The sequence below is a fragment of the Taurulus bubalis genome (genome assembly GCF_910589615.1).
Source record: "Taurulus bubalis genome assembly, chromosome: 2".
NCBI lineage: Eukaryota > Metazoa > Chordata > Actinopteri > Perciformes > Cottidae > Taurulus > Taurulus bubalis.
Window position 1 is genome coordinate 12,750,466 of NC_136590.1, and position 222,286 is coordinate 12,972,751.

The 222,286-nt window shown below is 40.9% G+C and overlaps 18 protein-coding genes and 1 long non-coding RNA gene across 21 annotated transcripts; 9 read left to right on the forward strand and 10 right to left on the reverse strand.

Moving 5' to 3' along the window:
* Positions 1 to 6,308: 6,308 nt before the first annotated feature.
* Positions 6,309 to 23,306, forward strand: LOC306733105 (double C2-like domain-containing protein alpha; the record flags this gene model as incomplete). Its single annotated transcript, XM_079214299.1, has 11 exons — positions 6,309 to 6,340; positions 10,901 to 11,229; positions 12,072 to 12,151; positions 13,068 to 13,142; positions 13,365 to 13,474; positions 15,484 to 15,610; positions 17,144 to 17,203; positions 19,609 to 19,808; positions 22,399 to 22,480; positions 22,761 to 22,857; positions 23,170 to 23,306. The coding sequence occupies 11 exons, from the start codon at positions 6,309 to 6,311 to the stop codon at positions 23,304 to 23,306; spliced, it is 1,329 nt and encodes a 442-aa protein (XP_079070425.1).
* Positions 23,307 to 33,469: 10,163 nt separating this feature from the next.
* On the reverse strand, positions 33,470 to 34,432 carry prrt2 (proline-rich transmembrane protein 2; the record flags this gene model as incomplete). Its single annotated transcript, XM_079237713.1, has 3 exons — positions 33,470 to 33,625; positions 33,717 to 34,012; positions 34,204 to 34,432. The coding sequence occupies 3 exons, from the start codon at positions 34,430 to 34,432 to the stop codon at positions 33,470 to 33,472; spliced, it is 681 nt and encodes a 226-aa protein (XP_079093839.1).
* Positions 34,433 to 36,946: 2,514 nt separating this feature from the next.
* Positions 36,947 to 45,843, reverse strand: kif22 (kinesin family member 22; the record flags this gene model as incomplete). The annotated part of the gene is made up of 12 exons (XM_079214521.1): positions 36,947 to 37,048; positions 38,233 to 38,292; positions 38,403 to 38,603; positions 38,849 to 38,943; positions 39,529 to 39,709; positions 39,935 to 40,055; positions 40,475 to 40,595; positions 41,047 to 41,443; positions 42,410 to 42,619; positions 43,139 to 43,290; positions 45,445 to 45,572; positions 45,656 to 45,843. The coding sequence occupies 12 exons, from the start codon at positions 45,841 to 45,843 to the stop codon at positions 37,019 to 37,021; spliced, it is 1,884 nt and encodes a 627-aa protein (XP_079070647.1). The 3' UTR covers positions 36,947 to 37,018.
* Positions 45,844 to 46,721: 878 nt separating this feature from the next.
* pagr1 (PAXIP1 associated glutamate-rich protein 1) lies at positions 46,722 to 48,703 on the forward strand. 3 transcript variants are annotated; one of them, XM_079237156.1, is made up of 5 exons: positions 46,722 to 46,844; positions 47,106 to 47,363; positions 47,664 to 47,997; positions 48,075 to 48,163; positions 48,332 to 48,703. In XM_079237156.1, exons 2-5 carry the CDS (start codon positions 47,144 to 47,146, stop codon positions 48,565 to 48,567), a joined length of 879 nt encoding a protein of 292 aa, XP_079093282.1. In that variant the 5' UTR covers positions 46,722 to 46,844; positions 47,106 to 47,143; the 3' UTR covers positions 48,568 to 48,703. The 3 variants fall into 3 exon arrangements, with proteins under 3 accessions (XP_079093282.1, XP_079093281.1, XP_079093283.1); XM_079237155.1 differs by having other exon boundaries at positions 46,735 to 46,860; XM_079237157.1 differs by having other exon boundaries at positions 46,735 to 46,860; positions 47,106 to 47,312.
* A 2,266-nt stretch (positions 48,704 to 50,969) lies between these two features.
* On the reverse strand, positions 50,970 to 55,553 carry tlcd3bb (TLC domain containing 3Bb; the record flags this gene model as incomplete). Its single annotated transcript, XM_079237092.1, has 7 exons — positions 55,366 to 55,553; positions 53,816 to 54,019; positions 53,439 to 53,522; positions 52,923 to 53,148; positions 52,454 to 52,549; positions 51,391 to 51,500; positions 50,970 to 51,237 (listed from the first exon to the last, which is right to left on the reverse strand). The coding sequence occupies exons 2-7, from the start codon at positions 53,938 to 53,940 to the stop codon at positions 50,970 to 50,972; spliced, it is 909 nt and encodes a 302-aa protein (XP_079093218.1). The 5' UTR covers positions 53,941 to 54,019; positions 55,366 to 55,553.
* A 4,400-nt stretch (positions 55,554 to 59,953) lies between these two features.
* On the reverse strand, positions 59,954 to 64,386 carry mazb (MYC-associated zinc finger protein b (purine-binding transcription factor); the record flags this gene model as incomplete). The annotated part of the gene is made up of 7 exons (XM_079236497.1): positions 64,200 to 64,386; positions 63,865 to 64,015; positions 62,772 to 63,196; positions 61,963 to 62,210; positions 61,586 to 61,649; positions 60,879 to 61,050; positions 59,954 to 60,294 (listed from the first exon to the last, which is right to left on the reverse strand). The coding sequence occupies exons 1-7, from the start codon at positions 64,230 to 64,232 to the stop codon at positions 59,954 to 59,956; spliced, it is 1,434 nt and encodes a 477-aa protein (XP_079092623.1). The 5' UTR covers positions 64,233 to 64,386.
* Positions 64,387 to 68,663: 4,277 nt separating this feature from the next.
* Positions 68,664 to 90,564, reverse strand: taok2b (TAO kinase 2b; the record flags this gene model as incomplete). Its single annotated transcript, XM_079237714.1, has 20 exons — positions 68,664 to 69,608; positions 70,328 to 70,510; positions 72,078 to 72,290; positions 77,558 to 77,797; positions 79,472 to 79,675; positions 80,441 to 80,569; positions 80,818 to 80,995; positions 81,207 to 81,463; positions 82,159 to 82,365; positions 83,135 to 83,302; positions 83,944 to 84,025; positions 84,432 to 84,525; positions 84,687 to 84,778; positions 86,363 to 86,476; positions 87,214 to 87,310; positions 87,450 to 87,495; positions 88,277 to 88,378; positions 88,485 to 88,556; positions 89,601 to 89,741; positions 90,541 to 90,564. The coding sequence occupies 20 exons, from the start codon at positions 90,562 to 90,564 to the stop codon at positions 68,664 to 68,666; spliced, it is 3,588 nt and encodes a 1,195-aa protein (XP_079093840.1).
* A 5,722-nt stretch (positions 90,565 to 96,286) lies between these two features.
* cabp5a (calcium binding protein 5a) lies at positions 96,287 to 98,284 on the forward strand (the record flags this gene model as incomplete). The annotated part of the gene is made up of 7 exons (XM_079238074.1): positions 96,287 to 96,323; positions 96,688 to 96,737; positions 97,087 to 97,117; positions 97,241 to 97,384; positions 97,755 to 97,864; positions 97,990 to 98,137; positions 98,256 to 98,284. The coding sequence occupies 7 exons, from the start codon at positions 96,287 to 96,289 to the stop codon at positions 98,282 to 98,284; spliced, it is 549 nt and encodes a 182-aa protein (XP_079094200.1).
* Positions 98,285 to 102,099: 3,815 nt separating this feature from the next.
* Positions 102,100 to 104,761, forward strand: nif3l1 (NIF3 NGG1 interacting factor 3-like 1; the record flags this gene model as incomplete). The annotated part of the gene is made up of 6 exons (XM_079235683.1): positions 102,100 to 102,454; positions 102,615 to 102,776; positions 103,437 to 103,555; positions 103,801 to 103,939; positions 104,128 to 104,211; positions 104,312 to 104,761. 6 exons carry the CDS (start codon positions 102,100 to 102,102, stop codon positions 104,494 to 104,496), a joined length of 1,044 nt encoding a protein of 347 aa, XP_079091809.1. The 3' UTR covers positions 104,497 to 104,761.
* A 2,410-nt stretch (positions 104,762 to 107,171) lies between these two features.
* tbx6 (T-box transcription factor 6) lies at positions 107,172 to 110,726 on the forward strand (the record flags this gene model as incomplete). The annotated part of the gene is made up of 8 exons (XM_079213971.1): positions 107,172 to 107,241; positions 107,679 to 107,892; positions 108,002 to 108,269; positions 108,380 to 108,523; positions 108,798 to 108,868; positions 108,962 to 109,020; positions 109,111 to 109,384; positions 109,496 to 110,726. The coding sequence occupies 8 exons, from the start codon at positions 107,172 to 107,174 to the stop codon at positions 110,724 to 110,726; spliced, it is 2,331 nt and encodes a 776-aa protein (XP_079070097.1).
* Positions 110,727 to 112,655: 1,929 nt separating this feature from the next.
* Positions 112,656 to 117,112, forward strand: prodh2 (proline dehydrogenase 2; the record flags this gene model as incomplete). The annotated part of the gene is made up of 10 exons (XM_079237715.1): positions 112,656 to 112,883; positions 113,878 to 114,068; positions 114,545 to 114,671; positions 115,035 to 115,106; positions 115,234 to 115,314; positions 115,430 to 115,573; positions 115,694 to 115,860; positions 116,297 to 116,407; positions 116,651 to 116,739; positions 116,934 to 117,112. 10 exons carry the CDS (start codon positions 112,656 to 112,658, stop codon positions 117,110 to 117,112), a joined length of 1,389 nt encoding a protein of 462 aa, XP_079093841.1.
* Positions 117,113 to 118,060: 948 nt separating this feature from the next.
* Positions 118,061 to 127,718, reverse strand: eif3c (eukaryotic translation initiation factor 3, subunit C). The gene is made up of 23 exons (XM_079214400.1): positions 127,603 to 127,718; positions 126,622 to 126,739; positions 126,470 to 126,535; positions 126,188 to 126,377; positions 125,880 to 126,005; positions 125,558 to 125,609; positions 124,955 to 125,079; positions 124,706 to 124,839; positions 124,003 to 124,150; positions 123,671 to 123,774; positions 123,233 to 123,374; positions 122,879 to 123,004; positions 122,545 to 122,638; positions 122,198 to 122,385; positions 121,346 to 121,570; positions 121,071 to 121,262; positions 120,708 to 120,879; positions 120,454 to 120,613; positions 120,176 to 120,241; positions 119,852 to 119,939; positions 119,595 to 119,760; positions 119,416 to 119,457; positions 118,061 to 118,707 (listed from the first exon to the last, which is right to left on the reverse strand). Exons 2-23 carry the CDS (start codon positions 126,717 to 126,719, stop codon positions 118,430 to 118,432), a joined length of 2,982 nt encoding a protein of 993 aa, XP_079070526.1. The 5' UTR covers positions 126,720 to 126,739; positions 127,603 to 127,718; the 3' UTR covers positions 118,061 to 118,429.
* A 314-nt stretch (positions 127,719 to 128,032) lies between these two features.
* Positions 128,033 to 131,313, reverse strand: LOC306733070 (uncharacterized protein). Its single transcript, XM_079214258.1, has 7 exons — positions 131,052 to 131,313; positions 130,852 to 130,897; positions 130,444 to 130,536; positions 130,047 to 130,163; positions 129,366 to 129,407; positions 128,676 to 128,747; positions 128,033 to 128,157 (listed from the first exon to the last, which is right to left on the reverse strand). The coding sequence occupies exons 1-7, from the start codon at positions 131,106 to 131,108 to the stop codon at positions 128,117 to 128,119; spliced, it is 468 nt and encodes a 155-aa protein (XP_079070384.1). The 5' UTR covers positions 131,109 to 131,313; the 3' UTR covers positions 128,033 to 128,116.
* Positions 131,314 to 135,164: 3,851 nt separating this feature from the next.
* On the reverse strand, positions 135,165 to 135,859 carry LOC306732857. Its single transcript, XR_013770932.1, has 4 exons — positions 135,781 to 135,859; positions 135,606 to 135,685; positions 135,447 to 135,532; positions 135,165 to 135,338 (listed from the first exon to the last, which is right to left on the reverse strand). It is a non-coding gene; the product is annotated as an uncharacterized lncRNA (long non-coding RNA).
* A 7,002-nt stretch (positions 135,860 to 142,861) lies between these two features.
* Positions 142,862 to 150,165, reverse strand: LOC306753798 (uncharacterized protein; the record flags this gene model as incomplete). The annotated part of the gene is made up of 11 exons (XM_079237716.1): positions 142,862 to 143,121; positions 143,287 to 143,562; positions 144,483 to 144,755; positions 144,888 to 145,235; positions 145,320 to 145,574; positions 145,671 to 145,721; positions 145,823 to 146,053; positions 147,038 to 147,199; positions 149,184 to 149,294; positions 149,577 to 149,882; positions 150,048 to 150,165. 11 exons carry the CDS (start codon positions 150,163 to 150,165, stop codon positions 143,090 to 143,092), a joined length of 2,163 nt encoding a protein of 720 aa, XP_079093842.1. The 3' UTR covers positions 142,862 to 143,089.
* A 7,895-nt stretch (positions 150,166 to 158,060) lies between these two features.
* Positions 158,061 to 177,963, forward strand: LOC306753799 (transmembrane protease serine 9-like; the record flags this gene model as incomplete). Its single annotated transcript, XM_079237717.1, has 12 exons — positions 158,061 to 158,112; positions 159,094 to 159,108; positions 159,238 to 159,418; positions 160,018 to 160,286; positions 160,722 to 160,870; positions 163,484 to 163,797; positions 168,062 to 168,170; positions 172,342 to 172,356; positions 172,464 to 172,666; positions 173,266 to 173,534; positions 173,970 to 174,118; positions 176,732 to 177,963. The coding sequence occupies 12 exons, from the start codon at positions 158,061 to 158,063 to the stop codon at positions 177,056 to 177,058; spliced, it is 2,052 nt and encodes a 683-aa protein (XP_079093843.1). The 3' UTR covers positions 177,059 to 177,963.
* Positions 177,964 to 183,889: 5,926 nt separating this feature from the next.
* On the forward strand, positions 183,890 to 190,991 carry LOC306753800 (testisin; the record flags this gene model as incomplete). The annotated part of the gene is made up of 6 exons (XM_079237718.1): positions 183,890 to 183,944; positions 185,590 to 185,604; positions 185,842 to 186,022; positions 186,622 to 186,890; positions 187,326 to 187,474; positions 190,911 to 190,991. 6 exons carry the CDS (start codon positions 183,890 to 183,892, stop codon positions 190,989 to 190,991), a joined length of 750 nt encoding a protein of 249 aa, XP_079093844.1.
* Positions 190,992 to 195,107: 4,116 nt separating this feature from the next.
* On the reverse strand, positions 195,108 to 199,625 carry aldoab (aldolase a, fructose-bisphosphate, b). The gene is made up of 7 exons (XM_079237616.1): positions 199,552 to 199,625; positions 198,198 to 198,316; positions 197,048 to 197,314; positions 196,800 to 196,960; positions 196,006 to 196,264; positions 195,673 to 195,872; positions 195,108 to 195,543 (listed from the first exon to the last, which is right to left on the reverse strand). Exons 2-7 carry the CDS (start codon positions 198,307 to 198,309, stop codon positions 195,451 to 195,453), a joined length of 1,092 nt encoding a protein of 363 aa, XP_079093742.1. The 5' UTR covers positions 198,310 to 198,316; positions 199,552 to 199,625; the 3' UTR covers positions 195,108 to 195,450.
* A 2,201-nt stretch (positions 199,626 to 201,826) lies between these two features.
* Positions 201,827 to 214,452, forward strand: LOC306753504 (integrin alpha-X-like; the record flags this gene model as incomplete). Its single annotated transcript, XM_079237379.1, has 30 exons — positions 201,827 to 201,863; positions 203,766 to 203,868; positions 204,047 to 204,144; positions 204,541 to 204,611; positions 204,757 to 204,871; positions 205,271 to 205,395; positions 205,569 to 205,717; positions 206,264 to 206,414; positions 206,502 to 206,649; positions 206,774 to 206,847; positions 207,047 to 207,167; positions 207,390 to 207,526; positions 207,648 to 207,794; positions 207,889 to 208,101; positions 208,192 to 208,325; positions 208,575 to 208,717; positions 208,789 to 208,943; positions 209,122 to 209,247; positions 209,551 to 209,624; positions 211,353 to 211,494; positions 211,588 to 211,686; positions 211,771 to 211,850; positions 211,942 to 212,028; positions 212,156 to 212,225; positions 212,345 to 212,443; positions 212,573 to 212,653; positions 212,827 to 212,937; positions 213,122 to 213,235; positions 213,316 to 213,426; positions 213,762 to 214,452. 30 exons carry the CDS (start codon positions 201,827 to 201,829, stop codon positions 213,849 to 213,851), a joined length of 3,405 nt encoding a protein of 1,134 aa, XP_079093505.1. The 3' UTR covers positions 213,852 to 214,452.
* Between the last annotated feature and the right edge of the window lie 7,834 nt (positions 214,453 to 222,286).

The window sequence follows — 222,286 nt, forward strand, 5'->3', positions numbered from 1 at the left end:
GGCGACAGTGTGGCGTTCTCCGGTCGGTAACGCACTAGAGAAGTTGACAGCGCCTGTCCTGACTATGCCAACCAAGGGGAACGCCCACCAAGAGTCTTGAAGCTTAGACAGTTTTCACAGATAAAAAAACTAATTATGTTTTATCTCTTATAAAAACTGGAAAATCAAATGGGTATTTTTCCTCCCACAAACAGTGTCAGAATCCTCTCAGGTGTATCTTGTGACCTCTTTGGTTGTCAACCAGTGATATAATGTAAAAATAAAAATGCATTTCCTGGTGACACTTCCAGTAGAGAACAACAAAACTTCTGCCCACCTAATGCTTTCCATGCATTAACATCTAGAAAGTGAACCTTTTTCTCACTGTAAATTCTGATTGCTGTTGAAACTATTTAATAGGGTGAGACACTCTTGCAATTCCTCAGTGTCACTACATCTGTATCATATCACACATTTGTCCAAATGTGTATTTTTGTATGTAATTTTTCAAAAAAAAAATTATAATAATAAATTGGTGTAATTAGGCTTAAAATAGTTACACTTGACAAGAGCCACTAAATCAATAATAAATACTGGTGCCACTCCCAAAATCTGGTTTCCAAGTAGTGTGTTTACACCACAGTTACGGTGATGGATAACAATTTATTTCTAAAAGACCAACTAAGAAACATTTTAAGTCTTTTGTGGAAGTTAAGAACATATTACTGTGCACTAAGTCGAGGCAATAATCTTCAATAGTTGCCCTCCTCCGTTATTTTCTCTTTTAATTCAATAAGAAACTAAGCACTCAAACGACTTGTGAAGTCATGCTCATTGCTGCTTTTTCAATAGCTGTCTATGATGAATGAATCAGCTCCATCCCTGTACAGTTCCAGGTGCATGACGATGTCAACATGTAGATAAAGTTGTTGAACTTACTGCTCACACACTCTACATACAGTCACCCTCTACGTACAGTCACATCACTCTATCATGAGCAAAAGTAAGTATGCAAACACACGAACAGGCTTGGATCTGCAGATTGGGCTGCAGGGCTCATAAGCTGCTGCACACTCATCTGCACACGTCACAGTCGGCCGTGCACCCATGTAAACTTGTCCTCTGCCCCCGATGACTGTTCCAGCGGCTTGTCTCCATATGGCAACCAAGGCCGCTCGCTGAATGATTCCGACGTCAAACCTCTTTTCAGTGTCGGTCAGTTCATCATCACTCAACATGTTTTCCTCAAGGAAAAACTCAGCTGAAATGAAACAGCTTTGAGATACACTTTATCTTTCCTTCCATCTAACTAATTTCCACCTGCATGAGTGGACTAATAATATCTGCTGTAGTCAGTGACTCTTATCTCTCGATGCACCATAGGGGATGAGTTTGAAAAATAGAAAGGTAGCAGCCAGGATCATTTGCAGTAAGTAAAGATACATCCTATATGAATGCAGTAATATCACGAAGCTTACTTACTTCAAAGAAGCACACGCTTGAGGCGCAAACTTTGCTCCATTTATTGTTTCACCCTCTTGACTGGATTTAGGAAGTAGTATAATAAAAGCGTGTATATTCTTTGCCTCAAGCGTGTGCATCCTCTGGATCTGTATGGATTATCCAGTCATGAGATGAAAGGAAGAAACCCTGCAGTCGGTTTCTTAGGTGGTCAGGACTTCATTGTGTATTCTCTGCTGTCCATCCTTCAGCTTCTTACACATTGATTGTCTCAAGTGACAGAAATTGTGTAGAGTGCTTGCTTGAATGGTATTAATCACCTGAATCAGGACAGGATACTGCTGACATTCTCCTGCCATATTTGTGTTATTGTTGGGGGGAAATATCAGCAATCCACTTTTGTTAGGCTTATTAATCACTTCTGCAGTTATTGGCTCTGAAAAGAAATAAAATAAAGACTTATACTGTATATCATTGCCTCTCTTTTTTTAGACACTCTTCTACAATTGTAATCTTTGTTATGTGGATGCAGTCTTGTCTCCTATCTGTCACTCCCCCCAGCATAACAACAGCTCCTGTATTTCTTTACACAATGTTGCCATCAGGCTCTTTTATTTCCAATATAAAGGTGCGGTGCTAGCATTTCCATTTCACACGTTTATGGGCCAGTGACTCATGCAATTCATCCGGGTAGCTCAGTGAATGACAATCCTGAAGGAGCAGTGTTGAGTGTTGTGAGGAGCTCAAGTCTTTTTGTCTGATCGGTGAACGATGACCTTGCAGTCACTCGGCGGCGAGTCAGAGAAAAGAGGACCTTGGTGTTCTCAGATTGTTTCTTTTATTCTGATCGACAATGTTTTCTATTACTTAATTTTTAGAGGAGGTGCAGCTGCCAATTTACTCCATAAAAGTCTATAGGAAACATATGCTGTATGTTGTGCAAGGTCAATATGTTTAACATGTTTTCTATTCAGTCTTACATGAGTATGACAGCTTTTGTGTAAGTTTATTCTTTATTACATTTGTATTATCTGCTTGGGGCTACATAAACATGAAAAATACTGCCAACTAAAACTCTGAATGCACAAAATAGATTCGCTATAAATCATAATTAATTTGCCAACTTTCCCGTGTCCTATGCTCGTTGCCAGATGGTCTGCTTTGCTTGTCTTATTTATTGTAGGTATTGTGTGTATTATTGTGTCTCTTTGACATTTTACTTTGCTTATGTCTTATTGCTTGATGCTGCTTTAGATGCTGTGATCAGTAGAAACAGTCAAGTTGAGGAAGAAAAGCTCTTCCCTAAACTGTCTGACAGATCGGCCGTGGTGTTAATTTGATGCTGTTTTTGCTGGCTTTTAATAAACGTGACACAATCTTTTAAAAACATTTACATTCTGCAATATTCTTTGGGTGAATCTAAAAACGAACAGGGGGTAGGCAGCTATCAAAAACCATAACAATGCTTGTGTTGTATGTTTTTAGTTTGATGAATTCATATTGAATACACTTGAATCTGTGATTTAAATGTAGCTGAACCACTTGAGATCACATGGTTTCTTTGAGGGTCTGAGGGTTACGATACAGACACGTTCTGCTATTCCTCTTCGCTTAAGCTTGTTAGCTTTACGCTGCCTTATCTGTTATTACCTTTTCTCTCCATAGAGATTAGTTTAAACTACTCCCTTACTTATGTGGTAAAATTACTTTTTTTGCTTTTTCAATCCCAGGAAACAGGTGAAGTGACTATAGCTTCAGCTAAAGGTATCTCATCAGCTCGCAGTCACTGCACATTGATCTATACCTTTGCTTTCTTGTTAAGTTTTCATGCTGTTTTTCCTCCAGAAATTACACATTTGTATCGTCTTATTGATCTTATTTGGTATGGCAAAATGCCAAAATAGATTGATTCTTGTTTTAACTCATTTTCTGACAAAATAATGTGTTTTTGGCTTTCTATGATAGCTAATCTCTGCAAAATGAGGTTGTAAACAGTATTATTACATCAAAAAGTATTGTGTTATCAATGTTTTCTCTGTGGGATTCTTGAAGATGCTTGTTTTTGTTTCTGTTGTTGTCTTTAGTGTCTATATGTTTGTATTTCTGAACCTTAACTTGGCCAAAGGCATGCAGTTGAAAATTTGCCTTGTGATTAACGCTTTACAGAAATATTGATTAATGTCCAGAAATATTGCTTAATGTCCGTTATCTATGCTAGAGTAAAGCGCTCAGGTATGAAAAATATATAACATTGCATTTGTTGCGTTAACTGAATGCATAAATTGTCTACTGTGACTCCCATGCTCTAATTGGTTTGAGAAACCATTCCCGTCTGTGTTTGTCATCTTTGTGTAACGACGGCCGACTGGTTTACTGATGTCATTTGTTCTTGTCAGAGCCATTGTGGACTCTGTTGTGGTCAGCTGTTTTCACTGAAGCACTAGCACCCGTCAGTGACATAATTGGTGTCGAGAGAGCACGTAACGACTATGCATTTGTAGTGAGGAGACTTTTAGTCTTCATAAACAGGAGGCAAGAGAGTAGAGATATGACGAGGAGGGAAGGAAGTGGAATAAAGTCCAAAAGGTGATATAAGGGTTTTATATAATGTATATTTGCAGAGTGACAGTTGACAGAGGGGTGGCTTTACAGCAGTGTGTGTGTGTGTGTGTGTGTGTGTGTGTGTGTGTGTGTGTGTGTGTGTGTGCGTGTGTGTGTGTGTGTGTGTGTGTATGATTGTGAACATGTGTGTATTAGTTGTTTGCATGGAGTGGGAGTCATGCCTCTCTAGAGGCGTATGCGTTATATTGCCATGTTAATGCATTCATGCATGTATGTGCCAAGGCATCAATTTAATGGGACAAAAACATACGTGTGTGTGCGTGTGTGTGTGTGTGTGTGTGTGTTTGCAAAAGAGACAGAAAAAGAGAGAGAGGAGGGAGCTGGAGAGGGGGCATGAGATAAGAGAGAGACAGGAAGAACACCACTGAACAAAGACATCAAGCAATTTTTTAAGATAACAGAAAAAAGCAGCAGTAAGTCTATTCAACAGCCTGTGCTGCGTGACAGCTTCTTGGCTCCTCTTTTTGATAGACAGAGAGAGGTTCAGAGAGTGTGGACTCAAAACTGAAAGAGAGGACAAGTCAGATAAAAAGAGACAGAGACACGGAGAGAACACCAAATGTATCCCTTCAATAGAGGCACAGGGGAAATAGCATGTTTCCCCTTGTCAATCACTGACTCAAGAACCATTAGCTTAATTATATGGAGGAACTGAGACTGAAGAGTCTGTGTAAGTTCGAGAGAGAAAGCAGAGACATTTAGACACAGTGTATTAGTTTGGAATTAACCTGGACAGAAAGATGGAGAGATTAAATTAGATGTCTTTTTCCCGCCCATAAAAATGAGACAAAGCCTGGACTCAGGAGGTGATTAACTTTGCTTAGCATAACGACTGAAAGCTGGGGGAGACAGATAGTCTGGCTCTGTCCAAATGTTCTAAATCCGTACTAGACAAATGTAAAAACGTCTGAACGGCTGTTGACTTCCCAACTGTGAGAAAAGAACGTCAATATTGAATAGATGCTGGATGTTATTCAATGTCAAGGTTTTAACATTCTTGCTTTCTAGAAAATGGCAACTGCTGTGTGGACAAGGTAAGGGAAAGATCACTGTTATGGCAAATAAGCTATGGTTTACATATCGTTAACGTTTGACAACTAAATCACTTTCATGGGTGGAGGAAGATTGCGGTTAAAAATGTTAAAAAGGTCAATATTAACTGCAGGTGGGAACGCTAACGAAATCTGACATGCTACGACCACCTCCCCTTGCTGTACTTTCTGCATCGCTACCTACAGGGGACATACTTCCTGAACGTTGTCATGGGATGTAAATGTGCGGTGCATGCAGGTTAATTCCTTATGGACGTAATTCCTAAGAATACTTGACTGAACTGCGATGAACTATTTCTTGACGTTTTTCCTCCACTCAGCCTTTTTTGCAGCTTCTCTGGCCGGTGAACGCAGGCTCGTCTCAATACACAATGGCACCAAAACTGGCAGCTTTGTTGTGACAACATTCTGCTATTTACAAAGTAATACATCTATTTCACAGCTAACCCTAAAATGTGGGAGAATTTATGTTTTCTAAATATTGTTTATGACGTTTAATTCTTCATTCACACAAACCGGAAAACCTCCCTGACTGTTCACGCATTATTCCAAGTTACCACATTTAAATAACCTAATTAGATACTGCTGTGGTTGTAAATATAGATTTTCTTTTGGAAAGATTAGGAAAAATTGAGCATAGTATGCTTTATCCTTCATGGTTAGTTTAAGTCCTCAAGGAATGAATGCAAGTCAATGCAATGTGCTCCTAAGTGGCAAAAACAAGTGTGTCTATGTGTGTGTGTGTGTGTGTGTGTGTGTGTGTGTGTGTGTGTGTGTGTGTGTGTGTGTGTGTGTGTGTGTGTGTGTGATTGTGGGGGGATGCAGAGGGAGGTGAAACAGTCACATGCACAACAGAATGTCAAGTAATAGCTCCCCACTGCCTCTCTCTCCCTCCTCTGTCTTTTCCTCTTGACTCCCTCCATCCTCCTCCTCCTCCTCCTCCTCTTCCTCCTCCTCCTCTTCTTCCTCCTCTTCCTCTTCCTCTTCCAGCATGCCACTATCCTCTCCCCCTCTTCTCCCCATTTTATATCAACATGAACAATTCAGGCATTTAATTTCTAATGAACGTAGAGCTCACTCTCTCCCTTTCTCTCTTTGTCTCCCCCCTCCTCTTTCCCTCTCTAGTTGCTTCTCTCCTCACCACCTGTTAGTTAGTCTCCCTCTCCGCTCCGCGCTGGAATCCCCTTTTTTTTTATGAGGAGTTTCACACTTGCGCTATCAGTGAGGTAAGTCAACGTTTTTCTTATTTCATTCTGAAATACAGACAGGTTGAATCTGCTCTATGTTGCTCGTCTTTAAAAGAAATAAAAAAATGTCCTTCTCCCTCACCGACTATCGCTATCATTATATCCTTGCTTTACATGTCTGTTTGGTTCATTTATGTTTTTTCTTGTTGACTCTGCATGAGGGAATTAAAGCAAATGCTGTAAATAGCAGATGAGCACATTTATGTATTGTTCTTTCACAGCAGACAGGTGCAACATGTGGCCGTCTGTTTTTGTTTTTTTTACCTGCTCCTTCACTTTTCTTTCACACCTTTCAACTCACACTGTCACTCACACACATTGAAGTTTACTCATCCCTGACTGCCTGAAAATAACTTGGCTCTAATTGACAAGTGCTCACTGTCACCATGATGTGCGGACTGTCAAGCTCTAATGAGTAGCCACAGTGTGCGGCACTGTACCATCCCATCTGCCTTTCAGCCAGCAGCTTGTTATTTAAAGGTGAACGCTGCCCGCTGCAGGGGCCCATTGTATGTAGGACACAAGAGAGGAAGACGGAGAAGAAAAATCTGCCCAGAGAGAGGGAGAGATAGATCATCACATAACTACAGGTGGAATAATGGTGTCTGAGAAAGTCTGACGGTGAGATAATGACAGAGATGAAGAAGCGAGAAGAAGAGAAGGTAGATTATAAAAGGTGGAGATGAGCCAGTAGAGGATGGGGGTTGAGGGAGGGAGCGTCCATGCCTGTGATATGACTCTAATTTAAAGTGAAGGAGCTAAAAGAGGAGGGGGGGAGGTCGCATTTTGCGCAAAGATATTCCTGACTGCCGGCTTCCAGCTTCATTCCTCTCTCTTAAAGCTGGAAACCTATGTAACATCATTATAATATATATGTAGAAGAGAGCCATGCATGAGATACTGTACTGTTTGTGGTTGCATAACTCGCAACCGCTGAGCTAATGCATGTAGCGGACAAGTTGAGCCATTATTATATATGTAGTTTATAGGAATTATGTAAAGTAGTGCTCGGAGGCTAAGAGTCGTGTATGTGAACGAGCTTTCGCACATAAAAGCCTGTGAAGTGTGAGGTTAAATCTGTACCTTATTAATGTGAATGTGAGAGTTTCTCAGCAACAAGAGGATGATGAAAGGAGAAGATGAGCGAGAAATTCCAGCTGGCAGCATGAGAGCGATCAATCATGAACTCCCCGTTAGCTCCTGCTTCTCCGCGAGCTGCAAGCCACCAGGCCTCCCAGCTGTGCGGGTGCTGCTGGTGGAGCTGGTGGTGGTGGTGGCAGCTACAGTTTTAAGAGGCGACTCACTGCGCACATTATATCAGCAGACACTTGCTCAGAAGCCTGCAAAACATCTGCATAGAGGGAGATAGAGTGCGTGTGTAGGTGTGTCGGTGTGTAGGTGTGTGTGTGCGTGAGCATGTGCGTGTGTGTGTGTGTGGAGATGAATTAATGATCTGACAGAAGTGTTTGATGGCATGCTTTTGTGAATGTATGTGTGTGTGGGGGGGGTGGGATTATTGAGTATATTATTCATAAGAACAATAATTATGAATACTGATCCACATTAATTAATATTTTAATCAATTCTGGACACAATCATTATTTTCACAAGCAGTTTCATTAACTTGCTTTTACCTTCTCCCTCTTCTTAATGCTGTGCAATCTTCTGTTTCATTTAAGATTATTTCACTGTTCTTTAATTGTTGTGCAAGACTGAAATGGTGTACTGTTGCTGGTTTTTCCTGAAAGACTGGTTATAACGAGATCCACAGCGTTTTGTCCTGAAGTACAGGAGTCAGACGTTATCTCTGCGCCACTTAATTGAGCAGGGAGAAACTCAGTTATTCAGCACTTAAGAAGTCATCAATTTTCCTATTGTGGTCCTCCGTGGCACCAAAATGGCTGCTGTTGGTTTTCAAAAGGAAAGATGTCCATCATATTGAACTCCAGAGCCAGTGGTCTGTCAGAGTCGGAAGTTTGCATGCTGGCACACTGCAGCATGATTCAGAAGTTTGTTTCATCTCCAGCCAAGAAAAAGTTGGATGAGCTGCGATGTTTATTACCCACTGTTGTGCTCACAGCAGAGAGACTGGACCAAACATGACAAATGACCCTTCGCTGCCTGTAATTCTGCTGAAGGTCAACAGTCCGAGTCAACAACACCAGAGCCACTTTCCGCCAGGGCACCATTGGTCATATTGACTTTATCTTCACGACTGAGGGGTCTAGAATTAATCTGTTTACTGGTTTTGACCTCACAAACAGAAGTAATGGCACAATAAGGAATATTTAAAGTTTTGACAACCGTGACGCAGATGAGGAGCAAATTAAATAAAACCTGGTAGTTCGACATATTGAGAAGCCTAATACCAATCTCATGTCTGTACGATAAATATGAAGCTTCAGCCAGCTGTCGGTTAGCTTAGCTTAGCATGAAGACTGGAAACACAGGGAAACAGCGACTTGGGTCTGTCTAAAGGTAATAACATCCACATACCGGCATTTGTAAATCGCACTAATTATAAATGGGGGTTAATTACGTCCATGTCTCTCTGTACAGACATGAGAAAATCAATCTTCTCTCTGCAAGAGAGCGAATAAGTGTATGTTGAACTATTAATATGGATGCAGGTTTGACAAACTGGTCTAATCACTGCGTGAGTCAACAATGACTCATTCCTGTTTATCTACTTAGTTTTGTTTGTGGGATTCAATTCAGTCAATAGAATTAAGTCAATATGACCATGAATGTCCTAATTATTTTAAGTCCCTCTCTGTGTCCTGAGATTCTCCTCATTTTGATGTTTCTAAACTTTACCGACAATCTACTCATAGCAAGTGACACAACCCGATTCTCGCCCTAATCTTTTCGCTCTCAAAGTGTTTTTGAAGATTCTCAACAAATACCCCGGATCAGAGGCAAGCTCCTGTGAGTTTTGTCAGAATTTTCAAAGCCACGATCTGGAACATACACCGATGCGTCGCAGACGATCGAGAGATACCTAGCACGTAAAAAATCTGGTAGTTTTGACGGGCAATGAAGGCAGCACTGACCTAAAGCCAGCGAGAGCATAACCTACGGGGCGAGGAATTATCATAGGGAGGAGTCGTAATGCCTACAACAGAACATCAGCGAGCTTGGCGATGAGAACATAGTTTCTATCCAAATACATTTGCATGCATGCAAGCTTTTCAATTATTTGAAACAAAAACAAAGCACAAACATGTCCTTGTCAGGCAGCTACCTGCGTACATTGCAAAATGATTGCTTAGATTACTCTCTTTGCAGAACAGACCATTTTATTCTCTTCCTTCCTTGGTCTTTTCGCTTCCAATCAGCGCGCAAACAAATTTGATTGCTGGCTCGATGATGACTTCCATTTTTGTCCGTCTCGTGGATGTTCTTACTTCTTATGTTTTGTTTGGAGACCAGACAGACTTGCCAGGGATTCCTCCTCATGAAATGTCCTGTAACGTGGGACCCCAGCTGTCATTGATCACTTGTCTAATGTGCAAACCACAACAAGTCAAGATACCCTGTTAGAAGACCGACAGACAGTAGTGTAATGTGACCAGTACAACAAAGTGAGGACTTTGAAAGTCATGTAGTGTGTAGGTGACGTTACAGACAACTCAGAGGAAGTGCAAATACATACAGTGCAAATACTCACTTCTCAGTTTAGATCGATTAATGCAGAAAGAGCAGAAGGGGGGTTGTTCAGTATTGAGGACAGAACGCCCCCTCAAGGCCTGCTGTCTTTAGAAAACAAAAGCTGTGAGATATTTGCAATCCACCCCCCTCTTTTTATTTTGGGAAGAGAGCAGACACATCAGCCTTGTGGTCAATTCCACTCCCTGCTGCCACAACTTTATATAATCACCGGGACTCTTCCCTCCATCCGTATACTGAGGAGCGTTCCAGCCTGTTAAGACTTCATCCCGTAATTACCTGCCTGTCTGTTAAGCACTTAAGTTAACATGTGTGCCTCAGAGGCTCACGCACGCACACACACACACACACACACACACACACACACACACACACACACACACACACACACACCGTCATTTCATTGAGGATGATTAGGATTCAGGGGAGACCCTTATTGTTCGTTATGCATTACCCTCCCTGATGGCTTTGAGATTATTCAGATGTATTCAATTGAAATGCAAATTTTGGGCACATCATCTGCAGTATGTTGTCAGTTTATGAGCAATGTCTTTCTTTTTAAGAGTTTTAATTATGTTGGAGGAGGTTTCAGTGAAAGAGCCGTTTGAGAAAAACACTTCCTATGACAAGAACTTCTTCTTGATAAATAAAAACTCCTATTAGATGTGATGATATCTCAGTGATGGCCAGAGACAGGATGTTATATATCACCAACCATCTTACTTAACTCACCTTGTTTTGCCTGGAATAGCAGAGAGGAAATTCAGAACAACAGCTCATATTTGTGGATCAATATTTTGGCTGCAGTTATTGTATCGCTGAAAAGTGTGATTCAACTCTTCCTCAATCTATCTGTCTCTTTCCCTGTAGCGCTATGACTGTGCGAAAAGGAAAACGTTCAGGCATCTCCATCCAGGAGCACATGGCAATCGACGTATGCCCAGGCCCAATCCGCCCCATCCGCCAAATATCTGCCTACTTCCCTCGCCTGTCGCCCACTTCCTCCTTCTCCGAGCCACTTTCGCCCAATCGGTTGGCAGCTCCCACCTCACTCTGCCCTGATGTCGCCGGAGGAGGAGGGAGCAACACCTTATTGTCACCACTGTTACCAGGGGCGGCGGGCGGAGGGGGCTCACTGTCGGCCATGAGCAGCATGGACACCTCCATCGAGATCGACAGCTGTGACAGCGATGATAACAGTGAGTCACCTGAAATTCACAACCTGGATTCACTGAAGCTGCTTGAGCCCAAGAATAGAAATTAACTCCACACAGAGGTGGATTTGGGACAAAAGGCCAAGTGTAATAACAAAAAAAGATGTACATCAACATTCTGAGATTTGTTTAAACAATGGGTCTTTGATTTCATAAAAGACAACAAAAGCAGAGACAACTGTTAACTTTGTCAGCTGCTGCTAGCAAACTTGCAAATTACACTCATTAGCTTTCTTCGAGAGTTAGTTGATCTTCTCATCTCACACTTATCAGACAGGGTATGCTTTGCAGGTGGAAAACACTGTCATTGTGTTGCCTGATTAGACAGAGCCTTTTTTGCAGTTTGCTTTAATTATTATTGTTTTTAGGCTCCACAGAATGAGTGCTACATTAGACAACACAAACTATGAACTGTATTTTACCCAATAGTTAGAGGCAACTTACCAAAAATCTCAAGTATAACGCACTAATTGACCTCCAGGCTGTTTTCTGGTTGGTAAAGTCATGTAGCTCCGGATATTCGACAAAAGTCACATTTTCCATTCTGACTTTTTTTCAACTCGAGGCTGAATGCCTTCATGTAAGATGCCTAGAGCGGATAGATGCAAGGTGCTCAGCAACGTAAAAGGCTTCACTTTCATTGAAAACTATTACAAAAAAGGGTCTTATCAAGGCCTAAGTTATTTTACAGAATGTTTTATTATGATTTGTGAGTATCTTTGTGAGTGTCTACATTCCTTACTGCCATCATTCTCTATTCAAGGTAAGAAAGTCATCAGCTCCAAATTACCAAAGTAACTGAAACATGTTAATCAACTGTCTTTCAGCCGCCTTGGGGACGTTAGAGTTTGACCTGCTGTATGAGAAAGCCACCAGCTCCTTACACTGCACAGTCCTGAAGGCAAAGGTAAACAACATGTTCTCTGGTAGTTTGTCTTGTCGTGATAGAAAATACATATTTCATTTACATTTTTACAAACCATATTCCTGTCTTCAACCAGTGACACAAAAAAGTTGTTGTTCTTTTTCTACCCTAAAGAAAATCACGGTTGACTGAAATTCTACCTATTCTTTGTTGTTGTTCTATTTTTTATATTACATTCATTTTAACCTAACTATTTTCTACTTAAATGATAAAGACTCAAAGCCAACAGAATGCAACTGAGAAATTAAAGATCTAAAGTTAAACAGACTTCAGATCAAAGTATTACATCTACTTATAAGAGAGTGTCTCGATAGACCGGTATTGTAAATACAGTGATAAAAAAAAATAATAATACACATATGATGATATCATGTAAATAATCATGCACCTCTTAAATCCTTGTATATGGTTACAGACTCTCGCTATCCACCTCTCTACAATTGTATTTTGAGTTTAATTCATTTGACAAATAAATGAAGAAAATTGACTGATAGCATTATTTACTTAAAAAAAAAAAAAAATCTATCGCAATACAATCGTTGTGAAAAGAAATTGCCATGAAGATCGTGTAGTGGACATCTGTTATCGTGACAGCCTATATTTTCTAATTAGTGTAGAGCAGAGGATTCCGTTTTATCATCCTTCAAATTTAGACGGTTTTCAAAATGGGCAGTGGGCTATAGCCTCTACACTATGTGGCTCTCTGGTCAACTGAAACTATCCATCAAATTAAAACTCTCCCCCCTCCTCACTACCGCAGTGCTTTGGATTCAGTTTTTAAATGAACTCCTCACCTCTCAGTCTGGTAATTATTTGACAATGTATTACTGGTGTTGGTAGTTTGCACAATGTTCTCTAATGTTTTATATACCTCTCTTATATTTTCTCACTCTTTTAGGGTCTGAAACCGATGGATTTCAACGGTCTGTCTGATCCTTATGTCAAGCTGCACTTGCTGCCAGGAGCCTGCAAGGTCTGCTTATATATTATATGTATATATTTGAAAAAGATTCTCAGTAACCTGTTTGAGTGCACACTTAATCTAGCTGTAATTTGGAGCTGTATTGTGAAAGTGCCAGTGCAGAACAGTACAGTACATCTGTTGTAAAACAAAATGACCTTCCATGTTGCAGGTTGTTTGCTGTTTGCAGTTCTGAGATGATTGTTTTCTTCTCCTCTCTGCTGTGATGCACAGGCTAATAAACTGAAAACCAAGACCGTTCGCAACACGCTGCACCCCGTGTGGAACGAGACGCTCACCTACTGTGGAATTACAGAGGAAGACATGTACCGCAAAACACTCCGGTAAATGTTTGCTTCATGTCTGGCTATTTCTGTCTCCTTCACTTCCTGCCTCTCTGCTCTGTCTTGCCCATCAGAGAACTGGCTCTTGCTTACAAAAGAAGTCTTATCATCATCTCAATCACAGTCTTTTACTCTCTGTTTTTAGGTTTTTATCCTGCCTCCCTTTCTATTTCCACTGATCCTGTCACCTCACCTTCTTCATTCCTCCCCATCCACAGATCTCTCCTGTCCACTCAGATCAGGAAAGATCTTCCCTCACTCCTTACAAACCATCCCTCTCTCTTTGTCTTTCTTCCCGTCTGTCTCCCTGCCTTTCTCTCTTCCCAAGTTGCAGTGACAGATTGAGGTCAGACTAAGCACCACGGGGTGTTTTAATTTCATTGACCCCCTCCAGAGGTGATGAAAGCTGAGAATTTTCTCTGTCTGTGACTAAAACTTTGCCATGGCACATGTGGGAGAGGGATTTAAGTAGGATCGACAGTTGATCTCTCGGGGGAAATTAGAGAAACTGGCCCTACAACAGGCCTATGACACTGTGCTAATACAGCAGAGGCGTTCAAAAATTACCAGGCAGGAAGTTTAACCAATCGAAACATACAAACATGTCAACGTCTGTAATGCACTGATGTTTGACATTGTCTATAAAGTGACAGTTTCATCACAGTTACATCCTCATAAATATGGATTATGTAATAGATACAAATGTAACTACTGTTAGGGCAAATTGTGAAGGGTTCATCCAACCCCTTCATTCATCCAGAACTCAATGTAACGGCAAGATATGCCACCGTTTAAAAAGAGCAGAACTTGTCTCCACTACTTTTTCTACACTGGAGCTCTATTATTGTTTCTGCATCCAACTTTGAACCAGCAGCTACAATAAACTGCACTTAAAACTAGTTGCAATTGTGTAAAATACTGCCTTATGATGAGAGGAAGTCAGGATTTACTTTTTCTTTCCTCCATTTCCATTCTTCCCTATTTTGCTGCTGTATCATTGTAAAGGGCTCATAAACTACTAGACTCAGTGGATGTAAAATAATAGCTGGTGTCCCAAGGCAACTGGCCTCTTTGCACCTTCTTCATTAATGCATTACCGTTTTTTATTACCGGAACCTGAAGGCAGCAGGTGACTGCAATGTTTCATGCCTCTGGCATGAAACATTGCAGTCAAATTAGTTAGAAGTTGAATAAAACCAAGAGTGAAGAGGCTTCAAGTTCATATCAGCCGTCTCTGAAAGATTGCATTCTTATTTGTAATCCTCTTATTGTATGTCTTTCATTCACATTTACATAAAGCACAGAAACAGGCAATCACTCAGGATGTCAGTTAGCCTAGCATACTGATTTTCCACTTCTGCCGACAATATAGACGTTCACATTTGCAGGCATAAATAAGTCCTCACACGCACACAAACACACACACGCACACGCACACGCACGCAGCAGGCATGCACACACACACAAACACACACACACACACACACACACACAAATAATTGAAATACATTCTTCCATTTTTATCTCTCCCTCTCACCCACATCACTCCACCCCTGGCTCTGCTTTTGATTTCACACACACAGCCTCTCTCCATCTCCTTTCCTCTCTCTGCTGCTCCCACCCAATTATGCATTGCAGGTGACAATATGGCAGGTGTAAATGTTTGCCAGCCTCATGAATACGGATTGCACTTTTACACTATCTAATTTCACACAGGAGGGAAAAGGGTAATTGTATTGTACATGGTACTTATACAGGAACTGGATGCATATGTAGTTTTCTTTAATTCTGATCAGATCTATGTCAACAATTACCTTTTCTCAAGAGGATGCCGCAGCATTTGGAATAACCAACTCCACCACTCTTCCTCACACGCACACATCTGTCTTACTCTCTGTCTCAGTAATCAGCGTCTATTTTTCTTATTCATGTTTCCTCCTCTCCCTCCCTTTGTCTCTCGCTTTTTCTCTTCTTTGCCTCCCCCTCCTTCCTCTGTCTCTCACTCCCAGGGTGTCTGTGTGCGACGAAGACAAGCTGACACATAATGAGTTCATCGGGGAGTCGCGGGTGGCCCTGCGTCGCATGAAGCTTGACCAGACCAAACACTTTAACATCTGTCTCGAGCATCCACCCCCTGTGAGGAGAAGAGGGAGGGCAGACAGAATAAACGGGACGATAGGAAAGAAAGACTTAAAGGACAGAAAGAGAGAAATGAGAGTGTATGAGGGGAATTAATGACTCAGGGGGTACTGTAATATTCAATATATTAAGGCTTCCTGTCTGTCTCATAACTTCACATTTTAAAGTAGAAAAAGGACAGACGTGGATGGAAATTTGGTGAAGAAGGAAGGCAAGAAATTGTCTGCCAACAGGGAGCCGTTAGAATATCAATATTCGGTTGACTGGTGAGGTGCAAACACCTAGGGTCTCATGATTAAAAAAACACCAAGTGTGTCTGTACAATCTCTGTAGTATCTTTAGCAAAAGACTCAAACAAATGCTTCCCAAATGCTGTATTGTTATTTGACAGTAAACAGCATATAAATAGATTGTTAAAGGTGTATATAGTGGGAAAACCAATCTTAAATATTTAAACCAAAGATTGCTTGTGTGTTTAAAACAACAAAAAATGAATAGTTCAACAGTGTATGCAGTTATGTTACAAGGCCAAGAATATGTGGACACAAACACTCCATTATAATATCCAGATGTGATTTTTGAACATGCCATTCCACAACCTTAAGACCATGGGCATTAATCTGCTGCCATAATATAACAGCATAACTTTTGTAGGAAGAGGGTCATGTTATTTCAAAACCTGGCTCCAGGGATGAGCGATAAGGTCATGCAGAATATGCAGAAGGTGTTGGATGATGTTGAGGTCAGGGCTCTGTCAGTCGAGATCTTCACACCAAACTGGGAAAACAATATGTGCCTGACTTTGTGCACAAACTGGTGACTAAAATATCATTGGATGATGTAGAGCATTGAGATTTCTCTTCATTGCAGGTAAAAGGACCATAAGCAAGAAAAGCAGTCTAAAACTACCCAAAGGACAGTATCCTATACTTTTGGCCATAGTATATTTAGCATTAAGCCAATACCAGCTGGTAACTGGCCTACTGAGAATAACAAATATTAGTAAACAGAGGACAGCGTATCACATCTATTCTTATAGCTCACAAACAGCTTTTTGTGCAGTCTAAATGTCAGCTGGGTCACGCGTGGGGAAAAGGGTACGCAGAGATTGGGAGAATAAAGGGAGAGTAGAAAGAGGGGGAGATGGGGAGAGGGGGAACAGTGGAGCGTAAATGGACATCGAGCGCAAGTGAGAGAGATGATAAACAAACGGATTTAAAAAATGAAAGAGGTGGAGAGCGGGGGGGCTCGTGTGTGAAAAGGCTGGCTTTTTGTTCTCGATAAGTTACAAAGGGCTGCTGGTATTAGATTGTCCCTCTGAGGCCGGTGGCCACTCGGCGATCAAACGTTAAAGCCCCTCTGTCATCCTCCGAACCAGGCACTGTGTCAGGCCTGTCATTTTCAAAGTGGCATCACCCTCAACTCGATATGTCTATTCATCCTACGCCCCTTTAGCCTGATTGTACAGCTTTTCTGTCAGTCATATATATCCCCTTATCATGTATCTCTTTCTCTCCTTTTTGCCTCTAGCTGCCTTCACCGACTGCGATGAGCACAGCTTTGAGAGGGATCTCCTGCTACCTGAGAGAGGTGACCACTCCAATTATTTTACTCAAGACGACCCTCCTTCTGTCTGTCTGTCTGTCCGTCTGTCTGTCTGTCTGTCCTCACAGTCCATATGTCCACCTGTCTTAAAGGACTACACCAAACCCGATACAAGACTAGAAGCATTAACCTAAAAGTATGAGAATAAACCTGTTAATATTTCAAGGTGGCGATCAGTTTTCATTCTATGAACTTGATATTCGTCTGGAAACAAAATATCAGTTTTCATTTAAGAATGATCAAAGCAACAGGTTTAACTGTTTATATGTTTAAAGTGATGAAACAAATAGCTAATTTATCAGTTAATTAGCTAAGTTAATTGATTCTAGGTTGAGGTTTTGCTGTTTTGCTTTGTTTTGTTGAACAAGCATTTTTTCACTATTTTTCAACATTTTATAAACTAAACAGTCAATGGAATTTTCCCAATAACTGCGGGTTAATATTAGTGCCATTCAAATTAATGCACTTCCCACACTATATGCTTAAGAGCACAGCTGAGCTAATCATTCTAAAACCACTGTCATATAATTATCTGCCGTGAGATGTTCTGCCCTCAGACATGATCATGCAATTCATAAAGCCAGCATTAATGTATTGTTGTGAGGTAATTACCTAACCCTAATTAGTTCTTAGTGTCTCTGTTTTTTCGACAGATGATTTTAGAGCCTCTCATCACATATTGGGTGAATGAACAAAGGGTAGTGTAGTCCTTTAAGATAACTGCAGTAAAACTGCTGCTTCTGTGTTTCTCTCCACATTCAAGGTTGTTTAATGCGATCGTGTTTCCAGTTCTCTCACCCACCCACAAGTTTATCTCTTTCCCATCCGTCTGTCACAGTGTGCGGCTGGCTCCTGTTTATTCTCACCTCCCTAATGAGTTGCTCTCTATCGATCTGTGAAGGTCTGAGCTGTTCTTTCACCAGATACCTACTGCAAATGATCCTCACTAATTGCAAGTTTTAAAGTCTCCTATTCAGTCATGGCAGATGGCTGACTGGCTGTTGGCAGGTTGGATGATTCCCTCAGAAAATCCCAGATAAGGAGAGGTGAAAAAAAAGGAAAGAGAGATGTAGGTGAAACAAGAAGGGGTGCAAGCTGTTGAGGCAATTGGAGAAAGGAACGGAGGAGCGTGGAGGAGTGTGAGGCGTGGGGCATATTGATCGTCCTGGCTGTGTCCATCTCTCGCTTGAAGATAAGACTTAATGAGAGATGGAGGGAGATAAAGGAGACGACAGGTATTTAGTGATGGAACTGATATTACCTTAAAATCCCATTATAGGCAAGAAAACAGAGCATTTTTGCATCTCCGGTGGTGAAACAGAAAAGATGACTTGAAACAGATGCACTTGCAATGATGAAAAACTGCACGCCTTTCCTATTAATAACATACATGTATTGGTGCAGTTGGCCATGAGGGTGAGTCACAGTCACTGTGAGAACATCGTCTTCCACTTCTTCCACACGCTGTTGCTGCTTCCTCGCTTCCTTTCATCTGTCACTCTGAATCTACTCTGTTGTTCCGCTTGTTGTGAAATGCTTTGCTAACCGTTTGATGTTGTCCGTGGAAAATACTCGAGCCAAGGGCGACAAAGTGCATTAATATGTCTTTAAGGCTGATGCTCCAGTTTGTGCGAGAATGCTGTTTAGTACTTGATGTTTGTCTCTGAGCTGTGAGAGATGAAGTGAAATGTCACTGAGTTCTTCAGGTGTGTTTACTTATGAGAAAGAAGAGAGATGAACAAAACCATAACCTTTGAGTCTATTTGTTGTCCGTCTCAAATTTGACAGTAACAGTTGAGTAGGCTGGAGTCATGTTTTAGACCCGCACTGAACTCTACTGCTGTTTCAGCATTCATCCTGTCACCTGTAGTAATAGCAAAAGTTACATAAGCTTACTTAGATGTCTGCTGTGCTGACGCAGGAAGATCTGCACTGTACTGCCCCGGTTTGTTTTCACTGCAGCATTAAAATGGCATCAATTGATGTTTTTTGGCCTTAGTACACACAAGACTGACAATATTCCCTCATCAAAATGATAGTTCAAGCACAATTGCAAACAGCTGTGGTTTATTTACACATCTAACAGAGACAAAGCAACACAAGCATTAATTTCAACAAGTTAACAAGTCTAATATTCACTCTCCTTTTAGTCCTTTTAGCAATGTTTTGCTTTTGACCAACTCCTAGGGGAAACATCTGACTCTCTAAGTGTTAAACGCTCCACTATGTTCACCAGGTGCCACTTTCTCTGTCTGCTAGCTGAGCAAGTAGCGTTTTATCCCTGAACCTTGAGTCACTAATGTAGGAGCTACAACTGCAACGTACACTTCTTTAATATGTTTTTTTTATTTTGTATTCCTATCTCTTGTATCGCCTCTTTCTCTCCTCAGTGGGAGACTGAGCAGCAGAGAAGTCTGGAGGAGAGAGGCCGTTTGCTGCTCTGCCTGCAGTACTTCCCCCCGGCCACTGATGGTGATGTGAAGGGCGAGGCCAGAGAGAGGGAGAGAGGCGGGCTGTGTGTGGGTGTCAAACGCTGCGCCCACCTGGCAGCCATGGACGTCAACGGCTACTCGGACCCCTATGTTAAAACGTAAAGATGACATCAAACCACTGACTGAATGCCATGGTGCATTCCATTACATGCAATGGGGTTATGTTGCTACCTAAGCAATACACAACTTAGACAGATGGATTGACATTTCACAAATCTCATTTCAGAACAATTTCCACATGACCTATATTTAGCGGCAATCTCCCTCTCCACCTTATTACCGGTGTTGGGTCTTAACTGGCCGTTGACTCATATTGACCCCATGAATCACCTTTTGTCACCACTCATGAGTGATAGATAGCTTGAGTTAACCCTGAACAAGGTAATAGTGACAAATGAGAGTAGCTTTCACACAAGTGGAAGTCATTGTGAAATATATCACTCACCAAGATAATGGTAAGCGTGTGTGTGTGTGTGTGTGTGTGTGTGTGTGGTGTGTGTGTGTGTGTGTGTGTGTGTGTATTGACAGCCTTCAAAATGGATTGAAAGGCAGCGCCATGATGTCTAGAGTTATGGCGTACTGCATCACGGAGGAGAGTGTTATTGTTGGTGTCATAGAGGTTCTTTGGAGTTGCATTAGTGTGTGTGTGTGTGTGTGTGTGTGTCTGCCAAAGAGGGCAGGAAGGTCCTCGGGTTGAATGATGCACCCTGACAGAAGTTGGGCAAATGAGCTTAAAATCCCCCCCCCGCCCTCCTAACTGGTTGTTCTCCTGAGTGTTGGTTCTGACTTTGAGCTTGTGTCTGGAATGAGTAAAACACTAAACAACCTCCCATCACTCACAGACACACACACACACACACGCACACACACGCACACACACACACACACACACACACACACACACACACACACACACACACACAAACACAAACACACAATGCTAGGCACGCTTGCCTCACATTAGTATACACACCAATCCCCTTCTCCTTTCCCATCATGCATTACACTCTCACTATGATTTAACATCCACCAAACCTACGCATACATCCCTCACACATCCACATTAGTACATCATGCACCTTGTTTCATTTTGGATGCATGCTCGCATCTTTGCCCTTTGGCGGGAGCTTTTCTCCCAGATGCTTTGTTGTGTCTGAGAGTGTGTGGGAACATATGCTCTCCGAGCTGTGGGTGGTGGGTGGAAAGCAAATGTGAATAGAGATTTCACCATACTCCTTCCAGCTGGCTTAAAAATATCCTGAGAATTTAATGACACCTCGCAAAGGGATGCTGAGTTTTTTCAATCTGTGCTGTGTTGGTGATCAGTCCTCGCACTCACATATGGTTAGTTTCACAAATAATATATTAAAGAGGTCCACAATTAAAATATGCTAACTGTTAGGCACTTTCCAGCTGAGCGTTAGATGAGACAGTTGATACCACTATCATGTCTATACAGTACATATGAAGCTATAGCTGGTTAGTTTAGCTTGGCACAAAAATTGGGTTCAGAGGGTAACAGCTAGCATGGCGCTGTCTAAAGGTAACAAAATCTACCTTCGAACACTAAACATCTTAATGTATATGTTCTCTTTAATTAAGCTGTGATTAAACACATTTCTACAGAGCCAAGCTAGTTGTTCCCCCCAGTCTACAGTCTTTGTGCTAAGCTAAGCTAATAGACAGCTAGCTGTAGCTTCATATTTACCATGCAGACATGTCTCTCAGCAATTTGCACTTTGCAGCCTGTTACTGCAACAGATAATACAATATCTTTACAACGGCCTTCCTCTGTGTATCTGTGGTAGACAATGCAATTAAATAACAGCAAATAAATAAAAAGAGCCATAGAAACCACAGCGTGTGTAAAATAAAAATCCTTCATCCTATTGAATCATTAATCATCATTAATCCTCACACAAATAAAATAGCCCTCCAACTCTCATAGAATTGACCAATCAATCACCAAGCAGACAACACCGAGATATAAACGGTATAAACTCCACCACGGCTACAGCCACAATCACACATGTCAAAGGAAAATGAGAGCTGCAAAGGTGTTGTAGTACACACACACGCAACATGCTGCAAAGCTGATGTCGTCATCTGTACAAGTGTGTTGTTGTACTTGCGTGTCTGAACGTCATTGTTGAGCACCGCAATGGCCCCCAAAATATGATCCAGATTCAACTCCTTTGCTTTTTAATTTTCAAAGTTTAACATATCCAGTCCACTCAGCCTCTCCAGTTGCAGCTTTGAGAAAAACTGCAGAAAGTCCTCTCACTCATTAAAAGGAAAAGTTCCTCAGTGAAAGAAGAAATCTCTTTCCAAAGTAAGTAAAGTAATCCCAGCCAAGAGTCCAACATGAGTACATTAGCGTTTAGCCTGTTAGATAGACCGACCTAGCATCTACCTGTAGAGGTGTGCTTGATTTGTGGCAATTAGTGTGCCTGTTGGGTGGTGCATAACAAGTGATTAATTAAGGCAAATACAACCTTCTTATTTCCCCGCATTGTTGTGTTGTTCACAAATTAGTAAGCCCGCCCCAGTTTTCGACTGTACAAACTTACTCTGACATAGTTATCCCTGGTGCAGTCACCATTATTGCTCTTCCTTTCAGGAGTACTTTGACCTGTGAGAGGTAATGACCAAACTCATATATGATGGTATCACATTCCTCTGTCTCAGGTACCTCAAGCCAGATGTCCAGAAGAAATCTAAGCACAAAACAGCGGTGATAAAAAAGACTCTTAACCCGGAGTTTAATGAGGTAGACATGATGCATGTTTGTGTATGTGCATAACTGTGGGAGGGAGGAGCACATTTGCTTGAATGTAAAGAGACAGCTAATTTATATTTTTACAGTCCTCAGAGACATCGCATGCAAAGTCTCCGCAACCTTTTTGTAAGACAGCCAATTATGGCTTGCACGTGCTTTGCTGTTACCTTATTAGTAAGTATTTTAGAGTTTATAGAGGGAGAGAAACATGTGTGTCAGGTGGGATCTTCTGACCTTTACTCTCACCCCTCACCTCTCTTTGTTCTCCCAGGAGTTCTTCTATGAAATCACGTTCTCAGAGTTAGCCACCAAGACGCTGGAGGTCACAGTGTGGGACTACGACCTGGGAAAGTCCAATGACTTTATAGGTGACGTCATAAGCAACTAATCATTTCCTGCTGTTGTATATTTGGATTACGGATGTGCTACTCCATTAGCAGTCTAATAATGTACCCATGGCAGATGTTACCAAATAGGCTGTTGTCTATTTTCTTCAACTGAGTGCAGCACAGCAGGGTTTAGTTTCCACACGTCAGTGATATTTAGGCTGAAAATTATAATAGCTTTATATATACAACATAAATACACCCCTTAAAGTTAAATTCTCACTGTTTGTTTATAAAACATGCACTTTCCTCCCAAGTCACATTGACTTCTTTTTCTGTCTCTGCACTGGTTAGGCGGTGTGTCCTTAGGGTGTCACTCGCAAGGAGACACTCTGCAGCACTGGATAGACTGTCTGAAGAACAAGGGCAAGAAGGTGGAGCGCTGGCACACGCTGACTAACGAGCTTCCCGGATCCACACTGCAGGAATGAACTGATCCTCTTCCACTGCACTGACACTGGAGAGACTGCCTGGCGAGAGACGTTTCATCGCATGCTCTGAGGATTTTTTGCATGACTATGAAGGATTCATATCCTACTTACCGTGTCATAAATTAGATAATTATTCGTAACAACATACCCAAAGGGAGTCCCACTCAGAGATCGATACTATAATCGTGGGTCTAAATAGACCTGATGCAAATCTAAAGAAACAGTTCTCATCGCAAAGCATGATCATTCTCATAATCATATTCATCGGGATCCAGTTACCTTTTGTGAAGTCAATCTAAATGCCTCTCTGCACTGCTTCAAACTGGTCAGATCTCAATTGACAAGAAAAATGTAAATCGTGCAAGAAAATTGAATGAGGGAGAAATCTGAATTCTGCAGTTCAACTCTCATGTCGGGTGTACTTCCTGTTTTTACGGGCCGGTTATTTATTGTTATTAACTGCTGACATTAAAACTCCACCATCCATCTCACAGCACACATACCTCTCCCTTGCAATAATGTTTTGCCTAATGCTTCCGAAGACCTCCAAGTGGTCTTAATACTGTCGGGCATTTTGTATCTATTGATCTGATTGTCATGGGGCTGCCTGCAGAAAACAAGAGAGACAATTGGTTCTTCTGTGTTGATGGCTCGTGTCAGTTATTTGCATGTTTGGTGTTGATGGAGCAAATATGTGCCAGGCTCTGCTGCAGGACGTTCCTCATTGTGTTGTTCCCAATTCTCCTGCGGTGTATTGCTCTGATTAACTGAAGACGTTTTTTTTTTTAATTCAAGGGTAACAGCTTTTTTTAAATGTTGTTCCGTTGTTTAATGTGTCCGCTCTTAGATCACAGTGTCGGTTTCTTGTTGGTGGCACGCTGATGTTGACCTAATTTTGCTTCACAATCTCTGTTTGGATGTAGGAGGAGAAGTGAACAGAAAAGTTTCAGAGCAGATTGGTTTATGGAGAGCTGTGCATGGTCATACTCTGACACACCGTGAATAAAATCATCAGCCTGCGTTTGATATCTAAATTACAAATATGAATGGTGTATAGAGCCCAGTGTTGTCTGATAACTCTCCATGACTGCTGCTTTACTGTGGATCGCATTGACTAAGCTGCAGGTTTTTTATGTGGTTAAAGAGGCATGCTGAAATTACCAGTGGTGTTCATATGTAAATAATATATATTGTGTTTCACTTGCTTTGGGTGTTTGTCTTTTGGAACTCAAAGTGTGCATGATTGTTTTGTTTTTTCATAAAACGTTGCTATTGCTTTATTGTGTGCATCCTTGAATTTCTATCATATTTGCTCCAAAGTGGCCTCTTTCAAACTCTAATGTATTATGTGCAGTTCAGTGGCAATAAAATAATACTAATAATACTAGCCAATACTGCCACCTAGCCTTCAAGATCTGCACCTGCAGCCTCTTCTCAGACTAACGAGTGCAGAAGTGATCGGACACACCTGAAAAATAAAACCAACAAAACCATCCATGTTGGTTTCACACTTTAGAATCGAAAACAAACACCAAATTCTTGACTCTGTTATGTTTATGATGGGTCAGATTAAAACTCAGTTAAGGCTTCAAACTCTGATATAGATGACAATAAAAGCCATAATAATTAGAATCTCTACTGAATATTTATTATTTTTAACCATTTAATAAAAGTTATTTCAATGTTTTTTGTAAACAGGGTCAATACACTAAGGCAGAATAGGGGCAGCTTTGATTACAATATTCTTGAACTTATTAGAAACAATATAACGCTTTGTAATACCTCTCGGATGACAGGTGCAGTGTTAGGTTTGATGATATCATGATCTCCTAGCTGTTAAACTGAAATGCTATGGATTTACATCAAGGGCCATCTCACGTATGAAGAGTTATCTTTCATGCAGAACTCAAAGGGTGTATCACCATGGCAGCGTGTCTGACTGTAATGGGCTTGACTGTGGCGTAACGCAGGGAAACTATCTGGGACCACTTCTGTATTCCAACTTTACAAATAACTTGTTCTGTTTTGCATGAAGCAAGTTTACAAATATATGCAGGTGATACTACACTGTATTGTGCAGCAAGAAATAGTGAGGAACTAGACAAAGTGGTATCTTCAGAGTTAAATCCATTATTCTGATCATCTATGCCTACACTGAGCCTGCACTTGAAGGGTGAACCTATAAAACAGAGGAGCAGGTTAAATTACTGGGATTAATTATAAATAGCTGGCCGTCATGGGTTGAGCACATTGACGTGATTAAAATAGGCCGTGGCATCTCCATGGCAACCAAATGTCTTCCTTGTGCTCCAGCACATATTCTAGGGCGAGTTAAATATTTCAGTTTAAGCCGCCTGGGCTTTTGCTCACCTGCATGGCCTTTATCAAAAAGTGTATCGAGTGTACAGAGCTGCATAGGAAGAAACACAGAGAGCATGCATCGTAAACCTTCATGATTACCGGTAAAGAAAAGGTGTCTCAACAATGTCCCACTCTTTAACAATAGCATGTATTCCACCAGTCAAACCTCCAAATGTTGAACATTACACTAGAACAGCAGGAGATGGCCAAATCAGGTCACTTCATCCATAATAGTATGCCTTTGAAAAGCCAGTCATCGTGGCATCAATCATTGGAAGTGTTTTGAAACACTTTACATTGATCAATCCTATAAATTCAAATGCCGCTTAAGAATGCATTACTTAAGCAGCTGATCAATAATTCAGTGTTTGTCATGTATAATGTTTTGTTCTTATTCCCTGGTGATGGCCCTTGAGGCTAATTCATAGACTCAGTAATTACAAATGACGTAAGTGAATGGTCAAGGAATGAATGTACTTTTAATATAACACAACTAGAGCTGAACATTAGTTAAATGTAGCGTGACACAAGGTTGTATAAAGTATGATGATGAATATGAAGTACCCTCAGGAGGATTAGCTGGTGCCATTGACATCAGTTGATGGGGATCCTTTTAAATAGATAGAAATGTAAATGCCTCAAAATGTATAGCTTTAAGCATTTTACTAAGGAAGTATTACTAAGGAACTCTGTTGCGACTATCCATCCATCTATAAATGTACTACTATTACTATATTTACTCATTTGAGGAAACAGACATGAAACACTATATTTTTTATCAGCATCCTGTAACATTCTGTTGATTTATTAAACTTTCTACTTGTTCCTTTTCACAGGGAGGTCAGGACATTGGGCTATTTTTGATAGACAAAGCCCAGAGTATATTGAAAGAGCGTCATGCTGTGAGAGTCATAGTCAGAAGCAAACTTATGGACATTGAGAAAGAAGCTCGGTCTCGACTTTAAAAAGAAGAAGGAAAACCCACAAAGCTCTTTGCAGTGGTGTAGTTTCTGATGATTGTGCATTTTCTTGTGTATCCTGAGTGGGAGGTTGGAGTGGGAGTAAACACAGATACAGAACATTGCAATAGTCCAGGTCCATTTGTAATAAAAACAAGAATGTGTCTCTGCAGATGAAATGGATCTAATCTTATACTTTAACTGAGATTACTGTTAACACTTGAGTAAGATATGGTCACCCATTCATAAAGATGATTAATTAAATTTAAAAAATCCACAGAAGTTGCAACAACATCTTGAAGAAGACTTCACTATACAAAGTAATATACAAAAGAAACAACATTTTTAGTGATGCAGACAGACTCTTATAACTGTTAAATAATAGTAGTTATTTTCATTCAGGACGGATTAATCCAAAAATCTGATGGTTTAGCGGATTTCTGTGAAGCCACAGATATTTATTTAAAACAAAGCTTTGTCCTTCCTGCAGGGACAAGCATTACTGCTGGCAAACACATAATGGATAACAACGAGAGCTACTAGCAGTACACTACGTCACACAATAGTGGACTTCAATCCCAAACATCTGTCTGTCTGATGCTCTGAAATGGATTTGGTTTGAATAAACATTGATAATAATCTTTGTTTTTTGAGAATAAAAGATGTATTAGTTATTTCAGCCAATTGAGTAACTATTCAAACTACAAATATTTGCTCCACCTGAAGTCATCTTTGCATGGTCAACAATAACACTGGCAGCATAATAAACCATTCAGTGTACTAAAAGGTTGCTGCTGAAGATAAAAGAGGAATGAAGACACCACAGAATCGAAACAGACTATAGCGTTGATATGAATATTATAGTGATACTTCACCACAAAGCTCTGAATCCACTCTGTGATGATTAGTGGTCCATTACCATAAAGAGACGATAATGAGCACATTACTGCCACCTAGCCAGGAATGGGATGACAAGTTGAAGCTAGCAGAGGGCGTGCAGGCAGCAGAGATGTACAGTAGAAATGGGCCAAATATGAGCCTGAAGCTCACATCGTATTTCAATTAAGCTTTGTGTAGATATACTCACTTATAACACAGTTCATGAGTAGATTAATAGGAATTGCCCAGATATCCAGACCCCCATCCCTTTCTTCACATACTTATTAATGTGGATTTTTTTGTTGCAATTATCTGTGCAGAATGGACAATTACCTCCTTTTGAAGTTGGAAAAACAGCATTTCTGTCCACTTTCGTCTTGTAACTTAGGAGATAAATGCCATTTGGAAACACTGCATTCATACCAGGTGTTCAAACACAACATTCAAAATATGTTGTATGAATGGAACTGAGCCTTGTTAATGTTACCACCAGGGATTTCCCCACTGTGACAAGTCAAAACAGCTTTTTCTGAGGACATTTTCACTTGCACAGGTTACAGGATGTAACAAATAATATTGATTATGGTTTCATTCCATTGCAGGATGATTAGTAAGCGCTGCCAGCTCATTAATAACATGAGCCACACACTCATGATTGAAAGATGAATAGAAACTGGAGCTGATAATCCACTGTGTTGACAGAAACAGACAGCTGTCACGGATCCCTTTCAAAGTCAGCCTTTAAACACTTTCCTCTCCAAATAGAAAATCCACAACAATCCGTCGAAGCATTAATTCACACTCATAATAATTTTAGTTCGGCCCCAGTTCGGCTTGCAAATTAAAGAGGCACTAATAGAACAGCATCGCCACAGGTCAGTATATATCATTATCTGACTGACAGGATGATCATGATGCATCCAAACGCTGCCAAGCTGACTCACAACCTCAGTGTTTATGTGACCCAGCTGGATAATCCCTGACCCACTTACTGCATCTGGATGTGACTCTGTCTGGTATGCTGATCCTCTTCCGAGCCACAAAGCACTGTATACCTACTGTTAAATTAGCTGAGCACAAAGAAAAATATCTTTGGCTGTCAAAATGTTAACATTGGCGTGGGGAAATGTGCTGTTGTCAGACTTTGTGAATGCTGTCATATTTCTGCAAAAGTAGTTGATTTTTTGTTATCTCTGTGAGCAAAGGACATGTTGCTTTACGAAAAATGTGACATTAATTAATTTATATAAAGAATATAGTCATGCATTTTTTTTACGTTCGTTATTACAACAGAGTGCTCACTTCACTGGGAGCTATGCTTCTCTTTATCAAGCCCATTATAATTTCCAAACAACATATTTAAACATAGTCGTACTTTACTTCTTGATTCATCGATTATTCAGCTGTTCTATAAAACATCAGAAAAAAGCAAAAGACATCCATCACAATTTATTTCAAACATTTTGTTTGTGGAAAATGTACTAAACTGTAAGGCCGGGAAAAGCTCTTTGGCACACAAAAGTGTATAACACTTACACAATTTGTTCAGCAAGATGATCTTAAAAAAATTAACACCATTTTTATGATTTTTAAAGCAGATGGTATATTATGTTAAGGCTTTAAACAAACTACACCGCGGTCACATGAACAATAGTATACACAATGAGGCTGTTAAGACAAACTAGTCGGAGTGATGATGTTTTGTAGTCTCATTTAGCCACTTGTCAGCAAGCACATAAAAAAAAACGTAAATGCTTAAAGATTCACTAGAGTGGCATCTACTTGATTTAATAGGGAAAACTAAAAAACAATCTTAAATACACCAACCTAACACATCTCCTGCATCGAGAGAACACAGGCCGAAAAAATCATTCCTATTAGTGCATTTCAGCACCAAAGAACAATGACACTCACTATCATCACATGTGACAACCAACCCCGAAGAGAATGTGACGAGCATCCCAACTGGATTTCATGTTAGCAGCTAAGCTACCTTTCACATGTTGTAGCCTAACTAAGAAAAGAAAAAAACAATCTAACCGATATTGTATCGATACACGGAAGCCAAGTATCAATTTTTTATGTAATAAATTATAGCTCTCCCTTTATTATTTTTAATGGTAGTGATTGTTTTATTATAAACCATTATATAAAATCTTTGAGTAGAAACACAGAAGAGACTATATATTTAAAATGTTGGCATTTAAAACACAAAAGGTTCTCTCACCTCCTGAAATGACCATGGAATTGATCTTTGAGGTGACCTCTGACTCCAATTCTGAAAGTTTCAGTACCAACTTTTTGAACAGCACCCTCTAGGAACTTTTTTGTTTAGTGCTAATTAGCGCATGTTAGCATGCTATCTCCAAACTAACATGACGTTAGCATTTAACTCACTGCACTGTCGAACTACATCGTAGACTCTTAATCTCTTTCCTTTAAAAAATACTTCTTAAACGATTAATCAATTATTTAAAAAAAAAAGCTTTTCTTGTCTTGACGAATCGTGGCCATGCTAGTTTAAATAAAAGGTATGATGTTAATATATCAGTTGGCAATTGTGGTGCAGAACATGCAGCACTGTTAAATGTTAACCACTTTCAGTTTGGATCTAAAAATCTATAACTAGCAATAAAAACAGTCAGCCTACTTGTTCTTTATGATATTCCCCAAAACATTGCTCGTTCACTGCTCCTGTTATGAATGCACATAAATGAAATAGTCAGTATAAGCCGCAAATAGTAGTAGCTCTAAGGGTTTAAAACACCTCAAAGAAAATAATGAGGTATGTCGTTACTTTTGCTTTGATTTAGTTGAAGTCATCTGAGACTTTAGCGCTCAGTGTATTTCCTCAGCTCAGTGCCTCTTCCTTCAGCATTTTGCTCTTCCTGCTGCCTGAAAACAAATTTCAATCCCTTCAGCTTACACACTCTAACAGTACGGACACATTAATGCTTCCCCGGTTCATCTGCTGAACTGCAATCTCTTCTCAGTGGCTAAGCTCTCTGGATATTGCTCACTTCTGACACTTATTTCCCCCCACAAAAACAAAATCTCTTTAATCTCCACTGTGGGTCTTTATCTCTGCAAAATACAATGAAAACGCCATTACATGCATTTTGTCTTTATTATGAATGTGCTGCAGAAGTATAATATTCCAAATGCTAGTTAATCTTTGTAATTTTCATTTTCTATTGTCAAACATTAATCAAAATCCACAGCATGCCAATAACCACAAAGATTATAGAAGCCTGGTGGTAACACAATGACTGTCAGTTTCTGTGCCTATGTTAGACCATGACTGCTTAATGCTAACTCATATCAACTATATAATTATCACAATATTGAGATTTCAATCTGCAGAATACATCAATTGTTGATTACAATTCAATTTACATATTAAGTGTTAACTGAGGATCATTACAGAAGATTTTCTCTAGGTGTGAGCTCATGATTTCTGTTTCTGTACATGATTCAAAATCTAAGGTATAATAAATAAGGAGTTTTATCCATTCTCCATAAAACCCAGTGGTTTCAGATCACAGTGAGAACCAAAGATAGATTAAGATTAGAGGTTAGTTAAGGATACATAGTACATATATAATCATAATAATAACAATGATAATATTAAATCAGATTTTAAAGGTAGTTCTCAGCATAATGTTATTCATATCTCACACCTATAAAACCATGTTTGGACCACTGTTTTACAAATTCAAAAGACAGCATCCCACTGTGAAAACAACATGGGCACATAATTAAGGTGTTCATTGCTGTTTTCGGGATTTTTCAAGGGACAAAAAACCCCCAATTTGTTTGGTTTGTAAGTACAGACGACCTGTGGGTGCAGACTGAGGCTACAGCCACCAACTTTGACTGCAATCACAAGCTATTTAATTTGTTAACCAAATATTGATTCCTATATGCATATAATGCTACCATCATCTGTCAACTGTGGCACAGCACTTCAAGAGCATCACATTATGAAGTTCTGTTTCAAAATGATCTTTTACAAACATTATAAAAAAGTTATACATCATAATTAGCTTCACTGTAAAAGGAATGTCTTGCTACAGTGCATTTGTTTTGTGAGCATGTACCCTTCCCCGGCTCACAGTGGTCAGTGGTGTCAGCGGATATATATTAAAGTTGCAGCAGAGCAAAAAACACTTTTCCTCTAGACAACATTGCTGTGATCATTTGGGTCTTTACAAAGCAAGGAACTTTCCTTCTACATTTTTTTTTTTGGCACACATTTTCCTTGCAGTGATGACTGTGCCTTCTGTATGAGACTTTCCATAATCCCTTCCAGTTTAGCACTCATAGCTAGTCCTTGATAAGCCTCTTTTTCCTCCTCTTTTACCACCCATACTCCCTCTCAAACACAAGATGTATGGGCAGGAGAACCACGGAGAAGAGTCAGAAACAAGAGGACATACTGCAATTCAAAGTGTTTCTTCTCTGCGAGGGAATTGGGTGAATTTCTGCTCTGTGATTTCAATGCAACCACAAATCCCAGAGCCTCTCCATGTATCTGAGGGTAATTAATGGCTAACTGAAGCTCTGATGTGTCCTGTCGTTGGCTGCAGGGAAGGATGGACGAGGGCAGACATTTTGTTGCATGTGACGCTGTAGATGGGAGGCAATTCTTCCCATTTCACGTTGAGACCACCTCCACTGGTCTCTCTAATCTCTCGTCTACCTTGTCTGAGTCAGTTCTGTGGGTGATGTTGGGAAGCGTTTCTCGAGAATCATTCTGAATGTGTTGACCAGAATATGAAGGCGCTGATTAGACTACTCCCTTCTCCATCTAACAGACAACCCCCCTCCCCCCTCCTGACTTAGAGCAGCAGCATTTGCATATTTTATTTTCTTCCATTAGCAAAGAGGGATTTATATAGATTACAGAAATACAAGTAAGCACTGTATATCGGGTGCATATTTGTCACACATCCAGGTAATGACTAGGCGGTAAAGACGGTGGAGCAGGTGCGGGCCAGACGGTCAGTTGCCTTATCCAGTTTCATCCCAGGATGAAACTCAGGTTTTCACATTTACTAAAAAAAGAAAAGGAAGTGTATTAGTTAAAGAGCTATATATTCGGCAACTTGATATGGATGGATACACTTTCACAGACCACAGAGGACAAGTTATGTAATGAGAAACACACTGGTTGTTGATCCCTTAAAGTTGTGTGTACAATTGCTCTTCCAGCCATTAAGCTAATTAGGACATCTCTTGGCTTAATGAGACCCAACTTTCTGCATTCAAAAGCAAGAGTACAGATAAGTATCTCCTTGAACTGAAGTGAAAAGGCAAATAATAATTTAACTGACTGACCCTTCATGCACTGTAAAAGAGAAATACTTTGATAGACCCTTTCTTTACAAATCTCTAATAAGTCATATTCACTGATCTGTAACCGAATCCCTTTATTTGGTACAATAAATGTGCATTTGCCTTGTGAGCCTGTCAACAACTCACACTCTGACAGACATTATAGATATGAATACATATGGTACCAGGACAGCAAGACTTTTCACATTATGTACAAGCAAAGAGGACAAGGCATACAACAGAAAGGTAATTACACAGGGCACTACAGATAAACACACATCAATCTGAGGCATGCAGTTGATTGCAGCTGGAGGCCACCCGTGCAAAAAATTAAACATGTCCAAAAATGTAGATTTGATAAAAATGCTCTGATCTTTGTGAAGAGTTGGCACAGTTCCTAAAGTGCTACAGTGTCTAAAGACTTGTGCGGGCATTGTACCTAGTGCAATGTTGTGCAAACATGGGTAATAATGTCAGTGATTACAGTCAGATTGTGCTAACAGTGCAACATATTATACTGTGATGAGATACAGGGTGACATGAGCAGGTGTTTGGGCTAGGAGGATCAGTGGTAGCAGGGCTATTGCTATAGGGGGACGAATCACTGCACATAGTGGGTAAAAAGGTTTAAAGGTCAGATTTGGGACACTCACTAGCCAGGTTGACAATGCAGGCGATGATAATGATCGTCCCTCCTACTAGCGAGACCACGGAGAGCATCTTGGCCACACGTCCCAGTCGCACGGCGCCGTCCAGGTTTCCCTGCTCGAGACTATTCTTGGACTGAAGGAGAAGGTTGAACCATCTGTTAGCTGTGGTATGATACAGGTGCCTATTAAGAGGGGGGGTAACAGACAAAAGATCCGGTTCTCACCATGACGGCGTAGACAAATCCCACAATGTTGATGGGCCAGACGGGGCAAAAGCAGGCCAGCACCGATAGGAGGAGGTAGTCTTTGACCTTGGTCCGGTCCAAAGGCGGGTTGGTGGCGATACTGGAGTGGCGAGAGATCGACGGCCTGGGCGAGAAGGCCGTGTAGCCGATGGAGCTCGCCCTGCTCCCCTTCCTGGTCTTGTTGTGATGGGGGTAAGAAATGGAGTGTTGTCTTCTGGGAGGAGAGCAGATGACCGGAGATGTACACTCTGCGGATGTTGGGTGGATCCCATTACCTACACATGGGGGACGAAAAAGGATGGGCAAATGTTTAAAACATTGGAGGTAAATGTGCGTGTGCTCTACCAGGAGCTCTCGTACGCACTTGAACTTGACTTTCCCTGAGTGAGCTGACTAAGCAGCTGTAGTACCCTCCCCTCCTCCACCCACCCGCTGCCTTAACTGGAGGTCAAACTCAGTCACTTACTGTTCTTCAGCTTCTCGTTGATGACTATGACTAGCTCATCTTTGGATTTGCTGCGGGGAGGCCGTGTGCAGACCGGGCTGCTGCTGCTGCTGTGGATGAGTGGTTCCCCTCTGACCGGTGGGCATGATGGCACGGAGACGGCGGCTTGGCTCGACAGAGAGTCGTCCTGGTCCAGCGACGGTTGTTCCTCCCCTGACCAAATGGTAGGGGCAGGCATCGTGTCAGCCATGCTGACCGCAAAAAAAACTAAGCCTTTGTTGGTGGTCGAGTCCTGTGTGTGCTGCCTGTAGTTGACCTGCAGGCCAGAAAATGGGTTTAAGCATCTTTATGAACAAGAAGATGCTTCCTCCCGTCGGTTTGGGGACTGTACACAAATTATTGTGGTGGGAAAGAGGGATTTAAAAGGGAGGAGGGAAAGATGCATCTTTTCTTTATGCTGAAGAAAGGGCTCTAACTTTTTTTGAATAGCAGTGTTTAACTTTTTCTCAAAACAAAGTTAGATTTTATTTAATTCAAAACAAATAACTTAAAATACTTAAATTATGAATATTGTACGCGACAAAATATTATTGTGTGTTTGCAATATGAGGACAACACTTGTGTCTCTGCAGCAGGGTTCATTTTCCTCAACAAAATCAACTAGACGTTAATAAGATTATGTTTAGAGAATCAAAACAGACCTGCATCTTTGTAATTAGTGATCTAACTTTATATTTCTACAGGGCGTGCTATTTTTCTCTAGCCTACTGTCACGCTGACCTTCACGTTTATCTGTTTAACAGAAAGCAAATCTACAGTTAAGTTAAATGTCTAATAATTTGTCTTTTATCATTTTCCAGTGACAGTGACAGTCACAGCTATTGGCTCATGATAAAGAATGGCTTAAATATTCAGTAAATAGGGCACATCATTTGATTGTTTTTCATAATTTTGGTCAACGCTAATGTGATATTCATGAAAAACACTATACCATTAAAGGGAAACTCAGTCTTTTTTAGAGTTCTTGGGGAATACTACCACATATGTCAAAACAGCTTTTTGTGGATTCAGAGGGAGCTGCGCAAAATGTGCATTAGCGGCTTATCTCCGACCGAACTGCCGGTGGTCCAATAGCATTGTGGGTAATGTAGGCGCAGGAAGAGGAATGTGTGAAATAAAAAGAAAACATGATTATTCAGCATCCGTTTTGATCAGTGTAACAAGAGCAACGCTAAATCAGTGGAGACGACGACCCTTTTGATATTTAAACTAAAATTGGCCCACAACAATGGAAATGTTTTGTTATTGTTGGCAAAATTAGTTTGACCAAATGTCTTGTTATTCAGAAATATGTTGCATTTCCTTTATCCAATTCAAGGGAGGTCAACCAAAAAAAAAAATAACGCTGGAGTTATAATTTAAAAAAAATAGTAAATCATCAGATTCAGCCCATCCTCATACACACAATACATTCTGCTTTAGAGATTTAGACCGAGTCCAAGCTCAATATCGTCACATTTATAATCCTCCCTTATGTAATTGGAAAATGTAAATAAATAGATTCAAGATAAACAGATAAAACACGTCACAGTGAAATAGCAGACCATCTCTCTCAGGTAACAATGAAAGCAGGTCACAATGACACGGAGAGTACAAAGGCATGGCAGATGGAGCGCAGGTTCCTTTCAAACGATAGTAGCAGCCATCTATCTCCGCGCAGGTGTGTAAATACCATTATTTCACCGCGTGTACACAATAACAGCCATATGGTGGCCGGTCTTTGGGCACAGTACAAAAGAAAGAGCATATAAATATAAAATGAAGACAAAGGAGGACTATGAAGCGAGTGCAATGGGGAGGGGGAGGGGGGTGTAATTAGCCTGCTGCTCGTCATTTGAATAAGGAAAAACACGTCCAGCTTGCATTGGATTCGTGCACGTAAAGCAAACCATGAAACAAATAAATAGCATTTAAAACCAATACCAGGGGGAGAGACGGTGGTTGTACAAATGTTAAGCAAACTGACCTGTTTATTCCAGCCCGTCTTAACGCAGCCGGAGCGTGCCCAGTTTTGACATTGTTATGAGGTGCAAAAAAAAATTAAATAATCAGACACGACCCAACATCTCTTCTCCAGCCGCGAACGTGCGCTACGAGTAAAATCCCACAATGTCCTTTTATTCTATGTGAAAGCTGGAGACGTGGAGGTGTGGCGCCTCGTTCCGGTGCAGTGTGCTGGGATGGATGGAGTCTCCGACGGCAGGCTGGAGTCAGAGAGGTGTGTGTGTGTGTGTGTGTGTGTGTGTGTGTGTGTGTGTGTGTGTGTGTGTGTGTGTGTGTGTGTGAAATGAAAAGTGAAATCGAATAGGAGGAGGAGGCTGGATTATAGCATCATTCTCTCCTTAACCCAAGACAACTGCTTGTCACAATCAGTATGTATCCACTGATGCTGCGTCACATCAGCTGGTGATAAAAAACGTGTCCTCGGGTCTCCGCCTCACAGAGGACAAAAGTTAAACAATTAGCCCAATTAGGTTTTTAAAACCAGAAATAGGTGATACTACCCGCCCAAACTGGGTGGTTTATTTAAGAGACGAGAAGTGCACATCGGGTAATAGGAAAGTGATCATGAGATGTCTTTATGGCGATGAAATAAACACTCAAAACATTCAATGACACGTGAGATGTTTATAAAAAGCAGCAGTGCGCCACCAGCTGGTACACAGTAGTAACTACAAAAACATCTTAAAAAGAAGCATAAAATGCAAAAAGCTTTTGAGATAAAAAAGAAGGGGGAAAACATGGAGAAAAAAAACAAAAAACGCGAAGAAACGGATCACTTCCCCATGTCGCTCAGGATGTTTGCCTGGTGGAATAAAGAGGGAATATTAGTACAGAGAAAAACGCAAGATCAGCACTAAAAACTGCACAATGTGCAAATACTCGCCACCACCTTGAACGTATTATACGACATGCATGCTAGCGGCTTTGCTTCGTGACAACATGCTGGAGTTGAGTAGTTACAATGCCAACCAGTTGCTCGCCTTGCTCAGAGGTCGTCGGTACCATAAAGACACCAACACGGTCACACGGGTTTCCACTATTCGGCTCACGTTACTGCAGTTTCACACGCGTGGCCTTCGGGTTCAGTAAACACGTGAAATGCTCTCGCTGTGACGGCTCAAGCGCACAAAAACTCAACGATTAACCCTCGTGTGGTGTTCGGGTCTGTGGGACCAGCTTTTTTTTTTTTCCCATCAATTGAAAAATGACACGATTTATTATTTTTCTCAAATTCTGACTCTTTTCTTTTTCTCTCTTTTTCTGTAAAAGAACATACATCAGAAGACATGTTCAATGACCACACACTGTAGGTCCTGTGTCCCTTCACTCTGTCCTCCTGTCTGGGCCATCTTATAGAGAGAATGAGATAGTTTTGTTGTTTTGCCCCTTCTGTTCCACACAAGGTTGCAACATTGTTGATCAATTCAAGCACTGACACCAGTCTGCTCTCATATTCCCAGAATATGTGGCCAGGAGCATCACTCATATCTTGATTATACTTTGTTCTTTTTTTATTACATTTTATAAATAAAATAAAAGAACGAGTAGCACATTAATTCATACATGTGATCTAACAACGGTAAAGGGAAATTATTAACCATACACGCCGTTTATATTGCTTGTAATTGGGATGAAGTAAACATCTGTTTAGTATTATTAAAGACCCACGAACACAGGCTGAATCAACATAAATATGAACACTACACAAGGGTTAATCATTTCAGGTGATTCTACACTTATTAAAAACAGTTATGGATATTATAATCTATTTCTGGCAATAAATCCACAGAAATGCCAACCCTTTAAAATCACAAACGTCAAGCGCCATCTCCAAAATTAGTAGGATTCATCCAGAATTTCGTGGCAATCCATCAAATAGTTATTGAGAAATTTCAGTACAGACCAATGTGGTGGTCGATCATAACTATTATATAATAATAAGTAGACCACCAACTATAGTAGGATTTCCCATAACACTTGGCTTACCTTCATGAAGGTGGAAAATCTCTTTGCCGTCATGCCCTCAACTTTCATTACATCCTCCAACTGCAAATTAGCAAAGCATAATTAAAGTAAATGAAAAGTCATATATAAAGTATCACTGTGGTAGAGTTATAAAGATTAAAACCAGATGTGCGCTCAACATTTCCTCTAACCTTTATGAAGTGACCGTGGATCTCCCTGCAGCCCAGGATGAGCTTTGCCTTTTTATCGCCGATCTGCTGCAGACCCTTCAGCTCTTTGAGGGCGCCCGTATTGAGCACATGCAGGATCTTCTGTCTCGAGCGCTCCAGCACAGACTTGTCAAGTTGGAATTCCCAACCAGACTCCATAAAGTTCTCTTTACCATCTGGAGGCTGAGAGAAGAGATACGTGCAGTATAAAGTTAGACTACATGTCATTTTACACAATAGAAAATGTACATGGAAAGCTTTGAGTGTCAAATTGTATACATTGTATTGGCCTATAAGGTTAATTTTGACCTAATACATTAAAGATGTTGCAGCATCAGTTGAGACAAAAACAAAATTGAGGCTAATGCACTACGTCAGCTTGTATCTGATGCTTGCAAGTCTAGCACAGCCACGGTTTGAATGCTGACCTCAACCAGGTCGGAAATCTTCTTCTCTTTCTTCTTGACACAGACGGACTGTTTTTTGACAACAGCAAGCTGCTGAAGAGGCTGGAGCTGGGACACTGATGGGAGGAAACCACACACAAATTAATGTTTTATTCAGTCCATGCTAAACATTAGAACCCAATCTGATAACAATGAAAATATTAGCACATAGTGAGGGCATTGAAACAGTTAAAATGGCATACGTTGTTTGGAGTCTAGGGAGATTTTAAAAAAAGAAAAAAAAAAAAAAAAAAAAGTATCCGTCTCACTCCCAAACTGCTGAGGGCTTTAAAAAGAATTCTTCCTCATCGTCATTGGATACATTTTCTGGCTTCCATATTGTAGACGAAGCTCTTGTATCACATTGCAGCTCATCAATAATTCCAGTGATTCAACATGATATAATTAGTGGGTGACTACTCTTTAAGAAAACAGTGACGGAAGATGATTACAGAACAGGGAAAAAGGGTTTTCCAAGGTCATTTTTTCACATAGCTCTTCCTTAGTCTCAGGCAATTTAAAGACAGTAGCATATGTTTATAGTCTTAATATGGTGAATCTCTGCATGTGTTCCCCATTAGATGAAATTAAACTGATGTCTATTTGACTGGCAGCTAAAGTAATTGGGCATAGGGAAGTTAGATCCAACATTTCTAAACGACCTTGTAGGGGCTGGACCACAGCCTGCTGCTTATTGGCTTTTGTGGCAGTTGACGGTTTTCTTTGCAGAGGAGCTGTGCTGTTCTTAAAGACAGGCTCATGTTTGGCACTGGACCCCTCTCCATCCAAACGTCTGAATAGCATGGCTTTGCTCTCGTACTCCTTCTGCTTCTCTTTGAGCTCCTGTTAAAATATAACAGAGTGGCAAGGTTGGCTATCAAATATCCAGAAGAGTTGATCGATCAGTATAAAGATCTGACAGTCTCAGCATCTGGTCAAGCATTTACAGAAAGTAGAGACAATTGTTGGACCATGTGCAGATATAAATGACTAAAACCTATCTTACGGGCGTTTTTCATGACAACCAGCTGGATAAATGCAAGTTTTAATATCACAATGCGTTTTCACCTGGATCTCCTTGCGTGACTGGGCTACATCTTTCAGCATGCCGAGTTTATCTTTGTCCTGGCAGTTCATCATCAGCTTCTCTAGGGCTAATAGTCTGTCCATCACTGATGGTTCTGATGGACTGAAATAAAAACACAAAAAAATAAAATCAAGAAAGAGAAAAGGTAAGTCGACAACGAGGGGTGGCAGTGTGGACAAAGGCTTTGAAATTCACTCAGAAATTAAAAGGTGACGAGATTCATGACAGATTCATACACAACAGATGCCAAAAGAGGACGTGTTTGTATCTTTCCCAAAGAGGTCCCAGAAGACACAGCAGCTGTAGCCAATGAGAGCACTGCAGAGAGAGTTGCTTTTTGCACAAGCTATACAATTATGTCCCACTGAATTAAGGCTATGGCTTGTTGCAGTTTATGTAGTGTGTGGACTAAATTTAATGTGGTGGCATTGGGTAGGTGCGTACATTCATTTTCTGCACAATCAAACATCCCAATTCCTAAGTATGATTAGCCAAACAATAATGGGTGTGTGATCTTTAACCTGTGAAACGATGAAGACGGTGAAGAACCATCCTGGTCAGTTTTCCGCTCGTTTTTCTGCCTTTTCTTTGGTGGCTCAGTGCCAGACCCCCCTGCCTCGTGGTCTTCTTTGGCCCGCTTCACTGGAGAAGGTAGACGGGAAATTAACAGTTTAGTATTCAGTGCATTCAGGCAACACTATTTGTGGGGATGTCTAGAGTGTAAAGCAATTCAGATGAAGATGGCACAGCATCAGTCAAGGCTGCATTGCAGTGCCAGAACTAAAGCACATGGGAGAACCGCATCATGAATATTTAAGGCAATGCTATCAAAGAAGGAAGAAAAAAAAAAAAAAAAGCGCATAGAAATAGTTAACTTCTGGTGTTAGAAACAAAACATTTTTAAAAAGGACATCCATCACGCCCATGCACAACTGATTGTTTACTCTTAGTCACCATCCTCTGGGGTTGCGACACAGGTGCCCCCTAATGGCCTTGCAACTCATTCTGTCAGAGCTCCCTGTTCTCAGCCTATTATACTTCCAGGCAATCAGAATAAGAAAGGAGAGTGCATGTCTCACTCAGTTTTACTCACCTGGCAGCACAGGCACTGCCACAGTTTCACAGGTGAAGGGCTTGTTCACGATGAGCTTGGATTTGGAGGCAAAGTTGAGTGCACTAAACGTATCAAAATAGTATTTGTACTCTGGTGCAATATTGGTGATCATGACAGAGTGTGCCGAGCCACCCAAAGAGTCCTGTAGCAGCCGTGTCAGTTTACTGTCTCTGTAGGGCACACGGACGGCAGTGCCCGAGTTAAGGGAGTCCACAACCTTGTTGAGTGTAAAGAGAGACAGGTTGATGGCACCGCTCTCCTTCAGGCGGATGCCTTGGTTGCCGGTGCGACGGTTGTCCTCAGATCCAGCCAGGTCAATCAAGTACAGCTTCCCTGTCTGTTGTCTGTGGGGCAGGGCACGCTGAGTCCGAACAACCTAGACAGTTGACAAGATTAAGATTTCAAAAGGGGTAATGACACAGGTCAGACGTGACAAATGCTGGGGAGGGAGGAGAAGGAGAGATAAAAAAAAAAATAAAAAAAATATTTAAAAAAAAAAAGGGGGACAGTTCCAGAATCAAATATACATACCCAACTACACCCGCCAAGACAGAAGGAATCATGCATCTATACGGCTAGCCAACTAACATTACAGCTCAGGACAACGGCATTCATGTTTACAGCTTGTGCCGTCGAACAGGTGTACGAGCCACTCGTCCATGAGTAGATGTTTGTTTGCTTCCTTCTACTCCGTTATCTGGTTGGCAGGTGTAATTCGGTAGAAAGAATAACCAGGTCATAACTTTTTGAAAAGAGTCAAATGTATTTTTTTGGCGCTTTGAATGCCATCTGATCCCTTTATAATGAAAATAATTCTGCCATCTCTTTGGCTGATACCTTACACAATTGGCAACTCACCAAAATAATCTAGATTGATGAATAGCACTACAGGTAAGAAGAAAATTATATATTTTTCATTGTGAGGCAAACGGTCCCTTTAAGTGAGGTAATGGTACGCAGCAAGGGGCTGTTTTGATAAATGTTACACGTCGTATACTCTAAAAAAAGCACAGGAAGTTAGAATGTCAAAAAAAAAAAAAAAAAAAAAAAAAAAAAGAGGAGAAAGTTATGGCAAGGACAGCAGACACCAGTTTGTTTCTCTCCTAGAATAGTCAGAACAGAAAGCACAGATGTTGCTAGTGGGAGTGTTGCAAGAGATAATTGATTTCAGCATCAGCTACCAAATCCTGACCTACTGCTCAGAGGCCACGACCTGTTTAAGATGCTAATTGACTAGCCACTGGATACCTGCAAACAGACCAGTTCAATGAATGATTCTCAAAGATAATCTTGAATGAACAAATAGTCTTTTCTTTGAGTTAAATCAGATTAAATATCAAACCTTGATGAGGAGGACAGCATGGCTGCGGCTGGAGTGCTGGTTTAGTTTAGTAGAGGCTGTCGTACGATGGAGGCTGGCAGGGACAAATTGTTTGTCAAAATCCGAGAAGCAGGAGATGGTTGTGTGAGTGAGGCCAGGGATAAGAATGTTCTTGTCCTTGTCCTCTCTGATTGGTAAATCCAGGGAGCTTGGCGATAGAAGATCTAGCACCTGAGAAACGCAGATTGTTATTGTCAAACATTAAAAAAAAACAACAGATTCTTTAAAACAGGAACAAAATCAACTATCAAATGACTGCCAAGCCACAAAGTGGATAAGAGAGATAGTAAAGTTTTTTTTTAAAGGTGAAAAGAAGTTTAGGAGCACCACTATGAGAAGGGTTTGAACAAAATCTAGAAGTGGCAGTTTCTTAGAACAGAATATAAAGATTTACAAATCATTAAAAAAGAAAAAACCAGGTGGTAGTCAGATTTGATATAAATTTGCAATACAATAACTAGCTTACAGATAAACGATGACATGGCTGAATATAGTCGCCTTCTATTTATTAGTAACATAAATGCCAAGATGGGCTGCCAAATGCAAAGAGATGTTGACAGATCGCGCCAATGGCTCTCAGTTCAGTGTGGGCTGAACTTGGATTTTGAAACCTTGTTTCACTCTTTTACAACATTAAACTATATCACTTTGACAGAAAGCAGGTGACACTATACTGCCAACCATTTATACCTTTTCATTGTAAATTTCCAAATAAGACATGCCAATGCTATAGTCCCATCCTTCATTGTCATCTTTAGCTTTGACAAGCTTGCAGACCTCACGAACAGATCGAGGGATCACACCTGGCTGATCTGAACTGCCCATCATGGTGTGGGTTTTACCTATAAAAGAGATTGTTGCGAGTCAGTGAGCAATAAATACTATTTGGAAATTGATATACAAAAAGGAGTTGACTTTAAGATCAAATTGTGTCTACATAAACATTATAGAGCTCAATAAAACATCTTAACCGGCACTGTGCTCTCTGTCTTCTCATCCTACCTCAACGATCGCACCTACCGGGTAACTTGGAGAGGATTTGCATCTGAACCTTGTCCTCTCACACTGGGGTCCCTTAAGGCGCCATCCTTAAGGGACGCAACTGATCCTCTCGTTTCCCCAATCGGAAGCACAAGTAGCAGCACAAATCTCTGCTTGTCTGACATCTCAGTGGATGTCCGCACACCACGTGAAAATTAACCCTGACAAGATAGAACTACTTTTCCTTCCATGAAAAGGCTCTCCCACCCACAACCTCCCTATTACCTTCAACAACTCAGTATTGGCCACGAACGCCAGGAACCTCGTTGTGACACTCGACAGTCAGCTCTCCCTGACTGCCAACATTACCGCAACAACACGTTCCTGTAGGAACATGCTGTACAACATCAGGAGAATATGTCTCCTTCTCACTCAGAAGGCGGCACAGGTTCTCGTCCAGGCTCTGATCATCTCACGCCTTGACTACTGTAACTCCCTCCTGGCAGGTCTACCTGCTAGTGCCATCAGACCGTTACAGTTCATCCAGAATGCAGCAGCTCATCCACACAACTCCTCCGCACCCTTCACTGGTTACCGGTGGTCGCCCGCATCAGTTTCAAAACATTGGTACTTGCGTACCGTGCTGCGAACAGATCGAGTCCAGTCTTCATCCAGGACATGGTAAAACCTTACACCCGAGCCCGTTCACTCCGCTCGTCTTCTGCCAATCGGCTTGTAGCTCCGTCACTGCGAGCTAAACACTCAAAGTCACGACTGTTTGCTGTCCTGGCGCCTCAATGATGGAATGAGCTCCCCATTGACATCAGGACAGCAGAAAGCCTCAACATCTTAGTTGCAAACTAGAAATGCATCTTTTTCGACTATACCGTGAATAAGGAAAGTAGCACCGTAGTAGCACTTAATGATAGCACTTTGTAGTTTAACTTTATTGAAGAAATTGTACTTTCTTGATTCTTGTTGTACTCATGGTTTAATGCACTTAGTGTAAGTCACTTTGGAAAAAAAGCATCAGCTAAATGAAATCTGAAGTATTTTGACTGGTGAATTAGACAAATTGTGGTTCACTTTAAACTGTGGTTCACTATACCCAGTATAGCCATCTAAAATCTCATTCATACTGTACATATATACCATTAAGAGAAACATATCAGATGGCAGCCTCGATACTGCGCTCTCTTGTGCCTTTTCTGTTTGTCTTGTTTCCAGCTCTACCTCTCTGATCACATTCAGCAGGGAGGAACTTTTACCCTGTTGTCCTTTTTTATATATTGTGTGCGTGTGCGCTTCTACACTGTCATCATTGAGTCCATCCTCTGCTGTCCGTCCGTCCTCCATCGCCATCTGGCACGCTGCAGCCACTGACAAGGGCAGGCTGCAGCGCATCATCCGCTCTGCTGAGAGGGTGGTTGGCTGCAATCTGCCGTTCCTAAAGGACTTGTTTGCTTCCAGGACTCTGAAGCGAGCAAGAAAGATTGTAGCCAATCCCTCTAACCCTGGACATAACTTGTTGGAGTCCCTTCCCACTGGCAGGAGTCTGCGGTCCATCAGGACCAAGACTTCACACCACACTAAACAGCTTTTCCGGTCAGCAGTTGGGCTCATTAACAGAGCTAGGGTCCCCCCATTGACTGACTGTCTCCCCCAGACAATTTCCTACTCTGCACATCCCTCATATTTAAATACACTTGCCACCTGAAAGTACTGCCATCTGTTGACTGTGCACTTTAATTGTATATGCTACTGTAGATTTAATTGTAAATATTCATGCTCCCCGTTATTGCACTATGTATACTGTTAAATGTTTATTGTCAAAATGTTAAATGTATGCACCTTCCACCAGGACAAATGTATTGTATGTGAACGCATACATGGCAATAAATGGTTCTGATTCTGAAGCATGTATGCCAAATGCACCTTGATTATAATCTTAGAATCAATATTCAACCAAGTAAACAAAAGTACAACTCAACAAAACCAATATCGCAGTGACATACCAGCGCCTGTTGGTCCGTAGGCAAAGACACAGGCATTTTGTCCATTCAGTATGTGTGGTAGAATGGACTTCACTGATGACAGGAACACTTCCTGCTGTGTAGTTTGCTCACCGTGAAAAGCATCAAAACTGTTGGGGAAATAACCACAGATATCAACGAGAATAAATGAGAACAGACAACAGCCAAGTGAAGAGATGCTGAGGACACTGACTGGTATTTGACTGTTTCTGTCGCGTTTCTCCAGTTGATTATTTCCAGGTTCTGCGAGTCCAGGCCTTTGACACACGGACCCTCGTCTTTCTCGTCTGGGTTGCCCATAAAAGGTCGCAGACGAACCGCTACCCGAACCCTGGACGTCTTCTTGTTTGCTCCATCGGACACCGCCACGCGCCGAGACATGACTGACCGACTAATAAACAAAAAGGACACGCGTTAGATAATCGAACAAAAGCCAAGTGATCAGTTTCAGTTGACGCTGTTTACATGTGGAGCAGATTATTAACACATGTTTTTACCAGTAGATTTTAATCCATTTAATTCTGCGTAAAACAAAGCATTGCAATAGTAAGATACGCTTTCCTTTAATAACGATAGATTAAATAGTTACTCACCTATCTATCTAACTAACACTCGCTCGCTGCGGTAAGAACGTCACTACTTCACCGAGTCTACGGTTTCGTCTGTGCTTACCAATATTATTTACGGCCTCCTTGTTCGAAACCTCTGTTGTTATCCAAATGTATCTTGAGGCAAAGTTGCAGAATAAGTCTTTTAACAATGGCGACCGAGCCCCCGAAACGTAACGTTAACCCGAAGACGTTAACCGAACACTTTTCAAATGAGGAGCGCTGTAACCGGAAACGACCGTTGACCAATCAGAACTCTCCTCACAGCGGCGTCTGTTTGACGTCCAGCGTTCTCTTTTATACGACGTGCTGGCGCATCGAAATCGAAAATTATAATCAAATATATTGCATACAAACATATATTAATATATAAGCACCTGTTTAATTGAGGCGCTAACGCGAATACTGGAGCAAAACAATTATTTTTATTCAAATTTCGACTGAGAAGCACTCGGTCCCGTGTGCGTCTGTGCGACTGCGCGCTGCGCAGGAAGTAGTCCCAACAGTAGATCGCTACAACACACGCGCCTTACCCGCAGTGTGTTGTTCGCGGCGGCGGCGCACCATCCGCATGGTGTTTAATCCGCGGGAGTGCGCGATCTGACCGAACCGAGCGGATCGTCACAGAGCCCAAAATGGCGCTATGTTTACGTCTCTGTATAATCGTGTATTCGCTCTAAAAAGTCTCATGGAGAGCTTTGGTGATTTTATTCTCTGGGAAAGATAATTTGATCATTTAGCAACATCAGTGACCCACGACAAACCGGACATTGGGTAATGACCATTTAAGGCACGTATCTTACCTTATTGTAAGTTGCTATTCAGAAATAGCTGACGATTAGGCCTGGCGTTAGCTACATAGTTAAGTCAAATAAATACAATATTATGTTTAGTGTGTTGCTTTGTTCACTAGCTTTCCATTCTGCAAAGTTATTGGCATGATACCACTTTTCAAAAAAAAAAAAAATCCACCTCACTATTACTTTTATTTGTACTAACATGTATCTTTTCGTAATGCATGCTTGTATTTCGCAGATCTGTGACTACTAAGTTCTCCAGCAGCGGTAGGAAGGATGCAGGCTGAGGCCACAGACTCTTCCCTGAGAGAGGGCATAGAGGCTCTGGGTGTGAGCGACTCAGAAAAACCTGCAGCAGGCAAAGAGGAGGAGGGCAACACAAACGAACAGGACACGGAGATGACAGCTGCCACAGAAGAAGACACGACCACCAAGGATGAAACGGGTAACTCCATTAAGAAACACAAATCACACAGCTTGAAAGCACACACAGTAGGTAAGCCATTTTATCTTTGGGCACAAAGCCTTTCCTCTGAGTCTGAAAAGTCCCTAATCCAGATGTGTTCAAAATATGTTCAATAACTCTTTGTGTGACCTTTGTTTTCATTCACCAAGATCTTAGAATGATTTTGCCAAGTTGTTTGAGTTGTACCCAAAGTTAATACTATATAGAGTTGTATGTACAGTATCAGAGTGTACTTGTGATATGCAAACAAGTATTTGCATATCATGTAATAAGTGCCATACTTCTGCTTTTGTTCAACTGACTTTGTGTTTATTTGTGCTGCCTCCTCAGATGGAGACACGGATGCAGTGGAAAGAGAAGTACACAAGGATGAGCCTCAGGCAGACACGGGGCTCGGTGGCGGAGAGGGAAAGCAGGCGGCAGGAGTGGACGGTGAATGGGAGCTTGCGTATAGTGACGAGGAAATGGAGGACCCCAAAAACTGGATGCCCCCTCCTGCTGAGATCAAAAGACTCTATGAGCTCCTCTCTAAAGGGGAGATGCTGGAATTGAACTTTGAGCCCCTTCCTAGGAGGCCCCCTACTCCTGATCGTACCCCCTCACCTGAAAGAGAAGACGAGGGAGATGCAGCAAAGGAAAGAGAGAGGGAGGAGAGAGACCGGAGGTTAGTATACCTATTTCATGTTAGGATTTTGGTTTGTGTACAAGCAATGTGAAACCTCATTACTGTTATTTTTACAGGCCTCCAACTCCAACTGAGTTTGACTTTGATGAAGAGCAAATGCAAGCCACTCCGAAAAATGCCTTTGTGAACAGACGCAGAACACCAGGTAATAACCGAGGACTGATCTTTAAAACCATGAGCTATGTAAGCCAAATCAATGAATTGTTTTGTCTTCTCTTGGCTCTTTACAGTTTCATTATATTCTGAAAGCACAGTTAAAAGTGATTTGGGGAGTTTTGGGAAATATGTTTGACGTCCCCCCCTTCCCTTCCAGGATCTTCAGCTCGCTCCTCTGTGAAAAGGGAAGCTCGGCTGGACAAGGTACTGTCCGACATGAAACGGCACCGCAAAATTGAGGAGCACATCTTGCGAACGGGTCGAGATCTCTTCAAGAGTGAAAAGAAGCTGGAGGAGGCTCTGTCTCCTAACAGCCAGAAGGAGCGGGAGAAGGAGAGGGAACGAGACAGCAACCCCAACACCATCTTCTCCCCGAGACAGAGGAGATACTGAAGTATTAACAGATGAGGACTTGCTCACAGGCAAATGGGGCCAAGTGCTTTCCAGGCTTTCTCAAAACTTGAATTTTTTTATCAAACAAGTTTTGTATGTTTTCTATGTGTTTTGTATGTTGGCAATAAACATTTTAACCCTGGAGAATGTTAATTGTTGTAATCAGCGTTCAGTAACGATGGGTGATGACATATATCATAATTATTGTCACTATCGCGATTATAATGATATATTGTGGTATACTGAAGATTGTGAACCTTTATGGGAAAAATTACAAGATACAGATGTATTGTACATACCTCGCAGATTAAAATATATTATCACATTTATGCAAACAATATTGCAATAAAGCAACCCTGCTCATTTACATACATTTCCCACAATGGCCTGCTACACATAAATATTAAAGGGACATTTTCTACTATTAAGATGTTTACATTGCGATAGTGTCATCTATACTAGTTGACTTTCCGATGCTTAGAATGTAGCTGCTAGTAAAGCAGCAAAATTACACCAATGCATGGATTCTGGCTCCCTCTAGTGGCTCACTTTATCTTCCGATGCACCGTGATGTTCAAATTAGGTTTATGATCTTAATGTAAATTTCAATAATAATAAAACTTATGTATAAAAAAGACTCGAGGCAGGATCAGGACAGAAGTATATTTTAGCTAAGTTGGAGTAACAATACAGCCTTCACACAAGGCTCAGTAGCATATAGTATATGTATGCATAAATATGCATTCAAAACCACAAACCAAATAAATAAATAAATACGTACAAATAAATAACAAGCATTTTGCGGAATATACAGTACACAAGTTTGTCTTGTCAAGAAGCAGTACCGTAGGAGTTCATGGAACGGGAATGGATGTTCTGTGTTCAACATGCCCACAGTTGTCCAGATGTTTTGGCACACGCTGTCCTCTCGATGGTTTCTGAGCTGTTTTATTAATTTTTCCTTGACCCATTTCTGACAGTGATGCCGCTTTAAACAAACTTAAAAAGATCAAACTAGCCAGTTAGTTCATCGGAGGTTCATAGAACCAGTGGTTCAAATAAACGGCTAAATGAGCAAAGTATATCATAAAATCTAAAAGGCTTGAAACGATTAATGAACTTATAATGGCTCAAATGTAAATGAGGAACATCAAATTAAATTGCCACAAAAGTGCTACATGTCTATCATAAGGGAAATGCTTCCCTACAAGAGTAATTTTCGCTTTTGTTTCCCTTCAAATGACAAAATTGTCCCCCGACAAAGCTATAAATACTCAAATCTTATGGATCCCTTACTGAAATATTCCAGCCAATTAAATGGATATTTTCAGATGTATGTCTGCACCAATCAAAAAAAAAATACAGTGACTGCTACTGTGCATCACTTTCTTGTATGCTAAAAACACTTTGTGATACCAGTAAATGGAATGAAGTCATATCTACACTGAAACAAGAAGCACTGCCAGAACGTTTGGGGAAAACAGTGAAATATTTTGTGTGAATGCTGAAATGTCATTGTTCAAAAACATCTGTAGAAACATCAGATGCAGAATTGAGACAAAATCTAAAAAATGTAAATAAATAAAAATAAAATCCAACGTTGACCTAATACTGAGGTGGAAATAGGACATTTTTACATCGGTTATGTACACCTGTCACATTTTTCTGTCCGAGGAAGCCTCTTCCTTCTTCTCAAGAGGATACAAAAAATACAAAATAAAACCTAAAGAAACGGCAATGAATGGGGAAAAGGGATAAGGCAGCAGAATACAGTCTTATGAGATTATCTCCCTTCTAAAGATGAGTCAGCCTGCAGGTTGGTTACATTTTGTTAGAGTGACAGTGACTACATAGAGGATACAGATATTAAACACTAACAAGTCAAAATACTGCTTAGCCGGGATTTTTTTCTTTTTTGAAAGTCTTCTTCATTACTAAACTGAAATAGGCCTTCCATCTACAGCAAATGTACTAACATACAATATAATACATTCCTATTTTCCTACTCTTCCTATACCGTGAGGCAGAGAGGACTGAATTTGATCTACATGAGGGAAATAGCCACCTATGCTTGCTATACATCCAGGCAATTTCCTCTCAGGTCAGTGCATGTTCCTATCTGTCAGAGTGCCAGGTGATATCTTTAAATACTGAGTGCATTAACACTCCACTTGCTTTCTACAAACTGAGAAGCTGAAGTGCCTGAAGGCCAGCAACCAAATCATTTCACTGTTAGGAGCTTAATTGCTAGCCACAAAAACTTCAACATTATTTGAGGCCTTTGTCTGTAGCTCTCTTCATATTGCTACTTGGTTCAAGTCTCACTTCTCCCTCACAGCTTTCTTTCCTTTACATACTCATTGGTACATTCACCTTTCTTCCCTCCTTCCCCACCCCTCTTCTCAGTGATCGGCCAGCTCAGGCTCTGAGGCGCACGTGGTGTAGCCGTTGGCGGGCTGGGGCAGTGCGTTGCCATCCGTCTGCATCTCCTTGGCTGCGCATGTAGCCGCACCTGGTCTCCGAGAGCGGGAGGAGCCCGTGAATAGTCGCAGGGCGCCCCTGCAAATTAGGGAGAACCAATAGAGCTGGGGAGCCATGAGCAGAGCAGCACCGAGGTTACAGTGCCAGGGCACCGACAGGGGGACCATGTGGAAGGGAATTGACGCGTACCTGGATCCAAAGAGATAAATGGGATTTTAAACATGCGTTCTGAGTCTTGTATCCGTAAGCCAAGAGATAAAGATCTTGCAGCTGTGCAAGTTACTGACCCAAGCTGAGCGAGACAGCAGAACATGAAAAACAGAGATGAAAAGACAGACATACCTTCCATAGGCGTAGTAGAGGTAAGGGAAGAGGAGGACTCGACAGATGAAAAAAGTGATCAGCATAAGAGCCCCATTCACTTTGTGCAGGAGAGTGTGTTGCTGTTTGTACTGAGAGCCGAGAAAAGCAGAGGGAGAAGTCGAAAGTGAGGGAGAAAGAAAAGCAAGCGGTACAGTTTGGTGAAAGCTGACGGTGTTAATCTTATTTGCCATTGTTTTACTGTTAAAACGAACATTGTTATATTTGTTCATACTATCTGCATGGACTGAACACGTAGCGATTGAGAGCACTGTATGCCATTGAGCTGGTTGGACACTGATCTCTACAGGAGGCAGTAAAGCAGTGCTTCTGTTGTTTTACGTTCTTATTCGTTTCCAGCTGATTACTTAACTTTTGACTTGAACGTTCAACCTGCTTCAGCGAGATAACACAGAGCACAATCGTCCACACATTTAGATAAAAATGGTTTTCCTCTAACCCATTCACAAGTCTCATATCCTAGAATGACATGGCATCCCATCAATACTTACCCTATTGTGTTTACAAGAGGGCGGCTCTACGAGGCCACAGCTTTTAGACAGTTGTTTATCAAAGGCCACATGCACTGCTGCTAGGGACGGGAGGGGCAGGGTGTTGAGTGATAAGCGTGTAGAAGGACAAGCTGATATTGTATCTGCTGAATATCCAGTCAAAATACTAGGGGCTATATTCAGAGGCTAACAGCTGTGGGAGCCTCAGGTGGGGGACAAGCAGAAAGCAGTGGAGGCAAAACCTTTATCTGGACAATGAAACAAATACGGGGGGTGGGGGGGTGTTGCGGCGCTGACAACGTGTATTTAATGGCTGGGGTTTCTGACAGTGCTGTTCATGCCAGACACAGTTAACGAGAGCTGATGGACATGCTGGGAATGACTGGAAAATATATTCCATTGAAGGGAACTGGGGGGTGGGGGAGGGGCGACGAGCGAGAAGAAGTAAAGAGTGTAGTGGAACTTTGCATGTAACACATGCACATGCAACAACGCACTGAAAACCGTCTTTGAGGCTGAACCAAGACACTTACCTGGATGAGTATTTTTCCTAAGCAAACAGATGGAGTGCTGAGCTCAGCCATGAACAGTATACCCTGGAAATAATCTCCCTTTCCTTGTCGCCAAAACTAGAGAGAAAAATAAATTGATTATTTTTCAAGAATACAATTGCAGCTTTGTTTCTTTGTAGATTTGAAAAAAATACATTCCTTCAATAAATACATATCTAGCTAGAGGGAACAAGTAAAACATATTGGAGATGTAATTTCTACTTTCCTGGAGCCAGACAAACTTGTGGACAGCTTTTTAATGTCTCTACAAGCATTCTGCACCCATGGTGAACGGTGATATATACGTATACAATTAATAGATGCAAGAATTAGTCGAAAAACTGAAAATTATTTGATAATTTTCTGCTGCCTACAGATATTTTAGTACTATACTTCTCTCTTGCCTGACTCAAATCTCAGCCCAAAAGAAAGAGCAGTGTGTGACAGTTACCACAGAGACGGGGAAGCAGACGGTGACCATGACAACATGGTGCAGCACCATGAGGAACTCGCGACGCAAGTAGCTGGTCAGTGCTGTGCTCATGTGTTGGGGTGCTGCCGAGGCCTCCTCGTGCCCTTTGACCCGAAGCTTGTACCAGTAGCACATGAACATTGCGTAGACATCGTACACGAAGTAGGGAACAGCGAACATGATGTAAGAGCTCGTCAGCCAATGCCTGTGGAAAGGAAAGAATAGATATAAATTCAACAGTATAAGCAAATAATTCCCTAAAACCGAAGCATTTTAATGAGATTTTATTTGTAAACTGCTTATGCCTTGATCAATATTAAGTGAAATATTTGGTAAACATTTGTGGCTGATGTATTACACAGAGTGCCCTTCAATTGCGCATCTTAAAGCCTTGCAAATGATTAATCCTAAAAATTGCTTTGTTTCACGCATTAAAGACAAGACACACTGGTCGAATGGTATGGAATATATTCTGGTGAGCATTTCTTGACTTACTGGTCCTCCAGGATGTCCTCGCAGGAAGAAGCAATGATGTAGCCAGCTGAAGAAGCCATGACTGCCTGAATGGATGAAACCAACCTGGGAGCAGAAAATGGCACAATACTTACAAATAATGTATTTCTCATTAAAGGGTTTAGACTGTCTAGTTGACACATGGTAAGAAAGTAGAGCCCTTTTGAAAGATCTTGGAAAATGACGCAAGTGCAGCTGCAACAACATGCCATACTTGAGTGATACAAATAAACTGCACATGAGCTTATGTCTTGAAGAAAAAGGTGGATGTCACTGTAGTAGAAGCACCATTGAAGTACTGGAGTGTTTGGAGGAACAGTGTTGTCATTGAAGTATAAACAAGTTTAAGAAGGTCTCACCTGGCAGATACAATGACTGCATCTCCTTCGCTCCATCTCAGGGCCGGGATCGACCTCAGGCATTGTTTGGACAGCAGGAAAAGGCCTGGAAAGAACACAGACCCAGCAGCTAGAATGGTCAGCATGGTCCCTGGAAATCTGTCCGAGAGGCAAAAAGTTCAACGGGCAATCTGGTCCTTGAGATCTGTCGCTCTTTCCCCCTCTCTGAAACACACAAAACATCAAACCGTGAACAAACAATTAATATTGATCTCACTAATGGAAACTCCCATGTCTGTACATTAGCAGCCCTAAGACAAACACAGCTTATAGTCAAAGTTTGGCAATGTATTGTTCTAGCTTCATTTGAGGCATTGCTATATGTACAATAAAGATGAAGTGAGGTAAACAGATAGGGTATCAAATACAGCACAGGCACAATGTGGAAAACTGGTTTATTCTCAAATGTGAAAAGGAACGGCGCCCAGGAGCCAAAGCAGGGAGACTATATAAATGCTGAGTGCAGGAGCAGAATAACAGATAGAAGGCCCTTTTGTGCTGCCCTGTCCACCGGCTGACATTGTGCACCTTATTCACTCCACCATGGAGTCCCAGGGCAGCCATGTGCTAGTTCCATGCAGTATTCTTACACTAGAATAGCTGACTCAATAAAAAGTCGAAGTGCATTAGTAAAAAACGCATTGCGCATCTTTCTTCTTTTTATAAATCCTGGACGTCGAAAATATCGACATAATAGGCTGCTGGTGCTCACAGTTCCGGGCAACAGCTAATGTTACCTGTGTGGAATGCGAATCACCGGCCACGCGTTTGACCAGCAGCGTTAGCTAACCACGGAGGGGGATTGAGACCGATTTATAGCTAAACTACTCCGGTATTGACGCGGATCTGCCAACTGTTACACGCTCATGTTAACTTAAGCAACTTTGTCTAAATTGTGCCCCGACAGCACACGTCAAACTGACCTGGTGAATGAACCAACGCTCACTTAACCTAGCGAGCTAGCGTTAAACAGAAAGCTTTCCATCTAAACACACCGGCTATTCAATCTATAAACAAAGACAAGAATTAACAGCAGTAAGCTCATGTAACGCCAATTTAACGAGCTTTATTTTTTGGGAGGATTATCGAGTTGCATCAAGGAAAAAAATGGGAAACCGCCATGCACGTTTGAACCGTGAGATGAAGCTAGTGAACAGAGACGATCCCTCCCTGAGGCGACCACCTTTATAACCGCTAACAATGACGTTAGCATCTCTCGAAATATGGCAGCTGGTCACCGCTTAGTTAGCAACCATTCCCTTTTGACCCAATACCTGTAGTTAGCCCGACGGTGACACCCGATGAACAATAACTGATACCTGGGTGCACGGTGTCACACGTTGCGTCACTTCTTCGTGGTAACGTGAAATTGTTCGGTTAGCTTGTTATTTGTTTGTAGCCGTTAGCAACTAAGCTAATCGACCCCGTGGACGCTAACCGCGGCTAACAGATTGGAGTTAAGCTAACTACACATGTTTAGAATAAATACAAAAATATTAAGCAACATTTACACAAAAACTCTGCAGAGTCCAATCGGCGGCTAGTCGAAAAATCGCGTCCTCCAGAAAGTGCCTCGCTTTAGAGATGTCCCCGGGGTCTCCGCCTCGATGATCCGCATGTTTATGTGGCCACTTCAGTGTCTGAAGGCGAGCAGCAGCGAGCTAACGCTAGCTTGCAGCAAGTTAGATCGACATCTATGGGAGGGTGGCTCAGTGAGAGCATTGGTGACTGGCCTGCTTCAAGCAAGCTTGAGCAAATAGCCAAGTAAAAAGTGACGGAAAATAACGATGCCACAGTCTGCTACAAGTGTCACGGTAACGTTAGCTTGTCCCATCCGCTATATCATCTCGTCTGTCTCGCAGCAGCAGACCAGAGGAGCCGCTGTCTCGGGCTCGCAGTTGGCTCAACGCGGTGGGCTGCTGCGCAAGCTCGTTCCTACAGGTCCAGACAGCAGCTTGTGTCATGACGAGGGATTTGCACCAGTCGCTTCACTGCATTTTGTACACTGGATTTTCATCGTTTTCTACACAGGGAAACGTTACATTGATTCCCAACAAGGAGGGCATCTATTCAAGCTTTGATCACAGTTTGCAATATCCAATCTGACCCCTTTTAACAAAAATAAAGAAACTTACATGCAAGCAAATTTACCCTGTATTTGTGTATTTAATTCATAAAGGCAGCCACTTACCATTAATGCCTGTTCTGCCTGTAAAGACTTATTTGTCTTTGCCAAGTTAGTTATTTGACCTTTGGATGGACCCGCATTTGCAAAAAAAATGATCAATCATCAGTCCTTATCTGCACATTACCAGAGATGCTTGATGTGTGTGTGTACGCTCATTCTTCTGACATTTTGCAGCATCGCAAACCTTGGTATATTTGGAGGTTGGCAGATCGCATGCCAATCAATGCAACACTGTTCAGGTTTTGCATTGATAACCCTACTCTGTCCTTTGAGTTAAACTGTAACAGCAGCTTGCACTGTTTCTACAACTGGAAAAATCTATAAAAGAGTGCAAGAAGTAGATTAGGGAAAAACTCTTCAAATGTGTTAAGTAGGTTATCTCGTTTTCGTCTGTTACATGGTCCTATCAACTGTGTATAATTCACAACACTTACTGTACTGTGTCCATAAGTAATAGTTTACTCAAAGCTTGTGAAGGAGAGTAGTGAGACCTTAATCAGTATGGAAACAAAAGCTATATGCAACACACACACACACACACACACACACACACACACACACACACACACACACACACACACACACACACACACGTGAAAGAAATACAAGAAAATACATCAATAAAAACATATAAAAGCAAAAATCATCAATTCAGTACACAAACTTGGAAGATAAAACTTTTAAAGTATATGACGAAGATTGTAAAATAGTAAAAGAAAAAAACGCTGGTTTGTTTAAGATCCTACAAAACGTATTCATTGAATGAAGTCAGAAGTTAGCAAGACAAATTGAGTACAATGTTGCAGTTTTAGTACCAGCCAGACATACAGCTCTGAGATTGGAATAAGAGATGCTTTGTCTTTAATGTAAATTGAATGAAACACTTGATCAATTTGCCATAAATTACAAAACTATGAAAAGTTCTACTCCAACTGAAAATATTTGTCTCTAAAATGCCAAGAAGGAAAGTAAATGAAAAAAAAACACAGCTTTGTAAGATGATTGTTTTAAAGCAATGTAATAATGTTAGTATGCATGTTAGAATTAACTTGCTTTGGAGTACCTACTTAATTCTTTCATGTTTTCCCCAGAATTACTTTCAACAGTCTGGAGAATATCTACGCATGTGTTGTGTTCAGCTTTACTATACAGTGATCATCCCCTTGCACTGTATTTTGGCTTCTGTCAATGCATATAATTAGTTCTCTTCAATGCTATGAATTAAAGTAATTCATAGAGGAAAATGGATCTTTGCACACTTTTATCTAGACAGGTACAATAAGTAACAAGGGAATAAGTAAAAAAAAAAAAAAAAAAAATCAGATCCTGCACTCTGTCCACACTAAATTTACTGAATAGCAAGATAACTTTGTCAGGCATTTCTTGATTTCTCAGAATCTATTGAGTGCATTGAATGTTACTGGGAAACCTTCTTGATAGAAGAATTATGTCAATGTGAAGTCATGTAGTCATATCAACACTGTTAGTTTTGATATGTTTCAGGATGGTATTGGTTCGCACTATTGTCACTGGGTTATGCAGCGACTTGCACGTTTGCATCTGATTACCAGTTTGATGAAAAGAGCTTCCTATTTATAAGAGAAAAGCTGTTATGCTTTCAGAGAAGCTGATCCAATGCACAGGTCTGAAATTCCCTTTTCTGTTGAACTAGATATTAATTTGGTGGCATATAAAATAAGCGAGTTAACTTTCATTGATGCATCAGATAATCAAATACACTCACAGTGACTTGATCATTTCTTACTGGTGTGCATCATCAATTTATGATACATCCTGCATTATTGCACACATTAAATCGTCATGAGTCATGTGTTAATTGTGCATTACAAAAGCATTTGTTTCGTACCCTTATTGTTAAGTGTTACCAATGACAGTTGAGACACAAATGGCAGTGTAGTAGATGAACAGATCACCACACAAAACAAGACCCATTTACTCTTTTTACTTTAAATTGTCCAAATTACAAAATAATAACATGATCTCTACTTCATCTACAAAATAACATATTTATGACTGTATTAAGCATCATCATTTTTTTTTGCTCTAACAACCTTTTAGACATGCATACTGTTGAGAAATATAAAAATATAAATATAAATACATCCCATTAATATTCTTAATGAATCCATGACTAAGATTTGAAATATTTCATCATAAAAGAATTAAAATGCAGTTGAGTACGATAAGGCATTAAGATGTATCACAAGAGCTGTACAGAATCCTAGAGTAGAGGTAATATTTTTTTCTTAGTGTGATGGAGAAAACCTAAAATTAATGTTTTAATAAATCACTAATTTTCTCAACAGGAAGAACACATTTCCAAAGGAGAAAAAAGAAGAAAAGGAAGAAAGAAACAACTACAAATTTCAAGCTAACATTAACACAAAACGGAAAAAGCACTCCAGTACAAAACCAGGATTTGTTTACAGCATACCAAGTGGTGTTGTCAAACTCCCATTGTATTTATGACTTTATAAGCCCTTTCTCAACACCACATCACTCACAATAGAACTCAAAGCAACTAAAGATATCCAATGGACAAGTGACCATTCTTCACATGATTAATGTAGATCGATAATGACTTGCGTTCAGAGCATTATGTGCTATACAGAGTTAAAGGACTAAATCTAATGCATAAGTTTCACTCATTGGACTGGTACATAGAGAAAACAAAAAGGACTATGGCAATGACAGTTACAATCAAATGAATGGCCAACAATGTTAAAATATTCTGAATAAAATCAACACTTTTATAAATATTATTGTTTACAGCCAACTAACTTGGTGGAACTGCGAAAGGTTTCTTTTGTCATGACAGCTCCCTAACGATACGCATGGCTGAGCTTAATTTCATGCAAAAGGTAGTTTGAGCACAAGAACTTCCATGTCAGAAGCTGAAGTGGTGATTAGCTGTTGTATTTCTTTTCTTTCTTTTTTTGTGTTAAATGGTCAGACCAAGAGAGGAAGACTCAGAGCAAGAAAATCCAAGAGATCTCAAACAATAACGACTTAAGGTGCTTGACACTCCTGAACATAACTATATTCTTATCTCTGTACCTGTAGGAAAACAAATGAACAAGTACATCCCACATTTCCATACTGACCACAACACGTATGGCCTTCCATCCTGATCAATAAACAGCCCTCTAGAGACTTAATAACCTGGCATTACAGTTTTGCAAAATCATATGGTTTTAGTTTTGTGAACAAACAAGCCAACATGCTAGCAGAGCCCCTGACTTGCGCACGCACGCACACACATACACACACACACACAACCAAAAACACAAAACTCTCCTTTCTACTGGTTTCTTTGTTACGTTTTCTGAGAGCTATTCTCTCCCTACTACTTATTAACGCAAGCCATTTGGATTCTTAGAAAGTGAGCTGCAAAAATGGAGGTAAGATCAGAGCTGGTGTGAGATATACAGTACTTGGTGCACTTGCAGAGAGCAGCCAATGCCAGGGTTGAGGGGAGAGACAGAGAGAGAGGGTAGAGAGGGGAGAGTAATACAGTAGATGCCCACAATATCACCGTTTCAGTGGAGTCTTAAATGCACGAGAGCATTCAGAAATATTTGGACAACACATCCATGTTTGTCGTGAGTGTCAATGAACCTGCTGCAGCCACAAAGGTCCCTCTTTCCATGACTTCACTGCTCTATTAATACAGCTTCCTTTTCACTGTTGCTCCAGCTCTGCAGCTCAGAGGCGATACTGCCCTTGAACGCTGACTGGCGTTAATCTCCCCCACTTTTTAATCCTAACCATACCTATAAGTGGGGACATTACAAAACTGAAACCGGATCAGCACCTACGCGTAACTGTAACCGTCTCCAACCTTGCCCTCTGTTAAGGGACTGAGGTTATTATTGCTGAGCTCTCGACTGCTAACTGTGGGATTGTGGAGCTGCAATGCTCGAGCAGTCTGTGACAAGCAGGTCCACCACTGTGTTACCAGTGACATACACAGTCGGCGCCGTCACCATGTTGCTGAGGGAGACGGAGCTGCTGGCAGCCACATTGGAGGTGATGGGGCTGGGGGCACCCTGGTTGTTGCCATGGGTGCCCATGTGCCCCTGGAGCTGGGTGGGTGTCTTGCAGTGGATGCCGCACAGGTGGCACACGAGTATGCCACCTGAGGTTGTGCCGAAGCCCCCCGGACTGTCCTTCCACTCCTGCCCATGGTGCTTCTGGGCATGGACACGAAGGTATGTCAGTGTGGTGAAGCCTGACGGAGGAGAGCAGAGACGAGAGGGAAGAGTGAAAATGACCACAAGTGACTAGAACTGACCTTGAAAGAAAAATAATAAAACAGTGGTGAAATAGCATCTCATCATAATACAGATAATTAACTTTGATCTTGTTGCGGCACTTTTGTAATCCCACTTTTAATGCACAGAGCATTCAGTCATGACATGATCAGATCTTTTTTTTAAATCACATGTAGTAGTTGTCAACCACTTTTGGGAGGTCACAGAATTGGCCGCAATTTTATTCCGCTTTGTCTAAGACAATGAGGACTCATATCAAGACAAAATTGCCAGAGCATCGTCTCATGTATTTCTTAACATTATGACTGATTGGATGTAAAATGTCCTACTTCAACTGCAACCATTAATGTGACTCATTTCTAATTTGAAATTATGTTCCTGATAATGGCTGTCAGATCAATTTGAGGAGTGCCTACCATGTTCTCATCCTGCCTTGGTCCTGACCTCAAAGTCTTGGTCTCAATACACTGGTCTACAACACTGGTTGTTGTCAACAATTAAAATGAAAATATGTATAACAGATCCTTCAATGTAAACTTACTGCGGTTACAGAGATGGCAAGCATGGTGCTGTGACTGGTTGTGCACCCTCATATGATCCGTGATGTAAGCAGCAGACAGGAGCTTGCCACAGATGTGGCAGGGGACCTTCTCCTCATGGCGAATCATATGCGCACGCAAACGATCCTTCGTGGCAAAGCTAGACTCACAGGTCTGAAAAAAAGATGAAATCGATGAGCGATTATGGCGAAGAAAGCAAAAACATATGCACAAGAATGTGCACGTAGTTTGAATATGTGTGCACAAAAACACATTCCAATCATTATTTTTAAATAATTGTTAGATGTACACAGTCACCTTGTAGTCATTTAAGTTATAAAATAACATCAGACCTAATTTAATCCCCAAAATGTTCGTCATGCTCATGAAGATTTAAGGCTTTGAGCTGCTGCATGTAAACATAATAATTACAGTTCAATTACACCTACTGCGTATTCAAAAAAGGCAAGACCTTTATCCAGATCAGTTTCCATGGTAATATTCTCAATGTTCATTTACTCATGTCAACAGATATCCATACGAGGCAGCTGAAGACAGATAAAAGTGCAATAATGTACAAGGCCGCGACCGTGAGTCATCTGGAACACTGTGCACGTAAGCATGGTCATTTTAAAACATGAAAGAAATAAAATAAGATGCTGTGTACGACTGGCAGGTGCAGCTGCCGCACAGGATAAACATGACGCACCGGGCATTTGAAGGGTCGCTCCGAGGAGTGTACCTGTCTGACGTGACTGTTCAGATGGTCAGGCCTTGGGAGAGAAAGAGAGTCAACCTGTTAGGACAGAAAATGCTTCACGTTTTCACGCTCAAGTAAAAGTGTAACCATTTTTGTGAGAACCCCATTCTCTAGAGAGTTCAACATTCTGAGAATACACTGTCGTCAAAAGTTAGCTGAGAAGAACGTTACTGCTCTCAGGTCTGTACGGTAAATATGGAGCTATAGCCAGCAACATTTGGTTTTCTCCAGACAGAGCCAGGCCAGCGGTTTCCAGTCTTTATGCTAAGCTAAGCTAAGCTAAGAGATGTCTTTCTATCTCAACCCTGACCGTATATGTTTTTCACCTGGAGAAAGCCTTGCCACAGTGGGGGCAGACGTAGGGCTTTTCCACACCCCCCTGGTGGGAGCGCACGTGATGGCTCATGCGGTCCTTCCTCTTGAAGCGCTGCTGGCAGATGGGACATGAGAACGGCTTCTCGTCCGAGTGGGACAGGCGGTGGCGGTTGAGGTGATAAACGTCACGGAAAGCCTTCCCGCACGTCTCGCAGGCGTGGTTCTTCCTCACTGGGTTTGGGTTGGGATTTGCAGGCCGCTGAGGCAAAACAGAGAAGCAGATGAACACACGACAGCGTTTAGATGGAAAGTAGAAGGACAGTTATAAACAGAAAAAGTAAAGCATTCATTGACAACTATTGTAATATTGTTATATCTGTTGTTGTAACCATGCAAATGCACAAATATATTCTTGCCTGATTTGTACTAATGTCGCACTTGCAAAAATATCTGACGTCAATTCACATGTTAGATTAACTATGTCCCACTGGATGGAGTCTTTATCCGCTTTCAAGGCTGTTTGTGTTACAGAGAACATGCAGTGGAGCGTGGGGGGCTTCTAGCACGTTGTTTTCTCAAACTGGGGACCAGTGCCAAACACTGGGATGGAATTTACTGGTCCCTGAACTGATAACTATACATGGACGTTGTGTAGAATAAAAAAAAAAAAAACAAAAAAAAACAAAAACACACAGCTTATAGGTCCCAGGCCGTAAAAAAAGAATAGAAAAGGTGGGTTAACCATCTCCGGCAGTTTAAGAAACAACATGCTTGAAGGTTCGGGGTTGATGACAGCCATCTCCACAAGGCCCTGACCCACCTGTACTGTCGCCCCTGTGGCCATGACGACAGCAGCAGGAGGCGGAGCATGGGGGTTAACACTAGCCATTACGTTAGCCATGGCCACCCCTTCACCATCCTGACTACCCAGGAGAGGCTGCTGGATCCCCGCCAGCACGACAGGAGGGGCGAGAGGGGGAGGTGCGGAGAGGTGTAGCAGGGAGAGGGGAACAGTGGGCCTCTCCACCCTCCCTCCAGCCCCCACCGCCATCACCGACGGGGCCGCCACCGCCACCTGGCCGGCTGCTCCCTCCTTTGCCCCCTCCGCCTGCTCTCTGGCCCTGTCCTTCATGCGTACCCCAGTGTGGACCGACTGGTGCCGCCGCAGGTTGTAGTTGTTCTTGAACTGCTTGTTGCAGATGGCACAGATGTGGGGCATGCGAGCCGGCCGAGACACTGGTTTCACTGGACCACGGGAAGGCGGGAGGAAATGGAAAGAAAGGGAGTTGTTAGTTTCAGAGAAGGTGGTTTGGTTGTTTTTAAATAGGTGTAATGACCTTTCACCTTATAAGCATGTGAGGTGACAGTGACATCAAAGAAGCAATTTGAAGATGTCATTAACTGCAATAATCTAAATATATAGTCTGTTCTGTGCAATTTCAGAAAATAGTGAGAAATGTCCATCACGAAATACCAAGGTGTGAACTCCCCTGTTACTCCAACCAACAATCACAAAATAATCAGTTTACCCTCATAGAAGGCAACGAAGACGAGCAAATATTCCCATTTGAGACACTGAAAGCAGTGAACCTTCGACAACTTTGAAAAATGACAAATTATCAAAATAAATGTCAGTTAATATCCCGTCAAGCGATTCAAAATTATAATAATAGATTTTTCAGATCCTCATTGGTCTTACAGAATGTAAGCAATTCAACTTTGACTGTTGGGCGTCTGAAATAAAACAAATATTACGTCTTTTTACCTGCAAGTGACCAAAATTAACGTCACCAAGTTGTTTTTGAATCACCCGACTGACTTAAAATGCTGGCAGTGATGCACTTTAGAGCTATCTGTAATGAGTTCAGCCTCCTCGGCTCCACAGGTGTAGGATGCAGTGCAGTGTCCCTCACCAGGCAGGGGCTCCTCATTGAGAGCAGCAGTGTCCACAGTCGAAGGAGGCTGTGCTATGTGGTCTGTGGGTGGGGTTTGGGGAGAGCTCGTATGTACAGGCATGAGCTCTGATTGGAGGCCCCCGTCCACTTGGTTTTGGGTGGGAGTATTCTGGAGAAGCAAGTAGAAGGCCATCACCAAATGTAAACACAAGTCACAGCATTATCTTGAGGTGCTAGGTTGAAATACGAGACGCGAGGGCCGCAGGACCGCCGGGACACACATTGTGAGAAAATGCGCGCAGTTAAAATGAGAGCAGAAAAAGAGGCCAGTAGTGCCTTCTCAGCAAGCCTACCTGGAAGAGAAAATTGCTCCAAGAAGCATCCATTTTGCGCCACGGCGATGGAGATTATAAAGTCCTGATTGAGATCGGGCAGGGCAGCCTTTGCATGGTTTTGATGGGCCCACCGGTGATTGAGGCGCAAACAGTCGCCTGTCCCGCAGCAGAAACGACAGGCTTCTGGGTTTGCTTGAAAAACGTGAATAAAGTCGTCTGCAAAAATATGTTTTTTTCTCATTGAGGTAGCCCTAATGCTGTCGATTAAAATGCACGCAGCTGTTGACTAACGCAGGCTGCAGCGGAGCAGGCCGGGTCCGATAAAGGCCTGTTTCTCTTTTCACTTTGGTTTCTAACTTTAGTTCAGTCAATACTAATCTTACTAAAACGCAACACAACACAACAAAACTGCTTTAAAAAAAAAATAAAAAAATCAACAACAAAAAAAACGCATATTACAGTCTCACACTTTCGCAAAAAAACACAAACCATTCTCCGTGAAATAAATGCATTTTTACGCAAGAGAACAAATATGGGTTATAACACACGTATCTGGCAGCACAGCAGGTCATGCTTTGTTTTTAATTTATGAATCTATTTTTCCGATTTCTCCCAATAGGCCAATCGGGTGTTTTGTCGAAGCCTCGTTGTTGGTTTCAAGCCCTGACCCCGGCGAGCGGCGCCCTCGCCGGGCCGCAGCCTATCGCTCCACCTCGGCCGTTCAGCTGCGAGGATGTCATCTTTCTTTTTTTATCGCCCGCTCTCCCTCCTCCCTCCCTGTCTCTTTCTTCCTTTTCTTTTTTAATTCCTCTTTCTTCTCCCCCTCCTCTCCTTTTCTCGCACCGCTATGTCCCACTTGCTCTTAAAGGGATAGGGTTTCCTCTTCGGACACCCCCTCTCATTTCCGTCTCCCTCGGCGGGGCCCGTCCTCTCCCCGTCCTTCCTGGGTTTAGTCGGCCGACGCAAAATGCGCCACAGTCGTTTTTTTCCCTCCTTCCGCGGGCCAGCAGGAACAGATCTCCTCGTGCACTGCAGGAAGCAGCCAGGATGACTTTCCATTAACCGAGAGATGACAGACGCATCTTAAAGGAGAGTGCGCACAGATCCTCCCAGTCGGCCTATAATAATGATGTCAGCGTCAGATATAGCACACAGGACGAATAGCAGCTCAGGATCACACACAATAGATGACAATAGACGTGCATACATACAGATACACTTCCTGTTTGGCAGATATACAGATTATTTATAATACATAGTATTCTTAACATACATATGCATCAAAGTAAAAATAATCTATAACAATAATAAACTAAACGATTACTCGATTAATTCATCGCCAAAAGACACAATTATAATCGATTAATTTAAGTCAACTTTAAGTTAAAATCACCCACATTTACTGGTTTCAGCTTCCTAAATATGAATATTATTTATTTTAATGATTTTAAATATATTTTTATTTATACGTCTAAGGTTTTACCTGCTAGTTAGACAACATAACATTTTAATAGGTCAACATGGGCTTTGCAACTCAGAGATGGGCTTTAGTTTTTACAAATTACATTTATTGGATAAAATAGAAAATAATTAAGAAGAATGATCGATAATTAAACGACAATGCAACAAACGATTATTTTTGCTATCCTTACTGTTGGTCCATAAAAGTTTAGAAAATAGTAAAAAACAAAACAATGTCCCTCAAACATCAAAATCCAGAATATATTCAAGTCCATTCTAATAGACGATGAAAAAAATCCCAGCAAATATTCACATTTGAGAAACTGGAGCAGAACATTTATGGCATTTGTGTCAACAATATTGAACTGATTATCAAATTGGTTGTTGATTATTTTCTGAAAATTGATTTACAGATAGATTGACTGTTTGCAGCCCTGTAATAATCATCTTAATAACAATGCCATGTGTTCGTAAAGGACATAAAAGCAAGACACGGTAATGTGTTAATATCAATTTATTATCTTTTTTTTTTTAATTATTATTACTTTTTAAAGCACCCTATTACTTTTCAAATACATGTGTTAAGACCCTTCTTCCTTCTCGTCCTCAGCCCTGGAATGGCTTGATTTGGAATATTTAATAAGGATTTCAACCCCCCACCCCTTGAAAACTCTGCAAAACACAGATGAGCCTGTGCTGCTTCTTTGTCTTCATCCGTCATCCGGGGGCATGATGCAGGAACTGAGACCCCCTGCTCCCGCCACGACCTCAGACACTGACAACAACCCGTCTAAAAACACTACCACACCGATTTTCCCAACACAAAGGCCGTCCCGAAACCCGCTGGTCTTAGTTTATATAAGAAGTTTATGCATGCACTGAGATTCCAACCAAGCATAACGTAGTAGGATATACAGGGACTTGTCTTGAGCTGGTGTTTCTGATTCATACAAACAGCAGGGTGATTATGTTTTTCTTCTTCTTAAATTTAAATAAAATAATAAAAAAACACCAACAAAAACATTTCCAGGTATTTCGGATCTCCTTCAAGTAAATGAACCTACAGAAGCACCAAGTGCAACTAAAAACACTGATTGGTGTCTTTATCCGCGAGGACGGGCTTCTGCGGTCACTGCAGCTGTGCCGGCACAAAAGGATGCACGTTCACAGCAGCTCAGTCGACGTCCGTCCTCTCTTCCTCTTCTTCTTCTTCTTCACGCACCAGTTGCATGCTGCACCCGTTAGCAGGTAGATTATCAACTAGGATTGTGCGCGTCTTTCTTCATCTCTTTTTGTCCATGCTTCCTTTGAGAGCTTCTGTGCGGAAACTTATTCCCACACTAAAAACAAATGAAGAAAAAGGAAAACCAGCATTCACATTTACATTCCAGTGCCCGATTGTAAAATCTTCTTCTATTTTTTTCCGGTGAGAGTCCAGAGGAGGTCAGAGTTCACGTGAATAGTGGGATGTTGCTGCTGTAGGAGTGTCTTTTAAAATGCAATTGTTTTGTCTAAAAAAAGTGGCAATATAACTAGACGTTACTGCTTTACACACATACATGAATCATTAACAATTATTAATAATCCAATATTAATAATCATTAATACCTTGAATACACACCATACCTGACAACAGTTTATCATCTATTTTTTATACAGTCAAAAGCGGGCCCTTTTCTTCTTCGCAAGAAAAATGTGAAAATGATAACAATTACATCAGGATTAGTTATGGTAATATTGACACCTATAGAAAATGCAGTTGTCGCTCTAAATCTTGAATTCAATGCTCACTTGAATATATCAAAATTACTATCATTATCTTTGTTACTCTATAAAACCAATGACTCATTTTTGTTTTTACTATTCCCATAAATATGTACAGCAAAGATCAAAAATGTGGGACACGTGATCTTCAATGCCAGTGAAACTTGGACAGGTACGGTACACTTCAAATGTGGTTTGGTCATGTTTACAAATGTTTTTTTTTGTGTACATCCATCTCATGCATGGGGGTGACTCCCATAGACATCTATGTTGTTTAGATATTCAATATGTCATGGATGCCAGAAAGCTTTTTTTTGTATTTTTACATGTCCACACAAATGTTTCTCCTCATCCCAGCTGCATTTTTAGAACAGAGTCTATTGCCGATACAAACATTCTGTTTTTAAATCATCTTGCAGTCATCAAATAAAAATGTTGATGGCACGACATCCCTTTAGGAACCCCTTAAAGGCATTGGTGACGTTCCAAGAAACTTGTTTTTGTGTTTTTTTTTATCCACTTAATACAAAAAAAGAAATCAACAAAACATCAACAGTAAATCAATATAAATGTTTTCAAATCCCCCAGCAGGCTGGAGACTAAAGTCAGCCATCTTTTGTGATTCTCCCCCTTTTTCCTTTCTGGAACTGCAGTTTCAAGTGCTTGCTAGATTTATCTGGACACTACAGACTACGTACAAGTACATACACAATGCAAAATAACCCCTTTTTTTCTCCCATGTCCCCTCTCTTTCTCCATTCCAGCATAGAACATCATAGAAGAAGACTCGGCTGCCATTCCCTCTCTCTGCAGCTCTGGGAAGAGAAAAAAAGGGCAAAATATCCCTTACTGTCTCACTTTGATACAGGTAGTAACAAAGATAAACACATTAAACACAAACCTCTTTTTTTTTTGTTATTCTAATGTCACCTTAATCCAGTGGTATTACAGGTGGTTACATTCCTCCCTCCCTCTTTTATACCTGTGAGAATGGGAGAAAGCCTCTCTACCCACCCTGAGTCTAAAGGAGCAGGCTGCAGCTCAACAATGTCAGTTTGTCCTCTCTTTGCCTCTGATGGTGACTGATCTCTTTCTGTGCGTTAAGAGGAAAGGGTGATATCCTTTCGGCTATTCTGAGAGGAGAGATCAGTCTAAGAAAGGACGCGAGGCAAGGTGGCAAACTGAGAGTGTTGAGATGCAACCTGGGATAGCTACCTTCCTAAATCACTCCCCCCTGTCATGCTACCACCCTGCCGCCTAAGAGTAGGAGAGGTGGGAGCCGTTGGAGATGTGTGACGTGACTGAGGTGCTTCGGCTCAGGACGCCGTCGCTGCCCCCGGCTCCTCCGGGGCCTCCGCCGGACGCCGTCCTCCTCAGAGGCTGGGGGCTGTTCCTAAGGGCCATCAAGCCGGGGGCACCGCGCACACCCAGTCCGCCACCGGAGTAGATCCCCCCCTGCGAGGAGGAAGAGGAAGAGGAGGAGGAGGACGGGCCGGAGATGGAGGGAGGGGCAGGCGGCGGAGGAGGTAGCATGGCCAGGGACTGAGAGGAGGAGCGCGAGGGCAGGTGATGGGAGAAGGGCAGGGGGTGTGGGTGGGCCAGGTCGCCGCCAGAGCCTCGCACTCCAGCCCACTCCCGCTCCCTCTCCTTCTCCCGCTCCCTCTCTCGATCTCGCTCCCGCTCGCGGTAGAGCTGCGGCGTGCTCTGGTGGTGGTAGTGCTGGGGCAGGTGGTGGCGCTGGTGGTGGGAAGAAGAGGAAGAGGACGACGAGGAAGAGGAGGCGGAGGAGCGGGACGAGTGGTGCGCCTCCCTCCCGTCCCGCCCCAGGCCCAAGGCTATTCCCAGGGGGTGGGAGGACGAGGAGGACTCGCTCCTGCGGTCCCCTGCGCCGCTGCCGCTGCTGATGCCGCTGCTGCTGCTGCTGCTGTTGTTGTGGCTGCGGCGGGAGTGCTGCTGCGGTGGCATGTTCTGCGGGTGAATGCCGTGGCTCCAGTGGCCGGCAGAGCGGGAGCTGGGGGGCGGGACGTTCGGGTATCCCTGCATGGGGTAGGCCTCACTGGGGATGCCCGTCAGGGCCATGTTGCTGAAGCCCAGGCGCAGGCTCTCGGAGTCAAAGGACTCGATCTCGCTGGCCTGCCGCTCCAGGAGGGTGCGGATACGTTCCGAGCGCTCGTTCTGCAGGGACAGCATCTCTTCCTCGATCTGGGGAAAAGCAGGAGAAAACACAATGTCATTTTTCCACACATTTTAGTATTATTAAAAGGTGTTTAAATATTTTCCTAATCCAAGAGTCAAGATTCTGAATTTGCAAACGTGAAGCTCTTTGGGAACTCGTTTTAATTACTGTATACCAAGAGATTGATAGTTCAGTCTATAAAAAACTATCTCACCACAAGTTTGGGTTGCTCTTGATCAAACCACAGAATATTGTATAGCAGATGGAGTTGGTCTCTTGTCATTGACATGTAGATTTGATTGTTGTCTTTCTGAGGAAGCTCCAGTGCATCTACACAGTAGACATTGTGGTGGGATTGTTTTTGTCAGCTGCTGTTTCCAAGGTCAAGAATGAACTTTGTATCTGAACTTCTACGTTACAGGACAGGTAGTCCTTGAAGTGCAACTCCATACACTCTCATGTGATATGATTGATTGAAAGGAAGCTCCTGAACAGCTACTGAGAAGACCATGTGGTGAAAACCGGAGCTTTTGTTGAAGAACATTTTAAGTTAATCGTAGAAGAACATATGACAACAAAAAGTCATATTAGAATGTTTTTTAAGCGAATAATGTCATAGCTAAAAGCAGCAGTCACCCTTCAGTTTACAATGTTCTCTGCAACTGGATTTGTAAAACTCAGCAGAGCCGTTTACTACATTTTAAGGAGCTTTTCTTTCATACAAGTGATTGCCAAAGGCTCTAACCCTCTGCTCCAGCAGGGCGCGGCGGATGGACACCCTCTGTTCCAGGTCCTTGACCTCTCTGTCGTGCTGATTGTCGGTGTGGATCTTGATCTTGCTCTGGTAGGCGTTGAGCAGCTCCAGCTCCTGCTGCAGCTGCATCCGCAGCACTTTGTACTCCGCTTCCTGGGTCTCATCCAATCTCAGCTAACAGACAGAAAAAAAGAGTGCCATGAAAAATGGATTTGGTCGACAAATTGTGCGTCAGTGTTGAGGACAAGTTAAGAGTTTCAAGAACGTAAGGAGGTTTTTAATGAATGTTTTGTCAGTCTGGGCCTACATACAGTATGCTGTGTTCAATAGGAGGGAATGGAACTAAAACCACAACCAAGTAATATTAATAACAAACTGTTATCCAAATTAATCAGGATAACCTTACAAAATATGCACAACAGTTGAACTACATTGACCTGAGAGTGCGTGTGTGATGCCTGGCTCCAGGAAAGAGGTTCAATCTTCATTCGAAAGATTTTCTTAATTTAAAAAATGTATTTTTTCTGACCTCCGGATGGAGTTTAATCAGTGAATGGGAAAGCTTCCCAAAGAGACTTGAACCACAGCAGGAGTAGATGTGCAGACAGACAAGGGCAGCGGGGATTTGGCTTACTGAGCTTACACGGCACGCTGCCAGGAGAGGTCATTAAAGAGGCATAAGGCCTTATGTCGTTGAAGGGAACAAGACATTTTATAACGTTCGTCGTCCTACTAGATTTCCTTTATTTAAAAGCCTGGGATTTTGTGTGTGTATGAGTCTCATGCTGAGGGACGCATGTTAAGAGTTTAGTGGAGTGGGGTTGAACCTTATATTTGACTATTTAAGAAGCAAAACCCTCCTAAGCAGCGGTGGAATGAAACTAAGTACATTTACTGAAGTATATTTTTTTCAATGAGACTTCTTTCAGTTGTTTTTAAAATTGAATTACATCTCATTGTTCCAGTTTCACAAATGTAAGGAGTTGCTGCTTTTCCTTGTAATTATTTTTAACAATTCTTAGTTTTTTTAAATGTATTTATTACTGTTACAGGGGGCCTTTTTCTGCATCTAGTACTTGATGAAATTGTACTTACCTTTGATACTTTAAGCCCATTTCAAAGTAGTGTTAAGGGTGATGCTTATATATTAAATGAAGGTCTGTTTAAAAAGGTGCTGGGGAGTATGACAGCATATGTAATAACAGTTCTATAAAGCCTTTTGTGTCTCCGCTGCATGAAGTCTGATCAATGTAAACATTTTGTCACTTGAATGTGTGGAATTAACAGAAAAGACTTTTGCTGCATATATTTTCTTTTTAACTTGAGTCTGACTGTTGCAGAGCCAAATTGAAAGAGTAGTCTTTTGAAGATAAAATGGATCGTATCATGCGACTAGCCAAGTCCTGAATTCAAACACATTTTTTTCTTTACAGTGGTCCTACATGGATTCGCTGAACTGAGATGTCACATTTTTATCAAAGCTGTCCCCACGAGTTTCTCCTAGAAAGTCAGGGTTGAAAGGGTGTTGTGGGAGAGTGTGTAACTGCCGAGGAAACAGGATGGTTCAGAAGCATTTGGTGTAAAACTGGGAAAAGTGGGTTTAGGTGGAGATCAGGAGGAGGCTTATTGGCAGGCAGGATGGCAGGCGGACGGGCGGCCGGGCTGGACCTCGCCGGGTCGGGCGCAGCCTAGGCGGTGTGGTGCGAGTGTGAAATGAACAGCGCCTCCTTGCCTTACTCACAGCCTGTGTGGACAGCATGTCATTGATGGAGTGGTCGTACTGCTCGGCCAGGATGGCCAGCTTACGGGTCTGCTCGTCCTTCAGGCGCTTCAGCACGGCCTTGTGGTCCGACTTGGGCGTGTTCTCCAGCAGGTGGTTGCGCAGCGCCTTGTACTGACGGGTTTGGATCTTACAGGTGTCCTGGAACTGACGCTTAATCTGCAGCTCTTTGGACTGGAGGAGAGAAGAGAGAAGGAGGCAGCTGGGCTAAAGTGCTCCTGTGGTTTTACAAATGAGCACGGAGAGGGATGTTGAAGATCTGCTTGTTTGGGGGGGGTTTTACACATTTTTGTAGAAACAAATTTTGATATCAAGATGCTGAAACCAATTATATTCACAACCTAATACCTGTCAATACCGGTTAGATGTTTCACAGGGACACCATCATTGTTTTATGATCACAAAAGTAATGCTGATCCATGCTCTGTTGTATTTTTTACATCTTGCTGCCTTATTATAATTATATTCAGCTGTAGAGTAGTTTAATTGATTTAAACTCAAAAGGACTATGAAGACTTATATTCATACTGTGATTGATACCATGAATCATTGTCAGTGGTAAATAATCCATTCCTGATTATGTACGTGTATGTTTGGATGATTATTTGGTTTAACTCTTAAAAGGGTACTTTAGTTGATCTACTTGTCAGGTGCTGTTCAAACCAAGCATTTCAGATGTAAAAAAATAAACAACAATAACTTTAGAACAACGGAAATATTGCAAATTGTTCCTTTAACAGAAATTGTATTAATCAGTATTGACATCTGAGGAAAAACATAAGTTACTTGTTCTTAAAACATATGTTCAAACAACGTTTTTTTGCAAGTTATGATCGTCACAAATGAATGATTATAAAGTATTTTAAAATATTCAGACTAGGGTTTAAACGTTTTGACTGAAAGTTTAAAACAAAAAGTGGTAGGATTTAAAATGATTAATCAATTAATGACTAATATATATTTGTTAATTTCATACATATTAAAGCTGTGATTTGGCATATACGACATGGCTTCCAATACACAGCCTACTTGTGAGCCCTTTAAATTATTATATATATATTAACATACATAAATAATATTTCAACCTTATGAGATTAGAACCAGTACTGCTGCAGACACAGAACCTGTTTTATGGTCGGAGGCTGTTGACAAAAGGGGAGAGGCACCACGGACGACAACGGGAATCAAACGTGTGACGATACAGGAGGATGATTGACAAAATGATAACGGGATTTTTCAATAAAAATAAGATTGGCTGATAAATTGAGAGGGAAAAGAAAACAAATGAAGACAACGTGGTAATAATGGAAACAAAATCATAAAAACAAACAAGACAATGATGTTCACACAAAACAATTTATTTTTTGTGTAAAGAAAAAAATAATCTTAAAGTATAACAAAAAGATTTCTATGCGTGCGAGCACACAGCCATACAGTACGCCTCATGCAAAAGGACAACAAAAAGGCTGCCAAACAGAATGCAGTACTAGTCTTACAAATACTGCATAAATTAAAATAAAAATAAAAACAAAATTAAAATATATATATATATATATATATATATATATATATATATATATATATATATATATATATATATATATATATATATATAAATGTAAGGTGATATAACTCTGTGGAAATGGTGTCACAACAACACAGAATACAAACATGTAAACATACACAGAGGAACAGGAAATAACTGGAACACAAAAGTAAATCAATGGCAAATAAGTTACATTCAAATAAAACAATGTTTGTTGTGAAATATCTTTCTTAGTGAAGTGAGACTTCCCAAATGCAGGTCAACCAAAAGGAGTGCCCAACTTGTCTCTCCCCTCAGGGTCAAATACAGTTAAGATTGAGTTTTCCTACTCAGCAATATTCCTCAATATTCCATGTAAATAGCTCAAATGTCATCCTTCTGTGAAATACAATGCAGGGCACCTTTTTCCTACATATTTAGCATGTATAGGCACTAATGCATTTTTTCATCTTAACCAGATTTCCCTTGCACATCTTATTTATATTGTAATTTATAAACGTTCATATGAGCGTTTATAAATTCTAAGGCTCTCAGATTGGCATGTATCGATAGAACATGTTCTCCAAAATATGGTTCATTTTGACTTCACTCAATTAAATGTAGAAATCTGAGCTTTTTGGTGTTTGAGTCTACACATTTCCAAGAGCCTGAGATTAAAAAAAACTTAAAAAAAAAATATTAATTGTCAAGTTTCCAGTTGGTCCAACTAAAGTGGAAAAGCGGAAACGATTAATCGATTGACAGATTAATATTATTATAAAAATATTCTCTTGTTTCCGTTTCTTAATTAATTGATGATTTGTTGCTTTTACCGGTCATATGTCAATGTAAACTGAATATCTTTGGTTTTGGTCAAACATAAAAGATATTTGAAGACATCACGTTAAGCTCTGGAAAGTTATGAGCATTTTTTCATAATTTGTTTACGTTTCACAGGCTTAACAACGTTCGATAGAAAAGAGAATGATAGGGTCATCATTAATAAAAAATAAATCACCCTCAACTGAAATAATTTCGTGTGTTTCCCCACATTTTCTTTTTTATATGGTCTTTGGAGCAGTGCAAAATTAAACTGATGTCTGCTATTACTGGATATCTTCTTTTTATATGATGGCCAACCATCCTAACCTTCACATTCAGTAGTTGCATTTATCTTTGGACTTAGAAAAGGATTGCGTGTCTCAAAAGATTGTCTATATGGCTTCATATAAATTAAGCTACACTGAAATATTAAATAGTTTTATTATTATATTATACTTTCACTACTCAAAAGTATATCCTGCTTTCTTACTCTAAATTTTGGAAATATCACATCCAAAGAAACATTTGTGCAAACAGTTGTAACTAGGCACTCAACTGCTGTACGTTTATAGGTTGATTAAAAAAGGGAAAAATATCAAAATGTTTACATGGTAAATCATAACATAATTATTGCATAAGTGCAACAATAACAGTATATCTAACTAAAATCTGATAGATCATTTATATCATGATGATGTGTTGACATGAAACAATGAGCTGGAGAGGCTTATTGTTTCAGTTAAATGGCCCTAAACTCTATTATTTAAAGTCCTATAACTTCAGACTTTCTGCTTATTATTTTCCACGTGGACTTCTAAACAGAAGAACTACACATCAAAATAATATAAAATGGCCACAGTGGTCTCAGACGTGTCCGTCCAGCTGTGATCCCGACTGAGGGCTAGTGTTCAGGGTGATGTTAGTGAAGTCATCACGTTTGTTTTTTTGTTTTTTTCACAGTATTTGGGGAGTGAAATTACAGCCAAGAAGCTATGCAACACTAATATTTGTTCTGAGTACTGATATAACAATGCAACTTTTAAAATAAGACCACGATAAAGAAAAACAAAAGATTGCACAAAACTGGTCTTAAAAATAACCATTAAAAAAATATTTGTCTTACAAATTAAGAGCAAAATAATAAAATAAAAAGGAAAACTTTTACAAAAAGCACAATAATGAAAACTTCACTGGGTTTGGTACAGTAACCGTGGGTTCAGCTGCATGTTTTACGTTTGCAGGGCCCACCTATTCAACAGTACGGCATGTTTGGATGAGCTTCAGCAGCCAAAATCACTTCCAGCCAGTGCCCACAGGCTAAAACACAGCTCATCTTTTAGAAATGTGATCTCAAAACAGTTTGGGAGTTATGCAACAGAGTGACATGAGGGCCCAACAAAAAAAGAAACAGAAAAAGACACACAAAGAAAAGAAAAAAGAGCATGATCTCAATCACGCTCTCTCTCACACACACACACATACTTTCCCCACTCTTTCCTTCAATTTGCCCCCTCTGTTGCTATCTCCAAGGCCGAACTTTACCCCTGACAAACCTTCCAGATGAAGTTCGTCTCAACCCAAACTCCCACCTCGCCTCCTCACGGAACAACCTCTCTTCACTCATCTGTCGCTCCCTCTCCCTCTCTCTATCCCTCCTCTCCCTCTGTCTCCTCTCTCTGACCTCCCAGGGAAGCAGTTGAGGCAGCCTGCTCGGGCTCTCTTTTTTCAAGAGGCCCAGAGTTTGGAGTTTGATCCTGACATTGAGCGGGAGCTTTTTAAGAAGCTGTCTGGCAAGTTTTAACACCACAGAGTTAGCCAGGTCTGCCAGGACCCCGAGGGGGCGTCGACTGAACCGCTTCACCCAGAGAAGGCCCTTGGCCAAGGGAGAGGTGTTGCTGCAGCGAGCCTGATACTCTAAAGGTAAGCTCTTGAGAGGGACTGGGATTTTGGACTGGCGCCCACCCCAGTTGCGCCCTGCTTTGGGAAACATCTCATAGAGGTTACGCTCAGCCATCCCGCCCAAGACTGACTGGCACATAGCAAACAGGGGTCGAGGCAGCCGGAAAAGAACTCGCATGCAGAGGCGGTTGACTTTGCGGGGTGCGTGCTGGAAGAATTCGCGGGCCGGCCTGACAATCAGCACCACCACCAAGTACAGAGAGAGGAAGAGCGAGGGAGAGCTGAGGAAGGAAGCTGAAATTAGAATCATGGGGATGTAATAAATCCCCAAGCTGAGGGAGAGTCCTAAACTGAAGAGGCCGCTGGCCCAGAGGCTGAGCGACAAGTAGGTGGAGAGAGACAGGGAGCAGCATGAACGAAGGAAGAGGTACGAGAAGAAGAGCGCCAAACAGGCGAGCTCGGCCGAGAGGAGAACAGAGGCCACCGAGGGCAGAGGAGGTGAGCGGCGGAGGGAGAGGAGGAAGATGGAGAGGAGCAACAAAGTGAGGTTGGAGGGCTGGGCAGCAGCAGAAAGGGAGAGGAGAAGGCAGATGGCGTGAGAGAAGAGTGAAGGAAAAGAAGTCTGGGCGGGGGGAGAATGGGGAGACAAGGGTTGGGCCTCGAGCTCCTCTGCAGCATCAGGGAAGTAAAACTCAGACAGCTCATCGATCACTCGCTCGCGGAGTCGTCTCTTTTCTGGGGACAGGGATGATACGGACTCTGACGGACAACCATCAGCCACGCCCCTGCCCTCTTCTTCATCGTCGGTGTCTACATGAGTTTTACTGTGATCATCCTCGTACTCCCACTGCACTCCTTCTACCTCCCTCAGCTCTGTCCCCTCTTCACTGACTTTCCACTCCTCCTTCTCAGCCTCATCATTCCCCTTTGGGTCATCGTTGTCATCCAGCTCATCTTTCCTTTCAACCACAGGGACACTCACACCGCCGTCCTCCTCCACTCCATCAAGTTCATCCTCAACATCATACATCTCCTCAGCCACCATGTCCCTCTCCTTTGCTAACTCACCATCCCTCTCGTCCTCCCCCTCTACGCCAGCCACCCCCGCCTCACTGCCCCAACTGCCGCTCGGCCCCTCTGTTGTCTGTTCATCTCCCTCCTCAGGAGACCACTGGCTCTGGGTGCTCTCACTCACTTTGAGGCTCTTGGGCTGCTGGCGGACCTCCACGGCGTGTTTCTGACGCAGCTCTTGCTCGCGCCTCTTGTTATACTCCATCTGGTTGGTGAGCTCCGTCTGGTGCTGCGTGCGGATGAGGTCGGCCCGCGTACGTTGCACCAAACCCAACTGGCGGAACTCCAGCTCCTGGGTGGACTCGTGGTGACGAAGCAGCATCGCACACTCCAAGTCCTTCAGGGTCTGCTTCTTGTTCAGTTCCTAAGAGAAGAAGAGGAGATGGTGAAGTGGCAGGAAGGTCACTGGGAAAAACAGTTTAGGTTATTTGTATTGTCCCACTAGGGAAAATCTGTTTTTTGGCCAGAGTTCACATTAAAAACCAAACGCAAAAAGACAACATCAACGATCCTCACTATAAAAACACAAAAATTCAAACATATGCAAGTGTGCTAGATGAGTGCAAAACGTGCAGCCAAAGTGCTCTAAAGCAGCGGTCCCCAATCCCCGGGCCGGTACCGGTCCGTGGGTCCCTTGGTATCTCCCTTGGCCGCAGAGAAAGAATTTATGAAAGAAAAAAAAAGTTGGAAAAATGTTTTATTTTGAAAAATGACCGGATACATCCGTCTGTGCGTAGCCTCAAACGTAACATCTTGACACATGTCAAGAGGTTCCGTGATACGTTTCCCCAAAAGTGAAACTTAAGTCCGTTTCAACTTGGTGTTCTGGATTAAAATCAAGGCAGAGTATATAGAGATCGCCAAAAAAGCTCTGAAACCCTGCCTCCATTTCAACATCCTGTCTTTGTGAAGCGGGTTTTCATGAAGTTACAGATTGCACATAAAGGTTTAAGTTACGGAGTAGAGTCAGTAGACTCGACATAAACACGCGTCGGGGGTCGTTGACTCCCGTCACCCCGAGATGGGACCGGCTCGTAGCAGAGAAACAAGCTCAGGGCTCTCACTAATTCGGCGTAATGGTGAATTGTATCTTTATGCACTTTATAATTGTTTTAATGCCGGTCGTATCATTACGTCATATTTATTACGTCATATTTTTCGCCCACACCGTGAAGGCCGGTCCGTGAAAATATTGTCTGACACAAAACCGGTCCGTGGCTCAAAAAAGGTGCTCTAAAGCACTTGAGGGTGAAGGAGATGTAGAATATTTTAGTCCTCCTAACTGATTCACTGAAACGACATCCTGAGGGCAAAAGCTTAAACTCCTCCAGCAGTGGATGGTGCTGGCAGTCCAGTCTAGCATTAGCCCTTCCAAGTGTTGAGTGTCTAAGGAGCCAGAGTCCCATTGGCCATTTTAACAAGTCAATTCTTGTTGGACAAATTAGGATTTCCAAACAAAGCAATAATACAAAATATAAACATTGATTCAATGAAATATCTTTAAAAGAAACGTAAACAGGAAATGTAAATAAAGTCTTTGCTGGACCTTTTAAGAGGTAGCATCAACATGGGACAGTTTCACCAAACAGAACAAAATGTAGATCTTTGAGATTGTAATTTTGAAGCAGTAGTGTTGCATTTGATTTAAACATCATTTAATAATTTGTCCATTCCAAAAAATAGTATTTTTGATTTGTCTGACTTGACTTCTAAAACGTTCATTCAACTTGATACAGGCATTACTGTGTTGTAAAAGTCCCAACACAAGTATATTGTTGTTTTTATTAACTACCTAAAGATGATTTTGCTACCTGATAATGTAATTTACCAAGTCTCTCTAAGACTGGGCCTGAATATGTCCACCTCCACTTTGCTCAAAGAGAACGAAGACATAACCAGGGGACAGTAAATGTACGCAGCAAAAAAAAAATACAACATTGAGACAGATCTGTTTGAATTTTCCTGGAAGACAGGCTGTTTAAAATATGTTTTAGGAGAATTGAATTGTTGATCCAGCAATCTAATTTAAAAATGGTACCTCTCGGAGCAGGTCCTGCTCTAGGTTGTGGCGTGCCAGCAGCATCTTCCTCTTGTACTGGCGACATTGCAGCTCATAATACTGCCTCTGCCGCCGCAGCAGGCCGGCCTCTTCCTCCGCCTGTAGCTGCTGCAGACACTCCTTCTGATGCACCAACCACTCCTGCTTCTCTCGCTTTGGTGTCGACTGGTTCTCATTCAGTTCCTGGAGTGGAAGAGAGAAGACTATTAGCTGAATAGGCTAAAAGATCAGTGCCGTTTGTATATTGGTAGTATGATGCAGGGTTCATTGCAAGTCGCAGGGTAGTGAAAAGAAAATGGAAGTTAAACTCTTATTAAATTGGATAGTGGAATCAGTAGCATGGTACATTTATAATATAAATTGTTATATTCTGTAGATATTCTTCATTTCATTATTCTTATGTCTATTAGAGTTCAGGATTGTGCGAGGTCAGTTTAACAGATACTGTCTGTGAGAAGTTTCTGTGACTTCAAGGTTCCACGCTTTGCACTACACCACTCACACCTGTTTATCAGTACATTGACAATAGGGAAGCAGACTGGTCGTTGCACGTTCCAGCCTTGTGAGAAAAGATGAGGACACGATTCTCCTCCTCTTAGACAAATTAGAGCCAATTAAACGTTAGATGTTCATGACGGAAAACAGTGTATTAAAGAGCCGAACTTCCGGCTGTTCAGGGTATTTTTGGACGGTTTCCCTGCGTGTTGACTGGACGACTCCCTGCTATCGCGATTGCATCACTTACTTTGTTTGTGATCAGAGAAAATAAATCCCGAGAACAAGAGAAGTTGGTTGACTAAGTTCTTCCGGAGGCTACACCAGGCATCCAATAATTTTTACGCGCTAACAAAAGCTCATCAACAGCGACCAATTTATGCAAAACAGGAACTACGTTTCTGTCTATGATGCTAGTTTGTGGTTGTGACTGCTGATAAAACAAAGAAGCACCTCTTTGAGCTGCTCTTTGCGTTGGCGATACTGTCGTTTCTGGGACTCCAGCAGACCCGTCAACTCCTTCTTTTGCTGGCCCAGTATGTGCTGCTGGAACTTCTTCTCCTCAGTCAGAACTGCCTTTGTCTAAGAAAACAACAACAAAACATAATCTCATTAACATCAGGATTTTCAGAAGCGCAAGATAAAAAAAATAAAAAACTGGAACATTCACTGTAAATCAGGTATTTGTCAGATTAAAGAGTTCCCCCCTTTAGTTTCTCTGCTTGTTACGTCAAGCCGTGTGCTTCCGTACAAGTCTAGTTTTCCCATATCGTATTCATCTCTGCCTCTGTTCTTATATTATCACACACACTCACCCTCCACCAGCTCACCTCCTTCTCCAAGATAGCCTGGTGCTTCTTGGAGAGCTTTTCTCCCTCCATTGAGAAGCTGTTCCTCTGATTCTCCAGCTCTTTGTCCAGCCTGAGCTGGTGCTCATCCATCTCTGCCTTCAGCTTGTTCTCTAAGCCCATCAGCTGCTTCTGGTGCTGCCGCCGCATTCGCTTGTACCTGTGACGGGAAACGGGGCATTGAGGTTCGCTAGAAGGAAGGTTTATTTTCTAACAAGGATCAACTGAAGGTTTTCTTTATTTCCAGTTGTATAAGCTGTGGACTGTAACGTCCTATTAAACTGTAAGTATGCTTAAGAGCTATAAATTTTTTACTTGAAACGTGAACACTTCTGTTTATAGAAATATATAGCATGTATGTGTCATGTTACCCTGACATCTGCTCTCTGAGGGCAGAGCCTTGCTCGTGTTCCTGGATCTGACGGGTGACAAGCGAGGCTGTTCTGATGGTGGCAAAATGGTCTCTGCCTCGCCGCCGCCTCCCTCCGCCACCTCCTCCTAATGCTCCTCCGCCACCTACACCACCAGCAGCAGCTGCAGCGGCAACAGCAGCAGCAATAGCAGATGAAGCTTCTCGTTGTGGGTCAACCTCAGGCTGATATGGATCATCGTAGATGTTGTCATGGCTCTACATGGTGGAGAGCAAGCAAAGGACAAAACAGAAGAGTGGGAAATCATTTAAAAAAGACAAGTTCATGGTGGTTGAAGGATCAGTCTTTTCTCATCCTAGTACTAAAAATGTAATATAGTTTAACTTCTGAATCAATGAAGTCGACTCAGTCCACCAAACCTTTGGCAGTTAGTCTGGTAGACTTGTTACTGTGCTTCTATGGACAACACTGTCACGTCTCCAGTGCTTTTGCATGTCTAAACTAGTGCTGCTATTACTTTCCATTTCCTTAAGGTGGTGCAAGTGTGTGCATGTGTGACTTGGTCAGACCATGGAAGTTTGTCCAAATCCAGAATTGAAATAAGTCAAAGTAAAAAATAAAGAGGTTAAGACACAAAGTGAAAGTGAATCAAAGGACAAAAACTAAATAGAAACAAAAATAGAAAGGATATGCTTCCAATATCTACACAAAATGTACTTATAGATTTTTTTTAATCCAAGATGTATGTATGTATGTATATATATATATATATATATATATATATATATATATATATATATATATATATATATATATATATATATATATATATATATATATATATATAGTAGGCACTGTGTAAAACTGATGGACATGGGGCTGAATGTCTCAGAGAGGGGTTTGGGAGGGACTCGACATACCCGCCCACAGACAGTAAAACATTTGGACTGACCAGGGGCTTGTGCAGGACGGAGCAGTTGGAGGTGACCGTGTGCTCTCCCTCCTGCATCATGGCCATCTCCCCGCTGTCGTCAGAGCCGTCTGCCAGGCTGTTGACCGAGCTGCTCTGGGAGCTGGCACTGATGGACATGGATGGCAGAGAGTGGGAGCTTTCCATGCTGTTGACTGTGCCGGTGCGCAGCATATACTGCTCCCCATCCTGGTTGAAAAGAATAAGGAAGTTTTGTCAAAACGGTCAAGAGGACGGTTTCCTTACTACATAGGGTGGTGGTTGTGTATTGACCAGTTTATAGCATAAATATATTTATTTATTCTGTGAAAATCTTTTTTAGCAGACAGTAAAATATGAAACAAGCTAACAGTAAGACACAGGTCTAACCTCTAGAAAAGTGCAGCCCCACATCCTCAGAATTCCTTTATTTCCTTTTTGGAGGAACAACCAACTGGAATTAAATGTCTAACAAAGGCTTTTGTATGGAGAGGAAGGGGCCCGACATTCACAATACATATTGAGAAGTACAATTCAAAGGCAGGATGGATGTTAGAAACAGCCGTTTTTCCTGACAGATCCCAATGCATGCTTCTTCCTCTTCAAAAATAAAGGGGTTTGAAGGTTCATCTTCCAGGCAGCTGTACGTTTTTGTTGTGGTTGACTAGACTCCTACAAACAATTCAGGCGTCTCACTCTGAAGGTTTGGAGAGGCATTTTAAACTTCGATAATGACAAATATAGTCTTTTCAAAGGGTTTTACAAAGTTCTGGTTTTATGCTTTTGGTTATCATGAAATGTGACACATGGCTTTAGGGCAATGCAAACTGCTTCACTTCACAAAAATCATACTACTATATTAATATTAATATATATATTTATATTTAAGCTTACGATCTCCCCAACCGTTTTTTTTTTTTTTTTTAACTTTATCGCTCCCTGCAGCTCTGTTGGCCTCTTCCTCTTGTCTCATTTGTACCTCCTCCTCATCGCCTCCCTCTGGCGCGGGGCCGTTAAGGGCCTCGTGGAAGAGGATTTTCTTCATCTTCCGGTACTGAAGGTTGTCCAGCTCGCGGACAGCATCCTTGGTGCGGGCGATCAGGTCCATCACAGCTGTCATGGGACGCTCTCTGCATAGGAAATGGTGCTGGGTGGATAGAGGGGTGAAGAGAATGCATTTAAAAAAATAAAAACACAGGATCATAAGTGTCTAAGACCAAGTTCCTTGTATATCAAGGTTAACCAACGAGATACCTACATGGGAGTTGGGGTAGTTTTGCAGAGGGGTGATTACGGTTAAGATGTTGATTTAGTTAGTCTCATAAACCAGAATAAGTTTCACAATAACTACTGCCTTCATACTGATGATGATTGTTCCTCACACATTAAGCCTCCACTCAATGCCTTTTAAGTTAGGGGGAAATTAGGCAAAGACAAATAATAATTTCCCCAACAGCAACAAGCTGATCTGCGTGTTATGTCAGTGCATGCTTGAGATCTGGTAACGGATGAGAAACTTTATTCTTAAATAACTAATTACATTTAAACACCTGATGAACAAAATATAATTAAATGTCATATTTATTGTTGAATTGATTATTGGTATCAATGAAAACCAACAATACATGACATGTTTGTGCCCGACACTTTGTTTTATTGGAACATACTAATTAGATTCAGTCTTTCCATTTAGATTCCTTTTGCTTGATCGTAAAGACGATCTTTGACAAAGAGATGATCACACGCCTCCGCCTGCCTTCATGTACAACATCAAACAGCTCTTTGTACCTTGAGCAGCACATCAGAGGTAGGTCTGTCCTGGACGAGCTTCTGCAAACAGGAGTCCACAAAATTTCGAAAATAATCCGACCTGAAAATGATAAAATCACCATTATAAAAGTACCATTCCTGCTGTAATGGTAAATGAAAGCAGTGTATAAATTTTGTTCTAACTAAACCACAGATCAATAAATGCAGGTGGGCCCACTGTCATCAAGTTCATTTAGTTTCTATTTCTTTTTTATTCATTTGCACTTTGTCAGCCATGGTTTCTAACCCCTGTAGACTTTCTGGAAATGTGTGTAAAACTATAAATTCAATCAATCCTCCATACTTTGAAAAACATTGATGAAAAGGCCTTAATAACATTACAAGCTATTTTGTAAAGACACATGTATAACATCATCTCAAGCAAGATAATAAAATGCTCCACTTTGCATAACAAATCAACAGCAAAAGTCTTAAGAGGACATTTAGGAAGCGTCTCCAACTCTCACCAGTGATTAGACTGCAGCACAGGGCTCTCATTCTGGGCGATGTGGTATAAGGCACTCATAGCATTCATGTTGAACAGAGGAGGCTTCCTTTCCGCTACAGAGTGACAAAGCACAACATAGCGTGACAGAGTGGCAAATAAAGAGCAAGAACAAAAAATAGAGGAATAAACAAAGAAAAGGGTTGGATGCTTTCAGCTTTGTGCACACAACCACACAATAAGCACGCTGTTGAACTATTTTAGGGACATCTCTTACCCAGCTCTATACAGGTGATGCCAAGTGACCACACATCCACCTTCCCATCGTACTGACCCTCGTCCATGGCCAGAATCACCTCAGGGGCCATCCTGCATGGAGGACACAACAAAGCAATTCAGCCCTTTTCATCTCTTTGATGCTGGACCGACAAGAGAACACCACCTCAGGCTCACAGCCATCCCCACGTCTTCACCACATGAATAGACACGAGTATGACGAGGGTCATGCTGCCTCGTGTCTGATAACAGTAACCTGCAGCTCATAAACAGTGGAGTCGGATGTCCTTGTGAGAAATATGCAGGTAGTGTTGAAAGGATTATTTGACTGACAATAAACAAATGAACACTTGCCGTTTCCATTAGGGCTGTACCAAAGAATTCTTTTTTTTTTAAACAAAATTTGATTAGCCGATTAAAGGGACACTGTAAGTTTCCGTGGCATCTAGTGGTTTGTGGCTGGTTGCAACTAACTAAATACCTCTCTGCTCACCCCTCTTTTTCCAAGTGTGTTGGAGAACTATGGTGGCTTTCTTAGTTATCTTTAGGATTTCAGTACAACTAGGTCCTACTCATAGCAATACTCTGCTTTTCTACCTAATAATACATAATAATTGTTTTAAAAAAACATATATAGAATTTTAAAAACAAATTAATTCAGAACAGGATCAGAAGTTATATATAATTTAGTTAAAACTAAATATTGTTTGTAGAGCAGCAACAGTTATGATTACAACAGCAAAGTCACAATATGAATACCTCACTGGAAACAAATGTAAAATGTTGCTAGACTAGAATGTACTGCATGCTGCTAGATTTTGGAACCTATCACTACCTTTAGATAGCGTAAAACGCAAAAGGCCGTCTCTTCTGGGCTCTGTAAAAACATGGCGGACTCTGTAGAAGACATACGTTGATATAAAGGGCCTTTCTAAGCTAAGGAAAATATAACTATTCTTAGTTTCGGGTGATTATACACCGACTCAAACATATGAAATATCTGCCAATAAATCCCCTCAAATACTAATCAAATGTATTTTGCGTCAGTTTGGGGCAAAGTAATAACTGAAATAATTGACAGACTGTAACAGTCACATTTTGTAACAACAGTCTGTAACGATAAAGACATTTTTCGCTCATATTTGGCCGTTAGAGTAAACAGAAAATATGAAACGGCCAAATAACTACATTGGATAACGCATAGTATAACTTTTCATTACCATAACAGCAGCGGTGCAGAAATAGCTTTTAAAATTGAAGCAGATGAAGAAACATTTAGAAAATCTATTTTATGTGACTACTACTAACAGAACAAACCGTCTGCATGTTTATAATACTTATATATTATGCTTTGGAGCGGACAGAAAGTAAACGAGTCCGGTGTTGCGATCCAGGATCCAGGTTTGTGCATAGCAGTTTTACTGCTGTGATAAAAAAATAAAATAAAAAATGAATATGAGAAATTTGAAATTGTCAAGTTGAAGTGCAAAAGTAAAATTCTTATTATCAAAAGTGTTGACAGATTGAACCAGTTAGAACCTGGTTAGTGGAGTTTAAGAAAATTAAGGGGCGTGGTTTTTTTGGGGCTTTGCTGGATCATAATTCGGTGCAATTCTTATTAACGAGAAACTGTCGTCTACTTCATCACGTCAAGGATGACACTGTTATGAGTCTTACCAGTAAGGTGTTCCTACGAAGGAGTTGGCCGGGGCACTGATGGAGGCGGAGCCAAAGTCTCCCAGTTTGACCGTACCCGGCTCTGTTAGCAAGATGTTTCCTGCCTTCACATCCCTGAGAGAGAGAAATGATCAGATAAGAGACAATGACTGGTTAGGAAAATCGTGAGGAAGACAAAACAAACAGAGACACATGAGAGATAAAATGTATTGCGGCTGCACAGAGTGTGAGCACAAACACCAATGTATAAGCTCATCTTAAGCTTTGTTTACACTCGTGCCTGGAGCTGCAGCGTCATACGGAGTACATACGGAGCCATTTAAACCTAATGCGCTGCATTATTCTCCAAAACGCCAGAGGGCGTACAAATAAAATGAACTGTGAAGAATAAAAAGGACAAAGAGTGTAACCCGGAGATATGCCCATATATGACTTGTTATTTATCTGTAAACTCGGATCTCAAATTCACAGACTACTTTATTGTACAAGCTCTGTAAAGAAACAAGTCAAGTATCAAATGCATTATGAGGACACAACGGTAGAATATCCTGTAAACAATTTGATTTGGCAGGCAAAATATAAATTTAAATGAAGATTTTTAAGTTCACTGGTTTCTAAAGCATTTAAAAGTGAATTGGCCTTTTTCGTATAATCCCATGACACGTAAATAGTGCTTTTATTAGTGAACTAATGATAAAAGTCACACCGGCTTCACTACGGTGAGTATAGACTAAGCTTCAGGCAGCACAGTGTGTGCTTTCTCCCCTGTATTAGTTGTGTCTCATGTCAGAAGAAGTGTGTGGGAGGAGCGCAGAATAGATACAGATAGTGAGAAAAGGAACGCGGGTTACCTGTGAATCATGTTATGAGAGTGAAGATACACCAATCCCTGCAATGCACCATGGGTTATGGCAGCTATTTCCACTTCCTGGAGGGGTTTCTTGTGGACTGGGAAAAGACAGACATTCAGGGGTATCAGGTATTGTTTGTGTGAACGACTGAAATGTAAACAACTCATTAGTGTGGATTTTAATTAATTTGTGTTAATGTCTTAATTACTCATTTCTCACTATTATTTCCTACTTACCTTCTAAGAGGTCAGAAGCTGAGCCCAAGCAGTACTCCATCACCAGCTAGGAGAGACAGAGGGAGTGTTAAGCTGCATGCTGCTGTTTTAGGGAGGAGCACACTTCATGTTAAGGACTGTTTCACACAAAAAGCATTTTTTGGACCAGAGGCAGTTTTACCCGACAGTTCAGTACAGGTATTCAAGTGTAAGAGCTGTTGTTGGACTAAAGTACAGCCCAGAAAAGTGTTCAAGTCCACCTCAAAATGGAGATTGAAACATCTACTACAAAAATGAATGCCGATCGTAACCTTCCCCAAGGCAAGATGTTAGTTGGAGAGGTATTTAGTGGGAAAGGGGCTCTAGAGTCTGAATCGGATGTAAACACCAGCTCCTCCACAAAGTAGAAGTTGTTTAGTGTGACTAGCTCAATGTGCCACATTTGCGCTATCTGTCCTTATGTACAGTAAACGTACAATACTGTGCACATCATTACAAATCCACTGACAATACAGCAGGAAGATTCAGGGCAGACTGCAGCAACTACCACTTGGGTACCGCTTCATTGATGAAGTAATTCTAGGTACTAAGGCTCCACTCGTATCGACATTAGGACAAGGGGTCGACATTTCTTGTTGTTCACTCTTTTTTTTTCATGTTAGACTTTGTTGTTGACTTCCCGACTAAGAGAGGAAGTGAATGAGATAGAGGTGAGACAACAAAGTGAGTAAAGGAGAGAAATAAAACGCAAGTTTGGAGGAGCACAGTTCGATCGGTAGCTGGTTGGTTTTCAGCTGATCGGGAATGAGGGTGAGGTCACACACACACTCACACACACACACACTTACCCATGCTGTGTGCTCTCTCAGGTAGCAGCCATGGTACTCAACAGTGTTGGGGTGGCGCAGTTTCTGGAGGAACTTCACTTCCTTGATGATATCCTGCCATTTCTGGAACATCAACAGAGCCACAAACGTCGATGAGCAAACTGGAAAACTTGTAAACTGATCTCACATCTGCGATAGATGACAGATGAGCGCGTTGGCCAGGTCTTACCTCATTGGACTGTTTGCCACTGTAGGACATCTTCTTGATGGCCACCACTTCATTGGTGCGGATGTCATGGGCCTAATGTGGAAAGGTTAAGGATGATGGACAATAAATTACCTCTTTCAGTTCTCTTTAAACAGTCGAGATGCCCCTGCTTCTGATACATCAGCTATTTTCTCACCCAACAGAGTAATCACGATTACATAAAACAAGGATTTATGCTGAGACTCTTTCCCTTTTCTCGCCTGCCTTCGTTCGTTGATCCCTTCAGTCATGAATTGCTCCTTTTTTCCTTCCATTAAAAAGCGCTTTTCATCCACCGCTTGAGAGTTGTCCTTTGTCTTTGACTTGTGTCATGCTTTTACCTTCTTCTCTTTCTCCCCTGCCACCTTTCATCTTCAGCTGATAAGTTTGTCCCCCTTGTGATTTAGTAGCAGTCCCTTCATCACTACTGTAACATACACCATCTCTGACCCACCACACCACCCTCACCATTGTCTTTCAGCTATTCTCCTTTGTTGTTCCTACCTTTTCACACCATCAACCACTTTGACCAAGGTCAGATTACACCTCAATTATGAGAAAAACTGCTTTTTCAAGTTATCTATGCTGCGTTTCTTTTGTTTTTAAACTCAGGGGAAGAGTTTTTTTTTCAAATTGTATGATCACTTGTAGCAATGATATACTGTAGCTTGGGTTGCTACGACTAACAATATATCAAAGCAGGCCACAATAAAAGGCTTGCCAGTAGAGTGTGGGTGACTAAAATTATATTTCTTTTTTTTGTCCTCAAAAACAGATTTTCAGCTGGGTTAACCGTCAGTTGCTAAATAATTAGATGCTCATATTTATAGTCGGCAAAGGGTTGTGGATTCTAACTAAACCTAACTATTATATTGAAATTACCTGTTTACAATACTTTTTTCAATCACTAAATCTCCTTTCCTGATAAATATTCAAGTAAATTCATACACTTCATTTAACTTTTAAATGTTTAGCGTATCCATATCATGAGGCCACCTGACAGAAATGAAAGACACACATTCCAAACCAAAGAGGATACCATCGGTGCAAATATTCCACTACCATAGCCGACCCACAACACAGAGGAAAGTAACTTACGAAGTAGACCGCTCCGAAGCTCCCATGGCCGATCTCCCTCAGGTCCGTGAAGAGCTTCTCCGGGTCTTCCCTGAAGAACAGCTCCGCCACCTCCGGGTCCTTCAGGCTCCCGGCCCGGACACTCGTGGGGATTGCCAGCGCCTGTTGAGTGCAGAAGAGACACAATGGGTGAGCGTCTGTTTTTTGAAAGAATTAGCAACATTTGTGTTGGAAACACCAGCCGCCTAAGATGTATGGTTCTGTTTCTATATGCAGTACTCCAGCGATATCAAAATCACTTTGGTTGTGTGTAGAATGTGTCCCCTGCTCAACATCTGCATTTTAACTGTCCAAGTACACACGAAAGGAAATCTGTGTTGGCTCATATGGATGGAAAATATCAAAGTGTCCATCAGCTTCAAATGATCATCTATCCACCAACCCATTCATTCATTCATTCATTCATTCATTCATTCATCATCATCATCCATCTGTCTCTCGTAGAAATACAAGGATGAACAATACTGAACATTGCTGCAATACTGACATTACCATAATTTCACCAGATACAGTATATGCAGCGTTTAGCTTCTGTAAATCTAATACACCTGTTTTAGCATCGCATGTCTTTTAGCAATACAAATGTCTTAAAATGGATGGCAGTTGCAGCATTTATTTCCTCAAGCAATTATTTAATCTTTCACAATCTTCACATATCCATACAAAAAGCTTCACATGTTCATGGACCAACAAACAATCCTCTCTCTGCCAATAGTTGTTTTTCTTTCAAAACATAAACAACAGTTTTGACAGATGTATTTTTGTAAGGACTGATCGATAAACATACTGAGCAGAACATGTTACAGCATCAGCCGGTTGATGTAGTGCTCTAGTACAAAGAGACATCTCTCTGAAAAGCAGCAGACCACAGCAGGCCAAATTTCACAAGATAAAAGCAAACTGCCAACCAGTTCAGCAGGTCCATGATTTGTCTATCAAGTTTTACTTTAGTTTAAGTACCACTGCAGTGTTTGATATCGCTCTGAAATGGTCATCAGAGGTTTCCTGACCAATTAAATATGCTGCACAACGTCAGGAGAATACGTCCCCTTCTCACTCAGAAGGCGGTACAGGCTGTGGTCATCTCACGCCTTGACTACTGTAACTCCCTCCTGCTAATGCCATCAGACCTCTGCAGCTCATCCAGAATGCAGCAACTTGACTTGGTCTTAAACCTCCCGAAATTCACCCACACTACTATGGTGTTCACAATGGGATAAGGCACCGAGGAGCCCAGTTTCTAGACTAAATATGTGGCTATTGTAAACTGAGATTGATAACCTATTTGATCAGTTTTGTATTATAGGTTCAGGCGATGACATAACAGTCATGTCAACTCCTAAAATCTAGCAGGTATCATTAGATATTATCTTTAAAAATGCTGACATACATCCATTTCTTTTTTTCTTATTATTTTGCATTTGATATAATCATGAATCCCAGGATCAAAATGATTAGTGATTCATACATTATGGCACTGTGATTACTCGCTAGATGTGCGCTACTACAGAAGGTCTACATAAAACCACATATTTGTACTTACAATCACAGCCCGTAAAAACATCAACTTTGACTTGCTGTATGCATCAGAAGATGTGTAATGTTTGTGTGATGCACTGACTGTCAAGTAACAGCCTGGCACAGGGGACATCATGTGACATTAGGTTCTTTTCAAAGCTTTAATGGGGAAATGTAACACATGCTCCATGTATTTTAAGTGGTCAGTAACTGAACAACTGGGCCTTTGTTTCTGCATCCACATGCTTCAAAATGAACAAGCACCAGATGAAAAGTTTCTTTCGAGGCCATTTTGCTGCTGTCAAAAGAGGAAGCAAGTGGTTCCTTTTGAAAATGAGAAGTTCTTTCAATCTTGCAACCAAGCCTAAAGCGAGCGCTCAATCTATCTTTTAAGAGCCCATATAGTCCCAGACACACAAAGGAGGAGGCATCAAATGCTAGTATGGTGTGATTTCAGATTGTCTCTCCAATCTTCGTGTCATTTTACACCCTGGGCATATTCTGCACAAAAAAAAAATAATCCTTAGCATTGGTTGGTGAGACAGAAGTAATTAGCTGGATGGGAGCTCGCCATTAGTATCGTGTGCATCTCAGCTGGGCAGGCTAGATGGCTTTTGCACTTGGCTGGTCAATTAGGCTATCTCTGCTCACCAAAGAAAACATGCATGACATGTATTCAACAGCAGACAACAACAACCCAAGGATGGCTGGGTGTTTCAGGCTGCAGGCCAACAACAAGCCTCACATGTCAATGTCAACGTCTCCCTAGGATCTGAAAATGAGGCTAGTATAGGTTGCTTGGTATTCTTCCCCTGCAAAGAGGGATACAGAGGCCCATTCGGCTGCTTTAGCAATGCGTGCTGAATGATTTATAACACGTCTTACCGTGGCTTCTGGGATCCACTGCAGCTAGCCCGAGAGCTAGCCGACCGGCCTGGGTGGAAAATATTGTTCTCACTCCCCTCTCCCTCGGCACTGGCGTCTATTCAACACGAACAGACCACATTGTTCTGCCTGTCGATACTTTCACTCAAAGTCCTCTCCATCCTGGTGTTCCCAGTCAATTGGACAGCTGGCAGGTCTGCGCGGCTTGACATGAGCAAAGTGCCAGTCAGTTAAAGTGACAGCTAGCCGACTGACGCCTGCCAGCTAAGCTAGCCAGCCGGAGCTCTCGTCCAGAGAAAACCAGAGGCTCTCGCTGCTGTTAGCTACGCCGCTAACGGAATAACGTGACGCCAGGAGCCGCGCGGGACGTTTTCATTGGGAAACTGATTCATTAATGTGCGCCGGTCCGCTGCAGGCTCCGCTCCGTGCTGTCATTACGTTAGTGTTGTCTGCGGATTTCATCTCCGGTTCGTGTTATCCCCATTTTGCTCGAGTCTCATCCGTTTTTGTTCAGGACTTCATGATGGCGGAGCGGGGCGGGAGCCGAAAGGAAAACGGAAGTGCTCTTCTTCGACGCTTCGGCAGGAACCAACGACGCCCCCGTGTGGCCAAAGAGCAACACGTCAACGTAATTACAAACAGCGATCAGGTTACTTTCCTCTATTACGGCGTAAACAAACAGCTAGGACCTTATTATGAGAAGGATACGGTGTGACAGAAAGCTGCTCATCAATAACTGGTAAACTGTCAGTAGTCTTTGCAATTAGGATATGTTCAGTGGAAGAAAAGAAAAGCAAAAACAGTTGTGGAAGAAATATTTTGAATATTTACTGGAGTAAAAGTCGTCATACAACTCTAAGTGTGGTATGATGAGCAACATGCACATAAGGAATCAAAAACTCTCCTTAGACACTCAAATCTCTCCTGTGAGTGTTATTATATTATTGGTTTATTATTACAGACGCATTCATTGCATTTCATTTAGCTGACGCTTTTATCCAAAGCGACTTACAATAAGTGCATTCAACCATGAGTACAAACTCAGAACAACAAGAATCAAGAAAGTACAATTTCTTCAAGAAAGCAAAACTAAAAAATGCTTTATTCAAGGTATAGTCGGAAAAGATGTGTTTTTAGTTTGCGGCGGAAGATGTAAAGACTTTCCGTTGTCCTGATGTCAATGGGGTGCTCATTCCACCATCGAGGAGCCTTGTGTAATCAGTATTTAATGTTGTTGCTGGTCAAGATGGAGGTCATTTTTAAATGATTTACATTTGTTGGTTAGTTTAAATAATTAAGCATCAAGTTTCAAGAATTCAAGGATTTCGAGCATTTCTTGCCATTATGCAACACAGGAATACACAACGAAATGCAGCTGTAGCCCATTTGCTACACAAGAAATGTGATATAGGTATGATTGTCATATGTAAAACATGGCTTACTAGAATGGGATGTACAGTAAAAAGTATGATATTTCCCTTTTAAAAGTGGAGCACAAGTACAAACTATCTAAAAAATCTACATCTACATTTTATTCACAATCATTGATTAAATGTAAGTATATCCCACTGCCAAGGCATCTTTCTGACACACCTGAGAAAATGTACACATCATTATAAAAAAGCATGAAAATATGAGGAAATGCGTCTTCACAATTTGGTTTGTAATCCTAGACCAATTCAAAAGCTATTTTAAAGAAAAAAAGTCCACTGAACACAATACAATTTAGTTATGATTAACAAATACCAATTGGTTTTGATCTTTTTGGGCACCTTTCCACTTTAACAGTGATACATGTTTGGGTGCAAGCCTTGCTTATTGCATATTGCATCACAAACTACAGACAGATGGCTTGTGTTTATATGATATATATATATATATATATATATAATTTAAAAGAGTTTAGCAGTAATGTCAATCTATGATGCCATCCTTCTTCTATTACTGCTAATTTACTTTTTAATAATCGTAATATTTATAATAATAATAACCTATAATACATTTTTAGGTTCTAAGTTAATTATCGCTTAACAAACAGACACTTGTCATCACAATCACACATATGGCTTGTTTGGCTGAGCCTTTCATGATCCGCTCAGTATAATCTCTGTGTTGTGCACTTTTAGCTGAACGCACACACGCACGCACAGACACGCACACACACACACACACACACACACACACACACACACACACACACACACACACACACACACACACACACACACACACACACACACAATACAACTAAACATTTTCCTCTGTATCTTTCTAAATGATCATCCTCGCTTGCTGCTGAGTCTCTTAGTTATTTACAATGAGGCGTAATAGGACTGACTGTTGAGGACTCAAACTTGTTTTCTAAATCTACATCCTTAACCTTCTGCCATCCAGGCCTCCCCTCTCCTCTTCTCAGTTTCATTCATACTTTCCTCCGTCATATCTCTTGGGCCTTCCGCTCCACAGACATCTTTTCACAGCCGTGGCTTTGCATAACCCCACAGCTGGCCCACAGCTGGCCCAGTGCAACGAGGGCGGGGGAAAAGATACCAAAACCGTTTCTAGCTTCCGCTGCGGATTATGCTTCTTATGCAAACAGATTTTTGATGAATTTACATAACAGGGAAGCAGGCAGAGGGGTTAAGGTCAGAGAGGACACACACAGTGTCGAGACCCGGTGCAGAAGTGTTTCAGCTCAGCCGGAGTAAGTGAAGACCGACCCCGGGGCATTAATCCCTGACATTGTCATCAGTGTATTTCATGGAAGAAATAATCCTTTTGTTTTCTCTACACAAATGTAACCAATACTCATGCAGATTATCACACACTGGGATATTAGCTGTAACTGGGTTGTGGCTCTTAAATACATCCAAAATCAATTTCACTGTCATGTCTTTGAAGACAATAGGCGCTTTAACAACAGATGGAGGCTCACTGTCGAATTGTTTTTCACAGAAACAATGAAGCAGGGTTCAAACTCAAAGGTGTAAATATAAAAAAGATTTAACATATTATCATAACACGTAATAATACTGATACATAATACGTGGTATGTAAGTAGCCTATAAATATTCTTATAAATTCACTCTTTGAAAATAATGCTTCTCCCATTAGGGGCAATGCAGTTAACCTTACAAGAATTGATAAGAGTGTCCTAAACCAGAGGAAATGAACACCGGGAACTATTATAGTTATTAGAACATATACGTCTGAAGGGGAATACAAGCAAAACATTTTCAAGATTATAAATTTGGTCTTTTTATTAAATGATTGTGGTGCATTTTGGCTATATGCAATCATTTTGAGATGATGCAGAAGATGAGAGAACACAGGGAGAGGCATTTCAGTAACAAAAGAAATATCTCAAAAACACAAACACAACACATCCAGACAACCAAGACGAAATGCAACTGAAAAAAAATGACAAAGCAAATAAAAGCCTGTAAAACAGAGTTTTTAACATTACAGTCTTTTCTCCAAAATGTTGTCCTATCTTGTGTGAAAACTATAATAATGCTTTAATTTCATTTAGCGCTTTTCTAAATACCCAAAGACGCTTGATGACGATTGACAATGAACTGATGTCGATCAACATAATTGTCAACTTTTTTCAACAATCAATAAATGTTCGATCCTCATTTATTAAATAAAAAAGTCAAACATTCACTGGCTCCAGCTGTTGCAAATGAAAGATGAGCTGTTTTTTCTTATTTTATATCATTGTAACTTGTAACTAAAATGTAGTTTTATCCTAAGTTATTTTTATACTGTACTTAAAATACTTTTAAACTGTTGAATCAGCTATATCGAACCACAGTGAACCGGACAGCTGTGATTAATTCACTGTAAAGAAAAGAAACAGAAACTCTACCCCTAACCTGTGGACTGACAGTATCCTATTTCTTCCTGCAGCCGTGGGCTCAGAGGGCCGGATCATTTACAATACCATGTCAACACTCAGCTGTGAGCAGGGCTGCATCCCTTGAGCTCATACATGAAGCTGATGACCTCCAGTCAAACCGCTGGCTCCTCCCCGCCAGCATACAACCCTGCATGCAGCCACACCTCCCTCATACAACCTCGCAGCATCCCATCAGCCCGGGCAGACACACTGAGACACAGGACTCTCCTGGCTGAGGAGGAAGCGGACGATACCAAGAAGATTAAGAGACACAACACACAAGACAGAGGCCTCTTTGAACTGCAGGTCAGCTGACAATTCTCGGCTTCAGAGGCCGTGTATGATGCGCTCGGTTGATGAAAAGAAATCACCAGAGGAAGGTGAGCACAAATACCAACATGGTGATACTTATTTCTTATTTTCTCATTTAGCTCATGTCAAAATTGTTGTTTTATCTAATTTGACTTATAAATCTATAGGAATACTTTTTCTTCATTTTGAGAAGTTTTTTCATTTTGTCAGAAAATGAAAACACACACACACACACACACACACACACACACACACACACACACACACACACACACACACACACACACACACACACACACCGTCAGCGGGAACAAAGACTCAATCCGTCCTAATCCGAACTCTCTGGCTGGCAAACACCAGCCGATTTGCATCATGTGTCAGAAATTGACTTTTCAAAATAAAATGTCCCACTCTGTTGTTGTCCTCTTCCAGACATGAGTTTTGGGGCAGCGTGCATTTTCTTGCGAGGAGGGAAAAATATTGTAAGTACAGCAATAACAAAAAAAATTCCTTTTTTTATTGTGAGATTGTGATTGTGCTGATGTTTGGTGGAAGTTTGATTGATTTCTATAACCCAAACGGTACGGAAAAAACGCTAAGAGATAAAAATCACACAGCGGTAATTTGTGTTGCTCTTCAATATTGCATGCCAGTGGTGATACACCTGCCAATATAGGCGTAATCTACAATTTAATTCACAATGTAATGTATGTTACAGTGACGTTTAATTCCGCAGGAATATTCTATATTGAGGTATGAAAATTAATAAAACATGTATTTTGTTGATTGTGTGTACACTGGACCAAACCAATTGTTTTTCTCTTTGTGCAGTCAAGACAACTGGCTGATGATGAGATTGATGGTAAATTAAATTCTTACAATCCACATTGGTGCATAGTCTACATTTCATTAAACTCTTGCACATTCTATCCATTTACTTGTTAATTGCCAACCTTAACTGGCTATTTGCTCTGTGCCTCTGCAGAGCTGCGCGATGCATTCAATGAGTTTGATAAAGACAAGGATGGGCTGATCAGCTGTAAGGACCTGGGGAACCTGATGAGGACAATGGGCTACATGCCCACGGAGATGGAGCTGATCGAGCTGAGCCAAAATATTAACATGAACCGTGAGTCCCTGCAGGGAAAAATATTACAAAAATATATTTGAATATCTGCACCCATTTAGTCAATTCAATTACTAATCAGTATTTTTGCTGATTAGTATTTTTTTGAACAATTTATCTCCCAAAAAATTAAAAGCACATCGCTGGTAAACCCAAGATTTAAAGTGGTGCTTTTGTGTGACCCTTAATGGTGTTACAGATGTGTCCTCAACTACAGGATTTCTGTAGTTGAGGACAGTCATACTTTTTTGACAGCAGATTGATGATAAATTGTATAGCTAGTAGCTCATCTGATGTAAAACGAATACAGAATTGAAGAAACACAGAAGAGCCCACGGAAGTCCTGAATCTTTTCTTGTGATTTTCTCTGCAGTTGGTGGCAAAGTGGACTTTGAGGACTTTGTAGAGCTGATGGCCCCAAAGCTTCTGGCAGAAACGGCTGGGATGATTGGCGTGAAGGAGCTCAAAGACGCCTTTAAAGAGGTGAGAGTGAAACATTCACTCTCAGCAGCATCAATGCCAGATTTGACAAAATACTCACTCGCTGTGATGCCATAAAGAAACCACTGACCGTAATTTCTTATGCTTCTTGTGGTTTGCCTGGTTAGTTCGACGTGGACGGAGACGGAGAGATCACCACAGAGGAGCTGCGGTCTGCCATGACCAAGCTGATGGGAGAGCACATGAACCGCAGGGAGATAGATGCCATCGTAAAAGAGGCAGACGACAACGGCGATGGCACAGTAGATTTTGAAGGTGTGAACTGTCTTTTAAATGCAGTGAGATGAACATCAATAATAGAATAAATGTATCCACAATGGCTTTATAAATTAATTTCTCACTAAACTAATCACACTTTTCCTCTCTGCTGCAGAGTTCGTCAGAATGATGTCCAACAAATGACAGCTAAGGAGAACTGCGGTGGAGAAAGTGCCGTTGCACCTCTACGGTTATGCGTTGATACTGATGTCTTTCCATAAAGCCGGTTTACAGATGAACTCGTAGGCTATATGTTAACAACAAACAAGTAATCATTTTACATTTTTAATAAAGTGCTGCACAGAAAAGTCGAGCAATTTCAAGCTGTTCTCAGAGATAATTTCACATCTATGCAAAGATTGATATTGATATTTTTAAAGATTATTAAAACAAGCGTGTAAACTTTATTGATTTGTATGATGGCATTTATTTGAAATACAGAAAATCATTTTGGATCGTTTTGTTGAATTGGATAGAATTTGTTGTTATGTACAGTTATGTATTGCTAATAGAACATATTTATTCTTTATTGAATTATTCCGAAAGTATTCTTATTACTGAAACAATGTTATCGTGCAAAGATTAGCTATAAAGTTATCAAGCATTCACTATGTAGCGAATACATGTGCAGTATTCAGTCTAGGCTTGTTGTAATGTGTTGGTCTACTCTACATGATTCATTAATGGATTGATTTCACCAAGTTGAATCCTGGTAACAATAAAACATTGAAGTATTTAAACTTTGCACAAGAGTTTTGGTTTGAATGAATGCATCATGTTTCCTATGACACCTGATGAAAGCCAAGGACGTGGTGTATTCTGCAATTAGTCAGCATTTTTACTTTATCTGTCCAGTTTATGGCTTCAGTGCTGACATGCAAAGCAAATGTATTTCTCTATTCAGATGTCGAACACATATTCAGCATTACTTCCATAGTAAATCTACTTGCATAAAAATCCAAAACTCGCTGGTTGTATAATAAATCAGCAACATGATCTATGGATTTCATGTACCAAAGAGAGGATTTAGAACCCAAAAGCATCAGCGCTACTGCAGCTCTACTGTCTGCGGGTAGTTGAGGATTGAGTCACTTCCATGAACTGGTTTTGGAAGGACATTGGGATTAAGAGATCTCATAATTCTGCCATCACGATGCATAACAGATTTGTATTTTGTGCCCAAAAAAAGGCAAAAGGATGTACTTGTCCTAAAATGTAGCCTGATGTGGAGCACTGTCTGATAGCAATACCCAGTAGAGCTTTTGACGTTTGAAGAAATGCAGACACTGAGGCGGAAATGTGAGTATGAGTTTAAGAGTATTAGCTGTTTATTTGAGTTTAAAGGAAAATCAGAAAGCAAAAATAATGCGTGTACCCAGACAGAAGCACAGCAAATCAGTGCTAGTTAGTATAGTTGTTGTTTTTTTACCCACTGATACACAGTCATGTCTTATCTGGAATAGCAGTTAGTGCACATTTTACAAAAACACCAAAGTTGTGTCAAATTTGTACCAGACTTTGCTCATAGTTCCCTTCCCAACCTGATACAAAGACCTGTGAACAGAATATGTGGTTATTCTTCAGTACTGTGTCAAACTGACCCAAAACTCGGATTAAACACCTGTGTTGAGGGAATTTAGGGGTTGTGGACGGGGACACCGTGCACCCTCGCAGTCTGGGACACATCAGACAGACAGATGTTATTGCATGACATACGTGGCAGACTTCAAAAGGACGGACAGATGGGGCACAAGAGCTTATAGTCCCAATTAACAAAAGTGAAGCTGGTTTTGAACACATCTGTCAGTCGCACTCTACAGATTGGATACTATGGGGCATAGCTGTGGCAATATGCTTAATGGACACGTAAGAAATGTTCAGTGTTGAACATAAATGCTCTTTTGTGAAAGCAGGCAGTGAACAAATATATTATATCGGAAGGATTCACATTGTCACATTGTTTCATGTTTTATAATGCAATGTATGTGTGGACATATATGTGTTTGACAGGGAGGTGCCATTTAAACTAGTGTGAAGAGAGGTTGATGAGGTCAAAGCAAGAATCAGATGATGTAACGCTCGCTGCCAGGCCTTTGCCCTGATCCTTCCCTGATCCCTCAAACATCCAGCATCAACCTTCATCGCATTAATCCACAATAATCTCTCCCTCAGTCGCTCTCTGACTCAGTTCAGAGGTAGCCACTCTGCCGAGCAGCCAGTGGTCGGGCACTTAATGAGAACTACGGTTTAACTGTTTGCAATCATCTCCCATCATTGATAGCCATTCGCTCTGTCTTTGTTTGCTTGTGCAGATTTGCTTATTCCAATGGTCTTGGTAATCTTTCTGAGAAGTGGTTAGGCTGCGTGACCACCTGCCCAGAGAGAGTAAATACAGTTTATCAAAGTCATCTCGTCTTTTCCTGCTTGCATTGGTCCGTGACTTTCTTTTATAACATTATATGAGCAGTATTACATCATACCAACAGCTATATAATCTCATACAACCAGGGTTTTCACTAATAATTTGTATATACATCTATTTCACTGTATATACTTATACATACTTCTATTTAACTGTATATACACTTCATATACACTGCATATTTGACGGCTACATGTGTTGTGTGCTGTGCGTTAATAACCCAATTACATTGTTGCTATAGCTTTTTCTGATTCAATTCAGCCTCTATGGTTCTTTTTGCGAAATGTCAACATTTACTGCAAGTTGTAGTAATACACTTTTATGTATACTTCCAAATATAATAAAAGTTGTGTTCCAATAATTTTGAATTCAGTCTTTTTCCAGTCTGAGAACTAAAGTATAGATAACTATATTAATGTTCATGCAAAACATAATCAAAGTGCAGCTTTCTGCATTTGGAGGCGACTGACTAGATTCTGAATTGATTATAACAGATCAAAAATAAGATCCGTCAGACTCTAAAGGATCTTATTTTTATATTCATATCTTATAGAGAAGAGCTATAAGCTATAAGTCTTATAGCTTATAGCCCTTCTCTATTACATGGCGTATTCTAATCAACAACAACCAAACAAACAACATAAACCGAAATTGTGCTGATGTTTGACTAGATCAGAGCGATTTAAGTAGTCTTTCCGAACGTAATGCAATAAAACGACATACTTCGCCACTTAAACAAACAAAAAGTGCTCAAACCACAGAGCTCAGCTGTCATTCCAACTGTCCAATCAAAACAATTGATTCACTAAACGGAAGCCGGACAGGGACAAACGCGTTATCCAGTAAACGCGCTCTCGTAGCTCTGGTGAAACGTGTACGATAACAAACGCAAGTAGTCTTCTAACTTTATAGTGAAAGTATGATAAGTATTATAAGTTTACTGATACACACATTGATAAGTGCACGGTGTGTTTTTAAATATATTGGTGTCCTTTAGTCTGCTTTAGCAGCTAACGTTAGCTGAGTAGCGCGTTCTGCTGCTCGCTGCGTGCTTCCCAGCAGTCAGTCCTCACTCATGGTTGTAGATCATGTTACACACTAAAAGCTACAGCACTTTATTCTGAAAACAATATTAGGCTTCAGGCCCAGACATGTTCATTGTCTGTCTCATTAGATTAGATAGATACTGGGCTAACATAGACAATTCAGGTTGTAAGCTAACTCACGTGCCGAGCTCTTAGTTGTTAAGGTCGGACTAAGTGATCTTTGTTTCTGTCCACACAGGTCTCCACTGATGTTGACCGGATGTAGAAGCCTTTCCTGGACATTTTTTTCACTTTGTACTAGGAGGAGCTTCACCTCACAGGCTGCTCTCTGCTCCTCTGCCTCAACAGTTTCATCCATCCCTCCTTCTCTTTCCTCAGCATCTTCCAGTCACAGCTTCTTTACAAGCCGACAAACTCCGGTCGCCCTCCACTCATCTCTTCACTTCTCTCCCGTCCGCTGCCTCTCTCTTTCTGCTCACTATTTGGGCCCGATGGAGCTTAAGGAGGTTCTGCAGGTGTTGGAGCAGCTCGCCCCTCTGTCTCTAGCTGAGTCGTGGGATAATGTCGGCCTTCTGATCGAGCCCAGCAAAGGTCGGCCTATTCGAACCATCCTGCTAACCAACGACCTTACAGATGCTGTCATGGACGAAGCAGTGACCATGAGCTGTGACCTCATCATCTCATATCACCCTCCGTTGTTTCGGCCAATAAAGCGTCTGGTTCAGAAAGATTGGAAGCAGCAATTGGCCATCCGGGCTGTGGAGGCCAGGATAGCGGTCTTCTCCCCTCACACTTCGTGGGATAGTGTTAAAGGAGGAGTGAACGACTGGCTGGTTGGGGGGCTCGGTAAGATGTCATTCTGAAGGGAAAATGTATCAGACACAACTACAGGACTTGCATATTTAATTAAAGTACAGGCTAACATGTTGTGACACATTACACTATTCTGACCAAGTGTTCCCCGTCTTGTATTTTTCCATCTCTGGTGTCCATCTTTGACTCACAGGTAGCGGGCAGGTCTCGGTGATAAGTCAGGCCCTCGGTGGCGCCTCCCAAAGTCACAAACTGGAGTTCACAGTCAAAAGCACAGAGGAACTAAACGGTGTTATGGAGGAACTGAAGTCTTGTGACAGTGAAACAACACTACAACATTCAGTCAGCAGGTCCTGTTCATCTTTTAACTACAAGTTCCATATACTTTACCTCGCTGCAGACAATTTCCAAAACATAGAATAGGTTTTACATACATTTTCTGTCATTCAAGCACCCTTTACTGTAATTTCTTAATTTCAGTGCAGTTTAAAAACCACTGAAACTTTGAAACTTTTTGACTCTTGAAATCTGCTTTCTTTTTCCAAAGTTGTGAAAACCGTGTTTGTGCAATATTTGAGTGTCAGTTGTAATGAAGAAACAGCCACTGCTACTGTATTTACAACATCCAGTCTCGGTTTATTATTCTGGTTCTGATTTGAAAGGTAATTAGCTTGTGAATGCAATTCAGGAGTTGACTTTCACACCTTGGATATCAAAGCTTCTGGCCTGAAACACCGACCCTGTTCCCAGCTCCATTACCACAAGCTGGTTCCATAACGTTGACACCTCATAAAAGGCTAAAAATCATGCAGACTGAATGACCAATTACAAGCAAGTGTGGACTTTCACAAAATACTGAAAAGACCACAATCTAGTAATCTATGTTATGTTTAGTAGTAATACAAGGTATACATCATTTGTAGATAATAGGTTTAAACATGCAAAATCCCACTGATCACCACTAAGGTCCTTTGCACTGGTGAATAACAGTTAATGTCTCCTCACAACAGACCAGACAGCAGCGGGGTCCATGTCATCGTAACCTGCAGCGACTCAGCGTTGACACCGAGTGTCCAGACTCTGTTACGACACAACGCCGCCAGCCTCTCCCTCAGCATCCTGAAGTTAGAAAAGGTACAGCACAAACGCTTCACTGTTACATGATGAAGAACATTATGTTTCAGAAACACACACAAAAAACAAGATTTCTTTAAGATGGAAATAGAGCTCTATATTGATCCTTTTTAAAAAGCTAATCTTTCCATTTCACAAAGCAGTTCATGGAAAGTTATAGTATTATATACTGCCATCCGGTTTTATGCATAGTAGGTACTTATCATATTTTTTTTTACTAACTGTCCACCTTGCACTCCCTGCAGCCCCCTCTCCCGGGCTATGGCCAAGGACGACTTAGTGTTTTGGACCAGCCAATAACCCTGACAACAGCCATCCAGAAAATGAAGTCTCACTTGGGTTTGAGTCACCTCCGTTTGGCTCTGGGATCTGGGCAGACACTAGGTACTGAACTCTTATACAAACTGGAGGTTACCGAGTTAAATAAACATGTAAACAATTTGACGGACATTAACACTTTCCCATTAGGCGAGCATTGGGTGCAGCAGATGTCCTGAATGGTCCAACAAATTGTGGAACAACCACAATATCTGAATGTGTGTGTGTAAGTCATTGTTCTGGTACTTTTTCAGAGTCCTCTGTGAGTACTGCGGCTGTGTGTGCTGGATCTGGGGCTTCTGTACTGAACGGCGTCAAGGCAGACCTCTACATCACAGGTAAACATTTCAAGACAAACATTCAAAACAGTTATAAATAACTGATAATATTAGTTTTACTGTCAATATATTTGCTTGACATTGTAATACCATTGTTCAGGTGAGATGTCCCACCATGAAGTGCTAGACGCCGTGATGATGGGAACTAACGTCCTCCTCAGTGATCACAGCAACAGTGAGCGTGGGTTTCTGGCTGTGTTCAGGGAGAAGCTGGCTGTGCGTCTTCCTGACAGTGTAACAGTGGCGGTGTCGAAGGCTGACAGGGACCCTCTGGAGGTGGTCTGACCGCCTTGGAGCTACAGCTGCACCAGTTAGTCTGGTGGATACATCTATCTGCTGGATACAACGTCCAAAAACACCTTCCACTTTTTCTAATGGAGCATTTGAGATGGATGTGTATGATATGATTTCACTGTAAAGCTATCTAGTAGCCGTAAAAGAGTATTTCCATATATCTGTGCCTCATGTAATAATGAAAGGTGCTTCCTTTGGTACTTTCTTGTTATCAGGTATTTATGGCAGGGCCTAAATAAAAATGGGTTCTAGTTGATCACAAAAATGGTCTGTAGGTCTGTTGGCCTACAAATACACAGTGAGAGCTGAATATAAAGCATGTAACCTGAATGCATGTCTCTTTTGCAAAATGTGTTTTTTATCCTAGTAATCTGGGACATCAAGTGTGCCCTTTGGTGTTGTGGAGAGAACATTTCAGCATGCACAAATCTTCCGTAAAAGGAAGAGTGTTTGCATCCGGATCACAGAAACGGTAATCCCCATCAGATTAAAAGGCTTGTTGTTTCATCGTAAACATGCTGGAGGAAATCGGACAACCCCCTGTCATGCAGGAAGTGTTCAAACAGCAGGAACGTCTGAGCGAACAACGGAAATTTAAATACAAATGCCTCTTTTTTTCAGTCACCTGACCTTTAGGCCTCAGCGAGCAAACAACGGTGGATATCAAACTACTTCTCACATGCATGTCAGAGTGCAGGCCCTATGGAAATACTTAATGCACTTTAAACCTGCCCCCACTCTAGTAATGGTGTGAAAAAAGCAAGCAAACAAACAAGTAGCTGTCCTCATCATGGGCTATTACAGAGTCTGGTGGCTGACACACCTGTCTGTTCGTAAACACATTAAGAGACATCGCACACACCTCGCTGCCCCCATCAAGGTAATGACATCTCGCTTGGTGTGGCGTTCACACCTCCACTTCCCCTCAGACCTCACAAGCTTTTATCTTCTCCAACACACACACACACACACATACATACATACATACATACACAGATGGAGAAGGACAACAGCAACTAGAACAACATTTATACTTCACTCCTGTGAAGTGGCTCCAGCTGTCACTCTTTAAAGAAATGTCTATGAGCAGGTATACTGAAAGCCTTTAAAGAGTTCTCTTGAAATCACACAGCCGAACAGTTTATTCTGTTTGATCATTTGAGTTGCAAACTCTCTCCAGATGTAACAGTAATTCTCTGCTTAAGAGCATCTATGGTCCGTTGTCTTGTCCTCCAAAAATGAATATTAATACAACACCTACAGGAGAGATTATGCTGCATAATGAGTACTTTTACTTGAGGTACATTTTCTTTATACTTCTCCTTAAGAAGCATTTTGATTGCTACTACTTGCAAAGAGTATTCTCACATTGTGGTATTACTGCATTTAATAAAGTGAAGGATCTGAATATCCGTCGTTCTAACTAGTTGACTGCATGGTCCTACCAGCAGAGGTTCGTCTGCGTGGTCCACGTTGAGTGTTTTAACTACAAATCCTGTCTGCTCGCCAAACTTTCCTCAAGTGATGGCAGACTTATCCAGAAAATGCCTTTCCAAAGTTGACTTTAATACCCAGCTACATACATGAATTGAAACTTCTGGACGTTTGTATTGTGGCCAAATTGCAGCCGTCGGCCAAACTGTCTCCTCTTCCACTTTCATTCAAGGCCCGACCCCCCGCTGAGAGGAAGAAACATGTCGTCAAGTCATCAAACAGCCACAGGGGTCCCACCAGTAAACGAATAGATGCATATGTATGCATAAAAGGCATTTTAAATTTGGGTAGCATTACCTAGAATTATTACAGAAAATCTTGAAAGTCAGGTAACAAATTGCAGTTGTCTGTTTTACATCCGACACACAACAGTAGCTGACTAAATGCTGTACTAATAACTAAAATTGAAGATACGTTTGTATAATGGATTTATTAAAGCCAGCTTCTCCTGTCAGTGGTTTTTACATCACAATGTAGAAATAATCAAGTCAAAGTCAAAGAACAGAAGAATTAGCAACAAAATATATTAAAGTATCAAAAGTAAATGTACGATATATATGTGGAGCAAATTTAAACTACTTGATTTAGTTTAGGTCGTTTACTGTTTAGCAATACATCAATGTCTTTTTTGATGGAGGTAAAATGCTTATCTGCAAAGTATATAGTAAAAAGCACAACATTTGCTTTTTGTGAAAAAGAATACTCAACAAATAAAGAAAAACAACAACAAACTATACTTGAGTTGAAATACATACCTACACTGACATGAAATAACACACATCCCACTCATTTTCAAACCTGACACCAAAGTAAACGCTATAGATGTTGCAAATCACCTCTATATGATTGTTGTTGTTTATGTTTGTCAAGCGAGGGACAGGAGGGAAGATGAGGGTGTAGTGTGGAGAAAAGGGGAGGCAAATTTAGAGCTGTGTAAAAAAAAAGGGGGCCATTTGGCCTTATGTGTGAAGCTCCACACACCTATTTAACCGAGCATTTCACCGCTGTGGGCATTTGCACCAGAAGACAGCTGAGGGAAAAGAACGGACACGGAGGGGACAGAGAACAGAACATTTTAAGAAGAGATCTCAGTACAACAGAGGATTGATATCACAAATCTGAATTTGGAAAGGTGAAGAAGACGATTAGAAGAACAGACACAGGCTACGAAGATGCTGAGTGTGGAGATGTACCCCAGTTTGGCTCTGGGGCCTCAAAGGATGGGGGACTGCTTTTACAGAGGTGAGAGGGAGTGTGTGTGCGCGTGCGTGTGTGTGTGTGTGCGTGTGTGTGTGTGTGTGTGTGTGTGTGTGTGTGTGTACATGCATGCAAAAATACATTCATGGAGAAATGTGATTTAATGCTTTCAAACTGTTTGCTTAAACGTCTTGCATGTTTTTCTGAAATACTTTTGAAATAATGTCAACCGAAAGGACTTCTCCATCACAGAGGCATCAAGCTAACTCAGATGTGTGTCACACCTCCTCTGGGTGGGGCTATACAAATAGTTTTTCATGAACTGATCACGAGAGATTTGAGATTTAGATGTTGGCTCATTGAGTACCAAATATGTTCTTCAAGGGATTTCCACAACTCATAAGATATAAGTAGACAGCCATAATTTACACTGTGTTCACCTTATTTCAAACATTCATGTAAAGGTTTTTTCCTCCCCATAGACCGGCAGGCATCAGCCCACATGCCGGTGTTCCCTACTGCCTGTGATGTGGCGGCCAAAGTCCTGCCCCCAAGGCTGCTGCCCCCCCTGCCCATCCCCAATGACACAACCACCAAAACCCCAAAAACTGATGTGAGGATGGAGCTGGAGAATGCGTCTTTGTGGAAACAGTTCAGCTCTGTGGGCACAGAGATGATCATCACGAAGAAGGGCAGGTGAGAGAACATAGTGCAACGACCTTTGACCCAACTCTCTCTTAAGTTCATATCTATAACTTACAACTACCTGTTTCTTACATCTTTTCTGCTTTTTGTCCACTCTTAGACGGATGTTCCCTGGGTTGAGGTTAAAGCTCTCGGGCCTGAACCCATCTCTCCGTTACATCCTGCTCCTGGACATCATCCCCGTGGACAACTCCCGCTATCGCTTCCAAGGTGGTGGCTGGCAGGCTGTCGGCGGGGCAGAGGCGAGGCTACCGGACCGGGTTTTCATCCACCCAGACTCGCCTGCCACAGGTGCCCACTGGCAGAGCCGCACCATCTCGTTTCACTACGCCAAGCTCACCAACAACACACTGGACTCACAGGGACATGTGAGTCCTGCAGGCTGGCTGGCCCAGCACATATACAGTGCCAAACCTCCACTGGTAGAAATGATCTTTATGCTGCATTTTGAGTCAATGTCTTTTCTTTTAAATTCCAGATAATCCTGCACTCGCTGCATCGCTACCAGCCCAGAGTTCATGTGATTGAAGCCAGGGACGTGCTGAGATGGGGCGGAGGGCAACACACCTTCGTTTTCCCTGAGACTCAGTTTCTCACAGTCACCGCCTACCAGAATAACAAGGTACCATCATACTACATTTATATATGAAGAAAGGGCTAATGGTTCGGCACTAAATTACTTGCATGACTTGCAATCAGTGCAGTTCAAGATTAAGAAGAAATTATATGTATCAATTGAGTAGCAGAGTAACGGTGCCTTGATCATATTTCTCTGAGCAATAATAGATAGTTTGTAAGAGATTCAACGCAAAATGAAAAAAACATCAACTGAGAGCCAATAACAGAAGCAGAGGGAAAGTAAACTAACTGCAAAATTGTTTCTTTGTTGTTTTTAGATCACAGAGCTGAAGATCAACTCCAACCCCTTCGCTAAAGGCTTCCGAGATGACGGCATGAACAGCAAAAAGTAATTCACAACATATGCCCACACAGAAACACATCACACCGTTGCATACTTATCGTGGAGGATCTAAATATAAACTGCCTCTTTTTTTTGCAGACAAAGAGATGCAAGACAGAAGCGCAAAATATCTGTCTCGACAGACCCCTTGGATATTGGTAATTGGGATGCCACTTTAAATCCTTATTTCGATATAACTCTTACTTGTTGCCGTGTCTTAAAACACAGCTTCTATCTTTCTCTCTCAGTGAACTGTGATCCATGCGACTCCACCGAGCTGCAGCCCATAACCACCGGCACAGACCTGCAGGCCCTCGCTCTGGCCTCTCTGCCCCAACTGCCTGACCCCTCTTGTGGGTTCAGACCAGAAGGAGATCCCTATCAGGACACTCTGGTCCCGGAGCATCAACTAGATCTCGGCCAGGCATTCATGGCTTCGCAGATATCTGATATCGGCATTTCCATGGTCAATGGGATGCAAGACACAGGGGGAAGTGAGGTGGAGAATCATATGATTGAAAGGTAAGTGGGCACGATGAGAGGAATTTATTATTGTGTGCATGTTCTTAAATTCATTAAGCAACAAATCTTTTCAACACTAAGATTTCTGTTTTTTCTTTTTCTCCACCACAGATCAGACACTATTGGTGAACCATCGTATACATCCACCTTCTCCGCTACCAACTCCTCCTCTTTCCCCTTAGCTCCTCTTCCTCAGTCATCCTCCTCCTTCCCCTCACTCCCCGTTCCTGAATCTTCAGATACATCCAATCCTCAGCCTATCGACTATCCATCCATTCTCTCCTCCTCCCCGACTCTTTCCTCCTCTTCCTCCTCCACTCCCTCACTGCAGCAGACCTCCTTCACCTTCCCCACGCCACCTCCCTCTAGCGCCTCCTCGCCACAGTCTCTCCTGTCCTCCACCCCCTCAGTCAACACCTATCACACCATCGCAGAGACAATCAGCCCCCATACATCTACAGACGCCTCTTTTCCCGCCCAACCTTCCACATGTCAGTCTGGACTGCAGGATCAAATATCAGTTCATTCTCTGCTCATTCAACCTAGTCATACTCTACAGGGTGAACCTATTACCAGTGGAAATAACTCATCCATTGATCAAAGCTCGGCAGCATTTACCTATCCAAATATCTTCCCTGCAAATCCTGATCCTGCTCCAGTTACCGCTCAGTATTTCCCCAACTACAGTCACCCGCAGGCTCCCAGCCTGTCGTGCTCTCATGGCGCCCCCACATCTTTTGCCTTCCCCTCTGTCCCTCCACACATGCAGAATCTGTCATTTTCCAATGTGTCTCCCAGCTCTGCCCACCATGCCCTTCACCTCCCAAACCTGAGCCACCAAGCCCAGGCTGCATCCCTGGCTTCCTTCCCTCCCTCCTCCTTCACTCATCCATCATCCTCCCTTCCTCACCCTCACCCTACCTTCCAACCCTCGTCTTGCTTGGCTGTTTCCTCTTCTTTCCAGCAGTCTGTCTCCTCAGCTCCCTCAATGGCCCCAACAGCTCATCCTCAAAACCTGCGCAACGCCTCCACCTCCTCATACCCTCCAGTTGAGATAGGTGCCATCCCACAGTTCAATCCTTCTGCTCCCTATCGTCCAGAGATGGTACTGCACCACCCGTCTCTTCTCCCTCAGCTGGATCCATCAATTCCCTCCAGTCTTCCCTCCTCCACCCCTCCCCCAACCCTCTACTCGGCCTTTCCATCCTACCCTCTCCGGCTTTGTCAGGACCCTCACTCATCCATCTCCATCCCATTCAGGCATCTATACAGACAACCCCAACATGGACACACCCACCCCCAGGGGCCCTACCTGGATATGAGCTCAAGAGCTGTGTTTTAAAATATAGAAGAATGTAAAGTTGTAAAAATATTTTGGCTTGATAGCGCTTTTAGGGGTTTTAGCAATTTCTAGCATCAGTTCAAGAAGCATACTGTACTGTGGTGTGTGTGTCTTCCCAAATGGTTCAGCTGATAAACAGATGAACATGATTGAAATTTGTAAATAGCTGTTGAAGATTTCCTTTTCAAATATTCATTCCAGTATGAAAAATTATAATAAAAAATAATCCATACTCCAGGCTTTTGTGTATACATTTCAATGAAACACTGAATTAAAGGGGTTGCATCACAATTTGTTTGCTGTCATTTAGATGTTTGTGTTTGCCAACAAGCAAATCAGAGCAAAAGTTATCTATTCTGGGAAATATACTAATGCTAGTGCTTATTTGGGAGTCACATATTGGTAACAGGCAGCTACTAAAAAAAGATATATAATAGTAATTGCAGGGGACATATGGCTGAACCATAACCAACAGGCGCAGTGACAGCGGCAAGTCCCGCAGAACCAGCATTACTCTGAGTTTTAAAGATGCTGGAGCTAGCTGTACCCCGGTTTTGGTCTGTCTGCTAACCCAAGATGCTACTGCTAGCCCTAGCTTCAAATTGAACGAACAGACATGAAAGTGGTATAGATCTTCTCGGCAAGAAAGTGAATAACAGTATTTCCCAAAATGACAAACTTTACTTTGGAATTGCAGGGAAACATTTAGACAAATATCAAAACCACTTCCACTTCACACAAACATGAACTTGACCAATTTAGGTTAGTCGGTAATGTTGGCGGTATCTGTGCCGCACCAACATCAAGTTATCTTTAGTATAAAAAAAAACCGAGGTCTGGACCACAGTGACCTCAACAGTGGGCATACTGCCATGTGCAGCAGTTAATCATTTCCTCTCCTGACTGCTTTGCTTGGTCTTTCTTGGAAAAACATATTTAACCACCAAGCGCCCTCAGAAGTGAACTCTCTGGAGGGTCTGTTAGATATCCACTTTTACAGATCCTTATTGCAATATCCCGAAAGGATCACAACGTTAGCTCTGTTTCACTGTTAAAAAGACAACATTATTGTAGCTATAACTATAAATGCAACCATTGAATTCTGCTTCTTGACCCATTTTGATTGCGCTCCTATCCAAATGCCTCATCGCAGACTAGAATTAGCTTTTACAGCCAATTTTTTATTCCAAAGCTTCGATCTAAAATGTCAGAGCCAACATGACAAATGTTTTAATAAATAACAAAGTGAACCTTTAAAGTCCATTTTGTAGAAATCGAGAAAAAACGCTTGTGGGTTGATGCTAAAGGTCAATTTGATGTTTACTTGAGTTTCGTCACCCATTAACCAATGAGTGTATGAAAAGAGGATGATTGGTCTACACACAAACCTTCAAATCGCAGCTGCATAGCTTTCCATCATTCAGGTCTTCAGAGAGTCAGTTGTGGGAAGTAGGGTAAGGTGTTTCCAAATACTGACTTCTTTTAAACTTATTTATTTTTTCAATGTTACTGTCAAATTTAAATGTGATCGGCAGCTTTGGCTTCACAGACACCTAATTCAAATTGTACTGTCTCCTTTAGGCTGTTTTGTTTTGTATCATTCGATGTTTGCAGTCAGGGGGATAATGTCTCTTTGACACTACGGATCATTGTATTTAACACACACCCACACATACCCACGCACACACGCACATACACATACACACACACACACACACACACACACACACACACACACACACACACACACACACACACACACACACACACACACACACACACACTCCAGATACAGTCTTCTCAGTGAGCAGACAACAGACACCTCAAAAGTACAACAAAAAGAGATTCATACTTTACTTCAAATCCTTGAGACACAACCTGTAAGCTGAGTCAGTGACATACAAACACACACATAAAACTTTTCCGGGGATGATGATGTCTCGCTTGCGTCCGTCACTCCCTCACCTGTTGTCGCTGAGGCTGTTGGGTACTGGCGCCTCCCGGACAGTGGCGGCCAAGAAGTCTGACCTTCTCTCAGCGACTCTGGCCTTTGAGGAGCCCAGTGCCTTCAGGGTGAAGAGTTTGGGTGAGCTGCTCCGTGCTCTGGGTATCTTCCACCTCTGTTCCTTCCCTGTGCTTGTCAACAACAGTGGGAAGGTAAGAATAGAGTTTGTGAGTTTGTTTTTATTAAGACTGATGAGTGAATGGATAACAAGAGTTTGTGAGTCCAACACGAAAGGCAATCTATTGGTTTTGTGATGAGTAACCCAATAAATTGCATTTTGTGACTATATTTTGATCGGACATGATACTGTGCTGGAGCGTAATGGAGAGACATATTTTATATATATATATACATACGTCTATATATCTTCATATCTATATTCTCCTTTGACAGGAATGTTATCAAGGCATTGACTGTGTTGTCTTGTTATGATTCCTTGTTTTTACACTACTGTTGTGTATTGCACACTATAAATGCGTGACCAAAATGTACAATAGGAGTTGCAGTGGTAGAGAAAGTATTCTGAATTTAATTAAAAGTACCAATACCACACTGTAAAAATACTACAAGTAAAAGTGCACTGTAAACGTTACTTAAGTAAAAGTATGAAAGTATAATCAGGAAAACATATGTAGAAAGTATTACAGTTTTAAATACTCAAAGCAGAATAGCAGCCTGTTTGACTGTTGTACTGTTATATCACTAGATTATGATCACTCATGCATTAATGTAAAAGCAGGATTTTTTACGTTGTAGCTGGTTAAGGTGCAGCTAATTTGTTTAATATTTTATGAAGGACTTTCATTATGGATAGATCTGCTGATTCATATATTTCTGAATATATTCTAGATTCTGAAAATAGTAAGAAATGTCATCACATGGTCTCATATCCCAAATTGACACCTTCATAATGCTGATGTTTTGTCCAACCAACTGCACCAAATTTAAAAGGATTAAAGATACATTAAAAGGGAAAAGCAGTAAATCCTCACATTTATGAAGCTGGAATCTTTTGCATTCAAAATGACTTAAATTAGAAGTAGAAAGTGGCATGCAATAAAAAGTACAATTTAAAGTACTTGTATCTGACTTATGTCTTTTTATTTCATGACCCTTTCTACTTCTCATTTAAGTCACTTCTTACAGCTGATATCAGTGTCACGCTCCCTCCTGGGGAGGAGGGTGTTCTCCTTGCTGCTGCGGCCCACCGTGTACGCCCAGTTTGTGGCCGGTGAGAATGAGAGGGAGATCTCTCAATCCATGGAGAAGATGAGCTTGCTGGGGCTGAGGCCCATGCTGGCGGTACCAATTGAGGAGGATCTGGGAGAGAGCACAAGGTACGACTAATCTTGAATAACTCTGTGTCCTCAGGCTTGACAAAATAGAAAAGCACAACATATATAAACAAACAGCAAAAAAAAACTGAATGAATAAACATCATTTCACATTGTAATTGGAAGCTGATTGTCCTCAAAGACAAAAATAGATGATAGAAGAAACAGTGGAGATGCTCCGGTTATTCTTAAGTATGCTCCTCTTTTGGGCAATTACACTGACTTAGCTCATATGAATGTGGTTACACATGTCCTCCTGTGATCTGCTGTGCATGTACCATACTTTGGTGGTTTTGAAATAAAGAGAGCAGGGTGTAATACTAATAATGTTATTTTTGCAAATTCAGTGCTGATTTAGAAAGTCTCCCAGTTTGACATATTGAATCTCAGCCCACTGGAAACCCACATTTCCATTTTACACTTCTGTTTAAAAAGTGAAAGTGAAGTGTTCAAAAGTTATTGCTTTTTGTCACCACCAGTGAGAATAGATATGACGACAACATGGAGGCCATGTTGGAATGTGTGCGGATATCACACAGCAATGCCTGGAGCAAAGACCCGATGATGCAGCTGAAGATCACAGCTCTGCTCAGCCCGGAACTGTGTGTAAGGCAGCGATTTCCATCACCATTCATAACGTTGCTACGAAATTACTACTCCAAGCCATTTTCAATTGAACTGCTATTATCATATTTGGAAATTAGATGTTATGGAAGAAATGTCAATTTTCAAATACTACATATTTCAATGGGGTCGGGGGGTACACTAACCTTTTGGACTATTTCGGTAAGGAAAACCAGTTAGGATATTCCCAGGTTTTGTAGGTCAAACAGTAGCTAAATATAATTCAAATATGTGGGAAAAAAAGATAAGAACACACATTTGAGTGTTTGCTGTTTTCAGGACTGTTCCAGTTTGTTCGTGGAAGTTGTGGATACTTATTATGTCTTTTTCTCTGCTTGTGTAAAGGTGAAACTCACAACCATCATCACCCAACACCCGTATGACCTGAATCTTCTTGTCAGAGCAATGGACGGAGATGTCAGATAACTTCCTTTTGCCCAAGTTTATATATATATACACAAAGATTTACAGAGTTGATGAGGGTGATTCTGTTCAATTAAATGTTAAATGACCTCTGACCTTTGTCTGAAACTGCCTCTTACAGCCAATTGAATTCCCTGGTTTAAATGAAAGTGAAATTGCCCATTTCCTCTGTGGCCTGCAGAGACTCAACACAATAGCAGAGGTACAAGTGAATGGAAGTTCATGGGAGAACTGCATCGAACTGAAATTGTTTTGTAATTCTCAATTACTACTTTGCATCTTAACTTTATTTAAAAAAATCCGTTGTACATTTTTAGGCAAGCGTAAACAAAGTCAGAGTCCTGGTTGATGCAGAGTACACCTACATGAATCCCGCCCTCTCTCTTGTCACTATGGCGATGATGAAGAAGTTCAACAAAAATGGTGCCTGGATTTGGAACACATATCAGTGTTACCTCAAGGCAAATATGTTTTTCTTTTCTTCTCATTTTTTACAAATGTAAAAACTGAATACCGTAGTTAATAAGATTAAGAATGTTCTTACATTATCAGACATCCCCCTCTCCGTCTGTGTTTTTCAGGAGTCCAGGTCTCTCCTGTTAGAAGCTCTGCGGCTGTCAAAGGATGAGGGTTTCTGTCTGGGGGTCAAGCTGGTACGAGGAGCCTACATGGACAAAGAGAGGAAGCTGGCGGAGAAAGAGGGTCGTCTGGACCCCGTCCACCAGAGCTGGGAGGACACCAATGACAGGTGGAAAAGAGGAAGTGGTCATTACTCAGAACCAGGCATCCCAGATAAAGCAAAAACTACAGTCTGAGTCTAGCCACTCCTCTGGGTTCCATCAGTGGTACCAATGGACATGAACCTTTTCATCTGGATTCAAATCCACTCATTAGCTGTGTCTGTTGCATTGAGTAAACTTCTGGTTTCCTCATCTTTTTCAAATGGGTTTTTGGTTAGATGCCTGAAATTAAGAGATTTCCGAAGTTCTATTCTCTGACCTAAAATATATCAGAAACAATCCGATGGCTTTTTGTCAAGAAAACCAGTTTGATGCTAACTTCCAGTTTGGCCTACACAAATACTTCATCTCTGCAGCACTCTAGTGCAAATACTATGATCATTTTTCGACACTGAACTTGATTCCCACACGTTTCATCTATTTACTGTACTTGTGTTTGTGCAGTTACAACGGCTCACTGGATGTGATGCTGGAAGCCATTTTGCAGAAACCTGAGCGATACAGGATCATAGTTGCCACTCACAACGAGGAGTCAGTGAGGCGAGCCGCCAAACGGTTAGACCACGTGATATGAAAAATTGCACGGTAGTCTGAAAATAATAAGCAGAACTTTGTGTGGCATGAATGGGTTTTTCTGCTTCCTTCGTCTCCACAGATTTCACATCAAAAGAGGTTTATAGGTGCACGTGTGAAAAAAATTGTATGAAGCCCTCTGACAATGTTATTATGAGTCCTCTTTTAATCATCTCTTGCGACTGCTGCAGGATATAATGTAACTATTGTGTATGTCATCTTCAGAATGGAAGAGTTGGGGATGGACAATGATGGAGGCTCAGTGTGTTTCGGCCAGCTTCTGGGCATGTGTGATCACGTCTCCCTCACACTGGGTGAGCTGTGCCTCAACTGGCCTTCTTTACGTTCACACTTTCTGCAAGAGCTCCTGTGTCTTTTTTAACTACAGTTGAAAGAGGGACTGAACTTGCAAGCCTTCAGCTGTCAGCCAGCTGCTCTGACCACCTCTTCATGTAAACTACACTGGGCAAGAATGACATGCTAAAATACTCTCTCCTCTTCCCTGCAGCAAAGGAGGGTTATGCAGTATACAAGTCAGTGCCATACGGCTCAGTGGACGACACGCTCCCCTACCTGGTGCGTCGGGCTCAGGAGAATCGCATCGTATTGCAGGGGATTCGCAAAGAGAGGGACCTGCTGAGGCAAGAGCTCTACAGAAGACTGAGCCTTAGAGGAGTCAGCCAATAAGCTACCTGCAAAGAGGGAAAACCCTTTACAAATGGGTCTCTTGTCCAGATTGTATCTAGATAACCAGATTACATTTACGCCCAATATTATCGCTCCAGAGTCCACATTGACATCAAATCATTTAAGAACTGATCACTCCGTGTGAAACGGCTGCGCAGAACCCACCGGCGCTGCATTATGTATCGGCCTCAAGACATCACAAACGTGACTGAAGAACATCTACACTCGCACGCACAGGAAGAGGAGAGGAGACCCCGAGCGCAGAAAGTGCAGTGCTGATTACTGCAGAAAGCAGCTGTATTAGCAGCCATATTATTGTCAAGCATGCCAATATTAATGCACATAAATATTTCTTGAGTTATGTTTGCAACCTCCTATGAAAGTCATAACCTTCTGTATGCTGATGAATAATTAAAGTAAATTAAACTTGCAAAAGATAAATACATTTTGATCCAAATGACTGTAAATTGAACTGAACTGTTCACTAGACAAGAAAAAAACAATATTGACTGAAAGGACCTGGCTGGGTGTTTGCCAATTTGAGAGAATCAGAGATGAGGCCGCATTCACACCAAACTCTGTGTGTGTGTGTGTGTGGAGGGTTGTGTGTTTAACCTGCGGTTGGAGGGACGCTGGGGTTGTTAAGAAAAGAAAAGCAACCTGCAGCAGAGTTGTAACAGAATAAACTTTGAATGAACCAAGCCACAAGGGAACACAAGGCGATACCGTCATGCAGTTGCTTGGTGTCAAACGTGACCGAGGCACAACCCTGAGTTTCTCGCTCAAGGCTGGATGTTGGTCCATCCACTATAACATTGAGCCATAATGCTAATGATTTTCACTGCCATGGAGTTTAGTGTGGAAGAATTAAACTTTACATCATCTCTTTGTTTCCTGCTTTGACATGGTCTTTGAATTAAATTCATATTCAAATAAAAACAAAACGCATTGTTTAATTGTTGTAATTGTTTATTAGATAAGTCAACAATACTTGAAACACCTGGCACTAAACTTACAGCCACAAGCCAGTCCCACTGCGATGCCTTTATTATATAATTTTCTACTCGCAATAATAACCTGAAAACTCTTTTGTCCAAAGAAGTTGGCCGTACTGAAATACCACACTAAGCAGTTGCAGTGGGAAGGGCTTTTGCTGCAATAATACTCAGCCGTTTCAGCATCAACTGAAAGCGGTTTTGAGTCAAATGAAGGAAAAAGCCCACAGCCAAGTGTTGAGCACAGAAACCCAGATTGATGTTACGGTCATGGAATGAAGAGTAGTTCAGCTGTAGAGACTGAAAGCCACATGTTTCAAGCTCAGTAGTTGCTCTGGTGGTTCTGGTATCCACCCTGATAACCTCCCTGATAACCGCCCCCGTGGTTTTGGTGCCCCCCCCTGTAACCACCCCCGCGGCCGCCCCCACGGCCGCCCTCGTGGCCACCGCCATGGCCGCCCTGGTAACCGCCCCCGTGGCCGCCCTGGTAACCGCCCCCATGGCCGCCCTGGTGACCGTCCTGGTGGTTTTGGTAGTTTTGATTTCTGTAGCCGCCTCGATTGTAGCCTCCCCTATTCTGCTGGTAACCACCTTTCTGATCTGTAAACATGGGACAAGAAAACAACATAATCATCAACAAGTGTCTACATGGCAGGATTTAATGACAAAAAGCAATTCACCTCATCTGACAATGATTTAATGGTTTGCACACAATTCCAAAGTTAAACCATTTAAAATTAGCCATAGCTGCAAGTAAGCTTCTTCAAAACTGCTTGTTGGATGGTCAAATTGCTTCAATATTACATATATTGTATCTCCCCTGTCTCTATGACAGACGGCTTTTCCCTCCACCTTCCAGTGTTGCCGTAAGAAACCACTATTAACTTTTCCTCATTGGACACAACTCAACCCTTAACCTTACATTTGAATGTATTACAGGTTAGTTACAGATTAAATGCAAGCTAACACAAGTGACATAGTAATAAGCAGCAATGAATAAAGCATGTTGGCTTGGGAAGGTTATCATGTGGTCAGAACATGTTTTGCATCTTAAGTGCAACCTCAGTGGGCTATTCTTTAAACACTGGGTCTCAGCGCGCCACAAGTGAGACGCGTTGGCACTGCCAAATAGTAGGATGAAATAAAAAAATAAATACTTGAGGAAATATGACTCAATACATTAGGTTTATATTCATAATAGAAGGGAGTGATGAGTAAGCGGAACATATTTTTGGAATTACGGCTGACCTGTGGTATAACACATGTGTGCATAAAGTTACAAAAGGTTGAGCCCCTGGAGTAACATACCTCTGTTGTAAGATTTGTTCTGTTGGTAGCCACCTTTCTGATCTGTAATACAAAGAACAAGTTATCATTATTTCCATACCATGCGCACTTTTCAACCCATAATGATAAGAGATGTGTAAACAACATGCAAACATATATGGTATATATTTCATACAGTGAAACGTGTTATCCAAATTCACCTCTGTTGAAGTATCCTCCGTAGATGCCTTGCTTGAGGTCGAAGACGCGCTCATTGTTCTCCACCAAGCTGCCAAGTTTCTCAGCCAGCTGCAGGGCCATGTTCTGCAGGGAGGTGGGCTCTGTGCGGTGCATCACCACGGTCTGTGTGGGCTGGTCGAGCGACGCCTGTTGGCAAGAGGACAGAAAACATTTAGAACACAATAAATTGCACAAATAAAACAAAATTTATGCACATAAAGATGCAATGGAAGCTTACCATCAGCTCCTCGTTGATGATCATCTTGCTAATGATGCTGTGAACTGTGGGTATCTCCAACTCAAACATGTCAGACAGCATCCCCATGCTGGAGGACAGACACAAAAGTTGTATCACTATTCCCCCTCAATACAAATTCTCATAGACATTAAATTGAGCATTGCTTGATCTTTTATGACTACGTACTAACACTAGTAGGAAGTGCAACAGTGGATTAGAGCCAATTCTGGTCCCAGTGGATATAAACTGAGGCTTCAGTTGAAAGCAGACTGGTCCACACAAACCAATACTTTAGCTGCGACTGCAGGGGCATCATGTGCTTACCTGATGGAGTCGTATACACTGCTGTAGGTGAACAGATAAGTCCTCAGCGACTCTTCTTGGATCTTCCTATAAAAAGGAAACAATCAGGAAAGTCATTGAAATTAAATTACGTAGGGAAGCACAATGATTTAATTGATATGAAGTAAATTAAGTTTTAATTCCCTTAATTGATTTATAAATTATCTTTTAAATATTGAAGTCAAAACAGTAACTTGATAAGGTTGAATAATGCACATTCGACAATAAATTAGCTTCTAGTTAGAATGGTGGATGCTAACCTGACAAGCATCTTGCGCACTCGCTGCGTCTCAGGAAACAGGTCCCAGACTTTACTGTTCATTTTTTCATTGATGATGAATGAGTGGCAGGTACGCCAGTCTCCCATCTTCATGGACTTGCTGGCCGCCACCACATGCTCCCTCATGCTCTCTGGGGGTCCTGGAGGACAAAGAGAGCTACAGTTATCCTCTCGTTTTTTTTCTATGATTTAAACATTGTGGTGTAACCAGTTGTTAGGGGATATGTTGCGTACCAAGCAATGGCTGTCTCTCTCCCACCCTGAGCTGGTGATGGAACTGCTTGCTGATCATCCTGCGGCGAGCATCAAACTCATGCGCGGCCATGTAGGGGATTTCCAGCAGCATGGCTGACACCAGGTACACACACTCCAGCAGCTCCAGGTTGATGTGCATGTGGAATGGCACCTGTAAGGAAGGTCAAAGCAATGATAAGGTCTTCAGTTTGAACCGAAGCGATTGACCAAATCACAGGCAGATTTTTGTTTTCATACACCACACGGAATTTAGTCAGCAAAGCCAGATTACAACCAGCAGGTTATCAACAAGAAAAACTAACATGATCTTAGTCTGAAGTTTACTGCTCATGCCAGACTTACTTGTCTTCTCTTTTCAATCTTCTCCTGCTCTGCGTTCCTCTCCTGCATGTTCCTCATGAGCAAACCCTGACCCAGGAGCTCCTTGGCTCTGCCAGAGGACTGGATGTCCAACAGGGCGTTGTGGGCATCTTTAATCATGCCCTGCCTAAATGCGCAAATGCCAAGTTGCACCATGGTTCTGTTGTACAGGATCTAGACGAGAGAAAAATATTTACTTAGATGCAAAGCTACATAAGAAAACATGTAAGAACCCTAAATGAATGTCTTCTGCCTACCTGTACGGGTGGGTCAGCGTGCTGGATGTTGTCCTGCAGATGGCTCATGAGCATCAGGTCGCGGGCCTGGTACCAGCGTGAATGCAGAGCATGGTGGTAGATGTGGCAGAGGATGGCGCAGGTACGGATACGGTCGGTGCGATCTTTGGAGTAGATGAACTTGGAGAGACGGTCCATGATCACAGCGCTGTCCTCCCCCTCGCTTTCTCCCTGGTCCTGCTCGGACTAAATGACAGACAGAGACACATTTCAGCACCTCACACTCATCAACACATTTATAGAGACAGCTGCGCTTCTCATGGCGAAACACTGTAAACACATACATGACGTCTGCCAGGAAAACAAACATTGCTCTCTTTCTTGCTAACATAGTAATGCAAGATAAGTGTCCTTCTCTCTCACACATGTGAAGGACACTCGTGCTTTTCTCACCTTTGACTCGCCCGTGGACACTTCCTTGGACTCGCCCGTGGACACTTCCTTGGACTCGCCCGTGGACACTTCCTTGGACTCGTCCGTGGACACTTCCTTAGACTCGTCCTTGGACACTTCCTTAGACTCGTCCTTGGACACTTCCTTAGACTCGTCCTTGGACACTTCCTTAGACTCGTCCTTGGACACTTCCTTAGACTCGTCCTTGGACACTTCCTTAGACTCGTCCTTGGACACTTCCTTAGACTCGTCCTTGGACACTTCCTTAGACTCGTCCTTGGACACTTCCTTAGACTCGTCCTTGGACACTTCCTTAGACTCGTCCTTGGACACTTCCTTAGACTCGTCCTTGGACACTTCCTTAGACTCGTCCTTGGACACTTCCTTAGACTCGTCCTTGGACACTTCCTTAGACTCGTCCTTGGATTCTTCCCGAAGGCCTAGGCTGCGCCGGTGAGCCTTATAGTCAAACTTGTAGTAGGTGTGCATGATTCTGCGAAGGTAGATGCGGCAAATCTCCTCTGTGCTGCCCTTGTTCTCCATGTAGTCGAGCAGCCTGTCAATGATGCCACAAACGTGTCCCTCGTCTTTCAGATTGTCAACATATTCTGGAGGAAAAGTGGAGAAGAGAGCAATGAGCTACTAGAAATATTAGAAACACCCTTTAGGCATCCCATCAACATAATTTTCAAATAGATTTATTTTCACATCTAAAATGATGATACTCAATTAAAAATATTACTTGTCTGTTTTCTGGAATAGCTCACCCTGTGAATGGGGATCTGTGTTCTGCATGATCTTGGTAAACTCTTCATCCATCCTCTCTACCAATGTTAAAATGCACCCGCGCACCCTGAATGGCTAAAAAACACACAAATAAAGCAATAAATACATGCCATCCTTGCAATGCCATCCTCTGTCTGGTCTTACAAGACACAACCAAAAAAAGACTGACGGTTGTGTAAAAGGTAAACTATTTCCATGTAAGTTTAAGACAAATGACAACCCCCCATACATTTAAATAATGCAGACAATGTCCATAATATGCAGATAATGGATACAAGCGCCACCCAAAAATGTGAAAAACTGAAAATGGAATACCTGGTCTGAGATAATCAGACTCTCACTGTCCTCTGCAATATTCTCCCCGATGAAGATGTCGCTGTGTTCAAACAAGATGTCCAGCAGCTCATCTATACATTCCAGGCACTTCTTCCACATATCAGGCTTAGGACAAAGAGTCAAAACGATTCATTTTAAAAACACCAGGATCAGAGTTTGAATTTAAGCATTCAACATAATTTACACACCAAATACTATAATGAATGTCAATTATTTTATTATCAATATAAAAAACATGGATATTGGATCTTTAAGGAATTTAAACACAAAATTGTTTAACTTCAACCAGGTACAAACTCTGAATTCAACATTTAGAAAAAAAATGGCTCCTACCTTCATAAATGCTGCCAAGTTGGGGTTGTAGTCATACAGGGAGGCAATGATGTTGAACTTAATCTTGACCAGGACACCGTGGCCCAAGTTATTCTCAGCAGCGATGTTCGCTAGTGCATGGAGAAGTTCAATCTGGGCAGCCCTGTTAGAGGGAGAAAAAAGGAGCGAGAAGAATCAGCGAAATTGCCATCATTTTAATAGTTACTTTCACTTTTAATATTTTCTGCACCGATTAATATTATTGTATGTGTCACTTGTACAAAGCCTTTTCATTCCTTGTGATTTATAACACTTGCAAGGACAAATAACAGATATGCAAGAGTATAAGAAAGGCTCCTACTTGGCAGTTTCTTTTTAAAGAGCATTGTTATTACAAAAGATATGTGTAGTCATATTTTCTTCACTAAAGTGGAGCTTCAGTGAATGATTCTATGTTACCTGTCGGTGCCCTTTTTGCCTCTTGCTTGCAGGATCTCATTCAGCTTCTTTACCACCACTGGTACATTGATCTCTGTGCCTTTGGCAAACATCTTCGGCTTTTCCTGAATATAGCACACATCATAAATATTGACATAATTTGTTGATTCCCTGAGACAAAATGTATTCTGAGCTTTCCATGAAACGGTGCTAAAATACATTACAAGGCATTGTGCCAAAGACGAATATGAATGAGTGCACAATATATTGTTTTTTTCTTGTTTCATCATCAGCAATCTTGATAGCAGAAAAAAAGTAATACAAAAAGAGCTCTTGATCTCTTTTGTCTGTACCATTGGGGCACCGCCTTTCACTTTCTCCCAGCCTCCCTCGGCCTCCTCTGCTCCCTCCTCCTCAGCCTCCTCCTCAAGACGCTCTTTTTTCTTGGGTTTCTTCTTCTTCCCAAGCTTCTTTTCACTGGACTTCTCACTCTCATGGGTCCTGAAGACAGACACAGAGTGTGTGGTGGTAAGTATACATACATGATACTGTAAGCGGGATAACAATGGCTTGATCTTCTTTTGATCCTAATGGAGCTGAAACTTGCTATAATTTTCATCTATAAATGATTAATTTCCATCAAATGTATCATAGGATACATTTGTTGGTTGCTGTTTGTAAATACACAGCATTCAAAGCACACCGTGCACACTATCATTGGCTGATGTTAAACATTCAGAACCTAGCAAAATACGGGAAAAAAAGAGAAAATACCAAATACTTATAGTGGGTCACAGGTGATGATGTAGAGGGATTATTTGTTTTGTCTATACGTTGTTTTTTGGAAAATTACTGCATATTACTTGCAAATTGTAGATTTTCAATGTAAAAAAAAACAAAAATCAAACAAATATTTTAAGCACTTCCATTATAAAAAATTAAGAGAATCCTGTTCCGTCAAAAAACAAATCAATACTCCGGCACTACATACTTTAAAAAAAAAAAAAGGAAAAGTTTTAAGTATCCACGAAGAACGATGCAGAGGGAAAGACTCACTTCTTAAGGAAGACCACAGCCAGGGAAGCGCTCTTTTCCTCCCCAACATCTGAGCTCTCACTGCCACTGTCTACAGTGTCTGAGCCCCAATCTCCATCATCATCATCATCATCACTACTAGAAGAAGACTCATCCTGTCAAGGGAGAAAAAAGAAAAAAAACACAGCATATTAGAATCAGGAATTTTGCAGCAGGATACTCATTGTTCTCTCTCTGTAGCTCTTCTTATATGGTTTGCTGGACTCTTACCCCAGATCCTTTAGCAGACTTGAGGAACTTGCTGGCATCTGGGACAGGTTCGGGCTTTTTCTTTAAGAAGGCCTTGGCTGACACTCCATCTTCACCATCCTCTCCCTCGCTATCAGAAGAGGAACCTTGAATAACAAACATCCGGATGAATTTTGAGATGAGCACAATGGAATCATTATGAGGTCTCAACATATAAACACTCAACTGTGATACAGGCATACTTTTTAATGTTTGCAACAGCAATAAACACAGAATGAAAAAAAGCTTACATGCGGCAAATTCAAAATAAGATTTTATCTTTGGGTAAATTAAGACTTTCTCTCAGTGACATTTGTAAATGCTATTGTTTGTAACACTATTTGTAAATTAATTCGACTCCTGTTTACGATCAAATACAATCTTGATTCATATAACTGTACTAATTTATACACATTGATGCAATGATTTACGTGACCTGTGCTACAGGACCCTGAAGGGCCTCAAACCTGTTCTATACAAACATATTTTAACAATCTACACTGATGTTAGGATAAAAAGTTTATTTATATATTTAACAGTTTCTTGTGATACAAAAATAAACACCTGCACATACAACAAGCTTACCGGAATCCCCTGCCTCCTTCTCCTCCTCTTCATCAGCAGACTCCTGTGGGTTCTAACAGAGGGAAAGAGAAGAAAAGAAGATTTTACTTCTATCTTTCACACACACAGAAGCTGCCGAGTACAGCCACAGTCTGAAAGGTGGACACTGAGAAGCTTGGTCCAACAATACATGGTAGGCAAAGGCTCCTCTTTTATTTTATCACACACAGATTCATGTTACACATTTAAAAAGCCTCCCACCTCTAACTTCAATCTTAAAGTGTAGTTAAAATCCCATAATCAGCAACGTTTAGAACCACTGACAAACAGTTTCCTAATTTACCTCCTTGTATGCAGCTACTTCTGTTTCGTAATCTCTGTTGTATTTGCGGATCTTCTGACGTAGTGTACTGAGGGCTTTCGCGTTGTTTTTGTTCATCTTCTTCTTGCCCTCTTTGTCCTCCCAAAGCTGGAAAGAAAATAATGTTGATTATTTATATTCCACTGGAAAAGTGGGGACTTTGATATGAATCATGTCAGAGTGCATTAACCAAGGTTAACAGACTTGATTTGCAGCAGGCAAAGCAAAAAACATTGTTAAATTACATCGTTGGTATTTTTTGAGTGGTGGTTTCACTATGAGCTACTGACCTGGTTCAGGTAGTCCTCCAAGTCGGCAAGAAGACGGATATAGAAAGGGGGAACACCCTCTTTGTCCACTATAGTCTTGCTTTTGAGGAAGGCTCGACATAACTGCTCAAAATCCTCCAGACATTTGGACATGTCCCGAATCTTCATGGCATTTCGAATGGTCTTGATAAGGTTGGTCAACTCCTCAAACCTAAGAGGCACAATAATGATTACAGACCAATACCCGATAAGAGCATCTGTACAGTTTTTAAGATATGCTGCTTAAAAAGGTACCACACCAACCTTTTGTCTTTTGCGCTGCGCACCACTCTCTTAGTGTCCTCCTCATCATCACTAAGAAGCAACGACCTGTGAAAACAATACACGTGTGTGAGATTACTACAAAAAGTCAAATCTGAGTCATGATGATAGGATTCATTGTAAATTGTACTAACTGCTTGTAAGTTCCTCCGGGTGCTTTAGGGGTGATCTCATCAGCCGATGAGGACTCCTCTGACTCGCTGTCAGACCCGGTGGCAAAGAAACGAGACATTGCTGAAGGAAGCGGTCAATCTGCGAAGACACAATTAACATATGAGGGAAAATAAAAAAAGGAATTGCACCTGATCTGTTAAAAATCGGTGCTGCATGATAAGAGTTGTAGAATAACATCTTAGCTTCCTATTGCTTGCCAGATATGCATGAAAACTATATTCCCTAAAAATGCACTGTTTTCATTTTAAGGCAAGGACAAAATAGTGAGCCTCTTTTTTAAGTAACGTCCAGCTGAGCAAGTACATTTGTCAATTCCCATTACAGTAACGTGGTAAAACATAATTAAGGATATTAACTGAATAAGACATTGCAATTCAGTGTGTTGCTGGTGCGAGAATATATATACACACACATATACACACACACACACACACACACACACACACACACACACACACACGATTAGAACCAGCCACTAAGAAACTAGTGCTCGCTTGTGTTGTTTCAATAACGAACAGATCATTCAAGACTTCGAGAGCTGACATACAATACGTGTTCACGTTAATTCAACAGTTATGTAGTTTTCCAGACAAATGGTAAAGTCTGCCCCTCTATGATCTGATATGCAACGACAATCGTCGCCGTCTGGCGCTAACAGATGGATTACAAGTAGTCAATTAAACTGAACATCACAATTTGGTTGCAGCTACAAGTTTTACACGGCAAGTTTTTTTTCTTCAAAACCCACAGACCGCAACCTATAAATGATCGAGATTTCCATCTGATAATACAACGTGAACACTAACGTGGCGCGGCGGTTGTTGCTAAGCTAACGATAGAGAGGGCATGGGGCCTCCTCGCGTGTGTAGCCTGTTACCTTAAATAACCTAAAAGCGGCGTTAAACCGCCCGTCATTTAATCAAACATTGAGACATGCTCACCTACGTCCTTATGAAAGTTATCTTGCGGTGTGTCTGCCTTATTGGAATCGTTTTGAAATCCAGTTTTGCGGTAAAACGGCTACAAATAAAGGCGTGCTAACAGCCTTGCCGGGCACTTGCGTCAGGAAAGGAAGTAGGCTAGCGCGAGGACGCACAGCCAGGGGTGGTTTACGGCAGAGCGACGAAGCACAGGGGTGGTTTACGGCAGAGCGACGAAGCACAGGGATGGTTTACGGCAGAGCGACGACAGCAACAGGCCGACGTTATGTTGCCATCCAGTGGGGGAAACGTAAAGTTCACCAGACGTAAAAACATTAATCTAATATGCATAAAGTCAGAGATTTGTAACAGAGAAGGTAATAATAAACAAAGCACAATCAACTCTTCAGATAATTCACACAATTTATTTATTTAAAATACAAGAGTAAGAACCGTAGGTTTTTTTTTTGTCATTAAAATATACACAAATGTCAAGATGTGAAATGCTATATCAGTCTCTCTCACACACTCACACTCATTTATTTTCAAAAGCCTTGTCTTTTTTTTTCAGCAGCTCTGGAACAAAAAATGGATAGCTGCATTAAAAACAATTTTAAACATGGGACAAACAATAATAATGTTAAGTGGGATCTTGACACATTTATGAGACCAGACCAAAGAAACACCAAGAGGACAAGGTGGGATTTTTGGATTACTAATGGAAGTTTGGGTTGAACACTGCTTAACAGTGTCACAGGTATGACATCACCTTAATAGCCCAACTGTTGCATCCCAACATGTGAGTTAAATACTTTATTTATCTAGAAATCCTCAGTTTGGAAGTAAGAACAATACATTACTCTGCAACAACAAGATCTAAACCAAGTGCAACTCCTCCTAAGCCAACCTGGGACAGAGTCCACCTATACCCATATGATGTCATTACTGAGGCAACTATTTGATACAGAAAAAGTCACCTGAGGGATTGTAAAAGGCACTGATATTTCTTCAATTCTTGAACATTGGAGAATGTTGTTTTCAAAGTCATTATTAATACACTGTATTATAGATAAAACCACAGTAACTAGACTTACTTTCTTTGAGTCTCCGTATGTCTTCCGATTGTCTTTTTAGTCTCCGTTCAAGCATGACGCAGTTGGCGCAATCTGCAACACAATTTCAATCATTACTGAGGACAGGTACGCTTTTTATCGTCTGTATAACAAACATGGATAAGTGAATGTGGCTACCTGATGTATAACTTCCCTACATTGCTTCTGCTTACCCCAGCCAACGCTATGTGGTAATGGTAGTGATCGGGCAAAACTATCATCCACAGACACTAGTTTGAGGTTACCACTTTCCATCATGCCCATGTATTGTATAATGCATTATACTTATAATGCATCATGCTTCATCATGATGTTATGATTTAACAGCTTTACAGGTAAGACATCACCTTAATAGCCCAACTGTTGCATCCCAATAAATTAGTTAGATACTTTATTTATCTAAAAATCCTTAGTTTGGAAGTAAGAACAATACATTACTCTGCAACAACAAGATCTAAACCAAGTGCAACTCCTCCTAAGCCAACCTGGGACAGAGTCCACCTATACCCATATGATGTCATTACTGAGGCAACTATTTGATACAGAAAAAGTCACCTGAGGGATCGTAAAAGGCACTGATATTTCTTCAATTCTTGAACATTGGAGAATGATGTTTTCAAAAACATTATTAATACACGTTATTATAGATTAAACCACAGTAACTAGACTTACCTTCTTTGAGTCTCCGTTCAAGCATGACGCAGTTGGCGCAATCTGCAACACAATTTCAATCATTACATTACTGAGGACATGTCTGCTTTTTATTGTCTGTATATCAAACATGGATAAGTGAATGTGGCTACCTGATGTATAACTTCCCTACATTGCTTCTGCTTCCCCCAGCCAACGCTATGTGGTCATGGTAGTGAACAGTCACCAGTTTGAGGTTACCACTTTCCATCACGCCCATGTATTGTATAATGCACCATGCTTCATCATGATGTTATGATTTCGGTGTGTATTACTATAATTTAAAGAGTGCTATAAGCAGATTATGATGCATCAAAAGTATGTTTATAATTAATTATAACTGACACTTCTATATGGACAAGCATTACTGATGTAAACAAAACATTTGAAACGGCCAAAAACATTTTTATTAGTTGTTGTAAAATTAATCCTTTTAAAAAGGATTGGAAATGTTGACCTTTGTGATTAAGAGCTACACTAAACATGTTTAATTAATAGAAAAGATAAAAGTAACCACAACTTAATATGCAGAGTCAGCCTGTAGGCTCACAAACAGGTCCATTCGATAATATACCAAATAGGTTATTGGACTCATCAGAGGTTTGATTAAATTAGACCCAAACGACCTCCAGTGGCCTTAGCCATCCATTCCCCCCCGCTTACCGCCTTTTGTTTTCGCGAGCAAAGCTCTATGGCTGCTCGCAGGCTGTTTAAGGGCTCTGGGTCTGCTAACAGCATTGCCAGAGGTTTCAGCAGCAGTACTGTCTGGCACTGCAGCATCTGAAAGCATGCGATAAAGAACAGGTAAGTAACTCACAAATAAAGTCCAAATTTACTGAAAACACTTAACCATAAAACCCTCTAGCAACTCAAATTACATCAAACTATGGCACAATTGAGCATGAAAAAAAGTGTGAGTTTGTATTTAGGAAGCTCAGAAAAGTCCTGATTTTAAACACCATCATAAATACATTTGCACAGTTTTAGGTAGAGGGGTTCACAGTTATCTTTAGGTCTTTAAAATGCAAAAAACAATTAAATGAACTGAATGCGTTTTTACCTATTCTCTTCCTTTTTGTCACTGGCAATACACTTTGAAATTGGGATTGCTTTGTTTGTGAAGTCGTTGTCCTAGGGGTCCTAGGGTTAGATGCTGCTTGTGTAAAAAGGGGAGAAAACAAACCAACAATTACATTCAAATTCATGTTAACTAATTGTCTTGCTAGCAGTTCCGTTTCGTTTGTTCACTTTGTTTATTGTTGTGGATCAGAAATACGACTGTATTAGAAATAACATACGTTTGTACAGCAAGACCACAAAAAAAACGTAGAAAAAAAAAAATAGCACTTCACAAATTGTAACATTTGCTCATTCCCACACTTCTAATAATTTACCTTCAAGATGTATGAAGAATAAAACTGCAAACCACCAAGCTAAACATTTCTAAAAAATAAAACGCACCGCCTACCTGTTGTTGAAGTGCGCAACTTCGAAAAGCACGGTATTCCTGAGGTCTTAAATAAACAACAACAGAGGAACAGTCATCAACAGACATCAGTACATGCAGTCAATGCTTCTGTGCAGTTTGCTGGTTTCACTCATGAAACAAAATGTGCCTTCACTCTTTTGTACACTTAGTTGTTTACAAAAAGACAAAAATCCTTTTACCTGGGGTGCATTAGGAGCAGCAGGGTTTCTCAAAGCTTGGGTTCTTTGTCTAGTCATGGGCAGGCCTGGTGTCAACTCATCAAACCTTCCTGAAAGTGTGGAGGCTGGCTTGTGTCTCAACAGCGTGGGTGCAGCTCTCGAAGGAGGCAAAAGGGATTTAGCAGCTGGAGGTGCCAAGAACGTTTTTCGTTCACAGGCGATGTTTGATGGTACATCGGATGGAAACCGACTATCTGGCTTACTGACACCGTCCCCATACAGCTTTTTCTGTGCCACTATGGTTTTTTTCCGGTATGTTTCAGGTATGTTAATGCTTACAATTGTACTGGTAGTCATTGGTGTTGAAGTGATAAAAGTGTCTGCCCTTAAATCTAGGCTTTCATCCAAATTAAATGTGTTTGCTTTGTTGTTCTCCACATCCATTTTTTGATGGCCCAGAGTGTCGGAGAGACCATCTGTCAAAGGCAGACCTGATTGTGATTGATCCATAGTCTCACATTGGCCAGCTCCAGAAGCCACCTCAACAGCTGGATTAACATCAAACATGCTCTCAGGGGTGTCAACCATCTTGGTACGAGGGTCTGTACTAGATAATGTCCCTTTATGTTCTGGAGTTTGGGCTTCTGAATTGATTTCTTTAGGGCTACTTGTTGCATTACAGAACTCAGGAGGAGTGGACTTGTCGAAAGTGTTACGGCAAACGTCACTTGAACTCGTTTCTGAAAAGGTCATTGTGTCATTCTGCTTAGGTTTAGCATCAAAAGTGTTGTTTTGGAGGCAAACGATTGCAGCAACCGCATCCCCTAAAAAAGTATTGCTGCTGGATTTGTGAAGACTGTGTCTATCAATAGTGACGTTCTGCATATCAGATGAACCGGTTGCCTTCACAGCTGAGAAAGTTTGAGTCATAACGAGGGAAGTTTCAGTGGTGTTATTTGAGAATGAAGTAGCCTGATCTGTAGCCTTACTCTCCGCTTTGGGATGTTTTCCATTAGATGGGGAAAGATCCAGTGTCATATTCTGAGGGCAGGGTATTGGAGCAGTGGTGCTTAAATCGGGGGAGGAACTCAACTGGGAGGGCAGGAGAGATGTTAGCGTGCTGTTCATAGACCCAGATGTTTCTGGGCTTGGTCGTGTCTCCTTGCTAGTCAACTCAGCATCAAGGCTGGTAAGCGGCTCTTCATTGTTAGCTTCCGCAGCACTCAAGGTCACCAGAGGTTCACCATGAAGCTCCAAGGTGACATTCTTTGAACTAGTGTTGCACTGCATGTCAGAAGTTGAGAACTGTGATGCAGCACACTGAACAGTCACAGCACTCAATGAATTCATGTTGGGAGTGACATCAGAAGAAATAGTATCAAATGTTTCTTTAGCTGATGTTTGAATCTTTACCATGTTTGATCGACTGGGCTCCAGTAAAGGCCTACTGTTTTCCAAAATACTCCCCTGTGTGACCTCCATAGAAGACAATTCTCCTTCGTGAGATACCTCTGATTCACGTGTGACATCAAGGAGAGTAATTTCTGGGAAGAATCGGTCATCCAGCCAGCGCATAGGAGCATCAACCATCTTCTCATCAGTGTCAGTACTTGCTGTCCTATTATGTTCAGAGTGGACTTCAGAATTGTTTTCTTGAGCACCGTGACTTGGGCTTGTTTCTGACAACGTTTCTGGGCCAGTCTGTCTAGAAGGTTTAGCATTGAAAGTCTGACTCTCCGCTTTGGGACTGCTCAATTCAGATTTGAGAAAATCCAGGGTATTTTTCGGCGGGCAGGGTATTTGAGCAGTGGTGTTTAAATCGGTGGAGGAACTCAACTGGGAGGGCTGGAGAGAGGTAAACCTGCGGTTTATTACAGGTGTAGCAAGCATGCTGCCAGGAAAAGGTGAACCACATGTTTCATCAAGGAGTGAAATATCTGGCAAGCATTCATCCCGCCAGGAGACAGGAGCCGCCGGATCATTTAATGACTTCCTAGACATTGTCCACTCGTCAGCTCCGACCCTCAGTGCCTGCAGCGATTTAATTAACACAATATATTTTTTTACTTTTACATTACCAGATCACGTAGCTACAACAGGAATATGACACACTTATTGCCAGCTCTGATATCAAACTGGCTTTACTACTGGTTTATGCTTGTGTGAAAACAACAACAATACAACTACCTTCAGTTTAGCTCGGCAGAAAACACATTACGTTGCGATATCTCAATATGATCATAAGCAGCGCAGGTAAAATACACAGCGTGAAGAAACCATTGCCCACTGAAGTTATACGTTGAGAGGTCACAGTGACGTTAGTGACGTTATGCTCGAGGCTAAACTCGCGCTAGCTTGGACACGTTAGTTGGGAGACCGGAAATAACGTTGACCTACTTTCAACCGGCACTTATTGACGGAGGTTTAGATACGTGAAAAGACGTTAACTAGTCTTTTTAGATTCGATCCTAGTTAAGTGTCAAAAACAATATCGAAAAGTCCCTCACCAAACCACTGGAGCGCCGCTCTGGTTCAAACAACGTCACCAGCTTTCCTCGCGCTGATTGGTTACAGAGGAAGACTTCTTCTTCGTGAGTTCAAGAGAGAGGGCTGGTCCCTGCGATATGGCGGTACTGTGATCTACTGTCGTCTTCTTCTTTTATTGTTTTTTATGGCGGTTGTCAAACAGCTTTCGGGTGCATTACCGCCACCCACTAATCTGGAGTGTGGACTAAGGAAAGTAACTCCCAATACAATCCCAAACGAAAACCAGACAAACAAACCAAACAAACATAAATTAAAAAATGTAAATGAAAAATTAAAGTATTCTATTCTATCAAATTATATTCATTAACATTGTTGCCTCTAAATATTCCAGAATAATTCCCCAACATATATCAAGTGTTTCTTTAATACATTCATTATACTTCCCTCTCATATCTCTCTAGACCATTTTTATTTTTTATTTCTCTCGCTGGCTCGTACCTCTGACAGACCAATAACACATGTTCTACCGTTTCTTCTACCCCACAGAACTCACACTTTCCGTCATTATGTTTTTTAATAATATAGAGGGAACTATTAAGACCTGTATGGCCATTCCTTATCCTTGTTATTGCCCTCTCCTCTTTTCTATTCCGTCCACTCGATCCTGCACTCCCCACCAATGGTTTATTTTTAAACAGATATCTTCCTTTGCTCCCTATTTTCCATTCATTCTGCCATATATTTTTGATCTGTCCCTTTATCACCACTTCAGCTTCTGACTTGCTTATACTTGAATTAACCATATTTCATTTGAGCTCTGTCCCCTTCTCACATTTCCCATACTCATGTTCCCCTCCACATTTTCCACACCTTTGCTTCCCTTTGCATGCATATGTCCATATTTTTGGCATTTGAAACACCTTAGAGGTGGTGGCACATATGCTCTTACTCTGTACCTTATATATCCCACAGTGACTGTATCAGGCAACACTCTCTCTTGGAAATCCAGCAGCACTTTTCTCCCTTTCTCCCCTCTTCTAGCTTGCAGACGTTTAATCCCTATAATCCCCCCCACCCTTTTATACTTGATCTCAACTCCTCCACCTCTTCTTCCACTGGGATACCATATATAACGCCTCTCACAAAGGGCCCATCATTTACCTTCTTAGCGCTCTCAACCACCATGTTGCTTCATTGCTTCCTCTTTCTGCCCCTCGTCCTTACACTTGATCAACAAGCCGCCATCAGCCAACACCTTTGGCATCAAAATTTCGCCAACTTTCTCCTTTCTCAGCGTCACCGGACATACTTTCCTGATATCATTTCCGTCCTTGAATCTCAAAATTACTTTAAACCCTTCCTTCTCAACAATCTTCCTCCTCATCACCCTACAGATACACTATCATACTCCTGGCTCGTTTATTTTTCCCCACTTCAGTCCAGTTACTGTACTCCTACTGTATATCCTCACTCCCCCCTTCTCCATCACTATTCTCTCCCATCCTTAGTCCAGTCCAGTTGCATCCCAGAGAGATTTGAGATAATATGATTATTGTGAAAACACAGCAAAGTTCCCACTTCTTACACGTGTATAAAAAAATGACGATTTCTTTTTTTAGTTAAGCTTTATTATAAAACATAGGGCAAGTAATTGACGCAATGGGCATTTCATCACTGTGTTCAGTTTCATAAATACACCAACAATAAATCAATTTAATATATTATATTAAAATTCCTACAAAGCATCACAATTCATCTTCTCACTCTTTTGTGGTTTTCTTTAGTTTGGTCTTCAGCTCGGACATAAGTGGATTTCCAAATCTGGGGACACAGGAGAAAACTACAAATCAGAAAATGTCTAATCACAAGATGCCTATTTTGTGTTATACTATTAGAATGTCAATACTCTTAGATTTTAGATTTTTTTACCCTGGATGTCTTGGCGGCATCCATTTAGGTTTGTGTTGTGCCTCATCTTGGGTGTGAGTGTCACTCCTCTCTTCTGGCTTTGTCTCCTGTTCATTTTGTTGCATTTTAATAATGTATCAACAAAACAAAAAAATAGTATTAAAAGATTATCAATAATACCTGTGAGAGGGTGTCTGGACTATTTTTATCTCTCACCACCCGTTGTGTCTTTTTTAAAACAGGAAATCCTGCACCAAGCCCTAAAGCAAAAAAGTGTGACACCATTTAGCGATTAACAATTATATGGCATTAAAGACTCAAGCTACTGGCTTTCCATTTATCGTAATTGACCTACCAGGCAGTTTTACTCCAAAGCCCAAGCCGCCCAAAGGCACACCTGCAGGGACTTTAGCAGACAGATGTGGAGAGGGTGTGGGATCCAATGAGGGCATATGAAGAAGGGAGCGGGGATCTTTGGGTGGCCTTACACGAGGGTCTTTAACAGAAATTCTTGACTTTTGCGCAGTAAAGTCAAGGGCATGGCTGACCTGCAATTACAAACACAACTCAATTCACACCATCTCTATATGTTATGAATGCTGTCTGATTTCCTTCATGATTCATTAAGATGTTTTTATATGGTTAAATAAGTTATTTTAGAAGCAATACCTCCTTCTGATCTTCAGACTTGGTTGATGGCTGTCCTGCCCCGTCAGCAACATCTTCGGACCACCCGGGCTGTGGTTCGTCCACCGAGGGCAACTTCCTCTCGGATTCAGGGCCGGTATTGCCTTGTGAACCAGATTTTGTCAAAACCATTTCATCCTTGAACAACGCCTCTGAACCGGATCTAGATCCTCCTGATTCTGAGTGTTTGATTTCATCCGGAGAGTCAGACACAGTCATCTTAAGAGGCTCATCTTCAGCTTTAGTTTCCTCGACTTTGAATATAGAATAAACTTCTGTCAGGGACCTAAAGTCTTCTTCTTCAGTGTCTTTCCAGTCAGACACCTCAGCATCATTCTCTTTCCGTGATCCAGTTTCAGTCTCTACTGATTCAACTTTTTTCCCGGGTGATTCATTTGATTCCTGATTCAGATGTCTGGGTTCTGGTGAAGCGATTCCTGAATCAGGGTGACATCCTGTCCCAGCGATCGCTTCCTCCTCTTTCAGATATGACTGCCCTGTTTCAGCTACTTCCTCCATCAATATGTCCTGAGATTCAGAGTTAGGTTGTTGGGTAGACAATATAGAGAGGTCTGCTGATTCTGACACGATAGCTAATGTGTCATACATGCCTTGAAATGACCCAGTGCTAGTTGATATGAGTAGTTGAGTTTCACTGTTTTGAGTCCCCCATTCACTGAGAGACTGGTCCAAAAATCCACACTCTACTGTTGATGAAGACATTTCTGTGTCACTCTCTAATTCAGATTCCCTTGAATTTGACTCCACAAGCTGCTCTTTATCCTTCTCAGTCTGCACTGATGATATTTCACCTTGCCACTCATTGGATGGCTCCAGTTGTTGTCCAGGCGGCGGCTCTACTTGTAGTATCATGCCATCGTTGTCCTCTGACAAAGCCGTCTGTAGCCACAAGTCGAGGGTTTCCTCATCGATCACATCCTGACTTCCACTGAATGAGCAAACCATTTCTTCAGCACAACTCCCTTCTGATTCTGTCGCATGCTTTGCCCCTCCTTTTCTTAAAATCAAAGTAAAATCGTTTGGTTTGGACTCTGCTGTCTTTGATTCATCAGCTGCTTCAGAGTCTGTCAACATCTCATCGCTTATTTCAATCTCTTCGTCTGACTGTTGATTTCTCGTCTCCAGTGACCCAACTGGTCGAGACAATTCAGATTCTGCCAGACCCACTACCTGCAGATGTAAAATCTCCATCTCATGTTCGCTCTGGGTTCCATCTTCTGCTGTCACTTCCTCAACTTCATCACCTGTTTCTTCCACATTTATCCCTGAAACTTGAGTTTCTACATCTTCAAGTAGTTTAGGCTCAGTCTCATCGTACTGTTTCAGGAATCCAAATTCAGTTATGTCTTCCAGTAAACTCTGAGTCCTGTTGCGGTTCTGCTCTGAGCTCGGGGCATCTACGGATTCCTGAAAGAGGCTTGTCTCTGTCGTCTTCTGTCCTTCAGCCTTGAGGAACGTTTCCTCTGCTGTCAATGCTCCTGTTGTCCCACTGCCACCTCCAGCAGCATCAGCTACTTTGGAATCACATAACCCTTTGTCTACTTCATATTCAACCAACATCTCTTCAGACCCATCTTGCGTCTCTTTTGCCGCCTTACGGATCTCGTCTGTTAAGCCAATGTCTGACTCAAATTCTTTTTCTGAGTGTTCAATGCCCGTCTTCATTGAGTCAACCAGTAATTCTCCTTCCTCTTCTTCAAATAAATGTCCTGAATCTTGAGTTACTGCTTCAACAAGTGGTTTCTCCGTTTCTCGAGGCAATCCAGCATCAAAGCTGTTCTCTTCCATATGCTCCGTCACCAGTAAATAGTCAGCACCGGTTCGACAGCCACTGTTTTGAAGGCTCTCTGGCTCTTTGCTCTCCACCTCGTCTGGTAATTTGCTGCCCTGGATTTCCTCGCAATCTCCTTCCTCCTGGGACCTTTGTGTTGTATTTTCATCTTGCCCAGGCACATTGTTGTACTCAGGAACTTCCTCTTGTGTTTCCGCACATGTTGGAAAGTTTACCTCCTGCGAGACAACAACCTGGCCTTCACATATCCCCAGGGGAATATTTTTAAACTCTCCATTCATTTCCTGTCCAGTCTCGCCTTCAGGTTTTACCGCATTCGAGGTCATTGTACCTGCTATTTCCGTAACACTTTCTTCATTGCCTACTTCACTGAAGAGCCTCTCTTCTTCTACTTGATCCCGATCAAAAAGTCCCTCATCTACTGAAATGTGTGTTGTTGTCATATCAGATTTGTCATTGATCAGCATGCTCAGGCTTTCTGCCTTGTCATCATCCACCTCTCTTGTTTTGGTTTGCACATCAGCGTCCTTAGCCACATCCACTTGTTCTGCATTTGGTAATTCCGCTGTGGTCTGCTCTTGTTTAGCATTCTGCACTACTTCTTCGCTGTGTGTCACACGCTCAGTTAAAATGTCTTCTTCTTGACTTTCTTCTGCAACTGTTTTGATGGCGTCCTCCTGCTCTGGCGCTTCATCTATTGTCTGGTTGCTTGCCTCTTCATTCACATTTTCTTCCTCAACGACAGCACCTTCCTTCTCCCATTTTACATCCTCAACATTATCACTCTCACTTCTATGAGCTACCACGTGCTCTTGCTCATAAACAAATGACTCATCCTCAGACTCAATGCCAGTTTTGTCATAGGCCATTTGTAATTCAACATGCAGTAAAGTAAAGTCTGGGTCTCCCTTGAAATCTTTGTCGTTATCTGACAACTCTTCGCAGACTGACAGCTCATTTTCTAATTGTTTTGCTCCCTCATCAGAGTTGTTCTCCTTTTTACAGGCCAGCTCTGCTCGACCATCACAGTTTTCTACTTCCTCATGCGTCACTGTTGAATCTGCCTCGTTCCTCTGCATCTTTGCCTCTTCTACGTGCACGTTATCCTCTTCTTCTACACTCAGATTTGTGATTGGACACAATTTGACCGTAATGTTTTCGGCTTGTAAATCTTTATCTTTATCTTCATGCTGCATTTTACTTTCTGCTTCCTTGACTTGGATATTTCTCATGGTTTTATCAATTTTTTGAGGATCCTCCGGTGCCATTGCCCTCTCAGCCGCCGCCGCCTCCTCCTCCTCCTCCTCCTCTTCCTCCTCCTCTTCTTCTTCCTCCTCCTCCTCCTCCTCCTCTTTTACATCTTCAAGATTATCACTCTCACTTCTATGAGCCAACACGTGCTCTTGCTCAACAACAAATGACTCATCCTCAGACTCAATGACAGTTTTGTCGTGGGCCATTTGTAATTCGACATGCAGAGAAGTAAAGTCTGGGTATCCCTGGAAATCTCTGTCGTTATCCGACAACTCTTCACAGACTGACAGCTCATTTTCTAATTGTTTTGCTCCCTCATCAGAGTTGTTCTCCTTTTTACAGGCCAGCTCTGGTACACCATCATGGTTTTCTACTTCCTCATGCTTCTCATCTCTCCCGCCATTTCCCACTTGGGGGCACTGTTCCTCTCTCGTGCCCGCACTTTTCTCAGATGCTTTTCTCTGACTGCCTCTGCTCAGCTGGGTTTTGTATTGCATGCTTTCTTCATCCCCTCCTAAGTCGATGTCTGTGGTGCAAAGTTCCCAGGCAACAACGGGCTGAGATGAGCTCAGCAGAAGGGCTGTTGCAAGAGGCTGTTCCTCATCGACCCCCCTTCTGCTAGCATCACCCTCTACGAGACTAAAGTTAGCGGGCTCACTGTCAACTGAGGTTTCCTGGATGGAGTTTGTGTCGTTGCTGGAGATGTTCGTGAGCTCTGGTCTGAAGAATCTGTTCACAGCTCCGGTTATATAGTACTGAGAACAAGAGGGAGAGAAAGAAGTGAGACCTTTTGATGTATTCATGTTATTGACTAATCCACATCTTTTCCCCATCATGTATACCACATGCATTTGTTGTCTTTGTTTTTAAAAGTTTCTAATTATATGGCCAAAAGTATATGGACACCCCTGTTCACATACTTGTGGCACAAGGCTGTGTTTTATGTGTTTGGGCACCCATTTAGGGACTTAACTTCCAGCTAAGAGAAATGTTATACAATACAATACAAAGCTATTTACACAATAGCCTTGTATTCCAGCTTTGCAGCGGCAGTTGGGGGATGGCCCTTTTCCTGTTTCAACATGACAATGTCCCCAAAGGTCCACACATGTTTTTCTGAGTTTGATGTGAACGATCTTGACTTGCCTGCCCACAACTCCATCCAACAACTCTGAAACAATGCCGTTTATTGGTGTCATGTTTCAAGCGACCCGATGAGCACAAGTAAAATATTTACTTTCCTTTTAGCTCTATTTAGCTCTTCTCCAAATCTTTAATTACTAAATGCTACAATATGTTCAGCAGCTAGCTAACGTCTGTGGTTTGATGCTGGGCCTGGTTTCAAAGCTGCGGCTGTTAAGCAAAAACAATGAGCAGAAAAAAGCTCAAACGTTCCCTCAAGTTGAGAGGAACTGCAGAGTTAATAATTAGCTCTGGGGATTTTTTACTACAAGCAACACCTCTCCCATTAAACATTATTATTTGATCCACTGTTATTATAAAAACATTGACTGGAGCAGCTTTAAGCATCGCAGGAAGCCCTCTAGTGAATCAGACTGCAATAATAGCAGAGCCATGAAACTCAAACCTCTAAATGCAATACAGCTTCATTCATGTGTTCCGTTACACCTGCATGTGATTTTCCTGCTGTTGAAAATGTCTATTGTGAAAAAGGTCTCGTGAACCACTGTCAGCGAGCCAGGTCTTATCTCAGTAATGCTCTTCTGGCTGAATGGTGGAAACAAACTAACTACTATAACGTTTTATTTCAAGGGTCCATATTTACTTGGACAATTCCTAGAGATAACTGTGTATTGTTGCACTATATAGTGATATACAAACTTAAAACTAAACATTGAAACCAACAAATTGATGCAGCCAAATTTTAAAATATTGTGTAATGCGGTGTAATGTTTGGGTATCCAACCCCACACATAATGTTCTTCTTTCCTCATTGTGGTCTTGCCAATGAAGCAAACTTAAATGTAAGAGATATTGCTAGAATATGAAGGTAAACACAGGGGGTATGTATATATATATATATATATATATATATATATATATATATATATATATATATATATATATATATATATATTTATAGAGAGAGAGATAGAGAGAGAGAGAGATCCTACGTGTGTGTGTGGGACAGAGAGAGAGAGCGAGAGACCAACAGGAGGGAGACTTTCCATCCACATTTCACTTCGATTAACATTCAAATTAAAGCCGTTCATTTAATGACACGTTTGGTTAGAGATGTTGCAGCGGCTCACCCAAACTGTCCAGAAAGTCCTGCTGGGGCTGTCGGGGTCCATCTTCAAACTTGCTCCTCGTTGCCTCTCTGACCACCTGACTTAATTTATTCTGGACGTGACCTCGCTGACAAACCAAACCAACCTGGCCGCTTACTTTTCCTAAAACCCGACAGCGAGCTGCATCCAAACCCGACCAGCGGCGAACACCTCCGCTGATCGTCACGTTTAGTTCCTCATACAGACATATGTCCGGTGTATCATATGAGGAAGAGAGTGATTAATACAGCTTATACGCGCTGCACAGTATGCGGATGTGCGCAGAGCTTCAGGCCACACAAGTGTGCGGGATGGTTTCTCAGTTGATGTGTACACTGAGCTCCCGAGAACATGTCTCCATGACCGTTAAATACAGACATGTTAATCTATCGCCCTCAAGCCTAAATTGAACATAACAGAGTTGCTTGCATTCGTGTTGGTGATGTTCAAATTAGAGATATTACACCCACATAGAGATATTCCACCCTAAGGATGTGCTTGAAGTGGACTAAAATGTTTCAAAGTATCACATTAGTGTACAAATGAAAAAGTTGAATAGGCACTAAAACACTTTTTTGTTGGTGTTCAATACACTGAGGGGGTTTGCTGCTACAACTTTACCTGGTCATGATGTTAGGCTACAATGGCAAACATATATTGTATTTTGACAGTCGGTCGGTTTGTTGACTTTCTGCTTGTGTTACTGTTTCTCTTCATATTATTTAAACTCCACTGATGCACACATCTGCCAAAAGTCTGTATACAGGTGATACGACTGCATATGAGGAAATAAAGCATTTTGTGGCTTATCAGACGTTGTGTACAACGTCTGATATGACAAGGAAGAAGATAAAAAAAGGTGATATCTCTGATTTTAATCGTCCATTAAGAGTCCTAGGTAATGAGTGCAAAGCTAAATCAGAGGAGCACTCTTTTCATAAGTACACTTTACGCATTTGCTATTATTGTTGTCACTCTTCTGCAAAATATACAAACATTCTACAATGAAGAGATTCTGTCTTCATGAATATCTAGATTTCCATTTTTTTTCATGTTTGTTTCATGCTATCAAATAAACTAAACTAAAACTTAATTACTAAGTTCAACCACGCAGCACCTCCTCTGCTCAGCAGAGTGAAGTGACACTCTTGTGGTCAGAGTGCAACCAGAAAAAAACCAGAAGTCTATTTTAAAATGAGAACTAAATTCAGTGGTTGAACAACAGCAGATATCCGAACACTGACCAGAAGAGAACAACAGGAACTGACTAAGTTTAAAAAAAACGACACTCACACTCACAAAAAAACACTCTTCATCTCTTCAAAAGATTATTTTGAAATTTATTTTCCAAAGCATATTTAGAAAAACAAATCCACATAATTCATCATCGCTGTAAAATTCTTTGTACAAAAATATTAAAATGTGTAAATATCATGAATTTGGAAGAAAAAAAAGCAATGAATGACAGATTAAAAATATAAGGTAATAAATAAAGTAAAACCACACCATCAAAGACAGTTGATATCCTAAAAACTTTACTACTTCTTTTATATAGAGACATTTATTAGATATTATACGGCATATATAAAATAGAGGGACTCTTGCACAAATCAAGGTTTTCATGCGGAAGAGGACATTTCCTCATCGGGCTCTGAAAGAGGACACAAGATCAAGTTGAACAAACATTAACAAACTTCCTGTGGAGTGTCACATTTACGTTCTTTCTGTTTATCAAAATGACTGAAGTGAGACTTCCTGGCTTTAGCGAAGGTCTCTTGAGCATGTATATGCGTGTTTATTGTTTGCCGTGTCTTACCTGTCCAGGTTCGATAAACAGGAAGCTTGAGTGCAGTGTGGGTGATCTCCACGCAGACTCTCAAACGTGCTCTCTCATTTTCTCTGGGACCCTTCCTCAAGTTGACTCTGTTGATGTGCAGTGCTCCTGGGCCTTCCTCTCTTTCTTGGTCGCTGTCCTCGTCCACTTCTGACTTTGTTTCCTCGTCTCTTTCAATGTTGTTATTCTCTCCGTCCACTTTTTCATCAATGTATTCTATTCCTTCAGTGTCAGGGTCTGTGACAGCAGCTTTAGTTTCTGTAAAGCACCAACAGTAAGAAATTAAATTAAAGCTAAAACTTTTTTTTCATGTCAGAGAAAATAGGAATACTGCACGATGTCATTTGAATTACGCTGCCTTCGTATTACATTACATTTAGCTGAGGCTTTTATCCAAAGTGACATACATTTTTGCTCTACACACCGCAGACACAGCAACGGGGAGCAATTAGGGGTTAAGTGTCTTGCTCTGGGACACAAGGACTGGCGGGGCTGCGAACCACCAACCCTCCGATTGAAAGACGGGCATGCTAACCACAGGCATGCTAATCACTTAGCCACAGTCGCCCCCATATCTTATCTTGAGTTATGCATGGGTGCAACACCAACTAATTTGTAAAAAGGTTTATCAGAAGAAACACTGGAGAGGATGGACATTACGTTTCAAATTGTAATGCAAGTGATATTCTTTTTTGCCAACTTGATAAGCTGGAGGAGAAATAATAAGTGCTGAATAAAACAAGTCTTCTATTGTCCTGAATATTTCATTAAGGGGTATTGCAGAGATTTCGTATTGCACTGCAATATAAATTCTTGAGACGAATAAATAAAAGAATGGTAAAACTCAATACAGACTATTACGGTTCAAACTCCAATATATACATGCTGGCTTCTACAGTTCCCATAATGCAACAGAAGTAGCGTGTTTCCTAGGACGCTCCCTACCAAGTAAATACCCGTGTCTATTAAACCTAACACCCAGACTTTTTAGCAGAGGCTTCCCATTCAAAATTTGTTTTAAAGGACGGTCCTCCAGAGCAGCATAAGACCACTATTATAAGTGTACTTCTCATGCAGAGTGAATTCCTTTTGATGTGTAAGATTGTTGTATTCCAAACTTTCAGAAAGCACGTTGTGAGGTTTCGGCTAGTGGAATGACAATGAGTGATGACAAGTACTTATTGCATGTCCATTCTTCCGTCTCTCCAGCTGTTTCTTTGTCTGACTTGGCAGGCTTGTGGACCTCTCCAGGGCGCACACACTTTTCAGCTCCCTCTGTCCGTCATCTCCTATCTCCTCCGTCTCGTTGGAAACCAATGGGGAAAGAGTGGGTCCTCCCGCTGCCCAGAGTAATTTGACCTTAGGGTGACCTCCCTTCAACAGTAGGGAGAACACACCAACCCCTTCACTGCTCCAACAGACTGAGATTGATGGAGGAATGGAGGGAGCAACTAAACAAAAAAACAAACAGAAAGAGTATATGAAAAGGAATAAAAGACAGTGTTTTTCCATAAGTTTAGATATTGTCGGAATGCATTATAAAGGCAACGTTCAAAAGCTATTGTGTCTATAATGATTCATACCAATGTCAACATTTCTCCAGTGTTTCTCAATAGGCTCCGGTAGGGAACAGTGCTCCACTCTACAAATAATCCCTCCTCCTCTCTCCTTTTTCTCTTGAGTGGTTGCCTTTCTCTTCAGAGTGGCTGTTGCCCTGTAGAGTCTGGGATGAGTGTGTACGGGGCCCCACATCTCTCCTCCCTTTATCACCTCCTCCTCTCTGTCATCTTGCTCCCCCTCTCTGAGCCTCAGCCAGGTGACTGTTATGTTCGGAGGGTAGAAATCTGCGATTTCACATCCAAGGGACAAAGTCTGCCCTGGTGAAGAACTGTAGCCAACGATTTCGGACACACATGGCCTTTTGATGAATCCTATTTGGGATAATGTGGAAATTTAAGCTTTAATTTTTTTATTACAAATTAAATTGCATGCCACCCCTCCCCCCTTATTCTTACCTCTGGTCTCGCGGGTGACCGGCTGCTTCAGTGCGATGTGGTGGACACTGACCCACACTTTAGTGCCTCCCATTTCCAGTTCACTTTGGGGCAGTTTACACTGGCTGAAGGCTGAAAAGAAGCCTTCCGAATCGGGTCGAGGGGAGGAAGAGGCCTGGGAGGCCACAGGGCTCAGCTCACTCCCCTGGCAGAACCAGCGGAAGGTAATGACATCCGGATGGAAATGTGATGCCCGGACAGTCATGCTGATGACATCTGGAAGACAGAAATTGTATGGATGTCGAGCCTCCTACAAACAATGTTTTATATAATGTATTGAACTACAGCTGAACGATAAACTGATTGCCTTACCAGGGTTACTTGGAGTCTCTGCCAGCTGGATTTCTGATACTTCAGGAGCAGCTAAAAGAGGTTTACAAAGTTTACAAAAATATCTATTTCATAAATTGTGGAAATTATAGAAAATCCCGAGGCAAAGTGGATAACTGCAAATCTTTTCTTACACAGGATTGTAAACTTCTCTGACACCCTCTCCACCACGATCTTATCTTTGCCCATGTAGGACACCTGGCACTTAAACACAGCCGCCTTGTGATTTGAAATCCGGGGAATGAAGGTGAGCGAGGAGATCAGCTGTTGAATGCCACTTCCAGAGGAGTGCAGCGGGCCTTGAGTGTGCAGCTTGTAGTAACCCATCTCGCCTCTGGAAGGCAGCAGAGGGCCTTTCTCTGACGCTGGGGAGGTGAGAGTTAGACCGTAGGGCATATGGATGGTGGTTAGGGGGTTATAGAGGCAGTTAAAGTTAGCTTTGGAGGTTCCTATGTGTGTAAGGTTGTAAATTGTTAGCAGAATTAAGTGTAAAAGAGAACACATGGTATGTTTTAGGGGTAGTTGCAATACAAATAAAATATATTTGAATACTATTGGCATAATTCACTTATTTCGACATCAATCCAAACATTTAATTTGCAGTTTAATCTAATTATTAACTCATTAGCATTCTGTTTTCCCCTTTTTATTTCCCTACAAGTTTTATAAGCTTTAAATGAACAGTTGGACAGCAGCCAGTTAGCTTAGCTTAGCATAAAGACTGAAAACAGGGGAAAACAACAAGCCTTACTCTCCAAAGGTAGCAAACTCCACCGACCAGGACTTCTAAAGATTATTAATTAAACTGTTTCCTCTGTACAAAAACCGGGTCAAACTGCGTATTTGCTGGTTGTTTGACAACCCTGACAACACGACTCCAGGAAGTCACTATGTCCAGCCAAAATATACTTCGGCACATTACTCCTACATTAAACTTCAACGTGTTGTTTTCCTGCTTTGGTTGTGGCACTAATTCAACAAATACATTAAAACATGTTCATCTGTGAGCTCTTGAATTAGCTGCTGGTAGTAGCTTCATATTTATCGAACAGACATGTGAGTGGTATCGATCTTGTCATCTAACTGTTGGAAAGACAGCGAAGAAGACACATTGCCAAAATGTTGAACTGTTTCTTTAAGGTTTGAAAATTGATCTTTTCCCACAGTCTGACGGTGATCATATACACACTTTGTGATCTCCACTAGAATTCATGATTACATTTCTGGGACAGACGACCTGGGTCAGTTTTCACAAACTCATGCTGAGCTGCCAAACTTTGTCGGACAGGGTCAAAGAAGTACTCCCCAGCAACTGTTGGTTATGTGTGTGTGTCAAGCTCTCCTCCTACCTGTGAATGAAGTGTCAGAGATGGGGGTGTCATTGAGGAACCATGCCGTCTGGACTCTGTCCACCCTCCTGCCTTCAATGCTCACTGTCACTCTACCCTTTTGACCTACAATCACGCGTGGAGGGAGGATGATTCCTGACACATTCAACGACTTCTGTTTCTCTGAGTGAGATGAGAAAGAATGGAGATAAAAGAGTCAGTTGGATTTTAGTGCTCTTGTGCAATAATTATAAGGTTGGCCGTCAACATTTCAGACAGCATTTCAAGTCAGAGAATGCATTCCTCACAACCTACTGGATCAACTGCTCCTGAAAGCCATTGTGCTTACAGTTAAGTTACTTAGTTGATGATGATGTGACACTTTAATAAAGGACAGCTTTGATTCTCAAGACAATGCATCTGTCCTTTTTGTAGTAACTTTATTCACTTATGTTTTATTTAAATATCTGTAGATCCAATGGTTTACGGGGGTCAAAACCCCACATGGAGACCAGAGATAGATTTGAGAGGTCACAAGACAATTCTGTCATCCCAAATTGTGTTTCTTTAAAATGTTCACTTTCAATTAACAACAAAAAAAAAAAACAAGAACATCTCTGTCGATACTATGGCATAACCTTTGCTGAGGGTCACGACAAGTCTTGCTTCACTTAAAACCCTCCTGTTACATTCAAATGTACTAACATCTTTTACCTTTGGTGTCCAGCAATGTAAACCTCCAGAAAATGATTATACTTTTCCAAGTTTCCCAAGTTTAAGTGTCAGGTAATTTATGTTTGTTTGTTGACTACCTAAATAGCCTTTTAAATAAAATACATCCAGAATGTGCAGACCAACATATGGAATGAAAAACTATTTCTGTTATCAAGAATAGTAACATATATTGTGTTTGGGGTCAATTTGAGCCCAGGAAAAACAAACACAATGAAAAAAATTAAGGATTTAAAAGTCATTTTAGTTTAATTGCTGAACCAGCTTGTCCCAAACTCGTATTAATGTAAAATTTGTCCCGCTCTCGCCAACCTCGCCTTATTTGTCTGTCATCAAAGCGTATGACACGGGAGAAAACATGAAATGTGTTTAGAGACATGGTGGCTGTAAATATTGCCCTTCCAGTGTCAGCAGCCCAAAGATTTGCCGTTGCTCGGCCTTTTGAGGCCAAAATGAGCAACCCGATGTAGGCTTGCAAGTGGGTCACCTCCAAGTCTTTCTAACTATCCCCATACACACGCCTCCCCTCTATATGTGTCATCTCAAGTATATTCCTTTCGATTGACGGTGTTATGAAGAGCTCAAATGCTGATTTTATGTCTTGGACATGGATGACAGCGTATCTGGTGGGGCCTGGAACCATTTTGATGACACTGCAGCACTAAGTCTACCCTGTTGTTCAAGTGGGGAGACGGATCATAATAACTTTTAATTTTTCGGAAGGTAGTGTGTTTGCCGGTGCTTGAGAGACAACAGGAGGGTCAACACACTGAGGGTCTCATCTCTCATCAGAGGAGGATGCCTCATAATCAGGGACCTCATCCTCTGTCTCAGACACATTCTCCTCTAAATCACTTTCATGGTCAAAGAGATGTGAAAACATCTCATTTTCAGTTGAGAGAGAGAGAGAGAGAGAGAGAGAGAGAGAGCAGAAAAAGAGAGCACCAAGATAAATTGTTTAGAAGGTTGCTGTGCTTTTACATGTTTGCTGCTCCCCTATGCCGTGTGAACTATCAGTGGTTCTCACAATACTACAGTTATGGTTATGTTAGGTTAGGGCCCTAAAGCTTTTTGAAGATTATAAAATTCCATGTTATAGTGACCTCAATATCATCCAAAACAACCAAAACAAATGTGTGTAACATGTTGGTATTTCTTTTATGTTTTATACAGCTAAAACAGCCTGGGGTCAAATTGACCTCAAATAACACCAATGCGTACAGCATGTGTACAGGACATTGGAAACACATCATAATGTTGATTTCATGTCTACCCAGTTGTCCCCATTAAATTAGGAAAAGTCATGATATATGAAGCAAAAATAATGATGTCAGTCATATATTTAGAGACGTTAAACATTGAATGGGATCAAAGTCACCCCAAAGTTAACAGGAGGGTTAAGGGGTCCCAGTGGCTTGACTGCCCACTGACTCACCATCCATTCTCCTCCAAGAAAAGCCAAAGCAGAGCAGGAAGACCAGCACAATAGAAATACACATCATAGCCACAGACGCTTTGGCTGATTTAGTCAACACCGGAGTCTCATCTGAGAGGGAGGAGAGTGACACAAATGTTAAAATGTACAGTGTGCAAGCATCAAGAACAGGGCAAACAACTTCCATATAATTGGGCCGCATCCACATTCAGCACAACAATGTCTTTTTGTTGAAAGGCAGCAAGACATTTTTCTTTTTTTGGCATCTGATAAGATTTTCTTGGCATCTGATGAGATCAATGAAAGTGAAAACCCAAATATGTTCATGTCTAAAAGAGGTGTGAATTGTAGTCTGTGTCAGTTCTTAGAACATATTATCTCGTCAAACTATACCTTGGGAGTCCAGTTTCTCTAGGTATGCTGAGCCACTGACTGGGTGCACGACCCCAGGTTGGTTTACTGCACACTCCACCTTCCCACCTTGCTCCCTCTGCTCAGGGCTCAAAGTATAATAGTGTCTGGTTCTGTAGGTCCCATCTGGGTTCTGCTCAGTGGCGGCGGGCTCAGGGAGGACTGTGCTGTTTTGAAGCCAAGACACAGATACTTCTTCCGGGTAGAAACTCTCCACGTCACAGTACAGAGTGAGAGGAATGTTCCCAGAGCGTGAAGGCATTGCAGAAAGTCTTATAGAAGGAGTGTCTGATGAGAGTCAAAGAAAATACCATACAAATATTTAGCTTCATCAGGCTTAATCCACTTCAAAGATTCCCAGTGGCACTGAAAAGGTTGGCGGAAGTAGCTAATCTGGTTCTAAGGTGATGAGTGATTGTGTTTAAAGTCATGCAATGTCTTTGTGGCACTCACATGTGATGTTGAGTTGGAAATACAGGTTTTGATTGCTGCCTTTGTGGGACACTTTGCAGCCAAAGGTCACATTCTGGTCCTCGCGGGAAGGGTAGAAGGTCAGGTTGCCCACAGCCATGTAGTACCCATCTGAAGCCTGTTCACCTTCAACATAGTAGGGAGGTTGAATTACCTGCCCATCTCTGGTCCAGGAGAAATTGATAGGAGGAGGGTAGAAACCATCTGCATGGCATTTAAGATGGCTCTCTGTTTCCAACACCACCCACTGCTGAGGGATTGACAAAGTGGGGGAAGCTAAAAGAGGAGACAGAAGAAATTGAGGGAAAAAGACATGATAAATAAAAGTTGAGCTTTTTGTTTTTACTTGCTTTCATGTTCAAATGTGCAAATCCAACCTCAACAACTGATCAAAGACATACCGAGGACACTAAATGTAATGTTGCTGGAGTGCAGCATTGTGGAGTTGGAGCTGACTGTGCATTCATACAACCCCTGCAGGTCCTGAGCGGCTCTGACGACAGTCAGGGAAAAGTCCCCGTTGACAAAATCACTGTTGTCCCAACTGAAGCCGTCCTTTATTTGTGTCGCTGCTTCTCTGAATGAGGCGATGTCAGAGCCATTACATATCCAGTTGACTTTGAGGAGAGACTGGTCTATTTTGTCCCCGTTTACAGAAAGAGGGAGCGTCACATTGCAGGGGAGGGTTGCATTTGTATTTGGGCTGGCCTGTATTTCACTTGGAGACACTGTAAGCAGAGAAAGAGAGTTTAGAGAGAGAGAGGAAATAAAAAGCTCATTGATGGGGGGATTACTGATGAGAGCTTTCGGTGAAATGTGGCTATACTATTTGGTTAATGATCTTCAACTGCAGTTTTAATCTAAATTGATGTTATTAACAGTTTCTGAAGACATTTTATGACCTGAGTCAAGATAACATGTCACACTAATAGCTTACATTGTGTAACTATTTTAAAGCTGTCTCTTACAATCTCTTACAAATGAAAATTTAAATCCACAAGAAATAGAATTTCCACAGAGAGACATGTCTAAATGACCTCAAGAGTTTTGTTTCAACAGTCTCATTCGGTCTGCTGGGACCAGTAGCTACTGGGAGCAATAGATATGTCTTAATACCATTACTGGGTCCTTTAGCTTACTCTATGACATTTCTCTGCTTCGGCTTACACTACTGTATGTTAAACAGACAACAAACATTCCAGTGCTTTGTCACAAAAGACGTAAACTCAGTATCACTTTGTAATGTAATTAGCCACAAGGCTATAGCTCCCTTTAAGTCTGATATTATTTTTGTATTAAATCTCTTAATATCTGCTGCTAGAAAAATACAGGATCAAAAGTTGTTAAGTTTTTTAACATGTTAAACCCCTGAATGAGCTGTGATGATGGAACTTTTCTGTCAGGGGTTTGAGTTTCATGAAATTTTCCACTTCACATTCTTTCTTTTCAACTTTTACCGTAAATCAGTAAACTCAGTATACCTCCTTGAATCAGAGTCAATATAAAGCCTTTGAGTCCCGTCTGGCCAACCAATCAGCTTAATTAGTAACTAGTACAATAAATACTTGTGGGCAGGTCTAGCAATGGAACGCTTTTTTCATTGTGAAGTGTTTATGTTGGACCTTCTGTGATAGATGGGCCGACTACAGGTTGACAGGAGAGACAAGAATGAGAATTTAATAAAGACGTGAACAATGCTACAAACGAACAAATAGTCTTAACCATTTACCAGCAAACGTCATGCTAATCCACCAACGAAGCAACACTTGTTCACCCTGCGGTCCGAATCGATCAATAGATAGATTAACTGAAGTAATTCATCAAAACATTTAGATCAAATAATAATTTCACTTCTAAATAATTACTTAGTTCTTGTAATTTTTCAGTGCTTTGTGTATGATTAGACTTTGGGGCTGGACGACATAACATCTTCTATCAGTGTGATGGCACTGACATCACACCACTGAATTGCATTAATGCGGTTGTCTTGTAAATCCAATATTAGCATAAAACAGACCTACTTACTTTATGCATTGTCATGTTGCTCAGACCTTGCACTGTATACAAAGAGCTCAGATACTTGTACTAGTTTACCATCAATCAAAAACAAAATAAAGGTCAAGTACATGACATTGACATGTCTGAATATGACCAACATCTGTACTTTTACACTTACTTTTACTCCCACCTAGTGAACCGCTATAAGATCTACACAAACTAATGCTTTGCATTGGGAACAACACACCTGTTACAATCCTTCATATTCAGAGTCCTTCTGAAACAGCTCAGTATCACATTTTTCTAATTTCACCTGGTCAGCTCATTAGGTGAAGAAACAACAATGCAGCCTTTGTAACCGGCTTGTGAGTGTAATGGCACAATACTCACCATGCTTTATGAGAGTCAGGAGGACGGCACAGACGAGGACTTTACACCGCATGGCCAGGCTTGTCTTGAGACCAAGTTCTTATCATCTGGCCCTTTTGTTGTCTTATATAGAGCTTTGAGGTGTCAGGGGGCGGGCTTGTCCTGCCAGATGGGAAATAAGAAATATTGCTCCAGGGCCTCAGTGAAAGGAGGCCCTTGATATGTGTGTGTCCTCCTAAATAAGCGAGCCCTAGAGGTCTGACAGAGTGAGGAGAAGGAGGGAGATGTGCAGGGACACACAAGTGGGCAAATAGGTCGCTTAAAATTCAGACGGGCCTCTGGCCAAGATTTTGAGGCTACTTTACATTGGCGCAGTGTTGCCATGAACAAACGGAGAGGGTGATCCCACTGAGCTTATGTGGGCAAACACTCAGGCAAGACTAAAACTCTACACTATCTGTGGAAATGTTAGTGTGCTGTTGAATTTGGAGAAAAAAAGAGGATAAAAATAGGATAGTGGCTCTTTTCCCCCCCTCTGTACAGGTCGTCTATCTTTGTAGTCAGCTCCTGATCGCTGCCTTTGATTGGGGAAACTTTTTATCCACAACAAGTGCTTGATGTTTGAGGGAATGCATGTAGTCTGTTTCATCCTCCTCTGAGTGTTCATTAACTTGTTTTGCTCTTTAAATTGTTTGACTTTGCCCTTTAATTGGTCTTAACAGACACTCAATTTCTTATTGGTAGATCACACAAGGTATCTGTGTTCCTTTCTCTTGTTCACTCTCTGCTTTACTTTGCTTTGGGTAGAAACAAAGGTGAGACTTGTAGGTGTTTGAAAGAGGTGTTCCCTTTCCCTGTTTGTGTTTGGTTCTTTGTGCTCTATGAATCGTCATGTTTTCTCTTCTTTCTTTTTCTGACACTCATTCCTTTCATCAGGTCAAAAGATTGAGTGCACTTCAGGAGGGTCAGAAGAGAGGAGGGCAACGCGGGTTTGATGGAGGACACACCTGCTGATGGAAGGAATGAAATAACTCAACTATAGTTGTGCCGCTTCTTTCATGATCGTCTTGCTTTAGATCAACATGTGTAATCATTCATATAATCATGTTTTTCTTGAGGTAATATAAACCATGTCGTAATTTATCTGCATACAAAAGCTGCTGGATTTTGTGTTTGATAGTCAGAAATATGTTGTTGATTTGAATACTGTGAGATTAGATAAGAATGTTCTGGACATTTTGCAATGTACACATCACGGTGAACTTGGTTGCAGTGTTACACACACAGTTACGTCCTTGAAATGAAAGCATTGAAGTTTTTGTTTTGTTTGAAAAACTGGCATTTAGTCAGAAAGACTGATGAGTCAATTTTGTATGCACATAATGTTGATTTGGTACGCAAAATGAGTGACCTGATTTTTCAAAATAAAATATGTGTAAGCTCATCAAACTGATCACACTCAGACAGAAGGACTTCTTAATGAGGGCGTGGTCGAATTTTCGGCATCTTACATTCAAGTACTGACTAAAAAAACAGGTATTGTTCTGATCAGCATACTTCCTGCATTATACTGTCGGAGCAGTTTGGGTCAAGCTTAGTTTATCCTTGCTGTAGTGAAGCCGGCACAAGTGCGTGATCATGTTTACACAAATAGTAAACTGATGAAACTACTTCTATTGAGTATATATTTTTTAGCCAAATCAAATTATTTCCTGCGAACAAAGTCAAACAAAGTCATGAACAAATTAATAGAGTGGAAGACCGATTACATTGGCAAAAGACTTCTTGACTATTGTTGGGTCTCAAAACTACACAACAATAATGATAAACAAGCTAAATGACGAGAAAAGCGTCACCACCAAAAAGAAAGAAATTAAATAAATACTGTCTTCTGACTTCATACCCCTTCTCCCACAGAGCCCTCAAGCGCCTTTAACTCACTTCATGATGTTAAGATTCCCGTCACTGTAGAAAAGCAGTGCAGTTGCATCTATGGACCATTACCAGAGGCAAACATGACTGGCGAAAAGATGTGTGCGGGACAAGAGAATGAAGGAGCATGCCAGGTGAAAATAGTAATCCATTGTTGTATGATTTTGAGTACCACTTTTGATCTTTCTTCTTCCTTAAAATTCTCAAAGAAACTATTTAACTTAAAATGATATCGCTGGTCTTACATTTTTCTTTACAAATTCCAGCAATGTCATGTAATGCTATTTAAATATTTTTGTTTTAGTCACCAGCTGTTTTGGAGTACATTGTGCCCGGACTGGTTTCCCTGAAGTCTATGCCAGAGTATTTGGATCAAGAGGCGGGGTTAAAAGTTAGCTTTGTGACATTCACCTCCACCATTGCAGAGATGAGAAAAGATCATTTTCGGGAGTATTTTTCATTTGAAATACTTCTGCTCTCTGCCACATTGATAAATGCGTTGTCATTTGTCTCTTAAGGTCTGGATTTATGGTTAAAACTGAGCTCTCTTAATACATGCATTGCTGTAACTGTACATAATGTACACTATACCTTCACAAGCGCCTGCTCACAAGAAAACAACTAGTTTGGTCGGCTTGAGACAGACACAGCCTATTATTTCACACTAGCAAGTATTACTTTTTAAGACAGCATGAACATAGGTGTGTATACCAGAAACCCTAATGATTCACCACAAAACAGCACCAACCCAATTGAACATAGTTTAAAACATTTTGGTTTTATTGGTATAAGCTTTTAAGCTTATAGAGATGAAGACCACAATGTGTCATACAAATGAAACTGCTTCAAGGTATTGTTTTTTTCCCTAAAGCTACTGAACTCCAATGCTAAATCTTAGTGCAATGGAGCAATGTGCAATAAATACACAAGCAGTTTAACAATTTAAACTAATTGTTTAATTGTTGTATTCTTCCAGGTTCTTTAAAAAAAATGCCATGTTAAGTTGTCAATGTCTATGTTTTACATGTCAAAAATCCCGAACACGAATGAGATCAACATTTTGAAATATTTGCCGCTATAGAGCCAAGCTCTCTGCCAGTTTCCAATCTTTACACCCTTAATTTAAGAAGTTACTTTCCACTTCTGCAACAATGAAGTAAACTACTAAAACAACCACAATTGCTGACTATATTTGAAGTACTAACTAAATAAACAGATAGTGTTGACTAGTTTAGACTCCCTTACTGGAAACGTTCACCCTTTAGTTTCTATTCCATTGAAATAAAGGTCACACTGACGGGGTGGGGCAGCAATTCTTTTAGTTTCACTCATGCCAAGTAGTTATGTATTTGACATGTATTGGCATCATTACCCTCACAACATTTAATATTGTTATTAAAACAGCCTAAATAGAGTGGTGACCCCAAATTGATTTTGTTTTAATCTTAATGTGGAGAAAACCAAAGCAGGCCATCCTCCTTCAATGCTTCCTGTTACATGCTGAATGTAGTGGTAAATAGATGTGGACAGCTAGCTACGAGTTGCTTTGATGATTCAAATTATACATAACAAATGTTATCGTCAAGTGAACTAGTTTTACACTACCCAGCAGTAGTTACGTTAGTAAAGTCCTAAAGTAATAGATTAATTTGTATCTAGATAGAAAGATCTAGAGATAGAGACAAAGTAAGTATGTTTTGAGGCCTTACAGCCACCGTAGCTTGAATTGATTAATGCACAGTAATGTCTGTAGACAAAGAAAGAAAGAAAAACAGGTTTGAGCAGGAAGTGTTCACCTGCACCTTTTGTGTTTATATATAGACGCATACATTGCAGAAGATACAAAAACTCAATCAGAAAGACTCTGCACTAACTGAAGGCAACAAGTTTGTGACAGCACAGTATGGCAGCCTTGACTGTGGGGATACTCCTGATATGTGCAGTCCTTGCTGGACAAGGTGAGCTTTACCACCAGTTATGTATTTTAGACCAATATAGCATCTCTTTTAAAGTTTATGTTTAGTTCACCGTGAGAGGTTTTGACTTTATGGTAATTTTTATGGATTATATGTTGTGCTGGATTGCAAAGTCCTGAAATGTCTGGTTATTTTGCAGACTGTTAAAAACAGCTTTAAATATGACCTGAATATAAACTTCATAAAGACTAAGGCTGGACTTGAATATTAAATTAATGGGTGATTCTTTTGTTGAGGTCTGTTTCAATTTTGATATTTTAAATATATACATATATGTATGTATATATATATATACATATACATATATATATATATATACATATATGTATGTATATATATATATACATATACGTATATATATATATATACATATATGTATGTATATATATATATATATATATATACACATACATATATACATATACATGTATACATATATATATATATACATATACATATATACACATATATATATATATACACATACACATATATATACACATATATATATACACATACACACATATATATATATATATATATATATATATATATATATATATATATATATACACATACACACACATACATATATATATATATATATATATATATATATATATATATACACATACATATATATATATATATATATACACATACATATATATATATATATATGTAATCACTCGGCATTGCAAACATGCATAAACACACTAAACCTTTTGGAAAATGTTTCTTATTTAAACATGAGTAAAAACACAATAATACTGTAGGATAACAGACTTCTTAAAAGTGAATGCCTTCAATAAAGCCAAAATGAGACTTTGAGGTATGTCTACTCGCACTCACAGAGGGACGAGGAGACGAGACGCTGAGCGCAGACAGAGGCGTTTGCAGCAAGGCCGAGCTCCTCCTTGTGGCAGTAGCACCACAGTGGCAAGCATGTGGCAGGAGGCAGTCAGGAGACAGGACTCTAACTACATATAAGGAGAGGACAAGTGGAGATATTATTCAACTTGTATTCAAAAACGTTTTAATACATTGTTTTACAATATATTAAATAGGAAGATTTATTTTCATTATTTTAGCGGATTATTGTAAATTACTATCCAAAATAATTAATGGAAAAGAGTATATTTTGTTCCTTTGTTTAAAAATGAGCAAAATCATACATTAATAAAAGGAATGATAAACAAAAAAGTACAACAAGGTTGCTCAACGGATGTATACAGAGAACGGGGGCTCAGTTGACTGTAGGATCTACGGCAGCTGACCTGTGTCACAACAATGATGTTCCCAGGAAATGTGGCTCCACCCACTCAGCTTGGCAGCTTTGTATTTTATTTTGTATTCTTTATTCAAGAATTGCTCATGTACAATTTCATAAAGTGTCAATAAGAGACGGTGAAATGGATTTAAATACATTTAAATTAACAAGCCAGGGGTGCCGAACGAGTGAAGTTTGCTTACCGCTGTCCTGGCACCTGACTGACGGCTGCCACAGACTTGCCACAGACTTGCCTCTGTCAGTAATTGCACTTGCTGTCTCTCTGCGTTTGTGCACGTTCGCGTGAGGCGTAAAAACAGCGATCGTGGGCTCAACGTGACACAATTTTGATTAATAACTATGACGTGGAGAGGAGACGCTGAGCGCAGACAGAGGTGTTTGCAGCAAGGCCGAGCTCCTCCTTGTGGCAGTAGCACCACAGTGGCAAGCATGTGGCAGGAGGCAGTCAGGAGACAGGACTCTAACTACCGGCCCCCTAGTGGTGCACCTCTCTGACTACTGGTGTCAAGTCTCTGACTCGTCGTGGCACTTCCTGTGACAACTATTGGCACTAGCAGCTTGTGGCACCTACCCACACCTAACTACATATAAGGAGAGGACAAGGGGAGATATTATTCGACTAGTATTAAAAAATGTTTTGATAAATAGTTTTACAATATATTAAATAGGATGATTTATTTTCATTATTTTAGCCAATTGTTGTAAATGACTATAAAAGTAATTATTTGGAAAGAGTATATTTAGTTCCTTTTTGTTTCAAAACGAGCAAAATCATACATTAATAAAAATGAATGATAAACAAAAAAGTACGACAAGGTTGCTCGAAGGATGTATATAGAGAACGGGGGCTCAGTTGACTCAACTAAAATCATAAATAGGATTTACGGCAGCTGACCTTTGTCTCAACAATGGGTGTTCCCAGGAAATGTGGCTCCACACACGTTTTTTTCTTTATTCAAGAATTGCTCATGTACAATTTCATAAAGTGTCATTAAGAGATGGTACAATTGATTTAAATACATTTAAACTATCAAGCCATGGGTGCCGAACAAGTGAAGTTTGCTTACCGCTGTCCTGGCACCTGACTGACGGCTGCCACAGACTTGCCACAGACTTGCCTCTGTCAGTAATTGCACTTGCTGTCTCTCTGCGTTTGTGCACGTTCGCGTGAGGCGTAAAAACAGCGATCGTGGGCTCAACGTGACACAATTTTGATTAATAACTATGGGGGAATCCTCTGTTTGTGATAAAGGAAATGTGTTGCTTTCATGACACAAGTCTGTTCTGCATAACCGAGAAGTTAAAGCGCTCCTCCAGTCATGGAGGTCCATGATCGCACTGCAGGTTTGGTTTCTACACACCTCATCAGCAGTTGATGAAGCAGCTGGAACTGTAGTGCCACATTGTGTCAGTAGTTACTCATATCTGCTTTAATACTAATACTCATCTCTCTTTCCTGCAGGGTCAAAGGCTCAGGGTAAGCACAGTCACATTTCATTTATTATCAGAGTTGCACTGTAACAACGTTGAACACAGCTACAAATGAAGAACATGTGATCTGCCTCACTTTATTGTATATGACAGACAGTTGTCTCTGCTCTGGCAGATTGTGGAGTGGCACCTCTGAACTCAAGGTCAAGGATAGTGGGTGGAGAGAATGCTACAGCTGGGTCATGGCCCTGGCAGGCCAGCCTGCACATCAATTTCAGGGGGCGCCGCTTTCACATCTGCGGGGCGACACTGATCAGTGCCCAGTGGGTACTCACAGCTGCCCACTGCATCGTAATGTAAGAAAAACTCATAGCACCGGCATCTTTTGACTAATGTATTTTATTTTTAGATATCTACAAAGCTTTCGAGTTTTGATAAAGTGGAGTAGCCGTTCATTTTACAGTCTTAAAGCAAATTTGGCTTTGGTAATTCTTTTTCAAAAGCGATTAAAACCATAACATAACCATAACGTAACTCATTTCAACTTGTACATCAACTCGTACATCAATTCACAAATAATGTACATCCCCGTCAGTCACTACATCCTGGTGCCTGACCTGGTCTTTGATACATGTGTTCTTTTAAATTTGCAAATATATTTTTCATCTTTAAGTTCTGGCTCCTCCGTTTTGTCCACGTCAGATCAAATCTTAAAACTAGATTTAAAATGTAATGTAGGCAATAGCCTATTTGTCATATTCTACCACTACATCCATTAAGGAAATGTAAGCCTGGTAAATAATGAATAAATGGACAACACTGTTTTACAGTTGCCTGCTTGTCCTCGATTAAGGAACTTCAATTTACTGATACACCGGCTGACTAGTTCTGATAAAAACTTGTTGCAACCTGAGAGACTCAAAATTAATATTCATTGATTTGTTATTTCATCCAGAAACTCGACCAGTTCATGGATTCTCTACTTTGGAAGAGAGACTCAGTCTGGCCCTAACATTCATGAGGTAAACCGCAACGTGTCCCAGATCATCGTCCATCCTGACTACAACAACACCTTAATCAACAACGACATCGCCCTTATGAAGCTCGAGAGCCCTGTCACATTCACTGACTACATCAGACCTGTCTGTCTGGCAAGTAACTCCAGCCAGTTTCACACCTCCACCCCCTGCTGGGCCACTGGTTGGGGCAGACTTGGAAATAATGGTGAGTATTGGCATGATAACATGACAACCCAATATAGTAAATCTGCTTAACATCAGCATGTTAGCGTGGACATTGTGAGCATGTTAGCATACTGCTCAAAGCACTGCTGTGCCTGGTGCAGCCTTACAGAGCCGCTAGCATGGAGTCCTGTTTCCTGACAGTTAATCCTGATTTCACATCTCTGTTTCTATCTAAGTCGTCCCCAGGGTGCATTGTGGCATGAACAAAAGAATAGAGTGCAAGACCTATTGCATTGATAGACAACTTCTTGACTATTGTTGGGCTTGTCTCAGAATATACACTCACAAAAACAATAAAACCGAAATCTCAGCGATCCACAGAAGTTACTTGACGAGAAAACCAGCAAAGAATAAAAATATCCATAAAACTGTGAAAGACACTGTACCCTCTGATTTCATACTCTGTCTCCCACAGAGCCCAACGTAGCATTTGACTCACTGCAGGAAGTTCAGGTTCCTGTCATTGGAGAAAAGCAGTGCCGTTGCAACTACATCTCAGAAGCAGAGGCAAACATCACTGACCAAATGATTTGTGCGGGACAAGAGAACAAAGGAACATGCCAGGTAAAATAATAATCCATTGTTGTATGATTTTAAGTTTAAGCTGTCTTCTTCCTTAAAACTATCAAAGAAACTCTTAAACTCTATGCACACAGTTAAAATAGTATCTCTGATCTTACATTTCTCTTACATTTCTTAGCATAATGTAAACTTTGATATTTTTGATGTTAAAATGTTTTTGTTAGTGAGAATGTTAGAGGCTTTGTAAGATACATATACATAAATAGTATTACTGAGAGAAGTTTATAAAGTATGAAGAACACAGACATCAGTCACTCTTGCCTCTGCTCATGTGAATTACTACCTGCATATCGCTGGTAAGTTTACAAGAATTTGCCAAATTCAAGATGTGGTAAACTAGGCGAGTTAAACAACACACAGACAGCTTTTTTGTTAGCTTGTTTGTAACAATTTGCTATTAACCGAGCTATGCCGCTGTGCTTATATAAACATAGCGGTGGTGGATGAGAGACAGAGCAGGGCCCTATTCCTCGTACCTTGGTTACTGAGTTAGCTGGATAATTTTCAGGATAAGATGACGCATGTCAGGCTTTTCGGTTCTACGAAGCAAGTTTGGATAAATCACCATAGCAACACATCGAAATCCCTTAACCTGCTCCAGGGCAGGTTTACTGAAATTCACTGGATAAGTTGGCCACTCCCACCAGACAAAAAAGGCAGCTTCCTTCCTCATTGATGAAGGAGCGATATTAGTTATATTAGTTTTATAGGGAGAGAGTTCTTCCAGATCGCCAAGATCCGTTCTCAAATCATCATGACTTCCTGTACGAGCGCTATCGATTCTGCAGAGACCTCCTTGTCGTACATTAAACACCACACGCGCAGCAGAGCATTGCTTGTCTCACAGACTATGCAGACTTGATCACAGCCTTGAGCTTTTTTGCGACTGGTACATGTTTGTACAGTGTCTGCGATGCGGAGAACATCGGGAAAGCCGCTGCATGGCGTACTGTTCGTAACGTTTATTTAGCTCTTAAGAAACTTATGGATGTGTTAAAGCACTCATAATGATATGACTGTTACTAGTACACCATACATATCATTATTGTAGAAAATGATTGAGGTGGACTCGTGATAAGAATACAGAGAATCACACACAATTCATTTTCATTGCGTCAATTGATTAAATTTCTGATTATGAATAATACATACATACAAACTGATCCGCCCATACACATATTCAAACTCCTAGTTATATGGTAATCTACACATACATGTATATACACATATATAGTACATGATACATAAGCGCATACAGTACATATATAAGTATATATTAAATTGTATACTACTGCCAGCAGGCAGGTCAATATCACCATATGGTGCCTTTGGGACTTCCCATTTCCAAAAAAAACAACTACGATTTTCCATTGAACTTCATATGCATTGTATTCAGATGTTATGCTGTTAGAAATGCATGTTGGTCAAACTCCCACACTTTTTTTAATAAATCAACTGCATGATGACAGTCTACTTGCAAACAGCCACATATGTCTACCAACAAATTTAAAGTAGAGTAAATACATTGTAATTACGTAGTGATTATAAATTGTACATTTTCAGAAAGATATTAAGTCCCTTTCTCAACAATATATTTTATTTGATGGGTAAAGTATTTGGATAATAACTAATTATGCAAATAATGTCCACCCTGCAATGAAAAACCTGCTGACAGGGTAGATACTACATAATACTACACACATAATATGATGAAAACTACTAAATATAAGTGTAAATACTTAGCCTGCAACATGCCACTGTTTCAGCCTCCATGAAGAAAGACACATTGGTTGTAGTAATGTCACTGAAAACATGAGAGGTTTTCTTTAAGGGGAAGTTTCCCCATAATGACAGGGTGGACAGCAATATCAGGGACACGTGAACATTTTTCAATATGATTATGAAAATAGAATATACATGATCAAAATGACTCATTTTATCAAATAACTTGTTGTGGACAATAAAACCATATAATTTTGAATGCAGCATTAGACTTTGCCATGATTATGGACTTGATTGATTTCCTCTCCTGCTCCTCAGCTGAGAACAAATAGGCTGTTCCTCTGAGTTTATTTGCCATTGTAGCGTTAGAAGATCATGGAATCTGTGCTCAACTATGCTCCCTTTTGAAGAGGAGCATGTACACGCAATTATCCAGATGACTGACGTCTTGTTCAGATTAACGAAACTGTTTGAAGGCGGATCGTCAATCATCTCGTAATTTAAGATGGATAAAAGGACATTTGATTGACTTTGTTGAACCAGGTACGAGGAATAGGGCCCAGACTCAAATAGGCATCGCGTCTGTTTAGATTTGTTTGGGTGTGTTAAACAGGTGTATTGATAAAGTGCTGTCTTTTGCCTCTCAGATCTGTTCACTGTGTGGGTGGGTGTAACGTCCCGACACAGAGAGCAGAGGAAATACATGCTGCAGTGTGATAACGAATTAGCTGACACCAAAATGTTAAAAAAGTACCAATAAACGAACAGAATGTTATTAATTCTCTGGTGTTTAAATACATTTAGCACCAGAGGATTTTAGGTTCCGGTACCTATCCCCAATATAAACTAACTGTTTTGTCCCATCTTTTTTAGGGGGACTCTGGTGGTCCTTTGCAATGCAAACAAGCCTTGCAGTGGATCCAGTCTGGCATTACCAGTTTTGGAGTACCTTGCGCCCTGGCTGGTTTCCCTGAAGTCTATGCCCGAGTATCTGAGTTCCAGAGTTGGATCATGGATCAAGTGGCTGGGGCAAACGTTAGCTTTGTAACATTCACCTCCAGTGGCACTGATGAAGACAACAACTTTGTGTGTAAGGCCACAGCAGAAGCAAACGTAACAGTTGTTGATAGTGGCAGTGTTCCTGCAGAACGAATGTTTGCATTTGTTCCTTTGTTGTGTTACGTTATGTTTGTCTTGTAATGTATACCTTACATGCATAATATCACAAAGATTGCAATGGAGTTTGTGTTGTCAAAGTGTCACCACACTGTAGCACTTAATTTTTTTCTCGGTTGACATTTTTTAGGGCTTGCACTTATTTTATTCCTTCTATTCTATCAGTCACAATGGGGTGAAATGAAAAGACTTAAATGAAAGAAAATGTATGAATTTAATGGGTTTAGTCTGAACTGATACTATTTCTGGGTATAGTTTGATTTGATTTTCTATACCGATTTCCACGCCTTGAAGTTAATTCAGATTCCACAACACGTTTCTTTTATACTTTGTGTGAATAATAACCTCATAGCCTTATCAAGCGCCTCTTGGTCGCGCACCTCTGAATTTTTGTAACTTAGTGCGTGTGATCACGTGACTGTCACAAAAAGTTCACTGATAAAAACACTATTTACATGTCTAGGGATTATACAAAATAGAATTAGACAAAGCGTTTTGGGATGCTTTAGAAACGGGTCTTTAAAACCTTCATTTGTGCATATATTTTGCCAGACAAATCAAATTGTTTACAGGATATTTAACCTTTGTGTCTTTATAATGGATTTAATGTTTGATTTGTTTCTTTAAAGGGCTTGTCAAAAGGCACTGAAGTAGTCCTTCCTCGGCTTTATGGGGGTTGGTTTATGGCTTTTTCATGTTTGTGCATGAAAGCACTGCTGAGTCTGTTAAAAAAGGCTGAAGTTATACAATTATTATGTGTGCTGTATTACCCTGTGTCCTTAAGATGCACTTGGGAGGTTTTAATTGAGTGTAAAAGGGAATATTTTTTGATAGTATTTTTTGTGTTAGCATACTGTGATATTCTGTACTATCTCAGGTTCAAACTGCACCATCTTTTCATAAAGTCAATTTGAGAAGTTGAAAATGTTCCTCAATTTGGGTCTCGTCTTGTCATTCAGGGGTGATGGTGGGTCCTGCAGGAAGTTTAGCACAACTGCCCCAGACCACATGCAACATATTTTCGCTATTTGAAAAGAAAATCAAGGAGAAAAGTATTTGTTTCTGACTATTCACCTCTCTATCAAGTTCATTGATTGATGAAAGAAACCCTATTAGTTTGCTGTATCTGTGTTGATCCCACTACTGAGCGGCACAGGGTCTTTGACCTGCTCCGTCTCCGACGTGGGCCGGTGCTCCCCTCCTGAGACGACCTGGTGGCTCCCCCAGGAACACCATATCGAAACCGAACTCTGCGGACACCCGATCGACACAGTCCGCTGCAGCTCAGAGCTCCTGAGCTCAAACCATCCGCCAGTTTATTCTACACATAACTTCCCATCTAATACGAGCTAAACCTATTTTGACGCTCAATAACAAGACAATATATTGAACTGAAAAGTGGATCAAATCACAATGTTGACTTATTTTCTTGTCTGGTATGAAACTACTCTGGATCATATGACAAAGGTGCAACATGAGACTTACATTTAGGTGTGATTAGGTTTAAAGGCCTGGTTGTTAGCCTAGTGACAAAACTGACGGTATTACTGAATGCATCAATGCACAATACATATTTAAAGTTCTCAGTACAAAACGCAACTGCATCTGAGTAACACATCACTATATGAAGACAATACATTTGTATATCGTCACACCAGGGCTCTCTTGATGAACTCTTCCTGGCATGCCTTTCCATTTCATTGTCACACCAGGCTTTGAGGGCATCTCACATTTAAGTACTGACTAAACAAACAGGTATTGTTCTGATCAACATACTTCCTGTTTGAAAATTACCCTTCATGCATACTTCTGCTAAGCTTCGGTGACAACAAAAGTAGACATAGTAACAGGAGCGTGGCAACAAAGACAGCCAGTCTGGTTTGAATGAAACTTACCCACCTTAATTAAAGGATTGCCCTTGCACTATCTGAGTAATGGGAATGGCCTTACAGCATTTAACATTGTTTTATAAAATAATTAATAAAATCAACCCAAAATTGTGTTTTTATAAGTCTCTCTGTGGCGGCGGGGCGGGGTTGTGCTCAGCTGCAGAGGCTGTTGAGCAAGGGTGTGGAACAGGCTCCGTGATGAGGTAATCAGCCTCAGCTGGGGGCAATTGTGTGTGTGTGTGTGTGTGTCTCCCCATTAAAACAGGAGTAGCGTCTGATGAACGGGTAGAGAGCGGTGAGCAGAGGCGATGTAGCCAAAACAGCAGAGTCCACGGCACAGAGACAAGCAGGCGGGTGCTCAGGGGAAAGGCCGAGAGCACACACCAGACAGCTGATCAGAACCAATAAAGCATTTTACTAACTGCAAATCCGCAGCGTGTTGCCTTTGTGCCGCCAAGACTCATGGGGTTTACACAGGGGACGTTACACTCTCTAAAATAATTATGACAAGCATTAAGATGTTACATTTTTCTGTGTTAATGTGCCAACAAGGGTAATACGGAACTGAAACCAACTGTTGGCGACAGATGATATTATTGGCCTAATGTTACTATGTTCTCCTCTTGGCCTTGGTCCCTCCTTCGTTGCTCTGCTGTCAGTGTCGAACACAGGATTATACTGTCGGAGCAGTGTGGGTCAAGCTTAGTTTAAATGCATAGAAACTTCTTCTTTTGAGTATATATTTTGTAGCCAAATCAAATTGTTTCCTGCTAAATCAGCTAAACATTAGCATGTTAGCCTGGACATTGTGAGCATGTTAGCATACTGCTCAAAGCACTGCTGTGCCTGGTGCAGCCTTACAGAGCCGCTAGCATGGCTGTAGTCGTGTTTCCTCAGTTAATCCTCTATTCACATATCTCTTTCTATCTAAATCGTCCCCAGAGTGGAATACCTATTGCATTGGCAGAAGACTTCTTGACTATTGTTGGGTCTCAAAACTACAAACAACTTTGATAAACAAGTTATATGACGAGAAAAACATCACCACCAAAAAGCCACCTTTATACCCCTTCTCCCACAGAGCCCTCAATAGCCTTTGACTCACTGGAGGATGTTCAGATTCCTGTCATTGGAGAAAAGCAGTGCAGTTGCATCGACAGGCCATTACCGGAGGCAAACATCACTGACAAAAAGATTTGTGCGGGACAAGAGAACAAAGTAGGATGTTGTAGGATATTAAGTAGCTTTACTGACCACTTTCTTCTATACCTTATTACAACGCTCAAAGAAACTATTTAACTCAATGCACGCAGTTAAAATGCTATCTCTTGTCTTATATTTTTCTTTAGAAATTCCAGCACCGTCATGCAATGTTAATAAAATATTTAGATTTTTGTCACCAGCAGTTTTGGAGTACATTGTGCCCGGACTGGTTTCCCTGAAGTCTATGCCAGAGTATTTGGATAAAGCCAGATACGAGGCGGGGTTAAAAGTTAGCTTTGTGAGATTCACCTCCAGTGGCACTGCTAAAGAGCTTTCATTTTGAAACACGTCATCTCAAAAAACAAGTAATTCAGAGCGATACGGGGGAAAAGTAAATGTGTGTTTCATTTACTCTTAACCAGTAACATATAGACAGATATTTACACATCTGAACAAAATCTCACATGTGTACCTTTTATATAAAACCCGCATTATTAAAATAGCCCTAGTTGCAGAGGTACACCCTTTTTAGTTTGGGTATGCAATTTTCGAGAAGGGCCTAAAAATTATATTATTCTAGTTTAAAACATTTTGGTTTTATTGGTATAAGATTTTAAGCTTATTGAGATGAAGACCACAATGTGTCATACAAATCAAACTGCTTCAAGGAATTGTTCTTTCCAACCTCCCTAAAGCTGCGGAACCTTTGCAACAAGGAAGCAATTTAAAAAGAGGTCTTGTCACTAAAACAACGGAGTGGTGGCCCCAAAATATTATTGGCCTAATGTTACTGTGTTCTCCTCTTGGCCTGGGTCCCTCCTTCGTTGGGCTGCTGTCAGTGTCGAACACAGGATTATACTGTCGGAGCAGTGTGGGTCAAGCTTACTTTCCGCCTCTGCAACAATCAAGTAAACAACTAAAACAACCACAATTGCTGACTATATTTTAAGCACTAACTAAAAAAACAGATAGTGTTGACTAGTTTAGACTCCCTTAGACCTCATGGGGAGGACATCAACAGCATGACTGACTGCATCACTGAAACTGAATACATCAAGTTCTGTGAACACACCACCATACCATCCTGGACTGTGCGCTGCTTCCCCAACAACAAGCCCTGGATCACCAGGGACCTGAAGGCTCTTCTTAATAAGAAGAAAGCTGCTTTCAGCTCTGGGGACAGGGATGAGCTCAGGAGAGTCCAGCGCGACCTGAAGGTGAAGATCAGGGAGGGCAAGGACCCCTACAGGAGGAAGCTGGAGGCCAAACTCCAGCAGAACAACACGAGGGAGGTTTGGAACGGGATGAAGCAGATTACCGGCTTCAAGGTGGGAGGGAGACAACCAGGGGGCTCCCTGGAGAGGGTCAACGAGCTGAACTGTTTCTTCAATAGGTTTAGTTCACAGCCCTCATCCGTCTCCTCCTCTCACCACACCTCCACACCTCCCCCACGACGCCATCATCTACCTGCTGCAACGAGCCCAGTCGCACCTGGATGGAACAGGTGTCTCTGTGACAGTCACTTTCTTTGACTTCTCCAGTGCATTTAACACCATCCAACCACTGCTACTGGGTGAGAAGCTGCGGGTGGTGCGGGTAGACGTACCCACCATCTCCTGGATTACTGACTACCTCACAGGCAGACCACAGTTTGTCAGAATGGGCCGTGTGCTGTCTGGGACGGTGGTCAGTGATGTTGGAGCCCCACAGGGAACTGTTCTGTCTCCCTTCCTGTTCACCCTGTTCACCACTGACTTCCAGTACAACACGGAGTCATGCCATCTGCAGAAGTTCTCTGATGACTCTGCAGTGGTCGGGTGTATTAGGGATGGACGGGAGGAGGAGTACAGGGCAGTGGTGAGTGACTTTGTGAAGTGGGCCGGTGAGAATCACCTGCTTCTGAACGTGGCCAAGACCACAGAGATGGTGGCTCCTAGTCCTCTGAGTGTTCTGGGAGAGGACGTGGACATGGTGGAGGAGTACAGGTATCTGGGTGTTGCCATCGACAGCCGACTGAACTGGAAGGCCAACGTCAACGCTGTGTACAAGAAGGGGATGAGTCGACTCTTTTTCCTGAAGAAGCTTCGATCTTCAATGTGTGCAGCAAGATGCTGGAGATGTTCTACAAGTCGGTTGTGGCCAGCGCCCTGTACTTCGCTATTGTCTGCTGGGGGAGCAGCATTGGAGCCGGTGACACCAACAGACTTAACAAGCTAGTTAAGAAGGCCGGCTCCATCATCGGCTGCAAGCAGGAGTTTCTGGAGCAGGTGGTGGAAGGGAGGACACTGAAGAAACTTTTGTCCATATTGGACAACCTGGACCACCCTCTCTACCACCTGCTGCAGGGCCAGAGGAGCACTTTCTCTAACAGATTCCTCACGCTCCGCTGCAATAAGGACCGTTACAGGAGAACATTCCTGCCGTCAGCAATACGGCTTTATAACAAGTCTCCGCTTGCTAGTTCCTCTGTGGATTAATTCATCACTGTACCATACATACTTTTTGCACTTTCTACTGTTTATCTAATTTACTTAGTTAATGAATACACTCTGTTGCTGTAAATATAAATATATTCTCCAGTTAGTTGTATTCTATTCTTTTTTATTGTGTATATTTAAATATATATAAACATATATATATAGATATATATTTATATATATCTATATATAGATATATATATATATGACTTTGTTTTAATTTGTATATATCTTTCATCCCTTTTGCTTCTTTATATATTTGATCTTTTATCTTGTGTGTTTGTATCTTCAATTGTAAGGCGCTACTGATGACGACCAAAAAATTTCCCCTCGGGGATTAATAATGTATATATTCATTTATTCATTCATTCATTACTGGAAACTTTCACCCTTTAGTTTCTATTCCATTGAAATAAAAGTCACACTGACGGGGTGGGGCAGCAATTCTTTTGAAATGTATTTGCCGCTATAGAGCCAAGCTCTCTGCCAGTTTCCAATCTTTATACCCTTAATTTAAGAAGTTACTTTCCACCTCTGCAACAATGAAGTAAACTACTAAAACAACCACAATTGCTGATTATATTTTAAGCTCCTAGTTTAGACTCCCTTACTGGAAACGTTCACCCTTTAGTTTCTATTCCATTGAAATAAAGGTCACACTGACGGGGTGGGGCAGCAATTCTTTTAGTTTCACTCATGCCAAGTAGTTATGTATTTGGCATGTACTGGCATCATTAACCTCACAACATTTAATATTGTTTTTAAAACAGCCTAAATAGAGTGGTGACCCCAAATTGATTTTGTTTTAATCTTAATGTGGAGAAAACCAAAGCAGGCCATCCTCCTTCAATGCTTCCTGTTACATGCTGAATGTAGTGGTAAATAGATGTGGACAGCTAGCTACGAGTTGCTTTGATGATTCAAATTATACATAACAAATGTTATCGTCAAGTGAACTATGATGTAGTTTTGCACTACCCAGAAGTATATACATTAGTTACGTTAGTAAAGTCCTAAAGTAATAGATTAATTTATATCTAGATAGAAAGATCTAGAGATAGAGACAAAGTAAGTATGTTTTGAGGCCTTACCAGCCACCGTAGATTGAATTAATTAATGCACAGTAATGTCTGTAGACAAAGAAAGAAAGAAAAACAGGTTTGAGCAGGAAGTGTTCACCTGCACCTTTTGTGTTTATATATAGACGCATACATTGCAGAAGATACAAAAACTCAATCAGAAAGACTCTGCACTAACTGAAAGCAACAAGTTTGTGACAGCACAGGATGGCAGCCTTGACTGTGGGGATACTCCTGATATGTGCAGTCCTTGCTGGACAAGGTGAGCTTTACCCTGATTTACCAGTTTATTATGTAATTTAGACCAATAGATCATCTCTTTTAAAGCTTATATTTAGTTTTTGTTCATCATGTTAGAGAGGTTTTGACTTTATGGTTATTTTTATGGATGTATGTGTTGTGCTGGATTGTAAAGTCCTGAAATGTCTGGTTATTTTACAGACTGTTAAAAACAGCTTTAAATATGACCTGAATATAAACTCCATAAAGACTAAGGCTGGACTTGAATAATCTACTAATGGGTTATTTGTTTGTTGAGTATGAATTCTATTTCAATTTGGGTATTATATATATATATATAAATAATCACTCAACATTGCAAACATGAATAAAACACACTAAACCTTTTGGTAAATGCTTCTTATTAAAAAATGAATACAAACACAAACAATAATACTGTATAATAACAGACTTCTTAAAAGTGAATGCCTTTAATAAAACCAAAAGACAAGTGTTGCAGCGCTGTGAGATGAGACTTTGAGGTACGTCTACTCGCACTCACAGAGGGACGTGGAGAGGAGACGCTGAGCGCAGACAGAGGCGTTTGCAGCAAGGCCGAGCTCCTCCTTGTGGCAGTAGCACCACAGTGGCAAGCATGTGGCAGGAGGCAGTCAGGAGACAGGACTCTAACTACCGGCCCCCTAGTGGTGCACCTCTCTGACTACTGGTGTCAAGTCTCTGACTCGTCGTGGCACTTCCTGTGACAACTATTGGCACTAGCAGCTTGTGGCACCTACCCACACCTAACTACATATAAGGAGAGGACAAGGGGAGATATTATTCGACTAGTATTAAAACATTTTTTGATAAATAGTTTTACAATATATTAAATAGGATGATTTATTTTCATTATTTTAGCCAATTGTTGTAAATGACTATAAAAGTAATTATTTGGAAAGAGTATATTTAGTTCCTTTTTGTTTCAAAACGAGCAAAATCATACATTAATAAAAATGAATGATAAACAAAAAAGTACGACAAGGTTGCTCGAAGGATGTATATAGAGAACGGGGGCTCAGTTGACTCAACTAAAATCATAAATAGGATTTACGGCAGCTGACCTTTGTCTCAACAATGGGTGTTCCCAGGAAATGTGGCTCCACACACGTTTTTTTCTTTATTCAAGAATTGCTCATGTACAATTTCATAAAGTGTCATTAAGAGATGGTACAATTGATTTAAATACATTTAAACTATCAAGCCATGGGTGCCGAACAAGTGAAGTTTGCTTACCGCTGTCCTGGCACCTGACTGACGGCTGCCACAGACTTGCCACAGACTTGCCTCTGTCAGTAATTGCACTTGCTGTCTCTCTGCGTTTGTGCACGTTCGCGTGAGGCGTAAAAACAGCGATCGTGGGCTCAACGTGACACAATTTTGATTAATAACTATGGGGGAATCCTCTGTTTGTGATAAAGGAAATGTGTTGCTTTCATGACACAAGTCTGTTCTGCATAACCGAGAAGTTAAAGCGCTCCTCCAGTCATGGAGGTCCATGATCGCACTGCAGGTTTGGTTTCTACACACCTCATCAGCAGTTGATGAAGCAGCTGGAACTGTAGTGCCACATTGTGTCAGTAGTTACTCATATCTGCTTTAATACTAATACTCATCTCTCTTTCCTGCAGGGTCAAAGGCTCAGGGTAAGCACAGTCACATTTCATTTATTATCAGAGTTGCACTGTAACAACGTTGAACACAGCTACAAATGAAGAACATGTGATCTGCCTCACTTTATTGTATATGACAGACAGTTGTCTCTGCTCTGGCAGATTGTGGAGTGGCACCTCTGAACTCAAGGTCAAGGATAGTGGGTGGAGAGAATGCTACAGCTGGGTCATGGCCCTGGCAGGCCAGCCTGCACATCAATTTCAGGGGGCGCCGCTTTCACATCTGCGGGGCGACACTGATCAGTGCCCAGTGGGTACTCACAGCTGCCCACTGCATCGTAATGTAAGAAAAACTCATAGCACCGGCATCTTTTGACTAATGTATTTTATTTTTAGATATCTACAAAGCTTTCGAGTTTTGATAAAGTGGAGTAGCCGTTCATTTTACAGTCTTAAAACAAATTTGGCTTTGGTAATTCTTTTTCAAAAGCGATTAAAACCATAACATAACCATAACGTAACTCATTTCAACTTGTACATCAACTCGTACATCAATTCACAAATAATGTACATCCCCGTCAGTCACTACATCCTGGTGCCTGACCTGGTCTTTGATACATGTGTTCTTTTAAATTTGCAAATATATTTTTCATCTTTAAGTTCTGGCTCCTCCGTTTTGTCCACGTCAGATCAAATCTTAAAACTAGATTTAAAATGTAATGTAGGCAATAGCCTATTTGTCATATTCTACCACTACATCCATTAAGGAAATGTAAGCCTGGTAAATAATGAATAAATGGACAACACTGTTTTACAGTTGCCTGCTTGTCCTCGATTAAGGAACTTCAATTTACTGATACACCGGCTGACTAGTTCTGATAAAAACTTGTTGCAACCTGAGAGACTCAAAATTAATATTCATTGATTTGTTATTTCATCCAGAAACTCGACCAGTTCATGGATTCTCTACTTTGGAAGAGAGACTCAGTCTGGCCCTAACATTCATGAGGTAAACCGCAACGTGTCCCAGATCATCGTCCATCCTGACTACAACAACACCTTAATCAACAACGACATCGCCCTTATGAAGCTCGAGAGCCCTGTCACATTCACTGACTACATCAGACCTGTCTGTCTGGCAAGTAACTCCAGCCAGTTTCACACCTCCACCCCCTGCTGGGCCACTGGTTGGGGCAGACTTGGAAATAATGGTGAGTATTGGCATGATAACATGACAACCCAATATAGTAAATCTGCTTAACATCAGCATGTTAGCGTGGACATTGTGAGCATGTTAGCATACTGCTCAAAGCACTGCTGTGCCTGGTGCAGCCTTACAGAGCCGCTAGCATGGAGTCCTGTTTCCTGACAGTTAATCCTGATTTCACATCTCTGTTTCTATCTAAGTCGTCCCCAGGGTGCATTGTGGCATGAACAAAAGAATAGAGTGCAAGACCTATTGCATTGATAGACAACTTCTTGACTATTGTTGGGCTTGTCTCAGAATATACACTCACAAAAACAATAAAACCGAAATCTCAGCGATCCACAGAAGTTACTTGACGAGAAAACCAGCAAAGAATAAAAATATCCATAAAACTGTGAAAGACACTGTACCCTCTGATTTCATACTCTGTCTCCCACAGAGCCCAACGTAGCATTTGACTCACTGCAGGAAGTTCAGGTTCCTGTCATTGGAGAAAAGCAGTGCCGTTGCAACTACATCTCAGAAGCAGAGGCAAACATCACTGACCAAATGATTTGTGCGGGACAAGAGAACAAAGGAACATGCCAGGTAAAATAATAATCCATTGTTGTATGATTTTAAGTTTAAGCTGTCTTCTTCCTTAAAACTATCAAAGAAACTCTTAAACTCTATGCACACAGTTAAAATAGTATCTCTGATCTTACATTTCTCTTACATTTCTTAGCATAATGTAAACTTTGATATTTTTGATGTTAAAATGTTTTTGTTAGTGAGAATGTTAGAGGCTTTGTAAGATACATATACATAAATAGTATTACTGAGAGAAGTTTATAAAGTATGAAGAACACAGACATCAGTCACTCTTGCCTCTGCTCATGTGAATTACTACCTGCATATCGCTGGTAAGTTTACAAGAATTTGCCAAATTCAAGATGTGGTAAACTAGGCGAGTTAAACAACACACAGACAGCTTTTTTGTTAGCTTGTTTGTAACAATTTGCTATTAACCGAGCTATGCCGCTGTGCTTATATAAACATAGCGGTGGTGGATGAGAGACAGAGCAGGGCCCTATTCCTCGTACCTTGGTTACTGAGTTAGCTGGATAATTTTCAGGATAAGATGACGCATGTCAGGCTTTTCGGTTCTACGAAGCAAGTTTGGATAAATCACCATAGCAACACATCGAAATCCCTTAACCTGCTCCAGGGCAGGTTTACTGAAATTCACTGGATAAGTTGGCCACTCCCACCAGACAAAAAAGGCAGCTTCCTTCCTCATTGATGAAGGAGCGATATTAGTTATATTAGTTTTATAGGGAGAGAGTTCTTCCAGATCGCCAAGATCCGTTCTCAAATCATCATGACTTCCTGTACGAGCGCTATCGATTCTGCAGAGACCTCCTTGTCGTACATTAAACACCACACGCGCAGCAGAGCATTGCTTGTCTCACAGACTATGCAGACTTGATCACAGCCTTGAGCTTTTTTGCGACTGGTACATGTTTGTACAGTGTCTGCGATGCGGAGAACATCGGGAAAGCCGCTGCATGGCGTACTGTTCGTAACGTTTATTTAGCTCTTAAGAAACTTATGGATGTGTTAAAGCACTCATAATGATATGACTGTTACTAGTACACCATACATATCATTATTGTAGAAAATGATTGAGGTGGACTCGTGATAAGAATACAGAGAATCACACACAATTCATTTTCATTGCGTCAATTGATTAAATTTCTGATTATGAATAATACATACATACAAACTGATCCGCCCATACACATATTCAAACTCCTAGTTATATGGTAATCTACACATACATGTATATACACATATATAGTACATGATACATAAGCGCATACAGTACATATATAAGTATATATTAAATTGTATACTACTGCCAGCAGGCAGGTCAATATCACCATATGGTGCCTTTGGGACTTCCCATTTCCAAAAAAAACAACTACGATTTTCCATTGAACTTCATATGCATTGTATTCAGATGTTATGCTGTTAGAAATGCATGTTGGTCAAACTCCCACACTTTTTTTAATAAATCAACTGCATGATGACAGTCTACTTGCAAACAGCCACATATGTCTACCAACAAATTTAAAGTAGAGTAAATACATTGTAATTACGTAGTGATTATAAATTGTACATTTTCAGAAAGATATTAAGTCCCTTTCTCAACAATATATTTTATTTGATGGGTAAAGTATTTGGATAATAACTAATTATGCAAATAATGTCCACCCTGCAATGAAAAACCTGCTGACAGGGTAGATACTACATAATACTACACACATAATATGATGAAAACTACTAAATATAAGTGTAAATACTTAGCCTGCAACATGCCACTGTTTCAGCCTCCATGAAGAAAGACACATTGGTTGTAGTAATGTCACTGAAAACATGAGAGGTTTTCTTTAAGGGGAAGTTTCCCCATAATGACAGGGTGGACAGCAATATCAGGGACACGTGAACATTTTTCAATATGATTATGAAAATAGAATATACATGATCAAAATGACTCATTTTATCAAATAACTTGTTGTGGACAATAAAACCATATAATTTTGAATGCAGCATTAGACTTTGCCATGATTATGGACTTGATTGATTTCCTCTCCTGCTCCTCAGCTGAGAACAAATAGGCTGTTCCTCTGAGTTTATTTGCCATTGTAGCGTTAGAAGATCATGGAATCTGTGCTCAACTATGCTCCCTTTTGAAGAGGAGCATGTACACGCAATTATCCAGATGACTGACGTCTTGTTCAGATTAACGAAACTGTTTGAAGGCGGATCGTCAATCATCTCGTAATTTAAGATGGATAAAAGGACATTTGATTGACTTTGTTGAACCAGGTACGAGGAATAGGGCCCAGACTCAAATAGGCATCGCGTCTGTTTAGATTTGTTTGGGTGTGTTAAACAGGTGTATTGATAAAGTGCTGTCTTTTGCCTCTCAGATCTGTTCACTGTGTGGGTGGGTGTAACGTCCCGACACAGAGAGCAGAGGAAATACATGCTGCAGTGTGATAACGAATTAGCTGACACCAAAATGTTAAAAAAGTACCAATAAACGAACAGAATGTTATTAATTCTCTGGTGTTTAAATACATTTAGCACCAGAGGATTTTAGGTTCCGGTACCTATCCCCAATATAAACTAACTGTTTTGTCCCATCTTTTTTAGGGGGACTCTGGTGGTCCTTTGCAATGCAAACAAGCCTTGCAGTGGATCCAGTCTGGCATTACCAGTTTTGGAGTACCTTGCGCCCTGGCTGGTTTCCCTGAAGTCTATGCCCGAGTATCTGAGTTCCAGAGTTGGATCATGGATCAAGTGGCTGGGGCAAACGTTAGCTTTGTAACATTCACCTCCAGTGGCACTGATGAAGACAACAACTTTGTGTGTAAGGCCACAGCAGAAGCAAACGTAACAGTTGTTGATAGTGGCAGTGTTCCTGCAGAACGAATGTTTGCATTTGTTCCTTTGTTGTGTTACGTTATGTTTGTCTTGTAATGTATACCTTACATGCATAATATCACAAAGATTGCAATGGAGTTTGTGTTGTCAAAGTGTCACCACACTGTAGCACTTAATTTTTTTCTCGGTTGACATTTTTTAGGGCTTGCACTTATTTTATTCCTTCTATTCTATCAGTCACAATGGGGTGAAATGAAAAGACTTAAATGAAAGAAAATGTATGAATTTAATGGGTTTAGTCTGAACTGATACTATTTCTGGGTATAGTTTGATTTGATTTTCTATACCGATTTCCACGCCTTGAAGTTAATTCAGATTCCACAACACGTTTCTTTTATACTTTGTGTGAATAATAACCTCATAGCCTTATCAAGCGCCTCTTGGTCGCGCACCTCTGAATTTTTGTAACTTAGTGCGTGTGATCACGTGACTGTCACAAAAAGTTCACTGATAAAAACACTATTTACATGTCTAGGGATTATACAAAATAGAATTAGACAAAGCGTTTTGGGATGCTTTAGAAACGGGTCTTTAAAACCTTCATTTGTGCATATATTTTGCCAGACAAATCAAATTGTTTACAGGATATTTAACCTTTGTGTCTTTATAATGGATTTAATGTTTGATTTGTTTCTTTAAAGGGCTTGTCAAAAGGCACTGAAGTAGTCCTTCCTCGGCTTTATGGGGGTTGGTTTATGGCTTTTTCATGTTTGTGCATGAAAGCACTGCTGAGTCTGTTAAAAAAGGCTGAAGTTATACAATTATTATGTGTGCTGTATTACCCTGTGTCCTTAAGATGCACTTGGGAGGTTTTAATTGAGTGTAAAAGGGAATATTTTTTGATAGTATTTTTTGTGTTAGCATACTGTGATATTCTGTACTATCTCAGGTTCAAACTGCACCATCTTTTCATAAAGTCAATTTGAGAAGTTGAAAATGTTCCTCAATTTGGGTCTCGTCTTGTCATTCAGGGGTGATGGTGGGTCCTGCAGGAAGTTTAGCACAACTGCCCCAGACCACATGCAACATATTTTCGCTATTTGAAAAGAAAATCAAGGAGAAAAGTATTTGTTTCTGACTATTCACCTCTCTATCAAGTTCATTGATTGATGAAAGAAACCCTATTAGTTTGCTGTATCTGTGTTGATCCCACTACTGAGCGGCACAGGGTCTTTGACCTGCTCCGTCTCCGACGTGGGCCGGTGCTCCCCTCCTGAGACGACCTGGTGGCTCCCCCAGGAACACCATATCGAAACCGAACTCTGCGGACACCCGATCGACACAGTCCGCTGCAGCTCAGAGCTCCTGAGCTCAAACCATCCGCCAGTTTATTCTACACATAACTTCCCATCTAATACGAGCTAAACCTATTTTGACGCTCAATAACAAGACAATATATTGAACTGAAAAGTGGATCAAATCACAATGTTGACTTATTTTCTTGTCTGGTATGAAACTACTCTGGATCATATGACAAAGGTGCAACATGAGACTTACATTTAGGTGTGATTAGGTTTAAAGGCCTGGTTGTTAGCCTAGTGACAAAACTGACGGTATTACTGAATGCATCAATGCACAATACATATTTAAAGTTCTCAGTACAAAACGCAACTGCATCTGAGTAACACATCACTATATGAAGACAATACATTTGTATATCGTCACACCAGGGCTCTCTTGATGAACTCTTCCTGGCATGCCTTTCCATTTCATTGTCACACCAGGCTTTGAGGGCATCTCACATTTAAGTACTGACTAAACAAACAGGTATTGTTCTGATCAACATACTTCCTGTTTGAAAATTACCCTTCATGCATACTTCTGCTAAGCTTCGGTGACAACAAAAGTAGACATAGTAACAGGAGCGTGGCAACAAAGACAGCCAGTCTGGTTTGAATGAAACTTACCCACCTTAATTAAAGGATTGCCCTTGCACTATCTGAGTAATGGGAATGGCCTTACAGCATTTAACATTGTTTTATAAAATAATTAATAAAATCAACCCAAAATTGTGTTTTTATAAGTCTCTCTGTGGCGGCGGGGCGGGGTTGTGCTCAGCTGCAGAGGCTGTTGAGCAAGGGTGTGGAACAGGCTCCGTGATGAGGTAATCAGCCTCAGCTGGGGGCAATTGTGTGTGTGTGTGTGTGTGTCTCCCCATTAAAACAGGAGTAGCGTCTGATGAACGGGTAGAGAGCGGTGAGCAGAGGCGATGTAGCCAAAACAGCAGAGTCCACGGCACAGAGACAAGCAGGCGGGTGCTCAGGGGAAAGGCCGAGAGCACACACCAGACAGCTGATCAGAACCAATAAAGCATTTTACTAACTGCAAATCCGCAGCGTGTTGCCTTTGTGCCGCCAAGACTCATGGGGTTTACACAGGGGACGTTACACTCTCTAAAATAATTATGACAAGCATTAAGATGTTACATTTTTCTGTGTTAATGTGCCAACAAGGGTAATACGGAACTGAAACCAACTGTTGGCGACAGATGATATTATTGGCCTAATGTTACTATGTTCTCCTCTTGGCCTTGGTCCCTCCTTCGTTGCTCTGCTGTCAGTGTCGAACACAGGATTATACTGTCGGAGCAGTGTGGGTCAAGCTTAGTTTAAATGCATAGAAACTTCTCCTTTTGAGTATATATTTTGTAGCCAAATCAAATTGTTTCCTGCTAAATCAGCTAAACATTAGCATGTTAGCCTGGACATTGTGAGCATGTTAGCATACTGCTCAAAGCACTGCTGTGCCTGGTGCAGCCTTACAGAGCCGCTAGCATGGCTGTAGTCGTGTTTCCTCAGTTAATCCTCTATTCACATATCTCTTTCTATCTAAATCGTCCCCAGAGTGGAATACCTATTGCATTGGCAGAAGACTTCTTGACTATTGTTGGGTCTCAAAACTACAAACAACTTTGATAAACAAGTTATATGACGAGAAAAACATCACCACCAAAAAGCCACCTTTATACCCCTTCTCCCACAGAGCCCTCAATAGCCTTTGACTCACTGGAGGATGTTCAGATTCCTGTCATTGGAGAAAAGCAGTGCAGTTGCATCGACAGGCCATTACCGGAGGCAAACATCACTGACAAAAAGATTTGTGCGGGACAAGAGAACAAAGTAGGATGTTGTAGGATATTAAGTAGCTTTACTGACCACTTTCTTCTATACCTTATTACAACGCTCAAAGAAACTATTTAACTCAATGCACGCAGTTAAAATGCTATCTCTTGTCTTATATTTTTCTTTAGAAATTCCCAGCACCGTCATGCAATGTTAATAAAATATTTAGATTTTTGTCACCAGCAGTTTTGGAGTACATTGTGCCCGACTGGTTTCCCTGAAGTCTATGCCAGAGTATTTGGATAAAGCCAGATACGAGGCGGGGGTTAAAAGTTAGCTTGTGAGATTCACCTCCAGTGGCACTGCTAAAGAGCTTTCATTTTGAAACACGTCATCTCAAAAAACAAGTAATTCAGAGCGATACGGGGGAAAAGTAAATGTGTGTTTCATTTACTCTTAACCAGTAACATATAGACAGATATTTACACATCTGAACAAAATCTCACATGTGTACCTTTTATATAAAACCCGCATTATTAAAATAGCCCTAGTTGCAGAGGTACACCCTTTTTAGTTTGGGTATGCAATTTTCGAGAAGGGCCTAAAAATTATATTATTCTAGTTTAAAACATTTTGGTTTTATTGGTATAAGATTTTAAGCTTATTGAGATGAAGGACCACAATGTGTCATACAAATCAAACTGCTTCAAGGAATTGTTCTTTCCAACCTCCCTAAAGCTGCGGAACCTTTGCAACAAGGAAGCAATTTAAAAAGAGGTCTTGTCACTAAAACAACGGAGTGGTGGCCCCAAAATATTATTGGCCTAATGTTACTGTGTTCTCCTCTTGGCCTGGGGTCCCCTCCTTCGTTGGGCTGCTGTCAGTGTCGAACACAGGATTATACTGTCGGAGCAGTGTGGGTCAAGCTTACTTTTCCGCCTCTGCAACAATCAAGTAAACAACTAAAACAACCACAATTGCTGACTATATTTTAAGCACTAACTAAAAAAAACAGATAGTGTTGACTAGTTTAGACTCCCTTAGACCTCATGGGGAGGACATCAACTGCATGACTGACTGCATCACTGAAACTGAATACATCAAGTTCTGTGAACACACCACCATACCATCCTGGACTGTGCGCTGCTTCCCCAACAACAAGCACTGGATCACCAGGGGACCTGAAGGCTCTTCTTAATAAGAAGAAAGCTGCTTTCAGCTCTGGGGACAGGGATGAGCTCAGGAGAGTCCAGCGCGACCTGAAGGTGAAGATCAGGGAGGGCAAGGACCCCTACAGGAGGAAGCTGGAGGCCAAACTCCAGCAGAACAACACGAGGGAGGTTTGGAACGGGATGAAGCAGATTACCGGCTTCAAGGTGGGAGGGAGACAACCAGGGGGCTCCCTGGAGAGGGGTCAACGAGCTGAACTGTTTCTTCAATAGGTTTAGTTCACAGCCCTCATCCGTCTCCTCCTCTCACCACACCTCCACACCTCCCCCACGACGCCATCATCTACCTGCTGCAACGAGCCCAGTCGCACCTGGATGGAACAGGTGTCTCTGTGACAGTCACTTTCTTTGACTTCTCCAGTGCATTTAACACCATCCAACCACTGCTACTGGGTGAGAAGCTGCGGGGTGGTGCGGGTAGACGTACCCACCATCTCCTGGATTACTGACTACCTCACAGGCAGACCACAGTTTGTCAGAATGGGCCGTGTGCTGTCTGGGACGGTGGTCAGTGATGTTGGAGCCCCACAGGGAACTGTTCTGTCTCCCTTCCTGTTCACCCTGTTCACCACTGACTTCCAGTACAACACGGAGTCATGCCATCTGCAGAAGTTCTCTGATGACTCTGCAGTGGTCGGGTGTATTAGGGATGGACGGGAGGAGGAGTACAGGGCAGTGGTGAGTGACTTTGTGAAGTGGGCCGGTGAGAATCACCTGCTTCTGAACGTGGCCAAGACCACAGAGATGGTGGCTCCTAGTCCTCTGAGTGTTCTGGGAGAGGACGTGGACATGGTGGAGGAGTACAGGTATCTGGGTGTTGCCATCGACAGCCGACTGAACTGGAAGGCCAACGTCAACGCTGTGTACAAGAAGGGGATGAGTCGACTCTTTTTCCTGAAGAAGCTTCGATCTTCCAGCAAGATGCTGGAGATGTTCTACAAGTCGGTTGTGGCCAGCGCCCTGTACTTCGCTATTGTCTGCTGGGGGAGCAGCATTGGAGCCGGTGACACCAACAGACTTAACAAGCTAGTTAAGAAGGCCGGCTCCATCATCGGCTGCAAGCAGGAGTTTCTGGAGCAGGTGGTGGAAGGGAGGACACTGAAGAAACTTTTGTCCATATTGGACAACCTGGACCACCCTCTCTACCACCTGCTGCAGGGCCAGAGGAGCACTTTCTCTAACAGATTCCTCACGCTCCGCTGCAATAAGGACCGTTACAGGAGAACATTCCTGCCGTCAGCAATACGGCTTTATAACAAGTCTCCGCTTGCTAGTTCCTCTGTGGATTAATTCATCACTGTACCATACATACTTTTTGCACTTTCTACTGTTTATCTAATTTACTTAGTTAATGAATACACTCTGTTGCTGTAAATATAAATATATTCTCCAGTTAGTTGTATTCTATTCTTTTTTATTGTGTATATTTAAATATATATAAACATATATATATAGATATATATTTATATATATCTATATATAGATATATATATATATGACTTTGTTTTAATTTGTATATATCTTTCATCCCTTTTGCTTCTTTATATATTTGATCTTTTATCTTGTGTGTTTGTATCTTCAATTGTAAGGCGCTACTGATGACGACCAAAAAATTTCCCCTCGGGGATTAATAATGTATATATTCATTTATTCATTCATTCATTACTGGAAACTTTCACCCTTTAGTTTCTATTCCATTGAAATAAAAGTCACACTGACGGGGTGGGGCAGCAATTCTTTTGAAATGTATTTGCCGCTATAGAGCCAAGCTCTCTGCCAGTTTCCAATCTTTATACCCTTAATTTAAGAAGTTACTTTCCACCTCTGCAACAATGAAGTAAACTACTAAAACAACCACAATTGCTGATTATATTTTAAGCTCCTAGTTTAGACTCCCTTACTGGAAACGTTCACCCTTTAGTTTCTATTCCATTGAAATAAAGGTCACACTGACGGGGTGGGGCAGCAATTCTTTTAGTTTCACTCATGCCAAGTAGTTATGTATTTGGCATGTACTGGCATCATTAACCTCACAACATTTAATATTGTTTTTAAAACAGCCTAAATAGAGTGGTGACCCCAAATTGATTTTGTTTTAATCTTAATGTGGAGAAAACCAAAGCAGGCCATCCTCCTTCAATGCTTCCTGTTACATGCTGAATGTAGTGGTAAATAGATGTGGACAGCTAGCTACGAGTTGCTTTGATGATTCAAATTATACATAACAAATGTTATCGTCAAGTGAACTATGATGTAGTTTTGCACTACCCAGAAGTATATACATTAGTTACGTTAGTAAAGTCCTAAAGTAATAGATTAATTTATATCTAGATAGAAAGATCTAGAGATAGAGACAAAGTAAGTATGTTTTGAGGCCTTACCAGCCACCGTAGATTGAATTAATTAATGCACAGTAATGTCTGTAGACAAAGAAAGAAAGAAAAACAGGTTTGAGCAGGAAGTGTTCACCTGCACCTTTTGTGTTTATATATAGACGCATACATTGCAGAAGATACAAAAACTCAATCAGAAAGACTCTGCACTAACTGAAAGCAACAAGTTTGTGACAGCACAGGATGGCAGCCTTGACTGTGGGGATACTCCTGATATGTGCAGTCCTTGCTGGACAAGGTGAGCTTTACCCTGATTTACCAGTTTATTATGTAATTTAGACCAATAGATCATCTCTTTTAAAGCTTATATTTAGTTTTTGTTCATCATGTTAGAGAGGTTTTGACTTTATGGTTATTTTTATGGATGTATGTGTTGTGCTGGATTGTAAAGTCCTGAAATGTCTGGTTATTTTACAGACTGTTAAAAACAGCTTTAAATATGACCTGAATATAAACTCCATAAAGACTAAGGCTGGACTTGAATAATCTACTAATGGGTTATTTGTTTGTTGAGTATGAATTCTATTTCAATTTGGGTATTATATATATATATATAAATAATCACTCAACATTGCAAACATGAATAAAACACACTAAACCTTTTGGTAAATGCTTCTTATTAAAAAATGAATACAAACACAAACAATAATACTGTATAATAACAGACTTCTTAAAAGTGAATGCCTTTAATAAAACCAAAAGACAAGTGTTGCAGCGCTGTGAGATGAGACTTTGAGGTACGTCTACTCGCACTCACAGAGGGACGTGGAGAGGAGACGCTGAGCGCAGACAGAGGCGTTTGCAGCAAGGCCGAGCTCCTCCTTGTGGCAGTAGCACCACAGTGGCAAGCATGTGGCAGGAGGCAGTCAGGAGACAGGACTCTAACTACCGGCCCCCTAGTGGTGCACCTCTCTGACTACTGGTGTCAAGTCTCTGACTCGTCGTGGCACTTCCTGTGACAACTATTGGCACTAGCAGCTTGTGGCACCTACCCACACCTAACTACATATAAGGAGAGGACAAGGGGAGATATTATTCGACTAGTATTAAAACATTTTTTGATAAATAGTTTTACAATATATTAAATAGGATGATTTATTTTCATTATTTTAGCCAATTGTTGTAAATGACTATAAAAGTAATTATTTGGAAAGAGTATATTTAGTTCCTTTTTGTTTCAAAACGAGCAAAATCATACATTAATAAAAATGAATGATAAACAAAAAAGTACGACAAGGTTGCTCGAAGGATGTATATAGAGAACGGGGGCTCAGTTGACTCAACTAAAATCATAAATAGGATTTACGGCAGCTGACCTTTGTCTCAACAATGGGTGTTCCCAGGAAATGTGGCTCCACACACGTTTTTTTCTTTATTCAAGAATTGCTCATGTACAATTTCATAAAGTGTCATTAAGAGATGGTACAATTGATTTAAATACATTTAAACTATCAAGCCATGGGTGCCGAACAAGTGAAGTTTGCTTACCGCTGTCCTGGCACCTGACTGACGGCTGCCACAGACTTGCCACAGACTTGCCTCTGTCAGTAATTGCACTTGCTGTCTCTCTGCGTTTGTGCACGTTCGCGTGAGGCGTAAAAACAGCGATCGTGGGCTCAACGTGACACAATTTTGATTAATAACTATGGGGGAATCCTCTGTTTGTGATAAAGGAAATGTGTTGCTTTCATGACACAAGTCTGTTCTGCATAACCGAGAAGTTAAAGCGCTCCTCCAGTCATGGAGGTCCATGATCGCACTGCAGGTTTGGTTTCTACACACCTCATCAGCAGTTGATGAAGCAGCTGGAACTGTAGTGCCACATTGTGTCAGTAGTTACTCATATCTGCTTTAATACTAATACTCATCTCTCTTTCCTGCAGGGTCAAAGGCTCAGGGTAAGCACAGTCACATTTCATTTATTATCAGAGTTGCACTGTAACAACGTTGAACACAGCTACAAATGAAGAACATGTGATCTGCCTGATCTCAGCGATCCACAGAAGTTACTTGACGAGAAAACCAGCAAAGAATAAAAATATCCATAAAACTGTGAAAGACACTGTACCCTCTGATTTCATACTCTGTCTACCACAGTGATTGTATATGACAGACAGTTGTCTCTGCTCTGGCAGATTGTGGAGTGGCACCTCTGAACTCAAGGTCAAGGATAGTGGGTGGAGAGAATGCTACAGCTGGGTCATGGCCCTGGCAGGCCAGCCTGCACTTCAATTTCAGGGGGCGCCGCTTTCACATCTGCGGGGCGACACTGATCAGTGCCCAGTGGGTACTCACAGCAGCCCACTGCATCGTAATGTAAGAAAAACTCATAGCACCGGCATCTTTTGACTAATGTATTTTATTTTTAGATATCTACAAAGCTTTCGAGTTTTGATAAAGTGGAGTAGCCGTTCATTTTACAGTCTTAAAACAAATTTGGCTTTGGTAATTCTTTTTCAAAAGCGATTAAAACCATAACATAACCATAACGTAACTCATTTCAACTTGTACATCAACTCGTACATCAATTCACAAATAATGTACATCCCCGTCAGTCACTACATCCTGGTGCCTGACCTGGTCTTTGATACATGTGTTCTTTTAAATTTGCAAATATATTTTTCATCTTTAAGTTCTGGCTCCTCCGTTTTGTCCACGTCAGATCAAATCTTAAAACTAGATTTAAAATGTAATGTAGGCAATAGCCTATTTGTCATATTCTACCACTACATCCATTAAGGAAATGTAAGCCTGGTAAATAATGAATAAATGGACAACACTGTTTTACAGTTGCCTGCTTGTCCTCGATTAAGGAACTTCAATTTACTGATACACCGGCTGACTAGTTCTGATAAAAACTTGTTGCAACCTGAGAGACTCAAAATTAATATTCATTGATTTGTTATTTCATCCAGAAACTCGACCAGTTCATGGATTCTCTACTTTGGAAGAGAGACTCAGTCTGGCCCTAACATTCATGAGGTAAACCGCAACGTGTCCCAGATCATCGTCCATCCTGACTACAACAACACCTTAATCAACAACGACATCGCCCTTATGAAGCTCGAGAGCCCTGTCACATTCACTGACTACATCAGACCTGTCTGTCTGGCAAGTAACTCCAGCCAGTTTCACACCTCCACCCCCTGCTGGGCCACTGGTTGGGGCAGACTTGGAAATAATGGTGAGTATTGGCATGATAACATGACAACCCAATATAGTAAATCTGCTTAACATCAGCATGTTAGCGTGGACATTGTGAGCATGTTAGCATACTGCTCAAAGCACTGCTGTGCCTGGTGCAGCCTTACAGAGCCGCTAGCATGGAGTCCTGCTTCCTGACAGTTAATCCTGATTTCACATCTCTGTTTCTATCTAAGTCGTCCCCAGGGTGCATTGTGGCATGAACAAAAGAATAGAGTGCAAGACCTATTGCATTGATAGACAACTTCTTGACTATTGTTGGGCTTGTCTCAGAATATACACTCACAAAAACAATAAAACCGAAATCTCAGCGATCCACAGAAGTTACTTGACGAGAAAACCAGCAAAGAATAAAAATATCCATAAAACTGTGAAAGACACTGTACCCTCTGATTTCATACTCTGTCTACCACAGAGCCCAACGTAGCATTTGACTCACTGCAGGAAGTTCAGGTTCCTGTCATTGGAGAAAAGCAGTGCCGTTGCAACTACATCTCAGAAGCAGAGGCAAACATCACTGACCAAATGATTTGTGCGGGACAAGAGAACAAAGGAACATGCCAGGTAAAATAATAATCCATTGTTGTATGATTTTAAATATAGCTTTCCTGACCTCTTCCTTCTTCCTTAAAACTATTATAGAAACTCTTAAACTCTATGCACGCAGTTAAAATAGTATCTCTGATCTTACATTTCTTAGCATATTGTAAACTTTTATATTTTTGCTGTTAAAATGTTATTGTCAGTGAGAATGTTTGAGGCTTCATAAGGCCACTGCAGTCTTATTCTGTTCATGTGCCCAGCAGTATTAATTATGGGTGGGTATTGTTTGGATTTTATTTATACTACCCCTCTTATCAATACTCCTTATTGGTTATGTTCTTTATTAATACTCGTATTGGTTATTTTTCATTTAGAAATAATTGCTTTAAAAAAAGATACATAATAACTAACAGGATAATTATTTGTTTTTATTTTACATATAACTACATTTTGTTTCAGAAATGTTTGCAAAGGCAAAAATCATTATATCTACTCAATAATATCTCACTGAAAACAAATCTAAACTGTCAAAAAATAAATGGTATTACTGAGAGAAGTTTATAAAGTATGAAGAACACAGACATCAGTCACTCTTGCCTCTGCTCATGTGAATTACTACCTGCACATCGCTGGTAAGTTTACAAGAATTTGCCAAATTCAAGATGTGGTAAACTAGGCGAGTTAAACAACACACAGACAGCTTTTTTGTTAGCTTGTTTGCAACAATTTGCTATTAACCGAGCTATGCCGCTGTGCTTATATAAACATAGCGGTGGTGGATGAGAGACAGAGCAGGGCCCTATTCCTCGTACCTTGGTTACTGAGTTAGCTGGATAATTTTCAGGATAAGATGACGCATGTCAGGCTTTTCGGTTCTACGAAGCAAGTTTGGATAAATCGTCATAGCAACACATCGAAATCCCTTAACCTGCTCCAGGGCAGGTTTACTGAAATTCACTGGATAAGTTGGCCACTCCCACCAGACAAAAAAGGCAGCTCCCTTCCTCATTGATGAAGGAGCGATATTAGTTATATTAGTTTTATAGGGAGAGAGTTCTTCCAGATCGCCAAGATCCGTTCTCAAATCATCATGACTTCCTGTACGAGCGCTATCGATTCTGCAGAGACCTCCTCGAGCCGTAGATTAAACACCACACGACGCAGCCGAGCCGTCTCACATACTGTATGCAGACTGGATCACAGTGTCTCACAGACTTGATCACAGCCTTGAACTTTTTTGCGACTGGTACATGTTTGTACAGTGTCTGCGATGCGGAGAACATCGGGAAAGCCGTTGCATGACGTACTGTTCGTAACGTTTATTTAGCTCTTAAGAAACTTATGGATGTGTTAAAGCACTCATAATGATATGACAGTGTTATTCGTAAACTATACATATCATAATTGTAGAAAATGATTAAGGTGGACACGTGAAAGGAATACAGAGAATCATGCACAATTTTTTTTCACTGCGTGAATTGATTGAATTTCTGATTATTAATAATGCATACATACAAACTGATCCGCCCATACACATATTCAAACCCCTAGTTATATGGTAATCTACACATGTATATACACATATATAGTATATGATACATAGGCTGATACAGTACATATATCCTCATAAGTATATTCATTTGTATACTACTGCCAGCACATTTAAATAAATATAATCTGATTGATTTGGGTGATGAGGCACTTAAAATTAGCCGATACATTTTCCCAACACTTCTGCATTTAACTTGTCTGATATTTTATGTGCTTATGTCTAGACCTCACAGCAGAGGCGGTGTTATGCTGCGTTCACAGCAAACACGTTGCGAATATTCGCAACGCGTTGGATGTGAATGCAGCATTAGACTTTGCCATGATTATGGACTTGACTTCCTCATATGCGTTCATGATCATCTCCAGCTCCTCAGCTGAGAAAAAAAGAGACTGTTCCTCCGAGTTTATTTACCATTGTAGTGTTAGAAGATCATAGAATCTGTGCTCAACTATGCTCCCTTTTGAAGAGGAGCATGTACACGCAATTAACCAGATGATAACCTGATGATTTCGTTCGAATTAACGAGACTGTTTGAGATCGGATCTTCCTTTGAGGAACCGACATAGCCTGACGTCAATCATCTCGGTAATTTAAGATGGATAATAGGACATTTGATCGTCTTTGTTGAACCAGGTAGAAGGAATAGGGCCCAGATTAAAATAGGCATCACGTTTGTTTAGATTTGTTTGGGTGTGTTAAACAGGTGTATTGATAAAGTGCTGCCTTTTGCCTCTCAGATCTGTTCACTGTGTGGGTGGGTGTAACGTCCCGACACAGAGAGCAGAGGAAATACATGCTGCAGTGTGATAACGAATTAGCTGACACCAAAATGTTAAAAAAGTACCAATAAACGAACAGAATGTTGTTAATTCTCTGGTGTTTAAATACATTTAGCACCAGAGGATTTTAGGTTCCGGTACCTATCCCCAATATAAACTAACTGTTTTGTCCCATCTTTTTTAGGGGGACTCTGGTGGTCCTTTGCAATGCAAACAAGCCTTGCAGTGGATCCAGTCTGGCATTACCAGTTTTGGAGTACCTTGTGCCCTGGCTGGTTTCCCTGAAGTCTATGCCCGAGTATCTGAGTTCCAGAGTTGGATCATGGATCAAGTGGCTGGGGCAAACGTTAGCTTTGTAACATTCACCTCCAGTGGCACTGATGAAGACAACAACTTTGTGTGTAAGGCCACAGCAGAAGCAAACGTAACAGTTGTTGATAGTGGCAGTGTTCCTGCAGAACGAATGTTTGCATTTGTTCCTTTGTTGTGTTACGTCATGTTTGTCTTATAATGTATAACTTACATGCATAATATCACAAAGATTGCAGTGGAGTTTGTGTTGTCAAAGTGTCACCACACTGTAGCACTTTTCTTTTTTCTGTGGGTCAGAATGCATGGTCAAAAGAAAATCCTGAGCTTTTTTTTTAAGGGGATTTTTTATGCAGCGTGTGACTTCTATTCACACTCCTCTATGCTGCATTCACAACACACTTTACTATTTGTGATAGTTCTGAGTCTGTTAAAAAAGGCTGAAGTGTGTTGTATTACCTCGTGTCCTTAAGATGCACTTTTGTTGAGTGTAAAAGGGAATATTTCTAACTTTTTTGTGTTGGCATACTGTAATATTCCGTACTATCTCAGGTTCAAACTGCACCATCTTTTCATTAAATCAATTTAAGAAGTTGAAAATGTTCCTCGATTTGGGTCTTGGCTTGTCAATCAGGGTGTTATGATGTGGTGTGTTTTGTGTTCCGGTTTTATTTTGAAGGTCCTTACCTCTTGTGTCCACTGTTCCCCTGCACTTCCTGCCCCTCTGATCGTCTGCCCTGTCTGCTAATTGTTTCCTGCTGTGTCTAATCACCTGGCCCTCCCCTGTGTATTAAAACCCTGTTTGTCTTTTGCCCAGTGTGGGATCGTACTACGTGTTGCTCTGGCGTTTGGGTCCTTTTGCGTACCCCACCCCACCCCACCCCACCCCACCTCATAACACAGGACCCTATTTCTCGTACCTGGTTTACTGAGTTAGCTGGATAAATTTTAGGAAAAGATGACGCAGGTCAGGCTTTTCGGTTCTACAAAGCAAGTTTTGAAAAATCACCATAGCAACACATCCAAATCCCTTAACCTGCTCCAGCGCAGGCTAACTGAAATTCACTGGATAAGTTGGACACTACCACCGGACGAAAAAGGCAGCTCCCTTCCTCATTAATGAAGGAGCGATATTAGTTATATTAGTTTTATAGGGAGAGAGTTCTTCCAGATCGCCAAGATCCGGTCTCACATCATCATGACTTCCTGTATGAGCGCTATCGATTCTGCCGACAAGGAATCATATATTTACGAGTGCTCCTCGAGTCGTACATTGAACAACACACGCCCAGCTGAGCATTGGCCGTCTCACATACTGTATGCAGACTGGATCACAGCATTGAGCTTTTTTGCGAGTGCAGATTTTTGTATCGGGAAAGTCGCTGCAGGCCGTGCTGTTCGTAACGTTTATTTAGCGCTTAAGAAACTTAAGGATGTGTTGAAAGCACTCATAATTATATGACAGTGTTAATAGTACACCTCCATACTTATTGTAGAACATGATTAAGGTGGACTCATGATAAGAATACAGAGAATCATACACTATTTCTTTTCACTGCGTCAATTGATTGAATTTCTGATTATGAATAATACATACATACTGATCCGCTCATACACATATTCAAACTCCTAGTTATATGGTTATCTACACATTTAAATAAATATAATCTGATTGATTTGGGTGATGAGGCACTTAAAATTAGCCGATACAGTTTCTCAACACTTACGTATTTAACTTGTCTGATATTTTGCGATGCTTATGTCTAGCCAACGCTTTGGATGTGAACGCACCATTAGACTTTGCCATGATTATGGACTTAAATTCCTCATATGCGTTCATGATCATCTCCTGCTCATCAGGGGAGAAAATAGATGCTCTTTCTCTGATCTTAGTTGCCATTGTAGCGTTTAAAGATCATGGAATCTGTGTTTGACTCCTCCTTTGAACAGGAGTGTGCATGCGCAACTATCCAGATGACTGACGTCTTGTTCGAATTAACGAGACTGTTTGAGGAACCAACATAGCCTGACATCAATCATCTCAGTAATTTAAGGATATTTGATCGACTTTGTTGAACCATGTACAATGAATAGGGCCCAGGGGTGATGGTGGGTCCCGCAGCCAGACCATTTGAGAGCCACTGCCCCAGACCACATGCATGTTCTTATTAGCTCACAATTATTTGTTGGGCCAGAGTTATGTCCTTCTCAACTGTGACAAAAAAGCTTTGGACAAAGTTAATATAATAAAGTGCGTTTGATCTTTGTCTTTGTTATTTTTTTCTGTTTTAAGTTTGATCTTTGATAGAGTTATGTAGGTTTCTTAACCCTAAATTGAACAGAGAAATTTGCTTACATATACGTACATATATTGAAACTTGTCTCATCGGCATGATATGACCCAGGAAGGCCTGACATTTCTCTGTTCTCTGCTGAGATGGATGGCATAGAGGATGGGACGATATACCATAATATTGCAGCTTGGGGAGAAAAAAAAATATTCACAAAAAGTTTAAAGAATTTCCATAATCAGGATGATCCAAATATTGTCATGAGTGACTTTAAAAAGCTGTCTAGCTCGCTATCATGGTAGATAATGAAAAAAGTAGAGGCCAGTGCTTCAATCAGTCCGTTCGACTGCTTTGCCTGAGCGCACACGTGTGAGTGTGGGCCTCACCCTGCTCCAGGTCAAACAGACACACGACCTCCCAGCTCTTTACATGTCCATAAAACAGACACAGAGCAGAGAGGAGAGACAGAAATGTCACCTGGTTGCTACGTTTTGATAAAGTTCCCAACCAAACCTGGCACTGTTATTGGCTGGGAGTTTCACACCCACTGCCCAAATGCTGAGGCCCAAAGGAACACACCAAAATAGAGGAAATTAATGCGTTAACACTTGTAATTACCTTATTTTAGATTGTTTGTTTTTCACTAAAAAGGTGGTTCTCTACAAAAAAAGATGTGTCCCATGCAATAAAACTATTTGATTCTCAAAAAACTGTAAGGCCAAGAGATTGATACACTACGGACATGTACTGTATAAACCAGTAAAACGTACAATTAACATGTATATAACTCACCCGTTTAAATCAAGCTAAGATTTAAAGGAAGGCACAATTGAGGACGTGGTTGCTTTGAGTGACAGGTGGTTGCAGTTTCAGGTCGCTTGCCACGAGCTGTCTGCTTTACTGCAGTTAAAAGGTTTCCCACCTCAATACTAACACGTGTGTGGCAATATATGGTATTCTAATGCATTATTCTCTTTGATGGAAAGACATTTTCCTTAAAAAAAAAATTAAAACAAATACACAGTTTGTTTCCGATAATTACAAAAATCAGCAAACAATGTGACCCACTTGCCAAAACAATCAAGACATAGAAAGTAATTTTTCGCTAAGCTTTATATATTTCCATACTTTCATACATAATTTCCGCTACATCAGGATTTTGTAATACATAACAGAGATGGACTCATCATGTTAGTCACTGGGATTAATCCCATAATATCCACATCTCTTGACTGCTGTGTAACTTCTCCAGCTCTCCGACCTTCAGTCACTTCCATCAAACTGTAAACTGCAGCTTGTGCTACCATGAGTTGTATGTATTGTTTCACCCTCACTGCTTATATCTTAGGCTGATATAAGATTCAGTCAATGAAAACCACAAACGTACAACAAGATAGAAAAACTCCCAGTAGACCACTATCACTTGAACACTTGAACACTTCTAAACACTTTAATTCATTCACCTGGTGCGATATCTAATATGTGCAATACGTTTAAGAACTTTTTTTTATATATATACTTTTATTTTCTGTTGTATTCAGTCTGTATATTTAATATTCTTCTTTACTGCTTTTTATTTAATTTTTATTACTGTGTCACTGTTTATTGATATTGATTTTGATCTTTATTTACTTGTGAGCAATGCTGCTGTAATCCTGTAATTTCTCCACTGCGGGACTAATAAAGGATTATTTTATTGTATCTCTTATCTTAAAAACACATTTCGAAAGGTTTTTTGTAAGACCTCTAAAAATTCCTATCAACATATTTTCATTATTTGAACAGAAAATCAAAGAGAAAAGTGTTTGTTTCTGACTATTCACCTCTCTATCAAGTTCATTGAATGATGAAAGAAACCCTATTAGTTTGCTGTATCTGTGTTGCTGCACTGACTGCTGTTATTGATGCTCTACTCCTCTTCTCCAGGTGGAGGCGGTGTCGGACAAACAAACACAACTGGTTTCTGAAGGTTTTCATGGAAACTAGGATATAAAGAAGCAACGGTGAAGCTGCTGTAGCATGTAAATACATGTTTGTTGTCTCAGCTGTTTGTTGAACAGTAGAAAGAGTGTAAAAAGACTGGCGCCTGCTGTACTATTACTCAGTCTGCATCTATTCACAGGCGCGATCCCACTACTGAGCGGCACAGGGTCTTTGACCTGCTCCGTCTCCGACGTGGGCCGGTGCTCCCCTCCTGAGACGACCTGGTGGCTCCTTCAGGAACACCATATCGATACCGAACTCAGTGCGGACACCCGATCGACACAGTCCGCTGCAGCTCAGAGCTCCTGAGCTCAAACCATCCGCCAGTTTATTCTATAATAACTTCCCAATAACAAGACAATATATTGAACTGAAAAGCGGATCAAATCACAATGTGGACATATTTTCTTGTCTGGTATGGAACTACTTTACTCTGGATCATTTCTATGACAAAGGTGCAACATGATACTTACATTTAGGTGTGAATAGTTTAAAAGCCTTTTAACCTTTCTTGGATCCTAAACTGGTATTATGTTGATAATATGTGAGTCTTTTGGATTATTCAGTGAAGTCTGGTTCAACCACACAGATACTTTCACTTCCTGTCTAATGAGGCCCCTTGTTTGTGTGCAGACCGGCTCTCTTAACACTTTCTGACTCCTGAGTTGTTAATTCTGTTCACATGTGAATATAAAGTACGGTACTGTTGTGCAAAGACTCAAAAACGAAGTAAAGCAACATGAAAGGGTAAATACTTTATTCCACGGTACCAGTACAAACCATTAACTGCACTTGCTGGAATCAGACCAAGGAAAAAAGTAAAAAGTAATGTAAAAACAGTTTGTGAATCTTCTCCTGAAAAACAGTTTAAAAATAAAAGGCAAGGGAATGGAGGCAGAACATTTTCTTAGAATGGCTGCAGCAACGACCCAACACGGAAGTTTCTCTTTCTAACAATATTCTGTAAAAGTGCTGATGTTCAATAGCAGTTTTATAGGTGGTGCCTATGAGGTCATGGCCTTCTCCATGATAAAGTAATAATGGTGGTAAGAAGATGGAAAGGGAAATAGTGAGAGTCCAAGCTTAATAAGCGTGGTCGGCCACAAACAGTGACTCTGCACCAGCAGCACTGGCTCCAGAGGAAGCATATTTGCCCTGGCAGGCCTGGTTGTTAGCCTAGAGAAAACAAAAAACAGTATTACTGAATGCACAATATATATTTAAAGTTCTCAAAACTAAACTCAACTGCATCTGAGTAACACATTACTATATATAGACATTACATTTGTATATCGTCACACATACCAGGGCTCTCTTGATGAACTCTTCCTGGCATGCTTTTCCATTCTCCTTCTTGCCGCACCAGGCTTTGAGGGCTGAGGCCTGCAGGGCACGGCCATATGAGAAGGTCAGAGCCCAGGGCCTGTGCAGAGGGCACTGGTTCATGGCATTCAGATTGATGGAAGCCTCCTCCTCACTCTGGCCACCAGACAGGAAGGTAACGCCTGTACAGGAAGCACATGAGAGCTTAGCAATGCACCTCTGTAGGCGTTTGAGTGAATGTAATGCAGACTATATTGTGTCTGCAAAGTTTGCAAATATGTGTCAACAAGAGAGTATCGTGTGCATCCAGCTCACCAGGGACTGCAGGGGGCACAGTGCGGCGCAGGGCAGTAACAGTTGCCATGGCAATCTCCTGGTTGCTGTACTTGTGTGAGCAGGAGTGTCCGGGCGTAACCATGTTAGGCTTGAGCAGGGTGCCTTCCAGGTAGACGTGGTGGTCGGACAGGGCCTTGTAGACGGCAGCCAGGACCTTCTCAGTAACGTACTGGCAGCGCTTCAGGTCATGGTCACCATCAGGGAGAATCTCAGGCTCAATGATGGGGACGATGCCGTGCTGAGAAGGACAGAGACAAAAGAAGTCAAAATGACTGTCAGCATGACGTGAGGCTATCAAACACACGTTTGTAACTTGAAGGGAATACAATTGAACTGCAGTGGCGTCATACTGTATACTATGTAGTAGTTTAATATTGTTGTATTATGGTTCTAAACTGGGTTTAAATTTGAGGACATTTATTTGTTTTGTCATTTTCGAAAGTTACAAAACAGACTTTCTAAATCTAATTCATAAGTCTAATTCATAGTCTTCTATCGTGGGGGGAGGTTAAAGCGGCTACTTTTATCTCTCCATTTCTAGAAGAAATAAATAACACCAATATGATATAGTTATTGATAACAGAGGCCTAATGAAAAACCTCAGTGAATTGACTTTTGGGGCCAGAGACAATTCCATACGATAATTGAGTTGGTATTTGAGCTGAAGCAAACATAATAATCACACAGGCTGCTTTTATTCTGATAACATACAGTACAGTGTTCTGTCTTTGCCATGAAGCTTGTAAAATTAAAGGTTGTCTTTTGTTTCTTACCATCTGGCAGATGCTGGCATAACGGGCCAAGACATTGGCGTTCTCCAAGATGGCCAGTTTTGAGGGAGTGGTGGGGGTGATCTTCAGCACACAGCGCCACTTAGCAAAGTCAGCACCATCCTTCTTGTACTGGGCGCAGCGCTCATACAGTCCATCAAGACCTGTGAAAGAGAGAGAGAGAGGACACCCCGGGTAAGTGAGACAAAGATAATCAAAGATGTTGACCATCTGATCTGTTCTTCACTCACCCTGGGTGGTTGTCTCGCCGTTGGTTCCGGCCAGGGGGACAACACCTTTGTCGACCTTGATGCCCACTACCATGTTTCTTTCTTTGAGGTACTGGGTGAAGACCTTTCCATCGTCAGTCTTCTGGTACATGGTCTCATGGAAGAGGATGACACCACCAATGCAAGGGTTGATGCGGTCATCAGCAGTGAAGAGGAGCTGGCGGTACAGCCTCCTGTTCTCCTCAGTATTCTCAGCATTGATGCTCTGGAAGCGCTTGGCCACGCTGCCTAGAGGTTGAAGAGACACAAAATTAATGAAAACTGGATCCATCTGTTTGTTGAGTGTTTGTTTGAGCTTTTACAGACTTGCAAAAACAGTGTTAGTTCTGAGAAATAGTCATTCATAGACATGACAAAGTTTCATGAATAATCCACACAGTGTTTGAGTTACTTCGATATAACATATACGCGTGCCAGCTCTGTACTATTTTTGGAGACAGAAGTGACAGGACAGGGACAAGTTAAGTACCGCCAAAAGAACAAGAGATTTTAGGTGGCCAAAATGTTGCAATGAACTTTTATGAACTGAAAACACACCATGAAAGGGTTAAAGTTATATCGTGAAAACAGGGCTGTGGTAGTGACCTGTAAATCACAAACTAGCCACACCCGAAAACATACCCCACTTTATCGCCTATTTTACTCATAGTTTACTAATGCTGTATTGAAGAAGACTAGACGAGTGTTTTTCAACCTTTTTGAGCCGCGGCACATTTTCTACAATAAAAAAATTATTTGCGGCAACTAAATAATATTTGTTTGGACCTATTAAGTGAAATTGGACATTTCCCCATGGCACACCTGACGATCTCTCGCGGCACAGTGGTTGAAAATCAATGGACTAGACCATAAACTTGTGTTTGCAATGTTTACTGAGTGAGAAGTAGGGCCCCTTTCCCATAGACTCCAATACAATCAGTCTTCTTTTTGCAACCAGAGGAGTCGCCCCTCTGTTTAAAGCACTTTTGCATTGGCTTAACTTTTCACAACCAGCTGTTGGCAGACAATTTAATGAAGCAATCTATGCCACTTGCTTTTTCAGATGAATGTTGAGCATTCTAAATTTAATTTTTTAACGATAAAAAAAGAACATTTTCTCGAAATTCTTTACCAGTGGACTCGTCTGCGGCGAGGATTCCCTTGCCGGGAGCGACAATCTTGTGAGCAATATCGCTGAGCTCCTTCTTGTGCTCAGGAGTGAGGAAGGGAAATGCGTGAGGCATCCTGACTCTAGGGAGAAGACATGGGAAGATACATAAAGAAATAATCAGTTGGATAATAGGCAAGACACAGGAGATTTACGCAGAGGTACAATGGGAGAAAGTTCAACAAAAGTTAGGCTGCAGAGCGTGACACTGGCGGTTATGGTTCCTCTTTTTAATGCATGAGAAACTGCCTGATGAAAGAAGGGCAACACTTTCAGTTGACAGTAAGAAGGATGTGGTGAAAGGAGAGCTTGACTACGTGGTTTGATGTTTTCCTGTTATTTAAAATATTCAGACAAGTTGTCTGACTTATTATTGCTCCAGTACCATCGAGCGCTTCATGAGCTGGGGTTAAACACTATTCCCCACACACAATATGCAATGGCACAGGGGATCCAGTGTCAGAGCCCTCCACCCTCCTCTGTAGCTGACCACCCGTAAACATTCCTGACAAGCATGTGGGTAACCTATTCCATTTTCCAGCCTCTTATCCCTGACCTTTTCCTCCCCCTTCACTGCCCCCTCCACTCCCCATTCCACCTCCCTGCTATTCTATCACACACCTCCTCCACACCCCTCCCCCTGTCTGCTCTGTGCGTCCGCTATCATTTGGCTGGACTAAATATACACAGTGTACTTACTGCAAGGCAGTAAAAGCACTTTGGCTCAGCAAGAATGCATTAGATAAAAGAGAGGTGTGCAGCTTCAGACCTCTTTATTCGGAAGTCACTCAATTAGGCAACACACAGTCTGGACAAATGTAGACAGTTTAAAATAAGTCAAACTGGTGAGTCACAACTGACCTCACAGAAACAATGCAGTGGAAACTTTTCATCAGATTAGGATGGGCATCGCAACAACCAGTGATGCACTGAAGACATATGAGCTAAACCACATAGCAATGACAATTACTGTGTTGTGTAACACTTTTAAACAAATATATGATGCTGAGGGAAAATAGTTCATGTATATTTGAAATAACCAAGATCTTTCAGCCTGTTTTAGCCTGTCAGAGGTTAGACAGAGGACAAACATCAGAGTAAAATGTGACTTTCAAATCCTGTAAGACTTACTTTCACAGGAACCACAAGTATGCTTGCAGTAATGCAATAGGTGAAACATTACATCCGTAGTATGTGCTAATTAGGTCATGCCCTTGATGCATTTTAGCAACAAAATATGAAACAGGTAGCAAAAAGAAACGTCAGTTAAAGTAATGCATTAATCTCATAGTTGTTGTGAAATGTTCAGTTGTTTTACCTTTGAGGTTAGGAGGAGAGCTAAGAGAAGAGAGAGGGAAGGAGAAGATCCGGCCTTCGTCTGTGACAGCCCTGCAGCCCGCTGGCTGGCCCTTGTATTTATCCTCCCATTGTGACCCCTCACATTTCAGCTGCTCAGCTATAAAAAGAACAGGACGCAACCAGAGATGACTTGTGACATTCAGAGAGACTGCGCCGGAGTAACATGTTGGTGAGCAGCCGGTGAAAGGGCAAAGAGTGTTTCGGTGAATGGCAGAGAAAGTGATAGAGTAGAGGGAGAGTTTGGGTGGAAAGAATAGCGGTAAGACAAGTAGCTATTTTGTGTAAAGGCATAGTATGAATAGCCAAGTAGAGATTTGAAAAAAAATGACATGAGCGAATTAGCCTCAATTTGATTGTCAATTCCCACATTCTTCTTACACAGACTCATGCATCTTCAAAGCACTTCCCTGCACTCTGTACATTCTAGTTTAAAGTAGCTTTATGAGTGTATGCTGCAATGAGTAAAAGAGTAAATTTCATAGACGTTTCAAGTGCAGTTAGTTCAACATTTGCTGATTTAACTGAGAAGAGCATCTCTGCACCTAAAGGTAATTTCAAAGGCTATGTGGAGGAAGATAACTTATATGTAATAGCACACACATACATAAGCACACTCATACAGAGGCCTGGAGAGCATGTGACAACATTGCTAACCTGCCCTTAGAAATCAGATCCAAATATAGCAACAAGTGTGTTGATCCTTGACCTTTTTAGTGACCTTTCGCGATCTTCATTGCCTGTCAGGAAAGGGTCAACTGGCGAGCTTGGCAAAGGTTGCACATGCACATAGTCAAGTTGCACAGCACATTATAGCTGTTTCACTTTTTCACTTAATAATAAATATATGAACAAGTTACACATTTAATAAAAGGATGTGACATTTTGTGATTGTGATGGTCAGAGCATTGGGCTCCTTATCTCTTGTGAGCAGCTGCATGAAAAGAGGTTCATTTCCTGAACATAGGCTGTGGGCTGAATGAGTTATCATGCAAAGCTGCACACAATAAACACCATTGCTTGGTTTATCATCAATTAGGCGGGTTTCAGAAACTACTCCTTCATCAACATCATAGAACATCAAGTTGATGCTTTAAAACGGACAGTAATCCTTTATGAACGAGAAGGTAGAAAGAGCAAGAACAAGAAGATATTCTCCTAACTCTAAGTGCTTGCCTCCTATGAAACTTGCACAAAGCTCAGAGATGGGATGAGAAAATCTAAAAATACAAAAGTCCATTTCTTTTACTTTTTTATTTTTAGACTTTCTTTTCATGAGGAAGCTTATCTTAATTAACAGTGCTTTAGTGCATGTTAATTCACCTGAGGTGAAGTTGATTATCAGATCGCAATTTCTAATTTAGTACAGATTACAGCTAAATGCCCGATAGGCCTTGCTCTGTGTAAATGACTGCTAATAGGGTGACTATTTCCTACAAACATTTATTTTGATAGTTACCTAAGATAACCATTTCCTGCGAGCCCTTATTTTTTAAGTGTTTTGCAAGTATTTCGAGTCCTTTATTTTGAAGCCCTACTGGCAAGACCGGAAGTATAGATGTAAATCTTGTAACTGCTGGAAAAAGTAGGATAATTGAAAGTATGCACTGAAGGAAAATGTGTTCATCAGGTCTTCCTCTAGTCTACAGTACAAGAATCACTTCATGAATGTCTAAGCAGCTGGAACGGGAACAAGGTACTTTGTGTTTTATTGTGCTGTGACCATGTTTAGTGACAGGTTATCTTCATGAACCTGTAAAAGTGTGGTTAAATGTATTAGTGTTATAAGATGCATTAGTGTAATAAGATGAGCGGCGGTTACTGGTAAAGTTTTATTAGGTGTGTTTTCTTACTCAGTATTTCATTTTTAAGCTTGCATCCAAACCAGTGTCAGTCTCCACTTCACCCCTGTGGGTAGTTTAATGTGTGTAAAAATGTGTGCTTGGGTGATGGCATCAAAATGACACAATACCTATTCTTTGTAAGATCAAGTGTAACACAGAGTGTTGTAAAATAAAAAAGAAATTGTTGAAACCCCTCCTACATAAGAGTTCCTCTAACTTGCTGTCTTAGCGTGGAGCTGTCACTTTGTGATACTGCATGTTGCTTTCAACATCCCCCTCCTTCACAGATTCAGTGGTGAAGAAGGTCGCCAGAAAGTACCATAGTTTCAAAATAAATGTTTATGAACTCTGAGAATCCTTCATGCTTTCAGTATTTTACACTGGAGTAACACAATGGACGGGATAATTACTACAACAGTATTCTTGTCAGGTAAGACAAGTTTATACATCCTCATTTTGTCTCTTTATGAATACTTCAGCCAGCAGAGAAAATATGATCCTGTAATTTCTTTTAAGGGCATTTTATTACTGAGATGTTCCGATAGCATGCTGGAGGCATACAACTTATTATCACAAATATGTGTTCGGGTTCCATCAGGGCTAAAAGATGAACAACTGTAGTTGCAGTATTATGTAAACAGTTAAGATTATCCATTTGTATTTCGTAATCTGTGCGATTAAAAGGACTTGTGTCAATATGTGTTCACCTTAGTTTACTCTGACTCTATAAAGCTTTCTAAAAAAAAAAAAAATCCTATTACAAACGTTTTTATTAAACACCTAAGCCCTGCCTACATTACGGCTTGGTACAATTACAGTAGTAGATGTTTGAAAGAATTATGACGGTTTGTAAAAAAAACTGATCACACGCGCAAGAGTCTAATTACAAGAACCGATTACGACAAAACAAAAAACAAATACACAACATTTTGTCAGGGTCATTCAAATATGTTGTGCAGCAAAGTTGTTGAAGATTTTGTGTTATGACTTGTTCTGCTTTTCATTTTGTGTTTGTATTAAAGTTCTACTGCTGAAAAAAATGACTTTTTAGCCTTTTTCTTGGAGTAAATATATATATTTAATGTACCCGTAACACCATAGATGTTACTCTAGCTTATAATATTAAAATGAAAAAGTAATGTTCAGGTAACAGGGTTTTATTTATTTATATGATTCTCTTGAGGTTTATTTTACCTTTTTTTTTTCATTGAAATCGAGGGGTATACTAACCCACACCAAAAATATTAAAACATACAACAATATGTTCATGGATAAGGAAGCCTAACAAGGTAACCAAGAGATGAGAAACAAATTGGATGATAGATAATTGTTTTTAGTGCATTTTACAGCTGATTTAAGACATGATTCAAAACCGACCCGTTAACATAAGAGATGGTAACATAAAGCTAACACGAGAGGAAGGTTAAGTGATATAATTACAATACACTTTGCATCCTATAACAGCATCCTAACACAACATAAATTTGTGAGATCAATAGTGTCTGTCTTTCTGAAGCCATGAAGGCTCCAGTTCCCTAACTGATGCAAGAAAAAGCAGAACTTGAGGGCGTTAGTATCATGGTGATTGAACCAGTATCTTTTTTAAGGCATTTCTTTTTTTGGAGAAAAGTCAGCAAAACGGATGTAATGTTGTCAGACTTTGAAATCTGCTCGCCACCAGACATCATAATCATAGGTGACGAACCAGCGGTGTCAGTCTGAGTTTCAACAGAATATTTACATAATATCTTGCAAATGAGGAACTAGGACATAATTTGTCAGGCAGTTCAAGTGTTGTAACATGTTTACCATATTTAGAAAACCTTGTGTGGACTTAATTTGCCAATGTGAAGGCAAATATAGAAGGACAACTTCCTGTCGCCGTGGAAAGTAGTATACTTCAGTCTTGTTTCACCTTTTAAATAATTTAAGAAATGTTACAGAGTACCCGAATACAAAAGAAACAAAAGCAGATATGTAGCTCAAACATTTCATCTTTTATTTATTTTTTAAATGAATAATTATTTGTGACATTTTTTAATTACAAAATTGTTGGTGCATCCTTGTGGTGTTCTCAGAAAAAACACTGTTGCAAACATCAATAAAAATGTAGTAAACGTGACGCACATACAATACATTTGTCTACAAACTACTTTATTTGCACAAATTAAGTATTCCCTTACTTCTTACTTATTTGACCACAACACAAGGTTTTCAAATGTTTTTCAAAATGATGCAATCACTTTGACTGCGTGACATTATCTCCTAGTTCCTCTTTGTTAGTGTGTGTGTTTTAAAGTGGCTTGAAATCTTTTTTTTTTTCATTCCTCAGTGTTAAAAGCTGCAGTTTGTTTTAACATCGATCCCGTGGCTTGGAAGACCCTGACTCAGCCTGCTGCAGGTTTTGGACACCAGGTGGTGCAGAGGCGTTTCGAGTAAGTCACCTCATGGATGTTATTGTGGAACATGGGCCTACACTAGCCAAATATTAACTGCTAGCATTTCTGTCATGTGAGTTTCTCACACTAATCAATAATTTTCATATTGACAGAAAGGTGGGATTCATGTATCTATATTGCTTTTTCACATGTTTGTCTGGTTGTATTTCCTCAGCTTGCTGGTCAGTGCTCCTCTTGCACAGTATTCACCAGGAGGAAGAGGACAAATATATAAGTGCTCCACCGAATCATGCAGTGAACTATCAGTTCCCAGTAAGCAACTTCTCATTTCCAAATGCTTCACAAACTATTAAACTAAACCTACACGAGTAATTGGTTATTGATTTTCAAGAGCAGATTTTCATCATTTATGTGGATCACTTAATATGGTTTTAGTATGATTCTAGAAAAAAGACAGAGAGCTAGCTTTCTGTCTAGCTAAGTATACCAAAATGTCTATATTCATATGACAATTGGTCACAGTCTATTAAAGACTGTGGGACATAGCTGTGCAGTTAGAGAGCAGTGAGTATGAATAGTTAGATAACATAGGGAAGTATTTTACTAGTGGGCGCTGAGGATTGAAGCGGTCATTTAAATTGTTGTGGCGCTATCACAAAGTGTTCAAAATGAATGTTTTAATATTACTGATGGATGTTTCCAATGCAGTGGTGGACTTTGCAGTGAACATGTCTCTTGGTTTGACGATGTCAAGTGATCCCTCCACACAAAACACTTTGGTGAGCCAATAGAGTGCAAATACTTACAATTAATTGTGAGAAAATGCTCTGAAACCTTTCTTCGTCTTTAGGCTGCCTTACATGTTATCAATGCACAAAGAAACATATTATGTATTAATCAGGACTTAACCGTGTCTCTTTTCAGACATGTGGTCCAACCATCCCAAAGGACTGCAAAAGTATCACCATGTACAGTGGTACATGCTTTCAGATAGACAGTTCTGATCGGGTTACAGGTCCTGTACCTTCTTCTAATCGAGGTAAACATGGAAAAATAAACACACACAAAATGTAAACTAGCTATTTATTACCAAAACCACACTCAAACAAACTTCAGCATCAAACTCTTTGCAGAAATCAAAGTAACGTTGTTATTTTGTTACATTTCTGCTGCCCTGGACTTGCTGTTGAATGCTGCAGGTGGGTGTGGGCAGAGTTTAGCTTCCCAGTAGCTGTGGAGATCGCTGGTCTTTCAGACCAGTCACAGATTGAACTAACTTTTGTTCAGGGAACATTAATTGTGAATAAATAATGGTTTGAAACACAATACGAATGTGAAATGTCCATTATCTGCATGCGGTGCTGCATTCATGTGATGTGTCCCGTGGAAACAAATGTCTTTTAACCAACTTCTTAGTTGCTTGAAATCTCTTTGACAGAATGTCGATCAGCAGACATTGCATTTCTGTTGGATGGCTCTGGCAGCGTGGGCACAACAGATTTTGAAACAATGAAGACTTTTGTGAAAAATCTGGTCCGCTCACTCCTGCCTCTCGACACAAAGGTACAATTGTGTTTTCACTGCCGGTGTGATTCGCACAGGCCCAACTTATTATTGGATGAATAAAATCTGCAATTCTTCATTGTTTCACAAAAAACGGACTGGGTTTAAGAATTGACTGTTAGAATAACAGACAGTTGAATTATCTATTTTTTATGTTTTTCGTTTTTTTCCAGTTTGCCATTGCCCAATTCTCCCGATCTCCTGAAGTCCATTTTTACTTCAATGATTTTCTCTCTGGAACTGGATCATGGGAAGATCAAGTTGATGACATTAGACAACACAGGGGATCAACTTACACAGCTAAGGCCATCACATATGTGGTGTAAGTGTCGTCAACATGTTGACTTTACATCTGCGAAGGAATTTTAAGTTAAATGGCACAAAATATTGAATCTGCTAAACCTGGGCTATACGGATAGTTTGAATTTTGAGATACATAAAGAAAAATGTCTTCACATTTAGTCCGATGATAATTTGATTGAACATGTTAAAGCAGGTATGTGTTGATTTTTGTATGCACCAACAGGACAGGGTTTTAGCTTCGCTGAAATTTCATTTGAGACACCCTCGATTGTTGTATCTGCAGTATCGGGCGACAAACAACATGGGGACAAACATTGTTGCATCTACTTGCTGTCCTCAGTGTAACTTTAAAATTGATTATGTTAAATTGAACTAACAGTAGCACTTTATTTCTACAGGGAAACAAAATAACAGTCCAAATTTGGGCTACAATGATTAGGTTAACAAATTATGGATTATAATAAATTAGGCACCCCAGCAAAACTGAGTTAACCATAGTTTCACCACAGATACAACAAAATGCAGTGCAAAAGGGTGTATTGAAATGGCATCTTTCTTTTTACAGCAACAACATTTTCACACCAACAAAAGGTTCCAGGTCAAATGTGAAGAAAATCTTGATAGTTGTTACCGATGGAGCGTCTAACGACCGGTCAGATTTGTCATCTGCAGTAGCCTTAGCTGAGAAGGCAAATATTGTTCGATTTGCTATTGGAGTAAGTTCCCTCAGTTTAAATCTATGAATTTAAGCATCTGATTAACTATATTGCACGTCCTTAAACACTTGTTTTGAACATTACTAGGTGGGAGGTGCATTTAACAATGATGGTGCAAAAAAGGAACTGTACACCATTGCATCTTCTCCCGAAGAAAACGTATTTCAAGTGGAGAATTTTGACGCACTCGAAAAAATAAGACAGAGTTTGCAGGCCAAACTCTTCTCTATTGAAGGTATAGTTATATAGTTTCAAAATACATTTTGACAAATTTAAACAACCTTAGTCTTGTAAATCTGAGTTAGATTTATGCATGCGGCATTGAGAAATTATTGTGCTCATTTATGTTGCTGTTACAGGATCACAAACAAGTGGAGAGTCACTGAAATTGGAAATGGCTCAAGAGGGATTCAGCGCAGCTTATGGGCCTGAGGTAGTACAAAAAAACACCAGAAATTCCCTCCATAATGCTGATTGTTACTGTTTAATACTTTATAATTTTATTTTTTTCTGGTTTATTTACTTTCATTGCTTCTTCTTTATCTTTCATAAATAAGATCAGGATTTAGTGAAAGTGTCTAAGAAAATAAAATTGAAAAGCCTGTTCAATTAAACATTTGTTTAAATTGAAGGGAATTCAGATTGCTATTGTTGGTGCTAATGAGTGGAAAGGAGGCTACCTCCAATACTCAATGTCGACAGGCCGCAAGACGAGCTCCTATGAGCCTAATATAGAGGCTGACAGCTATCTGGGTAAGAATGTAAACACAAACAGGTACACCAGTTACATGCACTGCTCCACTCTAATTCTGTCTACTTAAATATGATGGACATTTTCTGCACGTAATCTCTCAAATATATGTATGTACATGAATGTTTTCCACAGAGATAATGGTAATAACTAACAAAAATTGCCAAAGATAGACAATTTGCTCACAAATGGTCAGACTTTTAACTGATCGGCTTTGATTCTAGGTTACTCGATGGCAGTCGCTAGAATGAAGAAAGGCACATTAACAATTCTTGGTGCTCCAAGATATCAACACCGAGGAGTTGTGATCACAGTTTTCCAAAACGGGAATCAGAAAAAGATTGATCCCTTTCCATGGCAGGTGCGAGCTTACAATAAAGAGGGACTGACGGTCCTGAAAAACAATGTGGAACATATGTTTTAATAACATGTTTTCTTCTTTCATGTAATTTTCTTTCATTGATAATTTGTTGCTTTAACAGTTTCAGAGTGGCGAATATTTTGGGGCCGTTGTTTGTGCGATGGACGTGGATGGGGACACCTTCACTGACCTAATCCTCATATCTGCTCCTATGTTCATTGACACTGATAGAGAGGGAAGAGTTTACGTTTGCACCTTAACTTCTTTGGTAAATTACAGTTTAATCTGGTGCCTTGATATGAATCTATTTGTTTTTCTAACGACCATGCAAACATCAACTCTCGTTCGTATATTTTCACCAGAATGTGGAGTGTCACTTAGATTCTCCCTCAGTACTGAGAGGAGATGCATCTGACCAAGGAAGGTTTGGGTCTTCTCTCGCTGTACTGCCTGACCTCAACACAGACGGCCTCAGTGAGTTGGCAGTTGGAGCGCCTTTGGAGAACAACGGTCAAGGCAGCATCTACATATTCCACGGCGAAGGTGGAGGAAGAATCAGTTCTGCTTACTCACAGGTGAGCGAGATCCAGCATGCATGGCTCCATGCTTTCCACTGTACTCAAGATATAAGAACTTGATCCATTTCAATATTTCTATTTTCATAGAGAATTGCTGGCTCTGAAGTCCGGTCAGGACTGAAGTTCTTCGGTATGTCCATCAGTCAGTCGTCTTTTGACCAAAGTAATGACTTTCTGCCTGACTTGGCTGTGGGTTCAAAGGGCGCAGTTGTCTTACTTAGGTAAGTCCATTCAAGATGCTTCTGTCTACATATTACTCTCAAGTGTGATTCTACTACTATCAGACTTTAGCTTTCCAATGTGTGCAGAGCAGTCATCCAGTCTCTTTGTAGACATTTAGCACAGAACTACACACCAATAAAGGATTATATTGGGCAGCTTAGATCCGGTTTGGTTTTCTCCTGCATTAGCCTACTGATCACAAAGCCAATAATTATCCACATGTGTTTTCCTGCCTTATCCATTTCCAGATCAAAGCCTATAGTAATGATAGAAGCTACGGTGTCATTCATCCCAAACCAAATCTCCACTCAAAACTCAGACTGCTCAAAACCTTTGAAGAGCACAGCGAAGATCTGCTTCACCATGACCAGGCACTCAAAAGTTGAAAGAGGTACCTGATGCTCAACTGTCATTTAAATACTTTAAAGAGTAAACTCTTAATGAAACATTAATCTGTTCCAGCTCAGGCAAGGATTAGCTATAACCTAACGCTGGACGCCACCCGCAAAGTCCCAAACAACCGGGCCTACATTATTGCGAAACAACGAGAAATGAATGGAACAGTTAACCTTGTTTTACAGCAGAGTGGATGCGTCACTGTTTCGCACTTTGTCGAGGTGAGTTGTTAGACATACACAGCGTTAAAATATGGTAGATTGTGTACTTTTTGAATAACCTTTTTAACTGGAAAACCACAGCCTTTGTTAGATTGAACAATCCAATGTTTGATGTCCATGTTGTGTTAAATAATCCAACCCTTGCAACCTTGACAAGCGCCCGACCCGCTTCTTGCAGGCTTGTCCAGAAGATGCTCTAAATCCACTTTACAATGAACTCAGATTCACATTTGAAGGTTTACCTGTCGACCAAAATCCAAGTCCAAGTCTCGCCCAGCAGGCACAGACCACAAGCTTCCATCCTGTAAGCACTCTCTAAATATTTATAATTTTTAATTTTTTATAATTTATAAGAACTTGCTAAGGATTCTACTGCATGGTTTTTATTGTCTTGAGTATTTACTGAACAAGAAAGTATTGATGAAGTTTTCACATTATCGACCATTCCTCCATTTCTCTACCACATGGAGAGTTGTGGAGTGCATCATGTCTTCTAAACCATGTTCAATTGTAATTACACTAACTTGTAAGCGTAGGCAGTCAACTGTCATGTCTACTCTTCCTGAACAAACTTGTTACTTGGTTTACTTGATACTCTCTTCTACAGTTAGGTTTCGAGATAAATTGCGGCTCGGACAATATATGTGTTGATAACCTGAAAGTGGATTTTAACTTCACCAGGTGAGCTACAAATGTAAAACCTTACTTGGGTGTGAGGTTACATGGTCACTTTTCTGCATATGCAAAGAGTTTGCTAACTCTAATGCCGTGTTCACACCGGACGCGACCAGATTACATGTAAAGTCAATCCACAGACGGTCGCCGCGTCCGGTGTGAACACGGCATAACGCAGCATGCTGTTTTATTTCCATTCTTTTAGTTATACAGGTATAAAGCACAGATGTTTTAGGTATGCCTCTTTAAGAGTGAAATATCCTTCCTGTACTTTGGTTTATGACAAAAAAACCCTGCAAAAACGAATGGCATTCCCTCCAGCCTCAGCTGGCCTATGTGTTTTTTTTTGGTGCAAATTAGCACATGTTAGCATGCTAACGCACTACACTAAGAAGGTTAATATGTTGACATTAGCATTTAGCTCAAAGCATTGCTGTGGCTCGGCCTCACAGAGCAGGTAGCCTGGCTGTAGACCCGTAAGGCACGGCCACACATGCATGAAAGTAACAATTTCCTCCCGTTCATACTATGTGAGTGAGGGAGTGAAAAAACATTTGCTGCACAATGCCGAAGCAAATTCCCATCATCACATTTGTGTCGAGTCTAAATTTGGTAAACCTTCAGGCGAACATCCCCTAAGAAAGCAATGGTCACGTCTACAGTTGCACACTTGTGACCATGCCTAAAGCACCTGGCACTCACATTGAACGGAAGTGAATGTGAGGTGAATGCTAACGTGTGAACATTAATTTAACCTTCCTCTTGTGTTAGCTTTATGTTACCATCTCTTGTGTTAACAGGTCGGTTTTGACCCATGTCTTAAATCAGCTGTAAAATACTCTAAAAACAATTATCTATCATCCAATTTGTTTCTCATCTCTTGGTTACCTTGTTAGGCTTCCTTATACATGAACATATTGTTTTCATAATATGTTTTAATATTTTTGATGAGGGCATCTGGGCCTTTTCTTTGTCAGTATGCCCCTCGATTTTATTAAAAAAAAAATGGTAAAAATGAACCTCAAGAGAATCATATAAATAAAGAAAAGGTTGTTACCTGACCATTATTTACCGGTATTAGAACACATCTCTTAAATACATTTGTTTTATTTATTTTTTCATTTTAATATTATTAACTATAGTATAGGTGTTACGGGTCAATTTCATTTTTTCAGCAATAGAACTTTAATAAAAAATAAAAAATGAAAAGTCGTAACACAAAATATATATAGTATATATAGTAATATATATATATATATATATATATATATATATATATATATATATATATATATATATATATATATAAAATATAGTATTTGCAAAATCAATAAAAAGTTAAAAAAAAAAAATAATTTAAAAATTCGATATGAACGCAAGAGCCGCATGAAACCAGGCAAAGAGCCGCATGCGGCTCGGGAGCCGCGGGTTGGCCAGGCCTGCAATAGATAATCCTTGCAGCAGCACCACCACAGAAATGACATCCGCCGTTGCATGATTACATAGCCTAGTGTATGTGTAGTGGGATTCTCTTAGCATCGTGGTTGCAAAAAATTTAAGTCAAAAATGAATTCGCCTTTACATCTTTCCTTGAGCTCACAGTGTTTCACAACCAGGTCAAGGAAAAGTAGTTAGGAAAAGACAAAGAACTTATTATTTTATTTTTTTTACAAGTCCACCGCAGCCTTTTGTTTTCCTCTAACTTCCCTTTTCTCTTTCCTCACAATCTGTCAGATCCTTAGAGGTTAAAGTGGGCATTGATGAACTGTTGGATGTCACTGTCTCAATGGAGAACAGTGAGGAAAACTCTTACAACAGCCGTGTCATTCTCACATATCCAGCCGGACTCTCATACAGGAAGTTTACAATTCTGCAGGTAAGGCGTCAGGATCAGGTCTGCTTTCAATGGTCTCTGGTCAGCTGCTCTCTCCAGCCACACAATGCTATTTCAAATGTGTTTTTAATAAAGGGAAGAATAGAGTGCAACTCCTTGGACAGTGAAGATGGCGTAACAAGAGGAAAGACAGACTGCACTGTTGACAGGCCTATTTTGAAGAGAAACACTAAGGTTTGATCTTTGTCCAGAATGATCTCTTCTCACTGCTGCAGATACAGAAGAGGCAGTGTGATTTCTTTCCTTTATGTCATTTAGGCTTTCTTCATCATCTCCTATGGGATCGAAACTAATAGTCAACTTGACAGGAGGATTTTTGTCTCTGCAAATGCGACCAGGTACTCAGCTGCCTGCGTAATAACCACAACAATATGCAAGTGTGCAATAGTCCCATTCCCATATGTACAAATAATTTCACCTTTCATTTAGTGGTAATCAGGAGCACTCCAGCTCAAGTGAACTCTACAAAACCAAAAACATTGATGTGAAGTACAGCATTTTTGCTACGATTGAAAGGTTTGTGTGTGAAACAAAATTAATTATATAAAAAAACACTTACTACTTTACTAAACTACTATAATACTCCTTTTAAGCTGGCATCTTATCACCTTATATTCATCAAATTAATTTTTTATCTGTTAAGTTCCCTCAGCTACAGCAATTTCTCATTCGGCAAGAATGATCTGCACAAACCAGTCCAACAATCAATTACGGTGAAATATATTATCATATCATTCTATCAGTTATTATTTTAAAACTTGATTTACACTTCACTTTAATGCTATTTAAGTCTGTTTAATACTTACACTTTTCTATTCTTTCCTTCTCTTAGGTTACAAATGATATCAGAGCACTGAATTTCACTGTGGTGATCAGGGTGCCTGTGAAGCTCGGTGACAAAGACATCTGGGTTGATTCCAGCAGTTTGCAGGTAACGTGTGAGACCTGAACCCTTAAAATATCCAATTATAATTGTTTTACACAACTACAGTGTTACGAACGGATGTGATTATACAAGGATCAAGTCGGGTTTGCTGTAAACTGACAAAATCCATTTTAGATTCCAGACTGCCAAAGAGACAAGGATGAAGAACCCAATGTCACCGATTTCATTGCTAAGATACAGAAAACTAAGTTAGTGGTGAGTATGGCTCTACCATCTATGCATAGTTGCAAAGCCCATTCAAGGGCTCCCGCAGACACTCATAGAACTGGAGTGATATCTATATAACTACTATTTTTTTCATCTGACTGGAGTGTGTAGGACTGATTACAGCTCGCTCTGCTTTCTGCCTTCTTTGAAAACATGAACAGGACTGTTCTGTAGCCAGGTGCACAGTTTTCAAGTGCAGTAGGTTCATGGAAAGACTGGAGAGTAAAAAGTACAAAATCTCTGCCAACCTAAGTTCTGGATGGATAGAGCAGGTAACGGATGTGCATGTATAATATTGAACAAGCTAACTATTATTTAATGAGCATTGTATGTGCTGCATTTGGAAGTATTTTCATTACAACTGGTTCTGACTATGTTGCAGTAAAATATCCCTTTCTAATGAAATGTAACGTTACTAAAGGTCAAATCCACTCTTCATTTTTCTCCCTCAAAAAGATTGGACTTCAATCTGCCAAATTCCTCTTGACCAGCACAGCCAATCTGGAGTACGACAGAAAACAGTACATCTTTTTTTCAACGGGTTCTTCTAACAACCCTCCTGTTCGCAAGGTGAATACACATTGTTTTGACCTCTTTTTGTGTTAAAAAGAGGTTGAATTTGATCCACATTCTATCCTTTCGCCTCTCAGATTGAGGCAGAGGTAGAAGTGTATTCTGAACCAGACTTCACCAAAGAGATTGTCGGAGGAATCCTAGGAGGATTGGCTCTCCTGGCTTTACTCACCGCTGGCCTGTATAAGGTGACACACTGAACATACACTGCTTCAGTTTAGTATATATAGCTTTTTTGAGGCATTGAAGCCATTTTGAAATTTCATAGTAGAGTAGACACGGACATAATTAATATCATGAATAAGTTTCATTTGGGTGGGTCAAGGCCCTTCATTGTGAATGATGGCTTACTGAAATAGCTGTGACACTTAATTGAACAGGACCATAATTTTGCCAAAATGGCACAAATACTTTGAAAACAAAATGGTGTATTTCAAATATTTAATATATGATTCGCTAATTGACTTTGAATCTTTACTTGTCTTTACTTTTTTAACTAACTTTCTTTGTTTTGTACTCTTAGGCTGGATTTTTCAAGAGTAAATACAAGGATATGATTAACGATGATGCGGCAGATCCGGGGGTTGATGGCGGCGCACCCACACCAGAATAACAAATACAAAATCTGGAGATGTTCCGCAGACAGCAGCTTTTTCAAATATATTCATAGTATTAGCCTGCTGATTGCAGCTGACCACAAAACCATTTCAACATCTACAGTGGCGCCTACGTCAACTCTGATCACGTCATCTGTACCATTACTTAGAGCTCTACCATTTTCATAATATTGAGCAAATTTTCACATAAGTAAGTAAGTAAGAAGACTACATTCAATTCATTAAACTAGAAAGCTTAGCTGTCTCTGAAATCACTCCCTCACTCTGTCATTCAATATTTCCTCAGGACTGCAGAAAAGGGTTGCACAATGATTTCCTGGTTAGGAAGTAATACCCAGTGAATGCTGTAAAACTTGATCTCTTCTGGTCCCTAAAAATTATTCAAATAAAAGTCTGAGCAGGGAAATTCTCAGACTTACACCCTGTAACAAAAGAGCGCAAGTAGACATCGATTCATATTAAGGTTAATAATAAAAGGTTGCGAACCGCTGTCCTATATTATAGACATTCAATAATTGACTTAATAGTTAGCAGTAAATTGAAGGTACTGTAAAGTGTATACATTTACCTAATAAATTGGAGCACTCAAATAAAATCGCCGACATTACTTGAGTGAAAAAATATATATATATATATATATATACATATATATATATATATATGTATATGTATATATATATATATATATATATATATATATATATATATATATATATATATACATATAGTGATTTCAGTGTAATTTACTAAATGACTGTACATTTTTTTAATCCAATTTTTTATCCTAATATTTCATATCCATTGTTGTCTCCAATGAAACATTTCTGCTTTTATATTTGCAAGCTATGCATGTTCATTTGTGTTCATTCTGGTTTCACACATTGTTTTGTAAACCTGCTGAAATTTAAACGGCAATATTGATTTCAGTACTGTATTCAGAAATGATGTAAAGAGACGCTGAGTTCATGCTTAATCAATATTTATTATATACGTGATTCAAATGAATGTTTTTCTTCTCTTAACAATAAGACATGGAAGTATATATTATATAAAGAATAATTATATTTATACATGACTCATCACATGTTATGTAAGGAAACAGAGGTATAACGGGATGTGGAAAAAATAACAGAAGTTGTCTTTCATTGAATTCAGGGAAAAATACATTTCCCTGTACAATTCATTTATAGAAAAAAACCTGACCTGAGTATCTTTAATGCCTTTTAGAGAGCTTAAAAAGACTGCAATAATGAACCGAAAAACCCCTGGGTGATAACAGACCTAAAGTAACAGAAACAATGAGGTAACGGGGACAGCAAAAGAGAGGAGCAGGGAAATTGAGAAACCTGCTACATTTCCTGTTGCGGTGACTGCAGGAGATGGCATATAAGAAGGACCCGAATCTTGAAGTTTTGGTAAAGACCTGAACATCAGCGCGGACTGATTTACTTCCACTTGTTACTACAACGGCCACCTGAAACCAAGATGAGTCTGATTTGCACAGCAGAGGGCTGCCCTGATCCTGAACTTCTGCATTAGTAACAAGGCAAAACAATTTTAGAAACAGTGCTGAATTGAAAATCTTTACCTGTTGAAGGTCCATGGTATAAGTGCAAATGTTCTCTGAATCAGAAATATCCCCACAACTTGCCACCTGAGTTTCAAGATCTCAAAGGCCTGAGCCGGCTTTATCTGTGGCTGGAAAAATCACAATTCTTACTGTTATTACATGAATAAAAACTGTCTTTGTGAATAATTTAACTAAGCTATACCGTGTATATGATGAAGCAACTATATGAAAGCTTGATACAACCTTACCTATGCTCGTATTGCCCTTCTCCCAGCTTCCAATAGGGAAGGTTTTGGCACCGCTAACGTCCATACACAGATATGATCGTTATAGATGACTGGCTTAGTCAGCTGCAGCAGAGCAATATTAGAATCCGTCATTTTGCTCTGTGTAATGCTCACAACGTCAAGGGACATCTCAAACTCTTCAGAGCCGTCCACAAGATGCTGGCCATGAAACACACTCCACTCACTGATATTTGGACTGGAGCTGTCAGGAAAAAGGGCACCTATTCCATTATTTCACTCCTAAATAGAGAAGCACTGGGCAGAAGTGAGAACACATGTTTTTGTGATTAGGGTTCCTCCATAAGGGTAAACCCCATTTTTGTGGAGACGAACAATCTAAGGCCAGGTCCCTCGAGTTGCAACAAACCAGGTCAGGTGTAGCTGCTGTCAGCATCCAGCCCACTGGAGTCGAACTGGATGAAGCCATGTGGGAGTTGATCCAGGCAGATTGAGCCGAGCACAGCCAGAACCAAAACTAACAATTCCAGACTGGACCCAGACGGAGCCCTGCTGGTTCACCATCATTCAAAAGAATGAACAAGTCACACATTTAAAAGGATGTGACATTTTGTGATTGTGATGGTCAGAGCATCTGGCTCCTTTCAGAAAACTACTCATGGCGTAATTATACAATGTCAATCAGCTGAATTTATTCCTCAATTTGTGTCCTTACAGTGAAATACCCATGGCACCATACTTCATCAACATCATAGAACATCAAAAAAATCAAGAACAAGAAGATATTCTTCTAACTCTAAGTGCCTGCTTCCTATGAAACTTGCACAAAGCTCAGAGATGGGATGAAACAGTGCAGAGGAAGTCAAGCAAAAAGTAGAAGTTTTATTTTTAGATTTTCTTTTCATGATGAAGCTTATCTTAACTGTGCTTTAGTGCATGTTAATTCACCTGAGGTGAAGTTGATTATCAGATAATAATTTTACTTCAAGCAATTTCTAATTTAGTACAGATTACAGCTAAATGCCCGATAGGCCTTGCCCTGTGTAAATGACTCTAAAGGTTCTGTTAATAGGGTGACTATTTCCTACAAACATTTATTTTGATAGTTACCTAAGATTTACCACCATTTCTTGCAAGCCCTTATTTTGTATGTGCCTTTTTAATGTTTCGAGTCCTTTATTTTGAAGCCCTCCTGGCAAGACCGGAAGTAGATGTAAATCGTGTAACTACTGGAAAAAGTAGGATATTTGAAAGTATGCACTGAAGGAAAATGTGTTCATCAGGTCTTCCTCTAGTCTACAGTACAAGAGTCACTTTATGAATGTCTAAGCAGCTGGAACGGGAACAAGGTACTTTGTGTTTTATTGTGCTGTGACCATGTTTAGTGACAGGTTATCTTCATGAACCTGTAAAAGTGTGGTTAATTGTATTAGTGTAATAAGATGCTAATGTTAACTGAAATGGAAATGGCTGAATTACCACACTGTGATGTTATGCTGATGCTAGATTTCAGCCTTTATAAATGTGCCTTTTGAGAAAGGCAAATTGTTGTGATTAATGTCCACATCTATAGTTGAATGTCATGTCATGTCTCGTAAGAGCTCATTTATGTTTTATTTGTTCCATAGCTCTAACGGTGATTTCTGGAGATTGATTGTGAAGGAGAGAAATATATATTTGTCACACCGCGGTGAGGGTTGTCTTGTCTTGGGTTTTTGTCTCGTAACTTCCTGTTTTATTTTGAAGCCTGACTCTCCTCTCGTTTCAGGTCACTTGCCCTTCCTCATGTGTCACTGGTCTGATTGTCTCCCCTGATCCCTGAGTGGTTCCACCTGTTCCCCATTGCCCTCATGTGCTTATAGTCTGCGTCTTCCCTCTGTCCTGTGCCAAAGTGTGTTGCCTTGTCCATGCACCAAAGCCCGCGTCCACAGTCATAGTTAGATTTTTCCCGAAAGTTTTTGTGCGTAAGTTGTTTTTTGTTCCCTGTTTTTCTTCCTCCTTCGGGAGCGCTTTATGTTCGACGGATTAGTGAGAGAGTTGTTTTTGGATCAAAGGAAACAATAAAGTGCGCCGGTACGAATATCCCCTGCATCTGGGTCCTCCTTTCAGTCCAGGCCTGACAATATTTATGTTTGCTAAAAATTTCAACTCGCGCGAAACCTATCGCGTCTGTGCATTGACTTTGCATGTAATCTGGTCGCGTGTCAAATTCACGCCATTAATGTGCTCCTCCAGCACACCGTGAAGGTAGGCAACTACATCCCCCAATCCTTTGAAAATGCCAGGGTTGTCCGAGGAGTCAGCCTCGTCATGCAAGGCCAACTCAAAAGTAGGGCTGAATAATTAATTGCATTTGCGATAATACATAATAAAACAAGATTTTCTAACTGCAACGTGCGCAATTACAACGTCATCACGTGACGCGAGCGAAAGAGTGGAGAACTCGGCTGCATCAACTTTTCATGCGGCCCGTTAACCTGTTGCGCAATGGCCTCTGGCTTGACGGAACAGTCAGAAACTGACACAGCTGAGACTTTAGTCTCGAAGAGGAACAGCACGTCGGTGGTGTGGAACTATTTTGGTTTCAAAAAAGAAGATGCTGCGCAGCGTCAGGTGATGTGCAGAGCATGCCGTGCTCCTGTTGCTACTTCACGGGGTAGCACTACAAACTTGTTCCAGCACTTAACAAAATACCACAAATCAACGTATGACAGTTGTATGGCCAAAATGCCGAGCACCAGTGCACCAAACAAGCCAAATACCTCAAGACAGGGATCACTGACCGAAATGTTTGAAAGCGTCAATCCATCTGAACGTAATTCAAAACAACACGGGGAAATCACTCGGGCAATAACCGAGTTCATAGTCAAAGATATGATGCCTCTCAGCCCGGTGACCAAGCATGGGTTCATGGCATTGATTAAAAACGCTTGATAAACGGTACAGGATGCCCCCCGTACGTATTTCAGTCAGAATGCCATACCGGAGCTGTACAAAAAGTGCAAAGAGAAAGTCGCCACGGAGCTTAAAACGGTGGACTTTTTGCTACCACTACTGATCTGTGGTCAGGTCGCACAGCTGAGCCTAACCAGAGTCTTACAGTCCATTTTATTGACGGAGATTTCAACCTCGGAGCTCGCTGCCTACAAACTACCTACTTCCCAGACGACCACACAGGGGAAAATATTGCAGCCGGCCTGAGAGAGGGGCTTGCCAGCTGGGATCTCAACGAGGAGAAACACGTCTGCATCACGACAGACAACGCGTCAAATATGGTACTGGCTGCACGGCTTAATGAATGGACGAGGCTCCAGTGTTTTGGGCACAGATTACATCTTGCCATTGGTAAATTATCGTGTGTGTGTGTGTGCGCAAAATAGAGAGAGAGAGAGAGAGAGAGAGAGAGAGAGAGAGAGAGAGAGAGAGAGAGAGAGAGATGTGTTGATTAGTAATCAGGAAGCTAAATATATTGTTGTGGAAAGCAGATGGGATTAAATAAATTCATATTTCTTCCCACTCTTTTTATTTAATTCTAACAAATAGGCTCAGCCAATGGGAAAAAACATTTTACACTAAATGTATCTAATATTGTGTTGGTCATATTTAAATCATTCATTATGTTTTGTTGGGGAAAAGAGAGAATACAATTTAAAAATAAAAAATAATTGTATATTAAATCGCAATTGCAATATTGGGGGGAAAAATCGCAATTAGATTATTTTCCCAAATCGTTCAGCCCTACTCAAAAGTCCCACAAAACCTCACACAATCAATTATTTTGAATAAAATGTGCCTGTTTTTATCCACCTCATTGTGTTTCTTCACCGCAATCCTGTATCCATCTTCCAGCTGGGTCGCGATATTCACTTTGCCTGATATGGCTAGCTTGACGGAGTTATCCATGTGTGTCCTGATGTTCTTAATTTGTGTGTGCTTCATGTCCCTTACTCCCGTATCTGTCCATGCTGGATCTGTCCCCGTTGATTTAAAAAGCAAGCATGGAAAGCAAAATACGGCGTTAGCACGACTGCATCCAGCTAGGCAAACCGTCCTGGTGTACCCATCTCTACAGAAGCTTCTTCCCTTTCACACCAGTCTGTTGTCTTATGGTGAGGTGAGGTCAGGTTGATCTGGGTCCAGTTGTTTTACCTGTAGTTTCTCCGCCAAAGTTCTTCACTCAAACAGGTCTTGGAGGAGAGATTTTACCGAGTTAGCGTTTGGTCTTCTTTGAAGAGCAGAGTTTGCATTCGCCATTTTCATGTCGTTAAAATGGCGTCTCGAGAGAATAGCCCTGACTAGAACAAGAGACGGGAACGCGCACCTTTGGGCCAAATGAGTCTGGCCCCCAGCACAGCTGAGACGTGTACAGTGCCTGAAAAGCATATATTTTGCGCAGGTATCCTATTTTACAAATATTACTGGGTATATTCCACATTTCTAAAACCCAAATATTGATACATTTGTATCATTTATTATTATTATTATTATTATTATTATAATACTTTTTTTAATTATTTTATTTTTTGTGTGGCTCAAGGTGGGGCCAGGCCCCATTGCCCTCTTGGCCAGCAGCCACTGGTAGTTAGCCTGCGTAGCGAGAAGATGAAAAAGGGACTGATCTCAGGATGAGGCCGGAATTTATACCTGGCTGTGGGATCATCTGAGGTCACGGGTGACGTTGCTGTTATAAATACTTGACCTGCGAATGCGCGAGACAGAAGATATTCAGTGTTAAGCACTGCCTCTGGCACTCAGGAAGGATGAAATAGAACCCCTCCTACATGAAAGTTCCCCTAACTGGCTGTCTTAGCGTGGCGCTATCACCTTATGATTTCTGCATGTTGCTTTCAACATCCCCCTCCTTCACAGATTCAGTGGTGAAGAAGGTCGCCAGAAAGTACAATAGTTTCAAAATAAATGTGTATGAACTCTGAGAATCCTTCATGCTTTCAGTATTTTACACTGGAGTAACACAATGGATGGGATAATTACTACAACAGTATTCTTGTCAGGTAAGACAAGTTTATACATCCTCATTTTGTCTCTTTATGAATACTTCAGCCAGCAGAGAAAATATGATCCTATATTTTCTTTTAAGGGCATTTTATTACTGAGATGTTCCGATAGCATGCTGGAGGCATACAACTTATTATCACAATTTATTTATTTTTTGTTATTTTAAGAACCATCAGGGCTAAAAGATGAATAACTGTAGTTGCAGTATTGTGTAGAAATAGTTAAGATTATCCATTTATATTTCATAATCTGTGATTAAAAGGACTTGACTCAATGTGTCCATCTTAGTTTGCTCTGACTTTCTCAATTTTTATACATTTAATATTAGAAAGGTTTTTTTAAACACCGACACCCTGCCTGCATTACAGCCTAGTACAATTACAATTCAATTACAAGTATTGTACAAAAAAAGACCTTCAACTGAGTTATAATCGCTTAAACTTCTGACGTTGTAGCAACATCTACTATTGTAATGCCGTCAAATAGTAGATGTTTGCAAGAAATATGGCAGTTTGTGAAAAAACAGATCACACGTGCAAAAGTCTAATTACAAGAACACGTTGCGACAAATCAAAAAACAAATACACAACATTTTGTCAGGGTCATTCAAATATGTTGTGCAGAACATTTGTTGAAGATTGGAGGAAGAGGAGTGCAAATATTTTTCCCTAAAATGGGCACGACCTATTCCTAAAGACTCTTCTCGAGTCACACAATCTAAGGCAGGGGTCTCAAACAAAATTTTTCTTGGGGCCACCGCTGGTATTGTGATCTCATCGGAGGAACACACAGAAAGCGCAATTTTTTTATTTTACATTCATAACATATTTTCATCATAACAGTGCAAATATATATATACATTTTTAAATAACTTATTGAAACATTGCACCGAACACGAATAGACATTTATTTTTTGGGAGAAAAGTCGTCAAAAATTACATCATATTGTCAGACTTTGAAACGTGCGAAGATAAGATAATTTAATATCTGTCAGAAGTGACAGACCAGCAGTGTCAGTCTGAGCCTCAACAAATGTATTAGTGGAATATTCACATTATCTCTTGCAAGCTTGAGCAACTAGGACATATTTTGTCAGGCAGTCAAAGTAACATTTTGACCATATTTAGAAAACCTTGTGTTAAGGCCAAAAAAGGAAAAAGGGGAGGACTTAATTTGCTGATGTGAAGGCAAATATAGAAGGACAACTTCCTACTTGTTACCCTGGAAAGTAGTATACTTCAGTTTTGTTTCTGCTATTAAAGAATTGAAAAAATGTTACAGAGGATCAGAATACAAAAGAAACAAAGGCAGAGTTATATGTAGCTAGAAAATGTCATGTTTTATATTTTTTATAAATTAGAAAATTGTTGGCGCATCCTTGTCGTGTTATCAGAAAAAACACTGTTGCAGACATCAATAAAAATGTACTAAACATGGCGCACAGACAATAAATGTTTTTACAAATTAAAACATATTTACGTTATGCAGATTGATTTAAAAGTCAAGAAGAAGAATCCCTTATTAGTCCCACAGTGGGGAAATGTATTCTCTGCATTTGACCCATCCTTAGAGTTTCAAGGAACAGTGGGCTCCTAGTGAG

Coding starts and splice junctions, on each gene's coding strand:
- pagr1 (XM_079237156.1), top strand. CDS start 47,144: ATGCAGGCTGAGGCCACAGACTCTTCCCTGAGAGAGGGCATAGAGGCT. Junction 47,998..48,074: donor AGGGAGGAGAGAGACCGGAG/GTTAGTATACCT, acceptor TTATTTTTACAG/GCCTCCAACTCCAACTGAGT. Junction 48,164..48,331: donor GAACAGACGCAGAACACCAG/GTAATAACCGAG, acceptor CTTCCCTTCCAG/GATCTTCAGCTCGCTCCTCT.
- eif3c (XM_079214400.1), bottom strand. CDS start 126,719: ATGTCTCGTTTCTTTGCCACCGGGTCTGACAGCGAGTCAGAGGAGTCC. Junction 126,006..126,187: donor TGGAGGACTACCTGAACCAG/GTCAGTAGCTCA, acceptor TTTTCTTTCCAG/CTTTGGGAGGACAAAGAGGG. Junction 124,151..124,705: donor GCTGTGGTCTTCCTTAAGAA/GTGAGTCTTTCC, acceptor GTCTGTCTTCAG/GACCCATGAGAGTGAGAAGT.
- LOC306733070 (XM_079214258.1), bottom strand. CDS start 131,108: ATGACTAGACAAAGAACCCAAGCTTTGAGAAACCCTGCTGCTCCTAAT. Junction 130,898..131,051: donor CTGCTCCTAATGCACCCCAG/GTAAAAGGATTT, acceptor TGTTTATTTAAG/ACCTCAGGAATACCGTGCTT. Junction 130,164..130,443: donor GACAAAAAGGAAGAGAATAG/GTAAAAACGCAT, acceptor GCATGCTTTCAG/ATGCTGCAGTGCCAGACAGT.
- aldoab (XM_079237616.1), bottom strand. CDS start 198,309: ATGCCTCACGCATTTCCCTTCCTCACTCCTGAGCACAAGAAGGAGCTC. Junction 196,265..196,799: donor ATGCCAGCATCTGCCAGATG/GTAAGAAACAAA, acceptor TGTCCTTCTCAG/CACGGCATCGTCCCCATCAT. Junction 195,873..196,005: donor TGTGCCCCCTGCAGTCCCTG/GTGAGCTGGATG, acceptor CTTCCTGTACAG/GCGTTACCTTCCTGTCTGGT.